Source organism: Chlamydotis macqueenii, chromosome 18 (assembly GCF_036417535.1).
Source record: "Chlamydotis macqueenii isolate bChlMac1 chromosome 18, bChlMac1.mat, whole genome shotgun sequence".
NCBI lineage: Eukaryota > Metazoa > Chordata > Aves > Otidiformes > Otididae > Chlamydotis > Chlamydotis macqueenii.
Genome location: NC_141573.1, coordinates 3224817 through 3450014, shown reverse-complemented (window position 1 = coordinate 3450014; position 225198 = coordinate 3224817). Strand labels below are relative to the sequence as shown.

The window sequence follows — 225198 nt, the reverse complement described above, 5'->3', positions numbered from 1 at the left end:
ACACGACTGAGTGTATAAATAAATATGTATCTACGTGTGCTAATGTATTTTGGGGAGGAAGAGCGCCGGGTGTAGGGATAACTGCAGAGTTTGGTGCGGTGGGCCTGGCTGGGACAGCCGCTGCTGGCTGTGTGCAAGGTGATGTTAATCACTTGGGACAGCAATTAGTGATCACAGGCAGCGACTGTGAGAGGGGCTTTTCACAAGGGCAGGTAGTGAGGGGACAAGGGGGAACGGCTTCAAACTGGCAGAGGGCAGGAGTAGATCAGACATAAGGAAGAAATTCTTCCCAGTGAGGGTGGTGGGGCGCTGGCACAGGCTGCCCAGAGAAGCTGTGGATGCCCCGTCCCTGGCAGCGTTCAGGGCCAGGTCGGACGGGGCTCTGAGTGCCCTGGTCCCGTGGAAGGTGTCCCTGCCCAGGGCTGGGGGGTCGGAACGGGGTGAGCTTTCAGGTCCCTTCCAACCCCGGCCACCCTGTGATTCTGATTGTGTTTCTGCGGTATAACCGGGCCACCTTCAATGCCCAGTTTTACCTTCTCAAGCCCCACGGTTTTTTTTCCGTACGGGTTTCTGGGCACCAGCAGCTCCCCAGACTGAACCGTTCCCCTACACCCCTCAGAGCTCTCCTCCCCCGCGGCCCCACGGGGACCGGCTGTCTCAGGCTTCCCGCCCCGGGGCCGCCGCGGGCCTGGCCGTCACCGACCGCGTCGCCTGGCAACCCGCGGAAACGGAAACGCGCGGGGCCGGCAGCCGGCGGGGGCCGCCGGGAGCGGGGGTGGGGTCGGTTTGAACCGTTGGCCGCTCGGCGGGGCAGGCTCTGCGCGGGGCGGCCTTTCCCCCGCGGCGGGGGGCCGGGACCCGGCGGCTCGGCTCGGTCCCCCCCGCGTCTGCCCTCGGAGCCAGGCCTGGGAGCTGTGGAGAGCGAGGTAAAGGGGGCGGCGTGGGCCGGGCCTGGGGGGCGTCAAATCCCGCGGACTTCATCACGGCAGCGGGCGGGAAGGGGCTCGTTCGCTGCGATAAATCGCCGCCAGTCGGCTCCAGGCAGACGCGGGGCTCCTTAGGAAGCGGTTTGGTAAAACGCCTGAAGGAAGGGAAAATAGTAAAGCCGGTTGGTTTGGCCCCGCAGGGAAGGCGGCTGAAGCCGGGCGGTGGGGGCCCCGCTGCCCGGGGAGGGGTGCGGGGAGTGGCAGGGCCGGGCCGCGGCTGGGGGCTGAGGGGGTTTGGGTGGGTGGGTGGGTGTGTGTCTGCCTCGGTCGGCAAAGGGCTGTGCTAATTGCGAGCTCAAATGTGCAAAAACGGTGCGTGCTGCAGCTGGGAGACTGACAGGAGATCTTGGAGAACGTGTGCCTGTCTCTTCAGTAGCCCTTAGTGAAACCTGACAAAGTGTCTTCTTACTTGTAACTCATAGCTCTGCTGTTTTTCTTCCTTTCCCCCTTCTTCTTTTAAAAACACCTACCGAAACTAATTCTGATGAAGAAAAACTTACAAATGCGTCTGTGACAAACCCATTCTTGTAGGTTACACTCAATTGCTGTTGTTTTCAAAGGGCCGCTCTTGTGTTTATTTTAACATAGCAAAATATTTAGTTTCCTGTTCCCAAAAGTTGCAAAACTATGCCTTTGCGTGGCCTGAAATGTACAGAGACTTCGTGGTATTTCATCTTTCCTGCTCCAGTGTGAATAATTTTGCAGGTTGCTTTGTGCTCCCCTACAATGAATGGTGAAGAGGAAATATGGGAAAAACTAGATGCGGAATTTGATCACTGCGTTGTGGATATGAAGCCTCATGTTCTAAAACTACAGCATAGGTCAGGTAAATATGGTAAAACGTGCCTGTAGAGAAGCGCTCATAATAAAATTCTGGATTACTGGTAATTATTATGTGTACTTGTATCACTTTCTTTAACCGGATGCTTAATGCCTGATGTTACACGGCACTATCGCTATTTTGAGGGAGGGTTTGTACAACATCTACAGGTGGAATTTTTTAGGTACCTATTGCTAATGTTTGAGCTTCTCTGCCTTATCTTGGTGATGTAAATGTGCTTTTGCATAAATACTTTAACTTCTCTATTTTTAAAACATTAATTTAGTAGAAAATAAAAGCTTCTAAAAGGCATTGTTTTTGAGATTGCACTTACAAAATTGCAAATATTTTTTAGAGACGAGATATTTAAAATTTGACTTAGGAATGTCTGATAATATAAACGTCAATTAATAAAGGATGTTTATAAGTGTAATGATTGGAACAAACTGGCTATTAGTAAAAGCATGAACCCTACAAGTTAAGACCTTGCTTTGTAAACCTTTAATCAAATGAATAGTTTCATCACCTGGTAGCAAAGCTTGTATAAATAGAGATTTTTAAAATGAATGTAGATTTATAGCATATTTAAAGTATTAACACTCATGCCAGCTGTATGTTGTAGTTAAAGGCAGTTCTTGCAGTGAGTTCAGAATTCCTGGTGACTTATGTGTCCTGTACTTACTAGAGAAATTGATTCTGAACATGCTGTTCCTAGAAGTCTTGTAAACTTCTGGTAAACGTGAATTTATAGAAAATATTTCTGGATGACATAAATTTGAACTGTTGTTAAGGACTTATTTTTAATCTAGATACTTAACCATTTTTTCATTTGGTTCAGTCATTTGTTTTTTTTTTTTTTTTTTTTGTTTTGCCTTAAACTTTTGGGTAGAAAGGAAACATCTACAAGATTGGTGACCAGTAATGGCTTCTGTTATTTCTATGTGTTTGATTTACTCTGAAAATGTGTAGTAATTATGTTTATCTATATTTTTAGAACGACAACGATGTGCACTGTGGATTAAAAAACTATGCGAACCCTCAGGAGCAGGCACAGGAGTAGCAGGAAGAAAGAATCGGAATCTTTATGCAAAACTTTTGCTCCACATGCTAAAGCGAGGTGTGCTGGAAGGTCCTTTTACGCATAAACCAGAACCAGGAATACTGAAACCTTTCCCTTCATACATGGTGAGTGTAACTTGCTTAAATATATTCTGGACATACTTTTAAGTCTTTGAGATGCCATAAATGTGGAAACCAATTCTGAATGAATTCAGTGGAGTTGCGTGTGGTAAATACAGATGTTTATGTTGCATATCTTGTTACTGGTGTTGGAAAAATCTTTCAATGTGGGAAACCTTTTATGAGACTTGTTTCTTCTTCAAAATTCAGGTTCTCAGAAGGCTTATAAAAATAAGTATTCTGAAGGGACAGAAAGATTTTTTTTTTTTTTTTTTTTTTTGTCGTCTAGTTCTTTGAAAGGTCGAAATAAAAGACTTGAGGCTATATTCCTCTTAATCAGCAGGTGGTTCTTGTGAAAGGAAACATGTCCTTAAGTCAGGTGACTTAATTAGTCTGCCATTCTGGCTTTTGCCATGCACTCTGGCTATTTAAACTGTGCAAGAAGAGATAACAGTATTTCATCCACATATTGTTAAGCTTGCAGTTTGTTTTCCTGAATATACCGTGGCAATAGTTTGCATTAGCTTTATTGAGATAACAGTCCTAATTTCTGCTAAAATTACCCATACTGAAAGAAGTAAAGTACTGGAAAACATTTACACCATTGCCTGTTGTACTCATTTCCATGGGTTGGGAAGGTAATATTTGCACACCTCACTGACTTCATTGGAAAAATAATTTTTATACTGCAGATATTCCTGCAAGAAATGACTTTAAGAATGTAAAGAATATATCTGTGTAAATATTTTTCTAATGCTGATTTTGCATTTATTTTAATTATAGTCAATTTATTTTGATGAATCGAACTCAACAAGAGTTCAGAGTAGTAGTCCAGACTGCTTACCTGACTGGGTAATGGGAGAACTAGGAAACAGTGAATCTAAGCATGAGGAGTCGTGGAGGATGTCTTCTAAAGAGGAATCGCCTTTAGCGACACCACTTACACACGAGTAAGATTTCTGCATTTGCTTTATTCACTATTTGATTCATATTTAATAGATGTTTGATTTGATAAGCTCCATCTGTAGGTTTGAATTTGTATGTATGACTTTATTACAGTCCTTCATGGACTTATCTTGAATATAGTGTTTGTACTTTGTATACAGAAATTCTGGTAATAGCTTGTAATGTAATGATGACTTTTATACTTTTCTGTTATTATATCCCTCCTTTTTGTTGTGTTAAGTCTTCTTCCATGTCCCATAGCTCTATCCTCTTTCCCTTCCTCTTGTTCATGTTCCAGTTACAGACACTTAGCATGGAAAATCAATAGGCCAAACTGATAGTCTGAGAAATTTAGCAGCAACTAAAGAGAAGGCTTTATAGTGATTTGGACTGGTGGTTACTGTGGGGTACTCATGACTTGCACAACGAGCCTCTTTCCTAACACGGAAAGGATCACTGTCCACTTCTTTGCACCAGTCTTACCTCTCTTTCATGTTAGTATGCTCTGTAGAATTGGTAATATCCTCTGTAGACTTCAAAAGTAGATGATAGCTATTGTTCTGGCATTCTAAATATCTATCAAATAAGCTTTTACTCTGGTTGTGTTTTTCAGACCTCAAATATTACGGTGGCAAAGCACAGTGGTCACAAGGCAAGAGACAGAATTCATATACAGTTACTTACCTGGGAGAGGGAAGCACAGACAAATGTGGACAGGCAGTAAGGAAGAAATGATGTGGTAAAAGACTATAGATACAGAAGACTCTTAGACTAGATTTTTCTTAAAATAGATTGAAATAGTTGCTGTTCCCTTGGGGTTCTTGTACAGCCCTGTTTTCTGCGTGCTGATGTATGGAAACTGGAAAGTGATATTAACTAATGAAGCTGGGGTGGATTAGTCTTCGCTGTTTCCATACAGTTCAAAATACAAAGGAATGTACAGTAAGCAAGTGAGAAAAACCGTGGGGAGAGCAAACGTATAATATTTTTTTAAAAATTGTAGGCTAGGGTTATAATGCTGAAAGGAGCTTTTATATCATATAGTTTTAAATTGTTGGTTGTTTTTTTTTTTTTTCTATAGACAATAGAAATATAAACAAGCATACAGGTGGTAGATTTAAAGGATATTCTGTCATTGTTGCTCACAGGTTTCCTAGAGGAAACAGAATAGTGACTCCTTGCAGATAAGCAAGTTTTGCTGTTCTGTGACAGATGAAGAAAAGTTAGTTGTGTACAAAGAGAGAGGGATTTGATCCATCTTATTAAACACTTACCTGTTTGTCTTGTGTTTCATCATGGCTTCTTTACAAAATAACAAGATTTCTTTATATTTCCTGTAAGCTTCATGAATCTTGGATTACAGAAGGTCAGCCTAGACCGGCTATGCTTGTTAAAACTCACGAGGCTAAAAATCAGAGCTGCTGCCTGTGGGATGCTCTGCTGTGTTGTTTTGTTCTCCTGTATGGGGAGGACTGTTTGCAATGACTCCATCCTTGTCTGAACAATCTCTCTATGAGTTTCATTTAAAACTTTTTGATTTATATCATGCTGTCTGCTACAAATACATGTGCTTTATTGGTGACTGGCACCCCCTATATATAGATCTGACATGTTTGTCATTAGGATAACGCAAACATTTTGGTATTGCTCATTTGCAGCTGTACAGCAGGATCATGAATATCTGTAGCTGCACCTTGTTATGGCAGTCCGTAAGACAGTCTCTTTTTGTAGGTTTGCAGGAGCCAGTAAGCTTAAGCTGCATCCTTAGTTCCAATCAGTTGGATACAGAGCTGTTTACAAAGCAGGTAAAGGGATGAAATGCATCAGGTTATTAAGGCTTGTTTTCCTGTTGGCTTAGAAAAAAGTCCCTGCAGTATTGAAGGTGTGCCAAGCTGGTCAGCTGGACACTGTTAAAAATCATAGGCTTTTCTTCTGTCTTATTTTTGGGGAATGTTAGGTAAATATTCGTTTAATCTACATTCTATTCTTAAATATTTCCTTTCTAGTTTTTCCTATGCAGTGCAACTTTGCACTGATATCAAGATCTGTGTTCCTTTTTTTTTTTTAATGCATTTCAGTCGTGGATAGAGTGCCTCTTGTTTGCTCTTTTTGAAGTTTAGTTAATGTTCAAACTCTCTGAAATCCTTGGTGAAAAAAACACTTGTAGAGGTAGGGTGCGAATATTATTCAAAACCCAGTAGACTCTGTGCAAGAGGAAGTGTTTGCTCTATTTCTATGTGAAACTTCTCGTTTGGTTTCATTGCATTATAAATGTACTCACAAGTTTTGTTTCGGAAGTCTCATGCTTTTTTGTGTGTGTGTTCACTTATTTTTTTGTAAGCAGTTATATTAGCTGTTTTTTGGGTTTTTAAAAGCTTTTCATCTGTCATTTGGATAGATGACAGATAGTCACTCTTTCAAGTTCTATCACATTGATACTGAGTATCGTGAAACTCTTCCTCTTATGTATCCATTAACTGTGTGTTCTTCTGACAGTCACTTAGAAAGCTGCTCTTAGGACTGATGCATCTCCTCTTTCAAGTCCTCCAATGTTAGTACTAAGAGGTCTTCTGGTTGCTTACACACGAATGCACTGATACAAACTTGTGGTTTTGATAGCAGACTTGTGGTTTAGGAAGCAAAGGTGGAGAATGGAGAAATTGCCAGCTGTGTTACCAGATTACTGCTTTAGGCCTGGTGACGTAAAGAACGGTTGCAAAGAGCTGTCCAGATACCCTCAATTAAATAAATTATTTTACCTTATGAAAAGAAGGAATGTATTACGCTTTAGAAATGCTTTTTGAGACCTCAGCTAAATCTGTGTTAGATAACGTTGTGCCATGTCAAGAGACCTGGCATGGATCTGATCAGATGGTCTTGGTCATTTGGAGTAGCATCATCATGAGAAGGTGTCACTCTGGTTATTAGAAGCAATAAAGTGACGTCAGCACAGCTCTCCCCAATTAGGCCCAGTCCACCATATTGATATCTCTACAAAGCCATACTTGAGGTGTAAAAATAAACCTAACTTCTACAAATTCTTGGTTGTATTGTCAGCTGGGGTGTTATTTCAGTGGGATGAGGCAGCATACTCCTCCCTCAGCATCCAACTGGTCCTTGACCCCATTTGAGGAAGGCTGAGGTACAGTTCCTCCTACTCCCTCCTTTGTGTTTTTTTGCCATATTTTTTTCTCTCTTCACTACCTGGATTATAGTAGAATATTGGAAATCTGACCCGTTTTCCTCATTCAGTATCTGAACCTAACATTCAGCTTGGTCTGGCAAAATTCCCTAAGATGTGAGCAGGGCAGTGAAGCTTTATTTAATTTACTTTTTCTTTTTTGTCCTATGGGACCGTAGAAACACCTACATTGGTGATCAACAGATGGTTCCTGAGACTCATTGCATATTATTTCATGCCAGGAGAAGCCAGTAAATGTAATGGAGTAAAGTGCTGGTTTAAAGAAATTTGGAAGTGAGACTTAGCTGGCTCTGCTCATGGGTGCTCATACCGAGAATGGAGCTGTCTAAGGGAATCTGAATTTATGTGTTGGCGTAGAATTTTGATATCTCTATAGATTACATAAATTAATCTTTCTGACAATGAGAAGCATGTTAAGTGTGTGAGTTATGCAGGAAGAAATGCTGAAGGTAAATGTTCAGCTGTTACATTTTGTAGAAATAGCTTATGTAATACTTATTTACATGTGTCTGCGTTACGATGTTAGCTATACTCGCTTTGTATTTACAGTTTTGAATGAGTTGTCAGTGTAAGTAAAGACGTAAAGCATGAAATATTTCTGGGATCTGCAGCTCAGAGAGAGAGCCAGCAGATGGTGATCTTGTTACGTTATAGTGTGTCTGCTTGGAATGTGCATTAGGAAAACTGCCTCCATAGGCATGTAATGTATGCAGTGCGATGAAAATTTTGCATTCCAACTGTGACTCAGTTCTTGCAGACAGACTACAACATTTTTCTTATGGCAAAACAGATAATGTCAGTGAGAAATGTCTGAGTAATTTTTGATGTTTGTTTATCTCAAGATTCTCGCCTTTAAAAGAAGCAAACAAATAGATAAGTTCTTTTCTTAGTTACTTTTATGTTGCTGTATACATACCTTATGTATGAAGATTTTGGCTTTTCTGTAAGAAGATGTTTATCTGGCTAAATAAAAAGTAGATAGACAAACCTAACTTGCAAACTAGGGTGCAAATGAATAAGACTAAGCCAGCTGGTGCTAGAAAGGTGCATCTTTATTTTGAAACAGGAGAGAATTGGTTTTGGGAATGTGTAGTTTGGTTTGAAAAGAAACCTGGTCTTTGTGACTCCATAGGAAAATTCTACTGTATGTTTATAGATTACGCTTGACAAATGTTGTTAAAGGTTAGTGTGTAGCTGTGCTGTACCAGGAGGAACCAGTGAGTTTCCCTCACTTTGTTCCTAGTAGGAAATTATTTACTGATCTCTTTTGTTAGCAGCAAATTGCTTCCTTCTCCCATGTTAGCTCACTGCTTTGGCTGAAGCAGGAGGTCACAGGGCTGGTGTCAAGGCTCTGACCGTTCTCCACTCACCTGCCATGGGAGGAAAAAGAAATAATCTTGTGATTTCTGGAGCCTGGCTCATGTTAGCAGAAGGCTGGAAAAGGGACTGAATGGGTAGTATATGCTTGATATGACCAGAACTGCCGTCCATCCGTAACGGTCTTTTCAAATTCTGTTTATAGAATCAAGTAAAGCAACTTCCTTTTCAACTCCTCTTCAAAATAGCAAAAACAGAACTAAGAATGTATCTAGACTTTTTTTCCCCAGTTTGTCAGTTTAAAAATGTTATGGGTAACTTGTGTTGTTTTGAATATTCATTGATATTCCTTAATCTCTTAATGATAGGGCCATAAATTCTATTTTCTCTCATTTTAAATGATGGGAATTTTATTGAATTGTTAGGTAACCTGAGTATTGTTCAGAAAAGAAATCTGATAAAAGTGCAGATTTACTGACCGGCAAAGATTTGTCTCCTTTAAATGAAAGATAATTTTGTTCCAGATGAAATCTTGGCAAGAAATGCATGATTTGGAATGCTAGAGCCAGTAATTTTTTTCCTCTCAGACTTTGCTTATCTAAACTATTTACTGCTTTGTAACTGTTACTTTGCATCCATGTATGTTGTTGGTATTTACTGGTGCTGGAAGGGAAGGTATGCTCCCAGTTGTTCTATTTCACTGTTCCCTGCTGTTTTGATGAAAGCTGGGGCGGTGTGCTTCTCAAAAAGTTAGTCTGTGTTTGTCTTCCTAGAAGTGACTAGTTTACGTTGTACATCCACCAGTTGTCTTTCTGTTCATAAACACTTAATTCATCTCAATGTCTTTTTGGCATAACTTACTGCCTAATTTGCTGCCAGATGGAAAGAATGAACAGTATTTTAATGGTCTGGCTTGATTTTAATACAATATAGCTAGTTGTAGAAAGGTGAATGGACTAACAGGAGTTCTTACTTTAATACAAGTGGATTTGACATTGGAGTATATACCAAAGGATGTTTCACTACTGTTTTGGATCTTTTGCTATATCAATTCATCTAATAAACTCTTACGATTTTTATTTTATTTTGTTCCAGGCTGTTCTTTTCTTTAACTGTTCTATAGTTGAGAAAGATCTATTGACCAGGGGCGTCAGTGAAGGTTATCTTTACCTGTCTGCTATTCTTAGTTTCCTTTTGTTCAAATGTTTTATTTATGACAAGAGCTTTTCCAAAAAATCCATGCCCACTTTTTTTTTCCCTACTGGTCAGAGTACTTGTTCATGCTGTACTTGTATCCCGTCTTGTGGGCCTTTCTTTACCATCCTCCAATATAAACCACTTTAGTCCAGAAAATAGAGCTGAAATGAAATGCAACACATACAGTCTTTATACTTGTTTCTTTGACATGTTGCTTTCCACTCTGGCTTTTCAAGTCAATGCTTTTCCATTGAGCTGTATGTGTAGTTCTTGCCCTTATCTTCGTGTTTGTCTGTTATATGAAGGTATACCTTGATCTAACCTCACTTTTTTTTTTTGGTCTTCCCAAAGTCTTCTCCCCTATGGTGCAGCCAACCATCACTTTCATTCCTTTTTCTTCTCTGAGTTGCTGGACTTTATCCTATGCTGTCTCATATGTTGAGCAATTTTGTTTCAAAAACATTGTCTTAGATCAGCCTTCTTGGTTAACTTAGATGTATTCTAAAATCTGTTGGGAGATGTTGAATCACATAGTAACTGAGAAATGCAAGGAACACCTTTTTAATGTACTGTAATGTATATTTTTGACGTTTTTTTAATAGCGTGATTGAGGGTTTCTGTTTGCCTTTAACAAGAAATTTTTCTTTTTTTGTTCTACAATTTTTGATCTTCACATCTTGACAATTACTTTCTCTTGTATATTTTAAAATAGTTTATTTTAAGATTAACATCCTTTGTGTGCCACAAGTTGTTGAAAATGAATTCTTCTCTTTCTGCTTACTCTCTTTGTTAATAACAGGGAAAGATTCAAGTACAATGAGAAGCCACCGTTAAGATCACATTCCATGAGTCCTCCTCACCGGACGGATGAAGATAACCTAGCCACGCCACAGTCTGTAAGATGCTTCTCCTTTTTGTTGTAAAACTTGTTCTAGTTTCGATTAATTGTTTTTGTGTATCCCTGTAAAGCTGTTATTTGTGTGAGTTATGATTCCAGAGTACAAGCACAGACATTTGGGATGGAATGATAGGAAGGACTAAAACTCATCAAAATCTGCCCTCTGCATGTGCAGGGGAAAAGAATTTCTTGCATGATACTCTCCATTCATCCTAGTAGTTGATCTCTATTTAGTGTAGTGGTTTTTGTTTGCTGCATTGTTTTCTCTAGGCTTGGCAAACTGACTGTATTGACATCATCTTGTGTTTTGCAATAGTAATTATAGAGAGTTGCATAGATGTCTTTGGCTCCTTTTAATGATGGTTTATCTCTGAAAGAGTGAATTTTGGACAGTTTGTTTTATCAAACTTTCCGCAACTAGCATTATGGCTGATGGAAGGACACTAAACAGACTTCATGTAAAACCTTTTTAATCCAAAATATTTAATGATGTTGTATGCATAATTGCAAGCATTTAAACTGAAAATTACTCCTGGCAAATATATGTTATCAACAAGTGTGCTGTTTTCCTTCATGAATGTGTTCTGTAGCCTTGTAGTGACCGGTCTTTACTACTGGAGACGTCTGTCTCCTGTGGTTCCTTCACCATAGCCAGTGCACCTATAATAGCTCTCACTCCTCCATCAAATGCACAGTTTGCTGTATGTACGTTGTAGGTCTGCCTACACTTATTTATTTTTTTTATTAATTGTATCAGCAGAACAGTTCAGAAAGATTGCAGCTGGAAGTGGGCTGATGACACCTGAGCAATTCGTATAGACTGTTCTTACTGTTCTTTATGGGGCACAGTCAAGAACTTATGAGGTCATGAAGTGCAAGTGGGATAAACTGGAAACTTGCTTCTGGGGTCTGTCTTTCTGAGGAAAATTGTATTTTGCTATGCATTTGGAATAGAGGACTAGCAAGGGGATGCTTTATCATGGCAGGCTAGAGATGGTCTGTGGGCAAAAATTGAATGTCTCTGCTCTAGGCTCTGGTTGGTATGAATGTACTTATGTGTGTGTTGATTGTACGTATACAAATGTAATTTAAAAAAGAAATTGAATCATTAAAAATAAAAACAGATGCTGGATTTACTGAAGTTGTCCTTGTTGGTTTCCTGTTTGTTTTACTTAACTTAAAGAAATATTTCTTATGGAATAGTTTGATCTTTTTTTGGGGGGTATGGGGGTGGAGGGGGAAGGATTTCCTTCAGTTGAAATCTGAATTTGGGCTTTAAAACTCTTTGGTTTTTTGTTGTTTTGTTTGGGTTTTTTTCATTTCTGACTCTGCCACAAGCTTCCAGGGCAATGTTAGACAAATCACTGCACTTCATTGTTCTTAATCTCCATCTCCAGGCTTTAAAAGGGCCTTTAAGTGAAATAATCCTCTCTTGCTTTGCCAAACAGTTTGATGAACATTTGGCTGGCTGGAACAAATAGGATCTTGTTCTGTTGTCAGTGACGCACAAATGTTCTGGCGTAATTTGGGCCCAGGTAGAGGAACAGGGAGTCTTTTAAGAAACATTAAGAAGTGCCTCAACCAAGTGTCAATTAACTGAAGTCAAAGCTCCATTCACTGTATGTTCATAATGAATGAGCAGATTTAAAAAAGAAACGCTTGTGTGCCAATACAGAAACCTTTTTCCAACAATGAGACAAATTAATTCATGCTTCCGTGTTCTGTTTTTTTTTAAATAGTATTATATCTCAGTGAAGGAAAATTTTCTGTACCAGCTCCCCTATTTGATACATTAGATACAATCAGTAGTTGCTGTTGTCCTACAGTAAAAACTTTATTTTGAGAGACAGAGCCTTGAGGAGTAGTACCTGCAGTCCTTACTGAATGTTGGAAACTCTTTCTGCAAAGAGGACTCCTAGCCTTGAGCTGGGCAGCAGCTGCTCCATCCTCTGCTTTTGCAGCTCTGCACACTGTGACTATCCTTGCCTTGCTCTGGTTTCCCTGAATTATTTTTTGTTTATTTGGAGGCTGATCAGGTGATCTCTGAATTCTGGATTAGTCCCACAAAAGTTACTGTGGAGACAGTTCATTTCTAGAATAAATATGTTGCCTGAAGAATGGAATATTTTGATTTTTGTTTAGTAAACTCACCCTTTGCAAAGGAGACCATTGCTTTGGCAATAAGTAAAATAAAGAACAACGTTTAAGTGAGGAGGCAGGCTAATTTATCCCCTGAATTCCTTTCTTAGCACAGCACCCTACTGGTAACTGAGCTATTTAGATTAAAGCTGTCAGACGTATGACGCTATTAGGAAAAGCAGTGTAGGGATGGCCAAGTCTAATGAGAAGTTTGGGGTTTTTTTGTTTTTTTTTGTTTTGTTTTTTTTTTAACCTGTATATCTGCCAGCTCTTCTGATGTTTTCTTCGACTTTTTTTATGTTCCAGGACCATCGTCATAAAAAATCCATTTCTTTGGATGACAGTGACCTTGAAGCACGTCTCAATAGTTGGAATCTTGGGGTAAAATAAACACAGTATATTACTTATTTATTGACTTGAAATGTAAACTCCTTGGTAGTGTAGCCTGCATCTCAGAACGTCAACAAAACTTTATGTAGGAATTAGTCTTTTAGAAATGGTAGTGCTTAAAAAGATTATTATGACTACAAGTCACCTTGAGAAGAAAACGTTTAAAAATGCCTTATTTTTAAGCAATAATAATCTTATTGTGTGTAATTGTGTTACTGATAAATCAAACAAAGTAGTAATTCCTGCTGGTCAGGAATTGCAGGTCACCAAATGTCTTACTCATGTTGAATTTTGGACTGTTCCTTGGTAACTCAATAACATTATTTTGAATTTATGCTTGTATAAATGAAAGAAGAGTTTGGCTTTATGTATTATTATTTTTTTAAGGAATACAGAGTTTGCAAGCCATTATCTTTTTCTTTTTCTTTTTTTTTTTTTTTTTTTTTTTTTTGCCAGAGTTTGCCTCCTTTTGGAAGTGTTCAGGAGGCTCTTCAGTGTGTTTAACCTCTTTCCTTCCCTTTTAATAATTAGAATCTTTAGACAAGCTCTGTGGCCCTTCCTCACGGAAAGAATAGCGTGTTTGTGAATTTACGTTGCTGAGGAAAGAATCTGCCTTTGTGGAAGCTTTCTAAATGCAGATTGCTTTCTTGCTTTGCTTCTGAGGAAGAAGGAAGTCTTGACCTTGAGACAATCCAGGAGGTGCCTGACTGCTTTCTCCAAACTGAAAGTAGAGATTAGTGAAAGTATTAGTTTGGGTGCATGATATTGCTCCTTGGAGCACGTTGTCTTTTATAGAGTAAGACAAGATCAATTTCTAGCACTTCCAGACTTAGATGAATATGTTTTTCAGGAATTTTAGTTCTGTAAAGTGAGGAGAGTGGACCTCTGTAAAGCTTTTCAATAGCAGTCAACTCCACTTTGCTAAGTGCTATGCAGGTGTCTGAAACAAATGTGCAAGCGCTCACTTGCAGATTTTGGATATCTGGGCTGTATAAATACCTGGATTATATGAACAGGTAGTTGTAATACCTTGAGCTTTTAAAGCTGCTTTAAGGGGGAAACTTGCTCATGGCCATTTTACAAATTGTTCCAATTGATGCTGACAAAGAATCTCTTTCTATCCAACACTTTGATATCAGTGTTGATCTGCCTGCTTGCTTATCTCTTTAATTTTTTTTTTTTCTAATTGGAATTCCAGTTTGCAATCGTGTTGATAATGGATGGTTATTAAACTGTGATGATCTGCCACAGATATGGGAGCTCTCTTGGATAACAAATTGGCTACCATGACACATAAATCAGTTTTTCAAGTCTCCTCTCCAAGGATGGTAATTAAACAAGTTGCTAGTGAGAGATTTTTGCCTGATAAGACTTGTTGGGAGTTACCTGACAAAGAGGATTTGAGGTGGTAAAAGAGAGGTCTGTAAGTGGTTGCTGTTGAACAGCGTTTCCCTGCTATGGATCACGGCCTCCGATGGGTTCTTCAAGGATCAGGAAGTTTTAAGTAGAGTTTCATACTTAAAGAATATGTGATTACTAAACATTTTAAAAACCTGCTTACTAATTTACAAGCGATCCCACCTCAGATACAGAAGACCCTTCACCTGAAAGAACACTTCAATAGTGGAGGAAAGTTAGAAGAGCAAATACAGAATGGCTTTCACTTTGAACTGCCAGTTATAAAAAACAGTTGTCTTTAAAAAGCTTTTCAAAATTTCCTTGACTTTTTTGTTTTTTTTTTTTTTTAGTTTTATTTGCATGTCAAGGAATAACTGGTGAATCAAAGTTGCTAGTCTGGCAAAGAATGTGTGGCTCTGTATGTTTGTTTGGTTTGGTTTTTTTATTTTTTTTTTTGCGATGATGGAGACAGAGGTGATCCTGGGAATTTCGGACAAGTCCTTAAACAGACTTTTCTTATTAAGAATCCTTGAAATTTTAGGAAGCTATTATTGTGAGCAAGTATAAATGGAGAATGTGCTTTATTCAAGAATCTGCAAGTACCGAGATAGGTGCTCTGCATAAAGGTGAGAAAAACAGCATCTTCCAGCTATGAGATACTGAACGTGTTTTCACTTTTTATGATATACTTACATCGGTAGCTGAGACTTTTTAAAAATTATTATTAAAAATATTGTGAAAAATTTTGGAAAATAATTTTATTATTTCTCTACTAAGCAGAGAGGTCAAAGCTTAACAGATTGTAATGTGGATGCCTTGGATATATTTGTTATTAGTAGTAACAACATTTTCTACACAAGAAGTAAGGCTGTTGCATTACTTTGCTAATACTGTTGCTTCTCATGGGTAATAAAAGAATTTTCCATTTGCCTTGCAGCATGCCTGACTATCAAACATTTTACTGTTCAAGTTCTTTAGTTTCTAGTCATGTGAAGATAAATGTTTAAAAAAGAAGTTGAGGTTTGATGGTGATAAATTTACCTTTCATACATGGAATAATAATATAAACTAATTTTAAATTTTAGCCCTTGTTGACTCTTATCTAAACTGATGTGGGGACTATCCTTTGTTAAGTGTTCATGCCTTGAAGTTGCATTTGCAGTGTAGAAAATAAATCCTTCTGTATCGCCATTTGAAGGGAAATGTTTCAGAGCCAGGAGCTTAGACAAATGCAGGTAATCTTTGGTCATGTTGTTGCTTTGAACTTTCAGTGTAATTCTTTAGCTATTTTAGAATATAATAAAAATCCCATCAGCTATCTTGTTTTATTAACAGTTGTCAATAACATTCTATATGTTGTTGCAAATTTAGTACACTTGATGAACGGGACATCCTCAAATTCCCTTTAGTTATGCATCAAAAAAAAAAATTAAATGTTGTGGATTCTATATAGTGTTAGGAAAGGGAGCTTACTGGATAATGGAATTAAACTTGATTTTTTTTTTTTTTTCCTTCTTTTCCTCTTGTAGTTGCTAAGCTTTTTAGCTTGTAGACAAACACAATTTTTGGGTATAAAATTTCAAGTTATGTAAAGGAGCGACAATGAATTAAACCCCTGCATATTCTTATCTGACCTGCCTATATATTTTTTTTTCACGATGCTTCTGATACAATTTCATTTGTCACTGAATTTTAGGTGTGACAAAGCAACATCCCAGGAAATCCAGCACTTCATTGTAGGTAGAAAGTGTACAAAGAGGTTGTACCCTGGAGAAGTAGCAAAGGGTTTTTTAATCAGGGAGAACATAACTTTCATCATTGGAAATGATGAAAGATATTCTTCGGTCAGTAGTTTGTACTATGTTCTCCTTTCTTAGAGAAATTACTTATAACACAGGGTTAAAGTAGATGTAAGCATAGAGAATTTTTGGGTGGCTACAGCACCAGTGTGTGTTGTGCCTGTTTTGTGTACTTGGTTCACGTCTGCCTCTGTCTTTCCAGTCTAGTTAAGCTCAGCCATTTCTCTACAAACCATTTGATTATCTTTTGTTTGGTGTCTTAGTCTGTCTGCTTACTATAAACATACCTACTGTATATGTTGTGGTGTTGGAGGGCAGCAACACTGTAAAAACTTTCCCACAGTGAACTCCAAGTGCTGGTGTGACTTCAAAAAATAAATTCAACTTCCATGCTGACAAACAGGCTTCATGTGCTTTAATGTCCTTCCACTAAGACTGCAGAAGCAGCATTAAAGTGAACTTCCCTACAAATTATGATGTTAGATAAGAATGTCCTTACTCAAATTTCCTGAAGCTACTCAGCAGTTATTTCTGTAAGGAACATGCTGGCCGGCTGGGTTTGTTAGATTAAAGTAAGAACCGAGGGCAAGGTTCAGTTTAGTTGTTTACCATTTCAAAATCTTAAGTGTTCTTAACTCTTTCATGTGTGTTTTTTCCATCCTTGTTTTCAAAACAGTCACATTTGTCTTTGAAGAAGCTTGAGGGGGAATGTGCAACAAGCTTGCTGATCCAAATGTTTTTGTTTTTTTTTCCCCTGAATCTTAATATATCCAACATACCTTCTGACTCTGTTACTGAACCATAATAAGCTACAGTTCTGCATTATTGAAGATCAGCATACCTTGATAAACATCTTCCAGAGAACAAAGTGGGACTTGGGAAGGGGCAGAATGAAAGCCTAACATTACCATGGTGGTTGTGCTGCTGTTTGCCATGTCCGAAGAGCAGAAGCTTTGCTCTAAGTTTCTGGGCTGTGAGGGTTACAAAGCCCGTGCGCTGTTTTCAGCCTGGGGGGTTGCTGTCCCCAGGATGAGTCTTGTGGAAGTACTTAGTGCTCAAGGTTGTGATTTTTTTCATACTGTCCTTGCTTTTGGGGGAAACCATCTCAGCATGTTTTACTTTTCCTATCAATGCTTTACTGCTTGCATACTTGAGAAATGTTTACTTGTGATCGCTTTATATAGAAATACAAATTGAAAATACTAAAGTTAAAATTATGGCTAATTTAACTCAAATTCGGTTTTGAAATCTGTGTCTTTACGCAAATTTCTACCGTACATTTTCAACTTAAAAGAATAAGTATTTTCATACAGTGTATTATTTCTGTTAAGTAATGGGGATCTCTTAAGGGGAATCTGATCATCCAAAGCCTTCCCAACTCTGATTTACGAGGACTCAAGTGCTAGGAGGTGACTGTGCCGGTCTCACAGATTGAAACTTGGTTTGTTGTCCGCTTGACTGCCTAACGGAACAGGAGAATCCAAAATCTTTTTTTTCAAAGAAATTCAAAATGCCATTTTTGTTAAGAAGTGGTATTTACAAATTAGAGTTCAATTCTAGTTCAAATAAAGATGTCTTTCATGATGACATTTATTTGGTTCATGCTCTTAAAAAAGCATGTGATTTACTGTTATTCTCATGGCAGTCCTTCAGTTTCATACATATGTATTTTGGTTTGTCTTTGACCTTTTGCTTATTATTTTTAAATTTGCATGTTTCTCATAAATACAAGCTTTTTTTTTTTTCTTTTTTGGGCATTCTTTATTGTGATATTCCCTCTTTAATGTGGTATAATTTTGAGAGCAAGAAGTTTTGCAGAAGACCAGCATGAAGAGAATGAATGTTGAGACATTAAATGTTTACAGATCAGTTTAAGTGGATAAAATCCACAACAAGTAACAAAGTGGGAACATTTAACTTCAAAGCACATATGGCTGCTGTTACAAAATCAAAAAATGCAAGACTTAAGCCATACAAAGGATTAGATACACATTTCCCCTCTCTCTCATGAACAAGTAGGATATACCTTAGCTATTTGGTTTTGAAAGGAAGACTGTAAACAGCTTTATTTAATGGTTAGATAAAGTGTTTGAGTTAATTGTAAATATTTACAATAATTTTTAGCTTTAAAAAAGCAAAAGTAAAGGGTGATTGTATTCATTTTCCATGAGAGAGGGGGCTTTTGGAAAATAATAAAGCCTTTGAAATTTGGTTCTGCAGCCTTAAGCTTCTCAAAATTTCCCCCGGTACTGGGGAGGGTGTTCAGTGTTAGGTGCTGCTCAGTTTTCTGGGGAGCCAGAGCAGGGGTCTCGGCTGTCCTCAGACCTGGGTGGCGTTACAGGTGGTGATTAGGGTGTGGGGTGGATGGGGAAGTCAGCAAAATGAGCTAGAAGGAAGAGTATAATACTGGTGAAGTTAGAGAATTTTAGATAGAAGATACTATTGCAGGTACAAATGTGTAGGACAAAGAAGATCCTCCTAAATTTTTCTGGCTTAGAATTTCTATACTTTTTATTGCTAGATTTTTTTATTCTTTTTTTTTTTTTTCCATTGTTATCTATCTTCTGTGTTAATGTCCCATGATGTTCTCACTCCCGCATTCCTCTCCTCACCAATATGCTCCTCTGTGTCCAAAATTAACAATTTTTTTTTTTTTTTTTGCGGTAGGTGCATATGGGATTCCTTTGTTCACTAATATCTACCCACGTTTTTTGCATGTCAGTCATTGTGGTATATTAAAAAAAAAAAGCACAGAAAACCCTTGAAATAAAACCAACCTAGGGTGCTTTGTATGAAAGAAAGTTTAATGTATCTGTTTTAGTAAACTGATTGACAATAAAGAGACATCAGTTATTTGTTAGAATATTACTTTTTATATTCTTTCAGCTATAGTATTAAAAGATAATACTATTAATTTAAATTTAATGTGTTAAACTTGGGAATATCTACAACTACTTCTGGGTGAAATATGACGACTCTTCAACAGCATATAGAAGTCCTACATAACCTTTTAGGACAGGAAATGAATAATACTGTATCAAATTGAAATTTCAGAGGGATTAAACTTCTTTCACTGATAAATTCAACACACAAATTTATTTAATAGTATTGGAGAAAGTGCAAGCATTTGATATATTTGCCATGCCTTATACTCTATTTTTTTTTTTAAGATTAAATTGATCTAAGTGTTGTAAGATGTGTATTGCAGTCACATTCGTATTCTAAATCTCACTGCCACATTTCACAAGATTATACCCTTGAAAGCTTTTCTTGGGTGTTATGCATTCTCTGTGATGTGATGTTTGAGCCTCATCGTCTGAGAAAATTAAAAAGATAAAGCTGTCTGATAGAGGAAGTGGGTTGTGAATGAGGTTTTGTATTCAGTTCTTAAAAATAGTAATTAAAAGAGCTGCTTTAATTATACACTACTGTTAATGAATTATTTCCTTACGTTTTGTCTCTATTACTTACATGTGTGGATATAGTTTCAATGCACTCAGCTGTCATTTTTTTGAAAACACTAGAGTAGAATAAATTTACAATGATTTTAGCTTTACACTGATCTAAATGAAAGTTTATCCAATCAAGTTGGGAATCTTTTGTATAAGCTGTGTATTTAACTACTAAATTCTTTAAAACATACATAGATGGAATTAATCCAACCATGAGAGTTTGGGGAAAAAAGTGTCATTTTTGATCCATTTGCATTAGGTATGCTCCCAAAGTGGTTGTTGCAAGCTTTTTTGAGTATTTGCAGATATTTTTTACTGCTTGAAAAAAAAAAAAAAAAAGACATTACTGACGTGATGACTTTTTATCTAACTTGTTTTTCAGTTAGAAAATCCAAGATATTTGCGGGAAAAACCAATGCCAGTGTCTTTGGTAGGTATTTATATTCCCTCGTTATTTTGTACAGGCAAACAAACATGCTTAATAACTTTTCATTTTTGGTTAGGATTGATTTCACTTGGAGTTTCTGCTTTGAACTTAAGTTTTTTTCAACTTCTTATCATTCAATAGATGACACCCAAAATTGGCTTAGGAAAAAGTAGCAGTTTTCGTGATGAACAGACACTGTTTCGAATGCATGAAAAAGAGGTAAGATTCTATTTAGTCTTTTTGGAAGAAGAAAACTACATCCAAATTAGTAAGTTAGGGCACTTTCTTTGGAAATTGGGTCTTCACAAAGTAGTTTGTTATAGCAGAAAATCTCATGTAAGAGAATTTTTGCTGAAGTGACAGGGTTTTTCATTAAATACTTAATGTATTTCCCAATTACTTAGGGAATAAAAAAGACTTTCTGAACACATTTACTCTTCCTTTGAAGGATTTTTTTACTGTAGAAGAGCTTGAATTGTAGGAATTTTCCAAGCTACCTTTTAACAGAAGCAATGGAACCCTTTATTTAGTGCAGTTTTTTGTTTACTTTCTCTATACCTTTTAAAATCTACAGATCTAGACCTTATTTCTTTTAGGACCTACATTATTTTGATATTTGCCTCATCTAGCTCCAGTCGTCTTCTATTCATATGTATTATTTCTTTTGAACATTGTTAATTGGTAAGATTACTGTCAAAGCTTGCCTATCTAATTCTTTCATACTGTGTTATTTTGTTTTGAATGTGTACAAAAATAAAGTTTTGTGATCATTTTTACATTTTTCATAGTTTAAGGAAGTATGTCTATGATTTTTTTTTTTGGTCGTAAACTACTCAGTTCCTTTAAAACATCAGTCATGAGATGAAAATATATACTATGTTTAGCACATAGATATTTCAGGTTCTTCAGAAATCATGTAAGCATTACATTTTTCTTTTTGAAAGTCGGTGAATCAGTGATCTGGTGGACCAGACTTCAGAAAAGGAAATTCAACGTGTATTAGGAAAAATGATTTAAAAAAAAAACCAAACCAAACCAAAAAAAAAAAACCAAACAAAAAACTACAAAACAAACAACACAACCACAAACACCAACACTCTTCTCTTTGCCCTTCAAATTTCTGAGCCATGAACTCTTGGAAAATCAAGGTGTATGTACACTGCTCCCTAGCTATCCACCGGTACTTAGACCTCCGTAGGACTCAGATTTGTACGAGCTGGAAAGAAGGGGTCACCTGCAAACCATGAAATGGTCCTTCCTCTTACATGGTGTGTTGTAAGGACACTTGTGAGTTAGAGCTCTCCTCAAGTTACTTTCAGGAACGCTTCAGAAGTTGTCTGTAACTGAGATAGAGGGGATGGTAGATTTGGTTTGCGGATACTTCCATTGTTAATAAAGTAATGTATATGAAAGTCTGCTTTATGTTGATAGCTGGCTGTCTAATTTAATGTTTAAACAAGCCTCTTGATATGGCAGTCGCACAATACATGTGCCTTTCACTTTCTCTGGTCTAATATTGACTGTTCTTTGGTATTGACAATAGGCAAACCACTGCTGCCCCGGGGTGAGGCAAGGCAAAGTTTCATAAGATGTGAAAATAGACCAAAAAAAAAAAAATTGAAAGCACAATGCTGTCATTTAAATAATATTTTCAAATTAAATAAACGGGAATGCATGCCAAGTAGCTACATAAAATACTCCGTGAATGCTGCTCTAGTTCAGTGGAAAAATCCTCTAAACCGCACAGTAAAGATCCAGTACTTTGTGCTAATGGTACTGGACTGCAGGCTAGTTTAAACTGGAAAGGTTATAAACAGTATTTCACAACCACCATGTGTGTACTATTAAATAGAAAACTTAAATGTGTTTTCATCTTATTTTGGTTGTGAAGCTCTATGCAGAGTAAAGCCTTTTCATTTCTAGAATGTAAACGTATTAGCAGAAAAATAGCGCTGTACAGAATAGTTCTGGTAATTCTTTAACAGTTTTCAACCGCTTTGTAGTAGACCAGGAGAACATAAAAAAGGATAACTGTGGTTTCTTGCTTTTAACCTTAAGACCTTTGTTCATAAACCATTCCTGCACCTGTTTTGACTCTGTAATGCTGAACACATGGTCATTTTCAATGACAACCACATCACAGATCTATGAAAATGTGAGTATCATCGGGCAGTGGCTTTTAGACATATTTTCCCCAAATATTTCTGACATGGATTAAACCATGTGGGAAACTGTCATTACCGAAAAATCCTGGGTTCAAACAAGGAAGATGCAACAAAACAGGAATATATCAGTTTTCAGCAGTACAGCAAAGCAGAGCAGATGGCATGACCGCCTTATCTTGATAAATAGGAAAAAGCGTCCCTTTGAACTTCACCTTTCGTCATCCTGAGGGCCACCCAATACTCTATGGAGCGGAAAAGTGGGGAGAGAAAAAGTTCTTATTTGTGATTTTTCAGAAAATCAGAACCAACACCGCTGCTAAGATGTGGGTTTGAAGTTCTTCTGGAATTAAAAAACAAATTTGGCTATCTTAATAAAATATAATATTTTGTTAACCTTTTTCAAAAAACTAGTATATCTAATGTGTCCTTTAAAGAAGTTTTTATGTTTCTTTAAAGAAGATCTCTTTCTTGATTTTTCATTTTATCAGTCTTAGTTTGTCTTAGCATTTTTCTCAATTTCCTTCCAGTTATTTCTGTAAGCAAAGATATTTATTTATCTAGACTCAGCAAATGAAATCTAAACAGATCTGAGGCAAGAATATTGGAAATAATTTTCTCTTTGTATTCTTTTAAATGGAAGGTTATAATTAACACCAGGAGTAAATTTGTACTGAGCTGTATACAAACTCTTAAAAAGTTTGGTTTTTTTTTTTTTTTTTTTTTTTTTTGGCAAGCGGACGAGCTCGATGCTTTGTGCAATAACTGTTGTGGAGCTTCATCTGTCTGGGTTAACTGAGAACATTGAGTATTTCCAGTGTTTTTGTCAACTTTATCACTGTGCTCCCGTCACTTTTCTGTTTTGATTTTTGGAAATCCATTGATTAAGTTTCTGGACACTGGAGCACGGGTGCTTTTCCAGCCTCTTGTATGTTAAAGCAGTCTGGTGGAAACGGTTGTTGTTCCTGCAATCAGCTGGGGTAATGGAGCAGCACAACTGGAGAGGGGAGCAGCTCTGGGGCAGGCGATGGGGGAATTTTCGGGGGGATACAGAAATCCTGCAGGGTCATTTCCACCAAATTGCCCTGGGGCATGAGGACTGAGGACAGAGTACGTGTCCTGGGAAAAGGAGAGAGAAGCTGGGCAGTGAAGGGTAACTTAGGGTGTAGAAGATGGGAAAATGACATCTTTTTCCCCTTAGAACGTGTTTTCATGGGTTGAGGACTAGAAGTATGATAAAAAGGAAGTGCTTGGGGTTGTTTTGTTTTTGGTTTTTTTTTTAACTCAAGAATTGCATGTTTAAGATACAGCCTTTTTAAAAAATACTATTTAAAACTTTTACCTTTGTAATCATTATTTATGTTTCTCTTTTTCTTATGAATGAGCACTCCCATTTGTTATATGACGCAAATTTTGTTTATAAAGATCATCAAGCCATGTATATAGTTTTACTGCGCCAGAAGTGTTGGGATGTAGTGATATATTTCTGTTAAGATAAAATCAGTGTGCTGCAGTGATGAGGTTATGGTTAAGTCTCGGTCTGGCTAGAAGTGTTCTGAATTTAAGGTGTTGAAAGCAGCAGATTTACTGTGCTTCTCACTTATCTGGCAAGAGACTACAACTTGACCTGGAGAGTGTTGCATAAGGGCTGTGATACAGATTTTTCCCAAAAGGGACCATACGTAGAATGTGGAGGAAAGAACATGAGGAGAGAAAGTTGTAGAACTTAGCCAGGAGAGTGAGTGACACTTGCTGGTGTTATCGTGGAAAAGAGGTAGGGTTTCAGGAGGAGAAAAAAAAAACCAAAACACTTGAAGATAAAAATATGCGTCTCTGCAGTTAGAAGGAGATGGTGATCAGTGAACATTGTCCTTTTGGTTTTTATTTCTTCCTCTTAATTACTCTGTTCTATAGCAAAATATTTAAATACATGAATTAAATGTTTAATATATGCCAAATTAAAAGCAATAAATAAAACTAATATGGAGACAGAATCCTAAAAGAACGACTCTTGTAATTAAGCTGAGTTTTCACCAGTGTAAAATCAACATTATTGTGCTTTTAGCTTCCTCATGGGTTTGACATTTTTTCCTCGTTGAAAACAGATATTTTGGTCACATATTCCAAGAATGGTAACAAAATGTATCAGTACTGTTCTCTCGTATATTATAATGAAATAAAAATGTTTGTGTGCTCATGTGTATTTATGTCTCTAGAGTTTAACTGTACTTGGTAGGTGGATAGAGATGAGTACGTGTATGGACCTCGGAGAGCTGGATATGGCCAAAGGCACCTACTTGGGCCTGTCATGGGGTGGTGATTCTCTCTGCGCTTTTTAAGCTCAGATGTAGTTACTAATCATAGGAGGAGATTGTTTTTGATGGACTTTCAGAAAGCATTTGAGTTGCAAAAGTGTCTGTAGGTGGGCCCAGAACTTGAATCCTACAATAACTGGAGCTTCATGTGTTGGAATTATTTTTTTTTTCTTCTAATCCCTCTCTTCTTTAATTCCACTTCTTTTAATTCACTATTCTCCTCTTTTGTTGTCCTGTTCATCCAGAACTGTCCAAGTCTTACTTCTGCTCATAAACATCTTGCTCTTTTCCAAAATGTAACAATTGTAAAGGTTTTAAATTCTGGTGAATATTCTTGTTAAAATGTAAGAATGCATGTTGAATTCTGTTCACACAAGTGTGGCCCATAAGAAGGGGCAAGAAAATGCAAGATAATTATTGCTTTCATCTTGGTTTTTCACTTTTCTGTAACTTTTTTTTCTTACGACAACTTGGTTCTGGAAATACTGTTTTATTCCCCTGAAAAATATTCCGAACAGTGTGTGTTGTTGCTTTGAATATTCTGTGGTTCATTTGAATTTTCTCCTTTTATCCACAAACTTGATGTCTTTTTGAATGCACTGCCTGATTTACATTGAGAATTCAGTTGTAAACTGATTCTCACCACCAAGTAATCATTCAGCATAGTAATCTGTTAGTTCACGTTTAAGAACGCAGCAATCTTGGCTTCTGCTAACGTGATTCCTGGCTGATTAATGTCGTGTCCCTATGAACATATGTCCGTTGTCTTCCATGTGAGGAGATTGCATCCTGTCTTGCTTTGATAACTCTTCAGAATGTAATGTAATAAAACCCAACCCTAATTTTATTGCCAGACTGGTGTGAGACACAGAGTGTACGTCAGGATGAGACTTGTTTTCATAAACTGACTTGTGATTTATAATTCCTGATACTAATTGGTCTGGTCATGGCGATATATATGTACATGTACAGTTATTTATTTATTTTTTTGGCAATAGTTTGTGAACTATGTCTTTAATTATTGCACATATGTGCTGGAGACATTGAGAAAGATCAAAGAGGTAGGTTAGCAATTCAAACTAGTGTTTTAACCAGTAGAGTGTCCAGATGGTTGCCAAGCAGCTGGGAATTAATCTTTTGCTGCATGATTAATCTCTACCTCAAAGTGTCTCTCTGTCTTCTTAAAAAAAAAAAATGTATAGATCCCAGCATTCAAGGGAGAAGAGCTGTTGACTAGAAAGAGCAGGTCCTATACGGTGTTATTGCTACATCGTTAAATAAGGGTAAGAGTACAATTTTAATGACTGTTTTAGGAGATCCTGACATGAGTGTAAAAAGTTTAGTAGCTGCTGAAATACAACATATTAAAAAAAAAAAAAAAAAAAAGAGTAGCACTGGGGAGAAAAAAGCAAGTGTTGTTGACTCTGCGTACAGACTTGTTTTCTTATTATTACAGTTGTTGGGATACAAAGCTGTATGCTGTGCTCCCTATTCCCACCACCCCCAACTTGGAAATCTATGAAAAATACATTGTTCTCCCTTGAAAGAGACTAATGACATTTACATATGAATAACAACAATTGTCCATTCAATTTTTTTTTTTTAATACAGCAAGGGTGTGTTAATGTTGGGTGTCATTTAAAAAGTCGGACCTTACTTGACGGGGGAAGCTGTATGATTTGATTTAGGGCAAAGCCTTTCATTTTTAGTGGCTATACAAATGGGGTGGTGTCATATTAATTTTTTACTGAAGTCAATATCTAGTTTCTCTTCAAATGGTACTCTGTAAAAATACTATAACTGGAAGTAGCGGTTGTAGTGTTTTTAAAGAGTAAAGATACAAAGAAGGTTAGATACGTGGAGAGAAGTATAAATGTTTGTTAGGTCAAATAATATAGTCCAGAGCATAAACACAGACTTTTGTGGAGGGACCTTTGAATCTGGGCACAATGCCATATTTATAAAGGCTCTTTTTACATTCTAATTTCTGGTTTGTGTTTCACTAGTTTGATACGGCCTTTCTTTCACTCCATCTCTGGTTTGTGCAGATGATAACAGAGGCTTTACAAGACATTTATTTCACCTTAGGCATCGCATTGGATAAAAATATTGATGATATTCAGTGCAGAATTTAGAGTAGTTAATGATCTGCTGTTTCAAAATGTAGTTACTTTTTTTTTTTTTAATTTCTGTGTTATACTCAGAGGATGAGCACCAACATCAGGAAGAAAGTTAATGTAAATCCCAGATGGAAAACCTGCTTTTGTTATGTGTAATGTTCCACTAGGAAAAATATTATTTATGACTTCCTTTAATTTGTAAGTTTTGTTCTTGAAGTCTGATAGAACCTTGGAAATTTCAATCAAGTAAAACCAGCTAGGTGGGAAAACTACACACTGCTATCCCCCTCTGCCCACCCATACCTCTAGGTGTTTTTGGGAAATGTCTGCATCTGAAATAGTGAGAAACAGTGGCCCTTGATATTTAAAATAATCTCCTTTGCGTATCATAAAAAATCTTTGTCAAAGACTCTAAATAATCCTGTGTTGTATAGAGTCCCGTTTATCCAGGGGCCCAAGCTGGACCCTGGGGAGATGCAGCAGGTGTGCTTCTGTACCTGCAGCTCCACTTCAAAGCCCCACTCAGCACAAATTTTTCAATGGTTCAGTTTTGAAAATGGAAGATTAGTTCCCATATGATTAGATGTTATATTTAAAAGTAAAGTATGAATTTGTTTCCTTTTTTTTCATGCCAGTGGTTTTCTTTTAGATATTTAGGTGGTTATTCTGACTCTTAAGTTGCTCTAAATGTTAAAAGTATCAATGTACCTCAGATTTTTGAGGGAACAATATAAGATACAGAAATAACACAGTGCAAAAAGATAGGTTGTTAACTATGATGTGAAATTCCAAATGACTTTTGTCTGAAGTCAGCATGTCTGTATATATCATAAATCTTGAATGTTTTGCAAGTACAGTATCTCCTACCTTGGATAAGGTAGGAGATAAATTACTGATATTTATTTCTTTTAACTCTGGATGCGAAAATTGAGTAAACATGATTTGGTAGAAAGTTTGAGTTGTTTGTTGGTTTGGGGGTTTTTTTAAGAAACTTTTTTTTCTTCTGTGAGAATATCAAAGCTTTGTATTGTGCACTGATTTCTTTTGGCAGCTGCATAGCACCAAGGCAAATAAGTTTTGTCATATATTGTAGGATATACAAGGAATTGTTCTGCATTGTTAGTTCTTGCTTTGAAGTTCTCGTTTGTTGTTTACATCCTTCTCCCCCTTCCTCACTTCCTCCCTCCCTCCCCCATATATTCATGGACTTGGAAAAAAAATCTGGCAAGCAACAAGTACTATTTTGTCAAATATCCAAAAAAAAATATCTCTGATGGATGTTGAACCTTCAAGATGGCACTTCTGGCCTAAAGATGATCCCTGTAGTGAAGACAAGTGAGCAGTGATCAGTAGTTCAAAGCTATCTCAGATTAATATTGTTAGTCTAATTATTGATTTACTTTTAAATCAGATATTTAGTATTCCTACAAATTTTTGTAAATGATGACAGGATGAATGTTTGTTTGAGAAAAACTGAGATATCACTTTGTTTCTTTTTTTTTTTCCCCCAAAGATTTATGACAGTTGCAGATTAGACTCTATCAGTTTAAGTTTGACAGTTATTAGTTAAAATTTCCTAGCACCTCACCGGTGCTATGAAAATACAGGACAGTGATTTGATGAAACTCCATGTCAGATAACTGTTTGCTGGTTTTGGTGGTGTTTTGTTTTTTTAAATTAGGAAGAAAGTGTGACTAGGCACATAAAAGCAGTTCTGTTGATACCACCCTCCATGGCTTTAAATAACAGGGCCAGCACAGATGTTTGACATCAGTGATGTTTACATGGCCTTAGGGTTTAATTGCCTCATACTCTTTGTAAGGAGAATAAACAATGACAGAAATCCAAAGGAATGATGTTCAGGCAGCAGCAATGGCTGCATTTCATACATAGTTGCAAACTTTTCAACTATAGCTAAACATCTACACTTTTTTTTTTAAATCTGAATGGTAACGTGACATAAATTTCATGTTCTCTGCCTCTTAACTGGTACTAAAAGGTATTAAAACTGACAAGCGTGAGCACAGTTAATTGCTTCTGAGTTGTTTTTATCTATTTTCTCTAAAACTTACAAAGATCATTTATACTGCTGTAGGTTATTTTGTTTCTCAGAGTGTTTAATAAATAGAGCTGAAGTGCAGAGGGCACTTTGTAGAAGAGTAGGACATAACGTTACAAACTGCTATTCCACAGGAAAATGAGTCTAACTTAACAAATGAGGTTTGACATTTGGTAACTACAGAGATGCAGTTGACTCAGTTTGGTATGGTTTTAATTTGGAAGATACTCCTTTATTGAAATTAGTATTTAATAGGGTGTTTAACTTTGAAATGGAAGGGGAGAAGTTTCACTCCCAGTTGTGAAGCGATGAGCCCTTTTGCTTCAACCCCAGCCTTAATGAGATCACTTTTTAAAATGTGTTTACATGACTCTTTTTTTTTTTTTTTTTAACTCCATATGCGGTGAGCTTGGAAGTCTGCCTTACACAAAGGGTGGATCACAAAGCAGATTTATAAATGAAACCAGTACTCCAAGCTTTGCTATAGGATGCTATTTTGTTGTCCTTATGCTTTCTGGCTCTTCTAGCAGTTTTCCACAGAAGAAATCTTAAGTGTAGGATTTTTAAACCCATATATCTTTATTTTTACAGCAAGTGCTGAAATTCACACTTCCAGAAGTTGTGATGAAGATACATGTGTGTATTTGAGCTGTGGACCATCATAACATTTAAATGTTGTTGGAGTTTTAAAACTTTATTTTGGTTTTTTTTTGTCAGTTACTCATTACAAATACAGTTTCCCTCTAAAGACTAGCTGAAAACTCCATGTGCACATAAACTATTGAATTTCAAACACTTTAATGTGGGGCTCCTCACATTTATTTATATAGTAGGTCCTGAAGTGACAAAATTATTTAAGTTGTGGACAAAGCAGACAGGGCAGGAAAATGTCTGGGATGCTGAGCTTCAGAATTTCATTAAGTTTCTGGAAGTTAAGGACCTTGAGTGTTTTTGAAGGTATCACCGTTTCAGCCTTCCATTGGTGAGGAGCTGGTGTTTGCGATTTTTCAAATAAGAGATTTTTTTTTTAAATATTACTTTTTCTTTGAATATTAAAAAAAAAATCTATTTTGTTATTACAGTGCTTGTCTTCATTAAGAGCTGACTTTTGCATCTTGGACAGACGCATTTTTCAAATTTGTTGTTTGGTTGCAACTGGCTGTCCTGAGATGAAGCTGCCAATCCTTTTAGGAAAGCAATCCCAAAATCTGTGAAGTTTTAAGGGTCGCCTGTTCCACTTGAAGTAGTGCAATGAGTTAATGACCTAAAACTTATGAGAACTGGTGCAAGGATGGTGTGAAGTGGAAGATTAATGACAAGGAGTGGGAGTCAAATGCAAGTGCAGGGATTTCTGCTGTCAACCTGTGGGAAAACAGCCGCGTGACTGAGAACGATCACCATTGCTTGTAAATATATGTCCATATTTAATACCAGACAAATTTTGGATTTTGATTTATTTTTATGTTCTTCCAACCTGTGGAATAACGAAACATAGACCAGATCTCAGCTGATGCAAACCGCCAAGGATTAATTTACATCAGCCAAGACACTCACTTTATTAATGAGTTTTAAATGTAATGTGTTTGTGTAGATTTAGTAGCTATGTGAGTGCAAGAGCGATACATCAGTAATTCATAAGCTTTTAATGTGATTCAAGTAGATTGGAGTCTCTTTCATGTTTAGTTTCTAGAATTTGTGTTTTTACAAGACCGTCATATTTATTTATGAAATGTTCACAAACTGTCTATCTGGGAGTGGATTACTGTGCTCTTTTTTTAAAAAAATCAACACTTATTTATCACCTGGTACTAAGATTTTCTTCTATAATGTCACTTTGTTGGAGGGATATATGCATATATTTCTTTTCATATATACATATGTATATATTTTATGAATAGACCCTGCATTTTTATCATGATGCTTATTTTTGGATGATAAGAGATGTCTGACAGCTGAGAATACTATCTATGTCCTTTGGATTAATTGTCAATCTAATGTTTTTCCTCCTTAGTAATTTGCATAAGACTGGGAGATAGGTAGCCTCTTTATATGTGATGTTACAAACAAGTGGATACTTTCGGTATCGGTGGATGCGGAATCTGGAAATTGAAAGGATTTGTTGCTCTTGCTTCTTCTGTTTTCTGTTCTTGAGGGGTCTTCTATATTTACTGCGTGGCATTTCGCCTTTTTGAGTTGACTTAGATTTTTGTAGCTCACATTTTCAAGTCACAATGAACAGAAATATGTAATCGTATAAAAGAAATTAATAATTTGCAGTGTGTTTGTATATGTTAAAGATTCATGCTTGAATGACTTCTTTTGATAAGTCAAAGGCATAAAAATAAAGGCTTATTGGTTCCTTTAGAGTTTGTCAGTTGAGAGAGTTAGGAGTCAGGTTGTTAGTTGAGCTGAACAAAAATGAGAGCTGTAAATAACTGGATGGTGATGGGAGTCCAGTGTCTAGCTGCGAGATGGGTGGACCTCAGCACCATGGGCTCATAGATCATCCAGAAGGCAAATATATACTCTTCTGTTGGCAGCAGACTGCTTAACGACGTCTTCTGGTGGATGTTGGTGCTCACATGCCGATGCTTTTGGTCTACCGTTTCTGAAGTGTGAGGGTTGTTGGGATCTGTTGCTCTGTCCACTTTGCTTTCTGCACGGTAGAAAAGATTGGATGTAGAAGTGGAGTAGCCTGCATCTGAACTCGAGGTGTCACTTCGGTTTTTTAGAAAACTGAGAAACACAAGGTACCTATCATATTTGCGGAGTCCTGAAGACAGTCTTTAACGACATAGTGAAAATATGCGAAAGACTTAAAAATACTTTAAAGATGAAAACTTAGACTCTAAGCAAGAAGTGGCAGTGGGTTATTGTGTTGGAGGGGTTCAAGTACACTACTGTGAACAAACACAAGCAGAAACAGGAAATGTATTTTAGCAATCAAATTCAGCAGTAATATCCTTAATCCTATTATAAGTAACCTTTAAAAGGAAATGTGGGCGGAGTGTGAAATCTATGAATAATAGAAAACAAACGAAAATAATCATACAGCTGGGCTAAAGGACAGTCTTTGTGTAAATGTAACACCTGCCTAAAGAATAAAAGAAAGTTTACCATACTTGGTATATTAACAGAAATATTTAAAAGTTTCATTCTTAAGTGTTTATTTAAATAAAGGACAATAGCTTTTTCTGGGCAGTAGCAGTTGTTTTTATTGCCAACTAAAACATCTTACAAATTCATTTTCTAAAGAAATATTTTAGGTTGAGATCTTTTGTCACAGTTTTATCAAATAAATATGAAAATAGGGAGAAACTCAATGTAAGTTTTTTTCATAGCAATTATTTCTAAGTGACTTCCCATTGCCTTCTCAAAGAAGTAAATGAAAGCTTCAAAAGTTATGCAATGATCATTACTGTTATATAACTTAATTAAAATAAAGAATAAATATCTGTTCTATTTTGCTTTTAAAGCTGGACATGAAAATAAAAATAGCGGAAGGTAAATTTCATGAAGAAAAACTTAAATTACAGCAGAAGCATGATACTGATGTTCAAAAGGTAAGAAGTATATTAAAATAATAGAGAATCTGATTATAATAAATAATTAGCAGTTGTACTTAAGCTTCTTCACAATTGCAATTAATGTTACTTTAAGATTGTAGATAAAAGTTTGCATGAGCTGATAGGAATGCAGAATATTCTCTGATAACATAAACTTATGAAGGGAAAAACACTTGCAGAAAGCAGATGAGAATACAGGTGATTTGTTTGAACAAGACAACCTCTTTTACCAGCCTAACAGCTTCTGTGGGTTCACATGCTGATGAAATCAGAAACTCAGGATTTTTCTTTTAGAGAGAAAGCACTCAGATTTCAGAAAAAGGCGAACAAAAATACTTAATTAAACTTTTATGGACAAAATGCAAAAAATAACAGTAGGAAAATCGAGAAGTATATAGCATATGTTCCTATTAATACAGCAGCAGTGCTTGTTCTCTTGTCTCTGTATGACACTGTATCTTAAAGCACGGGCTGGTCAGTAAACAGTTCGTTATTTATGTTACTGCATTGTTGAAGCTGTATGTGGCTTTCAGTTCTTCACAGCAATAAAATGACACCAGATACGCTTCCTTTGGGTTAAGTTGGATTTGTCTTTGTTGAGTTGCATAACCCCACTTTTGGGAAGATTGCAAAAAGCCGTACTGTTACTTTTAATCTCTTGTTTTAAACATGTGGGGTCAAATTCTGTGGGGTCCTAGGTGCCTTCTGAAGCACTCGGATCCCAGGAGTGTAATGGGAATTAAACGCTCAGCGTTCGGATGGTGGTGACTTATCCTACTGTAAGCTTTGCATTACTGAGTACCTCTGTTTTGTTTCTTAAGACTGAGTCACAGGCTCGGAGGAAGTGGGTTGACACAACACTGTGACACATCAAAGCCTCCTGGAAGGATGTTAATATTTGGTCAGGTGCATATTTGGCTCATCTGTTCTCAAAGTCCACAAGCAGAACCAGCTAGCAAAGCTGAGAGTCTAAAGGAAACAGCTTTGTGAGAATAAGAAATAGTTTAAATGCTTTCTCATCCCTTGAGTTGTCATCCTTTTCTAACTGATGTTACAATTCCGTCTTCTGAAGTTGTTTAATAACGTTGGATATTTTAGAAAAGGTTAAATAGTGTCGTATTAATCTGTAAAGACACAAAGCATTTAATGCAGACGGAGTAATATTGTTTTAAGATGAAAGCTTCTATTTGATGAGAGATTTGGGGCACTGTTAAAAAATTTCTATGACTTTATTAAACACAAAGTTTAAATTAAAATACTATCTCAAAGTGTGCAAGTATTGAAGCATATTTTTTTTCCAAATTCAAAGCGTACAGAAATGTGAATGTAGTTACACCTTGTGTTCTTGCTCTCTTCCAACCCATCGTTTCTGGGAACACATGCAAAGAATTGCAATTGGTGAAGTACAAAACAGCGTAGTGAAGTTCACCAATGATTTAAATATTTCTTAAACCTGCTGAGAATTTTAAAGGCTTTTAAGTAGTTTTAGGCAACATAAATATGAAAAGGGAAAACTTCCTATTTGCAGTAGTAGCACCACAAAACTTCCAAACTCAACAAAAGCAACATTAGATTTGCCCAAGTTTAAAGGAAAACAAAGAGGACCCCCCGCCCCCCAAAACATGAAACTCCTTTTTAATCTACTCTACTGCCTACATTTTTCTAAATCAATCCTTTGTTTGTGACTTGGTGGTCTTAGCTGTGAAAATTACTTAGATTTAATCACTTAGTCCTGCATGACTGAAGCACTTCTTGAAGGCAGCTACTTTGACAGAGATCAGTGTATATTATTTTGTGCACCAGTTGTGGTTTTGGTTTTTTTTACTTTTGTTAAAGCATCGTCAATTTTCCCTACAGATTCTGGATAGAAAGAATGATGAAATAGAGGTGTTGAAGTCCCAGTACAAAACCAAACAAAAAGAAGCTGAGACAACCATTAGAAAACTGGAGAATAAAGGTGATTTTTGTATTCACGGTTGGTGTTTTCTGCGTGGCGGTATTGTACTACGTCCTTCTGGTGGCGATGGGCTTACACATTCCTCCTAGGAGCAGGGGTCCCTTCCCTCTTCATTTGCAGGTCTTGACCTAATGTTTTCCTTTAGATTTTGAGACACTTGTCCAGTAGTCTTTGCTGTACAGTTTCCAAAACAAATTTTCCAAAAGGCAGTGTGATCTTGTTGTATTTAATACTTGCAGGTTTTATGAGCGTCACCAAAAAAAAATTTCTTTGATGATACCAAAGCATTTCGAACACTTATTTCAAACTTCTTGGATTCTCTGGCTCAAGGTTAATTTATTTTCACATTCAGTACATTTTAATCAAACCACAATGTATTATTTATTTAGGACTATTGCAGCAAGAGATTTCAAACATGAGTAGTAGTCTTGAATTTGTCATAAGTACAAAAGTTGACCTGAGTGTAGTTTGTCAGCAATTTTTAAACGTTATTTTCTTTTAAAATTCTTTGGAGTCCATTTATGCTATGGACTAAAGCACAGTGTAGAATAATATACAAGTTTGGTAACCTACGTATAAAAAGGGGGAGAGTTCCATGCGTATTTTTTCCTGCTCCTTGGCAAATTAAATGGTGCAGTGAGGGATCTGGTGCTGCTGGTGGTGGGCTGGTGGCTGCGCTGAGCTGTGACGTGTTGTGTTTAAGTCACCTACGCTCTTGCCAGAGAGTGAAAATCATCAGTCGCTTTTGAAAAGTGAATATGCACCTGCTTTGTGTTCCACAAAATATGTCAGATTGTGAATTCTTGATGCAATCACTTGAAATTTAAGTTGGGGAACTTAATTTCCTTGTTTATCTTGGGCATTCAACCTTCACGAGAACCTTTTCTCCTAAGGAGGCATGTAAAATGCCTGTTTTCTTTAGATTGCACAGAATTTTGTTGATGTATTGCTTGAGTAAGGAAGACACACTATGAAATATTTTATAAATAAAGTAGAGAGGGCACCTTGTAATATTTTAGTGACATAGAATCTAAGTGCTAAATTCTAAAGAAGCACATGCATTAAGTATTTTTCAGAGCCAAAAAAAAACCATCAGAAAGCCAGGTTAATTGGAAAATGGATATAATCTGATTGCATCTGTTGCCAACACTGAAAAATCCCGAAGGTATCTCTTGAATGGTTGTTTATTTTCCCGTTTTTGACAGTTCAGACCCTTGTTCGTGAGTTACTGTTCATCAGAGAAGCAAAAGAGAAGCAGATTGTGGAGTTAAAGAAGATGTGTGAGCAGAGCAATGATTCTCTGAACAATGAGTGGGAGAAAAGGGTAATGAATAATACTTGCTTTCTTTGAAAGACTCCTACACTGTAGATCAGGGATAATGCGTTTGGTCTCTTAAAACAAATTTTTTTTAAAAGAAAAAATAGGAATATGTTACTTTTAGTGATATTTCCTTACACTGAATTTATTTTTTTCTGGAGTAGTCTTTTTGCTGGTGCTTGCACACCCGCACCCACCCAGCCGGTCGCTCTGCTCCACGGGTTCATCGGGCCCCCTCAGCGGGTCACTGGGTGTGCTGGGGAAATGCTTATTTCTGCTTGACCTGACGTGGAATTTTAATCTTGGTAAACCTGCTTCTACCTGCTGCCACGGTGATTCCTTTGAACTGTTATTTTTGCATTGGGTCATGAATTCTTCAACGTATTTTTATTTATTGTTAGACTCAAGACAGCAGCAAAGCAGAGGGAAAAGCGTGTTTATTGTGAGACAGCTTCACCTTTGCCCAGATTATTGTCAGTATTTGTCTTGCCTACCCCTCTCATGAGAGGGAGGGTCACAAAAAGGGCAAAACCACCTCCCTTCGTAGATGAAGTATGCTGCTTAATTTAATTTTTTTTTTTTTTTTTTGGCAGCCCTGCATCTGGAAGTGATGTTGGTTTTAATTCTTGACTTGTAAGAGATAAATCGTAAATCTTGTCCTGTATGCTTAGGACCTTGAGGCTTTGGTGTTAGGTGGGGTTTTTTGTTTTAGAGAAGCGTTATTTTCAGCCACTGGTGTTTAGAATATAAAAGTTAGTGATGACACAAATAATTCTTTTATTAGACAAGTAGATAGTCAAGGCTCGCCAGCTTCTTACAAATTGAGAGACAGATAAGCTGGCAGTGTAAGTATTTGGAGAGAGTACTAGTGTTCCTGTAACAGAAATTCATTAATTTTGTGCGAGAATCATTGGTGTTCAGTTTGAATATGGAAAAAAAAAGTAGCAGAGAGTGGCAAAAATACACACGTATTTTTTGCATTATGTATGGATTAAGTTATGGCCTCTATACATTTTTTAATTACTTGCTTATACTTCTAAATGACTCGCTTTACTCCCAAAATGCTGCTTTACAGAGTAGTCACAGTAGAGCTATTCAGTGAGACAACGCTCTGGTTTTGTTGGACAGAACTATGGCCTGTGCTTCTCAGTTATTCTGTTTATATGCTATAATGATATAATACTTATAAATGCTAGATTTAGATGCCATTTATTATTTGGTAATATTTTTGTGATGCAGCTTCACAATGCTGTGGCTGAGATGGAAAAGGAGAAGTTTAACATTCGGAAGAAGCACACGGAAGACATGCAGGAGCTGCTTGAGAACACCAATGCTCGTCTTGGCAAAATGAAGGAAGATTATCTGGAACAGATAAAGTCAACTGTAAGTTTTTTGTAACTATGTCACGACAGCAAGTGTCTCTTGTAGTATTCAAATTTCATGCATTTGTGCAAAAGTCTTCATAAATACGGTTGGGCTGAGAAATATTTGCTAGTGCGGGGCCGTGGTTCTCTATTGGGAAAGAACAGTGTCCTAGCAGCCGGTCCCACCAAGGATTTTTGCCCTGGACAAAACTGATTGAAGTACAGCCATTCGATGACTGTTACACAGATATGTATTTGTATTGAAGGACTGTTTCTAGCATTTCTCACTGGTTTGATCCAAGTTAGCAGAGCTTTTGTCTCTGTAGGCTTGTAGACTGTAAGAAAGGGTTTATATAGTACATCTGGTTTTGTAGAGACATGTGACTTCTTTTTACCCACCTCCTCTTCGAATGATCAAATGCTGCTGTTAAAGATCATATAAAAAGGATTTTAAAAATAATTAGTCTTATTCTAATTTATTGCATTTCTTTCCTAGAATAATTAGAAACATGTAAGGAGGTGTAATCTGGATTTTATGCCTGCTATGTAAACGATGTAAAAAGCAAAAAATTAACAAATATTCTCAAGAAAGTGTCCTGTACTTTTTGTCAGGGTGAGATAGGAAGAAAATTGAGTTGAGTGAAAAGACAATGTCAAACAAAATTTATTCCTTTATTAATAAATGTTGAATTTAAAAATTAGCATTCAGATCATGTCATAGGTAACAGCAAATAGAGAGAAAAATGGACACAGTCTGTCAGCAAGATTGAATTTAAGAACCATCAAAACAAGACAGATCTTGCTGAGCAGCTTCTGATTTAATAATTAAACAAGGTAGAGTTCAAGGCAAGGCTTAAGATGAAAGACTAGACTGTCACTGGAAATTAGTTTTCTTTTTTTTTTTCTCTCTTCCTCTCTTCTGATTTTTAGTTGGTTGGTGTTTTAGGGTTTTTTTTTGTTGTTGTTGTTGGCATTTCAGTGTTTCCTTGTTCAGAGTTTCATGTTGTCAAGAATGCCATTGCTTAGAACCGATAAATAGGGTTTTGTGCATTGAACAAGTATTAACTTCCTTGAGAGATGGGGAGCCAGGAAGGAATTATGGTATTTTGTGATATATTAGGTACAACTTTTTTACCTCGTGGGTTTTTTTTTTTTGGGGTTTTTTTTTTGTTTATTTGTTTGGTTTTGGGTTGTTTGTTTGTTTGTTTGTTTTAAAAAGAGGCAAAAACTGAACCCAACCACCACACCCCCCAGAATCTGTCCCCACACTCTGCAGCTGCCTTTGCATTGATGGGGAAGTTTGCTGTACTGTGTTCATGAAATATTTAAAGCCAGTTGACAAAGTTCAGGTGACCATTCTGGCTGAGTGAGGTTCTTGCATTACTCATTTAACAATTCTGTGACAGCTGGGGCACTGACTTGAAATGGCAGATGTTTGCATTTTTATTTTGCTTTAACAGAGGGTGAAAATACTGTTCCACTTCCCTCATCTTTGGACCTTTGTTAGTATAAAAATAGCTTTGATAAGTACATCCTGGAAGGACAGCTGTGTCTTATTTTTTGACTCCAGCCTCCCGAGAAGTTCTCTCATTTCCGTGCATATTAACATAAATTGAGGGAAGAATGGGAAGCAGTAGAGTAGCCTCATGCTACCTGCCTCTTCTCATTCTGCTAATTTTTAAAAATTGTTTATAGGAGGAGATGAAGTTCTGAGAAAAAGATACAACTTGTGATAGATGTTTGTAATTTATTGAAAGGAAGTCACTGTAATTAAACAGATGGTATGGAGAAGCGGATTAGGGAAAGTTTTAGCAGCAGAGTCTTGACGAGTGTGCGCTCAGTCCTGATGTGAATTTGCTGTATTCCTGTGTGCACCTTCCTTCTCTGTGTGCCTCCATTTTCCAGGAATAAAATGGAGATGATAACTTACAAGATGATTGGCGAAGTATTTATTTAACATTTGTTAATTGATCTGAAACACAACTAGACAGCAGTCACATTGTTAATGTGGCATTTGTATTATAACGTTCTTCTTATATCCTCCAAATCCGTAGCAGATATTACTGTATCTTATTGTTTACATCCTTGGAGGTGGTTTTGCCAAAGTGTGCACATAAAAGGCAGTTGTTTAAAATCTGTAATTCTTTAGCAACCTAAGTGCATTGCTCGTGTTTTAGTTTAGAAATTTGATATACATATTTTTAGGTCTGTAAAAGTACTCAGAAGAACGTTTTAGCGTGAAAGAGCTACAGATTTCACTGGATGCTGTATGGTTTAATGTTTTCTGGCTGACTTTTATAGCTGCTCATCACCATAAAGATCAGTAAAATCTTTTTATACATATAGTTTTTTTCCTCAAATACTCTTTCCCACATGTGGGTTGCACATATTGCTAGTGATAACACACTTCTTGGTTGATGGAAGGTCTAAAAATGCTTGATGTGTATTATAATCTGTTACAGTTTTTATTAGAAATATCTGTTGTCTCCCATTTTAAGATTTGTAGTTTAGAAATCAGTTGCACAGTGTTTTGCCTAGGGGAGAAGACATGTTGCTTTGAGAGGAGGGAGCATAGACATCCATATTTTGAAGATTTTTAAAATTTTTTTTATTTTTTTTAATACAACATAGAATTTACTTGATTGATGACAGCTTGGCTCTTGTAACTCTTGTGTGTCTGGACCACCAAAGAATCTTGTTGCCCTAGGCTACTGAATAACACAGGGGTATACCCTACTTTATTCTGGTGTTTTCTCAGCACTGACCTATTCTTTTAGAACCAGACGGTCAAAAAACTGGAGGCTCGTGTCCAGCAGTTGACAGTTGAGGCTGAAAATAGTAATTTACAGCGTCAGAAATTGTCTCAAGAAAAGACTGATGCAGAACAACGTTACCAGGCGGTATGCTCCGAACTTCAGGAAGTGAAAGCAAGGTAATTAAACAGCAGTTGGTGGTTCCAGCATTGAAGAATATGGAATTTCCAAAAGCAAATGTTATTAATTTTATTTCAGGAACTCAGTGAATGGTAATGGGCATTAGAAAATTGTGAGGAAAATGTATTAATTGATGTAAAACTCATTTTGGAACTGACCCAAATGACCATCATAAGGAGTATGTTATCTTTCCATTATTTGTAAGCATTTCATTCTGTTGCAATGAGCATGTGGCACGAGAGGACCTGCATGCTCTGTAGAGTTGATACTGAGCAGGTAAGATGCCAAAATATGAAAGCAATTTCCATGTTCTGTTTGCTTACTACTTGTAGGCACAGCTCACTTCAGAAAGACAAGGACCGTATTATACAGGAATATGATGGGAACATTCAGCAACTACAAAGTAAATATGATGTTGATATAAATATTATAAAGCAGGAACGTGCTCTCTCTGCAGCTAAGGTATGATTCCATGTATAACAGGCATTAAAATGTTGTTTATTTTTAAGTGGTCTCCTCAATATAAATGTAATGCTATGAATAAATCCAAGGAACTGTTCAATTCCCTAAGTTATTAATGTGCATGGGTTTAAAAAAAAAATTGTGATTTTAATTTTTCATTCCCAAATTTGACTGAAAAGTCATCTGAAGTTGACTGATAATTCTGGTGTGTGTGTGTTTATGTGTACATACAGGTGCTATTTCCATGGCCAATTCAGAGAAGGTACAATTAATATGCTGATTTTTCTGTGTGCTTCTGTAAAAATTCCAGATGCCAGAGGACCTCAGCAGTCGTAAAGACTTGATGTTTTCATAAGGCCTCTCCAATGAGGGAAAAATGCTTTTTCCAGAAATAAACTGTCTTGCAGGCCTCTTTAATATGGAGCATTATGTTAAATATTTATGTGTTTAAGAAATGATTTTCAAATTCTGCATGCATAGATTCCACTCAAAATGTGATAATTCTGGTTTGTTTCTTTATAAATATCTGTCAGATTGATATCTACCAATATGCATAGGTAGATATATAGTATATATTTAACATAATTTTCACGTTAAATGATTGGTTGGTTGGTGGTTTGTGGGTTTTTTTTTTTTAATTGGTATTTCAGAGGTGAAAAGGTTAATGTATTGAATACCATCTGCTGATCTTAGAGCAGTAGGACAAATGGGGTGTTTTGCTGTTATTTACTGGAATTTTGGGAGGTTTGGTGATACTGTACTCCATTTTATTCACAAAGTGCTTTTCTTTCTTTGAATTATTAGTACCCAACGTTTTTTTATTATTAGGGTTTTTTTTTTGTGGTTTTATTTACATTTCTAAGTTCACCAGGTGGACAGAAGTGACGTATCCAGAGTTGTAAACTCTTACAGGTTTTTTCCCAAGTTGGTATTTTTTACGAGTTCTAGGCACCTTTGAGAAATAAATTTAAATATGTAAAAGATGTGTCTGTAGAGCTAATGCCACACAAAAATTCCTTTTTCTGTTAAATCTCTACAGGCATCTGATGTGATTGAAGAGTTACAGCATACTGTGTCTCTATTAAAACAACAGTTACAAGATTCAGAGCAGCAAAGACAGCAACACCTGAAGGTGAGCCCTGAATTTCTTACTCAAGAATGAGCAGCCCCTTCTACTTTTTCCAGTCATCTGAGTGTTTAGATAGCCATACTGAAATGCACTTACATATAATATCTTTGAATGTATCTTATTTGTGAGAAATATATAAAGTTTCACAAGGTTGATTTTTAAAAAGTATGACTCAAAGAGATCACTTCATGGGTAAGAGCAGAATTTTCCCAGGAATTTTTTTACTCTGTTGTAATTCACATGCTAAACCAGTGTAAATGTGTATCAGTGGATTATAGAGAAGTGTGTCAAAGAATTACGAATATCTCTTCTTTTTGTCCTAAACTGTAAACGTTTTTTAAGTAAGTTTCAAAGTTGTTTTTATTTTTGTTGCTATTTAACAGTTCAGTTCAATATTCTATCTTCCTATAGGCATTTAAATTAATCCTTCTGTCTCAGGATAATGAGTTCCACATCTGTATCGTGTATCAATCGTCTTTGAGTTTTGGCATCTACTTTTCCTGCTATGTCTTTCATTTTACAGTTGATGTGGTACAGAATGAGATTTAAATAGCTCAGAAGAACAAGTTGGTATCTCTCTTGAATCATGAGTTTTGAGATAGTTCTGTTGTGTGTGGATATTTTTGCTGTTTGTTGAAATTTTTTGTATGTTAGAATTTTTAAATGATGATATAAAATAGATTTTTTTATTTTTTGTTTTGTTTTTATGGACTGTTCTGTATAATAGCAAATGTGCGTGTGTTTATTGATGACTTTGTAATGAAAGAAAAATGTGTTGTATCTGTTTAGAATACACATCTCTTCCTTTGCAGGATCAAGAATACAAGCTTCAACAGGACAAACTTCTCTTGGAACGTGCATATGAAAAACAGGTAATATTTTCAGGAAAATATACCATTGATTTTGTTGTATACAGAAGCTAAAGGTTTAAATTCTGAAATCTCCAAAGAAGTGAACTTTGGAATCCAAGCATTTCAGATGGGTTGGAAAAATAATTGGACAAAATCAAGGAAGATTTTAAGTACAGAGATCCTGCCTCTGATTCCACGCACCTCTTGTCAGATGACGGGGACTGGGAGAGCGTTCCAAAGAAGTGATACTGTAACCTGTCCTGTTTGCGTATGCTGCTTTTGTTGGCATCTGATGTTAACTGCTGCTAGAGAGAAGATAATGAACTCAGTTGAACTTAGCCTGACCTGTTGTCAGTGTTCGTATGTTATTCCATACTCCTCTTTCCCAGTATATCTTTATTCCATACTTTCTGTGATTTAAATATTCACTATATATTGTTAGCGCACATCGTTTTTACAGCAGAAACTTACATTAAAAAAATATAATTCTCATCAAAACCACTGCATCCTAAAGCACTTTGCAAATACTGTCTACTCTTTTAGACTTTAAACATCAATAGGTTTCAAATTAAAGTTCAGTTTTAGTGATGTGTGTTCCACTCTTGCAGTGTTGACTGAGAGTGCATTAGAAGCCGGTTTAATTGAAAGGGTGTGTTTTTCAAACATGTCATTTCCAAATGTGGCAAATTTGTAACATAAAGTAAGGAATGGTGAACAGAGCTACTTGCCGCTTGGTAACAGCATTTACAACAGGAATTGTAGTGAGTTTTTTTTTGTTTGAGTTAGTGCCTTCTGCTGACTTGAATTCAAATACTTCTTCATTCCAAGATATGTTTTGATCTAATCCTAGTCTACGTTTGTCTTTTTAGACAAGTCGTGGTTTTTATGAACATGGACCTCAAGCAAAGCCTGGGATTGGAATAATATTGCAGGTCAACATAAAAGTGTTAGCATAATTTAGATATCTTCTAGCTATTGAAGTCTAGTGGTTGTTGGTTTATTGCGATCAATCACTTCATCTAAGAGCAGATAAGTACAGATTGAGTGTGGCTGGTAGTGTTTCCAGGCACCAACTCCAAATGCCATCAGATGGCTCACAGCTACACTCTTAAGGTGTATGATTCTGGACAAGTTTTGGGGATAGTTTGGGAGAATGCTACTTAGCATGGGCTAAAAGCATGTCAGCAGTCACTCTACGCTAGCAAGCACAGATACGCAGTTGTGAAGAAAATGGACTCTATTTTTAATAGATAACTTTACAGTAGTTCACCTATTTATAATTTTTAATATAAGTATTTTTTCAAAATTAAATCTTTGAGAAAGGAGGAGAAAAGTTACATGTGAATGATCTAAGGATATAAATCCATAAAGTAGTATAGATTGGCCCATAAAATACTAAAACAAGCTTGCCTTCAAGTAAAGAAATCATGAAGTCTCTGCTGCAATCTGTTCACTTCAGAACCTACCCATTATCTCATAATCTTTATTAGTCTACAGTGGCTATTGCCTGCTAGGATATTTAAACATCAAACAAATAATAAGTAGTAACCCTAAACGTCACTGTTTGATTAAATGTGCTTATCTGCTGAATCAGGAACCAGTTAGGCTAAATGGTTTTACAAGCAAAGGAAACACCTGCTTTTTATAAATAATCTACCGCTTGTTTTCCAAACATTTGGCTAAGTGGTAGAACAGTGACAGATTATTCCTGAGAGCCATTCTCGAGCCAGCTGTTAAATACATATAATTTTACCAGGTTTGGCAATACCTTTTTTACTCTCTGATAGACAGCCCACCAGTTTGGAGGTTCTTTCAGACCAAACAAGTATTCAGAATTCCGTGCAGTAAACACCTACATGGAACTGTTTGCAGTAGCGAATCTCTGAATTTGTTTTTTTTTCATTGGACTATACTCTTATGCTTCTGACTGAGCACTTCTTGAAACATGTTTTTCTTTATTGTAGTGACTTAATAGCATGTAACATTGCACATGATTGTAGGTGAATAAAGGATTTCCTGTGCACCCCATCCGATAAAGAAAAACATGGTTAGTAGGTCATATCGCTGCGTTGTTACTTGTGCAATCCTAAAAGCAAAACAAGCTCTTGGACTTCATCTGCCTGTGGCAAAAAATATGATGAAAACCCATGGTTTGCCCTATGCTTGGGAGGTTGCCAAATTCTGAAGCTGCTTTCCTCTCTTGATCCAAAAGTACCACAGAAAAGAATTTGTCTTAAAAACGTCTCTTCCAGGTTAATGGATTTAGGAAGTGGGAGTCAGATTTTGCTCAATGTTTTTTGCAACTATATTGCTTTACAGGGAGAGAAGCAATTTCTCAGATTGATAGATGTTCCTTGTGACGTCTTGAAAGTTGCCATATTTATTCTGCATTGATTAAATACTAATAGGAATTAAAATAGCATTTCAAATTTAAATAGTAACTAAAATATACTGGGAAAATGACAAACATTTAGAGGAGAATTAGAGGGCCTCAAAGTTTTTTTGTAACCCTGAGTATCTTTAGGATATTTACGTAAGAGGTCTGTTTGTCTCACTTCTGTATACAAGCGCATGTTGTGAAATACGTGTGGAGAGATATCGCGGTTGCACGAAGGAGAATTACTGGGAAATGTACAGTTTGCTTGGGGAGGTGGAAAGGAAGAAGGATAAGCAACATGGCTGAGTGATGGAAAATGGAGAGGGGTGTGGGACCCCGTGATGTTAGACAGTCGTGGTCCTCTGCTGTGTATGGAGGTCAGGCGAGGCAGAAGATTCCTGTACTGCAAGACTATTCGCGGTGAAGACGTATCCTAGTGCTGATGTAGGTAAGGGGTGATGCGGAGGAGACAGGAAGATGGCCGAGGTGGCTTTTTCCTGTTGTGCAAGGACGTGGAGACTTTTGGGTTGTGCTCACAACAGAGGACTTATTCTGCTGGAATCGCTCTGTATTCAGAGCAGCATGTGGTCACAGCTTCTGTGGAATAGGTTTTGTTTGCTAAGATGCTCTGTCATTTTAGAGGTGTCTGTGTGCTTTTTGTGGGTTTGTTAGTTGTACACTTACACAAGAATCATAGAATGGTTTAGGTTGGAAGGGACCTTCAAAGGTCGTCTAGTCCAACCCCCCTGCAAGGAGCAGGGACATCTCCAACCAGATCAGGTTGCTCAGACCCTCGTGAATGCCATACCCCTGTGTTTTTAATGTCTGGATGCAAAATGGAAGAAAAGAAGTTGTATATAATGGTTCAACCACTCTCGTTTGATTTCCCTGGGGCAGGAGTTCATTAGTAGTAAATTACATTTCCTCAAAGTTTTACTTTTCTTAGGAGTATTTACCCTCGGCTAGTTAATGTTTGAGTATGTATTATTCTAAAGTAATGTTATTTACTATCATTATGTTTGGTATTTTTATTGTTATGAAAACTGAGAAAAAGTGGTTTGCTTTGATTGGATATTCACAAATTGGTAAGTACGAACTCTGCATCATGGAGCAATACGTGTCATTATTTTAGGCAGATTTGTATATGTTTTCCTGTATTTAAAGAAGAACCTAGTTTCTTTTTATGTAATTACTGATGTTTCTTTATTCTAGAGAATAATACTAATTTTGAGAAGAAAAATAGCTCTATTGGCTATATTCTCATACTTTGTCTCTCTGTTAATCCTTATTCTTGCATTTTACGTAATTTTAGAAATGTGTAGATGGTTGTCTATATCAGTGCAAAAGAAACATGCAAAATAAATAGTTTTTATAATTTAAAATAACTTTTTTTTTTAAGTCAGACCTCGATTTTGCTAAAATACAGTCTTTTTTTTTCCCTTGAAATGGTAGATTCATGGCATCCGGAATGATCTTGATAAAGAAAGAGGGGATGCTCAAAAGAAAATTCGCAAACTGGAAGAGACTTTGAAGTAAGTGAATATGGAATAATTGTTGAACCATCCCCGATTTTTAGTCAAATTTAATAAATAAACTGATGCTATTTCTCATCTAACTGCCTTCCTATAATTTGTCTGGGTTACTTTCCCGTTGTAAAGCTGCATCTTCAAGGTTCTAGTCAGCCATAAACATTAAAAGAGTAAAGCAAGAACCAAGCCACCTGAATTTGCTGGCTTTCAAGTGACAGGAGTAGAACAGAACTGAAGTCAGTGATGTCCGCTGGTCTCGCCATGTCAGACAAATGACATCGGCTTCTGTTTAGAATGGACACATAGTAGCCAAATAGTCCAAACGAAAGACCAGTTGCTTTGGACTATTTTAGAGGAAGGGATTAATTGGAAAGATATATTTATTTTAATTGTATTTTCACTTGATTTAGTATATGATATTTGTGCTTTATTTTTTCAAAATATCCATAAGTTACAACTTTAATGTGGATTTTTTTTTTCTATGATACCACATTTTTTTTGTGTGAATACTTGTTTTTCAAACGTAGCTGAGGTTCAGACAAATGGTCTACAGCAAACAGAAGACACTTCATTAACTAACTTGGAACAGATTTTTGCTGACCTTGTACATTAAAAAACTAATCAGGATGCAACAAGTTTGTTTTAGGAGTGGAGGAGTGGTTTACATACAGCAGATGCACGTATGACAAGATCAACTCTTGTTGTGCTGCTTCCCTTTTTGATTATGTAAAATATTATTTCCATATGTTTATCCATTTTAAATTCAAAGTTATGGAAATAATTTCTGAGGAAAACAGACTATTCTGAAACAAACCAGAAGTTATTTGCTCAAGCGACTCAGTTAAATGTTGCAATGTATCTTATCTAGGCTGATAGAGGCATTGTTAAGATTCAATAAAAGTCACAGAGCTGAAGTCTGTATTCCTTCATTTCTATAACCTCTTAGGTATTTGGCATCGATAGAGACGTCTTAAATAGCTACAGACATTAATAAAAACTCCAGCTTTTAATCTTTAAATTCTTTACACTGACTATTATTTATAATTTTAGGGAGATTGAATGTTTATCAACTAAACTTAATCTTTTGGTGTTTTAACGTCTGATTCATTGATAATGTGTTGCATTCATTATCTTCCATGCCTTTCAAATAACATGTCAGTTTGCACTTAGTTATGTTAATAAAATGAGTCTGACTTTGCAGTGCTCTGGCTGCTCAGAATGTATTCCCTGTGTGAGTGCTCTCAGAGCAGAGTAAACACGGTGGTGCTCCGCTCCAGGCAAGTCTTTGTCAAGTAGGGTGGTGTGCTGTGGGCTTTGAACTTACTTCTTAGTGAACAGCACTGTGCTGAGGAGCTCCTCATTTATTTCAGATATTCCCTAACTGTAATTACACTTAGATTTAATGTTTGAGTTAGAGTAAGGATTTGAAAGACTAAAATCTGAAGAACCCAGTTTTCTGGTGGATACTTGGGGGCCCACCAGTTAAGACTGGTGGCAGAGGCCAGTCCCAACCTTGTTCTTCGTGGGAGTGGGTTCTTCGGCCAACACTGAGGGTGGGTCAGCCTCGGATGGAGGAGCCCTAGAGATGACATGGCAGGTTGAAGGATGTCTAGGCTGTTTCCCCTGCAGCAAGTGATTAATACCTGTTCCTGATTTTCAAAGTGTCTTCTACTATAAGCTACTCTCACTCATATTGTAGGGTACTTTTCCCAGGTCGCTTCCATGTCCTATGGCACTCTGTTATGCTTTTTTTTTAATTTTATTTTTTTTTAATTCAAGATATTGAAAAGAATGTAGCATTTTCTAATATTAAATGATATCAGTCTCCTAATTTAAAGTGGAAAACATTTTAATTTTGGGGATAGCTTACTCTTTAATAATGAATCTATACTACTGTTCTTTAGGTCGTTTTACAGCAGTGATTTGGGGTTAATGTTACGAATAATAATGGAATTAGTAATGCTAATAAGTAATTATTTCGTAATTGAATAGAAATAAAAATTTGCTTTCATCCTTGGTTTTTTTTCTGGATGGAGATAGAAGTTGGCAGAATCATCAGGGCGGATTTGTGGACCTAAATATGAAAACTATTGTATTTACAGAAATAGAGTGCCCTAGTCTGAGCCCCACATATATTCTGCTGGCCAATTCCTTCAGATTTCAACTTGCTTCTGTACATATCTAATCATGGATGTGTCAGTGCACGTGCCGTAAGAACAGACCCATGTGCCCAGTGTAGAGGAACTGCTGATCCTGCAAGGCTGACTTTCTGGAAACCAAGCCATTAATTTAGTACCGGTGTTTCTGCGTAATATTAAGATTTTAAATGTATCTGATTATATACGTAAGAAAGACCTAACAAGCAGGAATATTTTTTTTTGTGTGAGAAATGGATGGCTTCATTACGGCTTTTTTTTTTTTCCAATCCTGCAAAAATTAATCCTTTTAACAATCTCTTGCTATTAATACAAATTCACAAGATCTAATGTCTTAAGTGACGATGCTTTATTTTGCTGTATTTCTTTGCCTGTTTGTGGAATCAAATTAAGTGGTTACAAGCTAAGGCAGACACAGTAAACGTTTAGAAAACAACCTTATGTTCCTCGAGATGAGTGAAAATATAGTTCACCATCTTCAATAGAAACGATGCCTTGTGGAATTGCGGCTCAGAACCCAGTAGGTGCATCAGTGATTTCTCATAAACTACTTTGATCTGAATGCACTTTGATTCTGAAATGGCCACAGGATTATATCTTGAGTAACTAGTCAGCTGCAAGCACACAGAAGGGGAAGTAGCAGGCGTTTTAGTGGGGTTTTTTATTTTTATTTTTATTTTTCCAGTGGTGTGACAGCAAACAGTGCTACTGCAGTTTCAAATGTATCCACAAAGATGGACAATGAAAGTGATTTGAGACATTGTGTGGAATAGTAAAATCCACATTTCTAAACTTATCTTTCACTTCAAATAAACGGTGTTGCCAGAGTTTTAATACTGAATAGGGGTTTACATAGTTTATGGAAGGCTTTTTCTTCTTCTTCTAAAGTTTGTGGTAGAAATACCTGTCAAACCAAATCTTCTGCAAAAGAATTGCTGTAACACTCCTAAGTATTGGTGGTGACTTTTAGATATAAATTTTATACTTAGTTCAGCAATGCGTGTCATTGGCATTGCCTAATAGCAAAAGTCACTATAAAAATGCTCCAAGGATTTTTCTAGAATGTCATTTAAACTGCATTTATATAATGACAAAGTATTCTTAAAAAGCTTCTGTGTAATTACTTGGGGGGAAGGGTTGTTTCTCTAATCCTTTTAGTTTGGTTGCATAAAATATGTCATGAGAGGGGGTTGCAAATAGGCTAAATCTCTCTGGTTCTTAGCCCTTTTATTTTAAGGAGAGGAACAGGACATAAAGAGGTACAGCTATGTTGAAATTTGTCACGCTACAGACTGACTTGAATACAACAGAAAAAAAAAAACCAACAAAAATTTGTATCCATTTGTTGCTAAAAAAATCGCATAGTAATAGACAAATAGTTATAGTTTCAGTTTTTTAAAGTGTGAATACAGTGTATATTTGGCCGACATCAGTTTCAATGTAGCTTGGTTTTTACCACTTCCATTCTGGAGTCCGTAAGTACATTATGACTGCGTAGGCAGATGAAGTTTGTCTGTCTTGAGATGGAGATTTTGGACTAAATTATAAACATACCTGAGAGTTGAGGCTGTTACCATCTGTCACCTGACTGGAAGTGCAGGCCACCTTGCTGCTGGTGGTTTCTCAGGATCATGGTTGTGGTGGTTCTCACGTACTGGAAATAATGATGGGATCAGATTTAATGCTTTTTGGTTTGCGTGTCTCATACACAAGTTAATATTTCATTATACTGCTGATGTATAGCTTTCCTGAGTTCTTAGTCTTCTATTCTGTAGTGTGATTGAAGGAAATAATTTTTAAAAAGTGATGTGAGGAGAAATGAACTGAACTGTTACCTCTACAGGTGCAGACAATGCAGTTGAACATTGACGTGTCAAGAAATGCATGCACGCTCTCTGCACTTAAATGTTGTGTAACATTCGTCCTCTCCATCTCTGCCTTTTTTTAAACCTGCCTGTGGAGCCAACTCTCAGCACCTTGGAAGTGGTGATGATACAGAGCAAATGTTTAGCAGCTGGTTTATTGAAAGTCACTTAATAAAATTGTTTGTTTACATAAGAAGCTAGCAACACCTCTTTTCTCCATTGCTCCTCTACCCCGCATCTGAACTTGTTTAAAACTCTTCTGGGGAAGAAAGAGGAGCTAAACTTTCCAGAAACCAGGAAAGCCACTCCTGTCTATGAGCAGATTTGTGTTTTTACAACAGTTTCTAAAGCACACACGTGCAGTTTTCACAGTAGTTTGTGATTTGGTTTAGACAGCAGAGTAAAATGTTTCAAAGCCTTTTCAACCAAAGGCATGGTGTGAAGGTGGTGCACGTAGATGTTCAATAAAATACAGAAATAAAAGTAATTTCTTTTTTTTCCCTATATATACTTGTGTACATGCACATATTTTCTCTGGGAATCCTTGATGTGAGGATCAAGGAAGATCCATTGAGTTCTTTGTGGGGATGGTGCTGTGGAGTTTCCTCGCTGTGGCTGTAGAAGGACCTACAGCATTGCTTGTCGTTATTCGCAATGCTGGTTGTGCCAGTTCTTTACACCTCAGCACGCTGATGCTGGGCTCTACTACTTCTAGGAACTTTGTCAAGTGTGGTTCAGTGGTACTAATATATATATTAAATTTCTGTTCTTCTGTAGAGTATACTTATTACTACTATGAGGTTTGGTCTCATAGAAGTATCTGATAAAAATGCGTTTGTGCTTGGATTTACTGAAAAGAAAAAGAATTGGAAAAATGCTTTTTTTTTGGGAAGGAAATAACTTTTTTCTTAGTTGTTTCTTTATTCAAAGGGCTTCTACTTGTCATCTCCCGGTTTGGTTTGCCGGTCATTTGGTTATTCTCTTCTCAATAATTTGTTCCCTACCTGACATCATTGCAAATACATGGAGCAATGAAGCTGGAGCTCTTCTGAGGCTTGTCCTGAGGTTTTAAACTTAGTACTGATACTTGCAAAGCCTTAGGAGAATGACTTAGATATCACACTTTGCAGCTGAAGCTGGTGTCAGGATATTCTGCAAGAAGAAATCTCATTATAATTGTTCTGCGTCAGCCTGAGTTCCTGAGAGAAGGGGCGCCTGGGTTGCAGCTACGGGGAGGTTCCGTGTGTTCCTGTCTTCTCTTCTTTTTTATTTCCAGAGGGCTTTGGTCTTTGTTCTATTTTGGACTTTGGTGCAGTGGAATGATTTGAGAATATGTGATCCTGGTATTGTGCTGCCCTAAGGTGTTTTTGTTTGGGTTTTTTTTGTTTTGTTTTGTTTTTTTAATTTTTATTTTTTGTTCTGAGACCCCTTGTCTGCCTCCAGCAGATGTTCTTCCTGATGTTTCCTACAGTTCACCTGTGTGGGTAAAATGGGGACAAGACAAAAATGGGAACGGGGCAAGATGCTGTCTTGCACAATCTCTGGTTTACTTTTTCTTACAGATGTGGCTGTGTAATGACTCATTTTTCATTGTACAGGTTTTTTTTTAATATGCAAAGAGAAGCCCCGGATTTGTTTGTTCTGAAAGGCTCTTTTTGCTTTGTTCTGAATATATAAAAATGTATCAAACTTTAGCACCAGAAGTTTTATGTAAGGGTCTTTTAGCTTGGAGGTTGCTAACCTCATGCAAAATTCCCATTGTCTTTATATAATTTTAATTTTCTCTGTATGATAGAAAGGACAATGTAAAAGAAATGAGGGTATGTAAATCTGACAGAAATAAATGGTATACGTAGTGCTTCTGAGCTAATAAAAGAGGAAATGGATGAAGGCAGGGGATAAATAAAAACGTGAATATAGATGACAGAAGGAGATAGAATAAATTGCAGTGAATATAATTCCATTTTGTTTTGCAGGTTACAGTGGTGTGATTTTGCATTTATTGTTATGCTGGAACCCAACATATAAAAAAGTTAAATTTGGACTTTCAGAATATACAGGAATTATATTTTTTAAAACCTGTGATTTACAGTGGGTCTTGAGAATTTAATGGTACCAAACTCTTTGAGAACTTTATTTTTAAACAGCTGCTGCTTTAGAATTCAGTTGTCTGAACTGTATTGTATGGACTGCCTGTAGTGGTGGATGTCGTAAATGCCATTGCATACTGAAAAATACAACCACATGATAATCATCAGCACAGTGATAAAGAAATAAATGGAGTGATGGCTTTAACCGCAACTTGTTGGATTTTTTGTTGGTGATTTTTTTTTTCCTTTCTTGCTCCTCTAAGTTGAATCCAGATTCTGAATAATTGCCTGTTGTTGTTAATATTTTTAGGATAATTGCCTAAGTGTAGCTGCTTTCCTGTAGTTAATTCCATTTTTCCTTGAAAATGAAGTATTTGTGTGTGGAGGAATTCTTGTAGGAATGGAAAAGCTATTACTATTTAAAGCCGGAAATAATTAAAGAAATATGAGAAGGCATTGTCTTTAATTCCAAATGTTGCAATAAAAAACACTGTTGAGAGTTTATACTCATGTTCGTTGTGTTCATCATTCTCTTATAAAAATGTTTAGTGTTGTCTTGTTACAACAGTTGCAATTTGATTGAAAAAAACAAACTTTGATTTTAAAACCAGCGGTAATGTCAAGTGGCTGAAGAGTTTGGATAGAATTTTACTCTTTAAAACAGGGTGGTTTGGTTTTGGAGGGTTGGTTTTGGTTTTTTTTTTGTTTTTTTTTTTGTTTTTTTTTTTTCTTCTCCTCTAAGAATCAGTGGAAAAACAGCCAGCTGTTCTCCACTTGGTGCTGTGTTTGAGCATCTGAAACCTTTTAGAGCAAAACCAGTCAAAGTTTCCAGCATATTGTAAACATTCCTGTAGCCCTAGTGAACATGCTGACATAACCCTCGCTCTAGGAGGCACAATGTAAAGTACGAACAGAGGACCAAAAAATGTGGTAGCTTTATTTAATAGTCTCACTTAAAAGCAAAAATAAAGTGTTCTATTAACTATTTACAGCCTTTCATTTTCTTTCACCAGTTTCTCTGGAGACCTACTGGCAGTAATGAAATATGTATTTAAAGGAATGCTCCAGTTGTACAAAAAGTAACAGTTGATTTTTAATCCTTGTCTGTGGGACTGTTATGTCCCTCAAGATGTCTTATGATGTTTCTATAACCATCTTTTTAATGATATCAACTATGAAAGTGCTTCAGTATAAGATACAGCTGTATGAAATGAAAAATGTTGCCTTGTGAGATGAACAGCGTCAGTGTAACGTGCCATAACACTTCGGTTAACTGCTGTAAATTGCTATTCTAATAATTAATGTAGTTAAAGGTTATAGGTTTTGACCTCACTAAATGAATATACAAATAGCTAACACAAATGTCAGAATTGTTCCCTTATGACTCTGAAAGGCTTCCCTTTCACGTTAGTCTGTCTTTTAGATTCAGTGCAGTATATTTCAAAAATAGATCATACCCCAAAAAACTGATGAAATCAGAAGAGCCTTCACTTGGCTAAAGAAAGTCTCACAGATGATTGAATTCAATTACTGCTGTTTAATAAACATTAAATGTTTCAAGTTGTCCCCTTTTTTGGGTCAGTTAAAATCTCTCTACAAAAACAGTACAAGAAATGACTTTGTTCCTTTTGTCACTGCTGCTGCTAGATGATTACGATTGCTAGACTTCAATTACACTTGGTAGTCTTAAGTTTCCTTTTTACTTTTTGTGTAAAAGTAAAAAGGAAACTTAACTTCCTCCAGCTTCATCAACAACACAACAAACCTTCAGTGAGGAATTAAAGTTAATATTTCAAATGGTACTTTTCTTGGGGAAAAAAAAAAAGTGAAAGTCCATGTCCACCATGCCAGCTTTTTAGAAAGAAGAAACTGTTGAGCTGAGTAGACACTCATCATTCCTCAGTATTGAGTGTCTATATTGTCCATTAGAACTGGGTATTATTATTCTGAATCCTAAACTATAATAGTACAATTATTTTAGCTGTAAAAATTGTTACCTTAAATTTGTAGAATGGCATAATGAATGCTGTGTCCTTGTACCTCCTTGCACAGGCGAGTAATGGTTGCTTTTTCGATTCTTGCTTATTCAGAACTGGTGTTTGGCGGTGTAGCCATGGTTGTCTAAGGGTAGAAAAGGAACAGGACTGGTGGGAAATAATATATTAAAGGCTTTATTTTATTTGAGGCTTTTTGACCCAGGGTGTTTTTATCAGCACCTCTTTGAAATAATAAACCTGGCATGCTTTAAGCTGAAGCGATTAGTTAGATGTTTCATTTAGATTTCTGTATTGGAAAAATTTGAGACAGTCTTAATATTGTTACTTCATCCTCGTCGTCCTTGGTTTGCCAACCACTGTTGGCTCTGTCACTTGTAACACATCTTGGGTTGGTCTTTGTTAGTGTTAAGTGATTCTTCTTGCCTGGCTCTCCTCCTCTGCTCAGTGATCTCTCCCATAGTTTGTCCTTCAGACAGTTTATTTTATTCACCCTCCAGCTTTCTGTGCCACAGCCCTGTTCTCTGATCCCTATCTTTTCCTTCTCCGGGTATCTCATGAATCTATTTACTATCTGTGCTGCTGACTTTCTGGTCCACCTTTTAATTACAGTCTTGTCTCCTTTTATCTAAGCCATTATCTACACCTGTCTCTCTAATTCTCCCCTGCACGTTCTCCTTGTTGAGGTTTAGCTGTCATCTCAGCATGTAAAAGCCGTGACTGTTAATCTCTGTTCTAATCCTCCTCTCTCGATAACCGAGCCTCTGTGGCCTTTCATATATGTGGTGTATCTAAATCTTGTAGACAGTTTCTGCAGTCTTGAGCAAAATTATAGCATTTTCCTTTCCAGCCACATTTACAACACTTGCCCAGCCTTTTAACCCGTATCTCATTCATCATTTTGCAGTTGCTGGTTTTATTCTGTTTGCATAGCACCTAGCACAACAGTACCCTGCCATTATTATAATGAGAAATAGTTATAATAATTATTAGTGTGTTTAACCAATGTCTAGTTAATTTGTGAGCCATTAATTGTGAATGCGATGCATTATTCTTCTTATTTCACAGAAGTGTTATATGCACACGTAGAATATTATTTACTCTGAGTTCATTAATGGCTTTAAGCAGTGGTTTAGTTTGTTAATGTTATCCCATGATTTATTTAAAACATAAGTATATAGCTTAAAATAATAATTCTGTTGTAAATATCATTCATTGTTATAGCTTACTTGAAGGAATGCAGAACAGCTTTTTAATGTTAACGTTTTGAATTATGCAAACTGTAAACAATTTATAAGTGGATTCATGCTTTTTCTTTTTTCATAAAGACAAGCTCATCTTATATTTAAAATCAGGGAACGAGAGATAAAATTGTTCTCTACTTAGTATTTTTGACTTTATTTCTTTGAAAAGATGAGACGAGTTAGAATGCTTTCTAACAACTTCGAAATATTAAAGTGCCCAGGGACAGGATAGGGATGATGTTTTGAAGGCAATAAATATTTCAGCTTCACATTTCAGTCTTTCTTCTTCATTCCTTTGATCTGGCTTTGGTTTAGTTATCATTCCGCTTGAATGACTTCACACTGTCTTTCTTCCCCTCCACCCCAGAAAGAAGTGTTCTGCACATATTCCATATGTCTGGGCGCTCGCGTTGTGGGAGAGTCCTCGTTGTTCCTCGTTGTTTGCTGGGAAGAGCTGCCTCTCCAGTGGGACGCTCTAACCACAGCTGGGATGAGTGCATTTAGGCCCAATATGTAATTTGCACAGCAAGCTGTTACTTGGAATATCACCATTTGTTAAAAATAGTGGAGAAGGAAAAGTAATTTTTTTTAATGTGTTGCAGAGAAATGGTATTACTGCTGAAGCATTTTTCTGTGACAAGAAACTAAACCAATAACACCTTCTTTTTACAAATATGTGGCACTTGAGGCCTTCATACATTATGTAGTTGAAATAGTCTGCGTTCTACAAATTTAATTAGAGGGGCCATTGTGTGGGGTGTTTTTTAATGGTTATCGCACCCAACTAAGAAGTGGGGTCATGGATTTTGCGTTTGGCTATAAATCGCTGAACTGCTGCGTTCGTGTGGCGTCCTGCTGGTGTCGGGGCACCTCCGTGTGAGAGCCTCTCGGATCAGCAGCAGGATCGTGGGGTCACTTATATTTCCGGATACAAAATCTTAGATATGTGTCCGTATGCTGGGTGGGTACTCGTGTCTATAGCTTATACACAAAAGGCACTAAGGGAAATTTCCTGAATTTTGCTTTTGCACGCGCAGGTGATACGTTTTGATGACAGTTCTGTTTTCAGCTCCTCAGTATGTTGTCTAGTGAATTGTCTCCTCCTTTGGGAACATGCGTTTATGTAAGTTTTTAAAAATCTAAACAGGCTATATAAATGATGATAACTTGTTTTGTTTCAGCACAGATTAATAAGAGAGTCATTTTTTTTTATTTCTTGTGTCAACAAATAAAAAGGAAAGCTGTTTAGAAACAAACCCAGCAACATCCTTCAGCTGCATTCCAGCAAGTGAAGAGTCTGCAGTTTGGTGGGTAGTGAAGCGATTTTTTTCCCCCTTAGTTGTGTTATATTTTTCTCTATTTAATTATATTATATATTAGTATTTGGGGAGGAGAGGAAGGAATGGACAAAGACTTGTGTAAGCACAGCAAATCTAAATACACAGGACCAGTGCGTATATGTAATTCAGGAACTTCAGGGTAATCAGCAGGAGGAGAGCCTGGCCCTTCCGAGCTGATCACTGTTTGAAGATCTCAGCTTCATCCGTGGGACTGAGAGCTCAGCCATTGCTCTGCTTTCCTGTGCTTCAACCTCAGCAAGATTCGTTCTTCTCCATGTTCTTCTCTAAACCCAGAGTCAGAGTTGGTCACGCTGACCTATGACAGACACGAGATGAAGCCTCTCTCTCTTGTGGTGTCCATCAGAGTCTTAAGTTTCAGAAGCTTATTCGGTGGCAAAATGTATCCTTACCATAGAAATTCCTTGCTCCGCTTTTGTGCTCCACTAAACTTGGGAGACAATGGTCTGTTTGGACACGAGTGGGTTTTCACTGCTGCCAGCAGTATTTGAAACTTAGCAAAGAATTTGCATATTCATGAATTAAAGCCTGGTATAATTTTTGTAGGAAAACATCAAGATTTTCACAATCTATTTGTTTTTCGTATCACTGAAAAGCTCTCTAAACTACGCCCAGGGCGCTTGTGTGCGGGTTTGCTCCTGGGATGTGAAACTCGCTGTCCGTGTCGCCGGTGGAGGTACCTTTTGTACATGTGTGTGCTTACACTCCGTCTGAAATGTTTGCGTTCGTTGAACAAGCTGTGACCTGGAGGCACATCTCCTGTTCCTGTTTGCTGTTGGTCAGCCCTCGCTTTCGCACAGGGAATGGTGAGAACCCTGCGAGGACAGCGCTGGTTCATGCTACGCTTGCTGGGACATCCTGAGTCTATTTAACCTCTCCTGCAAATCACTGGATTGCCCTGTGTTTCATTAACTTGGCTTGCAATGCTGTAACGTCTTACTGTGTGTAGTTGTTACCTCTTGAAAGATGTTTTACGAAGCAAGGCAAATATTTATGATTAAGCATGAAGAGGAAGTATGTCGGATGTTTATATTTTCCGTTTATCAGTCCACTTCAGAGTGCTGCTTTCTGAAATTGCAATTCTGGACTTCATAGTCAACTTTCACTGAGATGGTTTGTGCTGTGTAAGATTGCTAATTCTGTTCCCGTATCCTTTATACACTGAAACAAGAGGAATTTGCTGCTTTTTAAATTGAGGCCAAAGAGTAAATTCACCCTATTTTTATATTCAAGCCGGCTCAGCTTTAGGGGATTTAAGTGATGTAATTGTATTGTATTGGGCCCCACAACTAGTCCAACTGAAAAAAAAAAAATAATCTTCAAAGTGAATATTTCAGTGCTTCATGCAAGGCACATTGCTCAGTGTCTTGGGAAAAAAAGTAAAGCTCTTCTTATATTTGTGAACCGTGGTCCATTGTGTATGTGTTTTCTAAGCTTCTGTAGAAATCTTTAACTGCACAAAAAGTGGAGAGAGCTAACTCCCACATCCTTAAAAAATGAAGTTTTATTCCTGGTTATAATGAGATGTTACATCTATTCATGGGATTAAGTCCTTAAAAGAAAGGAAGGTGCATAAAACCAGATTCCTAAAAGTTTACATCATCATATTGCAAAATAAAAATGTATTCCTCAGGAAGATGATGCATAAATTTGGAGGCTCACTAACAGCACAAGGGCTGGGGTCTTGTCCTTTTATGTTTAGCTTTCTTGTATTTCATCTGACTGGACCAAAAATGTTGTTCTGGTATCTCTTGACGCATACCAGTGTGGATACATTTGAATAAGCTTTGGTTTTTGGTTTTGTGTCCAGTGTGGACTGGAAGCATTAGACGTGTTTTGCGGGAAGGGCAATTTGTTACCCAGTGCCCGTAACTGAATTAAGGGTTTTTGGGAGAAATTGAGGTTTTCTCCTCTCAGTGTTTCCTCCAAGGTAACGCAAGTGGCTGGTGCTCCGCTGGCAAACCACGCTGCTGCCTGGCTCCCGGCTCCTCTTCCGGGGTGCTGAGCCGTACGTAGGTCTCAGAAGATCTCATCCTCTTCCATGTTCTTTCCTCTGAACTGCTGATAGATTTTTGTTGTGGGAGAGGCGAACACTTGCTTACTGCAATTCAGTATCGAACAGCGATTAACTTAAACATTTCTGTACTGTGTAGCTCCCTAGTGCAGGAGTTTCAGGGGGATAATGGAGAGCCAAAGGCTTTGCAGCTAGAGGCGACGTATAACGTGCTTATCAGCCACTTCATATCTTTTTTTTTTTTTTTTTTTTTTTGCGCTGGGGGCATTGTTGATGTGCCCACTCTGAGAAATGTCTGAGTATTTTTGTTCTTGCAATTTTGATCTTCTGCATCCTCTGTAGTAAAAATTTAAATCCTAAATGGTCTTAGTTGAATTTAGATGGGGGGAAAAAAAGTTGATTTTGGTGATGTTTTCTTTTTTGCTGTGTAATTTTTATTGTCTCGTAAATAACTGGAGAATATGGTAACTTACATTAATATACGGATGTGCTTTCCCCTCAAAGGAGTTTAGAAAATGGAATTGCTGAGGTGGGAGAAATAAAGCATATCTGCGTGGGGGTGATGGATGCTTACTAGCAAATTTGAAGAAAATTTGCACATCCTCTTATGTGAACACAAAACCAAAAACCCAAAACAATTATCACCAAAAATGCAATACAGGATTTTGTTCTGTTTCGCTCCGGTTTCTGCTGGGTAAGAAAGGTATTTTCCTTTTTCTGTAGGGGAAAATAGCAGTCTCCTCTTGTCTCAATTATTCTATCAGCTGTAAGGTATGAAAATATTTTTTTTTTAAATGCATAATGACAAAACTGTAAAAGTAAACAGTAGTATGTTTACTCAGGGCTTGTGGCATTTCTTTGATCTCTTTGCTAATAGAATTACCCTGCTCTCCGACACTGCAAAGGGACACTTTGTGAAGATGTAGGATTATGTTCTTTGTCCCATTGTCAACGTCTGGTATGAAAACCACAGAAGAGGATGTGAATCCTGTAACTTTGGGATTGGCAGCTTCCTGACCTTTACAAAAGGCTTGCTCAGTGCTGTAATAGCTAGTTCAGTGCTGGCGAGGTGACAGACTAGATGAATTAGCTGGTCTTTTCCGTCTCTTATGTGTCAGATTCTTTGTTTTATATGGAAATAATTTCTGTCAAAGTGGGAAATTTATCGTGAGGTACTTCCTCTGCCTGTAAAATGAAAATGTCAACCACAGGTCTGGTTGAATGTGTCTTCTGTTACAAACCGTGGTGGAGCCAGCTTTGTGCATTGATGCCACCATTGTGTTCCCCTGTGTTTTAACGCAACGTCTGGCAACTCCGCTGACCTGCCGTAATAGAAAGTTAGCACTGCTGCCTGATCGTCTCATTTGTGAAGAACCCTGTCAAATTTTCTTAAATATTTAGAGGTCTTCAGATTTTTTTTTTGTCTGTGATGTGTCAATGTGGTGGATGTATCTGTTTTTTAGGCGGGATCGTTTATATGTACATATGTGCATCTGTGTACATAAAACATTATACATGTATTATTATTTATATACTACGGTGTCTTGAGAAACCCAAACCAATTTCGATATATGCATTTAGTATGTCAAATACTATAGACTGTTAATATGAAATAACTTTGCATAAAGATGTAACGTCTGTCGTTACTTTCGAGGCTGAAAGGGGTTTCTAATAGATTAAGAAGGTACCACATGTCACGCATTACCCTACTTCGCATTTTGATACGTGTCAGGCCGTGAATAATCCTGCGTCTTGTCTGAGCAAAGATGGCACTGGGATAATTATTTTTGTTTGTTTTTAATGGGAGAAGACGATCATGCTAAAAGGAATTAATTTAAATATTGGAGGGGGGCAATATACTTTCAGAGGTGAGATTTAAAAAGGGGGGTTGTGCGGTGGGTAGTAAACCGTTCACGTCAGTGCAGACTTTGAAGATGGAGCTGTTGTCGTAAGCGATGAGCGCCGTGTTAAGGCGTGCGAAATTCAGTGAGAGAAAGTGAAAATAACCCTAGCCTTCTCTTCCCTTCTTCAAAGTATTGCTGAGGGAAGTTTGGCAGGAGCTGGGACAGGAAATGGAAATCTGAATACTATTTTAAACGGGTAGGGTTAAAGGCCTCTCTTTTACACTCGCATACTTGTTCTTTCATTTGATACTTGAACTCTGAAAATTTTCTGTGACTTTCTAGGGAGAAGGAGGAGCAGCTGACTCGGGTGACAGAGGTACAGAGGCTGCAGGCCCAGCAGGCAGATGCTGCCCTGGAGGAGTTTAAGCGGCAGGTGGAGCTGAACTCAGAAAAAGTCTATGCTGAAATGAAACAGCAGGTGAGAAGGTCACAATGCCAGCCTTTCTGAAACTCGGTCGCAGTGGGATAGCGTATTCTGATCTTATAATGCCAGAAACATGCTTCACTTGAGAGTGCTACATCAAAATCTTTCACAATGTAGTGTCTGCTGGCAAGTCAGAAAGGGATGTTAGCGGCTGTTTCATCTTTCTGACAAAGCCGGAGTTGTCATTGTTATAAAGATATCCGCGGTTATGATACTGATTAGGGATTTTTCAGGAGTGAGAGTATAAAGTGTTGGTTTATACACCCCTATGGAACAACGTTTGTAATTTTCCGCTTAAACGTGTGTTTCTTCCTACTCTTTTCAGGACGACTCTGTCTTCAGTTAATGAGGCCTCGTAATCAGGCTGAGCCCAAACAGGGGTAAAGCCATTGGGGCTGCTGGCACTCGTGTGCGGGACAGTAAAATCCCTTTTTCTGTCCCTGAAAATTAGTAAAGGGAATTTATTTAAGAAGATTTTAGTGTCTTAAATTCCTTATGGAGCAAACAATAGTTCAGCCGTTGCCCCTGGGATTTTACAAATGCAGCACGATGAGTGAAATAAGGAACATGCGACAGGTGATCAAAAAGAAGGGGAGGGAAGGGAGTATTTCTGTAACTTGCTCATGTGGTGGAAATCTCGATACGTAATTCACGCTTGTAACTCCACCTGAGCCATGTACTCACGTTTCCAACCTCACCTGTCATAACCAAACCTTGCCGTCAACAGTAGGATGCTGCCATCGGATATTGTAATGGATTTCTAAGGGTGCTGGCCTGTAATTTAACAAATTCTCTTTTGGGTGTTCTCCTGAAGTTTTTCTTCTGAAAATCTTAACCAAAAGTGAGAAATTAAGTAAGGCATTGCTGATATCTTTAAGACCTGTGCAGACAGCAAATAATAGAATTTTGAAATTAAAAGTGCAAGAACAAACTTATAAAAGCAAGATTTGTTCTGCAGACTAGACCCCTGAAGGCAATGTGGCAAATCCTGCGGTTTTAATACGACATTTTCTGTGCTTTGAGACTCTCTTCCAACTTCTGCACCATGACTTGGAATAATATCTTATTTCTGCTCCAAAAGGGATACAGGCTAATTCTAGAAAGACTAATAATAGTTTAATTAACTTTTAAAAAAACCCCAGCAAACAAAGCCAATCCAAAACAAAAAAAAATATGCAAAAGAATTTGGAAAACTTAGTAAACAGTCTTGTAAAAATTACTGCAAATTTCTTTTAAAATATTGCTGTGTATTCCAAGAATCAGTCCTGGAGTTATTCTGTCCCTACTTGCATGCTAAAATATAGAAATAGTAAATGATACTGTATGATTGAGCAGTACTGTTCTACAGGCACCAAGGTTCAAGGAAACACATCAAAGAAACCCTACTGAAGCTGTCTTCCTAGCTTTGTCCTTTCTCATTCTTCTCCACGCACGTGCTCTTTAGATGAATCACCCGTTAGATTGTAACAAATTGGAAAATTCTATTTTTTGTGGTTAGATGGAATGTATTACTTATAAAGCAAAAACTGTAGTAGCTATAGCAACGCTGTACTTTTAACTACACTAGAAATACTGGGCTTCTAAAACCGGTTTTTGGTGTGTGGTAAAGCTAATTATGGAGATAAGTAGAATGGAGTGTGGCATTTTCAGTTCTTATAATCATATTTGATTCATTAGTTTGCCTCTGATATTTTTTTGCCATCTGCTTCCTATTTTGTCAAGGTTGTGATTATTCAGTGTCACCTGATGCCCATTGGTGGGTGAGTGGTACATTTTTAACTGTAAGATCCCTACTTTTTCTGGTAGTAACTAGCAAAAAGAGAAACAATACACAGACTATGTCATGGCACTTTAGATCTAGCGTTTCTTGGATTGGGCAAGTAATGATCAAGAGCCCTCATTGCAATTGTAGGATATATATGACTGTGACCAGTAAAGCACGAAAGCCAGTAGAGTTAGAGCATCTTTGCATGTGTTTTTACTATTTCACTTTTTAGCATATTTTCATTCTCTAAAAAAGAAGAAAAAATAAAAACCCTTTAATAAAGTAACAAGATCTTTTATTTTTCCAATTTTTATTGAGCTGAGTAAAAGATGACTATGAACGTGCACCTTGAGTAAGTTTGGAGGTGGGAGAAATTATTGATAAAACATTCATTGAAGTCCCTTTTCTTAATAGCAGGTAGTAGCAGTGAGGTTCAAGCACTACTGGAAGGATAACTTGTTCCTTTCTATTCTATTTTTCCATTTTCTATCTGGCCAACAATTCCTAGTCTTATGTCGTCCTCTCTTTCTGCAGTATTTTCCAACAAAATGCTTTTCCCACTCTAAGTGCTGCCTTTTCCCTGGCTTGAAAAGCGATGTCCAGGCCGATTGGCAAAGACATCTGTTGAAGACAGAGCACTCCCTCAGGCCAAACAGGATTTTGGCTTGTGGTTCAGGAATTCGTGTGTTTCTTCTTTTGATACAGCAGATGGACTTGTGGCAGCACTAGTCCTCTCGACAACTACACCCTTTTTCTCTCTTTTTCCATTTGTGTTTTTTGTTTTTTTAAGGGAGGTGGTTTGTTCATTGCTTGTGTTGGGACCTAGATCTAACAGTAATTGATGAGTGTGCACTGCAGTATAGTACTGTGTATATATATATATATATATATTCCCCTGGAAACATGCCTGATGTACAGCTAACAGTTGTGCTTTTGGTACAAAAGCCTTTGTTAATTGGGTTATGAAATTGCTGCCATAATACTGTGTGCTGGAATCTGTGGGACTCATTATTCAGAGGCGATGACTGTCTTCAGAGAACTTCACTTGGAGCCAAATAATTCTCTTTTAAGTTATTTTACTGATTTACTGTAAACTTACTTTAAATGTGTAGTTTGTGCGCTGACTCACACGATTTCCCTTGAATTTCCACAGGCAATATATTTTTAAGTGAAATATATTTGTGTCTTAAATACGTCTAAAAAAAATATTCATTTAATTTTGATGGGATGTTCACCATTGTCAAGTGAAAAACTGAGCCGGTACTTCGTAATCGGGGAGTGGCATGGTGTAGGTGATCACTGTATCCTTAAGGAACAAATAATCCAGTATTCACGGAATATTCATTTTCACTCCATACAAATAGTATTATTATAATTCTCAGCAAGTTATATTCATCTCTTTGATGGTTTGCAAACAACTGTAGAAACATCAGAACATTTCAAGCTATGCCTTTTTTTTTTAAAAAAATTAAATATTCCCTTTCTTTTACCATGTAGATGGAAAAGGTTGAAGCAGATCTAAGCAGATCAAAATCGCTCCGGGAAAAGCAATCCAAAGAATTCTCCTGGCAATTGGAAGAGCTCAAGCAAAGATACGAGCAACAGGTCAGTCGGTTTGCTCCTTCGGGTGGAGGGGAGGGGGGACGTCTTTCATGCAGATGTAGGTCAGTTCCTGTGGCAGGCTTAATCCTGCTCTCGCTCTGCCTTGCTGTTCTTTGTATAAAGGCAAAATTTATAAATGTGCAGAGTTTATGCAATGGGGGATGGAGGGGGGGAAGAGTCTGCATAAAAAAATGTTTTTGTTTCCTCTTTGCAAACCTTTGTACCTCTGACTCTTTCAGATTATTTCCCAGGCTTACAGGTGGCAACACCTATTTTCATAATGGCCAGATGAAATTATTTAATATGTTATCTGTTTTTCTTCTTGTCAAGAAACAGCATTTTTATTCTTTTTATCATTTTTAACACGGGGAGTGTTCATGTGAATGCTTGTTTTGGCCCACTGATCATGATTTTCTTTATTGTAATGTAATTGCAGGGTTGGGAAATATTCAGGAAACATTTGGGTGGAGACAAGAAACTTGAGTTCAGTAGCATTGCAGAGTGTAAAGGGAAAAAACAGAATCAGACAAATTATGGTATGATAGAGGCTTGAGAGCTACCCAGCTGAAACAGCCCACCCAACGCTTGCGTAAGGTGGTACTTTGTTGTGGAACTGAAGTGGTGTCTGTTGGGTAACACCTGTTAAAGGATTGGAGGTTTTTTTTTATTACCTTATAGCAATGATACAGTTAGTCCGTAAGTTTGAAGTTCCCTCTTATCAATGTTTTCGTGTGGATATAAGTTTACATTTCCACTAGGAAAATGTGGTTTCGTTTCTGTTTATCTTCTGTGCTGGTGAGAGGATTAAAGACTGCAGTTGGCTTGTGCTACAAGACCTGCTCTGGGCCGTCTGAAAGGGGCTTTTTCAAGTAATTAAGGAACGGGATCACTTTGGTAGGTGTTGAGAGACCTTCGCCTTCCGTGGAGGAACAATGGGGTGTTTTGTGCGTGGCTGTAGAGTAAGATTTGAATAGAAGGGAGTTTGTTGGTTCGGATCAAAGTATTTTCCTTATCCTCACTCAGAACTGTCAACATTACTAATTGGGTTGGCACGTCATAAAGGGTGAGAAGCTGTCCTGTGTGGTAGTGAGATAGGTCTCCACAGGTGTTTTGTTTTACTGGGTGATATTATTTATTATTCTTGTATTTAATGATTCAGGGATAGTCCAGGTTGCAGAGGTATTGGGATTTTTTTTTTTTGTTTCATGGGTTTTGTGTTGCGGATGACCTCATTTGCTGAAAGAACAGTAGGAAGTCTACCTCTCTGTCATGATTTAGTATAATCTATGGAACAAAGGCTAGAAATCACAAATACAGTCACTACTATGAAATCATGGCAATAGTTTCTTAAGATTATTTATTCATGTGAAAGACATTGCAATAATTGCTTGCACTGAAGGTGGGGAAGTTTGATGTGTCCACTGGGACATACTGAGGCGAGGACGATGGAAAGCGTTGGGGCTGGTTGGGTGTCCACCTTGAGGTGAATTTTTAAATGGAATCTTATATTCACATCTTTTTAGTGGTATGATTGGTTCACTTTTTTTTTTTGTTACAGTTTTCATAATTTGTGGTGCATCTTTGAAGTCCAAAGTAAGCATTTATTCAAAGGTTTTTGTTCCTGGGTTTAGGAACATGATCTGTAGAGATAAATACTGACCTGCAATTCGTCAGATGTTATGACATTCTTTTTCTCACCTACACACGGCAAGAGCTACCAAGCCATAGATACAATCTTTTGCCGAATACTCTGCAGGTTTTGCACACTAGAGGAAAATGATAATGCATGCACTAGTAGTGTCATGGTTTATTTTTTATTTGTTTTGTTGCATTGTCATGCCTATTATGCTCAGACCTTCTGGAGACTGGATGAAAAAAAAAACAAACCGAGAAATGAATGTGATACTAAAAACTTTTCTGGTGAATCTTTTTACGTTGGTATTCTGTAACAGTGTTTGTACTGTGGTAGACATCAGTGAAAGCATTTTCCACTGAGAGATGTTTACTGCTTCACTTTTATTTTACTTAGGATAACTACTTTTTACTGTAAGAAAGAACAGCTAGACGTTATGAAACATCACTGAAACCCACAGAAAGGGTTTCAGCACTAAACAGCTAAACAATGAGAGCCTCAGAAGAATTTTCAGAGGAATCCTGTTTATGCCCTTTTTAAAAATTTATTTCTCTTCGTGCTTCATTTGGAATGTTCTTTGAAAGCTTGCGAACATGAAAAATATGTGACCCTTCCTGCAGATTGCAGTGGGTTATCATTGGGAACGGCGTTCTTTTTGTATTGTCGTTTCTGCAGCACAAAGCTCCTTCAGCCCAGCCACAGAGCGGTATGAGCTCAGTTCTTCCACTCTTAAAATTTCCTTTCAGTAGTTCCAACTTCTGGTTCTCTGTCTTACACTCTATTTATGCTTCAGAACTTCTAAACCATTTTTAAAGCAGACTTTGCCTTGCCTTGTTTTGCTGCATGTTTCTTTGATTGTTGCTTGGGGAGGAATAGACTGATTTTAAACTGTTCAAATAGAGCAGTAAATTAGAGTTGGTGGTGCGTTTCAGCCGGGCTCTAGCGTGAGTTGGGAAATAGACACCCAACCAAAAAGCGGATAGTTCAGCTACCTGAGAAATGCAGTAATTGACATGTTCTACCTCAGGTGTCAAATGGAATTTATGCACAAAGGGAAGAAAAACTAACCTTCAGATGTATTTTGCATAGGTTGGCATGGTGAGTGGCAGAGGTAGCGCTGACAGCGTACTGGACAGTTTGGTTGCCCGTAAATTTAGTCAAGTTCATAATGAAGAACCAGATGAACCGATGTGTTATCCAATTCTCCAACCTGAGAAACATCTTGGAAGTGGAGGAACTTGGGAGCTGTGGTTTTACCTCTCTGCTTTATTTGAATGGCTGTCTGTGCTTCACATACTGATATATTATATATTGGTATTTACCTGATATTTATATCAATAGACAACCTGATCTATATTGAGAGAGAGATATATATATATATATATATATATATATACACACACATATATATATATTTACTTTATTTTCCTTGAAAAAGAATTAGGAAGAAAACATACTAAACCATGACAGTTAATATTTTGTTAACTTTTCAGATGCATTTGAAACCACTAATAAAGCAAAGAAATTTTGGATCTTGCAGTATTTGGTTTCAGCTGTTGCGTGCCACTCCCGGTTCCAGCTTCATCTGATTCAGTGCCACTTTCTTTTGAAGTATCCACTGAGAACACTCTTAGAGAGAAACTGGTGGCTTTTTTTTTTTTCTTTAAATATACTTTAGTTCAACTTTGTTCTACTTGCAGCTGTTAGATTTGAAAGTATATTTTGAAGAAAAAAATAACTCCAGCAGCACCACAGTTCCTATCTGCTGGGAGCAGCTGCTTTCGGCACTTCAAAGCCAGTGGACACCACAGCGAAGGCCTCAGCCTTTCCTGCCTTTGAAATGGTTGCAGTATCTATAGTCAGGCTTTATGGCACCGTCAGCACAGGAAAAAAAGGTTGTTTGCTTTTTTGCACCCCCTCCCTTTTTTTCTTTTCTTTTCTTTTTTTTTCCCCTTACTTTCTAATTACATCCTTAGTTTAGCTCAAAATACCTGGGAAGTGCCCAAACTTTTCAGTAATGGATTTCAGGCAGGCAAATTTGAAAGAAGAGTTAATGAATTTGCTTTTTTCCCATATCCACGTTGGTTGGGCACTTTCTGTGAGCACGTCTCACTGTGCTGTACCAGGCGGAGCGCTCATGGTGGAACAGGGCTTCACGCAGGGACATTTTGCAGCACAGTCAAGTATGTACTCGCCTTCATCTCCAGCAGATTTCCATAAATTGTCACAAAAGGAACACTTCATTGAACTTCTGGCGATCTTAATGTTTAAATGGCATTAGCTTGTCCTTTTTTCTTTTTTTTTTTATTTTAAATAAATAGACCACTAGGATCACTGTTAGACCCATTTTTTTTTGCCGTAAATAGTTGCTGAGGTGCTATGTCTGAGTGATTGTGAGGAAGTTGAGAGTCAAGACCGGTAAGAGAGCCAAAGTCTATGAACACACAGTTGATTAATAATTATCGTAGCAGGATGATGCCACTTGTTGAGTTGTGAACATACTTTCTGAGATTAGGTACCAACCTGAATGTATAAATAAGCCTTTTATTTTGGGTCATCTTTCCTTTAGTAGTGTTTATTCCGTTTTAAAATAATAATTATTCATGCTTCCATAGCAAAGTGGAAAGCTATTACGTGATAGCTGAAGAATCTCCCCGTATCTCAGGAAATCCTTTCTTGTGACATTTATTGTTGAGTTCTGACTTCTATGAAGCTCATGAAGGAATAATTAGAGTTGTCATCTTGTCCTATTTAGCCAAACAGGAAAGAAACAGGACACCTTCAGAAATGTTTTACTGGCTATTTAACAAAATCACTTGGAAATTATGTTGAAGATGAGAGAAATAGTCTACTTAAGTCTGGAGCAAGACAAAGGTGTGATTTAACTTAAATACACCTTTTAGATTAAAGAAAGAGAGGTTAAGTAGTGCAGAAGCAACTGGTTAAAAGTGAGAAAAGCGTGGCTGTAATCTTACCTGTGAGCAGCAAGAACAAGTATCTGAGGTAGTGTTGGGAAATCGTTCTTGTTTTAGCAGTGTGGTGGAGCGGAAGAAAACATTCTTAGGAGGAGAGGAAGAATAGTCTTTAGATCTTTTCTGTATGTTTTTTATAACTTTCTAGTGAGGTTATGTCAGCTAAAATATGAATTTGTAATCATAACCATTGTTTTTATACGTAAGTGTGTGTATTTAAAACAGACATCTTATTCAGTGCTAGCAGTGCCATTTGGTATTAAATTTCTAAGCACAATCTCGCGCACTCTTGCTTAAAAATATTCTAAAGTGTTCTTTAGATCAACATTTAATGGTTGGGCATCTCCCTGCTACTTTTTAGCTGTTTAGCTTTGTGCCAGGAGACTTCATCAGTGTTTGGATGATCACTGCTGAGATGACATTGTTTTGCTTTTAGTTGTAGCGATAATCCCTTGCCATGCTGGAGATAGGGTGTTTTTGACCTACGTGTGTTTTTTATTTTTCCCTTGAAGATCTACTCAAGTGTATTTAGGTAATAGACATTGCTTAATTCAGATGTTCAAGAGTTCAGCAGCTCAATGTTCTGAAGAGTCTCCCTGAGAATTTCCGTAGCCTCCCTGGGAAATGGAGCTGGAACAGTTTGTGTGTGAAATAGCGGTGTAAAGGCTGTGACCTCACAAGAGAGAGGGGCAAATACAGCATAGGTAAGGAATAGAGTAAAAAGTGGGAATTGAGCATTAAACCAAGAAACTGCTGTGACTTGGGGATGGGACTTGGAAAGGAAGCTCCTCAGGGAAAATAACTTCTATCCATGAAAAGAATTTGTGAGGCTGTGACAAGCTAGCACAACGGAACCCAGAGCTATTTAGGCTGAGAAATGTCCTTTAATCCTGGGGATCAGGAGTACTGGAGAGGCAAGTCCTGCAGAAGGGGTCAGTTGGAGGGGTGGTGTGGGCTGAAGGGTCCACTGAGCATGAGCTGGCTCTTCAGGAGCCAGTATTCCTTATTACCTCCTGGTTTAACAGTGGCCACTCTACCTTTCCGAGGTAGGAAGCAGGGAGGATGAAATGCTGCTTCTACATTGGAGATGTTGAGTTTACAGTCCTGTTGTGTTTATTTGACATATCACTTATAGCTCAGTTCATCTTCCAGCTCGTGGTCTTGTCTTCAGAACTGCTACAAATGTCCTATGGCAAGACACAATCACCGTATATGCACCTTAAGCTCTGACTCCAGTCTCCTGCCAAGCCCTCAGAGGCATTCAGCTGGACGCACTGATAGAGATAAGCTTAACGTGCAGCTTACTTTATCCCCATACCTTTTCTCAGTTGAGTTCCTGCCACTGCACCTGCATCCTAGCTTTTCTTCTGGCCTCATTCTTCTTAGGACAAGAGGAAACGGCCTCGAGTTGTGGCAGGGGAGGTTTAGGTTGGCTATTAGGAAACATTTCATTACTGAAAGAGTGATCAGACACTGGAACAGGCTGCCTAGGGAAGTGGTGGAGTCCCTGGAGGTGTTCAGAGGACGTGTAGACGTGGCATTTTGGGACATGGTTTAGTGGACATGGTTGTGTTAGGTTGATGGTTGGAGTTGATCTTGGAGTCTCTTCCAACCTTAAAGATTCTATGATTTTGTGATTCCTTTTCTGTTTCTTCTAGCTTCTTTTTGACCAACGTTACCTACTCAAGTGAAGAAAACATTTGCAAAGACGTGCTTGAAATACGGTATTGCTCAGACAGGCATGTTCCCGGTGTTTCTTAGCTGTGCTTTAAACAGTGCGGTTATGTTCAGAGATTCAAGATCTATTTTTAGCATGCTGGTTTAGTTATAAGGACACAGTCTTTGTAAGAAGCTTTGTTCCTCTCCTCTTTGTCAGTAGTCTAAGATGATTGAAATACAGTCTGTTCTTGCGTGGAGGCCAAATGAGCACATTAGCAGAGCCTCTAAATTTTTCATGTCAGCAGCAACAAGCTGCATAAATTTCATTTAATAAATTATTCTAGGATGCATAAATGTTTCCTTTGAAACATCCTAACACAGAGCTGAATGCCATTTGTGCAGAATATCCGAGGAATAGTTTCTTCAATCATCAACATCAACTTTTTGCTTTATGATATGGCTAAAACAAATGGGAAAAGGATGCAAATTTAACCTCCCAGTAAAGAGCGGGTGGAAATCTTCTCGCTCTACCATTGCTGTTTACAGAATTGTTAACCAGACAGATGGGTATTTACACTGGCTCCCTCAGACATCTGACTTGTGTGTGAGTCAGAGTTAAAAGCCTGAGCTCCCTGTGTAGTCAATAGAATCGGCTTTGGGGGGAGAGGGGAGAGGGGAGACGGTTCCAGGAACATAAATTGGTGCCTGCAGTAAATAGCAAGTGAGGCTGCGAACGCCTGTGAGGTCGGTTCTCAGTGTTCAAAGAAAGTCCTTGCATAAACCCTGAATCCCTAAACAAAGCCTATGTACAGTAAATTCTGCACCAGAGCCTGCTGCAAACAGGCATTTGCAGTGACTCAGGGTACATCAATTGGAAATAAATATTTTTGTTTGCAGACCACACTGGGTTTAGTGGAGCAGGTGGGCTGGGGAGGGAGCGGGACCTCCTGGCGTCCATCACGGCACTAAATGTCATTTAATCACAGGGATGCGGCTTCATGTCCAATATATTGATAATTGAAAAACAAATTTACCCATGGTAGGAGGATTGGGAAGATGGGAGGGCTGAGGTGAGGTTTGTCCTGCCCATACTTTAAAAATAGTAAAATTCTGGAAGGACTTTGTCAGTAAAAAATTACAGATCAGGTAAACCAAACTGCAGTTTGGCTAATAGACCAGCTTGTCTCTTTTAGAGAATTTCTTGCAATTCTTAGCTTGCAGTTGAAATACAGTTATTAGTGGTCGATAATAAGGTGAAGTATAACAGGAAACACAGTCATGCCAATTAAATTATTGCAGCGTGCAGTGAAAGGGAAAGTAAAATGCATTTGCTATGCAGGTACATTACCTATATGTATTTGCTACTTTGGTGGTAATATGTGGTTCTGCGCTGATGTATTTTTCCCTGTCCCGTTCGCCCTCGGCTCATTACAGCCCTTTTATCTTGGCAGTACTTTGTGTTCCAAATTATAGCAAAATCTCAAAAAAAAATGTGTACTTTTAAAATCCGTGTCGTGTATCTGCTGGAAAGCAGTTCTGGTATGCTCCCGTGCCTTGCAGTGGAGATTCCTCTTTTCTGCCCAAAGTTATGCTAAGCCAGAGCCCAGCATGATTAATTCTCGATCCCCAGCCCGTTCTATCAGATTGCTTTAGAAGCAGCGTATTTGCGGAGATGGGTAATCCCCATATCCTCATGAAACACGCACGGTTATTTATAGGCTTAGGAGGCAGAAAATGCTAGATTTCACCAGAGTTGTAATTTGGGGATGGATCATGTATCGTGTGCTCTGCCGGGCAGAGGTTAGGGCTGGTTTTGAGCAGAGCAATGATAGTGAAGACACCTGATTTACAAACACTCTTAAGTGCTTCTGAGAGAGAACTGCTGAAAAACCAACGTGCTGTATGCGTGCTGTACGAGTGAGTTGAGTTCAGTTCTTTGCCCTGACGTGTAACTTCTTGGTGGCTTCTCCAGCCCTCAGAAGTTCAGTCACGCCAAAATAGTGCTAATAAAATCATCCTGCCGTGCAAAACTATATTTTATGTAGGTGTTACTTACAATATTTCTGGAATTGTGGCCATAAATTTACATGAATTTTCATACTTTGGTGTCAAATATTTATTGTAGCAGCTACATTTTTCAAAGAGGGAGTGAGCTAACTAATTTCCTTTCCCTCCTTTGGGGACTATAAAAAGAATTTCAAAGACATACTTGTTCTTGAGAACAAGTCAAAATTGTTCTAAAATTGAAAAGCTAAACTTAGTACGTGATGTAAAAGCAAAAACTGGAGAGTAGAAGGTCTAGTCTATATTAGGGACTTGAAAAAGGTATTTGCTGACGTTGATTATGTTACAAGTATTTGGCTTCTGAAAATATCTTCTGCAATCAGCAGGCTATTTGCTGTGGATCTTTGTTCTTCACATGTACAAACTGAACCAGCACTAACGGCAGCCAGATTTCACATTAAGGCTTTATTGGATTGTCTCGTTTTAGCCATCGTTCTGCAGCAGCCGTGGTTGTCGGTGTCCTGCCTGGGGTGGGCATGGTCTACATCGCCGGATTTGCTTGGCAGTCTGCGTGTGTGTGTATATTTATGCTGGCGAATAGCAAAAGATGGTCACAGTTCCTGATTTAATCCGTTTTTAGCTTTTTCTTAAGAATTTTGTTGTCTTTTTCTCTTTCCTGGTAGAGTAAGTCTGTATTGTTAAATTTCAGTTAAAAGCAGAAATTTAAAAATAATTGGTGCAATTTTGGTGATGATTTAGTAAATGAACTGTTGACTGTTGCCTTGAATATGGCGCAGAAAGAATTAAAAAAAGAAAAAATCAGGTAAGAGGAGGTCATAATTTTAAAATATTTGTTTTACTTGGTAAGAGCAGTTGTATGGGGGCAGTCAGTTGTCCTTGTTTTAGTGTCCAGGCCATGGCTAGTGATAGGAGCAGATGTGCAGAGAAGAGAATAAGAGAACCTTGTCTTTGGGAGGGCAAAATGAGGAAACCTCTACGTCACAATGAGTACGATCTGATTATGGTAATAGGGCGCACACTGTTATTTAATGAATGTTTCTTTTCAGTGTTGCCCCTAATTCCCATTGTGAATGTCGTGTTCCTTGTCTGTCTAAAATGTCTAGCACCTGAAACTGTCTTCTGGATGCTTATCTGCTGGATTTGAGCAGGCGTTTTAACGGGATCTGATGAAGTGCTAAGCATCCAGGGGCAGATACAGAAAGCATCTCAACACGATACAATTTTTAAAGGAGGTGGTTTTGTTTTAGCGTTCAAAGGCGCGCTCTGCCTCAGAGAGGAGAGAGAATCCATACCGATTTATGAAGAATTAATATAGTTTTCACGCAGCTTCCTGTGATGAAGAAGTCCTGATGTTTCTGAAAAGCAGCATGGGTTTTTTTTTTCCCTTTTGTTGGTATACATTAATTTTTTTTTTTTCCTTTAAAACCCCCCCCCAACAACAACACAAGAATGAGAGAGGGAGGAGTGGAAGAGACACCGTAGTGCTTGGCAGCAGTTCTGAGGGGAACGGGAGGTTCAGTGAGCGTTCACCAGCACAGTCAGACAGCTACTCAGCCACCTCATGTTATTTGTACAGGAAAGCAGATTTTGTCGGTTACAAGTGTGGGCTACTTGTTAATATTCGTTAGGGAAGATGGGTTTTCTAGGGCTTTGCACTTGAGGGGAGAAAACGCTCTCGTCCCCATCTTTCTCTCCTCTCCTGTCTCTCCACCTCCACTCCCTGCCAGAAATCTCTAAAAAGCAACACAGAACCATAATGAAGAATGCTTTGCTTTAAGGGATGAGGTTTTTTCTTCAAGAAATTTGCCTTTTCTAGAACACCTCCCCTCACACTGCCATGCTTCCTGGTCCCGCCTAACAGACTGGGGGGACGTTCCTCCTGTGTGCAGAAGAACCAGTCCCTCTCAGCTCTTTCAGTCTCTTAAATTCAAAACCTTTGCATCCATGATAGAAACACTGGAAGTGAAGAGATGACTAAATAAAACTGAATGGCTTTGGTTGGGTGGAGTGGTGCCGTACACGTGTCCCAGGTAACGTGGAAGAGCCAGGATCCGGCTCTTGCCCTCTTCGGGCACATGTTCCCTGCCTGCTGCCGTTCTTGCCTTCAGTTAAAAAAGAGAAAACCAAAGTAAGTGAAGTTCCCCACAACAAACTGTCTTACCCCAGACCTTATGTGGCACAACCAGCTGAAAACCCAGTCATTAAGAAAAGAAAATGTTTGAATAAGATGACCTCTTGTTGACACGATTTCTTTTTAATCAAGTCTGATTTATGAAAAACCACTAAATTTTTTTTTCCTGTAACTCCAGCAAAGCCTTTACAATTATTTTAGGGAGGAAGAATTCTTTTATTTAGGCAAACTAAGGACACCAGGGGCATCTGAAAAGAAAGCAATTTTGTACACAAACCTTGGGCAAAAACCTGACTTAACTTTGTGTAAGGATCCCAGGCCCAGTGCAGATAATGTCTGCCTCCTGGGGGGTTAACTCCTTCAGGGACTTCAGGAGTCTGTTAACGAGCTCTGTACTATTATTAATAATGTAGATATGTTAAACCGTAGAATATTGCATCTGTTCTACTTGCTCCGTTTTTGGAATGATGCTCCTGGCCGCAGCACGGATGATGTATTTTACTTTTAAACTTGGAATACGCTGATCTGTAGTTTGAGAAAATGTGGATTTTTTTAACTTCGCTTCAAATTTTAAACCCAAAAGCCACGCAATCAGCTAATATTATTCCAGAATTGAATGCTACAGCTTTAAGATAAGGTGCCGGGGCGCTCTCGGCGCGCACACAGCCGACTCCTCCCGTTGGCTTTTTTTTTTTTTTATTTTTTTTTTTTCTCACGCTGAAAATAACCCACCATATTCACGAAATCCACCAAAACTGAAGAAAAATCCAAGTGACTGTTCTTAGCAGCTGTGTGGCCCGGAGTTCAGTGGGGAAGCGGCTTCCTGCCGTCCCTATTCATCACCTGCTTCAAAGGCCGCCTGGCTGCTCCAGTGTGCAGGCCAGGTAGGGTGCCATTGTGCGCAGGCGGGGAGGATTAATATCAAAGCTGCGGCAACCAGGCCCTCGGTCTCGGGCTGCCATTCAGTCTAGCGGGGAGAGGCGAAGGCTGGCCAAGGTCACAGCATCCAGCGTGGTGGGGACTGGGAAAGGATCCTGAGAATAAGGAGGGCTTCTTAGGAAATCATGGCGCAAGCTTGCGGCACAGCAGGTGCCCTTCTGGAACACATACATCTGTTTATGTTGGGATAGCGTAGCTGACAACGGGATAATAGAGCTTTGTTTTTTATAATTTTCCTTCTTTTTTTCTTAAAAAAAAAAAAAAGGCAACTGTATACACAACAGCGTTGAGAAATATCGAAGGAAGAGCTTTCGCTTTGGAAATCATAAAGAAATGTTTAAAAGATTTAATTGCTGGGGTGGGGGGGTTGCGTGTGTATAGTTAAGCGAAGGGGAGAGCAGGCTGCCTATTAACCATTTAGGATCCTCAGCCCTGCCGATGAGCAGCGGCAGGGTACGGGGGGACCGTACACAGAAGGCGACAATGCAATTTTTTTTTTTTTTTTTTGGTACGCTCCGACATTTGTACCAACAAATTGGTTAAGGATGCGCTGGATTTGCTCGGTTGTCTCCATTGTTGGGATTGTCTGGAGGAATTCTGTCACGCTAACGGTGGCTTTTTAAAAGGTGAGGTAATAGTGACGTAAAAATAAAATTGCCAACTTGATGAAATTAAGGGGAAAATTAAGCTGTAGACGAGTTGTCATGACGACAAGGATGTTCTGTTGATGAACTGTACTCCTCACTGTCCAATCAGATAGTGGAGCTGAAGCTGGAGCATGAACAGGAGAAGACGCACCTATTCCAGCAGCACAACGCAGAGAAGGACTGCCTGGTCCGAGACCATGAACGGGAAATCGAGAAACTGGAAAAACAGCTTCGCGCTGCCATGGCAGAGCACGAGAGTAAAACTCAAGAATGCAGGAAACGAGACGGACAGGTAATGATCAATAATGTTTGAAAGGCGTACGCTTATTAGAAAATGCTAATAATTAATGTTTCCTGATTGCCAGCATTGTTGGTGATGCACGCTGTGTGAGCATTTGCGAAACTGGCACATAAACGTGATTTTGTTTTTCTTTTCTCTTTTTTTTTTTTTTTTTTTTTCCGCTTTCCCTCCTCCCTTCCCACTGCTGAATAGGGCTTTAACTGCAAAAACCACAGGTAGCCAGATTAAAAATCCCATGGTGCGCTATAACTCGGCCTATTTATAATCTTGTCTCATTTTCTTTCATGATGGATTTGTTTAAGAAAAAAAGGTATCTGTTCTTCTCCCCCCCCAGCCCTCACACTCACCCCTCCTTTTCTCCTTCCTGGGCAAATCCATATGAATTATATCTGCTTCATTCGTATGCTTTTTTTTGTTGTTGTTTTAAATCTCTGCAGGTAACTCACAAATGCCTTTGTTTCATTTTATTCATGTCTTTTTGTTTCAGTTTTATATTCTAGATTTGCATTGTGTGTTCGGCTACGTATGTTGGCTGTTTGCTAAGATGATGTGGGGTTGCTTACCATCACGTTTAATTTCCTACACACACACGCACCCCTCCCATCCTCCATCTCTGTGGTCACTGTTGGAAGCCATTTGGCAGAATAACCCCCAGCTGGGGTAGCATTTGACTCTTCAAACTTCTGGATGAAATGCGCACTGTCAGCATGGAAAATGATCTTTGAGTTTTCTGTTCAAAAAACATCTTATTGCGTTTTTTTAGTGTATTTTTGTAAGGATAGCATGGTGTATTTTCCTAAGAGCCTATATTTAAAAGGCCTGCAATAGCAATATTTAAAAATTTAAGGTGATTTTGTAGTTGAAAGAGTATTCAGAAAATAATCTTTACTAATCAGCATTAGAATTACTTATCATGCGTGGATTATTTTATACCCAAAATGGACACTTTGGTAAGGCATCTTTAACGACATACGCTTTCCGCGAACCACCGCCTTCCTTGTGAGATGTGAGACACTGACATTGAGGCATTTTCGCTTTACTTTCCTGTAGACTAGTGGGCTGTATCTTTTACTGGGAACCATAATGCTGATAAGTGAAATTGAATATTTAATTTTTAAATTAATTTTTTTGTTACCTTTGGATGACTCGGACTCTATCGAAATCTGGCTTAAGTAAGTCTATTGGAAAACAAACGGTTTGTTGGGGGAGGATGAGGGATGTATTGCAGAGCAAGGACTTATTTCTCCATTTCCAGCGTTTTCCAGGGAAAACAAGAGATACTTTTGTGAGAACGCTGGGGAAGAGGATATACAGGTGGCTTCTGAAAAATTACACCTTGCCCTTTATTCTCCACTTTATTGTAAGAGTGAACAAAGACTTAGACTTGTTAAAGGGATTGGGTTTTGTCTTTGCGGGGTTTTTTGGCCCAAGATAGACATCTTCACTATACAGCTATTGCCGAGTGCCTTTTCAAAGCCGTATCGTCCTCTCACCTGCATTCCCGATGTTGTGTTTGCGTACAAAGGCAGAGCTGTAGCACTCAGGTTAAAACCCGGTTTTAGAATTATAGAGAATCATTCTGTCTACACGCCAGCGTTCGTTGCCGTTATTGCGTTGCTCTGTATAACACGGAATACAGAGGTTACGGGACTATCTTAAGCAAATTCAGAGTCTGGGAGGTGTTGTGTAAGTATATCTCTCTGTTTCGCTCTGTCGTGGGTCATTTCTGGCAAAGACTGGAGCCAAAGTTTGGTGGTGCTTTCTATTTACGGGGAGATACACAGTGCTACTACAGGTGCTACCTAGCAAGCTGGAAATTATCGCAGCTGTTAGGAAAATCTGAACAGTCTGAATAGCAAAGACTTTGGCCTTTTTACAGGGCTTTTCTTTGTAGCTTCAATATCCCTGTACAGTCATTTGGGCATTGCTGCCATGAGAATGACATGTAAATCAGGGGAGAAAATGCGGTTGCCTTTGACTAGAAGAGCTGTTGTTTATTTAAATTCCAGTAAGAATCTATCTGCTTTCAAGGATGCCTATTTTTTCCATTTTGGAAAATAAATCGTTCTTTACTCTGGTCTTTGTTAGAATTCACTTTTGTCTTTGCAGTGAGCTCAACAGACAATACTGGTGGTTTTTATGGAATTATGCCACATATTTTTAATACATTTTTTTTAACCTTTCTGTATGTTTACTAAAATGCATGTTTTGGACATCTAATGTGATGAATGGCCAATGTCCTTTATGAAGGTCCTTTATGTCTCTTAACAAAGATATCCCAGGGATTTAATGAGTTTATGTAGACATTGCTTTTTAAAAACCCACTAAACCTGAACCATGTTTGACAGCGGTAATTTTTAGGATGGCTTTCTATTACGGTGAGCGCATGATGAAATGGGAGAAGAGGCCATTTTACTTCGCTAAATGAAAAGTAGATTTACTGAGTATTTCAAAAAATTTAAATGATAGTTAGTGTTAATCGCATAAGAATAGCTTGGTTTGGAGGACCTATCTGTTCTACGTTTGCTGAATGATATGAAAGCACCGTTATTAAAGATATTCACTGTTCTTTCTGAAATCCTTTTCCGTATGAAAGAGTAGTGAATGTTTAAAATACGTATTTCTTACTGTGTTACTAAAGACAGCTATGCATGAGTCCTGTGGAACAATTTGTTACACTATTACGGAAAACATTAGTTGTTTTTTTTTAATTGCATATCCAAGGTCTCTACTTTCACATAGCTCTTTGGCTACTGTGAAAGACAGTATACAAAACGCTTAGATTTTTATTAAAATTTGAATATGTTTATTCATGCTTTACTCAGAGCTAAAGTATAAAAATTAAGATTTCAGTACATTGCTAGATTTTCATTAAATGTAAAATAATCTTACTGCTTCTTTGAAATATAAGTTTAATGTATTTTCAGGAAAGGAACTTGTTTTAAGTGGATCACCTTTTGTATTGCTGATGAATTTCTGGATAACAATTGCATTCGACTTTAGCCCTTGGATTTATCCATTTCTAGGAGGCTTGCTTTGATTTTTTCACCTAGGGTTGTAATGCTTGGGGAGGAGTAAATTGACATGTAGGTCAATAAAAGTCAAAGCAGTACAAAGGCTTTTATACCATGCTGTGTTCTTGTAGTCTTTTAAATCCTGTAAGTTTTTCTATGAACTGCCATAATATTGTTATTCTTTAAATAGGAGCTAATAATACAGGATTTTTTTTAAAAGGGTAGTTTTGAATCACTACTTCTATTTAATTTAATTTTTTAATTTTCTTTAGGAGCATTTTTAAGCTACAGTTTAGTTGGTCATTTGTTCCCCACCTCCCAAAATAATTTTAGTTTATATATTAGTTCCCAAAGCAGGGAACTCCTTGGATGACAGAGAGTTCCTTTTCCTTTAATAAAAACAACCTTGCTACTAAATTGGCGATTTTCTGAAGCAAGACTTCTGATTACAGAGAATAATACATATAGCTTGCTTCTGCGAAATAAGATAGCAAGGTTGGGAAATTTTAATAACTGATGCCAGATGGGCTCTGGTGCCAGTTGTGCCCTTGTATTTTCCCTTTATCCTGCGAATGTCATTCTCTCCCCAGCATCTGACATGTGCCCTCAACTACCTCAAAGATTTTCATGTTCCAGCTGCCGTACAGAGTTGGATCATTTTCATGCTTGTTCTTTGACCATTGACCTTCGGGCAAGAAGAAGAAAGAAATGTACCCTGGTTACTTCAAATACAGCGCTTCGCACTAAAGCGAGAGGAAAAAAAAGTTTCCGTGAGGAAACCGAATTCTCTTTCCAAGTTCTGTTACAAGATAATTGGCAGGTCCACTATTCTCATCCGTTTGTAATTGGGTCAAGAGTAGCTCGGACGCGGAGTTACGTTTTGCCAGTATTTGTCACTGATGTAACGATATTTAATTTTAACATAGACTGTTCATGCTCTCAAAAATGAGGCTCCTTCAAGAGAAGATTCCCAGGTGTTTGGGGGTATCTTAGGGCTCTTGATGGATCATTATTGGTTGGTAAAGGAAAACCTCGAGCAGTTCTGCCATCATGCCAACACACAAGTTGAGAATGGAGGTTGTTATTAAAAAAGAGCAGGCTGGCGGTGGCGAGAAGAGTTAATAAGGTATTTTCCCATGGCCAAAGCATCAGTTTCCTTTTTCCTCTCTTGCATCTTGCACTTCCCGTAATCCTTCTTGGCCTGTGCCATCCCAGTTTGCTTTACCTTTTCAGAAATCACCAGCTCCTCCCTGAGGCCCAATGTGTAGGGCATCCTTTCGCTTCTCTTCTGGCTTCTCCTTTTTGAAAATCTGCTTCTTTGCACTTGGAAACGGTGATCTTCCTGCAGCTGTTGCTTTGCACCTGGTTTTGTCTGAATTAATTCCGAGCTGTTGGAGCTTGTTGAGTTAACAGTAAAGAAAAAAAACCAAACAGTAATGATCATTATTTTCATTCCAGAAATGATCGTTATTTTCGTTCCAGCAAATCCTTGGTATATGTTTATGGCTCTGTATAGGCAATTACTGTATCAACAAAGCGGGGGGAACAGAAGAGGTTTATCTTGCCTCCATGTAAGCAGTCAGTCTGAAGTGGTACTATGCTGAGATGATGGAGAGCTTTATCAACTATTAGAGAAAATATAGAAAAAAAATGTAAATATGATATACTTGTTTATTGATAACCCCAACACATGGACGTGTCTGTGTGTAAATATTGCTGTAACAGTAACTTTTCAGTGTTGCACTAACACAGAAGGATTTCAGGAGCATTTGTTTCAAAATAGGAGACTCAAACTTTGATCTGAAAGACTCTATTGTTACCGTACAGATAAATCGCTGATCACCTCTTCTGCTTCATATAATTGTTCTAATATCTCCAAACACCAGTTTCCATAGGGATATTTTTCCAGTGTCAGTGGAAGCAGTTTGCTGGATCGTGTCTGGAGGGTACCAATAGATGTAGCCTGTGAAACATTCAGATGTTGATGGTGCTACTGAAGTCACTTCTGTATACAATTCTGAGTAAATAAATTCTATGACTCATTTTTTCTTTGATTGCTTTTCCTTTTCTCAGTAGAAGATGTCCTTGGCATGAGAAGAAATGCATTGTTTGCTGTGCAGGCTTTCTCTGCAGACAATCTAAATCATGGAGCTGCAATCTAAATATTTGTTTGTTGTATTTGACTTGGAGAGTAGCTGTTGGGCTGACAGTCAGACTTCTTCAGACAGACAGCCGTTCCCTTTTAGCCTTTCCTAAACAAAAGCTTTTGGCTGTACTGTGGCTTGTTTAATTTACCACCAAGCGACCCAGGATAATGAACGTAACTGTTGATGTAAAATATTTAAAGTGCCAAATATTTGTTGCAGCACTTGCGTGGTTTCCTTTGGTTGTTATGCCGAGTCGGCTGACTCAGTGTTGGGATAGATCCCGTTGACGGGGAATATCTGCTGAAAACAAGGATCTGGTGATGGGTCTTATAGAGATGTTCAGACTGGGCTCTACACTAATGGTGTAGCTGTGAAAGCTGATAGTTCAGTGAAATGACCAGATGCACCAGTTTCCTGGAGAAATATTCAAGTTCTGTCCCGTGTCAGGCTCTGGTAATCGGCACAGCTAGGTTCAGCTGGATTTCAGTAAATGCAGAGGAGCTGTGGAAAGAATTTGGGGTGCAGCATAGACATAATCTTTGAGATCGGAGGGAAAAATGAGCCTTTGCTCTAAAACTGAGGCTCAGGCAGTTCAGGCTCTGGACCCCTCCGTCATGCACCCCCACCAAGGCCTCCTGTGCTCCTTCCCCTTCCCTGCTCGGATGAAGCCACCTTGTTGCCTTGGTTGTTCTGCGTCAAGCGCTCTGCTTCTGGTCCCCGCTTCTGAGCTGCTGCTTCTGTTTGAGATGCCTTTCAAAAGGCTGTTGAACAAGCTATAAACATCTGCCACTTTCTCGCTTAATGGAACCATCAAAGAGTTCTCATGCTGTAGTGGGTGATCATCTATGATCTCTTCCACATTTTTCCTTGACTCTCGCTTTTTAGGATACGACTGAAGTTGGAGAGTGAGAGATTCAGTGCAGGAGGTGCGACTTCAATTGCTCCTCTGTCCTTTTGTACTTCAGGTTGTTCAGCATTTAAAATCTTTACGAAAGACATTTTTTTGGAAGCCATACATAATGGTGCATAAATTATAATTTACTGATTAAAAATGTTAAGTTAGCTCGGGAGAGAACTGACATTTTGTGCTGTCTACAGTGCATGCAAAAGAGAAAGCAGTTGCTATAGAAACTAGCTCATCACGTAGGATGAACTCTGATTCTGAGATGGAGTTCTTTCCAGCAAAATGGACTTTCTGTTTATATCATATGAAATTGAATATATACAGGAGTTGTCATTACACTGTAATCAACATTTTATATTTCTTTTTTTTGTTTTAAGTTTAAATATTGGCAGCTGAGAGGGTGGAGTATGTAATTTCACTTGTGTAGGGACAGGCTGTGTATCACATGGCAGTAATTTTATTTTATACCAATATAGCCTGTTTAGGAAAAAGCTACTATTTTCTGCATAGATGTTAATAAATATAAAATAATTTTTCTGAGAAAAAATGAGCTCAGTCTTGCTCATCAGAGGGGTAGAGGGTTTTTATTCCTGTTTTTAACGTGTACACTGGGTGTGGCTTTGCACACAGGGTTTGTATGTGATGGTTACAATGAAGGTTTAACACTAACAGACAATAAGCGATACACCGGGTGAAATTATTTTTAAAATTAAAGTTATATAAAAGAATACTGAAGTCATAAATGATCAAGTACATTAGTAAACACAAAACAGGTGATAGTAACTGCAGCATTTGAGGTGATGTAACATAATTTCTAAGCAGAGAGGCAAAAATACTGTGTTACTCTGCAGAAATGGTCAACTTAAATAAAAGCTCTTGACTTTGAAATAAAAGGAGCATGAACTTTCTATTTGAAGTTCAGTGTATGGCAAAGTCAGACTTGTTGATATTACTTCCAAGTTTGAGTCTAAATCTTTTTTTGAATGCAGTTTCTGTGATATTACATTGTGACAAATATTACAACTAAACTTGTTTGGTAAATGTCTGCTGTATAGAGAAGGGGATGCTTCCTCACAACATTCTTTACTAATGTCTTTTAGTTGTTTTGAAAATTGCATTTTAGTGTTATCTTATCTTTTGAGAGAGTTGTTGAATAGAAGGAAGCTGACTTCTCTTAGTCTATAGAACAAGTCCAGCAATTTGGAAAACAGCAGTGATATCTACTTCAAACATTCCACTGAATGGCTGAAGGGATGTCCATCTAATGGGAGATCAGGATTCATATTGAAGTTTTTTGACAGCATCCTAGAATAATTTGGGTTGGAAGGACCTCTGGAGGTGATCATGTCTGACCTCTGGCTCAAAGCAGGTCTAACTTCAAAATGACCTCATGCTGCTCAAGGCCAAGTCCAACTGAGATTTGAAAATTTGCAATGATGGAGATTTCACAACCTCCCTGAGCAACCTACTCCACTACTTTACTGATCTGTTCTGAAACTTTTTCCTTTATATCCACTTGAAATGTCTGTTGTTATGACTTGGACCTGTAGCTTCTTGTCCTTTCACTAAAAAAAAAGTCTGCCCTTTCTTCTCTACAATTCCTCTTTACACTCAGCTGAAGACAGCAATTAGTCTTCTGTTCTCCAGGCTGAATAAACCTAGTTTGGTGAACTTTCTGAAGGTCCTAGTGGCCCATTCTCTCCAGCTTGCAGAGTTGGAGGTCCCTGTGAATGGCAATTCTGCTCTCCACCACTTTCCCCTCAGAGATGCCATCCGCAGTATTGCACAGGGCTCATTCTGTCCTGTCATCCAGGTCTTTGATGGAGATGTTTAGCTGTATTGGCCCCATTTGACCTTTAATAGATGCCACTTCTAACTGGTTGCCTATTGACTCCTACTTTTTGAACCCAGTGGTCCAGTGAGTTCTCCATTCACTTTGTAGTTCATCCATCCAGTCTATATCTCTTCACTTTGACTGTGCAGATGCTATGAAAGTTTGTATCAAAAGCTTTGCTAAAGTCAAGATAAAAGGCATAGACAGCTCTCCCCTTTCCACAGACTCAGTCTTTTCCGTTTGGTCAAGCATGATTTGCTCTTGGTATATCCAGGCTGGCTGTTCCCAGTGACCCTTTTATTAATTGTGCCTGGAAATTAATTTCATGGAGTTTTACTCCATAATTTTTCCAGGGATGGAGGCTAGGATAGCCTGCCTGTGACTACCTACTAAAGTGCTATGTATTGCAAATTAAGTAGTTGAATTTTTTTTAAGTGTGTTTTTTCTCTTGTCGCTTTTCTAGAGAAAGATTCAATTTAGTCTCTCTTTCTTAGGTCAGCAGATGTTAACTCCATTCACTCACTGCCACCATAAATCAAGTTTTGAACAGTAGTCTAGCTGTTAAATGATTTATCCGATAGGAGAGATTTTACGATCCATTCAGTTCCTCAATTCAAAGGTATTATAAATACCAAGTAAAAGAATGAAACACTAGACGAGAAATTATGACAATCTGTAGTTTGGAATGTTAACACCACTTGTTTTGGCAGCATTACTGGTCTTAAAACAATAGGATCCATATGGATGCTAATTTTCCCAATTTTGAGTAATAAATATAACCTCTTTATGGTTTAAGTAATGATATTACTCAATACCACTGCAGGGTCCAGTAGGCGGTTTCATGATGAGGTAATAAATAGCAATTTTGGAGAGCTGATTATTTGTATTTTTCTTTTATGTGGTTTCTGATGAGGGAAGAAGAAATCACAAAGCCAGTGAAAAGCCTTGCCCTCTCCTCTAGCTGACATACTTTGGCTGAAGATATGTCAGTTGAGAAATATGAGACCATCCATAAAGCTCCGCACGCTCCCACATTAAAGTATTACAGAGAAGCCTTCAAGTGGAAAACCAGGAACAAATTGCAGCCGAGATGCTTATGGCGTACTGCACTGTCCTGGGCGCCCCACCACTGCTCTGCTTATTCCTCCATATATTGCTGTAGTCAGGAGGGAAAATGGAAGACTTCTCTGCCTTTCCTCTCTTCCATAGACAGGAGCTATGAGGGGGAGAAAAAACCCCAGGGCCCATGATGAGGTTATCTGTGGATCTGAAGATGATGTTACTGGCGCAGACACCAGGCTGAGTACTTCGCTGTTAAGCATCTCTGCAGCTGTTTGCCCACTGGCCAAACCCCAGGGTCTGTAGCAACTCTTCGAAGTCTCCATTTCTGCCTCAGATGTTAGGAATTTGCTAACCCATCAGCTGGAGGGGTAGCCAAGTGCTCTGCACTCTTTCGGCACTGCTCCTCACGCCAGTGCCACGCTCGGCGTGTGCTCCAAACTCCCTCCCCTTGTTTCAGATCCTCCCCTTCCAAGCTGCTTGGTCTCCTTCTCCGTTGAAGCACCAACTCTTGCCAGGCCACATGTGGTGTAGGCTGGGTTTTGTCTCCTGCCAGTTCTGAGCAGTGAGTAACAAATATGTGCCACTGAAGGTCTCCTGACTGGATTCTGTGGGACATGCCAACCAAAGGAAAGGGCCCAACTGGGTGCAATGCAAGGAATCGTGTTGGGCCTGGGTGGTGGAGCCTGTTATCAGTGGTTGGTGCTCTGGTCAGCCCCCTGTGACCCATCTCCTCCGGGGGGGTCAGCTCAGAACAGACCATTGCCTGCCTCGAGTTCTGAACTGGGACGCTGCATTTGGTCCTCGGGCAGGACGAGCTGCCCTGGCAAAGCCCTGGAGGGCCCACGTACTCATTTGTATTGCTCCACGTTTCCCATCTCGATCCGTTATCTCCTTGTCTCTTCTGCCATTTTGTGTTTCTGTTTTCCCTCAAACACAGATAAGAGCATGGATTTTAGGTTCTGCATTTGGGGAAATTCCAGATAGAGGAAGCTTCGTGTGTCCTCAGCTGTAGGCTTTGGGCATGTGTTAGGCGTGTACGTTCAAGCTTACAGAACTGTATATGCCCCTTTCTGCAAGTTATCTTTATTTCTTCTTGGAAACCGACCTTTTTTATTTATTTTTTTTCAAGAAACAAATTAGAAAGAAAATACTTTTTATTTTTTTCTAAAATACAGTGTTTTCAATATGAAGTCAGACAGCAGAGCAGTTCTTTGGTCCAGCCACCTTTGAAGAAATGATTGTCATCTTCCTCTAACACATACAGTTTCTTCATTTTGAAAGAGTGGCACAGACTCTGACAGTGATTTAAGGTCTTTAGTGTTGATTTCATGCGAAGAAGTATTTTTCACAGTATGACTTTAAAGTCGACTTTTTTTTCCCCAATTACTCTACATGTTGGCAGCAAATTAGCTTTGAGGGAGTATTGTGCACGTCGTAGTTCTCTGTTGATGTATTGGGGAGTCATTTTTTGGATCTTTTAGCTCTGTCAGACCAATGACTGACGCTGTTCGTGTCTTCCATTTCTGAGGATTTGAAAGTCTTTCTTTTGACAGGGAAGGTGATGTGGAAAAAAAGAAGCCAAAGAACAAGAAATGATTGGCAAAGTGATGATATCATCACATGTTCAAAGACTTGGCAAAATGAAGCTTATTAGGCTGACATTTTGTCTTCTATTCAGCACTAATTGGAATCATGCCTGGGTGCATGATGTGGAAGCTACTTAATATCTGAGTGTTTATCATGACAAAATGACAGAAATCGATGTCAAGGGTGCCGTAGATTTCTGTTTAATGGAGAAAACAATATATTTCAAACTGCAATTACATACCTCGTAGTAATTTGAATTCATATGTATGAAAGTCCTCCTGAAATATTGCAAATTAGAAAACTTTGGGTTTGGCCCCTAAAGTATTGACCTGATTGTGAGTATTCAATTTTCAGGTTTTAAAGTTGCTCTTCAGAGTTCATAAAAACAACACTGATGTTGTTTTGAGGGGGGAGGGGAAAGACAAAAATGTCTGACACAGTGTTTTCACTTGAAACACATCTGAAAATCCCAGGAAGAGTGAACTGTGTCTTTCGTGTGGGTGATACAAGTCTTCTACAGTTGTCTCTGACAGATTGAATTCTTTTGTAGTCTGTGCTTTCTGCTGTATTCGCATCTGTGAAATGAATTTGGAAAAGAGAAATAGGGAGGAAAGTGATTTTGGAAAGGCAGCCACTGCAAACGCAGGGTACACTGGAATATCTGAAAACAGCTGGATGTTCTCTGCTGCTTTTGGTGTCCTGAGGGATTTCTGAGCTTGAGGTGCCTGCCCCTCTCGAGGACGGACGCCCTGCTGCCACCAGACCAGGGCGTTATTCTACATCTTCACCTTGAACATTATGAAACTGAATTCAGAGCTTCAGTTAAGCTCCTACTGCAGTATAAAATTAATATTTATTCAACAGGCAATGGAAACAACTAGTGGTTAGTTGAAACCATTACCTGAATGACTGTTTCTAATTAAATACAGATTGATCACTGCGAAGTAATACATAAAAACCCCAAAGAAATCAACGCAATCTGGATGCTCACAGGAATTACTGGTCATTGTGCGACTGGTAGAGCTGCCTGTGTGTTACTGTAAACCCCAGCAATCCTGTAACTAAAAAGATGTTGACAAGCAGTAGTTTCGGGGCTGATGGTAATTACTGGTATTGCTGGAATCCTCTCAGGAGTCTGAGTCTATGCTGTGTTAGTGAAAATATATAACAGCAGAGAATTCCTGTACCAGTAAACTCATAACACAAATGTGGTTGGAGGGTGTTAGAAGTGGGTGCAGAAGGTTGAGGACCTGTGATAAACAATGCAGTTTTTCAGTAGGTTGACATGGTTTGAGCAAAAAGCAGAAGACATGGCATGTGAGATGGTTCCCTCAAGTGGCTCTGCTCATGACTCAGTAAAAACGCCTTTTGTGATTTGTCTGTAGCGTTAAGAGATATCCAAAGGGTGTTGGATAGCGGCCATGTCTGCAGTAGCCGCTGTTATCAGAAGTTTCTTCTATGACCAAATAGAAAAGGAAAGGTGGGAGATGAACACATGAAGAACATTTTTTGTTTGCTCAAAGTCTGGGAACCCTTATAATGATTTACATGCTTAGACGAATGCCGGTTGTTCAGTCTATTCAGGCTACGTTTAAAACCAGCTAACTGTAAGCCTGCTAAAGCTGTGTGTTGGGTTTCCTTGTAGGAAATCAAATTTACAGAATAATTTGTTATTGTAACTTTTAATCTGTTGGATATTGTGGTTGGGGGGTGGAGGGGGTGGGAATGGAACAGGACCTGAACTGTCGCTATACCATTGGTAATTATTAAAGAGAAAATACTAAATTTCCTCTAAAGACACTTGGGTGGGTGTGAGAGAGTGTGTGTTTGTATATATGTACGTGTGTGTGTGTTATTGCCCTCTAATGGATAGAATCTGAACGGCTCAGCTGTGCACGCTTATATGGGTTTCTGTAGCAAAACATTATTTTCAGGGTGTCTGGTGTTTCCCATTGTAGAAGAATCTTGTAATGTTTATTCATAAGTCTGATACATCTTTTGTGGGTAATTTCCTTTAGTTTATAAAATTAATTTGAAATTCAGTGGAAAGTCTCACAGCTTTGAGAAGCGCCTTTGTTCTCTGAAGTATTATTTCAGCTAAATTATAACTGTTTAAAACGTGCCATTTTCTTTTCCTATTTTACTATGGTGCTAAAATAATAACTGAATATGGATAGAAAGTAGCACATCTCTGTACAATGGCAACGTCAACGGCCTTTGGAGAGAAGTGGATGAGTAGAACTCTCTCCCCTTTATTACAACCAGAGTGTGTCCTGCTGAGAGCCTGCGGAACCAGGATCTGCCAGGCTCCGGAGGTGTGGGTGGAAGAGGGAGTGAGCTCTTCGTCTCGCTTCTCTGGTCAACCCCAGGCTGTAGTGGGTGTTCCCTGTGGCCGCTTCCACCCCATCCTGCTCGTACATCTAGTTTGTTTTCTAGGAAAAGTGGCAATAGTGTGTAATGTAACGTTTGTAGATTGAGGTTTCAAATCTTTGAGATTTGTGATAAAGTCAAGTATTCTAGTGATGCACAGGAGATAGTTTTATTTAAAAAGCAAAAGAAAACCTGTCTTTGAAGGCAACTTCAGAATAACCTGAGAAAGAAGGCTGCAGGTTTGTTGGAAGTTGGATTTACACTCGTTTGTTCTCAAAGTCCTTCACTTCTACATGTTCTTTATAGTGGAATCCTAACATAGTCGTATTTTTTTTCCTAGCAGGACTCTATTTTCATTCAATAAATGCTTTTGGGAGGATTAAATTTCAGAATTACATTTCTTCTCTGTGCAACCATAGACTTCTCCTTTTCAAAATTTCCAGTGCTCACTTTTGCAGTTGGATAACTATACAGTGTTTTGAACACAGAGCAGAACATTTGTTGCCATCAGCTTTCTGCATCTCCAGCCGTAGAAGCATGCGACTTCAGAGCAGCAGCGAGCATCCAAGGGTTACCTTCCTCCCCTCAAGGAGGTTCAGGACGGTGGTGGTAGGCACCATGGTAATTACAAAAGGTTCCTGATGGATACGAATTGCAACAAGCCAAATATTCATATTTACGGAATCATCTAAATATTCTGAGGAGACCAGTGACTGCCTTCACAAAGCTCTGCTCAGGTATCTCCGATCTTTTTCTACGTTAAGTCCATCATATTTCTATTATGACCCAATTAACAAGCTGAATCTAGGTTGGAAGAGCATAAAGAACAGTACATTAATAAAACTCCCTGGTAACAACTGTGTTTTCATAGGAATGACTTCTCCAAGGTGTGATACAGGCAGGTATGCAGTACTGGCTTTTCCTGTCCCTCCTGAGGGCCGGGGTGCTTCCCTGTGCTCTACCTGCTCAGCTTGGCAGGCACACTTTCACTTTGTGGAAAAAAAAAAAGAGACTTTTGTAGTGATCTGAGAGCTTACTCCTGACAGCAAAAGAAATTGTTCCAGGGTTTTGGGCTACTACATCTTCCGTCCATGGTGAAAATAGAAAAAATTTACATGTGTTAACAGAGGGATGAAGGATGTTGCAAGAGCATCTCTCAGCCCAAGATGGGGACTTTATCTGCGTTTATAAATATTGGTGTTTTTCTTCTGAACATGATGTTTCCTAGCAATCTGCTTTTTTCTGAGAAAAGTTATTTTCCACTTACAATACATTGGCAGCCATTGTTTGTATTGTTTAGCATCAACTGAGGAATTTTTCTAAATGTTCTTTTGATTTGACGACTTTGTTCCTCAGCGAATTATGAAAGCTCGGATTGTTTAGGGCGCAAGGAGGGTACAGCACAATACTGGTCACACACTCACTTGCTGCATGCACGTTGTGATGGCAGCAGTAATAGCACCATTAAAGAACAAAAGGTAGCAACACATAGTAGCTCTGTATCTGGCCAATCCCCTCAAATTACCATAAATATTTGAGCAATCTGAATCGTTTTGGACTGTGTAGTAAAGCTTTCCTGTTCTTATCTGGCACTGAAGGAATGTGGAATAAAGTATTCATTTAACCAAGTATAAAAATATGTATGCTATGCAGTTATAATCATGTGTCATTAATCAGAAAATACTGCAGAAACTCTGACAAATTAAAAACACAAGGATGTGTCTGCAAGGGCTTTTTCAGTCATTAAAAAGCTGCTTCACCTCTCAGGCAAACTATTTAATGGCAACTTCTTGCTCAGTGTACTGACATCTTCAAAGGCTCTGACATCTGTCGGCCTTTGAACTACCATTAAAAAATATTATCCCATTTCCATTCTTTTATGCCCATTTTTTTAATTATAGCCCTTCTTTCAAGTTAGGAACATGGTTGGTTTAAATGATGCTGTCCTTTCGTTTTCAGCCACCCAGCTGCGGTTTGAATAAATTGATGTAGAATCAAAGGCGGGACTTTAAAGGGAAAAGGTTTGATGGACTTGGACTCCGAACCAGATGAGGTTTTATGATGAAAAGGGTTTAATCCCAGCACAGGCATCGCTTCTATCAGTCGAGCAGTACAAAGCGATTCATATATATAGGTTCACGAGAAATGATCTATTTTTTTTTTTTTTTTAAACAGCACAGATCTCTTCAGGACTTGCAAATGTGGCATTAGCTAATATTCAGAGAGCTGATTTCCTTTCATCCACCAGAAGCTTATGATTATAGTACAGTTCTCGAATTGGAAATGAGAGCTGCAACACAGATTTAAAGCTACGCTGTCTGATTTGTATTCAATATACATGTCACTGCGGGACAAGCTAGTCTAGGCCGAGCTGGTTCAATAAAGGGAAAAACGGTTTCAGCATCTGAAATTCTGGGGAGGAGGGAAGGTACCAATTAATTCTTACCTGCTCTACCTGAGTATTGTGTCGGATACTTAGTAGATTACGATCATTCCTAAAGCTGTGCAAACAAACCCTTGTGATAACATTTCTTTGGCGTATTTTGCATCAGAGGCTGAGAGAAAATACGTGGCATTAATCAGTAATGGCTTCTAATGTAGTCATTTATATGGGAGGCAATGTTTGTTTTTCTGTGTGTGGATTTGAGGAGGTTTAGCAGAGACAGCCTTGCTATTCCTTTATAGCAGTACCCTTCATTAACGTGGTAATTAGGCATGCATATGGAGAAAACTGAAATCTCTTTTTCAACAAATGCATCAGATGCCATTTGTCCAAAATACCGCCTCACAGTACCCAGGGAACGATCTCTCTACTAGTGCCCTGATATTTGTGCTTCATGTCAGTAGAAATGCAGTACGTAGTCACAATTTCTTACTTTGACATAATCAAATTGCATCCTTCAAAACGGTGATGCTTTCCAGAAAAGTAAAAGCAGTAGATTTTAAAAGTCTGCCGATTCTGTCCCCTTAAAAGACTGTGCTTCATTGTTGCGTGGAAAGGAGACCGCTCCCTTTGGTGCTCTGCCTCCAGTCAACAGTTTCTCCCTCAAGCCCTCCCCACAACCATTGTTCCCTGCCAGAGTAGTCAGTTCAGGAGTAATACATTGTTGCTGGTCTCTTCATGCAATTTGGAGGTTGTTTTGGGTTGGGTTTTTTTGTTTGTTTTTGTTTTTTTGGAGAGGGGGTAGTAGATGTAAACATGGACCTGTATAAATGGATATATCTAATGGATTTTTTTATTTTACTGATATATCATAGGATTTTAATGTTTATTATGTATTTAGATTTTACATTTAAACTATATATTGATATTTATTCGGAGTACAGTGGATTCAAAACAGTTGCATAAATAAGTTTGAAGAAATTCCTGCCCCAGGATGCAGTGGCCTATTTGTCATTCAGCAAACGAAAATGGCATCAACTGAATTCAAGGACAAACTGAGAAGGATGAAACGGATAGAGATCAATGTAAAGGTGCCAGAGGAAGATAAAATACTAAAATACTAAAAATACTCTCAATTCCAAGAAAGGAAATGTTGTGTACACAGCTTTCATTTATTTTGTACAGGTCATCCTGTGATTGATCTTGTCATTCTGAACTGGTAGCTGTGGAGCATGATGCTGCCAATAGGTCTCTGGGCTCGGAGGAGATGATGGGAATAGTGCAACCAGCACTTGAGGATGAAGGTGCTGGGAAGGAGCCTTGAAATGGTGTCAGCTGGAGGTGTGTGCACAAAATACACCATAGGTGCCATCAGCTGATGCCTCTGACTCCAGCCTAACACCTAGGTTGGAGTAAAGACCTTCATCCTCAGATGGAGGTGGCAGGTTTATCTGTTTGATATAAGGATTGATGCTAAAGATAATAAACCAAAATGTGCTTCTTCCAATTAGGAGCTGATTTCAAAAAGGAGAAAATAAAAAGTTGCACATATGTATAATTCTGCATCTTATTTGTGTAAGCAGCTAACGTACGGGTAAGAACTTAGCAGAACTCATTGATTAACAGAAATACTGCAACCGTTGTTACTGCCTTCCAGAAATGAGGGTTCTTTTGAAAGTTAGAAGCTGGTTATTTCTTTCAAGTCTAAACCTGTAAGTGAGACAATTTTTATTTCTGAAGCTGCTGGATTTCAGGATTTCTGCCCACACATATTGCCATTCATGAGACCAAGAATGAGGGCTTCATGCTTGGTTAAAGACTGTCATCTTCAATATAGCAGCATGACATCAGTAATGAGAGAGTTTCCTGGTGTATTAGGTTCTTTAGCAGAGCAGAATAGTACACACAGGCTACTGCATTTCAGTCATCTGCAGTCATTGGCCCAGAGGATGACAGTGTTAGGTTCCTTAGTTGCCTTCCTGTGATTGTGCTGGAGTTTTGAAAAATTCATCTTTTTTGCCTTGATTAACAGTCAGGGCAGAGCTTGGACAGTCTTCCTCAAGTCCCTTGACTGCCTGTTGAGGAGACAGTCATGGAGCTGACGTGGGCGGGAGCTGGTGTCCAAACTTTGCATTTCTCCAGGGGTGCATGGGGCACAACTTCTGGAATATTCAAAAGATGTTTGTGTTTCGAGCAGTAATTTAAACAAATGTATCCAAAAGAGAAGTGTGTGATGCTTTTCTGTGTGTTTTTTTTTTTTTTTTCTTTAAGTGTTGAAGTTGTTTTGGTTTCCTTACTTAAAGTGAAGTCTTTTCCTTAGTTGACAGGGCAAAGACGTTTCTCATAGGCAATACAGCCTGTACCTCTTCTGGGGACAAATTAGGAATCATAATACGTTTAATTTTGCTGCCTCATAAGATGAATGTCTGTACTAATCCTTAAATCTGTAATACATCATGTCTGCATTTAAATCAGAATTACATGTTGTTCAGGAAATGCTAATGCTTTTAAAGTTCATGTGTGGAAAATTTAAATGCAAATGTTTTTTAAAAGCGTTGGCGTAGGGGATGCTGGGCACAGAAATACTCTGTCAGATTGACAAGTAGTTTTTCCCAGTTCAGTGCAGAGATCTTTAGCCTCCATTTCTGTGATCCATTGCAGGAAAGTCCTGTCCTTCCTTGAATATCAGCAGCTTTTCTTCACTTTCAGAACAAACGTTGCTCCAATGTTATTTCAGAACTAAATATAACTTTAACATTCACCCGGAAGGACTATTTTCCTCTCACATCCTGAAATACAGAAAATAAAGCTTTCCATTTTTTCACAACGAAAACCAGGGAAGACTAAACACCTTTGGTGTAATTTTCATCAGTCATGGGATAAGTTGTATGGCTTGTATGATGCAGCAGACTTGATATTCTTTTTTTAGCCACTCTGTATTTTATCTGTGTTCTGCTCTCACAAGTCATTTTAGGAGATCACTGCATTAAGTGGGTATTTATGGCTGGGTTGTTGTTTGTTGTTTTGGGTTTTTTTTGCAACCCAATCATATTTAAGTTACATTAATGCAGTTGTGTAGATTACCAGGTGCCCAGTTGAGTGTCTCTGTTAAATTTCTGTGTAGAAAGACAGGAGGAGTCCAACCCCAGCTAGTCCTTTCCAGGTAGGTCTCTTCATAGTCTTATTCAAATCATTTCATTGGTACAAAGAGAAATACAAATGTAAATATTTATTTTGTGAGATAGGGAGGAGAAAGCAAGCTGGATGTTTTAGTTTTTGACTTGCTATTTCAAAGCAAATACAGTAAATCAGGTGATAACAAACTGTTCTGGATCTGTCTGCCAGGCAAGAGGGCCAAGACTTTCCCAGCTCTTAGAACTGTTAAATGGAAAATTTATTTACATTTGTCTCAGTTTCAACGTGGTAAGTGATCCTTTCACTCACTCGTGCACTGTATTGTTAGTTACACGTGTAGGCTTGAGGTCCTTCCACTTGACTGAAAATCATTTTATTAGGAAAGCGGTGACAATAACCAACCTGTATGAAGTTCTGCTTTCTAGCTGCTGTTAACTAAGTGAGAATCAAATGGACTTATGTAAGTTAAGAAATCAAGATAAGCTCCGTTAATTTTAAACTCTTTATGAGCTGTTCAAATGGATGTCTGATTTTCTTTCTTTCCCTCTCCCTTCCCATTTTTTTTTTTTCTTAAAGCCCAGTGGCTTGTAGCCTCAGTGCCATTTACATGAACTGGGATTTAGACAGCAAACTGGCTTCTTTAAAACTCCACATCTATTTCAGTGCACTCCTTTTGGGAAAAAAAGATACAAGTTGTATTTTGCTTAATACTGTGTCAGGGCAGATCTTGAGAATTTGCTGCCGCTTTGTCCCATGTAGTCATAGGTGTAGAAACAAGAACGGTGTTGGTATTTTCAACGTAACTTTTCCTTTTGGCATTTTGATACCTGTGTCTTGCACATTTCCTTTCAGCCTTCAGAGCTATCTGACAAAGTTAATGCACAGCTTGGGGTTTAGATTTCCGATGGAAATGTTGCCTAAGCACGCTTCCCTATAGGAACTATGTGGGTAGGCACTTTTTCATTAATTTTATTGAAAATGGAGCGAAGCAGAAGGTAACTTGTCTTTATTGTTCTTCATGAGTCAACGCTTCCATCATGTTTTGGGAAAACGCTTAAGCTGTAGAACAAGAGTTGACAAGACACAGCAAGTGCGTTAGTGAGACGTAAAATGTGGAGAGTGCTGGGCTTTTCTGGGGACTGTTAAGTGCGGGGGAAAAATAGGAAGGAGAGTGACGTTTAGCCTCCAGCAGCGCTGTACAGGTAGGGTGTTGTCCTTAGCTAACACCCTACCAGATACAAAATAAGCAAGATTGGTAGGAATATACTTTTATCAGATTCATAAATGTTAGAGGTGTTTTTCAGAGCATACACAGTGCGAAACAGTCCAAGACTCTTACAAAGGAGGTTTGTAGCTAAAAGCAGCTTAATGCTGTTAAAACTAATAGAATAAATATGTAAGTTAGCAGCTCAACACCTCCCTTCACGAGTCCCAGTGGGTGTTTGCAAGGGAGATGTCAGAGGTACGTTTGCAGAGGTGAGAAAAGCTGGGATTGAGCTGAGATGGAATTTACATACCTTTGCGTAAGCCGTGTAATGCGGGGATTCAGATTTTTACACTGCTGAACGGCAAAGATTTCACTGTGCTATGGTTGCTGTCTGCGCTGCTTCTGCGTAAGTTTGGGTTTTTTGACACAGCATTCGCCTGTTTAGGTCTAGAGAAGTGCCACTCTTCGTAGGCGGTGCAGGCTAGCGAATCCAACTTTGGTTTGTGTAACAGTTTTCCTGTGAGCATAAATAAAATGTGAGCATTTGATTTATCAGCGTATTAATAACTTCACCCAATGCGGTCACATATCGGACAAAGATGTCCCAGTTGCGCGGTAGCACTGACATTCTGGACAGAGATTTTTCTCTCAAGAATGAGGACACTTAAGTATGCATTTTATTAGAAGTTTGTGTTGTGTTTTCTGCATCTCTCTGAGTTCTGAAGTTTCAGCTTTGCTGATATTTTGGTGTTTCCATGAAGTACTAGACTAGTAGTGATCAGGACTACTTGTAAATACGGTGATGCGGGCAGAGCTCCTGTGCTTCCGTGATTTCCTTGGAAGAGCTTGCGCAGCCCCATGCTTTTTGGAAAATTCAATCAGCGCTCTTAGGAGGTGAGGCCAACCTGTTGGTCACTGAACTGTTGTTCATTTTCACTTCATTTCACACCATTTCATTTATCTGCTGCCTTCATTACCGTATTTATGGGCCTATGTGTTCTTACCCAAAAGACATTTAAGCTTGACAGTGTAACAGATTGTGCTGTGAAAGCTAAATAGCTGTTTATTACTTATCCCAGTTAATTTGCGCTCTGCCACATCATTACCCATGTGATAATGTGCGTGACATTTGCGGAAGTAGTTTTCTTTGCAAACCAAATCCATCTTTTTAAGGATTCGTAATGTTGACATATTGCTGATTTTACCAGTCCCAAGAAAAATCGGTTAATAAATTCTTAATAGTCTGATTTAAAATGCTATGGTATAGAAAATATTTTAAATATAGTTCGTTAAAATGGTGGTGATTGAGTTAATTACAAAGCTTTATTTAGAAAATGATGTTAAAGACGTGAGTTACTAAATTTTAATGACTCTTGCTAATTCAATGTTCTTTTAAATTATATGTTTAGATTTGATATCTCTTCAGATTTAGATTGTAGCTTAAACAAAAAGATTCCTCTTTCAGCAATGCTGTGTGCCCTTTGTATCATCACAAAGGAGCCACAAACGTAGCTGCCAGCTAGCTGAGCTGGCCAGCTGGAATTCATCTGGCATGGAGAAAAGCAGAGGTTTACTGGGACAAGTGAGCCCGGCTCCGTAGGATGCTTTCTGGACAAAAAGATCAGAGCGCCGTTAGGACTGCGCCTGGCCCTTGGTACTGCTCTTGGTTGCCTGACTCTTTTACCTTTTAAGGGTAAAAATCATGGGGAGAGTTCCCCAAACCCAGGGTGAGATCAAGTGTAGGACCGATTGTTGAGACTGGCTGAAACTGCAACATTAAGACTCATTTATATAAACCGGTTTTGTTTTAAACACAAACCAACGTTGCACGTCTTTGAAGTTCTTACAGCTCTACTTTCTTAGCTTAGAGCTGCAAACAAATAATGTTTGTTTACTTTTTCAGCGTTCTTTTATGTTAGATGCATTGCTTATTTTTGTGATGGTAGAGGAACTTGTGTTATCTGTTTCTCAGCGCTTTATAAAACTTTATTAATAAGAAAATGAAAGTGGTTCAGCTTCCCACTTTCAACAGATAATCCTCTCTAAGGTATTTTACACTAAATATGTCACCAGTTGCTGTATGACGGGGATGGGGCACTTCATCCACCTCTGCTGGGAGTTAAGAATGGATTTGATCTTAACTCTGCATTGCCTTGGTTTTGTGAGTTTAAAATGCCCTCAACACCATTTGAAGCTAAATGTGGTGGTGGGTTGGATGTGGTTTGGTGTGTAATGCATTGAGAGGGAGATAGTGAAGTCCGTGTATTCCATCACTGTGAGTGTGAAAGATGCGGTCATGCTCCAGCCTCTTCCTTAGAAGCTAGTCCAAGTAAATGCTTCATGGAGTTGAAGTAGGAGCTCCTGAAAAATAAAGGGAATATGTCTTTTTTTTCCTAATGAGACTGTAGTCATTCGGTCCGTTTCTCATCTCTGTTGCATGTAGCTGTAGCAGAGTTTCAGACATCAGCAACAGATTTTAATTTAAACTTTTTGCCAGCTTTATATTTTCTTATGCAATTTACTTCTTAAAATTAAGAGCACATGTTTTCCTTCCAAATAACATGCAGAACATTTATTGGCATTTTAAATAGGCCAAAGTGAGTGAGCAACCTTCTTTTTTTTTCTTTCAAGTCTATTTTTTCCCTACAGGCAAATTGCTGTGGGCTTATGACCCACCCTTTTTATGACACTATTTCAGCACAGATATTCTTAGTTAGAATTCTAAGTTGTTCCTTCGAAACAGAAATAGAAATCACCATCTCAGCTAGCAATTTCTTCAGCTGCGGGATTGTCATACGTGCATACGCATACATCCAAGTATGCTGTGTAAAGTCATGTGAGATCTCTACCCTGTCACACAGCTGACTTTACGTGTTTGTATTTTTGTTGCATTTGGGATACTCTGTAAGCTAGTGGTTTCTTTCTATTTGTTTTTCTTTATGTGGATTAAAAGTCATTTTACAAAATGCTTTCTTGTTTGGGGGCATGCTGCTATGGCACGGCCGTCCTGTGGAATCATTATGAAATTCGGTATTCTTTGGGATAAATATATAAATCTCTTATTTCATTTATTTGTACCCATACAACTGAAATGAAGACTATAACATTTTAATTTAAAAAAAAAAAAAAAAAAGCAGCAAGTAGCAATACGATTTTGGACAAAAGTAGCAATATAATTTTGGACCTGTTATATACTGTGAGGTCTTCATTTCTTATGTTTAAGCCTTATGTTTAACACATGTTAACTAAACATGTTAAACGTTTAACTAAACATGTTATGTTTAGTTTGCTCTGGTGGGCTGTTTAAGATGTGTATTTCTCATAGCAGCTCTTGTACCCAAGTTATTGTTTGGACCATGCAAACAATTCGGTAGGCATGGTTCACAAGCAGATTTGAGCAGCTAGGAAAATAATTTAAGAAACCAATACTGAGAAAGAGAATTCAATTTTACAAACAAACCAAGCAAGCATTATGCCTTCAGATCTGACATGAGAAGTGAGATTTTGTAATTGCATCTTTTGTTTTTCTACAGAATTGGTAAGAAAAGACAGTTGCTCTGAAATTTCATATTTCACAGATTTTTTTGCAACTGGAAATTATGTCATCTTGTTTTTTTTTCCTTAGCAGTACTAATTTGCCTACATTTAAGTCTGATAATAGTTTATTAAACCTGGCATGTGGAACAGCAGAATCTTAGTGATGGAAAGTTTGGGATTCATGTCCTGTAGCACTTTGAAGGTATCCATGTCACACAAAGTTGTCTTGTGCAGCAAGTTGTTCGGTTGTAAGCCGCTTCTGCCGGTGACTTTGTTTATGGGAAAAAATAATCTGGCTGTGAGAACTAGACTTATTTTAAAGTAATTGACAAGAGCTGTGGCTGTGATCCCCAATATAAGCTTTTTCCAGTCACTTTGGAGAGATTAGATGTCTCTTAACATCATCGTGCTCGCAGTGGAGTTGCTCCAAAAGGACTCCTTTAATCATATTAGTTTCGCTGCCATCACCCCATCTTCAGATTCTTTCTTCTTTCCTAATAGAACCAAATCTGCTTTTGCCATCTATTAAGTCCAACATTAATGCTCCTTTGCATATTAATTACTGTTGCTCCACCTATGTTGTTCAGCCCGCTATCGTTTGGCTCCCCAGTTTTGAATCCGAAGGCTGGAGCTGTTACTTTGTCCACGTGGCAGTAGAAAACACTGTGTTGTGCTATTTGATTTTTCTAATGGCTTTGTATAAGAATTATTGAATATAGAAGAAAGTAAAGTAGAAAGACCTGACACTTGAGTCAGGCATTCACCTAGTCTATTTTGGCTTGTAATATGATTTATGAATGAGTTTTCCCTGTATTATAAGAAATTAACCTTGGCTTCTTGCCCTAAATATTTTACTATACTTTTTAGGAAACTTCTGAGCAATGTAATATCTTAATTTCACTTATATGGAGGCAAAAAAAAAGAGTTTAAGGAAGTTTTCTGTTTAAAAAAAAAAAAAAAAGGAAGGAAATGGGGAAATAAAAAAAGGAAAGTGGTAGTGGAGGGGAAATGAGTGGTCAAAAAGAGCTCTCTCAGATTAAAAGCTAATTGTTCCTATTCCAGGCAGGACTTGCGTTGGAAAGGCTATTAAAAAACCCAAACGCTACTGCGAATGTGAGTTTAGAACTCAGAACGTATCATCCTCTAGAAATTGTAGCTCTATAGCATTTCTTTGGTTAAGTAACAGCCAGTTAGGCTAACGTTTTGCTGTGATCTGGAGGTGAAATTATTTTCCAAAAGAATTACAAAAGTATATTGTAGATTATAATTATATACTAAAATGAACTTTACATTTGAGTCTGTATGATTATAGACTGGAATGAACTTTACATTTTTAGTCTATATACAGATTTAAAAAATTAAACATGTGTAGAGGAAAAGCTCAGGGAAGGAAGGAAAGGATCTAGCGCAGATTACGCTATATGAAACACATGTTGGAGATGATGCTGATAGAGCTGAAGTATGTGGCCTGTGTTATGCTTCTGTACACAAATGATGTGCTCGCTGCGTCTCTACACACACACACAGAGAATTTTACCTTTGACATAGTAGGGAATAATGCCAGTGAGTAATTAAGAAAGCATGGAAGCAAAAGTCAGTCTTGTGAGAAGTTTTCAAGATGGTTAATATTATTTAATACATGTTACAGCTGGGATCCTCGAGGACAGAACTGAAGGTTTGAGGGGAGACGACATGTCTTTTATTACACCATATAGTTCAAATAGTTTGAAAAAACAGGCAAACTTTCAAGCCTTGATTTTTCTCTCTCAGATCACAGCATTTATAACAATCTGTCCTGGGACATTAATGTACAAGGCAATGTATCTGGTAGTCATTCATTTCCAACTTTGGTCAGAAATGAATGTTTCTTTTTCAAAAATTTGTAGTAATGTGGTTCCCAGAGACTGCAAATAGCTGGTTTAGCTGCATGCAGACAGCATATTAAAAATGTCTAAAGAAGAAAAGTAGCAGTTGGAGAGAGAGAACAGTTCCGAGCTCTAGAATCAGGAACTGTTCTTCCAGGGCAATGAGATCTTTAAATATACAGCAATTTTCATCAGATTTTCTTTTGAAACTTTAATAAGCTTGAGCTGAGCAACCTACATCTGGTTGGTAGAACATCAATTTCTCATCTCAATATTATTGCATCCTCTGTGACAGAATTCCAGGGAACTGCGAAGTTACTCGTGAAGCAGGGAGGGAAAAGGGGGAAATACTGTGAGAGGTTTTTAGTGAAAAATGCTAATTTTCAGGATTGTATTTGCAAATGAAAACATATGTGCTTGCAACATCATACATTGCAATGAGCTGTTTAACAGTTTATGTGACAGATACAGTGCTGCTTTACTTCGTTTCAGAAGAAATGCAGTTAGAAAAGTAACTAGTGAGTTATGTGCAAGTGTAAATCCAAAGTAATAAATGTGTACTCTACTACTACTGTGAAGTATCCGTGTATATTCTGTGTACTTTAGGAGTAACAGAGATTTAGTGCATACAACGTTCATTCCTTACCCTCTCAAGCTCCCCTGCGGAAGGCAGGCGCTGAGCTCCCGCGGTTCTGCTGCCGCACCGTAGTCCCCGCTTCTGATGCCACTGCGGCATCGCAGAACATATTTTGCTCCCAAGGACTGAAGCATGATCTGTGATCACATGAAAGATAGTTGTGGATTCTGAAGTCTGTCTTGCATTTTGGAAGCCGTGTATCTTATCTGTACTGTTTGCAGAGCCTGAAGGTTTCTCTGCGTTGGCCGGTGTCATCCTCTCTCGGTGCGCTCTTGTTCCCTCGCCCCAAGGAGGACATTCTTTGACACGTTCCTGGTGCACATTAGCACACTGTGATGAAATACAGTCTATAATTGGGAGCAGCGATTGATAATTATTGATGATACAATGATATCTCATTAGAAGGTGGCAGGCAGTTTCTTAAGGAAAAAAAAAAGGCTCTGGACATTATATGTAGCGACTGTATGCCAAAAATTATATTTTTTCCCATATGGAGGCACCCCCTCCAAAAAGGTAAATCTTGCTCCATCCATGCTTTGGGCAGGGGGGAGCTGTATTCATCTGCACATATGAAGAGAAGGGGAAGAGCAACAAGAGAGTCCAAGAAAAGGCAAAGAGAATCCGTTGAGTCTGCTTCCTACCCCGGCTAGCAGCCTGTCTGAGAAAATCAAGTGAGTTTTGGTTTGTGGATTATTTTTTTTTACTGTTTTTGTTCTTTGTTTCAGCTTATCTGTGATATGGAGAACCAAATCCACAAGCTGAGGGAAGAGCTTATTCAGGTAAACGCTCAGTGGAAGCAACGGCTGCTGGAGCTGAGCCATCAATGGGAAGAGGAGAAGCAGAAGGCGGCTCGAGACCATGAGACAACGTTGAATAAGCTGAAAGTGGAGGCAGAAAAAATTACATTAGACCTAAAAAAGATACATACGGCAGAAATGGAGAAGGCCTTGGAAAAGGTAAGAGGTTCACATGGGGCTGCTTCTTGTGGCATGGCAGAAGGGGAGCAATCACCCCGAAAGTCAGATGAGCACAGTTTCACTGAGGGGAAAAAATGTTTAGGGGTCACTTGAGTTGAAAAAACAGACGTGTGCTGTAGATCTGACGCTGGATGCCACAATCACGGCACGAGTATGGAAAGTTTTGTGGTTCCGTAATGAAAGACTTCTCTCTGAGCGCGCAGCAGCAGTGGTCGCTGCCGTGGCTGTTTTCCCTGAGAGCGATGCTGGGGTGAGCACGGAACGGGGACGACCGTGCGGCGCTCGGGAGCTGGCGAGACTTTAAAAATCCGGATGATTTCAAAGGCAAAGGCAGCCAAAGACTAGGCTAATCACTTTTCCTTTGCTGGAATAGATAGAGTAGAAAGGGCGGTTCTGTCTAACCAGGCTTTTTCTCCCTTAAAAAGAGAGAAAGTTCTTAAGGAGGAAAAAGTTCAGGCTAAAACTGCGAGGAAACTGGGTCTGGTTGCTAACAATGGCTGGTCTACTTTTGCCTGTGTGCATTGAGTGAGCAAGGACTCTGTGAAAGGCTTGAAAATAGAAATTAATGCTTCAGATAGATCAAGGCTTCCCTCCCCGATCTGTTCAGTGGGGTCACTGCGCATCCGTGCTTGCTGAGCATCCCCTTGTACCGCTGTCTTGAATTTCCAGTATTTCACCACGTTAGGGATGATACGAGCTAAAACATGTGAGTTTTAGTTCAAAAGCTGAACTGAAAAAACCCTACTTAATATTTATGTAGACTGTATGTGTATGTAAGCAGATGGTTCTTGAAGTATCTTTTCTACGCGTTAATGTAATAAATCACACGTTTTATGGCAAAGTGATGTACAGTGGCACAAATTAACAATCTGCATATACTGTTTGAGCAGCCTTTGTGCAAGTGACATTTCATTTACCTGCGTCAGGTTCTTGGTCTGTAATTTTAAACAGCATTCGGAGGATTATGTTGGGAATCAGCCAGCCTGAAGCCATTAAAATGGCTGTGATCAACAATTCAGAATCTTTTCTGAATGTAAGGAAAGCTCCACTTGGCATAATTATTTAAAGCCAAGGTCACAGAAGGTATTTAAACCTTTGAAATTCATCATTTAAAGGATTAATTTTAACTCAGGAAGACATTGTCATTTTTGCTTAAAAATGGAATTTGAATATCAATTCTTTTCTTTCTTTGATCTTTTTTTTACATGTGTAGTATAGCAAAAGAAAAGTTAACTTCTTTACATCCTCAAATTAAAGTTACAAATAATCCTTCGTAGGGCAATATCTTTAATAGTCTTGAATTGTCATTTCTGTCAGAAATACTATTTTTTAATTTGTTGGATTTTTTTCTAGTTTTCAAAAAAATTTGCTAATTTTAAGCTATATTAACTGCTATTGAATTTTTTTTTATATTTAACCTAATTCCCTATTTTTACCTCTAATCAGAAGAGCACATGTTGAGTAAAAGATAGGAGGGGGGGAGAAAAAGAAGTATTTCTCTTGGAAAGTCTTTCACAGACATGTGAAAATACCTTGCATTTCCTTCAAAGCTCCATTTACCATTCTGCTTCCTTTCTGTCTTCCAAAGGCAGAGCTGTGGAAATTGGCCACAAAGTCTAAAAGTCAAAGTAGCTTAGAGGACAAACTCCGTTTAGAGCTCAAAAGTTACAGTTTCAGCTAACTTGGTTCAAATCTTGATCCTATTAAAGTCCACAGAACTTTGATGAAGGAGATTTTATCCGGGGCGGGGAGGGGGGGGAGGAAAGTGCATCTTAATTGCAGCATGAGTCTTGAAACTTGTTTTTAAAAGCCTTTTTGTTTTTTCTAGCAAATCTTGTTACTTTGAAATTTAGGACAATATGGGAGAAAAATTTGTCCCGTAAATTCACTTTTTTTTTTGCCAATTCTGTAAAGATTGCCCAAAAATCCACAGGGAAGCTGAATTTCAATATTTAGACTTGGAACATATGACTGTCCAGATTTTCTGAAGGTCAGTCCCTTCCCAAGTGAAGGATCTCATGTCTCTGTGGTCTGTTTTGTGAGTAATACGGGTTTCTGTGTGGACTGCTTTCTGTAATTGTGGACTGCTGTTCACGTGAATGTGATGAAATACAAAATAAATGGCCAAAACTTCAGTGAAAAGAAAAATGGAAGTAGAAATAGGCAGGAGGAGATACAGGATTCATATGGTGTTGCCCTCCCCATAGCCCTGCTGCAGTGGGGCTGGGAAGGAAGACAGTGGGGAAAAGAGACAGGGGAACAGTTTTCGTTGCAAGAGCACTGGACATCTAAATATTTTTTTATATTTGTAGACAGCTTTTCAATATTTAGAGACATAATTTAATTTACTGAGGTCTTTAATTTTCTGTTGCTTAAAAATCTCAACTTTAAAGATAGTTCATTGTTTATTGTAATATTTTAGTTGGTTCATTTTGTAACTGATTACAACTTACCGTGCCAGAACGTTGCTCAATAAATGAGGTACGGTAATGTTTTTGAACCTGTGATTCCAAAAGCAACTGTCTTTTGACAGTTATTGCATCTCCCAATCAGTAGGGAATGATAAGTGGGGAAAATATTTAACAGGTTGCCAAACAGCACTGCGAAACCTGCGCTATAGGAAAAATCAACATGCCGTCTGTTGTTGTGGAAATAATAATAAAGGGAAAAGTCCATAAATTTCCAGTGGCCTCCCCTGTTCCAGGTATTATTTTCAACTAAACACCACTTTCTTCCAAAATGAGCTATTGCTGACCTAAATATGCACGTTATGGGTAGTGTTGAACCTGTTGTGGGCAAGTTGGGCACCTCTGAGACTTCTCCAGGCTGGGCTGTGTGAGCTGGAGGAGGTGACGTGGGCTTTACCTAAACTGCGGTCAGAAGCCTTCTGCAAGCAGGGCCCTTGTCACCAGCCGGGCACATGGAAATGGCCTGGGGTGACAGAGGAGCGTGTGCTGGGCGAACACGGTGCTGAGGTAGCTGTTCTTGCTGGGGCAGTGCAGAGATTAATCTTCAGCCTTGCCTTTTGCTAGATGAGGTGCCACAGACCAGTCACTCATAACCACCTTATCGGTCACCTTTTGAGACATGACATGGTAGTTATGAACACAAAGCCACCTTGTCAGATAAGGATAACAAATTTTAATGTCCTTAAGGCCAGATAAGCCATGCTGGACATAAGTCAGACGAAAATTCAAGACGATAGCATGGCAAATTTGAAACATACTTATCATATTTGAAACGTACTTATCACATTCTTAGGATTTCAGTACTTTCATGATGTCTCTTATCTAACATAAGATTGACTTGAGAATATCTCCAAATTATTTCTTGTCTATTAGTTAAGGAATCTTAAATACAATTTCATAAGAATGCTTGTATTCAATCATTGTGATTTTGATTTACTTTTAAAGTATAGATTTAATTTGCTTGCATTTCTATAATCAAGAGATTATAGTAATTTTTGATGTGATGGTAGTTTAATTTTTTTTTAATTTGAAGTCATCCTCATTACGATGAAATTAAACATAAACAGTTAAAGAAAGAAACATATTAGAGAACACAAAATTCTGTAGTTAGACTCCACTAATGACTCACTGCAGCAGGGAGACAGGTGTGTTGGAGGTTGCATCAGCAGCACTTACGGCACGAACGCTAATCGGCCAGGTGTAACGGACTGCACAAAGCTTATGAGCATTTTCAGGTTTGCCAGAAATGACTAAAAGCAAGAGACAAACTGCATTTCTAAGTGCGTGCAGATGTGAGGCTTGGCTAACGCAACTGTTTGTAACATTCATCTGTGGTATTTTCTTGGCAAAGCAAACGAGCATTCAGCAAGCATGACCCAAGCAGAGCAGTAGACATGCTAACAATGCTCAAAGGAAGCAACCTTGGAACTGAAAATATCTCATAAAAAACCTCTCTTTGAGCAGCACACATGAGTAACTTGGAGTGGGAGAAAAAAGGTTTGGTTTTTCTCCTCTCTAAATAATTTTCAACATTTAGCTTTTTATTGACTTATTTTCTATATTTAAATAGATGTTTTGTCTCATCCTGCGAAATCTTTATGCAGGTTCCAAGAACATCTAATTCTTTCTCAGTGCTGCTTTTCTTGTGGAGAAGTAATTTACATTTTTGTGTATTGACTGTACGGAACACAGATGATATTTGATTACAGGATGAAGCAGTAGTCAAAAAAAAAGAAAAAAAAAAGAGTCAAACACTTTAGTTTCTGAACTGCAATTCTTCTGATTTCAGTGTAATTGTGAAATGGCTCACTCTGGAGAGATGGGACTCCAAGATGGCATGTAACCTGGCCAAAGCCGTGCAAATCGTACTTTGAGGTTTTAATGATGTAGCAGTTAGTTGTACTCTGAGATTTCTGTTATTTTAAATAAAATTTGACATTTACAATATTTTCCAGTCTATACCTCTTACAATCAATCCACCTGTGTCTGGCGGGAATTCCACATAAAACTGAAATGCCTGGGGAACTCAAAGTTAAGGTCACTGTGTAAGAATTAAGAATTCATTAAGAATAACTAATCTATGTAATAGTTATGTTGTAATATGATATTTTTATAATGAGGCCTTTTTCAAAAATCTGCAGACAGCGTCCTATAACTGGATGCTTTATTTTTTAAACAACTTCGACTTGCATAGAGTTTGCACATAACGTACTGGTAATGTGCCCTACAGAGTGTTTCAGTCCTCCTTTTAGCATCAAGCTTTGTGATGCTGGATTAATTAACTAGCAAGTACAGCCCTAGGATGCCGTCCAGCTGGACGTACTCATCGGGCATGATTTCATACTGCATATGTAGGAAAATCTTTAAATGACAGTATCTGTTCTGGCACTATTGTCAGTACTCACACAGAAGATGTCCTAGTGCTTAGCACTGGCAAAGAAATAGAAGATGAAAAGAAAGAATATGACAACTTCAAAGATTAAAGACATATTCCAAGAGATATTCTACTGAAAGTATTGGGTTTCCCCATAACAGTTGTTACTTCTGCTCATAAAGAATAAGCATGGTATGCTTTCCAGGAGCTTACGTTGTTGCATGCTGTCTCTCTAGCTCTTGTTCTTCTCTCCCAACTCCACATTTCGTTAACTACCAAAACCAGTTCCATCTTTGTATCTAAGACCTTCTGGGAAGTGGACTGTCTCTGAGGCATTTCTGTAGGTTCCTGCTTAGACATCTTAGCATAATGGGGTCTTTGATCTGAGTGACACCTTTCACTTCATTAACTCGAACACTGATAGCCATAGCATGGATAGCTTTGTTTATGTGAGCATCCAGATGAACTATTTTCACACTCGTTGCAGTGATACCCTGGTTATTTACATGGGGGCAAATAGGTCAACCATAAAATGTGGACATGTATTCTTCCTGAATATAATGATATAGTTAAATTTGTATCTAATTGTAATGTAGACGTATGTTTTTCTCCTTTCTGAATGCATTCAGCATCTCCACCAGTTGTTGTGTATGTGCCATTTTTTTAGACTAAAATTTTTAAATGTTTGACTCTGTTACATAGATTCTTTTGTTTAGGCCTTAGCTGTGAATGATCTAAAGAGCTTCTAATTCTTACCAAGAAGAGCGGGATATTCCCCAAGTGTCTTAATTTTTTTCATGATATTCCAAGAACTATCATCTATGATATTATCTCTCTATTCCAACATAGTAATATTTTTGTTGGTTTTGTGTTGTCAAGTCTGCGTGCGTTTACTTACATTTGGTTCTTGAACATTTCTAACACCGTGTTAGTGATTCACCAACAAATGAAAAATGAGCGTAGTACTTCGGCATTGTTGGAGAAAATCTGCCAAAAGCCTAGAGGGTCAAGAAAAAAAAAAAAGAGATAAAAGATTTATATAGCAAAGTTAGTGTATGTTAGCACAAGAAGTGCAGATTATTTAATCTGTCTTTATAATACCTTTACAGCAACTCTTGTAATAAAATTTTGCTCACGAATGAGCGGAGAAAACCAATTTCCTCTCTAGTGTGTCCCTTTTGCACTGCTCCTTCTTATTTCTCCAAAGAAAAAGAAAGAAAGATGATAGTGGACCAGGAATATGGTCACAGGAATTGCGTCATCCCTTAGGGGAGCCATTTGGAAGAGTCTTCAATCAGCAGAGCCAAACATGAAGAAAAATGTGGTAGAGTAATCTCAGGGATATTTCACTCAAATGAGACTAAGCAGAATTTATGGCTTTCTCCCTACAAGAGATATTTCAAAGCAGTAGTCTCAGTTATTCACAGAGAGTTACTCTACTTCTACCTCCTTTAAAAAAAAAAAAACAAACCACCCCCAAAACCCACAAAAAGCCCTCAGAAAAAACAAAACGAGAACCAAGTAAGATTTCTGCCCATCAATTGTATTTATAAACCTGGTTGCAGAGGTAACCTAGAGTAGTTGGTGTAATTGTCACGGTGGGAAAAAACATGCAGCCATGAGCACTAGGCTTACTGTTGAACATCTCGTTAATGTGTGGAGAGGAGATGAAGCACCACATTATTTGCATTCACAAATAACACCATAGGGTTAAAAATTAAAATGACTGATGCAATAACGTTAGGAAATGAGAACCAGACAAGAAGCAGCATAATTGAGCTAAATGATAAATTATGACAAAATATGGAATTAAAAAGATAGCTTTCAACAGGGCAAGGACTGATATAATTAAAATTAGAGCTGTATCGTATGGCCTGTCTTTCAGCTCACTTTATTCATTCCTTATCGTATCAATTATAGTTGGGTGAGAAGTTTGGGGGTTTTTTAACCAGCTGGTATTATTCTAAGGTCTCTGTCTAATAAATATTCACAGATGGGGTTTTTTTTTTGGTCTTCTCTTTCTCCTGTTTCTTTTCAAGTCTGTGTCCAAACACCCCTTCTAGTTGTGCCTCACCAGAACACACTCTGCTTTTTTCTCGATTCTAGAACTTCCAGGTTGTAGCCTTTGGTGTAGACTCATAAGATCAAGACTCAAAAAATCATGAAGATAGTGGATAAGCTGAATGCTGAGTTGTTATTTAACGCCCAAGAACTCAGGAGTAGTTGCTGGAAACTAGTAAGAGATTGATTTAGAACTGGTGAAAGAAGTGGAGGTTGTGGAGGCAGCTATCAAAAAAAGGATTAAATGGTTTTATGAGCACATGTTCATAACCAGTCACTAATGGGAATAACTGGGGATTTAATTTCTACCTTCCCTGGTAGGGCAGTTGTCTGGGCTGGAATACAAGGGGCCAGCCTTATGCAGTTTTTGCAGGTGGCATCTGGAAGGGGACATTGGGCTCGGCGGCCCCCAAGCCTGACTCTGCAGGACATACCTGATGTTTTCAGTACAGCTGATGTTTAAGTCTTAACTTCCCTGGTTACAAAGAGCAGGAGGCTTTTCCAGTGGCAGAATGACTGTTCTAATTATTTTTTCAATAGTTTCCTGAGCCTTTCTTCACTGTCCAAACAAACTGTAACACACCAACTTTATCTTGTAATACATAATTGCTTATTATTTTAACTTTATTAAATATTTTTTAAAGCCCAGTTGATTCGTTACCTCATTCTCTCCTTTTCCTCACAATACCGTGTGCCTTGGAGAAGGCTGACCGCATGAAAGTACAGTTTTCTTTAATTTACCAATTTTACTTATCTTTGCATCCCAGAGTACACTATAACGTTAGGGAACACATTGGCTATTCTCCAACATGGTAGCTGATTGTCTTGTGAGATTACTGATTTTTAACAAAAAAAAATAATTTTTTTTTTTTTTTTTTACCAACTCAGCCAATTCATTCTTAGATTCTTTCAGCATTGTTGAATGAATACCTTCTGGTCTGGGTGCCTAGACAGAGGTGAGAGGACAGATCCTACAGCCAATGCCCTATTGCTGGATCCCAGTACCTGCAGCGGTCACTGCTGATTTCACTGGGGCTCGTTCATGGTTTTGGTTATGCAAACAAAGGTTACTGGTGTTTGTTACCTGGAATTAGTAAATATTGAGTGGAATTTTCTCCTGTGTCCTATGCCATGAGCTCCACGTTCTTACTTTTCTTGAAAATTTCTGGGCTAATGCGTCCCTGACACAAAGACTTTCTCAGGTCCCCCAGACCCGAGAGTCACCAAAAGCTGTCCCATGGACCGTGTCCATCACATCACTGCTTAGGCCGGTATTTGGATATTGAAATTTTTCACTATAGCTTTATTTTAGAAAAAATGCTCGGTTATCAAGACCAAACTAATATAAAACGTCTTTATTGCGTATTTAAATTCTGGCACAATTTGAAGACATTGTTTACACTCATTTGCTCTTTCTTCATGTCTTTATAATAGAGAAAAGCTGCAGGTGGCTTTTTTTTTCCACCATTTTTGGAGGGGAAGGAGTGTTTGGGAAATAGGGAAGGGGTAAAACAATGTTATTAGCTCTTCAAAGTCTTTAATGTGAAGAAACAAAAGTGTTCCAAACCGACGTGCTTACAGCTGCAGAACATGTCATGGAGTAAAACCCACCTTCGTTAAATGAGTGAGAAAGAATTCTAATTGTTTTGAAGTTCTTATGATCAGTCTGCATATGCTTCATTGTAATGTGATACTAAAGTGCCTCAATTATGATTTGTATATTTTGGTGCCAGAAGGTTTTTTTTCTTATGCTAAATTATTAAGTTCTGTCAGCTGCTGGGCTGTCATATAGAGATACTGTAAATCACATTACATTTTGTCATGGATTACACAGAGCAATAAATTTGGGAACAGAGATCAAAGTAGTTTCACAATCACATCTGAGTGTAGGAGGGGTGTTTAACTTGTAGAAAATCTGATTTAGGTGAAACTGTTGGAGTTCTTGTGTGAATTTGAAATGAATTTGGGTGTTTGCTTGAAAATGAATAAGGTACAAATCCCTGAAAGAGTTCTGTGTTTAGTTCAGAGGAGTTAATTCTGACCTACAGCTGCAGGACGGAGAACGGATAAATAATTAGACATTGGGAATGTTAAGAGTCTTGCAGGACCTTATTTATGTTTTTAATTGCTTTCATGATTGAGCAATATATTCCAGTCTCTCTTTAATTGGGACTTTGCTGGACTTGCGCGTAGTTAGTCATCGGAGCAGTAATGCGTTCTGGCTCCGGGAAGCTGTCATTCTTTTTGGGAAGCTTTGTTGTATTTAAAACTACAGAAAGTAATCTAGCGTAATCTCGCTAAGGAACACTGCTTGCTTCAGATCATGGGTTTGTTAGGGGATTTTGTTGTATTTTTGGTGTTTGTCTTTCCAACTGTAGAGGCTTAACTTTTGTTGGGCTCTGAGCTAATGATGTAACTTGGTAATGCCAAGTTAACTCAGTAATACTGAATCTGGCCTTTTGTTTCCAATTTTCCTTCTATTTAATAAAAAATATTCTGTCTCAAAGTGATACACATGTAGGAGTTTTTTTTCTAGTCATTATCTTCTTAACGCTTGCTTGTTATTGCCACAGCATTCACCTGAAAACAGCAGTGGAGAATCTAAAAAAATAAAAATCACATTCTTGTCCCTTTATCATCCTTTCAGGAGCATACAGTCTCTCCTTGGCAAAAAATCACGCACGGTCTGTAAACTGAGCTGATATATGAAGTGCATGGGTCTGAGAAATCAGAGGTTTCTGGAAGAATTGTGTGTTGTACAACTCATGTTAAGTGGCCTTTAACTGAGTCAAATCATGGGTCAGGGTCACATCTTGGTACCGTTGCCTTCTGTTTGTGGAGGAAACGTCAGCTCTGACGTGCATCTTCAAAGATGTTTAGCAGCCTTTCCCTTCGCGATTTTACTGGATGACAGCTGTTTGGGTACCAAAAACATCTGGGCCTGAGTGATACAAGCTATTCTGTAAACTTCTTTGTGTTGGAGTGGGGAGAGAGACGGCGTGCACATGAGCAAGTGAGGTGCCCAGTGTTTCTGATGAATAAAGGCAGCTTGTAAAAGCTCAAATAGTTCCCGTTGGGTCCATGTTTTATTTGTTAAGGCTCTGAAATAGAAAATGCCACCACTTTGGATATAATGTCTTAAACCCACTTAAAATAACCATCTTAATTTAGTTAGACAGAACAGAAGAAAACCAGGAAATATTAAAAATCGTAATGCAGGAATGTGTTGTGCTGTACCAGATTTAGGCATGTAGCCGTGGGAAAACTGGGCTTCAGAGAGTGGTGCAGTCTCAACATCATCTCTGGCTTTACTCAGTTCCTCCTATTTGAATGTTGAGCAAAAGAAGGAATCGTGCCATGACGTAAAAGCCACCTGTGTCCCAACTCTTTCAGCAAAAAGTCACAGTACATCTTCAGATTAATCTGGGATTTGCTGTCTCTCCTTTACATGCCTGATGCATGCATCAGCACTGTCCTGTATAGAGTATATTTGAGGTATTGACAATTTCATGTGGCAATCCTAGACTATTAATCTGGTTTTAAAACCTTGTGTTGTATACAAGGCTTGTATGTTAGGCCAAGTCGTGCGGTTGGTTTTAAGTAAGGTGCCTGGCTCGCTGCAGTGTTGAATAGATGTCGGTATTAGTGAAGGTGGGAAATATTTAGGTACTTAGTGCATCCATTTAGAAGAAGCTAGTAATTGCACACTGGTGTAAGGATGGTGTAACTTTGGCGTCAGACACCACGCAGAGAGGAATAGAGTTAAATGTCTGTATTTAATTTCTCTGCATAATTTCAGAATGGTTAGAAATATGCTGTTGGTTTAAATGAAAGGACTGGAAACCAGAGTTTTCCTAAGGCACAAATTGCACAAGCAGCTTTCAGTAGGCCCCCATTAAGCGCAGAATTGCAATATACTGCAGAAAGGCAATTCTCCGTACAGGTAGAATGTCAAATCCATTTCTATTCATTCTTGTTTTTTTCCCAATGAAAAGTACTCAGCGCATGAATGAGAGGGGTTTTTTCTCCTAACGATGTGTGTTTAAAGAAAAAAAAAAATGAAAAAGAATTACAGACCTACAAAAGTGGAATGTAAAATAGAATATTAATAGGATTTGTGGGTATGACAGATTGGGATTTCTATCATTCATTTTCAAAACCCTTGAAGCCATTTGGTACTTGACTAATTACTCTGTTAACATCGTTTTGGATATAGAACTGTTTTTAATGGTCTTTTGGGTGGCTCAGATTACATATTTGAACTGGTATGCTGTTTTCATTGCTACACAGAGATCCGGCTTTCCATTTGAGAACGGAGTGGTAGGGAGAGCAGCAGAAAGACCAAGGGTGCTGGCGTAGGAGCTCACCCGCGGTCGGTGTGAGAGGCACATAAGGAAAATATGGTTCAGACTTTGAGGTTGAAATGAAATTTTTATGTACAATCAGCTGAACTTAAAAGGTGATCTGCTAATCTCTGAAGTTTAAACAGATGCAGTACAGAGTGTTTTAACATACTTAATAACAGAAATTGCTGCAGCTAGCCGTCCTGAAGGTCATTTTCTTTTGACATCTGTCAAATTACACAATCTTGAATTTTGGTACAAGGCATAATGCTGTCAAACTTAAATAGAAATATTCCAGAATGCGGAGTGGTGTGTTGTTTTTTAAGGTAAATGGGCCCCATTTACATTAGTTCTTTGATGTTAAATTCTTTGCTGCACATCAGAGAACAGTTGCTTCTTCCCTGAAGCAAGTTTCCTTTCTTCTCCTTCCCCCACCCTTTGATTTTTTTTTTCCTTTTTTTTTTTCTTCTTTTAGTTTGCTTACACTTTTATCTAACTAATTATGGAGGATCAGATTAGAGTATGGCCATCATTTAGCTAGTTGAAGGCATTTTGAAAAATGATTATTTTATAGCTAGTACCCTAAACAGATTTCTTAAATCTGCTTCTCTAATAGTGAATATGGATGTGTTTATATAACCCTCCAGTTTGAGAGTTATGTTTGTGGGGGTTTTGTTGTTTGTGTATGTTTTGAGGAGATTGAAATCAAATTGAAACACTACGGAATCAGTCACAAAACTGTAATTCATATATAGATGAACAGGATTTCGCTATGCATCCTTAACTCTTACAGATCTATCCACATTTGGGTTGCAGGAGTTAGTTTTCATATTAATTTTGTAGGATAATTGAAATCTAACTTTCCACCTGAAAAATCACCATTCCAAAGCTGGAAGATATAGAATGATAGAATAATTTAGGTTGGAAAAGACCTGTAAGATTGAGTCCAACCGTAAACCTAACACTGCCAAGTCCACCGCTAAACCATGTCCCTATGCACAGATTTGTACTGTTCCAAAAAATCCTTAGCAGTTGAATTTTTGATGAGTGCTCAAGACATCCTAAAAGCCTTCATGGCTGTGGATGGAGGATGAAGTTGTCCACGTCCCTGCCAACCCCGTGGTGCAGCTGGAGCTACCGTTGACACCGGAGGTGGCCGGACCGCTGAGCAGCCCCCAGGGCCACTTAGGGCACGCGTTCCGTTGAGTGGAATTAGAACTAAAAGCCCCTCTCATACAACTTATACCTTAAAAGTAGCATAGAAACACTTTGTGATGAGGGTAGGACATGGTATGCTTATTAGTAATACTGTTCCGTTTCATGACTGTGTTAGAGCAGCATCCATTAACTCAGATCCCACGTCTGTAGAGCTAATACCGGTTTTAATTCTTACGTGAAGTGTTTTGTTGAAGTTGGTGCAGTTTTGCTCGGCAACCACAATATGATGCTTTAAGGCTTCTTATAGAATTATGGTTGGTTTTTAAAACCAATTAACTGTAACAAGGACATAATCTTTTTAATGCAAAAGTCCTCACTCTGTAACATAAAATAACTGCATGTAAAATTGTCATAATCAGATAATTTTAGCTAAAATATGTATTAACTGTGTGAAACTAAACAGAAGTTAATTTTTGAATCAGTGGGATTCCTCTATGGCTTATCCAATTTAAACCTTTTTATTACAAAAAATGAGTATTACAATTGATATTTCTGACAAGTTTTTGCCAAGTGTGAATTTCAACAGCTACCTCTCGCGCACGGAAAACGAGTTTAAGACCATTAACTACATTTGCAGCGCTGCCCGTTGCTATAAAAAGAGTTGGACTTTAATGAATACTGGCTGACCCTCCGAACGCTCACCTTCCAGTTGGATTCTTACTCATTATGTTTCTGAAATAGCATGTAGCCTGAAAGCGAGGGAATGCCCTTAAAATAACACAGAAGCAGCTTACGGTTCATACAATGCGCGAGCCGAGCAGCCTGTCGGAGGAGAAGGAGCCCAGGAAAATGCTGCTTGTGTACGCCGTGCCATTTTGAACCTTCTCATTTATCGAGATAAATGTAACGCAGCTCTTCGGCGATGTCTGCTGTGTGCGGCTCTATGTATTTACTTTGTAGTAAGCCACTTCTTAGCCAAAAAAAAAAAAAAAAAGGTAAAAAGGTGGTTTTTAATGTGTGGCAGTGCTACATGTGCCCCAGGGAAGCAGGTTTGTGCCTCCCTGGGCTGCAAAGCACCAGCCTGCAGTCAAGAGGTATTAAATTTGTTTAGTCGCAGGTTTTAAAAAGGGAAAAGTTTTCTATATCTGTGGTAAAGGAAGGTAAGGGAAAAGAGTGTTCCTGTGCATCGCCATGAATGGACCTTGTCAGCTGAGCAGTGTGCTGTAACTTGTGGAAAGTGCCTTCTGCAGAGCTTCGCTGGTGCGACCTGGGCGGTTTGTGACAATGAGAGACCTATACGACACTACAGAACTAGAGAGAAACGCCGAAGTCAGCAGGTGTCCATGGTTTTTAGTGCCACAGGGTGCAGGGTGCCATCTAAATGTGTTGACCATCTCCAGTGGAAGTTTCAGTAACTGAGGACATCTGAAAAATCAGACCCCTGAAATAAGGTTGTGTGGGACTGCAAGTAAACGCACGAATTTGTGGTTGATGGCTGGAAGACAACTTATAAATAGTTTGCTAATTGGAATTTGTTAAAGCCACTATAAAATAAAATAAAATGCTGTAATTACCTTTAAGTAAACTAGCAGGGTATACTTTCCTTGCCTTCAATTATGAATAGAACGGTGAAATTCAGGATATCTTTACTTTGGATCGCCTCTGTCATGTCTATCAGGGATCATCCTGGTTCTACTCAGTGTGAACAAACAAGTTCTGATTTGTTTATGAAAGTTATGGGTGTGCTTTTTATTATTTATTGGGATTTCTTCGGTGGGTTCAGGAGCTTATAAAGCTGCTTCTAGCAAAGGTGAAGACTTTTACCCTGGGCACGCTGAGTGAGAGCCGCTGTAATGTGATCTTCTGTGCCATGCCTTGCTGACTGGTATCTCTCCCTTTCTGGGAGTAACGGTAATTCAATCTGCTACTGTAGTTTATTTTTCACTTTTTTCACTAAAGATAAACTGGCAGTTTCAGTCACTTCATGGTATGCAGCGGTGGTAAAACGTAATTGGAAACTGGATGACGATGCGGTGGAAAGGGTGTTACCATGGGTCAGCCTGAGTACGAAGAGAATTATAGCATGCGTTGAGCTGTCTGGCGTAACTGCTTCTGTGTTACTGCTCTTTTTTATTTGTGCAGCCCCTGAATGCCCCCTCACAGTGTTTGTGGCACACTTTAATTGAAAGATGTAGAAAAAGTGGAATTTCATTTGTCTGGTGCTCTGGAGTTCTTGTATATGCTGTTTTAATCCAATATGTAGTGCTGTTCTCTCTCTTTATATCAAAAACCAAACAAAACGTGTTCTCAGAAGTTATGCTCAAATTTGATAATTGGCTTTGAATAACTTTTTTTAGTTGATTTCTTAATCCCCTCAAACAGATGAAATATAGGGACCTCCATATGTTTCATAATCTTGGAATTTGAAGAGACTCAAGATCTTAAATTGCAGTATCATGTAAACGTTAAGATTATTTTTAACTGGCTGTAATACACTTATGTTGAGCCGCACCGTACATAACTGCCGGGACTGTGTGAGATGATTCCAGTCCTATCATGCTTGGCGGTGACAAGCAAACACTGTCCGCAACTTTAAGCTCCTGAATTTATAGTCCGGTAAAATCAATAAGACTCTTTGCTTGACTGCAATCCCTGGTGTTTGCAGAACTGGAGTTTCAGTCTTGCAACTGGATCCAGGCTGGGTTCAGAGGCTTTGGAGGGGCCCCCGCGGCTCCTGTGGTCCCCCAAACTGGGCGCTGGCACGCGGGCGGCTGAAGGAGCATGTGTTCGTGTGCTGGATGCTGCGCCGTAAAACTAGGGACGACAGATCAAAGATTTGAACGCGAGGTCAGATAGATTTTGAAAACTTAAGCAGCTTAAATTTGCTTCAGAACTCAGCGTCGTAATATGCTGTCCCCCTAAGAAAATGTTTTTCTTAGACACCTGTTCTCAAATTTTAGAGCCAAGAACACAAAATGCTTAGCAGTTCATCTGAGGACAGCATTTTGAGGATGGTCTATCAGTATAACAACATGGCACTCAGCAAGTACAATACAAATCAGAATTTTGTCCTGAAATTAAATTGAAATTATTTTTGAATTATTGTTACTATTGAATTATTTCTGAAATTATTTGTGGAAAAAACTTTAAGAGCTAAGTTTCCCCAGAATTATAGAAAGATTTGCTTATTGGATTCCACTGTGGCAAAGCAGCCTTGTTGTCAGTTTGTTTTATTTTTTATCTTTGAATTGTGGCAAAAATACTAGGAGAGGAGAGCTGTATGTCCAAGAGCTCCCAGCTGGTTCATATTGGGGTCGATTGTGAGTGCAATTGCCACCTTTAAAAAAGAAGGGACGTTCAATGGGGCAAAAGCTGTTGCAGACACCAAGACGTGAAGTCGCGTCCTCCGTGTCGTGTTGCACCCTGGCAGCCTGTGCCTGGGCCTTTCTCCTTTCTCTTTGCCTTCGTTCAGAAACGGTCACCCCGATAAACTCCTGTGTGCTGCCCCTCCCCCCCGCACACACCCTCACTTTTTTTTTTTTTTTTTTTAATCCGCAGAAGTCTTTATGTTTTTCTAATAATTGGCAGCAGAGGTACAATTTCTCCCCTCTTTTAAGTGATGAATAGTTGGCCGGAGATCAAAGGCAAGCCCTTGCGGTTTTTTGGCCGCCACAAAAGGGCGTTGGAGTTGGCGCGGGGCCCAGCCGCTCAGCGATAGGCATGTGGACGAGGTGCCAAGCGGAGGGGTCGGTGGCAAAGTGTCTGTACACGTTCTTCATCTGAGCTGATCTGGTTGCCTTTTGTGTGTGTTTCAGGCAAACAGCCGGCTGAAGCAGACCGAGAAGGAGTACAGCCAGAAGCTGGCGAAATCCTCGCAGGTAGGTAGCGAGACGGCAGGATCCTCACGTGACTCCATTCGATTTGGAAACTTGATGAAAAGGGTAATTACGTCTGCTCTTAAGCGTAGGTCTTGATGATCAAGAGAAGCCATAATTGTTTCCCAAATCAAACATCCGATGTCTTTCTTGCAGATTTTAACCTTTCAAAATACAAAGCATTAAGCTGACTAGAAGAAATGGGTGAGGTTTTTTGAGTTCTAAATTTCATCTTTTTCATTTCCTGAGGCCCAAAGAGGACTAAGTCCTCCCTCAGTCAGTGGGAAGGGAAGGCGAGGTGCCCCATCAACTAACACCTCTCATGAATTCCAAAGAGCTGCACAACCAGGACTTGCATTTCGTGTCCCAGGGTGGGGTTTGCCCGCAGGGCCGATGACGGGACGGCAGGCCCGACTGTGCCATCTTGATGTTTATCATTGCTCCTAGCCAGTTCCGCATTTCTGCCCAAAATAACACTTCAAAGAATATCAGTTTCCTGAAAGCAAACTGGGTTTTACTTGAGTTTTTCTTCTTCAGAGTAGTTTTTTTGAACATGGAAGATGAAAATGTGGGTTGAATTTACATATATGCTTAAAAATTATCAGAGAGTTCGAAAACTTTGTTTGATTGACAGGTGGTACTGAAGTGTGAAAAATGATGGAGATGCAAACAGAAGTTAAGCTTTTAATAATAGGAAAATTGCCATGAGGATTTGCATGGAGGTGTCATTCTTCTCATTCCTCCCAACCACAGCGTAGTGCCTGCCTTTTACTTGCGAAGTGTTTCCAGCAATAGTAAAATAGCCTAATAGTTCTCTTTTGAAATCAATAAAAACACTACAAAGAGTGGTTTAGAAGCCTCAGACTAGGCAGAGGTGATCAGTGAGAGAATGACAAGAAACTGCAAACCTTACTGTTTTACAAACACTTTAAAACATTTTAGAAGTCCTGATATCAGCTTTTCAACTACTTTTGAGTCTCATTCTCTGTAAAACTTGTCCAAAATTGTGGCTTTAGCTGTTTCACTGAAATTTATTGAGCCATCAAATTTTTCCACGCTACATTTTTCGAGACAGCATTTATCAGAATCATTGTTAAATATATTTTTACATTATATTTCTAAAATAAAATCTGTGTTTTCTGCACATTTATTTGCATACGAAGAGCATGTGGGGTCTCCATCCTTGGAGATACTCAACGCCCAGCTGGACATGGTCCTGAGCAGCCAGGTCTGGGTGCTTCTGCTTTGAGCTGGTCCCTTCTCCCCTCACCAATTCCACAATTCTGTCGTAAATCAGAGGGAATGCTCTCCTATATGCCTTCTTAGTCATTTGTTGAGAGCCTTATTTACAAAGAAAGAAAGAAAAAACAACAAAAAAACCCCTTTTTTTTAATCTTGTCAGACTGAAATTTATTGGCCTGTAGAATAGACTCAGAATGGAAAAATTTAGAGACTTTTTTTTTTTTTTTTTTTTTTAAGCTAGGCATTGCAGCAGCTAACACACTGTTCTCTGTGCTGGGGAGAGATGGACCCAGTGACCAGAACTGGCGTTCCTCTGCGCTTTCTGTGGCAGACACATCACGTACATCGTATGTCAGGGCGATTTGGTGCAAGAAAGGAGTTTCACCCTCATGTCTGAATTTCGTTACTTTTGTGGGTTTGAACCAAATCCCTGCAGTTACTTGAACATAGGTTTTTTTGTAGCTCAGTATTAATAATAGGTCAATTGCAACTTTTCTTGTGGTCATGCTGCTGACAACATCTGTCTAATCTTACTCTCTGTGGCCTCTTGGAACATTCACTTTTAACACCCACACAGAGAAGATATTTCAAGAAATTTCCTCTGAAGTTTATACTAAGTAAACAAATTTTTTTTTTCTCTGAAAAGTACTGCACAGAGCAGATCTTTCTCCATCAAGTCATGCTGAAATTTCCTTGCATGCATTTCAGAGCTCCTGTGTTAGTCCAGGATCTTAACCCAGCAAGAGCTTTAAATTTCAGTTTTGTGTTATATTAAAGGTTTCTTGTTTTGTTTTCTTTTTTGAAAGTCACAAAATGGAACATACGCAATGTGGTATAGGTGTGCATGGCTTCAAGTTGTTATCTTAAGAATTTTTATGACCCATCGCTTTCTTCTGCTTTCTTACTGCGCGTGTTACACACCAAGCAAAGCCAGGATTGCGCAAATTGTTTGACATCTAAATGATTTTCTAAATTGCAAACGCAGTGATACTGCTTAATTCTGCCTAAAGAGTTACACCTATCCAGATAATCTCTAAACTTTGATCTCATGAAGAGCAAAGAGCCTTCCTTTTGATCAGTATATTATCTTTTTTCATATGTGTTTATTTTTAGAAAAGAAAATCCAGGTAGATTTTACTCATAATCCTTGTCACTCTCTGGGGTTTTTGGGTAGTAAAACAGATAAATAAATTTACAGTAGAGTTTTAATTAGTTCTTTCTCTCTTCCTGAGTGATTCTAGTACTTTAATGTGTAGACTATTTCTTATGTTAGTCCTATATCCTGTTAGTAGTTCTACAAAAAAAAAATTTTTTTTTTCTAGATAACTGTGGCCTTAGTATAGTTAAATGTTTCTCTGCCAATGAGGAGACCTTGCAAACACCCAAGTCTGAGTACTCTGGTAATCTCTCCCTGAACTGCCTGTGTGCTGAAGTGGTTTTAGAAATAAACTATATTATGCTGCTACAGCACCTTAACCTTAAGCTTGAATATATACATTAAAGACAGAGCCTCTCCCATATGTTTAAGTGCTTTGCTGGGTTATGACTTATATGTCAGCATAGAATTCTGTACATAGGCCTGAAGGATCAGCTTTAGTTTTGACTTTCCACAGTGATAAAAAAGGTGGAGCAAGCACATTTCAACAAATTGAGTGAATCATGGAAAAGGTCTGGCGTGAGGGTCCTGGACATTGAATTAGGTCCCCGCTGTATTGCTAAGCAGAATATGTTCCTTTCAGCAGCTCAGGAGTTTCTCTATCCAGTTTAAATTTCAATCCAGTATGTAAATCTGGGTTTTTTTCTTCTCTGCAGTGTCAAGCGATAAAGCATCCTTCTAGAAAATGAGCAACACCATCGCTGTGTAAATCTGCAGCGCTGCTTTCAGCGCGGTGCAGGACTGGAACCACGCTCTGTTTTGAAGATCACAGATGTGCTTTGTTCTCATGAGTAAATATTTTGGAATGTCGTAGTGGAAAACCCTTCCAAATACTTTGTGTTCAGCAATTTTTGTCGTTCGCAACCTCACTATGTTCCTTTTTCTCTGCGTGGAATTTCATGCTTGCTGGTGTGTAATAAGTTAATTTAAAATATTTAGCTTGCGCAGCAGAGTTTGCCAATGCCGTGCTGGTACCGAACATCAAAACATGCAAAATACATGCTTTTTACAGAAGAGAGATTTAGCATGCTGTTTTCTTTTTTAGATCATAGCTGAACTCAGGACAACCGTTTCCTCTCTGACGGAGGAGAACAGCCGGCAGCAGCTTGCTGCGCAACAGCAGCTCCAGGAAGTTCTACAGAAGTTTGAAGATAAGAAGCAGCAGCTGATTGCAGATAATGACAGAGCAATCAAGGTAATTTGGGGATTTTAGTCACTGATGCTACTGGCTGTTGGAGTACAATTAAAAGTTCTGCGGTGGGCAGAGGAATGCAGGTATGGTTCCTGTTCACCCAGCGCTCACCAATTCCGGTCCCTGGCCCTTGGCTTTGATGTACGGGTGACTCAGGCTCTTGTTCCTCTGCCTGATCATACGCCTGCACAAACGCCTGGGTTTGGCGAGTCTAATCCATCCACTTCAGGCAAATACTTGAAACTTTCCTGTTCTCTTTCTTTTAGTACTGGCTAAGACATTTTAACGCATTTTCAGCACCTTTATCCAGTGCTTTCAGTACCTGAAAAACATGAAAGCCGAATTGCGGCGCCGGAGAGCCAGCGGTGTGGCACGGGCTATAGCTGGGTTTTCATGAGGCGACCTCACCTTTCATGTTGAAAGCTGCAATGAAGGAAAGTGCTTTCTCAGGTTCCACTGAAAACAAAGTCTCTGTTAAATATGAATACTTAATTTTGACACTATTACCTCAAAATGTAATGAAATATGTAAAAACCAAAGGAGAATTGTGCACAGGGTTTCTGAGCAGTATCCCGGAGAGATTTTTAGCGCTGCTGCTGCAAGTGAGTTTTGTAAGATTTGGTCAACTTGGGGAAGAAATTGCAGGAGCTGTTATGCTTGGGGTTCTTGAACTTTGCTTAGTATCATTAATATTGTACTTTGAGAAAAAAAATCTTCCTTTGAAACCACTGATTTAACGGAAATTTACTGAAAGCCAGATACCCAAACAGAAAATTCTTAGGAAGGTAAACTGCTGTGTATGCTTCTGGAAGCAGAAAGAGATGTTTTTGATATTTGATCACTTAGTATTTTTAAGAACCACACATACCTCTAAATGAGCATACACAGAAGTACTTTGCTTTTTATTAGCCTGGGGCAAAAAAAAATTGTTTTGATGAAAGTGCAATTCTAGGTGTCCTAGAGATGGGCAACATCTGATCTAGGGCAAGCTGAAGACCTTGAAGGATGACTAAAGAAACATTCTAAAGATAAATCAATTCTTAATTTAGCATAAGCCTTTGAGAAGACTTAATATAATATATAAAAGCTATTGAATAGACTATCATTAAAAAACAGGGATTTGCTAAGTATAAAATTGATTTAAACTAACATAGAAGAACAGATTGCAATTTCCTTTCTATGGTATTGAGTGACTTCCTGAAAGACCTTCCAATTATTTTGTCCTTCCAAAGGGAAAAATACATTTTCACAGAAACCAACCGGCTTTGAGAGAAGTTTTGTATTTAGTCAGTAAAGTGATATCCAGATGTGAATGCCATAATACACGATTTTGATGTTAATTCAGGTTCCTGACTCTTTGTTAGTTAAAGATTTCTAAGATGTTAGTATTTCACAATTGAATCTATCTCCTTAATCTTTATTTTAAATGTTATATCATAAACATTAGTGAATAAGAATAAATGAAACTTTTAAGAACATTTTTCTTCTTTTGACAACCTAAAAACCCAATTGGAACAACCCTTTTTGGCCTCAGATGACCTCCATTTGGGTCAGTTTGAAACAAATGCTTAAAGTACTTGGCATTCTGTGTTACACCATGATTTGTCTGGCCTTAGGGCCTTTGTGCCGTTGGAGTCATAAAATCGGGCTAAAATTTTGGCTCATCACATTCCTTTCTTGTGGCTTGGTAACCAGTTTGGATGCCATCGCGTTGCAGTGTGTAGTAACAAAGGCCTCAGATGCAATGGTCCACCAAGGCCTTGAAAAACTGACTCCCATCGCTGCCTTTTCACTGCTGTTGAGTTTGAGCCTGTTGGGATGACAACAGTGTTGGCACAGACAGCGGTCCCAAAAGCAGTTTACCGTTCAGTGCCGCGTAGATATCTTTGCTTTGAACTTACCAGGACTTGCGTTCTTTGGAGGAGAGTACAAGGACATGGCGACTGGCCTGGCGTGGAGCTAATCCAGCGAAGCTCACCTGGCCTCTCCTGTGATGTGCTTACACTTCAAAGACCAGGAACCACTGGTTTAGCCCATAGCTGAGAGCACAATTATATTAATGCCCTGCAGATGCTTGGAAAAGCTGCTTAAATAGCCATGTCTGTTAACCCATTTGTGATGCTTTAGACCAGGATTTTGGGAGGCACCCTCCAGTAAGGATTTGGGTCCTGAGCTCCTGAGAATGTCTATGCAGGAGCTACATTGGTCATTGATGTGTAGTGTAAACTTATTAAGGCTAAATTTAAACTGGCTGTCTTGCGTCCCGATAGCAATCTAGCCACAACAACCCGCAGCTCCATACAGTCAAACGGTCAGAGCGTTTACCTAACTTTTCTGCTGCTTTTGGCAGCGGTTACTGGCTGGACTTGGCACTAGCATAAAGTTGATTGCGTTGTAGAGATACCTTGAGGTTATTTATGAAATCCTAGCCTTAGTTCTTTTTATGAAATCCTTTTGGATTCTGAGATTGAAAGTGCAGAACAGTTCCTGGGATTGGAGCTGCAAAACATGTTCAGAGCATTTTGATGTAGAAGTTGATGGCCACATCAAAAAGTAAATTCTGGAAAGAAAGTGGATGATGGAGAGCATGCAGTGACAAACCCACAACAGAAAAGGGAGAAAATGATGCTTTTTTTTGCCAGAGGAACCACATTTATTGTTTGGCTTGTATTACAGATTCTAGGATTCTGTTATATTCCCTGAATTAACACCAAAGTTTCATTAGCAAAACATGTTTTGAAGATGACATATTTCAACACTTTGTGTGTCAGCCAGCTTATGATCAGATTAATTCTGTTAATAAATAAGACTTAAAAGATTTCTAGAAAAGAATGTAATATAATCATGTTCTTCTTCATGTGAAAAATTTTGAAACAGTTGTTTTTCTTTGTTATGCTTAAAAATGTTGAGAGGGGGAAAAAAATCAAAAGTGTATTTCATAGCCATAGCAAAACAAAGGAGAAGACTTCTGGTCTGAAATTTTCTGGACCTGTGTGGACATTGAGTGTTCTCAACATCATTGTATATTTGTTAGATGCTGTCGTATCTTGGAGCAAAAAGATAATTTCCTCCTTGCAAAGGTTAGACTGAGGGTTTTATCAACACAGCGAAATTTCTCAGTGCAGCTATAACAAAATACTCTGCTCTAGTTACGCTTGAGTCAGTCCTTGTGTGAGGTACTCTATCTCCTTTTATTCTGGAATACTGTTTCCACAGGAGGGGGTTGACGTTGGTGTCACTCTATTCTGGCACGTCACGGCAGCAAACTGCCCCATAAAGAGAGTGCGTGGTCCCTTGGGCTTGCGCCCAGCACCGCCCGTCTGCCGCCCAGCCCGCCCTCCAGTCTGCCCGTGTCCCGCCGCACCAGCGCCGCGCGCCCGCCTTGTTTTATGTGCGTAATCCCCCCTCCCTTTCATGTTTAGTTCCTGCGAAAAGTAAAACAAATTATTTTAAACCTTGGGATGTTTTAAAGCATTCAGAACATTTCTTTAAGGGCACCTGATACCTTTGTTTCCAGAAAGTAGCTGTCAAAATATACTGATGGTGTTTACAAACGTCTCTAAAATGCGGTGTGTCAGAAAAACTGTGTTTTTAAAAATTTTGTGAACAAGCTAGTTTTGCGTTTAGTTATATTTCATTATCAACCATGTTTATTAGCAAATTCCACTTGTAATTACAAATAATATTTTGTATTAAAAGAAAAAGCATGTCAGAGCTGTGGGAACATTAACTGAGGGACTGTAGTCCTGCAGAAGAATTTAGTTTATTGTCCTCAAAATACCTTTTGGAATAGCACCACTGTACTCTGCAATAGCCAACGTTGGGTTTAGTACGAAATAAATGATTACAATGTGTTGGTTCAGAAGTCCCGAGCAAAGCTAAGTCTCAGTGTTTTAGGCGCCTTGATTAGTGCTTGTTAAGGGAGGAGAGGCATCAGAGAGCACACAGCCCAAATTGACCTGATGTAGAGCACAGAGAAGGTGCATTTTTGGTTCTGTCTTGCAAATGAGGCACTGGAGGGTAGAGTCTTGACTTTGTCCAAGGTTTGTGGCAATGATGGAGATTAACTCCAGACTCCTGACGTCTAGATCCGTGCATCAGGATCCAAACAGTAACAAAACCGTCGAGAGATTCTGTGAGGGAGGTTGCCCAGTGTGGAACAAGTACACTTGCAGTCTCGTCAGACGCTTTGGAGAAAGCTGAGCCAATTCAGTCCGTTTTGTTAAGGCTGCTGACGGGTTTCCAAGCCATGGCAAATACAGGGGGAATAAATTTTATGTTCAGCATTTGCTTTGTGTTTGCAGCAGACAGACTGTAGTGACTGGTTGTTCAGAAGGCTACGAGCGTGTGTAACTGATAGCACTGAGGGTGTTAATTAGGAAAAAAGAACCTGAAAGCTTAGTGTAACTAAAAATGAAAATCTAAAACTTTGGGTAAAGTGAAGACATAGATTATTTCAAGGACTTTTTGTTAAGTGATCCCTTCTCCAGGATACATTGATGCAGTGGGGTTAGCTGTTATAATCTAGACTACTGTTGAATAGCTGTGTGATAAACTTTATTTATAAGCTCTTTTTTTTTGTATTTTTTTTATTTTAACTTGGCTGAAGGTGTTTTGGGTTTTTTTTAGCTAAGTGTGCCTGTAAAAAGGAGGTCAGTATTTCGCTGTTGAGGCTGACACGGACTCATGTCTTACAAGACATCTGGTCAGAACATACGTTACTGTTTGCGATGGTTCGATGGCCACAGACATGCCAAATTCTGGCAGTCGTTGAAGATCTTCAGAGATGTGTATGTCACAAAGTTCTCCAGAGGGATCTCAAATCCGTCTGATTGCTCCTGTGGCTCAGCATTACCATGATGGACCATTTGGCATGGTGAAGTAAGGAGTTTTAAGGGACCCTCTTGAAAAATTACATGGAGTAATTTTTCATGGACCCGTATTTCTTTGTCGCTGACTTTATCCTATAGCAATACTAATGACTCTGCAGTGTCTTTTATTGGCAGGGAATTACGAGGCACCTACATTTGTACCTTAGCATTGTAAAGTAGGCATAAAAATTTACCAGGCAAATAACATTATCTTGCTTATAATTTCCTGTATATCAACAGAGGAAATGTGTCTTCCAAAAGGACAGGCAAATGAAATCTGCAGGGCTTTTATGGTTTTGCTTTCTCTTTTACATGAGGTCCATACTCTGAGGCACCTGTTTTTCACACTCTTTGTGTATATGAATACTAGTCTCACCCAAATTCAGTCTGTTAGAGAAACGAGGGTTTAGCCCCGAGCTTGTTGACTGTTGCTCATTCTCTGTCTCTTGATTCCAGTGCCTGGTGGTCTTTGAAAGGCTGTATTGACACATTCATTATAAATGGTAATAAAAATAGGCTTATTTATGTGTTAAGGTGAAGCAGATGTTAATCAGAATGGAAATTCTGATTTTAAAAAGTCCTCTCTCCTTCTCATAATCATATCTCTTTTTCTGTTGCCACAGAAATTATTTTGTGGTCTGAAGCGTAGTACCTTCTCTTCAGAATTACAGGCTTTCAGATGTTTGGCCAATCCGGCGATCCGACTGGCTGAGCATCTGTAAGTACTTTATAATATCTTTGACATGCTTTGTGAGACAAAGAATTGAGTCATCTTTTTTTTTTCCTGCAGCAAGCTTTGCACTCTGGCATTTTTCTTGACTTTTCATGTCTCAACACATTGAAGAACTTACCATGGCCAGCAGCAAAATCAGACTTACAAGTTTTATAAAAGACTAGAGCCAGTGCTTGCCTGGTCCTCTGAACGGCAGACCAGTTTTATCCAGCAGGTTTAAAAGTTGTATTTTAACTTTTTCCTACATTATCATTGTTGTCCTTGGTGTTCTGCTTTCCCTCTAGAAGGCACTTTGCTGCATGAAGTCTTTTTTAATTCTTTTTTAGCCCTGGAAGGCGAGCCACCTTACATCTACTAGTGTCCAAATGACAGAATTAAAGATTCCCTAAATGCATGACAAAATATGAAGAAGTCTTATGTAGCTGAGCTCTCCATTTCTTGTAATGAGGTGGGCTACAGTAGTTTTGCAGTGGAAAAATGGTGCAAAGGAATTAGAAACAAACCATAAAGTTCACTGCTTTTAACTGACAAGACAGGAGTAATAACCCTGCGTGGGGTCCTGGGCGATTAGAAAGGTGAGGGAAAAAACACTCACTCTGATTAGTAAGTGTGTAGTAATACTGAGGTAAGCCTACACAGCTAAGAAAGAAGGGCAGACAATGTTTGTAACTAGGATATAAGAAAATTAAAATTAGCTTTTTCAAGGCTGCTGTGGTGGTTGCAGTTTACTGTTGCATTTCAAAGGTGTTTTATTCTCCAAAGAGCACAGGGACTTTTATGTGAAGGAGAAAGAGAGCTGGGGAGATACGCAGAAGTGACGAGGCAGACTGCCTGGGAGGAAGAGCCTGTGCTCAAAAGTCTGGGACTTGACTGGAGAGAGAGAGAGAGAGGAAAAAAAAAAAAGATAAAAACAAGTGTCTAATGTCCTCCAAACACAGGGCATCTGTAAAACAGTCTGTGCATAGGACTGTGTAGACTTTCCAAGGGCTGTTCTTTGTTCCAGTTCCAGTGAGTTCCTGGAACGCAGCCTCCTTCCCTGCTCCTGGAACAGCCTTGACTGCAGGGCTTCTCCAGCCGTGTAGGTGGAAACACAATATGTGTGAACGATATGTTCAACCAACAAAAGATTGCTGGAGAAAATGGCATCTTCAAAGCAAACCTTCCGTAGTCCACAAACATTTATGACTCTGTACTAAAGGTTTTTAAAGCCTGGCACAGTAACACAAGTTGCAAGGTTTGGCAAATAGAGATTTGGGGATGTGGACCTGGTCTACTTATCAACATCTATTTCCCTTTGAGATCTTTCTTACATCGTGGCTGATCCCAGGAGCAAGCCAAACTGGCACCAGATTGCATTGCCCGATTCCAGCGTGCTTACACAATTTCCAGTATTTGTGTAAACATTTCTCACAAAGCTGTATGTTGTGATATAGATTGCTTTTGTTTTTGTACTAATCCTGGTGCTGGCTGCTCCAGGGAGATCAGCAGGAGAGAGTCACTGAGGATTTCAGCTTTATGCCTTAAAAGGCTCTTGCCAAAATTCATGTTGACTTTAGAAATCTTCAGATTCCATTTAGAATTTTCTGCTGGCTCTCCAGCTTTACATGTAACTGAAACTCAAGCAGATCAAATATCAGAGTATTTTTCAAGAAATGGCTGGCCAACACTTTTGAATGGCAGATCACAGTGAAATAGAAATATCTTTGTTAAACTTACCGTTTTCATAATAGTTGGACTTTTTCTAGATGTAACAAGAGAAAGCCGGTGAATCCGATACCAGTACAGGGTCACACTTTCCTGGTATTTAAGGCAGGGTAGCAGCAGAATCAAGTGGTCAGTAGCACTCTTACAGGTTTTGGAAGGCATTGCCTTTATTTTCTATAAATAGTGTTTTTTTCCATACAAAATGAAAATACTTATTGTTTCCTTAGCATTAAAGGCTTAGTTACAAAGGACTACTAAAGGAAAGCGGCCAAAGCTGCAATATTTCTGCCACTTTCTTGCATCAGTGGAGTGGAGAATAAAGGAACTTTCCAAGTTACAGTACTGTACTTGAAAAGGAAAAAAGTACGCGGCGACTTTTATCTGTGTATTCAGTAGATCAGATGGCAAACTCACCCAGACAGCCTAGCAGGGGAGCAGCTTCTGCTTTTCTCAGTAAGCCCTGAGTGGTGTGAAGCAACACCGCGTACGACATCAAAAGAGACAAATATGCATCGAGTGTAAAGTTTGGGTTTTTCAAAACATCTGTCTAATTAGCACAACTTGTATATTTGTGAGTTCTAGCTCTGGCTTTCTCACGGTTGCCTGCTCGGCAGAAGTGGCTTTTTCCCCTCCCAAATTTGTGTAAGAGGTTAAACCTACAAACGCTGTCACCAAACCTGACCCCTTGGATCCTTGATAGAGACCTATCCTGTTTCCTCCTAGCATCAATCGCGCCATTGTGCCTAGCTAGAAAATGCGAGATGTAGCTCTTAGCCAAATTTTTTCTAGAAGAACGAGATCGTTTTAATTGAATGTTATGATCAGCCAGTTCTTGTGGTTTGACGTGGATTCAAAACGAAGCAGTTCATCTGCTTGAAGAATGCGTAGGTACTAATATAATAACCTCAGTAAGCTTTCGGATGCCTCCATCCTAAGGGAAATTGGTTTGACTTGCCCTTCAGTGGAAATTTTGTGTGCTGTTGGCAGCCAAAATAGCACTAGAGTCCAGAAAAAGAAAAAATATATTCCTGTATATTGTACTTTGTTCCTTTTCCCATTAAAATTTGTATTGTAAACATTTTCGGTTACACCCAGTACACCATGTTGCGGTGCAGTTCAAGGAAACTGTCTCTGTGTGTTCATGTGGCACATGTGTTTATAAGAAGGTGAAAAACTAGGTTAATTTTATTGAAAATATACATTATTCTTTGAGCCTTTTGCACGTGGATTCCTCACTTACCTGCATTGCAGTTTGGGATGCCTTCCCTAGGAATGGTTTTTTGTTGTTGACTTGTGCACCGTCTGCACTGTATTGATTCTCTTCATTGATGAACAGGACTTGATATAGTAAATATTTTATTTGTTGACCCTTGAAAACATGCATGAAGAAGACTGGGGACTTGAGGCTGAAGCTTGTAGGGAAGATTGGGAACCTCAGGGCTGAATGAAGCTTTTTCTTAAGTTCTTCTGTGCAGGCATCAATAGTTTTGTATCTTTGGCCTCTTCAGAAAGCCTGAGGTCCTCCAGCGAGGACTATTTTATGGAGCAAAAAGAGTTCACCTGTTTTCTTCTTCAGGGGTCTGTCTCTTAAATTTATTCTCAGGAAACTGAAATAAGCATTGCCTACAGGACAAAATTTAGGACTCTCAATTAGCTTCTTGGCGACGTCCCCTTTGAAACTGCCAGATAATAGAGGAGTGGGGCAGTAAAACAGAGATTAGTCCAGCACAACAACAAAAGCCTTGCTCCTCTGACACAGTCACTTTTTAACTTCTTCTGTTACTAAAACTGTCTCTGCTTATTTTTAGTTCAAGCTTTCACAGCACTGAAGTCAATAACTGCAATTAAGTCAATATGTTAATAATTATGAAAGCAAATCCTTCAGCACTGATGCATATTTGTGTATGAACCTAATCCCTGATACAACACAGCTACCTGCAGTAGTGGTGAAGATACCTGTTGGAACTGCTTTCACCAGCTTGGCCAGTCACCCAGGAGACCCAGAATTTGTATTTCTGATGTTAAATAAGTCTCCTGCACTTGGCACCTCAAGAGAAATATATCCTCAGTGAAAACCTCAGATTTCCAATTATGAAGAATTCATTAAGGTCTGCTGAAGTTCAAAGCAAAAAGGCCAGTTCCTCACAGGTCAGGGCAGCTCTTTTAATGGCTCCTGCTTTGCCTCCAGCAGCAGCTCATCCCCAGAACCTGTTTATTTTTCTGCCAAGACTGTTGGCAGGTGAATAGAGTCACATCAGATCACCTCACGAGTATTTTTATGCTGGAAACCTATGCCCCGAATATGCCATTTTCCTGGCCCAGCATGACATGAGATCATGGGTTTCAAACCTGTCCTTGTTGGCTTTAGAAGACAAAACATGCAATGCACCTTTTGTGAGATCTGCCATAAAATCACAGCTCAGTTTTACACTGGCGTTTGCTCCCTAACAGTTTAGAACATCACAAAGAAATAATGCCGGCTGCGTGGGGAGGAAGGAGAGCATCGCTCAATCATGCCTGAAAAAATCAGATCATTTGCGAAACGAAAGTGGGTGAATGCGAGTCCTTCTAGAAACCAGCTCAGGAGAAAACAAAACAGTCTCTTTTCCTGGGAAATAATTAGTCAGGACATGTCAGCAGCCAAGCTTCATGCAGATATACTGTGGTTTAGGAAAGCACCGTATTTGCCCTCTCGCCAGATGGGCAGCAGTGCTCGTCCAGGATTCATCTGGGCTCCGGAGAGTCGCTGTCTCAGGAGTGCAACACTTCGTTGTCAATAGGAGGTTGTGCTGGCTGGCTGTGTTAGAACAGTGGAAAAGATGCTAAAGCCTGAAGTGCTGTAACGTTTTCCTTTGTATTTTCTACATGATGGCTCAGGGACTGCCATGGGCACCCACACGTGGTACCATGGTCCAGCTCGGCCCTTTGATTCCTGCTGCCAGTGTGACTCCCTTCTCACCCAGCATCCACCCTTCCACCACCAGGATCTAAAAACTGGAGGAGGCATGGGAGAGGATGTGCTCATCCAGGGAGGGATGATGCCTGCAGGCAAACGTCCGATCCGTTGCACTCACCCCAGGAGCCCCGGGCACTCTCCATCCCGCTGCTCTCTTCCAAATTTGTTATGTAAGGGAGGGTGAAAGGACAAACAAGAGAAAGCTAAACATGAAAAGTGAGTTTGTTTGCTTACTGGGAAGCTTGGGAGTGGCAGAATGAAACTGTATAAAGAAAAATTCCGGCTACCAAGTGCTAGATACCTGCAGGAACACCTGCACAGTTGGACCGAGCCAGAGCTCTGCAGGCAGCTTGAAGGGGAAATCTGAGAGATGCCTTGGCTCAGTCTGGCCTCAGAAAAAAGCATTGCTTTTCCCAATATGACTGTATTTACATTCCTTATATTATTGTTCCTGATATCCTTTACAGTTTTGCACTTGTAATTTGGCAAAGTAAAACAGCAGTTACTGGAGACGAGGTAGCAATCTGAATCCTATCAGTGGATTTTGATTGTTCGCGTACCTGGAAGCACCTGAGAGCTGTGCTCTGAGCTCCAAGGAGCAGCTCGTACCTGATGTGTTGTTTTCGTCCTACCAGAATAACATATGACTTCTACTTACATTTCTGTAAATCTGAAAGGCAAGATGGACACAGGAAAATGTGAAGTGATTGGTGGGCAATGAATACAGCAAGGTCTTTATTGTCACTGTTCACATTTATACTTGTCTTAAGTGTTTACAGGCTGCTTTTTCCTTTCTCCTGTCCTCTACTGGGTCTCCCCTCCGTCCTGAATCCTGGGGAAATGTGTATTTGCAAGTCAAGCTTGGCATTGCTGCGGGCTCATTTACTGGCACCTGTCTCCAGTAATCCAGCCTTGGTGGCTGATGGCCCTCCTCCCTCTCTAACCTGCCTTAGCAGAACCTGCCTCTGCGAGGACGAGCTTGTTTCGGCTGCTTTAGCAGATCCTGAAACTGCATCAAGATTTAAGCAACTTTAAAATTGCTTAAGTTTCTTAGTTCTTTCACACTGCACCATGTATTGTTTTTCCTGCAGTTTATTGTCTTATTTGTGATAAGGAAAAGTTTCCTGAGTGTGCCTAAAGCAGCTGGAAAGCCCTGCTCTGTGTGCTGCGCAGGTCTAATGAGAGCCGTTAGTATGTAGCTGCACAAATGAGAAACCGGTGGCGCTTTAGAACTTGATCTGTTTTCTGTTATTTTTAATGCTTTTGCATTTTAAAACTGTCATCCATATAAGAATATTTGAAACTACTTACATATTAAAAAAAAAAAAAGAGAAAATGAAAAGAGCCTGCCTTCCTTTGAGATGTGCCAAGCTGGTTTGGCAGTCGATCGCTTAGCACTGATCAAGCATTGCTCAGCTGGTCAACTCTTGTGGCATCTTCTACCTGCGCAGAAACATTCTCGCCAAGCGTTTCTGAAACCAGAAGATGCTGGTTGGGTTCTTTTTCTTGTTCAGAGCATTTTGGATGGTGGATATGGAGATTTGACACTTGTCATTCAAAGGTTGAAAGTCCTGTGGAAGATAAACTGCAAAGATTGTTTTGGCTGAAGGAAAACAGAAGTGGCTGTCCTGGTCAAAGTGGAGTCCATCTGTCTCTGTTTTCTGGAAAATTGTATCTGATAACAGATGCCCAGGAAAAAGTATAGGAACAGGCTGAAGACTTAGGGACATTTCCTCATATATTTTCCCATTCTCTACCAAGATACAGTTAAGGGAGTTACTGTCTGTATTTCATAGTCTTTGGTGGCTTTTTGTTCTGAGGACCTGTGTGGTTGCTCTTTGAGTCCTTGTGCCCTTAGCACTCATGATGGTCTGGGGCAAAACATTCCCCACTGTACGGTTTCTGGGCTTTGTGTACCTTTGGGGAGTACTTTAGCTGCCTTGTCATGATTCTGTGGGAGCTCCTTGAAAGGAAAAGCAGGGGGATGTCTTGGGGATGCTCGTTAAGGCCACAAGTAACTCAACAAAAACTGAGTGTTGGTGCTGAAGTCCTCTCCTGTCTGTGCATTTCCACGTCAGACTTTTCTGCCCCAGCAGAAAGATCCACTAACTGAATTAGCCCAGTTTTTCAGCCATCATTAGGCTCAAAACTAGGTCAAAAAAGACCTAACAACAACAACAAAAAAACCAACCTAACCCCAAAACAACAACAACAACAAAAAAACCAGCTCCACAAAAACTGTATCTGAAACACATCAATAGCTTTGGCAAGTGTTTCCCCCTCTCATCTTCTTCCTAGTTTGCCTGTATATAAATGACGCGTAATTTGTTACCTGTATTGGTGAAATTATCAGCGTCAAAAGATCAAATGTGGGGCATTTGTTTCAAGTGCAGCCAAGCAGTCACCTGTTGCAGTGATGCTCGTGTCGGGGGGCTCTACCAGGGAATCCTCAGCCTGCTCTTACCAGGGCTGGAAGTCTGCAGACCAAAATTGTCCAGTCTGCATCAGACATCAGAGGTGCAACAAGTGTGGCTTGAGTGTTTAAAATGATTGTGATACAGAAATTACAGTAAAATATTTTGAATGAAAAGCTAGCAGAAACATTTAAATAGGTTGTGAAGCCCGTAGTTTTTTTGCTATGTGTGCATATGTCTGTCTATCCAAAATATTCTGTACTAAATAGAGCTCTAGAATGGAAGGAAGAACTTCTGAAGAAGCTGAAATAGATCTCACCCATGTCTAATTTTGAAAAAGTGTGAACTTAAAGGATTTTGGAAATGTTTAGAAACATTGGCGTTATGACAGCAAGTATCTCTGTCATAATGTCATGATTAAGTAGATCAGAAACATTCTGGGATGTTCTGATCAGTTATGTTAATGCATCTTTTAAAAAGTATAAAGCCGATGCTCTGTAAAATAGATACTTGAAAAACAGTTTTCGTTTTCCTCAGGCTAGTGAGATTAGAGTTTCGTAATCTGTTTGGCCAGCTGCAGAGGATGTTCTTTTTCATTTTTTCTTTTTAAGTAAATGAGCTTCATCTCAACATGATTAAAAAAAAAAAAAATCAAGCTTCAAAAATGCTCAGTTTTCACATATACTTTTAAATAGGAGCGATTGCATTATCGTGTCTTGTTGCAAATGTAATGGGGTTGGAGGTCATTAAAGACTTTGAATAAAAGAATTTCCAAGTGTGCATTCTCCCCTGTCAGGAACCATCCCATTTTTGGCGTACAGGCGATATTTAGCAGATATTACTCTGCTGCCTCTCGCATCGTACGTGTACTGAGTGCGCAGGCACTCTTGAGTCAAGCTCGCTCTTGTTCGGTTCAAAAAGCAGTGGTGTGCCTTGTGAGTTCATGTTGGTGGTTAAGGTTACTTTGAAAGGCGTAAAGATGACATTAGATTTCTTGGAGTGTGTGTGTAAAAGAATGTGTGTTATTTTATGTAATGGGGAGAATTCCAGCAATATTGGGCAGTCTGCTAGTTACTGAGATTTCACAAAATTCATAGTTTGTTTTGTTTTGTTTTGTTTTTCACAAAATTCATAGTTTTTCTTTAGTTCTTACTAGGAATCAGATTAACCTATCAATTAGAAATATCTGAGCCTTTCACATTTACTTTTTGAAAGAGGATAGGAAAAGAAGATGTTTTGTGAAGCCTGTAGGTCTTCCTGCGTCTGTGACAAGGAGTGCATTTTAAGGAGAGGTTTGCAGAGCACCAGGGCTGTACTGGGACTGCTGGTCCGTCTCCAGGTGTAAACTTTCCGAACACCCACTTAAAGTGGCAGTTTGGTGATAAACCGAGTTGGGAATGAAGCCCCCGGGGGTGAGAAGATTGCCTTGTTCAGCGAGTGATTGATAAATATGCTTTATCGCGAGTCAGATGTTCTCTAAATCATTGCAGGAAGGTCTGCTCAAACCCCTGATGTTTGTTTTTGTAGAGCTGTTGGTGAGAATACAGCAAGCAGCAAAACCTGATGTTTTACTAGGTGATTTGTATTCACAATAGCAGTTTTTCACTAGCACGGCATATCCATTGACGTGACGTTTTAGACGTTCTTACGACATAGCATCAAAAATTCAAGAAGTTGTCTGAAAATGTTGAAGCTGCCATCGGGTCTTCACAGGAAACCTGCTCCGAGAATGGCAGACTCCTTGCCGTTCCCTTTGATTGCAAAGTGTTTAATAAAAAGCAAATTAGGAAATGAAAATTGTCTCGTGGATCAATCAGGCGGAGCAGTTGCGTCTGTTCAGCATCATCTGTCAGACATTATTAACCTGATTGGGAATGTTTTATTTTCTATAATAGTCTCAAAATCAGGCTGAAAGGTTGACTTAAAAAATACCTGATGTATTTTGTGTGTGCTCTGAGGCTGATAACAAACTGTGCAGTTCAAGTTTTAATAACTAGGGGGGAGCTAAGCAACTTCAAAAGGTTTGTGATAAATGTTCTTGACAATGCGTCAGCTGAACATTAGGCAGGATCTTGGTAAATCCTCTCATAAGTGGTTTAAAATGGAGTTTTGAACTTCTCCTTCATGAGTGTGTGCTTCAGATGTCATGGTATCTTTGGGTTTAAAAGCTTCATTTTATCTGGTCTGTGTGAGCCATTGGTGTTGCTGTCTCCACCTCTCAAAGTGAGAGAGGGAAAAAGTTCAGCAGTTTTCTCCTTCCGACAACCTCTGCCTCTGCTCTTGACCATGAAACTTGTGAAGGCTGGGAAAAAAAGGAATAGCCAGATTTAAAGCATACTAACAAAATACCCCAGGTAAATATTATTGTAAATCTTCTGAGCTGACAAGCTTTCCGAATGACTTTGTCACGACAGCCCTAAGATGTCGTGGCAATAGACAAAGCAACGCTTGCACATGGCAGCTGTTTGATGGCTTTTGTGGTTCATTGAGAAAGCAGATGAAAGCAAGTTTATTACTGCTCTTTGAACCTTGCCTCCCTCCTCCTCTCCTATCATCTGAGCCACTCAAAACAAAGCACAAACAATTCCTTCCTTGGCTACCCCTGGAAAAAAATGCCTAACTTTACAATTTACACTGCTGTTTTCTTTGAATTTTTATCTTTGCAGGACTTTCCTGCCTTCTGACATCCTTTGTGTTTCAAAAGAATTGAGTTTATAGTGCCATGTGGTGAGGCTCTGACTCAGCAAAATGCTTAGGCTCTTGCCTAATTTGAAGCCTACGAATAGCTTTGCTGGTGCTGTCAAGGTGTTTTAGGGATCTATGGCTCACGACTTTGCAGAAAAATGGTCCTAGAACTTTGGTCAGCTCAACTGGATATTTACAGAAAATGCTGGAAACACACCAATATTTTATAGGACTGAAGCAGGAAAAAATATGTACGTCGACAATCCTCACAGTGCTCAGGGAAGCTCCAAGAGACACCGATCCAGATGAAGTCTGATGTGGAAGTGTAAAGGGAGTGCTCAAGAGCTGATGCTGATGTTCCACTCCAGAGCCAAAGTATATAACATAGACGATCAGTCTCTTGCCCATGAATTGTGGAAAGTGAAAATAGAGTAGCATTAGAGCCTACTGCACTGGAGAAATGTTTGTACATATGGGTTTTTTTATGTTAAGTGACCTACTTTAAATTTTTTTCACTACTGCTAGAGAGACTTGGTTTTGTTCCTCAAGACAAATTATTCCCTTCCTTCCTGAACCCCTTTATTTCTTCCCACGCTCCCTCAAGGGAAGAAATTCTCGTACTTCACAAGGGCATCTCCTGCTGGCAAACCGCAGCAGCAGTGTAGACCGGCACAGAGAGGAGCTGCGTGACTTGCTTGAATGGGCAAAGCCCACAGCTCGGGTGGTTTTGCAAGATCTCTACTCTGAAATGTCAGCGAAGCGGGCTAGACTTCCAAATGTGCCCAGTATATGGGAGTTCAGGTTATTTCAAGTAGGAGTTGATTATTCTGTACCTTTGAAAATTACCCCTTCTCTCTGATTCCTTACCGAAGAAACCTGCTTTTCATAGCGATAGCAGAAAATGGGCAACCAGCTCTTTTAGGGACACATTTAAAAATGTGTTACCATTTCATTTTCATTCCATGTGGTAATTCCTGTTCACTATTCATGAAATAGTGTTTGGTGGTTAAAATTATGTATTAGGCATGAAGATTCCCAAATTTGCCATTCTGTTATTGCTTAGTAGGACACCATGCAGATGGGGATTTGCAGGTCTTCTCCTTTCCCCCACCATGTTCTTAGCAACTTCACCCAGGCCATGAAGTTGAACTGATGGTAAGAAGCTGGGAGGATAGGGGAAGGAAGGTGTTTGAGAGAAGTAAAATATTGCTTAAGGTGTTTTAATTTCTGTTCCTGAGGAGTAATAAAACATAAATTTTCTGTACAGTCATAATAATTGTAATGGTACCTATAGGATGGAAGAATAATTTGTGCTATTAAACACCGTAACTATTTTCAGTACAAAATAAGAGAGATTTTCTTTTCTGTTGCAGTAACGTTGACCCCCTGCGTATAGGTTGTGGAAAACTTTGTTTGCAAAAACAGTGCTATTGTTTTAACAAAAACCATAGAAAATTTGCCTTTCGTACTGAATCAGTAGCATTATGAGTAGTGGAGCAATAGTTCGACATCAAAGGAGACTTCTTGGATATATAGTGTGTTGCAACAACAGCAAAAAAGTTCCCACCAGAAAGGAATTTTGCCATATGTGGACGGCAAACATATGTATTAGGTTAAAACCATAAGATTTCCTTTGCTTTACACCAAAAATGAGAGGGAACTGAAGTACAGAAGTTTTCAAACGGTTGAGTGATGGAATGCAGCACGGAGAGCAAGCAGTGTCTGAGCTTCGGAGCAGTGTCAGTGGGCAAAAGCTCTATGAAAACCCCAAAAGCACCAACAATTTGGCTCAAACATCAGTATTTCACTTTTTAAAAATACACTTGCTTTTCTCTGACTGGTGGCATTACATCAGGGATCTTCACGGATATATTTTCCCAATTTATTTGTAGTAGTAGTAAACCCAGACAAATTTAGTTATCTCCATGAAATATTTTAGCAAACAGAATGATTTCTTTAAAAATTTCTTCTGAGATGAAGAGACCACCGAGTAAGAAGGAAGAGTTTTGGGCCAGGCAGCCCATACTTACAGCTTCATGGAGAGATAAAGGTGCTCAAGATTGACTGTTTCTAGGACAGAATTTTGTAGCCTCTCCATATATATTTCTGCAACAAAATCTGCTTTTATTTCTGTTAACATTCACGTGGATTTTCTTTTCCAGAGCTAGGTTTTCTTCTCATGAACAGGGAGAGAAAACACGTCAATGGATGTAATTTGAATTTAGAAGGCACTTAGAGGAGCCTGTATTTAGACTTATTGTTGGCACATGTTTTGAGGATGTAAAGTGGAAGCCTTCTTCTGTGGGCATTAGCAAGGAGATAATTAAAACTACAGTAGGTAATTATGGTAGCTTTTATTACTGCATCTTTCATTAACTAATTATATTAATTTGGTAATGTTTGAAAAATTCTTTGAAAATGAAAAGTGCTAACTCTTACTACCTTGAGTTGTAGTATTACCATGCACTGGTCAGAAATACTGAGGTCTTTTCTTGATGCAGTTGCACATCCAGGTGTGCAGAGTTGCTGGTACAGCGAGTAAGAATTACGTATGTGCATCAAAAAAGATTCTGCTATTATCTACTATCATCTGCTCATGATGAGCTGTGACTTTCCTGCTGACACTTTTTGTTTCAAAGTGAAAATACATTGGTATTTCACATTTTTTAGAAGATTTTCCTGTCCTTGTCAGTGTCATTTATTCAGCCCTCAGTACCAGAGAGAGGAACCATCGTGATCCCAGACTTGCCACTGGTGTGATGGGAGCAGGAATCAAGCCCTGTACACTCTCACAAACAAACCAAAAGTAGGAAATTATTTCAGGTTGAAGAAGCAAAACATCACACTTTTGTAAACACAGTATCTTCACTGTAATAATCAATACCAAATAATTAAAAATAATAACAATTTCTGTTTATGTAATTCTTCCAGATATGAATTTTCTTTGAGGGAATCCAACACTTCTTTTTAAAAATATCCTGTGGTTAAAGGATAATCAAATCAGTTTTCATATATTAAAGACTAAATCCTTCATATATTCGCATTTCATACTTGTTCGTGTGATTCTTAGAACTCTTTCTCTTTCGGTTGATTTAGATTAAGCCCTATAACTAATGCCAAAAATTTATTCCTGCCTTGAAAAGGGATTTTGTATTGCTGGCATCGTACCTTTTTGTCTCTCTATGGCTCCTTGTCAAAACGATATGCTTTACAAGTTGGGATTTTTTTAAACAAAAAACCCAAAACCCCCTTTTCTGCAGGCTGAGTCTGGCACCCATCTTCTGCTCTCCTACATCGTCCCAGCATCTCTGCCAGCTGCTCAGGCCAACCTCCGCACTGCCTCCACTGTTGTCTCCAGAGTGCTCCAAGGTACCGTGAGCAGAGTTCGTTAAACTTTTTGCTGGTGAAATCAAGCCACAATAGAATAACAGAAAAACAAAAAGTACCTACCCAGCAATGCAGGTCAGATGTTCCTTTCTCCTTTCGTATCAGTACCCACACGTTTCACGTATCACAGTGACAGACTTGTCCACCAGCCCCACTTGAGGTCCCAAACTCAGCCCGTAAGATTTTGGTAGCCTCTTCTCAAAGCCATTCCTTTTCCCTTCCATCTTTCTCATGGCTCAAATGTTGTATGCAACCAAAACATTTACAGTATGGTTTTATTTTAGGACCTTTTCCATTTTTATCAATAAATCAAATGAATGTTCTCTTTATGCAGCTGTAATTTACCCACATTGTTGCAGTAGAGCTTATTATCTCATTTACATTTTTAAGTACTTTTCAAAGTGTAGGATATCTGGGCTGGAAAGCAAAACATTTCATTTCTTTGTTCTCAGGCCAACACAAAGCACTTCCAAGGTCAGGTATGGTGTAGACTTTCAACAGCAAACATGTTTACATGGCATTTGGAAGCCGGTTTAACTGAAAAAAAAAAAAAAACAACAAAAAAAACCCAAAAAACTCCTGTCTGTATAACAGTGATGTAAGTCAACTTAGCAAAGCTGAGGGACGGGGATTAATTCTGTACCTGGAAAAATTGAACTAAATAAGTTGGGCTTTGTTTTCCATTCAGGGGAAAAAAAGGCTCTGACACTTAAAAACTGGCCTGTTTTTAATTTTTTTTGATTCTTTTTTCGTCATCTCAGCAGTTATTAAACACAAGCTCTGTTATTCTGTGGGCAAAATCTGACACTTTGAAGCTGCAGAACAAAAAACTGCATTTCTAAACAAAACCAAACCCATTGTTTAGTTTTACAGAAGAGATGTTCGTGGTGTACCTGGGGTAAGTCTGCTGTTTTTAAGAGTACTCTACCTGACAAAAGCTTCTCTGTCAGATACAGAGAAAGATTTGAAGGTGCCGGGTGGCTTCAGAAACCGCCATCAGCATTCAGGCTCTGGCCACTCCACGTGAGGCTTTTAGACAATAGAGAGAATTTTCAGTGTGATCTTCAAAAGGGCGCATTATTCATGACAACCATCATGATTCCTCCTAGAAAATTAAAATCACGGGCAACAAAGTAACTTGCTTCTAATTACTATTTTCAGAGCTAATCATATGCAGGAATCTACAGCAACCGTGAGGTTTTGATGTTACTTTTTTTTTTGGTGTGGCTTTGATCAGATACAGATCTTTTACTTTTACTTTTTTGTCCTTGTGCTGATAGGGAAGCTGAAATACCCAAATGAACACTGAATTACTCATGGGACTTCCCTTGTAGACAAAACTAGATTCTACAAAGTGGCAGGTAGGAGAGCTGGTGTGCAACACAGAAATGGTCCAGAAATGGCCAAGTTGGAGGTAGTCATGGTTGATCAGAGGAGCTAGTCTTCTTTTCTGCCACCCCAATACAAAACGTACCAACAGCCAGTTATGATGTGATTGGAAAAGTCTGCAGACTCATACAATATATTTTACTTTGGATAATTGATTAATGAATGATTTTAAGACTTGATAGCCTGCTACACTTACATGCTGTAGTAAAAATACCTTCTTTCTAAATTGTACTTGTTTAAGATATTGTCTGCCCTCATAAGGAAACAAAATACGTGCACTCTATGCTGGCAGACACTATCTAGAGTAGGTGGACCTAACAAAGACTGTGTGTCATCTGAATTTCCCAAATTAAATTACTTTAAGCAAAAAGTCCTGTGAAGGAGTGAAACGTGCTCTTAAGCACAAGGAGGGAGTCTGGGCGGATGACTGATGTGTAGCGAGGTTTCCTCCCTCCCTGTTTTTCACCACACCAGACTACTTGGACTGTATAAGCTGATGACATGGAAGCAGCAGGAGAAGACGGGTCATACGTTGTAGTTTATCCAAAGCGCTCTCTGTGAATGGTCCTGACAGTCATTCTGTGCTGGTTCTGTCTGGACACTCTGGAGTTACGGCAGGGCTTTTGTCAAATTAACTGGGGCTTTGCTGATCTTTCTGGTACCCAGAGCAGCCCTGCTCCTTATTGCATTTCCACATTGCATGACCTGATCATTTTAGTTTTTAAATCAAAGTATGCCTGTTTGTATTTTACCTTACAAGATTAGATGTACAAAAAGAAAACAAAAAGCCTACAATTCACACATATATTTCATTATATTAACGCAAATGCCTGGTACTGCAAGACTTGTTGTGTGTTGAAGACCGGTTATATATTCAAAGCCTGAATGTCAACATTTCTCAGAAGCGGTGATAGCATAAAAGTCCCTGGGCAGATTTGAAGTTCATGCTTGGGTCTGGTTAAATTTTTTGGCATCAGAACATGTAACAGTCTCATAGCTAAAGACTTGAAAGTTAATGCCTGGCATCACTTCAAAACAATGCGCAAGATCTATCATAAGTAGTCCTCTTATCTTATCTCAATAGCAATTTTATCCTGTAAATGATTTGAGTACGGTATTTCAGTGTTGTGGAAAAGAGCAAGGGTTTTTTTCTGTTAAAATAGTATTGTGAGTATTTTTAATGATCCTGGTTTATGTATGGGTATTCTACTTGGAGGAAGCAAACGTTCACCTTATCCCATGTTCTGCAGAGCGCAGCGAGTGTCCGAGGAGTCATTGGTCTCGCCTTTCCAAGGTGCTCGCTCTGCAGAAGGTCTCTGTGCACCTCAGCTTTTTAGAAAGCGACCCCGGAGGCACCTTGGGTGTCATTCACAGCGTATCTCCAGCGCGCGTCCCGTCCAGGGCCAGGCCTGACTCTGCACCACGCTTTTCAGCGGCTGGGTAGCAATGTCCCGGTTTCCTGGCATACAAAATATAACTCAAAATATTCCCTTTCTGCTGCCACTGCCACCTCTGTCAATCCAACTTCCACGTTGTGCACTTTGCTTCAAGTCAGCGCTTGCCGTTAACAATGCCTTTATTCAAGCTGACAACATAGCAGAGCTTTCAGTAAATGTGTAAGTAAATGCTAAGTGTGTATTCAAACAGTCAACAATGACTAGGAAACTTAAAAAAAAAAATCTTTGAAACTTTGTATTGTTTGTTTGGTGTACATCTGTTAGAAAAAACACAGACTATCAGCTCCTTGGGGCACGGCTGTTCTTTTGTTAAGCCTATGACAAAAAGATCAAGGCTCTGAGGGGCTGCCGTAATAAAAATAAATATATAAGAAGAGGAATAATGACAAAATAAATTAGTCAGTGTGTTTTATGAGCTTGCTTTAGAAGTGATTATTTCTGAACTAAATAAAGACTGGATACTTGTGGTAAAGTGACATGATCATAATATTCCTTTCATTTATTGCCATTTCTACTTCGCTGGTAGATCTCATGCTAGACTTCACTACGGGGCGAAGGGGAGCCTCTCATCCCGCCCAGCATCCTGTTTCAGTAATATGGAATACATTTTCACTGCAAATGCCAGACGTGGTTTTCCAGAGAGAGGATTATTCTTTTCGCTTAAGGGAAAAGTTATTGGTGCACTGCAGAAGCGGTCCTAGGAAGCACAGGTTGTACAAATAAGATGATAACAAAAATCTGAGGCAATTGCAATTGCAAATGTGATTGTTGCAGTTGCAACGTTTCCCGTTCCCTTTCCATCTTTGAAGATATTTTTTAGATTTTTGGTGTGAATACTTGTAGCCTATAATAAGATGGAACTACTGAGATTTAACTACTGCTGTTCAACCCATGGTCCTACCTGTGCAGAATAACTTTGTGCGGTAAGAGCAGCCACACCGGCTCGGTCACGTCTAGCAGCTCCCGTGTAGCTGAAGAGCGGCACTGATGCTGCGCCGTTTTCTTACGCAGCTCATTGAACGACATCACCTAGAAGTTTTCCTGCCATCCCATGTTTCTCACGTGTGTTTTGCACCCATTGGTATTGTTTCAGGCCTTACAAGATGAAGTGGAAGGTTACCGCATCCAGGCACGGGCTGCAGAGAAGAAGCTGCAGCGCAGGGAGCTGGAGAACCACGAGCAGGTACTGGGCGCTGTGTCCCCCCCGAGTCCTCTTCCCTTGGGCAAGGAGGTTCCAGGTTTAAAAATTATATCTTGCTTCAAAGCAAAAGCACATATTTTCCCACAAAATTTTCAGCTAGCTCTCTTTTCTGGTGGTTTTTTTTTTTTCTTTTGTAATAAAAGAGAATTAAACTGTCTGAACCCTACAGGCAAATACTTATCTCATGCTCTCTACTTCAAGTTGGTATTTCAACTATTTGAGCTGTTAAATGATGCATTTATTTTGCGCTGACTGTATGATTTTATTAATAGAGACTATTCTAACCTGTTCTTTAATGGCTTGTATGAAGACAATTGTATTTGTACAATGACTGAGCTAAAAATAATCTTTATTCCTGATCTTACGCATTCGTTGTCCCAGCGTGTTGTCTGTAAACAGTTCCATACGATTAATAGTGCTAAACTTATTCTGGACACTTTCAGTGAAATCAGAGGTTCAGTGTGCTTCAAGCAGCATAGCGTATGTAGTGTACAGACTAGTGTTGAAATGGAAAATTAATAATCTGCGTTCAAGCCAAATTAAATTGAAGTCATCAGGAAAATATACAAGTGGTGGATATCTGAGTCATGTAGGAATTTACAGATTCCTGATACAAATCAGTTTTTGCAGCATTTGAGAACTTTATTTGATGCTGAGTAAACAGTATCCATGGCGTATGGCCTATCTAAAGCATTTCTAGATCTGTACTTGCAGGTGTAGTAAGTTGGGGCGATGGTAGAAGAGCAATAATCATTAATTTAAAATATATTTTCCCCAGTTGTTGTCGTCCTGCTTGCACATGGGAACTCTCATTCACCCTTGGTGCTTACATTCATGTGTCTCCTCTCAGGAGAGTCGGTGATTGGCTCTTGTGCTCTCTTCCTGCTCTGCACCCCAAATCTGGACGTTGGGACAGGTTCACCCTTAGCTGCAGTGCTTCCAGCTTTGGAGGAGTTTGGTGTTGTGAGTGAGCTGGCCTCCAATCAATGCATTTTGCCTTTAAAGAGTCTCCTGGAAAAGGAGGAGGAAAATTAGATATTTGGTGCATGGTTGTCCCTCCCAGGGAACAGCACTGGCCTGCACTCCATGAGAGCCCTCTTCCAAATCTCTTATTTTTGTTATTTTTTTCTTTAATCTTTGCTGCTGTCATTTTGCTTTTTTTCTGACCCATTTTGAGAGAGGATCCAGAAGAAGAAACAAAAAATGACTTGTGAAATACAGAGGTAGAAGGCTAGACATGCCGATTCACAGGATGATCCCCCCTTTCTGCCTCCGAAGCTTTCTGTTCCGTTAACACCAGGTCCAAACCGACCTACAGGACTATCCTGGCCACACTAAATTAACGAAGGCCTGGCTCAGCTGGTAATGTCCCGTTCTACAGTATAAATGGAACAGAAATATTATTTAAATGACACTGCACCACCCAGCTTAGAGCTTTTCCTGCAAGGTGGCGATATGTTAGCGGACTTGGTGGTCATATCCGAGTTCATCAATGGCCTTGTCTCTGCCTTTCATCCATTGAGAGTTTCTGAAGGAGCTGGAGCCGTTGAGGATGTTTTTGTTTAGGTGGCTTTGGTCTATTTTGCAAACATTTTGACAGTTGTTAGTGTTTCTTCTCTGTGACCGTCTAATCCATTAGTTACGCTTATCTCTCCAGAAGAAAAATGCAAAAATGAGACCTCTGACATATTTCCAGTTATTATGTCTTGGCCAGGCTACCTGTAAACATGTTCTTCAGGCATCAGCAGTAGCTAATGACTCATGAGCTGATTAAGGAGAGAAAATATTTAAGGCAATAACTTGGAACTTGCTTTCTGCTTTTACCAAATATTGTCTGAATCGGAATTGCATAAAACATCAAACTTTGCCCTGGCACTATTACAAAGGCTGCTTTTCTGAGCTTTTACGTGTCTGTAAATAAGGAGGAGAGAGGGTTAAACAGCTTCTGGTTTTCATTAAAAGGAAAAATCTCGTGTTTTGATTCTATAACAACAACAAACAAATGAATGGGACATGAAAAAACATTTTGTTGTGCTTTTAATTAAAAATAAAAAGCTGTTCCTCGTTATGGCTTGTTGGGTGGTATCTTGGTGCTCCATGTTTGTCTTTTTTTCAGTGCAGTGTCCATATAACTCTTCAGTCTCCAGAGTCACTGACAGAAGCTTAACTCTTTGTTACAGTGACCCTCTGGTGATGATGGCACAGAGTTAACTGTTCTTTATTGTAATTACTCAGAGACAAACTGTCCCGTAACTAAGGGGGTGGAAGTGTGCTAGGAGGACTCTAATGGCGAGCCCTGAGCTGTCTCGAGGTGAGCGTAGTGCTGCAGTTGAAGATGAGCTGTTTTTTTTTTTTATGGAGCTTTTTTCATTCCACTGCTTCATCTTCTTGTATGAACTTGTGTTTATTCCTTTTTACTTCTTCAATTCTCTTTACCGTGTGAGCAGAGACAATCGCCTTACATCCCTGTTGTTTCATCAGTGGTGCAATGTGGCAGCGTTACCTGATTGATGTGTTCCAACCCAGATGAATGTACATTTGTCAAAAGCTCCTGGGAACTTCTCCCACTATGTCTAACCTAAGTCATTTTACCTTTTCCATAAAGGTTGTCCTGTTTCTGCTAAGCATGACTTTTTAGGGCAGTGGTCCGTGTGTTCAGTAATATTACTCCTAGATTGGAGTCTCAGAACTGTGTGTGTTATCCTTCTTCATGTTGAAATAACGGATGTTTCCTTCAAAAATTAGATGTCTGACTTCGTGAGATGTAATTGTATTCCCAGGAAGTGGCAAGCTAGCAGTAAATAAAGTGTAACTCACACTCAATATATAGATTTTTTGATATATAGTCCCTTTAAGACAGTTAAAGCAGTCTGGGAAAGTTCCTAGGAAATTTGGGGGTGTCCAAACCTTTTCCTTGCAAAGCAATATTGAAGTTTCTTATGTCTCAGTAATTTGACTGTGGGAACCAGCTTCCCACCAACTGATCCCATTTAGGTTACGTTCCTGTATTGTACGCTCTTGTAGACACCTGGTTGTCTCGAATACCTGCCCAGATCGAATGTAAGTCAGGATTTCTGATAGAAAGGTCTTTCCTTCGACTAAAAACGTTTCTCTTTCTTGAGTCATATGGCTTTATGCAGTTGTCAGTCATAGTTAAAAAATCTGAATTGTTCATACAGCAGACTTTACATCCTGTGAATGTGTAATTAAAAATGACGCACATCACTGAGAGCTTAAGCCTGTGCCTTAATGAATCCGGGAATTTAGGCATGTGCAAGAAATTTTGCTGAATTGGAGCCTATATAAAACTTAATCATAGAATGGTTAGGGTTGGAAGGGACCTTCAGAAGTCAGTGATGATCTTGCATTATTACCTAGATTTCTTTAGAATGCCGCATTTTATTTCGAATTCCTTTTTCTAAGGGTAATTACCCCAACTCAATATACTAAAAAGCTCCAAGAATCTCTCTTTCGATAATTACGTGCAATATTTTTTCATAAAAAAACCCCTATTTTTCGTTCCTTGTTCTAATGTTTTTAGCTATAGGCGTAGATTGAGTATGATGTAAAATTTCTAATTGGGATAACAGAGGAAGAAAGTTCCTCGTGTTCTCAGTGGCATCACTGTGGATACTCAAACCATAGGAATACTCCTCCAAGCAGTCAAGTCACAAATAGAGTCTTAAAGGAGAGAGATTCTCTGAAGACAGAAAATCAATTATGTTCAATTCATGAATATTACTGAGGAAATGATGGAGAATACCACTGTAGATTTCCAGCCCTTTAATTTCTTTTTTCTCAAATAGATGATAAAAAAGGGAGAAAGGAGTTATCAGAATAAGGATGTTGTAGAAGTATTTGGAATAAAACGGAACAGCTTAGTTTAAGTGGATTTCACTCATGTTCGACTGAAAACAGGAGTGATAATTGTAAAAGAGCTATGATTCAAAGCATTTAGGAAGTTTTCATTTTTAATGTTTATTATTCTCACTTGCTCAATTTTTTATGACTGCTGGATACTCACCACATTCAGCCTAACTTACTGTTTCCATGCCAACTAAATATATTTGTTCTCAGATTAATGCTGTGATGCATCGTTCTGAAATTTTAGTTGCTGTGTAGCACAGAGGACTTCTAACGTTTGCCACACCTTCTCCTTGACGGGAACAGTGCTACTGCCTGCGGATTTCTGGAGCTGGGAGGGGAGAATCAGTCAGACAGAGATGAGCAACGTGTGGCCGTGTCCAGGGTACGGGTCCCAAATAGTTCTTCATACAACAATGGTTGGAAGACTTGAGCTATATTATCCCTTTAGTTTAGGGCTCTTGGTCCATGTTTCTTTTCAGACTCATTTTTAAAGATATCGTGGAGTTTTAAATGCAATCAGATAAATTCACAGAAAATCTTTGCCCTCACTTCCATTATCCTGCCCTGCTATATATCCTCTGGAAAAAATATCACCTGGAAGCAGTGCAGTTTCCTCCATCTGGAGATGGGTGAACGATCACAGGAAGGTTCCTCCAAACCCATCTTCCCTGTTACAGGACGTCTAGCTCAGGTGCCCAGGATAACTGTGAAAGCCAGGCAGCGATTCTGCGGCTCCTGTCTTGAATTTCCAGACTTTCTCAAGGAGTTGTCTTTCTCAGAAGATGGTAGAATTGTCTAAAATCAGGCTAATAAGCTCTAGGTTTGGGATTTAAAAATAAAAGCTGTGCTTTGTGGCCAGCTGCAGGTGAGGCGGGTTCGACAAGAACTTTGGAAACTGAGACACAAGCAGTCAGCACGCGCTGGAGGCAGTGATGAAATTCTGCCATTCGCTCCGCTTGCTCCAGCCCACGTCACTGAAGCGCTTCCAGAATTTCCCCCCAGAGACCCATTTCTGCTCCCACAGAAATGGGAAGCTCGGTCTGGATTTGACTGATCTCAACCACAGGAGTGATTCACAGAGAGCAGCCCTTGCGCTGTCCCGGCCTGCAGCGCGGGCCGTTAACCCCTTGGGCATGCGGCGCGGGCACCGGTGCTCAGCAGCCTCCAGTGCGAGGGGGAAGAAAGTGAGACTCTGAAAGAACTTTCCACTGTGACTTTCAAGAACAGCGACACCAAATAGTGTCACATTAAAATACTTTCTGCAGATTCTGTACGTGACCGGTATGGACTGGAGAGGCTGTATCTGAAGAGCGCTTGCTCTGCGGTTCTGCGAGGCTGAGGAGGGTCCATCCGTTGCTTCTGTCCATCCCTTGCTCTGCCGACATCCCAAGCACGGGGGTCAGCAGGGTACTGGGCACTTCAGCTGTTTTCCTCCCATAAAACATTTCATGCATGTATAGATATTGTGAAAAATGTAGGAGACAAACAGCCAGGCTGGTGTAGCTCCTACAAGCTGGCACCTGAAAACCTGCTGATTCAATGTCTGCAGACAGTGCAACAGAAGATTTCTTTTCTAACTACTTATGGTGAACAGATTTCAAGTGTAAAACATTTTTATTGAAAAGCAGATGCTGGAGAGCCACATACAAGCAGTGAAGAATCTGATGTAAGCGAGAGCAGGCTGGTCAGGCTGTTTGGCGTACGCAGACCCAGACATCCATTTTTTGGTAGGTTCTCTTTTCAGATTCCTGATAGAGGCTGTTGGGGAGGAATCAGACTGGTTCTCGTTATATCTCCATGAGGGACCTTTCATGGATGTAGGTGCCCCTGTAGGTGTATGGCAATGATGATGAAGGTGCCATAAAATGACTACTGGAGCCCAATTCTACCACTTTTACGTTGGTTAGGATCTACCATACATGCAATTCCATTGATTTGTTCATTAATCACTTGATACAAAAGTGTGCCCCCGATTTTTAGTTGACTGAGATTGTTAGAATAAATCATAACGTTGCATTTGGCCTATTTTGTATTTTGTATAGCACTTCTTTAACGGCCTACTATGAAAGAAATGCAAAATTAAATCAAATATAGCAAATTATACTGTATAGCATGAAGTTTCAGATTAACAGAAGGAGATAGAAGCTGAGATTCAAGCGCAGAAAAACAGATTTGCAGGTGGGATTTGAAAGGAGCTGGAAATCAATGGAGTTGAAAGTTCCCGGGAGCTCCGTACGGCAGGAACTGCGGGAGAGAAGGCTCTCACCAACTGTGCAACTGCCAAAGGGAGAAGAGGGAGATGATGACGATGTACGTGTGGAAGTCAGTGATCAAATGTTAGCTTTGGTAATCAGACACAACTGGAAAATACACAAATCTATACCTGCTTCATAGACCAGAATGAATTATTGGGACGAAGTGGCCAGCTGGAGAAAAACAGTAAAACAGAAACTGCAGAACAAATAGTTAAAAGGAAAAAGAGAATTTTTACGAAAAAAAGAATAGAAGCATATGCCAACATGCAGGAATTAGAGAGTATTTTAAAATGTCAGTTTTATAGCTCTTCGTCTTAAATAGTAGTGAAGGAGAAAGCGATCTTTCTTCTAAGAGAGCAGCACATCAGTTTAGAGCATCTGTGGCTTGCTTGAATATTGTCAATTAAGGGAATTTTGTTCAATCAGAAGTGTTTAAATTAGGACTATGGGGGATAATAAGGGACTATAAAGGGACAATGATGCTGGTATTTGATGGAGGAAATTTGAAAAAAAAAAAAAGAAGAAATGTCGGTGCATGGAGGAGCCAGTTGGCTGGCAGGAGAGAAGAGCAGAGACACCTCACCTCCAGTGCAGGCTCTGGGCAACGCGTGCGCCGTCAGTGAACTGTCCCGTTTGGTTTTTTTCCAGGTGATGAGGTGCCTGGATGGAGCTAAAAAGGACTGAAAAGGGCCAGCTTTATGCTGATCCTTAACACCATTTAAATTGTAAAGTATTATTTTGTTTGCCATTTAGTCAGCACAAAATGCCATCGAGCGGGTGTCCATCTCCCCCACCACCCGTCCTCACCCGTGGCCAAAGCTGAGCAGCCGCTCACCAACCCTGGCGCTTTGTAGGCCTGGCAGCTTGTTCTGCGGTTGAGATGCTGATTAGATTTTTGTTCTTGAAAGAGGGGAAATAGTGATCGTAAAAGTAGCTTCTGATGATTATCTACAAAGATTTGCTTGTTCACACAGTCAGTGTGAAAATGTTGAGCCTAATCCTGGGTGCTGCTGAGCTTCGTCAGTTCTCAGCACCTCCACGTATCAGGCACTGAAACCGTGACTTGCTGAGCCACCCCAGGATGGAAGGGATTATATAGAAGGTAACACATGCCGGAATGTAGAACTGAAATACGTAAATACATTCCAGTCCAAGTTGCTTCTAGCTTCGTTTCAGACTTAATTATCTTGATAGCCCATTAGGAATCGACAGAGCTGGAAATGAACACCGTGTGTTTTCAGCTTTGGCCCAGCCTTGGTTAGTGGCTGGGCTGGTTTAGCGTTTTGTTCTTCCAGGTCAGGGGGTGTGAGCCGTGTCCGAGGCCCCTTTGCCCCGCGGCGGGAAGGACCGCTCCTGGCGCAGTAAGGACCTCTCCAGACGATGGAAGGGCGGCGGCATTGACAAGAGCTGAAGGAAATACCGCTCGGGGAAAAGATGGGCTCTGCAATGAGTCATCCGGAAAGAGGAGAAAAGAAGTCGAGGATCCTCCAAATCCCAGCTGGAACAATAGCGGAGCCCTGGAGAGGGGGAGGATGAGAGAACAGCGCGGATTTTCTAGCCACAACATTCCTGGTTGTTCTGTGGTGTTGACAGTGAAAGCTTTTATTCCTCTCCAACTCGTGTAATCCCAAGAATGCTATTTTTGCCATATGCAGCCCACTGGTGTTTTGTTTAAAAAAGTTTTGCCTGCCTTCCCTTCTTTTGCAGCTATGAATTATATAGATTTGTATTGCTTAACTACAAACAGGATTTTCCAGGTGGGAGATCTTGGTTAAGAAAAGGAAGATATTGAAATACAAGCCACTGAAGTAATAAGGCCTCTTGGACGCAGGTTGGAAAAAAAAAAAAACAACCCGACGCTGAGCAGAAAGCTCAATGTGCAGTGAGCAGCTCGGCACGACCAGAGGTCCCCATGGGTTAGTAAAACACCACCACGGCAAAAGTGTTTTAGATGCTCAGATGGTTTACTAGCTAAAGACAGAAAAACAAAGAGGACAGCTATGCCACCAATTTATGTTTTATTGAAACTGTCAGAGGAGAAGAGGTTCTCCAGCAGCATTTTCTCAGTGGAGAACAACACCATGTACACTTGACAAAAGAACTTGCTCAGCTGATCTTGCTCAGTTGCTGTTTTCAGCTGAGCCAAATTCATGCAATTTATGGCGTTCATTACTTTTCTTAAGAACTTGAGAACATTCGTATCAAATTTCATCATATTTCTCTAAATCTGAAAGAACCATATTTCAACGTACGTTGCACAGTAAGAACAGAAATTCGCACTGCCTGAAATAAGAGAGGATGTGGACTAAAAGAGCAGCAGGTCCTCGTATTTGAGTGTATTGTGAACAGACAAATGTTCAGGCCTTGTTCTTCATTGGAAAAATGGATACATCTTTTGACTCTTTATTAGGAAAAATTGTTGGAGAAGCTTCCAAGCTCCAACTAAATATTCTCTTACGACAGAACACTGAGAGATCTGAAGTTTAAGGAAATTTTAGATTTTGGTAGCTGTGGTTCCTGAGTTACGGACACCCAGCTCCCCCAGGCCGGCTGATGGAGGACGGGGCCCGCAGAGACACGTGGGAGGTTTGTGGGAGTAGAGCTGTGCTCACCGAGAGCTTGGGAGTGCTGTGAAGCAGAGGAGGAGTCGCTGCAAGTAGGGAGAACACAAATGAGCTGTGATTCATCATTACTTTGACATTCTCTGGGTTGTTTGCTTTTTTGGTGATTGGCTTTTTTTTTTAATTGGGATGGCATCGTAGTAATTTGTCCGTCGCTTGCCCTTTTCCAAGTGCTTTCAGAAAATTACTTCACCAATATTCACAATGAATGAATGAAGTTGATCTGTGCAATATTATTATTATTATTATTATTATCCTCATTTAGAAGGATGAGAGTTTAGAGGAAATGATTTGCCTAAAGCTGAAGGAGTTATTTTTACCTTTTTGGTACCCTAACCTATCTTCAGATTTATTACAGCAGATCTTTCACGTCGCCTTTCAGAGACGTGGATTGCAGAACAGATGCATAACCTTTTTAAAGAGATTTCTCTTTCAGACAGCACTGTAACATACCATTGTTAAAATAATGCGGGAAAGGATTGGAGAGAGACAGGAAATTACTTTTCTCATCTTACTCCCCCTGAAACGTGGAGAAAATTTGATAATAATTAAATGATCCTAATTATGCCTTTTGGTCACTCTCTTAGTATTTCCAGGCACATGTGGAATTATTATCCTTCACAAATATTATAAACAGGCAGAAATTAAGATACTAAAAAAACCACAACACTTTAGTTAAGTGAACTGCCTTTTGATTCTTATCTGACATAAACAAAATGTTAATTTCATGCCCTTCAAGACAAGATTTATTTTTTTAAAAGGAACTTGAATGACTCTTCTGTGTTCCCTTCATTTGCTTTGGCAATGGATACTTGAGAGTTTCTTTTGCATTTTCCTTCTGCTCCTCTGGTTCAAATCAAGTAATTTACAATTGAGAGATCTGGAGAACATTGCATTTGGTTTTGTTTTTTCAGGTTTTTTTTTTTAATGAGACAGGGATTTTGTACCAGGGCCGATGTGTTCCGGGTGATGAACTCGGAACCGCGGACCTCTCGGAAGAAGAAGAGGAGAGCTGGCTATCAGGAACCTGAATAAGACGCGGCGTGGCCGTGGCTGTACGGCAAAGCGTAGGAGAGACGCGGAATATCCTCTGCTCTGCAGGCTGTTCTTACCACATGGACTAACATCCCTCTGGTCATCGCCGAGATACTGTATTTCTCCTGGATGTGCTTTAAGATTTTTTTCTTTCCAAGAGGAAGGAGAGTGACTACGGTGGAGCTAGGTGCTAACGGGATGTGTTCCTGATGGGTCCTGTGCTCCCTTCTGCTTCTCACCCAGCCCCACCAACATCCTCAGAAGCTTTTAGAAATAATGAGTCGCTGCAAAACTGAATTGTGCCACCTGAGGACTCCTTGAAGGAGTAAAATTGAACCTTATCTTATGCTCCTGAAAAGCGCTGGGCCAGGCCTGAGTGCTTGGTTTGGAAAGCTCAGGTTTGGATATTTCTCTTCTGGGCACCAAAACCAACTTTTATCTCTTTTGAGAACGGTCGATGCCCAACTATGACAGGATCTCATGGTAGTCTGTGAAATTATAACTTTCCTGTTTTTTGCATCACTTTGCAGAACTGTATGAATATTTTTCTTTTTTCTAATTTATCGTGTGACAGCATACATGAGCTATGTGTGGCAACTTCAGCTTTTGGTTGTTTCTACTGACACTGAAGATGATTGATGGTAAAACTTTAAACCTCATGTGTTAGCCACCAACCTGAATAAACAAAGACCAGTGTGGCAGCTTAATATTAAAAGCTATAAAACCTTCCTGGGGGGTTCATGGATTAAATCAACTCACCAAAATGAATTTTCAAAGGAAAAAAAAAAAAACCAACTTTCTCAGGATTGAAGAAAAATGAACACCACAGTGAATGAAATAGAGCTATCCTCATCCAGCAGACTCAAGCCCTCCTGAGGGCTGAAGAATTGCAATTTTAAACATCTCTCAAGAGTGCAAGAGGAGACACAGTATTTGTGGATCCTAGGGAGGCAGCTTGAGGCTATAAAAGAACAAAAAATCCTTTAAGGCCCCCCAAAAAAAAAAAAAAATCCCTGCAGACATAGCTTTCATTGGTTAAAAATAAAAAAAAAAAATAAAAACCTTCCCCCATTAAAATTGGTATACATTAGCCCACTGTATGTTATTTTTCAGTTGTAAGAAGTGATTCAGATTTTTGCCATGCACTATTTTAATCTCTTGGGTCAATAAACCTTGATAGTAACTTCAGCCAAAAATATCAACATGTTGTTTATCATAACATGACAGGAAACAGCTGGGATCTTATTTTCATCTTACTGTGATGCAATTGTTAGTGAGCATGATTGGAAGTAACATATTTTGTCTTAGCAAACAAACAAATGGCAGTTGTATCCCAAAGAAGAGTTTTCACTGAAAAAAAAAAGTTTGTTTCTTCTCTCTGAAACAGAGTAAGGAATCAGCCCCAAGCAATATTTCAGCTACCAGGGCTTGTTTCTCATTTTCTTCCTCCTTTTTCAGCCGACTCAGTAGCAGGTATCTGTACTTTAAAGCACAGTATGTGTTTCTTCCTGATTTTTCCAGCAACACCTTCATCAAAAGGGAGCAATCCCCTTGCTCCTCTGCAGAGTTAACAGCAGACGTTAACAGCGTGGTGAGAGCGGGTATTTAGAGGGCGCTTGCAGCTTAAACTATTAAAACCAGTGACCTGGTTGAAAGAAGACGGTTGCACAATTAGAATGTTATTATTTCATTCGCAGAGCTGCGTTAAAATTCGTGTTGCATCTACTTACAACGAAACTTTCTTGACTTTCCTCTAGGAAAAATTATAATAAAGGGCTCTTGCTGTGTGCCTGGCACCTGAGGGAGCTGGTGGGAGCCCTGGATGCTCTGTAGGCACGGCTGGATCCTGGTGTAGTGAGTTGTATCGGGGTCCAGGCTCAGCTCCTGACATCTGCATCACCTGTAAACAAGAGAGCTTGAGTGAGGGTCAGACCCCTGCCGTGGACTTTCTGTGCCGGTTGGGGCACCTCAACATTTTGGCAAGGTGATCATCCAGGTCCTCTCGCTCCTGAAACAGAGCTTTATAATTCAAAATTTAGGAAATCAAAGCATTTTGCTGCTCTAGCTGCCTGTTTCTGCTCCCGTCTCCCCAAGAACAAATGTAACATGTTGAATTCACTGAAATATATGTTTCTGCTCTATCAAGGTCCCCACCCAAGTGAGCTGTTGGCTCAGAAAATATTTATCCTGGCAAAGCACCTATGCGTAGCTTTGTAAGCCTTTCTAGAAGTAGTAGCATAAATTTATCAGACTAACTCTCAAAAACATAAATTTTTATCACTGGCTTATATACAAGGCGAGTTCAAACAAGGTTTCCTCTCTCACCATTTTTTTTTCCCTTTGGATTTGCATAGTGGCATCACTTACTTGCAGTTCACAAGGAGAGCCTCTAATTGCCTATTTGCATAGAGATTTGGAGATTTCTTCTGCCCGTTGGAGTGACTCATAGACAGAATTTTCCTAAAGTTTCATCAGATTGTTTTATTCCTTTTGTATTGATATTTATTATGCATAATGCACGTTTTGGCATGACCTGCTTTTTCCGAAAGATGGTAGTTGGCACATGGTGCAGTGAACTCCGTGTTCGGGTCTCACGTGTACCAGCACGTGCGCTCCTCGCGCGCCGGGAGCTGCAAGTTATAAGTCGTGGTTTCTTCAGATGTGAGACTGAGGTTTGGATTTGTGGTTGCAATGGTAGATTTTAGCAATTGGGTAACTAAAACAAAATTAGCGCAAAATGGCGTTGGTGTGTAAATCATTGGGAAAAAAAAGATTCAATTTGAAAGTTTAAAGATATTTTCTGAGTTAATCTGATATTGAATCCCTTTTATCCCTTATTTACATATTCAGCTGCTAATCCAGAAAAACACCTAAGTACTTGCTTAATTTGAATTAAGCGGTTAATCCTATTGGAAGTTAAGTACAGATGTGAGGCCCTGATTCAGCCAAGGAACGAAGTGTGGGAGCAGTCCTGCGCGACTCGGTGCACAGAGCTGGACCAGACTCTCTCTGCTTGTCCTGGGTCGAGATCCAGCAAATACAACCGCAGCAGAGAGATACGAAGCACAGTGCTTCCAGCTGGTCTGCCTTCATTTAACACTGCTTTTGTAACCGTACAGTTTATTCAGCATCTGTTGAATAAGGTTATGGACTAAAGTGTCCTCCTTTAGAAGGTGTGAACGTCTGATCTCACATCTAAGATACTTAAGATACTTGAACCTATTTGTTGGAAGTCCCATAGCATTAATGAAGTTGAGGAAGATGCAGAGTGCAGTGGATAATAGTTGTATAATAATTTATTTATTTTTTTTTTTAAAAAAGGCCTTAAAAACACCTAGAAGTTGAGAAATTTTGTAAAAAAATCTTGGGAAATGGTAATTCACCTTGGCTAAGGGAGTAAGGGGCAAATATCACTCTACTGACCTGCTTCAGCTCCCAGCAAAGACCAAAAGAACACTTCTGACTACCGGTTTGCAAAGTGTATGTCTGTATAAATGCTCTATTGAGATGGATTTAGGAACGATTATTGCTTTTTCAGACCATGTCCCAATAAATGCCTTGCTGTCTCCTTTTCATTATTTTTCCTCCTCTCTGTATATTCTTTATTCTTACATTTTCTTTTTCCTTTCTTCCTCTTTTTTACCTCTTGTGCTCTTTACAGATCCTTGCTGATCTTTCTTCTCTCTTCACCATTCCCTTGATATCACAATTCTGAGTTTACTTGGATCCAAATCGGGCAAAAGAAGCAAAAAAGTTACTCTCCAGCTTCCAAGAGTAGCCTTCTATATATAAATGTCTTTCTGTTCTGTTACAGATGACCCATATACGACAAGAGTATGAAACCATACTCAAAGGTCTGATGCCAGCATCTCTGAGACAGGAACTTGAAGACACCATTCTATCTTTAAAATCTCAGGTAAATTATTATTATTGATTGTCAACTTTTTGGACTGGATAAAAAACCTCTCTCCTAGACAAGAAATTATGACTGTCTAAAATTTGACCAAAATACTGAATAAGTCTCAAAACCAAATTATGGCAGCACTCGCATGCTTCTCACTCAGTCATCTTTCACAAGGCTTTTCTTCTCCAGTTTCCTCACCTTGAGAGCTATCATATTGTATCTTTTGATCCCAGATTCTGCTTCAGTTGGCAGTTGAAAGTAGAAATTATGCTGTGTTCAGTACTAGGGGGTTTTTGTCAGCCTTTTAAATACAGCACATCGCTATCGCTCCTCTTCCTTACCCTGTTTTTCCTGAAGGAATCATTTAAAGGATGCATGTAAAGGGTGCAGAAGAAATGAGAAATAATTTTGTTTTCTTTCCACCCTAGATAATAAAGCAAATGGGATATTTCTGTGAAGATATTAGTCCAAATGATCTTTGTGTTCTACATTTTCCTATATAAAGAGGCTCTAAAAGACTTCTGTAATGCTTTGTCTTTAATATTGCGAAACACTAGCTGATGTAGAATAATGCAGGATCAATATTATGTATATGAAATAGTCTGTTAAATTGGCTAATAGAAATATCAAAATGTCTCTGTAAATAGGGAACTACTAATGAATTGTGTGTGTTTCTTGTACGTGGTTCCCACAGAAGTTTTTTTGATGCTTTCCTATTCAGTTTCTTTGGAGCTGGAAGAAAACAAAATGTCCTCATTGCCTGAACTCACATGAAATAAATAAATAGCAATAGAGATGTGATTGTAGATGTGCAATAATTGGTAATCCAAAGGAACACTGCCAGTGTTCGCGTGTGGCCCAGTGCAAAGCTGTGCATTTAAACATGTTGGGAATACTGGGATCTGTCCTGGGCTGAAGGGAAGAAAGGAGAGACAGCCAGGGCAGCGCTGGTGACTCAGAGCTGTCCGTGAGCTCTGGGACGAGCAGGAGCCCTGAGGACACGGCGTACAAGTTTAGGCTTGATACCACCACATGCCTTACAGCAATACGCAGGACTGTTTTGCAAGCAATTACAGATCTACAGACTCTTCATTTCTCTTTCTTAGGCAATCTCTCTCTGTGGAGATGGTTGGCAATTTAATGTATTTGCTTTTTTTGCCTTTTTTTTTTTCCATCTTTACGATGCATAAGGATTATTGTCTAGCACTTTTTGCTATGCCTGAGACACTTCTCGTGGCGAAGTGTGCTTTTAATAAAAGCAGGAGGTTTTCCTAGGGGAGAAACTTTCCTAGTCCTGTGTGCTGATGGTGACACAATTTCAACACTATGGTTGTAAACACTCTGCTTGCATATCAAGGGATACCTGATGGAACTGATGCTTTTTCTTATTTAAATAGTTGTGGGAAATAAAGAGTTAAGGGTCTACTGGGAAAATCTATTTCCACTTGATAGTAAAGAGCTATTTTTAAAGTGTAGTTGGCTGTCTGGTAGGAAGCGTTCTTCTGGAGCTCATCTAAGAATACCACACCTTTTAATGAGTTTTTAAAAAGTAAAATCTGATATCCACCTGCAGGGCTTCTGTAAGCAGCAGCAGCATTTCAAAAGAGTAAAAGTAGCTCCGCGCAGTAAAAGCTGGGTGCTATCCCAGAAATACATAGCTGCTGGCTGTATTTGCAGTGGTACGCTGTCGTCGCAGACCGCTCGGTAAGCAGGGCCCTTTCTCAAGCACAGGTGTCCTGGTCTTTGAAAATTGTTGAGATTCCTGTTTGGAAACATCAGACAAGAAGGGCAGTGGAATCTCTGCACCTGTCAGGATTATTTATTGTTGGAGGAGGATGAAGAGGGTGGGCTGGGTAAAAGCACGGAGCAGTGATAAAAATAAACAAACAAAAAAAGAAAATACTTGAGGCTTGGGCAAAGTTTTCTAAAAACATTGCTAAATATAAAGTATGCTGCCCAATTGTCCGCTCTTGGTGCGTGGTCTACAAGTGGCCACGGTTATTAGTAACCACTCATTTTCATAGGCTTCCAGTGAGTACCTGCATCACGAGAGCACACGTGCAGGGACCAGAGCACAGGCGCCACGTGGGAGCTGGAGCTCCCAAACCTTTGCACAACCCCTGTGGTACCACCAGCTTAAAAACTGTTCTGACTCTGTTCCTAAAGGAGTAGACAGTGCGCAGCTGGAGCGGGGCCAGGGAAGCCGTGCTAACCATCTTCTGTCAGTTATTCATTCTAGCGCGCAGCTAAAGCGTTATTGCATTTCGTGTAGGCAGGGTAGAAGAGAAAAACAGCCTTTATGAAATGAGCACAAATGTATTAATTGGAATTTTGTATACCATTGTCACACGGGATGTATCTTACAGGTCGGTATTCTGCAGAAAAGAGTCTCTGTCCTGCAGGAAGAGCTGGACGCCTGCCGTGCCAGAAGGTGCGTGATTCCCTGAGATCAATTGGTACCATTTCACACCTGGGCATCCCAGTTATTGGAGTTTTATGGCTTAATTAAAACACTCAAAGATGGTTGCAGTTTTGAAAGATCCTTATTTTCAGTAAACAAGCCTCTGAGAACTTTCCCAGTGCTTAGTCAGTGCCATTAGAGCAGGATTAGAGAACTCGCAGGTGCATTACAAGTCTGGGCTTTGCCTCCACGTTAGAGATGAGACAGCGGCTCGGCGCACAGCTGCGGCTCTGCGGTGATGCCACCTCCTTTTATGATAGAAAACAATGATGCAATGCGGAATATTACAGATCACATCTTCAAAGCACCGGATCTTCCTGAGCCTGAGCTTTTTTTTCAGACGTTTACACCCTCCAATATAAATTATGGCAAGTGCTGCGGCAATAAAAAGCCTTGCTGTGCCTTTAGAGTGATTCACGTGGAGAGGTGAGTAAAAGGAGACTTCCTAGGAAAGCCACTCCGTCTCTTTTATATTTATAGACCTTGATGATGCTTTCTTATCTCACATGAGGATTTCTGCAAATAAGAGTGTGTGCTTGTAAAACTTTGTAAGATATTTAAACATTTGTAGAAATGCTAGCAATGTGAAAGTTGTCTGAAAATATTAATCCTAAACTTTTTGTTAATGAGAATTAACTACAGCTAACAGGAAACTGAAAATGTCATAGATTCCTGGTAGTATGTCCAGCAGAGGTATCTTTGTTAGATAAATGTGAAGCTGTAATGCAGTCTCTAGACTCTCTCCAGAGCAGCAGTGGCATTACCAAGGGATGCAGTTTGTCTCAAACTTATCCTGAATTCGTGTCCTCACAGTTAGGAAAATAGCTGTTTAAAAAGATGAATAATCACGTACTGTTAGGTCAGGCCAGGCCAGGAACAACCGAAACGCTGAGGGTGGAAGGAGCCGCAGCCATGTCCTGCCGGAGTGGAAGGGCAGGGACAGCCAGCACGGCACGCCGCAGCTCCTGTCCCGGCGTTCGCTCCTAGGCTTGGAGAAGCTTTTGTGCTGCTTCTGTGCAGGGAAATTTTCTTCCTGACCAGGTCTTTTTTCCGAACCTACATTCACACTGAATTTAATGTTAGCATTTACCTGACCCTCAACCACTGCAATATCGCTTTCTGCTGCGGTAACGCGCTGCGCGCCCGCGGCCACAGATGGGCTGGAGCTCCGCGGCGCCGTGCGCCCTGCGTGCTCCCGAACACCCGGCACGGCAGCGGTCCCGGCCGTACCCAGGCCTGCCGCCAGCCAGACCCAGCCCCAGCTTTAGCCTCTTGTGTTTTTACAGTCAGAACAATAAGGTAGAACTAATGAGCATCTCTTCGTTTTCAGGTAGCTGCTGGAGCTGCTGGATGTCTTCGGTTGCCAACTGGACTGCTTTGAATAGGTTTGAAGATTTGGCTCTTCATAAAGTAAAGATCAGTGGCTGTTTTGTTAGCACATAAACTATGATGAAGTTCATGAAAACACATCCATTGCTCATGCCAGCATGCTTTTAGTTGTATCTTACTTCCATTTTTTTAATCATTATCTTATTACAGACTTACGCTTTCGATGTACTGGGTGTTTGACTCCGTGCTGGGCTCGCTTACCGAGCGAGCAGTTTCCTCCGCTAATATTTTTGTTATCACTTCCCAGTGCCATTCTTTTCGCTTTTATACATGAAGAAAACCCATTTTCTATTATTATTGTCCAAAATAACATATTTTGACATTATTTTGTGTCCATGTGTTTACATAATATTAAAATATTATTATTTTGTACTATTTTGTTTTGACATTATTCTCCTTCTCACTCACCTACGTAGCCACAGTGCATGCGAGACTTTTATATGGGAAAATATTTCATGCTGTGTTTCAAGGAAAAATCTTGTAGCAAGAATGAAAACACCATGATGATGACAAATGCAGCCACCGTTGCCAGTTAATAGCGTATAAATCTGTAGTTGGGGTTGCATACACCGGTCTCAGGAAAGTCCTTCGTCATTTACTGATAACACAGTTGTGGGAGGTTATTGGAAAAGCGTCGTAACTGATATGGCCTCGATTCTGCGTGAGCGTACGCAGGGTCTCTGGGATGATCCTGGTAAAGCTAAGCAGATTCCCGACGGTTTGTGGGATGAGGGTTGAGCAGCGGTGGAAAGCTGAAGGACCCGGACAGGGCGTTCTCCTCGTAGCTGGCTCTGCCTCCCAGGCCTGGGGAGGTTTCCTTATCTCTCGGCCATCCGTGAGGTGGAGTGTACATTAGTACGTGTGTAATCCGTGAATTTAGATATGCCAAATACAATAATAGTTTTTTTTTCCTAGGCACCATGCTGCTGGCAGCGTTCGTATCAAGGCACAGTTAATGGTCTGGGCACTTGAGAGGGGGCCAGAAATTCCTGTCTTCTCAGTCCAGCTGTGGCACTGGCAGCAGCAGCGAGACTCTCCGTATCGCTGCTGACGGGGACAGCCACCGCTCCTCCCTCGCCCCGGCGGCACCGGTGCTCCATGTGCCGCGTTCCGGGCAGGGATCGGAGGGTCCTGACTGCTTGAGTGCCCGCGGCTGGACACGGCTGTCCCACCGAGTCCCAGCTCGCCAGCTGCGCTCTTATCTCCGCCTGGCATGGAGATCAATGGGGAGAGGCGTTGGCAAGCTGGGCGCCATCCACCTCCACCTCCTGGCAGCGCCGGCGTGGAGCTCCTTGCCAAATGCAGGCTCCAGCTTCGCTGGGTGCTTCGCTGATTGCCAGTCTGGTCTGGGCTTGGGCAGGTTTTTCTCCTTCCTTGAATCAACAAGTGATTCTTCCAATTACAGATAAGGGGTTGTCACGGCTCCGATAAGCGAGGAGGTGCTGCGGCAGGTGCCACAAAGCCTCGCCTGGGGCAACGGTTTCAGTAGGAGGAATTTGTTAGGATGCATTTAGTTAATTGTGGGCAGTAAAATGAAATGTATTTACTCAGAGAGGTGCGCTGGCAGCGATGATGGTTGGGCCCTTTGGGAGAAGCACCCAGAGCTCGCAGAGCTGCAGGCTGCAAGCGCTGGGATTTACCTGTTGGACATTGCCCTGCGTCCAAACAGCCGACATCGGGACAGTGCAATCTCACTTCTCGTGTGTGAAGGAAATGAGGCATTTTTGATTCTGCTGTTCTGCTTGCATTTTGCGTGCTATCCGGGTGGTTATAGTGCTTTTGGAAGCGGTAAGGGGAAGCACATCCATAAAGAAGGACAAGGACCCTCTTCTGGCGAGTTGAATTCAGGCCTCGGTTTGCTTCTGTTTGATGGAATTGGGTTGCTGATGTCATTGATGATCAAAAAGCAGCTTGAGAAAAGTAGATCTTGGTCAATCTGGGAGTTTTAAAACTCTGGGAAACTCTCTCCAGCATCAAATACATTGTGAGGACCATTTTGAAGGTACATTCAAGGTTGTTTGGAGTTTTCTTGTAGTTGTTAACATTTCTTTGATCACTTTTGCAACAAGTAAGAGTCAGAGTCCAAACTGAAGGATTAGAAATACTTTCTTACAGATTACTTGCTCTCTACCCCTCTCTTCACCTGCTAGGTAAGGAGTTGCCAGCTGCCAGTAGTTGGCTTCATTGCCCAGAAAACAAACTGGTGAAACCAGCTTGAGTATGGCGAGAGCTTTATTTGTACTTTTTATTTATTTAATTTTACTGGGTTTTGCTGTGGGAGAGAAGATTGTTTCACTCTATATAAAACCCCACAAGCAGAAGGCATCATAACATTTTTCACCAGCATCGAGGGAGGTGGCCCTCATCAAGGTGACACTTTATTTCGGTGACACTTTATTTCGGTGACACTTTATTTCGGTGACACTTTATTTAGGTGACACTTTATTTCAGTGCTGCTCACAGTTCTTGTGTTCCGTGTAACAAAGATGCTCATTTCTGGTGCAGCTGGAAGGAAAGGGATACAACCTCCCTCCTTCTCCCAGCCCTCTGCTTTCCTCTGCACAGTGCTGTAATTGCGCTGGTGACAGCAGATACTCCTGGTACTCCCCAAATCTCTACTGACTGCGGTTTCAACCCGAGAAATTATTTTCCTGCACCGAAAAATATTTTATTGTGACTAGAACAAAATATTTTTGATCGCTAGAATATCTTAGAGTGTTTTATTGAATTTTCTGAAAAACATGCCCAGCTTTGATTCTAACGATGGGCAGTCTTGATAGTGAGCGTACATGGGATCTGATTTTAATCTTTTTTTTTTTAAATTATCTTAATGCGCTACAAGTCCTGCCCAAATCACAAAATGTACTGGAGGCACCAAACTACTAAATAAGGCTTGGTCTTGTTCTGAGGGTACAAAGGAAAAGTAAGACGTCAGATATATGAAAAAGTTTCAGAACACAAGGTCGTTCTAATTCAGAGGTTTTTTTTCCAGGGAACTATCTTTTCTAAGCTTTGATATTTTGTTCAGAAAGGTCATTTCTTTTAAGCCTTTGTCATTAAAGAAGACTTGTTCTTTAAAGTGCGCTATCAAAGAGCGCAGAAATTGCGAGTTACTAAAACTAAAACACATGATCAATTTTAAGTCTGCCAACTAAAGCCCACTTAAAATGAGATGTGCTCGCGTACTGGTGGCTTCTTTGATAACGGCAGTGGAAGATAGGCAGTTGGTCAATTCAAACAAACAAAAAAAAAAGAAGATAATTAAATAAAACTTTTCCTCTCTAAATTAGAAATTATTTTTTGTGAAGAAGCATTGAAAGAACTGAATAAGGATGTGATCTTTCATGTTATCTGACATTTGTATTAATGTAAGTCAGTCAAACCTCTGGATAAAATATTATGTATTTACTGTTTGCTACCGTGAGACGGTCTCTCCTTCACTGACAGACAAACGTGGTAACAGAAAAGAGTGAAGGCCTTGTGTCGTGCCCTTGCTTTGCAGTCCCTGACCCTGATCTCTGCCGATCCAGCCTTCATCACATCAACCCGGCCGCTGGCCACTGGCCATTGAGTGCTGTGCTGGCTCCAAGGCCTCTTTGCGAGAAGAGACGTTTTCTTTCCCGATGGTTCTCCTGATGCTGTTGCTAGCATCCGTGAACTTGATTTTCAGTTTAACCCAGATATCTCCAATATCCAAGGGAGTATTTTTGGAAGAGCCTTGGGAAGCTGAGGACGCAGCTTACCTTCACACAAGGAGGATTTAGAGCTGCGACCTTCTTTGAGCAGCTCTCTGAAGCAATTTTATCTGTGCAGCTGGGTCTCAACAGCCTGTTTTGTCTCACAGGCTGCGTAAACATAGAGCTTAGTGGAAAGGGAGACATGCGTTATGTATGTCAGCACATGTAGCAGACTTAGCCTCAGTACTTCGAACTGAAAACAAGGAAATGTGTGTTTGTAAAGTGAGCAAAGTAAAGGAATACCTTCATCTCAGCCAGACAGTTAAGTTATAACACAATATTTCCAACTTCATAACATCTATTCACCAGATTTATACTTTAGGAATCTTGTTCTCCTATTTGAAGCCTGATATCCAAGTTTATTCACAGGCGGATTTGGCCATCATTTCAAAAGAAGGTTGTGGGTCCTAATTCTGTGGTTGTCTGATCCCAGATAAACTAATGCTGACGTTAACTCTGTCCAGTTTTGCCTAAAGAAAGGCTTGAAGGAATTTATTAAAACTCTGGGCCTAGAATCCATAAGAAATGTGTTGGTCAAAGTGATCCTGAGCTGAAATGGAGGACTCTAGTACCACCCTTGTCTCTTCACTGAGGACCGATGCAGTACATCTCAGAACTCCTGGAGGGTGCAGGACGTGTTTAGTGAGATGTAGTTGACAGACCGAGAGGTAGCACCTGCCTGGTAACACACCGTACTGCCGCGGTTGTTGGCCAGCGGGTTTCCTTCCTGCTGGACCCCACCATCAGCACAGACTCAGCCATTGACACGGCCCGGAAGACGCGGCTGGTCAGTTTAGGGAGTTTGTCTGCAACGGCCTGTGGATTCACAGTTGACCACTCTTCTTCCAGTGCAAGCATTTTTAGAAAGGGATTCCTCAGAAATGGCTCTTTCTCTTTAAATTCAAGCCTGCCCAAATCTCAGTGAGTTTTTGTACAGTCAGGCTCTCATTCTGCTTCTAAGGGTGGTGGAAAAACAGACCTAAGAAGGCTAATGACTGCACATGGGTTTCATGAGCAGTCAGAGCCTGGACGTTTGCAAGGCTGTGTTTAATTGTGCTCAGGAATGATGTTACGTCTTCTGAGACTTATCGACACTTGCTTGTCATCTCACTGTTTGTTCATCGCTGTTGGATGAGGTCATTGGCTGACTAATTTCAGTGTAGATTTGAATCTAGAATGAAAACTCTGAATGAAAACTCTGATTTTAATCAGCTCTTCCTTCCCCTCTCCCTCATCTTCCCTGGGCTGTAGGAGATGGAATGTGGCTTGTCCTAGGTTCCTGCTGGAGGACAGCGCAGCGGGGCGGTGAAGGGACCAGAAATTGGCACTGGAAGACAGGAGCTGCTCCTGGCTGGGCAGCACACCATCGTGTGGCCCACTGACAGAAGGTGCTGTTCCCCGTGGGCGCTTCCCACCTGAACCTCGGGCCCTAATTCAGTGAAGCACATGTGCAAACACTTCACCTTAAGCCTGCCCCTAAATCCAGGCCCATCCCCCTAATAAATAGGGGGCTTCAGGCAGGTGTGATGGTTGGCCTCTGCCTTTAGTGCAGCTCACACCTGAGCTGGTTTATGCTCCCAAACGTCTTCCCCAAAGCTGAGGGAGTCTTTCTCTAAAGAGCAGTGTTGTAGGTAGCTCTACCCTCTTCCTGCCTGAAAAAATCCTTCGGCGTGCCCAGAGCTGTGTGCGCATCCCTCTGCGACAGCAGCTCCAGCTCTGCTGTTGGGTGACTGTAGAAAGGCTCCTGTGAACATCTTTCCTGCGAAGGAGAACTGAAGTCCTGCACGTCGGTGAGTTGGTGGGGTTTCATCCTGGTAGGAGCAGCTTCTGTGTGGAGTGGGCTTGTGTTTCGGTAGTGCTCTGTGGTATGTTGGTGGAATCAAGTTATTTGTGATACATTGTTGGAATCAAGTTATTTAACCTTTCTGCTGGATCTAATGAGAGCTGTGGACTATCTTTCACGTGTTGCTGGTGGGGGTTGAGCCTTTCCCTCCAAGCAATGCTTGACCATGTTTTAGGATCGATGCGAGGTCGTTGCTCTCGGGAGCGAGCCTGCGCTGTTGTGATGAGCAGCGCCAGGCTGGGCTGCGATGCTGAGCCTTGCGCAGGATCTGGCCTACCTGCGGCTTGGCGTGATGCCACCTCGAGAGATGGGCCCTGAGCATCCAGAGAGGCACGTAAGCGGCGCTGGGGTCCCCCGCGGGGAATGGGAGCGCGGGTGAGCCCTCCCCAGTTCATCGCACTGCCTCGCTTTTGTCTTTGTAGAGGAAGAGTGGTTTGCTCGGGTTGAGCCTCCGCGATACGCATACAGGGTTTTTAATTATGGCTGCTGTTATATTAAATCTAGAGAAGAATGGCATGGGAGGTGCTTGGTGCAGGAGGGACTGGTGGCCCTTGGCCTCCAAGTGCTGTTGTTACAGAAGATGCCGGGTTTTGGCCAGGTAGTCGGTGTAAGGAAGAGGATAAGAAAGGCCAGGCTTAAACTTAAATAATATTTTGAAATTCATGTGACTATTAGAAGCTTTCTAATTGATATGTGCAGATCCTTCTGGATCTACAGACCTTTGTTTACCTTTTTTTTTTTCATACGACAGCCATTTCCAAGTAAGTGCACACATACTCGTGTGAGTGGTAACTGTGAAACAGCTGCGTGCGTGCTCAGAAACTTGTATTTAGGGATTTCAGACCAAAAGGGACTCGGGAATGGCCTAGGGACACCGTTCCTGAAACTTTCCTGAACTAATATTCTGCTTCAAATACAGTGGGTTTGGCTGAAATAGAACATTTCTAGTACAAAAAGAACTTCTACCCAAATGTTGTTAAAATACTCTTCTACATTCCTACAAACTGATCAGGTCCCCTCTGATTAAACCTTTGTAAGCAGAACAGAGCAAGTTTCCGCCATCTCTCACAACAGGTTGTAACTTCCTACTTTCAGTCATCATAGTGTTTCTTCTCTAAAATTTCCTGAAAAAAAAAAAATTAATTCAGTAGGACATGATTAAATAGATTGGCATTCATTATAATGCATTATTTTAAATCTTTATTTATGGAGCCTTGGTCTCTTATCCCACTTGGAATTAAACTCAGGGCTTAGGTCAATGATAACGTGGAGCGTCCCACATGTCTCTAAATGTTGGCACAACACAACCATCTCCCGCGTCCCCCGGACCGTCCCCTCCGAGCAGGACGTTCACAGAGCGTGGCAGTGGCCGGCCGAGCTGCAGACCAGCTTTGGGGAAGGTCTCGGGTGGCTTTGCTGACAGTCACGTTTTCCTGTAAGATGTGTAATATATCCTTACGTTATCTCTAGCAATAGGAAGGTTTCATCTCCATTTTGATAGCTGATCTGGCTTTTTCCCAAATACAGAACACTCGACTTCTCACTCTTACTCTATCATTTTGATCTAACAGTGGACAAATATCATGCAAACCCTCTTTCATTGTAACATTTTATTGGAAATAACTGTCCTTTGGACAGTCTTCAGTCCTGACAGTTAAAGATTTTACCATGTCCTTTGGCTTGATTTGTAATTTCTCCCCTGAATTTGCTGCATATTAATTACCTTCTCATTTTAAGTTGTGATTATTTTTTTTTTAATTTTACTTTTTGTTGCTTTCACTCCCTCGTTACACACTTTACTTGCCTGCGATAGTCCTCCATCACTATAAAAACACAGTTACATATTATACGTTGGTTTGGGCTAGCTAAAAATATTTTCAGAGGTTGCAATTATTGGTCAGGATCTTTTGACAAAAGTTTCTTCCTAAACTGACTTTTCTTCGAATTCTTCCCAAGCTGGTGAGGAACAATGCTGTGAAACACATGTCTCACGAGTGCAGCCTCAGCACCGCATTGCACGGGCGCAAAGGATCGGGCTTGGGAGAGCAACAGAGAAAACTCAGCAGAGGAAGCATCTCCCTCTCTTGCCTGTGGCGTGATGGCTCCTGTCCGTGTTTGGGTGAGGGCTGTGGTTACAGCCTCGCTGGAATTGCCCTCGGTCCGTCCTGGGAGCCGCTGGAGGCTCCTGAGATGTTTGCACCCCGAGGTCGCAGCCTTTGCCCTCGCACGCCGTCGGCTTTGTAGCAGGGAGCCCTTCGAGGGCGCGTTACTTACTGGGCAGGCGGGTTCAAGCCTTTCCCCTCCGCAGCACGCGTTTGAAGCTGTGTTTCCAAAACAGCTATGGGTTTTGATGCTTGCCTTGATTTGAACGCCCTGAGGGCCCTTTGATTGAGACTCTTCGCGGTCTAATGTTCTCCAAGAAACCCAAACACCCTCCGTAATTAACGATGTGCAATTATGGATGGTTTTATTTGTATCCCGACCTGTCTTCTGGGCTGTTTGTCGTGTTGGAGGGCTAGAGAGGAGATTGGGCTCAGGGGTGGGTCTGGATCCTCCCCCAGGGATGGGACTTTTGGGGAGCTCGGGCCACGGCTGAGCCGCAGGAGGGGATGGAGCAGAGGGAGAAGGCGTCTCGCCCCAGCCGGATTCACATTTTACATCCACGGTCATGGTTGGTTTTAACCTTTTCTTGCCCACGGAGAGATGACGACTACGTCCTGGCAGGGTCTCTCTTTAAGCACCCGGCCTCTGTTATTTTTCCTCCTCGGGCAGAGAGGTATCGGGGTTCACGGTGAGCATCCGCAGCTCCAGAGAGCGAGCGGTGAGGAGACAGAGCATCGCAGGGAGGATGTAGCGGCTGATGTCTTTACAGCGACGCTGCTTCCTCAATGTTCCTAAGACGCAGATGAAAGCAAAGCTGGCAGCTGCTCCACGCGATGCAAATCGCGCGCCGCTGCAGCGGCGGCCCCGCGGAGGTATGCCATGTTTAACCGTGGTTACGCAAGGCGCCGCTGCCAAACCATGTTTTCCTCCGTATGTGGCTTGACAGAACATTGTGTTTAACCTCAGACTAGATGGGATAAAACACGGTTCTCTGTCAGGACTACAAATTCCTATTTCTGTCTGTACCTAAACTCTGCCTTCCGCTCCTGACTGGGGTTATTTCCATCGTGTAGACAGGTGGAATATTTTCAAGGGGACACAGGAGCCTAAAATCTTGATCCTTCTGATCTGGATTAGGCTCCTGGCTTGAGTGACAGCTTTGAATTTATGCACCTAAACCACTTAAACAGTTTTTTAAAGTCCCTAAAGGAAAGCCCCTGCAGTGGTTCGCTCATCAGCTTGGCCCACATCTGCCCGTACCCAGATGTTGCCCCGGCTGAAAGCAGACTGTTTGCTCCCAAGTGTTACGTACGTGTTCAAAACATTTCGTAGAGCCCTGCGCGGGGCTTAATGTAGAACAGGGCTCTTGGCTCAGCATCTCTGAAAGAGGTCCAAGGCAAGCCCATCCCCAGCCCACGGCTTTCCCATATGGAGAAGGAGAAACGGGGATGAGGCTCCATCCCCTGCGGTCCATGTATGGGAAAGCTCGACTGCTGATGGTCTACAGCGCAGCTCCCCAATATAATGGTGTAATAATTAACAACAGCCTCTGTGCTATACGGCACCTTCCGTCTGAGAGTCTCGCAGCACTTTACGGGCCTGTTTTCCCTCAGACATGTGACGCTGGGTCCAAGAGCCCCATCTTGATAGATGATCTCCTCGGGGTGGATTTGTGGCACGGAAGATTTGTTGCTCGTGCTTTGACACGTCTGTCTGAGAAATCGGATCCGCGTTTCCGCTAGGTGCCAAGAGGCAGGAGCTGCTGAGAGGGCTGCCGCGGATCTCGCGCAGCGTGGGCCAAGGCTGGAGCAATGCTTTGTCGGCCTCTCTTTATTGTCGGCTCTAAATCTGGCCCCGCTCAGCCGCTGCGGGACAGAGCCCACAAGAGATAACACGATCTCTCTGCTCCCAGCCCGATGGAAAATTCACTGTTCATAGACGGAGCCAAGCGTGATGCCTTCTTCTGGCTGCAGCCTTCTCGAGGTGCTTTGATTTCAGGGCTCCTCCAGAGCAACCTCCGAGTGTCCTAACGAGCCCCCTAATGAGCTTTGTTCGGGGGCTGTGAGCACAGCTGCCGTGGGGACAGCTGGGAGACGCAGGGAGCTCCTGGGCCCTCCATATGGATGCTCTTGACCTCTGAGGCCTCCCAAACTCCATGTGGCTGCTGAGGACGCTGGAAAGGGTCAACCCCCTCTCTGCACCCCCAGCAAAAGGAGGGGTTTTGGTAGACACAGCCAGAACCAAGTGATGAAGGGGTTGTGGAGGGGCAAGTGCTGGTTTTGGAGGGGCACGGATTTGCAGCGCAGCAAAACTCGCTTGGAAATGCAGGTTGAAAAAAGCCGGCTAGCGCACTTGCAGCCCTCGCCGGGTGCCCGGGAAATGGGGCCAGACGGATCGAACAGGGCTCAGATCCGGCCGCCGCCGTCCTGGCGAAAGGCTCTTGCAGCTCGCCCGGGCGGCGCGGGGTGACTTTGAACCCCCTCCCCGTCCCCGGCAGCTTTGTTATCGGTGCTATTGTGGGGCCGGCGGAGCCAATCCCCGCCAGCCCCGATTCAAAGTCCAGGTGCCAACCAACTTGAACTCTCCAGCATCCCCGCCGTGAAGCAATTATTCCCTCAGACACATTCATTGTTCTCATTACACCATAAATTGTGAATGAATTAAACATGCACTTACCACTATGCACCACAGCTGTCAAGGAAAATAACACACAAATATCGCGCGGGGCTGGATCCTGCTCCCGCTCCTCTCCCGGGAAGGTTTGCTGCTGGCAGGGAAGGAGCCAGGCTTGCTGGAGCTGGCGTTTTCTTTAAGCCCAGGCCAAATCTCTGTTTTCACAGCAGCACAGGGCAGGACCATCTCCACGGGATCTGATGTTTTAATTGTGGGTTGGTTTTTTTTCTTTTGCTCACCTTTACATCGCTGTTGTGTGAAGGGAAGACTGGCCCCTGAACTTTGAGATCCCAGTTTGCCCATGTCTTACTTGAGGACACAAACTGGATGTAAGAGGGCGAATCGGGGATTGCTTTGGGCTGGGAGGGGTAAAACCAGTCAAAACCCAAGTGCCACCAGCAGCACGGTGCCAGCTGGGGGATTTCATTGTACGTGACCGATAGCTGGTGAGGGAGGCTGTAAAAGAACGGTAATTCAGAGTGCCCAACTCCATCTTACAGATTTTTATGTATTTTTATATGTATATATATATTTACACACATACTTTCCCAAGAAGAAGCATGAGCATTTATTTATTCTCTAATCTCTGTGTCCACGGAGCTTACAGAGCCGGGAACAATCTCCTAGCGTGTCGGCAGATAAATTCCCCGATTGTCCCCGCTCCAAAGAGGGGACCTGGAACCCGCGGCTACCTTGGGGGACAACGCCGGGATTCGCCAGACGGGATTACAGAGGGGGCTTTTCTTCTGAGTGCGGGAGCTGGAAGTTTGTCTGCATTTCTCTTCTTGCGCCGCATCTCCAAGGAGGTTTTCACTTTCTAAGAAGGATGTTACCCACTGAGCTATTCATAGCAGTTAAATGAGAAAAGGGGTTAATAAAATACATGCTAGAAAAAAGAAAATAAGATTAGAAGGACTGATGTTTTGGCTGTGAGGCCTTCTGTGGGCTGCGGAGAGAGGGGGGAAAAAAGGAACAAGATTATTATTTTCTTTTCTCTAGCTCAAAGAACTTCATGGCCAGAATGGCACCACTAATCCAATTTTCTTTCTAACAAATATTTTATCAACACCTCTTTCTTTTCCCCCCCTCTGTTCTCCTTCCCCTGTCTCTACGCTGACATATGATTAGTTGTATTGAAATTAAAGTTTCGGCTCATGGTCCCTCCGCTCTGCAGAAGCGTTCGCGGGGCTCGCAGGAGCCGGGGAGCCCTGGGACTCCGTGCGCATCTCCCCCCGTGCACGCACGCCCGTGCACACGCAGTCGTTGCACTTTTGGGCACCTGGTTTTCTCTCCCTGACCGCAGAGAAGTGTCTTTTACGGCCGCTCAGCGCCGTTTGGCAGAGGATCAGATAGCAGCTCCACTGAAAGCAAACAGCCGCCTTTCCGAGGGAGTAAATATTTCGCAACGTGTTACTTCACTGTTATTTATTATGAACGTATTTTCCCTTTTATCCGGGGATTTGCCAGCTCTTCGGAGTCACAGACCCTCGCCGCGGCCTCGCAAAGGGCGGCTGCGCCTCTGCTGCCCCCCTGCCATTCTGGGGGGGACCCAGCGCGGTTTCACCCAGCCCCGGCTCCCCTCCGGGGAGGAGGATGTTTTGCCGAAGCCTGGGATCATCCCCTGCTCTTTCAAAGGCGAGGGAGACCTGAGATGGGAGGTTGGGTTTAAGCGGTGGCAGTGGGTATGAGGGTAAGGAGAAGCTGCAAAGGACCACTCTGCACCAGTACGGACACGGCACAGCATCCCGTGGGGGGCTTTTTTGGGCAATACGTTAGAGGAACGGGTAAAACATGAGGAGAGGAGTTGTTCTCTCCTGTTAGCTGCCTTCTCTCTGGAACCTGATGGAAAATCAGGGAAGATCTCGCGTAGTGGAAGGTGCTGGCGGAGGAGTGGGTGGGGGAACTGTCAAGACCAGACCTGGGAGAGGACCATTTATCTTGGGTGGGGGAGAAAGTGAATTAAAGCCTTGAAAGAACCCGATTGATCTTCATTAACCGGTGGCTCCTGTCTGGCTGTGGGAAACCGCTGCTACACCGAGCCCCCCCTTCCTGGAGGTGTTGGGACATTTTAGAGCAAAGTGATCTTCTCCACAGTATTTGATTCCATTCTTTCATATAATAAGCTGAAAAAAAAAAAAAATATAACGCCACAACATTAAGTGATAATCATAGTGCAAGACATGCATAGTGCTGCAGCCAGCCCCGTCCTAAGGGATGCGGCTCAGCCCTCTGTGGGATGAGCCCGTGCTCCCTGTGACACCGCTGGCTCGGTTTCCAGCAGCCGAGGTGGCTCCCCAGGAGCTGGGCTGTGCCCCGTCTCCGCGCAGGCTGTCTGGCAGAAGCGTTATTACAGATGCAACGAGAACTTGAAACTCTTTCTTTCTTCATTACCTTCTTACGTTACCTCCCTCTTGCCTGAGCATCCAGGTGCTGATAATTGGCCAAACATCAGAGCAGCCGGCGCGGGAGCAAGCGGCTCAGCCTCGGGATTTCTGCTTAGCCGGGAATTAGCTGGGATGGGAGCCCTCCTGGTCCTCCTGGACTCGGGCATGGAAGGCTCTGGAGGCAAAGGAGCAATGACCCACAGTGGCTCCAGCGCACGAGGAAGCCATCTCGGGGTGTTCCCGTTTGTTTCTAATCCATCTTGGCATGGGTCTTCACTAGAAAATTAGACTGTGTTGGAACATGACTTTGCTTCAGCTTATTAATTACTGGGATGATTAAGATAGGTCAGCAGTTAAGTGTAGACAGGCACGGTCATGCTCAGTGTAAGGTCGGGTGATGGGAGTTAATCCTGCAGTTCCAATAAGATTTACTCAGGACCAGATGGTGTAATAATGACCAACTGAAATTTTGCAGTCAAATTTGGATTTTGATGGGAAAATAATGTTTTCTGCAAACACAGAGGAGTTTCTGATTCATGGGTTTTTTCCCCTCCATGGCAAAGCTGAAACTCCAGAGCCGATTTCAGCCAAAACCCAGAATACATAAATTCTCAAATGCAGCGATCCGTAGCAGACATCGTTGTGCGCGATGCCTCACACTGCCATTCCCCAACGCACTCTGCTCCTCTGCTCCCCCACGCCTCCTTGTCCAAGCACAAAGCCTGGCCTTTTGCAGGAGAGGCCGCCCAGGTCCATGGAAAGGCGTAGAGACTACAGCTTCTGTGTTGTAGTGCAATTCAAAACTCCAAGCTATTTGGTTGCAGTATAGGCTTTATCGGGATTTTTTTTTAAAGTCAGCTCGGTCTCCTTCGGGAAACCCTTCCTACCAGTTCTTTTTCAGCTGGTTCAATGCACAAAGACCAGCAAAACCCCATTTAATCAGCAAGCGACCACCTAATCCAGGATGCGGTGGCGTGAGCATCCTCCTGGGGTGCATCTGCAGCCAGCCGTGCCCTCCCGCGTTCCGCAAGGCTCAGCGATCCACGTCTTGCTGCACAGCTCTTGGAGATTTCCTCAACCCAGACACTGTCCCTGGCTGGTGTCACCTCTTTTCCCCAGACCTTCTTCCCTGGCCGCCCCTCGAAGGGCATGGCTCCCGTGGGCTTTTGCATCCCATGGAGGCTGTCATTAGCGTTTCTCAATCAGCGCTTTCTCGTTAGTGACTGGGGCCAGTGGGAGCTTTGAATGAAGGTGGAGCCAAGCTAGAAAAAGATCCTCTCCTGAAAAATTGTAATGAAAGCAATAATGGTTGGGTCCTTGAGCAATGCCTGCATATGACAATCGTTGTCTGGAGGCTACCTTAATTACGAAAGAGTGTTCTCAGCCTCAGGCTTCGCGGTCTCGGTGCCTTTACTCTCTCTCTTGAGCAATATTTTATTGCTGTTGTCCTCAACCTATTTCACATTAAGTTCAAAGTATCTGAAAGTTATATGAAATATATGTCTGTTTTCTATTCTATTTGCACAAATTTCTTGTATATTTTTTATCAGTATCTGAAAGCCTAAAGCTGGGATTACCTAAAGGATTATAGGAGAATTAGGCACCCAAAGCCAATTGATTTTTCACTGTGAATTAGCCAAGTGCACTTGGAGGGCTGGAGCCTTTGGTCTGTGCTCATGGTTTCCACCTTGTACCTTCTTAGTAAAGAGACCTCAGCAGCTCTTGGATGGCCTTAAAAAGGTGCAGGAACAGTCAGTAAGAAACTGCAGGTACGAGGAGGTAGACGTGGCCCTGAGACATTAAACTGCCTTTGAAATCTCCTTCTGACTCCCTTAGGCGCTTTTGAGAATGCCACTCCAAGTTACCATCAATTTCGATAATTAAGCGCTGATTTAATTTTAGAGTAACAATAATTGTCAACATTTTCCAACCCAAGCACCTTAAATTAGACACGCAGATCCAAATGTTGGCAGCGGATCAAAGGGAAGCGGTGTGATTTTCGGAGATGCTGAGCACGCGCAGCCCTCGCTCGACGGCGGTGTAGGTTGTGCTCGGGACTTCAGAGCACCAGGCCGTTTGGACTTGATCCCCTGCCAAACTCTGCGTGCTCAACATGCGTTTCAACACCTTGCTTTAGGCACCTTGGATTAAAAAAAAAAAATAATATAAGAAAAAAATTGGCTGGGAGTATTACACCATTTTTCCCCTGATGGAGTGAAGGCGGAGGTTGGCTGTCATTCCGTGGGGAAAGTGCTGGGTCGCACGCTGGAGTCCGCACGGGATGTGACGAGGGATGCCACCAGCATCCGCGCTGACAGCAGACAGGCAAGACTGCGGCAGCAGCCGGGTTAATTCTCTGAGCCCCATTCCCTGGGCCTGCCTTCCTCCGAACAGGGACTCCTGCGTCCCGCATTGGCTTTGTGGTGGGTTTTGGGAACTGGGTGGGGGTGGCCAAGGACCTTCCAGGGCCCAGTGGGGTACCGGTGGCAGGGATGCTGCTGGTCCCAGCCAAGGGCAGAGACCCCCACGCTGGGGCATCCTCCACGGGCCGGGAAGGCATGACCCACGTCTATCTCCTGGTGCCAAGGCTTGGCCCGGGGCCTGCTCGCTTTGGGATGGGGGGTCCCATCCCGTCTCCATCCCTGCTGGGGCCCGGCAGGGTCGAGGTGCCATGGCGGACATCAAAGCCATGATTAAGCCAATACTTTAATCGTATCGCCGTGCCTTGTTGCTCGTCCCGCGCCTTTGATGAAGGCTTCACCTCTCCGTGCTCTCCCCGCTCCCAGCCCCACCCCGAATTAGTGCTTTGGCTTTATTTTTAGCAGTGATTTGGAAATTCCGGGGCTCCCTTTTTTCTTTCTTTCATTCTCCCCCTTTTTCCCCTTTCCCCTCTTTCTTTCCTTCTTTTTTTCCTTCCCTTTTTAATTTTTTTTTTTTCCTTTTTCCAGGAATCACGTCAGAGCTGAGCGTCCCCCCCAGACCCCCAGCCAGCCGTTAAGGGAACATTCACACCTATTTTCCTTGCCTTGTCTCCCCTTTATTCTTATGAAGCCCTCATTGATTATTGCCCTTAAATTCCTCAGTCCGGTCATAGATAAAAGGATAACCACTTCAAAGCAAAGTGTTAAGAGTTTAACCTCGAGCTAAAAGAGTGGACAACAAGGTAATTGAGGGTAATAACTGATCACAGACCTACTTTCAAAGGCACATGCAAGCCTCACTTTCAGATGGCTTTAATTTTATTAACATTTGTAGCAGCTCTAGATGCTTTTGAATCATTACAAACTTCAAAGCGTGAGGTAACACTCCAAATAGAGAACCTGACACCAGGTTTTGTGTTCAGGCCCACATCATACTGATAGTCTCTGTTGCGAGCATGTAACATCTCTTCTCAAACTATAAAAACCCTAGACGAAAAAAATTATTGCCAATAGAGAAGATCAAAGCCTGATCCTCCCTTTGAGTGATCCTGAAGAAGCCAAAACAGAAAACAACATGGAAAAAAAAATATGTATCTATATTATTCCAACTATCTTTATCCATATTGAAACTTGTCTGCTGAGGCAGATGGATAATTCTCCCTGGGTTTTATCAAACTGCTTGGCTAATCCTTGGTTCCTCTTTGGGCATCTGGAGCTGGGCCTTTTGCTGTCCCTCTATGAGGCACTTAAAGCCAAGAATTTGGAAGCAGCACATAAAGGAACAGCCCTGACTCAGCTGGGAGGGGAGCTGTGCGAGGTAAACTTAAAAAAAAAAATACATTTATAAACTGAAAACGCATGAACTAAAATCAAAATTATCAAAGCACCCAGGTCTCCCCATCTCCCCGCTGCAGAAGGCTGCTGCCGCTCCAGGCCAAGGAGTCGGGGAGAACCTTCCCAGCTGCATCTGCCTCCCTAAATCAGCAAGCGAGGAAAATTTGCTTGGATTATTTTTATTTTTTTTTTCCTTACTGGTTCATAGTGGTGTACAGCAGGTTTTATACTGGTGTAATCCTTTCCTCCTATCAGTGCAATAGCAGAGAAGTGTTGGGAAGATGATTTTTATTTAGGACAAAGGGCTGGGTTTGGGTCCAGGGTATTTAACAGCACCCCAACTGCGGACTGGGGCTGTTCCAGTGGTCCCCCCACGCCAGCCCACGCTCGCTCAAAACCCTCCAACCGCTCTGGCTTGGAATCGCAGAGCCAAACCCTCAGCGGCTCTGGAAGGGCCTTTCCCAAAACCGTCGCAGGCGAGGGCTCGATGCTGGTGACCCCCAGGTACCTGGCCCGCGGGTCTCTGTCGTTTGACTCGCAGCCACGCGTGACAGATCCGTGTTCCCGGGGTTGTCTGGTGTCAGGCGTGTCGCGTAACAGTCTCGTTATCTGCGTTCGCTGCCGTCGCAGATGGGAACGTGTGTGAGCCTGTGGAAACGGCGTACTTTAAAATGCACTGCATAACTTGGGTTTTGGCCTGCCCCAGTATTACATTCTTTATGAACCGAAATCAATTTCAGACAAGCTGTTCTCTCTGTTCTCGCGTTAGGTACATGCCTGTGTAATGAAAGGACAACGGTATATTGGTGAAATCGGTGGGATTGATGTTATTGTCTCAAGTTATGGCTAGAATAATGAGCAGTTATTTCAGCATTTCTGTTGTGCCTGTAATGAGTCTATTATCAGCTGCACAGACGGGGTGGGTAAATGGGACCCAGCGCTAAAACATGTGTTACACATGGCCAGGGCAAGCCCTGACTTGTGGATCTGGATCCGTACAAAACGTGCTCAGAAAAAAAAAAAAACAACCCTCAAAAAACACTGCTGCCTCTGCTGCCAGTTTGTTTCTGCCTCTGCCCACTGGAGCTGCCGCCCACGCCAGCCCATCCTGGGACGGGCGTCCCACCAGCCTGTCCTCCACGCTTGGCGGGAGCAGGGCCGTCTTCCTGAGAACTGACCGTCACCCCAACTCACTTCGACGGCAGAGACCTGTAACTCTCGTTTAATTTAACCAGCCAGGCACACGATGGGGGTCACAGTCACCTCCGCTGCTGCAGAACTCCATTTCCAGAATGCCACTGCCACGCAAAACCCTTCACGCGTGGTTAAGGCAATAGGAATGCTCTCCCTTCAGCTCGCAAGGGCCTTGTGCGGATGCTCTCGCGCTAGCGGGAGTTACGTGCGCAGGGTAAACAGACCCATAAATACGTCGCAAACAGAACCCTCAGAGCCAGGGTTTTATAGATCTGAAATACTGCAGCAGCGTCCCGTGACCCTCGCAACCCGACTCTGCGTTAGCCATGGGGGGATTTCAGCTTTTACTGCTTTCTAAGAGTTTTTAGAGGTTTCCCCGGGTGGAAACGTTCCCATTACGAAGCAAACTCATCCCAGGAAGAGGCAGCTGGTCTTCTGGGACCTTGGAGGGGGACATGGGACACATGGGAGGGAACGTGCTGGCCTCTTCCAGTGCTAGGAGCTAGGAATGGCTTCAGTTCCCAGTGGACCCTCGTGGGGATGGGGAGGCTCAGGTTAGATTTGTTTTCAAATGAAAAAAAAAAAAAAAAAAAAAAGGTGTCTTAATTACAGCTGTATTGTGAAAAGAAGGAGAAGCCCAGAACGTGGTTTCAGTGACTACTGGAAACTGCAGACGTGGGGTTTCAGTTCCTCCTGATTTTCAGTGACACAATGAGGTTCCCAGTGCTCCCAGTTTATTATGGGGTGAAAGGATACTGGGTAAACGATTTCCAGGCTTCTACAAAAGGGTTAGAAATAATAACTAGCAAAAGCAGAGAAGTTTAAAATAATATTTGGATGGTCTCTCCCACAGCATGATGATTTCTACTAAAAAAAAAGAAAAAATAGTTAATGACTTTTAACAAAACCTGTATCTGAACAGCCATTTTTGGGGTCTTGTCTGTAGAGAGGTTGATTTCACAGTTACTGAGCTTCCCCTACGCTTAATGAAAAGGGGAAGCAAAGATGCCAGTATTAATTGTTTAACCTTTCTTGAAAGGATTACGGTGGAGGTTCCCACAGTGGAAGAAGACACCGTTTCATACAATCAATAGGGCTTTGGCAGAGGAAGATACTATCTACAAAAAAAAAAAAAAAAATTAGATGAATTGGGAGAAGGGGGAGCAGTGCAATCTCACACTAGATGAAAGGGTACCAAAACCTTGCGCTTTGTGCCCTGACAGACCCAGCGCCACGACGGCCAGGCAAAGCTCTCCCCAGTACCAGCCAGGTATTTGCTTGAGAGCGGGATGGCCCCGTGGTAACGAACATGTTTCTGGATGTTGCTGCCCCTCTAGAGAGCAAGGGCTGGCGGCTGGCTGCATGTCATGCTCCAAAAGCACAATGAATTTTTTTTCTGGTTCCAGTTCTAGAGAATTATGTCAAGAGTTGTGTAAGTGCTCCTGGAGCGGAGGGTCAGGTCCCAAATCCTGACGTCCATGTGGTTGCTGCTTCAATCAAAGGTCTACATGAGCGGCAACCTTCAGGGCTTCCCCTTTGGTTCAAAGCAAGGAGGTAGATCTCCATACTCAGCCTGTCTCCATCAACCTGCCCATGGTGGCTTTTGTGAAGAACAAATCCAACCAAAGGCATTTGTTGTCTTTTGAGGGACTGTGCTTATTTCCCCTGTGTGATGGGGGGAAAAAAAAAGAAAGAAAAAAAGGAGAAAAGAAAAAAATATTTCTTTTGTGGCCTCAGTACTGGCCCAGCTCTGAGAAGCAGGGTGGAGACATCGCCCAGCTCCTGACAGCACCACGAGGGCTGGAGCCTCACACCCTTCACTGTCCCCCCGATACAGAGAATTGAATCGACAGGCAGAAACAAACCAAAACAGGTATAATTTTAGGGTACTCAGCTTTGACAGCACACCTAAAAATAACTGTGGATAAAGGGATTGGGATTTTTTTTTTTTTTTTCCCCCTGGGAGTGAAGAGTTTTGTTTGACTTTGTGATCTAAAAGTTTTCCACTAGTTAGGAAAGACTGACTCGTAACTGTTGTCTCTCCTCCTGCTTTTTCCATTATCGTTGTCCTTCAAGGGCTGTGTGGATCAGCATCCTGGGGGTCCTGGTGTGTGGGGGGATGCCCAGTAGCAGGCAGGGGCCGAAACGCGCCGTGCCAGGCGAGCAAGCACCCTGCTGCATAGGAAGGGTTAAATTTCATGCCGCAGCTGCAAAGCCCAATTTCTTTATTTCCTGTTAATGACATTATTGCCTACATAAAACCATTGAAACATGTTTCTTTCATTTGTTTAATTTCAAATTCTGAGCACACAAGCTGGAAACTATGTTTAATAGTTAAACTCAAAACATTTGGATTTCCTTTCCTCGCTGAGATTTGCAGCGAGTACACTTCATACTTAGTTGGGTTTTTAAGCAACCATTTTTACACAGCTATAGAAGCCAGCCAGAAAACAAAAAGGATTATATTGCAGAATCAAATCACTTCAGTTCAGGCTAGTAACACATCATATATTTCACTTCCTCCGCGGTCGTGCCAAGATACCCTCAGACCCGACTCGTTACCAAGCTGGCCGTGTTCTCTTCCCAGAGCGTCCAGCCTTTGCAGAACGAGAGCCAGCACGCCCCGCTTGCGCTGTGCACGCAGGAGCAGGACTTCCCTGAGCATGCATGGAAAAAATGTTCCTGTTTCCATGAAAAAATAGGATGGAATCTACTTCAGGGCTTGCTAGGACTGATGCTCCCATCACCTCCCCGCGTTTCTCCTCATCCTCCTGCTGAACCTCGCGTGCCAGGTTCCTGCTGCCAAGCGTTCTTGGGGCGGGGGCGAAGTGGGAGCACAGAGCAGGCAGGATGAGCGCACGTGTAGGTGGATCGGACCCATCTCAAATTCGAAGGGATGTCCTTGGATGAAGATCCAAGCTGCCAGAGAGACGTCATTTGCTGACGCTTTTAGCAAACGGCCACCAACTCTGCAAGTCGCTTCATAAGCACCTGTGGGATCGGCGTACGGAGAACCCCAATGAAAACTGGGCTTTAAGCCACTTCAGATTCAGATTCGCCTTGGCGCGTGTTTACTATAAATGAAGCAAACCCAGAATCAGCATTGTGTCTAGCAGAAGCAGCGAGCAGAGATGGAGCAAGGAGGGAGGTGGCCCTGAACTGGACTCTCTAAGGAGCTCCCACCTGCTCCTGTCAAGAGGACCACACTCAGTGCCTCTGCCGTGGCATCATGTTCCCAGCAGGGCTCAATTTTCCACCAAAAATCCATATTTGACTAAAAAATTTCAGGAGGACTTAGATGTTACCTTCAAGGGTGAAATTTTTTCAATTCAGCTACTTAAACAAGAAGCTAGCAGAGAAAGCAGTGCCTCGTTTGTGCGTGGTGAGGAAGGCGATGTGGAAAAAATAAGTCGTGGGAAGTTGGGCGCAAATATCCTCGTTCGCCGGTTTTGCCCCCGCCTTCTTTTCAATCACTGCTCTGCGCAGGTGAAGGAAGCCGTTCAGAAATGTTAATAGATAGCAAAGTGCTTATGTGCGTTTTATCGGCTCTCACGGAACGGTTAATGCTGATACGGGGCCCCTTTTAAGTCTGAGAAATCTGGCCAAGCGTGTGCAGATAGCAGGGAGCGCGCCGAACAAAACATCAAGGCACAAAGTCTGTAGGGGGGAATGGAAATGTTAAAGGGATTATAAGGAACGAAAATGTATCGGACTTATCTGGCAATACTCGGTAACAAAAGTATGTCGGTTTATGAAATGAACTTCAAATCCCATAAAACTAATTGTGTGTTTTCTGGGCTTGTTTTTGAGTGTCTCTGGCAAAGGTTGTTTTTTTTTTCCCCACTGCAAAAGCGTGTCTGCACCTGGGTAATGCTCTGTGCTTGCAGTATGGAGAGATTATACAGCCAATTGGTTTTATACCTCTTCAACTAACGATGTTAAACTAGTTTATTAAAAAAAAAAAAAAAGGAAGAATAACTTCAAAGGTTCACATGTGGGCTGCAAACCTCTCATGTCTTCTGTATACAGGGCCTTCCTCTTATTTTGATCAAGACTGTTCCCAGCACTTCTGCTGAAATACTCGCAAGCCTTTGATCTTGTTATCAACATGACCACCGGCGAGAGCACCGCCGCTTGCTGAGCATGCGACAGAGCGGGTGACGTCAGCCGCCGTCGCTGACTAACACCGGTTTTGGGTTTAGATCGTACTGTCGCGTGGGTCCTCCTTGGGCTGCGCTTATCACGGAGGAGTCTTCCTCCTGGGGAAATTATTTCTCTCCCCAGACCTCAGCCCACCGTGGTGATGCGCTTTGCCAAGGTGGGAAGAGTCAATAGCGCTGCCCGCCCTCCTCTTCCTCAGCCAGTTGTGCCCACGGAGAGCAGGGAAGGGAGAGGTTGGAGGGGTCTTGGGGGGGATTTGGCCCCAGTTGGGGACCGGTAAGAGGTGCGCATGGAGAGGAGGGAGCTCAGCATGCTCGTTTCATCTTTCCTCCGTATTTTCCGTCAACGTCTTTGTGATCTTACCATGGTTTTAGCAGAGGAAGGACTTTTGAGTTGCGTTAGTAAAACTGCTTTGGTGTTGTCTGTAAGGACGGCGCTTCCCTGGCCCTTAGTGTCCCCCGTGCAGTGACGGACACTGACTTTGACTTCGGGTATAGGACTTGCAGTGCATGAAAAGCGTAAGGTGAAATTTAGGTGTTACTATTATCATTATTTACGGAGGCTGTTAGATTTGATTGTGCTCCTCGTACCGCTGTCTTCTCCACAAAGCCACGTACGAGGAGGGACAGAACAGCCCCGGCGTAGTCCCCCGAGCCGTAACATTCCTGGCGTTTGACCTAGATTTCTGCAGGAAGAGAACAACCCAGAGACACCTCTTTTGGAGCGAGACACCAGCCAAATCCCTGCCTTGTGGGCAGAGGAGGCACTGATGGAGCCAGGTTATTTGGGTGTAGTTAGGACAAAACGGGATGTTGTGTTATGAGCCCAGTCAGTGTGGATGGGCACCTCTGTCAGTGCCGCGCCGAGAGCGATGCTTTTAGATCGGCACTCAAGTCCTCAACAGTTCCCGCTGCTTTTTTCTTTCCTACTTTTTTTTTAATACCTGTTCTAAAGAAGCTCTCCCCTCCAAAAAAAAAAAAAAAAAAACAAACTTCATTTCTCTTTATTATGTAGCTTCACTGTGAACTGACTCTTTTCATCTAAAATTATTCCTTTTTGGTGCCACAATCTGACTTCAAGGTTCTTGGCGCTGCCTGCGCAGCGGTACAGCAAGGAGGGGATGGGACGCGCCGGCCTTTGCAGCCGCACCAGGCGGGCGCCGGCACGGCTGGGCCACGCTCCTTTCCACCGCTCCTCGCAGTCATTTTCTCGCACAGTTACCCAATTTTTATCTAAAATGCAGAAGAGCTAACAAATAAAATATAAATAGTTAATTTTCCTTCTGTTCAGCCTGGGAATTCAGATTCAAGTTTCGACTGGAAAATCAGAAGGAAATTCAAAGAATCTCTGCTTTCTTGATGACTGCAGCTGCTACCTGAACAGAGAGATTCCCTGTAGATCTACGAACAAGGACTTCCAGAAACTGATAAAGATGAAGAAAACTCTGGAAGACCTTCTTGTACCTGCCACCGCCTGCCTAGTTCATCGGATTCCTTTCAAATCTCAGGCACTACGTGACTCTTCCCCGTTGGCGGGAGGAGAAAATAGACTCCCTGACTGGACGCGCAGAAAATGAGCGGGGCCACCGCAGCTTTGAGGAGGACAAACTGCTCCGCGGGCACTTCCAGACAAAGCTGGTTCCCCAGGGGCTTGCCCTCCTCTAATTTTGTTCCCAGAGCATCCCTTTTTTTGGGGGGACTGCCACGAAGAGGATGGTGGGCTGCTCGTACGCGATCCCCAGTCATGCAGTAAATGAAGTAAACGGCTTGGGGCACTGCCAGGGCATCGGTGTGGGGCGGTTATTACTGCACCATGGGACCTGGAGAAAAATAGTTGGTTAAATGGCATTTTAATGAAATATACTGAATGATACTTAATGAGGTTTTCTTCCAAAGTGGAAAAGTCCAAGGTTTTCAGCCTCCATTATAACGGCATCATTTTCTGTGCTACAGCAGTGGATGGGACTCGGCTTTTTACTCCAACACGGTGTCAAAGCAAGTTCAAGGTGTGGGCAGCAGGTGATCAACCAGCTTCGGGTGGTTGGAGGTCCTGGGCTGGAGGTGCTCTCGCTGTCACCATTGCAAGGGACCCAGGGGACCCAGGCTGTTCATTTTCCCAGGAAAGGAGCGTTTTGTATGGCTCTGGCACAGTGGCATGCTGACACTTGGCATCAGCAGCAACAAAAATATTAGTAATTCTAATAATTTGTGACTGCTTGTTGTGCCTAGAAATGGCTTTTACTGCTCAGCTCGTGGGTTTGGCAGAAAGTTTGCTTTCCATCCCCAGTGGTAGCCATTCCCAGGCCTGAAAAATGTGTAACTGGGCAGCAAGAACGAATTCACCCATGTGTTATTTCATATTATTAGCCCAGGTTGTCCGGTTCGGGCACCCAGTACCGTGCACGGTTAGCTCCCCGCTGCCGTGCCTGCCCCTCGGATGGAGTCAGCCATCCCACAGCTGATAAAATGGCGGCTTCAAAGGAGGCAGGGCCACCGCGACGCATGGCCTCGTCGGGGTTTTGGTTATCATCTTGGTGGAGCCGGTGGTTTGAGCAGGGCCTAGAGGAGAGGAAGGAACGGGGTTCTTCAGCGTGAGGCGAAGCCACGCACTGTGTTTGGCCATGTTGGAAACCGGTTGCTTTTCCAACGGTGCATACAAAGGCGGCTTGGGCGGGAAGGGAGAAGCACAGCTTTATGGCCACAACTCTGGTTCCTCTCCTCCCATTTAGGACCGGGTTAATCCCCTGGGACCAGAGGCAGGGTGCCCTGGGCTCCCCCACGCGTCGTGTTTCCCGCGGGGTTTTGCCGGGGGTCCATCCCGTTGGCGGGGCAGAAGGGAGCTGGGCGGGGCGGGCGGGGATGAGCCTCGCTGGTGGGAGCAGGGGCCATTTCTGGGGACCGCGGGCGTTTTTGCTGGCTGCGACGGGTAGTCCGTCCAGAGGTGGGCTGGGGGGCCGGGACAGTGCGTGTGCCCCCGCCGGGAGAAGGCCTGGTCTGACGACGGGCTGTGCTTTGCTGTAATGTTTCCCAGGAGATGCCATAAACGATGTTCAGGCACACCAAAAATGAAAGGTGCCTCTTTTTTTTTTTTGGCCAGCAGCATGGCCTGGGCCCAGCTGCCATCACTTTCGTGTCCCCTGCATGCAGCCGACTCTGCAGTCGAGGGGAAGCGGGCTCATTTTCCAAAGCTTTTTCCTAGGATAAAGCGGGATTGTGGGGTGCTGAGCCTGGGTGCAGGCAGACGTGGGTGTACCAGTGATGGTGGGGCAGAGGGCAGAGCTCAGCCCCAGCTCCACGGCCAGGGCCAAGGTGGGCTCAGAGTGGGGCTCGGAGGAGGGCAGGAGGCGCCTTGGATCTGGACGACAGGTTTGGGGGCCAACCCCTAATTAAAACCTTTTGTGTAAAGTTAAAAAAAACTCCATTCCGTGTCTGTTTAATATTTAACAGATGGGGGGGGGGGGGGAATGTGAACACAACTGCAGCCGGAGTTTTGCTGGTGTGCCAGTTATATTGCAATCAGATATTGTTTAATTAGTATGCAAAGCGAAAACACGCCTTTGGATTATTTATTTTAAAAAAATATAGGGACCCGCCCCATTTTTTCCCTGGGATGAAAACTTTTTCGCGAAGTTTTTCTGCCTGGGTGTAACCTCCCGCCCTGCAGTACTCCGGCTGGCCGGGGGAAGAGGCAGCGAGGCACCGCCGCGGCCCGCGGAAGGGTGCGCGGAGCGGCGCGGAAAGAGGCGCCTGCGCCTTTAAGGCGGTGGCGGCGCGGGGGGGCGGTGGAGCGGCGGCTGCCGATCGCTTCCCTTTGATAAGGTCCTGGCAACTCCGTAGCCGCTCCGGGATGCCGAGAGGGGGCAAAAAATAAAATCAATCCTAAAAAAAAAAAAAATTTTATTTTACTCGGGAATGGTGACACACCCCCCCTGTCCCCCCCTCCCCGGGCAGAAGCTTCCCCCCTCGCACCCCTCGCACTGGGGATGCCCGGGGGCGGGAACACCGGGCGGGGCAGGGAGTGCTCCCCCGCTGCTTCTTTTTTTTTTTTTTTAATTTTTTGAAAATATTTTGGGGCCTGTTTTTTCCTTCTTTTTTTTTTTTTTTTTCTTTTTTTTTTTAAATGTGCGAGCGCGGCGGGAGGCGCGGAACCGCGCTACCGCCCTTGCAGGACCGCTCCGCCGGCCTCCGCTTTGATGCGCGCAGCGCTGGCGGGGAGAGCCCGGGGGGGGGGGGGCGGGGAGGGGCGGGGGGAGGGAGGAGGCGGGGGAGGGGCCAGCGCTTTTGTATTTAAAATAAATAAAATAAATAACCAGGGGAGGGAGAGGAGGGAGGCGCGGATCGCAGTGGGCTCCTTCCCTCGCAGCTCCCCCCCTCGCCCCCTCCCTTCCCGATGCTCTCCGATGCGGTTGCACCGCCGGGGAGGAGAGGAGGAGGAGGAGGAGGAGGAGGAAGGACAGCGGGGGGAGCGGGGCCGGCGGCGGAGAGCGGCGGGGCCGCGCAGCGAGCTCGGGCTCCGCGGTGAGTGGCAACTTCGGGGGCAGCAGGCCGCGCTCCGGGCGGCTCATTTTTTTTAAAAAACCTACGGATTTTTAAAATTTTGAATTTTTTTTAATTTTTTTTTTTTTTTTTTTTTTCTGGGGTGTGCGCGGGCGCGGTGCCTCCGCGGGCGCGGCCGGGCTCGGCTGTTGCACAGGGCTCGGAGGATCCAAGTCGCTCCGGACTTTTTTCTCCCCCTCTTCCTCCCCCCCCCAGCTCCGACCTCTCTCCTCCCAGCCCGTCGCCATTTCTGGAGCAGGTTTTTATTATTATTATTATTATTAATATTATTTATTAGTATTATTTTGCACGCCGGGAAGCCCGGCCCGCAGGGGTCGGCGCCGCCCGGGTGCCCCCCCCCACCTCACATCCCCCTTTTCCATTTATTTTTCCTCTTCCCGGGTTCGATGGCTCCCAGCCCCGGGGGGGGTCCGGGGCCGCCCCCCCCGGCTCGGAATGCCCCGCTGCACCCAGGTACGGCCACCGCGCCTTACCCCCCCCCGGTAATTTTTATTTTTTTGAGGGGGGGATCCCTGCTCCAGCATCTGGATTCCGCGCCCCAAAAAAGCCCTGGTCCTCAGCGGGTGCGCCCCACCGGGGCCGGGGGGGGGGGGGCGGCGTTGGGACGCGCAATGTGCGCGCTGGAGGGGGGGCGGACGCGGGGGGGGGGGGGGCGGAGAGGAGTCTGGGGGTGCAAAATGGAAACCAGATGGCGGGGCCGGGCCGCCCTGAGCTGCCGGGGGGGCCGCGCCGCCCCCCCTGCCCCCCTGAAAGTGCTGCGGGAGTTCGGCGGAGCGGATCCGGGAGTCGCGATCGGGCTGGCGATAGAGCCGCGCTCCCCTGCCCTGCCCCTCTCTCCCTTTCTTCTTCTTTTTTTTTTTTTTTTTTTTTTTTATGTGAAGAGTTGAAAAGCCTGTTTACTTTTTGTCTTTGATGTTGGGAGGATCTGGTTTTGATTAGATCAATACTCCTTTTTTCTCCCCCCCCCCTCCTTTTTTTTTTTTTTTTTTTTTTTTCCCCTTCGCAGAGAGGAGGCTCGGAGGATCCCCTGCTGACTCCAGGCAGAGGAAGGCAGAGGCGCAGGCAGCTCCTGGAGGAACTGGGAGCCCCCTCTCCCCATCGGGCTCCGGAGCCATGAGCAGCGCCGTGGTCCTCGCCCACCTCCCGGACCCCAGCAGCAGTTTCAGGGAAGACGCTCCCCGACCCCCTGTCCCGGGAGAGGAAGGAGAAGCACCATGCCCGCATCTCGCCAGCTCGTTTTTCCCCAAAAGCCAAAGCTTCAAGGCCATGCCGGTGCCTCCTGCCCCGCGGAGGAATGAGAACGGACTCGGGGAGCCGGAAGGCAGCGCGTCTCCAGACTCCCCGTTGGCCAGATGGACCAAATCCTTGCATTCCTTGTTGGGAGATCAAGATGGTGCCTATCTTTTTCGGACCTTCCTGGAAAGGGAAAAATGTGTGGATACCTTAGACTTCTGGTTTGCCTGCAATGGCTTCAGGCAGATGGACCTTAAGGATACCAAAACTTTGAGAGTAGCCAAAGCTATTTACAAAAGGTACATCGAGAACAACAGCATCGTCTCCAAGCAGCTCAAGCCTGCTACCAAGACCTACATAAGGGATAGCATCAAGAAGCAGCAGATAGATTCCATCATGTTTGATCAGGCACAGACTGAGATCCAGACTGTGATGGAGGAAAATGCTTACCAGATGTTTTTAACTTCTGATATATACCTCGAATACGTAAGGAGTGGAGGAGAGAATCCTGCTTACATGAACAGCAATGGACTGGGGAGCTTAAAAGTTGTCTGTGGCTATCTCCCGACCTTGAACGAGGAGGAGGAATGGAGCTGTGTGGACTTCAAGAACAAAATCTTGCCTTCGGTAGTTGGACTATCCAGCAAGACGCTGAGGGTTACAGCGAACGTCAGAGCTACGGAAACGATGGAGAACGGGTACAGGTAAGGGCACCCCTGGCAAGCGTGCTTTGTTTGAACTTTGAGGACTCTGCAGGTGCTTTTTGGGGTGGCGTGCTGGGGAGCTGGCAGGGAGGCGAGGGGAGGCTGCGCTTCCAAACGCTGAAATCTGGGGGGTGCTGGCTGGATTTGGGGCTTTTTTTTGTCCCCTCTGTGCAGAGGAAAACAAGGTACTGGGCTCTTAAGCCCTATTGGCTCCTTCAGTTCTCTGATAGATCAAAAACTTGGTAGCAGCTGTGTCCTCCGGACATACGTTAATTATTGGTTCAGCTTTCAGACCTATTAGGAGCAGCAGTAGAGTGGATCCTACAGATGCATGAATAATGTAACCTATGAGCTCCCCAGCTCCCCCATCCACCAGCGTTTAGCTGCACTGGTTGTGTGGGAAGCAGTTGTGCGGTCGGTGGAGGAGGAAACGTGCGCGCTTATTACATCAAACTCTGCAGCTTGCACGAAATCTGCGTTTATTTTGACCGTGGGGGCGTGCGACCTCCAGCCTCTCCCGTGGCGTTGGGTGTCGGTGTCGTGTCAGAGCTGTGTAGGGTGGCTTTGAGCCGAGGCGTGCAGGAGGATGCGTAAAATTGAGTACTTAAGGTGACAGAGGTGTTCCAGGTGGAGAGGAGTGGTAGATCCGTGGTGGCCTCCTCTTGGCCGTGTGCTCAACGTTAAACTCGCTGAAACGCGGTGGTGTCCGACGGCGGCTCACGAGGGCGCGGGGAGCGTTGGGTGGCGGCGGGGTCTTCTGGTGCCGGTGTCTTGGGGTGCATCTGCGTCGCCGAACCCTTCTCTTTTGTTGGGAACGTTGATGGCACAGCGGCGTGAGGGTGAAGAAAGTCAGAGCTGTCTCGAAGCGAAGGGGGGGGATGGGAAAGAGAGACTCTGATGAGCGAATGATGAGTTGTATAATCCTCTGAAAATGTATTCTTTCCTCTCCCCACCCTTGCCATAAATGTGGATTGTTGAATCAGGGCTGCGAGGAGAGGGCTTTGCTGGCAGATGTGCGCTCTCCTCTGCTGGCCCCGGAGGTTGGGGTTTGGGACGGTGAGTGTTTGACATCTCGTTTACAGGAATTCTGAGAGCGTGTCCGTGATTCATGGACATCAAAGGGCATCAGGCTTCTCCTGGAGAGGCTTTGCCTCAGCGCGCCCTCCGCTCCGGCTCCGTGGAGAGCTTCCAGCTGTGCCGGGCGTCCCGGGGCTGAGCTGCCGGGGGCTGGGAGGGTCCCCTCGCCCACGAGGGTGCTGCGAGCCAGAGGCCTCTCTGGCCCTCTCCCTCTCCTGGGGGCCGAGGGGTGATGGAGGGGTGTGGGTGCAGGCAGGAGGGACGTGCTTTGGCCCAGCCCCTGGACCTCTCCTGCTGGGGGCTGCCTGGGCGGGGGGCGCTGACTGGCATCTGGTCTGTGGAGGACTTGGGTTTTGGGATCCTCATCTCGTGCCTGGATGTTAGTGTCTGAGCATCTGCTGTTCTCCAGAACCTGGTTTGAACTGCTGCCCTTCGCCTGCTTTCCAGGAGGGGGATGTTTGATGCTTTTATCTCTCAGCCTTTGTTGGTATTCAGTGCTGGAAGGGCTTGGCTGTCATGTTCTACCAGAGCTGCAGGCCCTGCTGAAAACCCACATGTGCCTTGTCCAGGAGAGCTCTCGCAGAACGGTGGCTGCTTGCCTGATTAGTGCTGGGTTTGGGGTTTTTTTTTTTCTTTTTCTTTTTTGTCTGGAGATTAATACAGCTTGCTCCTCACATGTCAGATCTACCCTCCTAGGATGTTAGGTAGCACATTTTGCTTTGATCACCTTCTGTTGGATTTCCAGGAGCTTTTGCTCTCCATGGGGCCAGGAGATCTCGATGCAAAGAGAGGAAGGTCAAGCTGAGATGCTTCTGGGTTCCTCCCCGAGCTATCTGTTTGCGAAGCCGCTTGTGCGTGCATGTGCTGGAAGCTGATGAGCATATGGATGGGTTATCGCTCGTCACTCAGCGTTTAGGGTTGCGTTTGGGATTGGAGCTGAAGCTTGCACAAAGTCTTTCCTGGTGAGTGGCCAAACCACACCTCCCTCCTCATGTGTGCGATGGAATTAAAGAGTTTCAGCTCGGTGCGTTAGGGTTTTGAAGCGCCGTGCAGGCTTGGTGGGTTTCGGTGTGGTTACACCAGCGAAGGGCTGAGCACACCTGATGGCGAGAGCGGAGCGATCTCGGCCCGGCCCGGTAGTTGGACGGGAGACCGTCAGGAAATCCCAGGGCACGGAGTCACGGCCAAAACCACGGCAAACGGGAGACCGCAGAAACCGTACAAGTTGAAAGACTTTGTTTGGCCCCGGCGCCGGTGATGGACAGGAACAGGAGAAGTCAAGTGAAAACACAGTGTTTGCGCCGGGCTGCGGAGCAGGCGTGTGCGTGCAAACTGCTGCTTGTATATTTGGAGCCCTCATACAGGGAATATTTTAAACGCAGAACCTCCCTCTTGTCCTTCAAAGCGACTCCCCTCCCCTGTAGCTTGCGGTGCGGTTAAAACCGGCCTCCCCGCGCTGGACCTGGCCCCATGCTCCAGGAATTCCAGCTATTATTTATACGCGCTTCTAAATTTATCACGCAGGAGATTGTGTACACAGCGAGCGCCTCTTCCTTTGCAGTGCCGCCGCGCAGCGCGGTTTTGTTCGCTCCAAGGTGGACTCATCTGCCTCCCATTAAGCTCCCACACCAGTGGGACTGGCCTCGCTTGGAGAAGGCTGGGCCTTGCACATGGCCTTCTGCCGGCTCCCGGCGCTTCCCGGCCTTTGAGAGGACCCGCCGGTGGAGCTCCTCGTGTGTGAAGTTATTGGAACCAAGTTTGGCTCCAATTATCAAAGTAAATGATGCCATTGTAAAGTTATGCTCGAAGCGGTGTGCTGCAATTAGAGCATGGAAGCTGGGATTAAGTTTTGTTAAAATATACTTCTATTTTTTTTTTTTTTTTCAGGTCTGTGCATGCGTTTTCTTTTTTCCTTTTTTCCCTTTAAACCCACGATTGCCCAGTGATGTTTGTCCCAAGAAAATACTTAATGAGATTCAGTTTTGCCTCGAAATGCTCCTTGTAGATTTTCTTCTCTCTCTGTCTAAATCTCTGGTTTGAAGTGCCAGAGTGCTTTTATTTCCAAGCAGCTGAGTTTGACAACAACAACAAAAAAAACCCACTCTGAAATCGCACCCTTGTAACAGGAGGTACAACCAAGAGCCCCTGAAATTGTCGTGGCGTTGTGGTACCTTTGATGTGACCGTTGCCTGACATAGCGTGTGGAGAGTTCCACGCCGTGTGTCGGCGCATCGGGATAAGAATAGGCTGAGCAACATCAGACGTTCTCCTTGAAGCTCCAGAGCAACTGCTACCTGACAGCTGAGAACACTTCGCGTGTTGAGTTTGGAGCTGGGGGGGGTGTTTGCGTGCGCAGCATCTGCGGCAGGAGACCACCGCTCTCCGCTGGAATTTAAAACCCTCGCAGGCAACTTGGTGCATCTGGGTGCAATTACTGGAGTAAGGTGGTCAAATTAAAACAACAACAACAACAAAAAATAAAATTAAGCATAGCAACGCAGCCCCCGTCGGTTTTCTGGAGGGATGTGGGGATTTCTGTGGGGCGGTGTGTTGGAGGTGGGGTGTGGGGGCTGACTGTAAAACTATGGAAACTTTAGGGCTTTTGTTTTTTGTCTGTGAGGTGCTGGTAGGTGAGTTGGTCCTGCAGCCCAGTTCGGATGGGATGATGAGTTAGTTCTGGCCACTTTCTCTAATGATATCTTTCCAAGGGCTGTGTCTGGACACACCTCCTCTGCCCGTGCCCTATTCATCCAGACCCGCTGCCGCCGCCCCCACCCCAGCCTCTCCGGCAGTCCCATCTGCCAGAAGAACGTGGCAAAACAGCCCTTCTGGGTGCAACCAGGGATGACAGGGCCACCTCCCAGCGAGGTGGTGGTCCTCCTGTGCCGGGGAGCATCCTGCATCCCTGAGCCTCGGGGAGCATCCTGCACCCCTGAGCCTGCTGGTCCTCAGATGTGCTCTCAAGACCTGAGATGGTTCCAAATCAAATTGTTTCAAGAGCTGCATCCCTTACGCAGTCTGCCCAGAAGCCAGCCAAGGACCTAGGGGTGGCCACTGGGACTGCACATCCCCCTGAGTTAGAGTAGGAGACGACACGGTTTCTAGAGGAACTTTTTGGTAGTAGTAGGAGGAGAACTTAGCTTTCACCCCCATGTGGGATTAATTTATCTTTGAAGATTTAACTTCTTCCCTGTGTCATTCCTTACTATCTCTCTTTTTTTTGTGTGTTTTTTTTGTTTTGTTTTTATTTTTTCCTTCTTCCCAGATATATATTTTTTAACATCTTGATCTCCCCATCAGAAGTGCCTTGGCCTCCTTCGGAAAGGAATGCAGCCCCGGCTGGGCGGAATACCTGCCTGCAGCCAGCCCCGCGCCTCTCATTCCAGAGAGGCCCATCTTCCCCGCCATGCTTCCCCTCCTTTTTTTATTTTTTCTTCCCCCCCCCACCCCTTTTTTTTAAAAAAAAAAAACTTAAGCCTTTGTGGAGGCTCCTGTTTTCGGTGCGGCGGAGCAGGAATGCGCGGCGGCGGGGGCCTGGTTGGTTGTGAGGGATGGAGAGGGGGGCTGTGGGAGGACGTTGCTGCTCACTTAAACCCAGCTGGTCCCCTCCGACCCCCGTGGGGGCAGGGAGGTGGAAAGCCCATTAAAAAAAAAACCTGCCCAGCCTGCTGGCACATTCCTTAGGCCCCCAAGTCCTGGGTAAGTGGCCCTAATTATTAAAATCAGCAGTCCTTATCAGATGACAAGGCCTTTTCCTTTGATATACAAAGGCAGAAGCTTAACAACCCCGTCTTTCCCTGGAAGAGGAACAAAATGTGCACCTTAACATGCGGCTTTCAAACCTCCCTGCGTAATCCCCTTATCGCCTGCGAAGAGATGTATATTGATCCCCTGGCTGGGAAGTTGGAGTGATGGGAGGTAGCGGGCCGGGCGACGTGCGGTGACCTCGCCACGCTCCGTCACAGCTCATGTCACTGCCCATGAATTTTTCATGCGTCCGCTCTTGAGTACTCAACTCAAACATTCAGGCTGGGCTTTGGGTTTGCTTCTCCAAGTGAAGCCAAAGGTGTTGGTATCAGTAACTCGCGTCCCTGTTAATGCATCCTGCCGTTCCTGCCCTCACGTCCCCCATCCTCCTCTACGCACGCACCCCCAAGTTGAACAAGTACTGGGTTCTCCTAAAAACCAGGCCTTTTTATTGCATGCTTTGGTAAGGCCAAGAAGATGTCACCCATCTTTGGGAGGCCAAGCCTGAGTCAGCTGATTTCTGCTCTCTCCATGCTTCCTCTGACGCATGGTGGTCCTGCTCCAGTAGTTTCAGGCAGATCTTGTTTCAGGCAACGCAGATACCGTAGCTTGTATTCCCAGAGAGGCCCTAACTCCTGTCTCCAGAGCAGACTCAAGCATTTATTAGCCAGTGCCTCAAGGACGTTCAGTGGGACTTGAGCTATGAACTTTTTGCCTGATGATGCCCACAGCAGAACTCCTGCTGACCTCAGCAGTGCAGCGTCAAGCTTTAAGGACCAAGTTTTTGAAGGTATCAGAGTATGTAGAGATGCTTCCGGGGATTTTCTAAAGCGCGCGCTTCCCATGCTAAAAGCAACATCTTCAAAGCTGGGCTTTGGGTGTGTTTAGGCAGAGCGTGGCCTGGTTGCAGTGGATGTTAGTTGCTTCCAAAGAGGTTCAGGAGTCCGTGCGCATGGTTCCCATAAGGAGAATGCTGCCGTGAAACTTGTGTGCTTTCCTCTAGCCCAAGACTGGCTGGTAACTAGATTTCTGTTTCGTTTGTCCCTAGGTCCTTCAAGAGGAACGATCCCGTTAACCCGTACCACGTGAATTCTGGCTATGTTTTTGCCCCAGCCACGAGCGCGAACGATAGCGAAATATCTAGTGATGCCCTGACGGACGACTCCATGTCAATGACGGACAGCAGCGTGTAAGTATCTTGTGTCGGACGGGTCCTTTCGGGCTGCGCCGTCCGGGAATCGGCCGTGCCGACGCACCGTGGGGGCTTACGTTAGCCGTGGGTCCGGGGCTCGTCGCCCTGATTCTGCTTGCCATTGACCAGGGGCTGCTGAAACCAAGGTGCGCGCCCAAGCCGAGAGCTGTAGCAGGGCACGGTGGCCTTGCTCTTCATGCCGTGGCCGGAGGTGTTGGATGGAGTGAAATAATTTGTCCTGCTATTGCCATTCTGCAACTGCAGCTGAGCAAACGTGTTTCCCCCATGCTAATGGTGCTGCCTGACTAACCCGAGGAGCGTATCTCCCTGCGCCTTTGTCTTAAGGCCAGGCTTCCTTAACTAGTTATCAGTCATCAAAGAGGAGGAGATTACTTCCTGTAGGAAGTACTTTCTGTAATTAAGGTTTATCATTAATGTCAGAATGTACATTAATAGGGCCGGTGACCCGAAGGGGCAAATAGCTGCTCATCTGGTGTGACTGGGGCAGTCTTCAAAGAGCCCTGTGAGCGGAGCTGCGTGGAGCAGGTCTGGGTGTCTCGGGAGCGGAGGGATGAGGGCTGGTGCTGTGGCTGAGCCCAGGGATTGCAGGATCTGTCTTTTCCTCCTGGCTCTGCTGAGGAGCATGCAACTGGAAGCAAGTGGTTTGACCGTTCGTCCTTGGGTTGCTTTCCCCAGCAGGAGAGAGGTGGTGCGTTTGTGTCTGTAGAGGAGACAGTGAGGCTCACTTAGTGCTCTTAAGGACCATTTTCTTCAGCTGGGCAGAAGGCAGATGTTGCCGTTTGTGTTTCATGATCTTCACTTAAGTACAAGTGCTCTGGGAAAGCCCGCCAGTAAACAGAGTGCTGCCATCCTGGTCTTCATCTCCCAGGGGAAACTCCTCCTGCGTCTGGCAGACGCGTCCAGTGGTTCCTGTCTGCTCCTCGGAGGGGTTTGCGTGCTGGGGTTTTAAAGTCAACGTGCGTGACGATGCGCAACGAAAAACAGGATTTACCAAAAATCCTTGATGCGGAAACAAAAGCTGGTTTTTTGTTTTTTTTTTTTTAATGCACATGTGTGTTTTGAACTGATATTACGGAAAAAAATAGTTTGTTGTCCCACCAGATTCCCTTATTGAACAATATTGGCATTAAATAAAAGAGCTGAATCATAGGGTGACTTCTTTATTTCTTCTTACTGGCTCTGGTTGTATGTGATCATGTGTCAACAGAGCATTCATCGGGTTAGTCATTTCTGGACCAGTGTAGGGTCACTTGGGATTCACAGGGCTAGGATTATACCCTCTCTGCACAGCGATGCCAATTGTAGGCCTTCTACAGATGAGAGCACTGAGTGAGAAATAAAGTGCATGGTGGATGAAAGGCTTAACTGAATCGCTTTCAGCCCATTGTTAGTCCAGGGGAGCTTAGCGGGGATGAGAGGGCAGCAGCCCGCTTTGAAATTGGCTCGAACAAGTGAATAGGAGCTCCCCATAAAGCCGCGCGTGAAAGGAGCCTTGCCTGTTTTTTCCTGCCCGTAACAATGGCCCGCGCGGGCTGGGAGAGTCTGGGGAAGCTTGGCTGATTAAACTGCCCGCAGCTCCAGGTTGGGGGGCGGCGGGGAGGGCTGCGAGGGGAGCGGGGTGGCGGAGGTTGGGGGAATATTTCCTGCTGCAGAACCGGTCCCCACCCGGGCATCCCCGGAGCCACGCTCCGTCCGCAGGGCCGGGAGCAGGCGGGCGCGCTGGGACGTCGGGTGTTTTTGGAAGTGGGAGAGGTAAAATTGGCAGTTTGGGAGGCTGGGCTTAGAGTTAAGGCTGATGTAAAGCTTCCTTTTGCAGAGGCGGAGGGCCGCTGCCAAGATCGCGGTAAAACACGTGGGGTCCGCGCCTCTCCTGGCACCTGGCTGTTGCTGGAGATGCCGTGAGGGCGTTTGGGGCGCAAACGCGCCTGCGAGGTTTGACCCCCTGTAACACAGAACCCAGGTTTACTCTGTTTCGTCAGTGCGAATGCAAATGAGATCTTTTGGCTCGTATTGGTATCAACTGAAGGGGAAAAACTTGTTCTGGAAAAGTCTGTCAGACATAGCAGTAAAGTGAGGTTTTTTGTTGGTTTTTTTTTTTAAATAAATCTAAATCTGGACTGTGCTGGAATTAGGAGAGGTTTCCAAATAATGCCCAGTCTGCTTTTTTTTTTTAATCACAGATGCCAGGGATCAGTCTGTGCGTATATATTTTGTAATAGCCACAAAGCATCATGCACATTTATATTTCCATTTCTTGATTGGGGGGCGGGGGGGAGAAAGGGGAAATTTTTTTTTTTTATTTGCTTATATCTTATTTATGGATTTACTTTGGACACAGGGGAATGCTGCTGAGCAAACTTCAAATATTACCTTATCTTACAAACCAGGCTTTTGATGTTGGCGAGATCAGAGGCTTGTTTCAGAGCCGTTGCCAAATGAAGATGGGAGTGAATGCATATGCGCATGAGTCTGATATTTCAAAGCAGCAGTAAAACTACATTCAGGTTAGGTCAGGCACATCTGAGTCAAAAGGCTAAGATAATTGGCTCAGCTTAAATGGCAGCTGACTGGGTGGAAGACTTCAAACCAGTGTTTCCCCCAGAAACAGATTGGCTTAGCCCCAGCCTGGTTAGCTGAGATGTTTGTAATTAAACTCCACTGTTTAGTGCCTAAACTCTGGAGCTCTTCAGCCCGAAGCTTTTAGAAGCCAAGAAAGAGAGTGCGAGGGTTTGCTGCTGGAGCAGGGGGAGAGGTGGCACCTGGGGAGCTGGGGTTAACCCTTGTCCTGCCCCGAAACCGCTGGCCAAGCTCAGCCTTTTCATTTCAGAGGCCCTTTCTCCTGGTCGGGGGCTCTGTTTCCGTGTCGGGGTTCCCCCTGCCCCCCATATCTCTTGCTGGACTGAGCCTGGCTCCGGCTCCGTCCGTCCGTCCCTCCTGCGGTGGGGGATCACCCGTTGGTCCCCCCTTCCACCCCGGCCGTGTCCGTTTTCCCCTGTTTTAGAGGGAAGGCCTGGGTTTAGACACTCCTCAAAGCGGCTGCAAAGTCCCTCCCCGTTCCCCAGGCTGACTTTCCCCAGCTGCTCCACAACCTTCTTATCCCCGTGAAATACCTCTTTTTAAAAAAAAAACCCCTCTCTTTTTAATTCTGCACGTCGTTACAAGTTGTAAAACTCTTCTGACAAGGCTGGGCTGTAGGAGCAGGAGGTTGGATGTGGGGCTCTCCAGGGCAAGCAGAGGAGTTTTGGGGAGGGAGCAGCTTTCGGACCGACTGGAACAAGGGCAAAGCTTAAATAAAGCCAAGAGCCGTGTTTTTTGGGTTGGTGTTGCTTTTCCTCCTCCTTTTTGAGCCGCCCTGCCCGGGAACGGCGCGAGTCCCCGCTCCTGCTCCGTAGCCTGTCCCAGGCCTGTCCCTTTGGGCGGAGGTGGTCCCTCCGGAGCTGGGAGCTCGGGGACACCCTGCGAGGAGAGGTGCTCGGCTCGGTGGCCGCAGCAGAGGGGTTGGGGACAGGGTCTCACGCTTGCAGACCTGGGGACAGCAGAGGGGCGGTGGGGCTCCCCGTTGTTCCTTGGTCGTGTCCTTGGGTGCCTCGTGTTGAACGCACAGGCCTTCGGCTGCTTCCCTGCTCTTCGCTGTTGGGCCTCTTGGGCTGCTGTTTAGAGAGGACACCTCCTCTTTAATTGAATATGTTAACGGCATGAGTCCCGTCTGCGTGTAACGTGGTCGCGCTGGCGTTTTTGCGTACCTTTAAAGTACCTGTTTTACTCGTTATTCCCTGTGTTGAAGGTCTTCCCTAACAGACCCTTATCTCACTGAGCTTCAGTGAACAAATGCTTCTCTGAAGGTACAGATGGTTTGGTTTTCACCTTAGAATTGTTTTTCCCCCATCCTCTCCCAAAGTTAAGGCATGTCGTGTGCCCCAAGACCTGACATGGTTCTTGGTGACCACCAGTGGCTGCAGTCGGTGGCCATGGCTGGCTGTGATGGCCGTTGTGTGCTGGGCTGCTTCCCCAGAAAGTGTTCCAGAGCCCTGTGTTGTGTAACGAGGACATTAGGACAATTAGCTCCTTTCACTTGTAACGTAAGGTGTGTTCATGGCCCGTGTCTAGAGGAGGCTGGTGTTCGTCTTGTGCCATTGAGGACTTTCTCTGCGCTCCCAGCGCACTCGCTTTTATTACAAAGATTTTTTCCAAGTTTATTAAGATGAAATTGTTCCGGTTTTTCACTCCAGGCTTTGTAGGTTAATCTTGCTCATTAGAACAACTTAATGGCAACAACTTAATGGCAACTGGACACTTTGGCCAAGTTCTTCACAAAGGCCTGTGGTAGCATGCTTCAGACCTTGAGCATGGAGCGATGGCGTCGAGTCATCCACCTCGAGAAGGGTCCTGGTGTCTCCGGGGAGGTGTTCCCTTGTGCCTTGTCTCCGGCTGCGTGTCCAGAACTTCTCAGTGTGTGCCCACTGCCGTCACGGCCGTGGGAAGTGGCACATGGGGATGCCATGCCAGGTTGGCTCCTCTGGCAGCAGCACAGGGCCACCGCTGCCTCCTTGGCCGCCGCCGCTCCTCGTTGGGCAGGAGCTGTTTTCTCCACTCAGGAGATGAGTCAGGTGTGGGGGCAGGCGGATGAAAGGGACGGGGCTGGAGATCAAGGCCATTCAGCCAGTCTGAGGGAAGGGGTGGAATGAGACATTCGGGATCTCCAGGCGTGCTCTTCCTGCTGTCCCTGCTCTCTGTGGAAGGCGCTTTAATCCTACCTGAGGTAATTTCTTGTGTGACTGGATGAAAACACCCTGCGTTGGCTCGAGCAGGGTGTGCAGGGGGCTGTTCCCACCAGCGCTCCCCGCCTGGGCCTCTTCTCGTGGCTTCCCAGCCATGATCTGACGTGGCCGAGGGGAGCTGCGTCGTGCCCGGAGGGTACGGCCCAGCTTTGCTCGTGCCTTGCGGGGGCCTGCCTGTGCCGGCCGGCCTCAGGGCAGGAGAAACGGCCCGGATCTTACGTAGGGCTGGAGATGAGGAGCAGCCTTTTGGTGGCCATCTGTCTTCAACCTCTTCCTTCTTGTTTCCACTGTGCCAATGCCCCGTGGGGTGCTTCAGAGCTCGAGGAAAGTTGTGGTCTCAGAGAGCGTAATTCAGTGGCAGAAAAGCCACAGAAATAACGGGCAGAAGCAGAAACCTGGCATTGGAAGGGCCTTTCTCTAAGATGCCTCAGAAGTGAAGCTGATGGGATCTTTGGGAGCCTTCTGGTGCAGAGTTGCCTTCAGCTTGCTTTTCAGCTTTTGCTTAATTACTGCACATCCATATAGATGGTGACACCGTCCCTTGTCAAGCCACCAGGTGCTGGAGGCTTCAGGTGACGTCCAGAGGGCTCAGCACCTGGAGTTGTGGGCCTGTGGCCCACCTGGGTGGTTTCAGAGGTGATGGAGAAGTGTCTCGGTTAGAGCATGGGGAGACCCCCGGCTGACGGTGACCTCTCTTCCATCTGCAGAGATGGGATCCCCCCGTACAGAATTGGGAGCAAGAAGCAGCTCCAGCGGGAAATGCATCGGAGCGTCAAGGCCAACGGTCAAGTTTCTCTACCTCATTTTCCGGTAAGTTGAGGTGGGAGCTGCAGGGTGTGGGTTGGCCGTGGGAAGTGTTGGGACTGGGAATAGGGACAGGTGGAGGGAAGGGAGCAGGGGAGGAGAGCGCTTCCATCCCTACGTGATGCCTGAGAAGAGATGCTGCTTGGTGCTGGGCAGGAACCATGTGCGCTCAGCATCCTTGTGAAGACCTACTTGTGTACGGTCACGTTTTTGGTCCTTCCCGGAAAACCTGGCGCTAATTAGGACATTTCAGCGGCTCTGAATTTGTCCTGCTGGTCTGAACCCAAGCAGCGGTGCCTGGGTTGGGTCTAGTGAGAGCCTTGACTGTGGCCACCGCCCTGACGCCTCCGCCGGTGCCGAGCAGGCCAGGGCTGGGCCTCACGCGCGTGGCCGGCAGCCGTCGAAGGCAGGCCGTCTGCAAGCTGGCGGGAAGCAGGGCCTCCCGAGAGAGAGACGTTCGCGGCAGATACCTGCCTTGCTTCGAGGGGATGCCATTCGCGGCGTTGCCGTGCTCTCAAAAATTAACTGGCTGTCCTGCTGATGGGGTTGACTCGCAGGCTCCCGATTCCTGCGGCGAATAAACTGTTTACAGACAAGTATAAACTTATCTCGTCCCGAGATTAATGTGCTAAAATTCCTCTTTCTGCTGTCTTAAGCAGCAAGAAATCACAGATGATATTTCTGGTGGGGGGGGCGGGGGGTGGTTTATGTGTTTTTTTCTTTTTGTTTTTTTTTTTGTTTTTTTTTCTTTTTTTTCCCCCCTTTCTCCATAAAGAAAGTTCTATAGCCTGAGCTTGTAAATTAGATTATTTTGTCCCAGGGCGTGCAAATCGACTTTCTCTGTAAGGCAGTGCTTTGATCAGGGACTGAATAGAGCCAGCTTGTGTAAGAGTGACAATTTCCAGCAGAGTGGCCTTTTTCTACCCTCACATCATTTCTGGAGCTAAGTGGTTGCCGGAGAGAGGCCCCACCTCATCTGGTGGGCAGTATGTGAAAGAGTTGGCAGTTCAGCTTTCTGCTTTCAGGGGGGAAAAAAAAAAAAAAGAGGGAGAGAGAGGGAGAGCGGGGGCGAGGAGTGGGGTGCGTGGGGACAGCAGGAGGGAGTGCAGAGTCGGGTGGGTGGTTTCTTTTTCCTCTCTTTTTTTTTTTTCCTCCCCTTTTCCTGCCATGTTTGCTTCTTTTGGCAGAAATTCGCATTTTGCCTTTTTATATTCTGCACTTGATTTGGAGATGTTCCCTTTTTCCCTTGATAGATCTGCTTGAGGCAGCCAAGCTCAGCAGTGTAGCACCGCTAGCCTGCAGCAGCTTTCTTCATTTTCTGTACAAAGAGATGGAGGGGGGGGAAGAGATCTAGGACACTGTTGAGACAACACTACCTCAAAGGTGCCCAGTGTGTAGCCAGGAAATAAATTACCAGCACTTCTCTGATCTGCAACCGTTTGACTTCTTTTTTTTTTTTTTTCTTTCCCTTTTTTTTTTTCTCCTTTCCCTTTTTCTCCCCCATCTTATTTTTTTTAATTTCCAACTCCTTTCTGTTTATACTCACTTTATTCCTTGAGTTAAAGTCTCTCCCTCCCACCTCAGAGGGGTTTTTTTTTTTTTTTTTTTTTTTTGATGTTTGACAACAGTCTTTGAAGATTTTCTACTTCAGAGTAGCTACTGATGGGCTGGTTGTACTACAGAGAGAACAAGCGGGGTTCCTCAGAGTGCGACCAACTGCTCCTGCCGAAGGCAAACGCTGGTGGGGAGGATGTCACTCCATGAGGCCACAGCACTAGCTCATAAAAATCCAGAGCAGACCATGCCTAGTTGCGGTCGTCTTTTCATCCAAACATGGAGACACAACAAGCGTAGCGGGGCCGGCGATGCCGCTCCGGCTAAGCGCCCGCGCCCCGTGCCGCCCGCTAAACATGCCTTGTGCCTTCTGTCCCCGCTCCTTGTAGAGGACCCACCGGCTTCCCAAGGAGATGACCCCGGTGGAGCCGGCTGCCTTCGCCGCAGAGCTCATTTCCCGGCTGGAGAAGCTGAAGCAGGAGCAGGAAACCATGGACAGTCTGGAGGAGAGGCTGCAGCAGATCAAGGAGGTAGGAGGATTAACCCCCCTGGGGCCGGGCAGGGCTCACCGCAGGGCCTGGGGAGGGCTGAGAAGGGGCCGTATCCTGCCCATGGGGGGAGGAATGTGTTTCCATCGCGCTGCAGTTTGGGAGCCCGTGGGGGGGACATCCTGGCACGCACCTCGTTGCCTCCCCAACCTCTTGCATTTATTCCTTGCCGTTGCTTGGCCGGCAGGACGAGGAGAAGGAGGGCACGGAGCTCCCCGCCAGCCTGCAGAGCAGTCGGGAGATGGCGAACCCCCAGCACCTGCAGCACCCGCTCTCGCTTCTGCCCTCTGGCAGCTACGAGGAGGACCCCCAGGCCATCCTGGACGAGCATCTCTCCCGCGTGCTGAAGACCCCTGGCTGCCAGTCGCCTGGCGTGGGCCGGCACAGCCCCCGTGCCCGCTCCCCCGACCGCCCGCCGATGGGCAAGCTGCAGCCCGGCGCGGCCTTGCCAGCGGCGTGCGCCTTGCTGGGTAAGGGCTTCATCACCAAGCAGACCACCAAGCACGTCCACCACCACTACATCCACCACCACACCGTGCCCAAGACGAAGGAGCAGATCGAAGCAGAGGCGGCGCAGCGGGTGCAGTGCTGCTGCCCGGCGGGCAGCGACTACTACTGCTATCCCAAGTGCAAGGGCCACCCGAAAAACACGGACCCCCCTCTCCCTCCGCTGGAGCCCTTCGGGTAAGTCACCAGCATCTCTCCATCGCACCCACCCCAACCCATCGCCCCATCTCATCCCCCTGCGAAGGGGCTGGTGGGGGCAGCGCAGGGGGCTCACGGTGGGCTCCTGTCCCCTTCTCGCCATCAGCAGGGCCGGGACGCTGCCGAAGAGGCCGGGCAGAGGAGCGGAGAGCGTCACCGTGCCGGCCGGGGACGGGGGGCTGCCCGGCCCCGGCGGGGTGCAGCTACCGGGGGGCGAGGCGGACCGGGCGCAGAACGTCTGGCAGTGGATGCTGGAGAGCGAGAGGCAAAATAAGCACAAGCCCCATAGGTAAATACGCAGCTGTCTGCAGCAATATCACTGCCGGTAAATATTTATATATTACATGGGCTGTCTATTTTTACAATCGCTAAAAACAAATGAGACTCTTTGCTCCTCCGGTTTAATATAAAAGCTGTTCCGCAGAACCAGAAAAACCACAAAAATGTCATGTTTTTGGCAATAAACCTCCTTTCATGTTATGACAGACTTTTGAGAGGGAGCGAGCAGAATAGGAGCTGCTATTAAAGTCATATTTTCCAGCTTTTCTAACCCGACTTCTTTCCCCTCCCCAAGCACACAAAGCACAAAGAAGGCCTACAGCTCCGACTTCGCCAAGGGGCCCCCTGGCCGCCATCACCCGTGGGGGACCGGCAGCCACCCGCGCGGGGCCCAGCCCGCCCACCCCTTCGTCCAGGACCCCGCCATGCCCCCGCTCACCCCACCCAACACCCTGGCGCAGCTGGAGGAAGCGTGCCGCCGGCTCGCCGAGGTCTCCAAGCCGCAAAAGCAACGGTAAGGGCTACGGGAGGGGTGGTCCTGGTCCCACGGTGGGGTCTGGGGAGCAGCAAGGGTAGGAGGGGTTTGTTGGGTGTTGGTTGGGCTCGTCTTCGGCCAACGCTCGGGCTGGTGGCAGGCAAGGCGGTGGGTGAATGTGGATGGTGTCCTCCCCGTCGAGGTAGAGGGTCGGCCGTGGGGCCGGACCGTGGGGACGCGTGACGGCACAGCTTGGCCGAGCCCCAAGGATGAGCCTCCATGTTCCAACCCCACCCTACCCCGGCACAAATAGTTTGAATCCTAGACTATTACTTCCACTCTTTTGATGGCTGTAATTTGCCCGTTTTTCCTCTGGGACGGACTCCAGCTACATACCGGGTGGAGAGCTGGGCTGGTTATCGTTCATGTGGCTATGGAAGGATAAATTAGCCCACAGCATTTTTAATTCTTCCTTTGATTGTTTACAACATGTGAGAGTTGATACAAAGAGCAAACTTAACGACCCACAGGAGACTTCAATTAAGAAGATTGTATTTCAACAATTTTTTTTAGAAGTCTTTTTTTTTTTTTTTTTTTTTCCTTTCCCCCTCTCTCCTGCTTCCCCACTTGCCCTCCCCCTCTCCACTTCAGATGTTCAACCTCAAATCAGCAGAGGGATCGAAACCACTCCGCTGCCGTTCCGGGGGGAAACTCCCCTTTCTGCAATGCAAGCCTGACGACAGAAGAGTGAGTATTGCTAGCACGGAAAAGGATTGGGAAATATATATATATAAAATAATTATGTTTTCATTAAATGGATTGCGCTTTGAAAAGAGAGGAAGTTCTTGTATCTGAAATTTCGTCTTTCAAACGTTCTTCTTCTTAAAGAAAGAACAAAACATTTTCAAATCTTGTCTTTGGCTCTTTTTAACTTGCATTCCTGTAAAGTGGACAAAGATTGGATTAGTCTAATTACAGGATGGTTCTTTTAACAAGAAATCTGCTACAGAGAGGTCTAAAATGGCCTAAATAATTAAAGTTTTCTTTCTTACCCTCTTCATCTTAAGCAATGAGTAATGTTTGAAGTCCAGACTGAGCCACCTGACTAGAGCCTTTCATTTTTAATTGGTTGACCTTAAGTCCACCAGCTGTCTTTGCTAGCAGCTTTTTTTCTGAAGCCACTCTACAAAGACTTAGAACAAATTAGGAAGACTAAATTACTGCGGACTAACACTTTGTGACCTTTTGACATGCCGAGTGTACATTGCTTCAGAAGCAGTTGTAGATTTGGCTGCATGGCATTCACGGCGGAGTTGCCGTTTTTCTGGGTAATATTGTTTTAATTATTCCTTAAGAAGGCTTCCTTGGTTCAAATGGCAACATCCACTTAATTTTATCCCCAAAAATAAGATTACCTGTGTCCTTCAGGTGAAAAATCTGGTGGTGGTTTTGCTTTGTTAGCTGTTGGTGGTTGCAGGTGGTTTTGTGCAGGAGAAAGAAGCTTGGTTGATGCTTTGTATGAAGGCAGATGGAACGAGCCTTTTAAAATCAGAGGGGTACAGTACTGGGGCTTCTAGGTGGAGGTTAGCCCATGGTGGACCTGCTCTGATGCTTCCAGCAGGCATCTGACCTCCATCCCTCAGTTCTCCCATCCATAAAATGGGTTGAGGACTCTGCTGCCCGCGGCTGGGCGCTTTGCGATGCTGCGATTCCCACCGTCGCGGCAAGCAGGAGCTGTGGTGGGAGCCCGGTGAAGGGCCGTGCCAGTGCAGCAGGACAAACTCACGGCGAGTACGGGAATATCTGACTTCTTGGGTCACACCCAGGGTGTTTCTGACCGGTGTGACGTGTGGCAGGAACACTGCTGGATTGAGCGCGGGGAAACAGCTTGTTCTCAAATGGAAAAACAGAGGGGTTTGTGTGTGTTTTCTGTTTTTCAGTCACAAAGAGCCAAAGAAACTGCCAGTTGTTCACACCTCTCAGTCGAGCGAGTTGGTTGTCACCTATTTTTTTTGCGGAGAAGAAATTCCCTACAGGAGGATGTTAAAGGCCCAGAGCCTGACACTTGGGCACTTTAAAGAGCAGCTGAGCAAAAAGGGAAATTACAGGTAAGAATCTGTGATTTGTCTGGTTTTTAGTGTGTTCTAATAGGTCAAAAGAAGCAGCAGATATTTTGCAGGTCTGCCTGCAGTGACAGAATTACTGTGCTTGTCAGGGGCTGTAGGTCTTCTTATTCTCGTCCCACTCAGACCAAGAGCAACTTGGAGATGGAGAGAGGGGCCCTGAGCTGCAGCTTGGCTGCAGGGCCACCTCGGCTCCACCGCCCTCCCCAGCCTCCTCCCCAGTCGCACGAGGATGCAGGCTGGCAGGCTTCGTGCTCCAGCCCTTGCCCAAAAAGCTTGAATCCCAGGAAAAGCTGGGGTGGCCTTGTGGTGAAGGCATGGAGTGGTGGGGCTTGCTTTGCAAACTGGGGTCAGCATTCATCCTGGTGCTGGCCTCCTGCTTCTCTTTGCCTACTCATTTAAATTTTTTCATTTTTAGATTTTTTTTTTCCTTTTTTTGCAATGGTGTGCCGTGAATGCGGTCAGTGAGAGGCTGGGACGTTGCATCTGAGTGAACGTGTAGCTGAAACGCAGCGAGGTCGCTTTTCCCTTTGTTTGGAAAAAACCTCTGCCCTGCAGGGAAAGCTCCACCAGCAATACCCAGTGATGCCCAGTTCCTCATCAGAAACACCAACAAACCCTGCCTGTCTGGTTTCCAGGGCCCAGCTCCCAGTTTAACCAGTTTGCTGCTTCCCCTGCTCTTCTAGTTCCTATGGCAGTAGCTTCACGTTGGCTATTTTTGCTGTACTTTCCCAGTGGATCTGGGCGCTACTGGACTCATCTCTTGGCCCTTCTTCTGCAGGGTGAGCAGGAGAGGGAAGCTCCAGCTTAAAGCTTTGAGTTTGCACTGAATTTGGTGCTTCTTCAGAGAGCCCTGTAACTGGCAGCTTCTGATTTAACCTCCAAAAGGTCTGTTTGGGTTTGGTATGAGGACTTTCCAGCTGGTGCTCCATCACTGGTGTGGCGTTAGCTTTGGGAAGTCCACCTGTGTAGGTCAGAGGTGGGTCACCCAAGGGTGCTCCCAGGCTGGGGGATATCTATCTACGGCTGTACATAGTGGGGCTGGGGCTGAAATACTGCCAATCCTTCCGCCAAAACCACCTTTGCAGCCCGCCCAGCTGCCATCAGATGGCAGCAACCTGCAAGTACACCCAACCTGGACAACCTCTGGGCGAGGTCCCTGGGCTTCTTGAGCCCTTGCGCCATTTTCCAACCCCTACAGCCTCTCCCGGCCTGCCGCACGCCTCCTCCGGCTGATGTGGCCTCCTGCCCCAGTTACAGACCAGTTTCCCTGGCCTCACCACTGCTCTGCCGCTGCTCCAGTGGCTGTGTAGTCCTCCTCTCTCCCTAAAAATAATCTTTTTCTATTTGTTTATTTGTTTTGTGTGACATTTTCTGTGTGATGACCAAGTGCAGGAGTAGGCTCTTAAAAACCTCCCTGGCCCGAAAGTCCCTCCAGGTGCAATTATTTGTGCCTTGTCAGACTGTAATTACTTTAGAAAATGTTTTTAAGTGACTGACAAGGATGAAACAACGGTTTGCTTAGATCTCACCCCTTTACACCTGGGTAAAGACAATACAGAAATTTATAAAAGCAACTTGGGTACGTGCCCAGTATTTTATCTTGCACAGACACAAGGTGAAACTAATTACACAAATGTGTGTACCTCCAGGGAATCATTTTGATCTAAGCTTTGACTTTTGGCTGGACTTTGAGCGAAACTGCGGGTGACCTTCAGGGAAGAGGTCCGCAGTGCCCGGAGTAGCGTGTGTGTTACGGGGAGGCACTAACTAGGCTGCTTTGGTCACATCTGGCATTGATTTCTTTTTAAGGCACATTTAATAAGCATGTCTTTGAAGCCGTTGCCTTTCATTTAATGCACAAAGACATGCAGAAATGCTCCGCTCTCCAAATTCTTTATTGATTGGATCAGTTTGCGAGGCGGGTACCTCGGGCTCCCGCGATGCCAGAGCTGCGCGGCCGGCCCCGCCGTGGGGCAGCCGCCGGGAAATCGCCGCTTTGCTTTCCTCTCCCCGCTCAGAAAAAAAAAAAAAAAGAAGAAAAAAATGGAATTAAGCAGTGATTTAATACTGATGGCGTTAACAAAAAACAAACATACACGCACAAAAAAACTGGGTGGTGTCGGGTAATCTGAAGATGGCAGCGGTTCAAAACAGAGCTGTAACGCCAGGCCTGCTCGCCTCGATTGGTGCCAGATGTCCCAAAAAAAGAAAAAAAAAAAAAAAAAGAAAAAGAAAAAAAAGAGCAAAGCTTGCCACATAAAATATGTTTCAATGGAAAGCCCATTTCTGAGCAAATAAGAGCAGAGTGACTTGTTTGAAGATGTTGTGGGGGAGGATTTATTTATTTATTTTTGCTTTGCCTCCTCTTTTTATTTTTATTTTTTTCCCCTTTTTCTCTGTGAAATAAGGTTGTAATTATGTAAAAGGTCATAGCGTGTTTTCTCAAATAAAAATTTTGTAAACACAGCCAGCGCTTGGGCTTGTGGAGGAAGTTATTGGGAAGAGCGACTGTTATCTGGAGAGGGGCGGAGAAGGGGAAAGGGAAGAGAAAGTTCTTTGTAATTCATTCAAACTTTCCTCGGTTTTTTTTTGTTTTGTTTCAAGGCTGCTGGCCTGGGGAATTGTGGCCTTGACCTGCAGCATGGAAGTTGGTGGGAGCTGGGCCGTTGGTTCAATGAGTGCAGGCTCTGAAGGACTTAAATAAGATGTTTTTCCTTGCTGAGCCATTAAAGACGCAACATGTGTCAATTCGGCTTGGAATGACTTTACAAAAATAAATCCTAACCCTGCCTCCACTAAAGGGAGCTGGTTTCATCTCTTGGACCAGATGAAGAGGGGAGAAAAGCCAGCTTTTAGCCCCCCCCCCCAGCAAAATAATTTTTGATGTACCCTAAAAATAAATAGCTTTGCAGGCTCTTACCGAGTGTTTTAAAAATGTGTAAGAGAACGGTCACTAAAAAAAAGAAAAAAAAAAATCAAATTCTAAGACCCTGCTGTGGCTCTTTCAGTTTTGATAGTAAAAGTGAGCTTAATTTAGTCTCCTTTCCCATCCTAAAAAAAAAATAACAATTGCAAACCCCTTTCTCCCAACAAATGTCTGCCAGCCCCAGTTGTCTGACAACTACAGGGGAGGGTTGGTTTTGTTTTTTTTTTTTTTCAGATTTTTTTTTTCCTTGTAATCCATCTGATGAAGATTTTTTTCCCATCCTTGTCGCTCAGCTGGCCAAGCGCTTTTCCAAGGGCCAGGCATGGCCGAGGAGGTGTGCGCGGCAGACGGACGGGCTCCCTAAATGCTACCCCTCTGAATGGAAGCCCTTCATTTGTGCATATGCAATTAAGCAGCCTTAGAAGGAAGAAAGCCCCAAACGGGATAAAAGGAACCTTTAATCAAGAAGCTGAACGGTCTAATTCAGGATAATAGAGGGGTCCTTACTGTTTGACACAGGAGGGGTGGGGGTGCTTTTTGTCTCTGGGAGCCTTGGCTTCATGATCTAACAACGCGGAGCGAAAGAGCAGGAATGCGGGACACTGCTGCTTGACCTCCCGTGTCACGGCCCGCGGGCTGCACCAGGGCTGCTCCGCGCCTCTGACCGCCGGGAAGCAACTGCGGGAGATTCTGTCCCTGAAAACGGAGCCGTGAATTCGGCAGTTGGTGGTTCCGGGTGTGAAGCTCCCGGTTGGTTTTTTTTCTCTCTCTCAGTAGGAGTACCGCAGAGTTTCAGCTCTTGCGTTGCAGGAAGCTGGGATGGTTTTCTTTTCATCCATCCGTGTGCCTGAAGAGCCTCTCCTTTTAATAACAGTTGCTAATTTTAATGTTGGGCTTCAGCTTTGAAACAAGAAAACACATGAAAGAAAGAAGGTGGGGAGAGAGGGGAGCCTTAAGAATGCTTTGCTTTGAGATGATATTTATTTATTTTCTAAATAAGATATTTGACCAGAAAGCACCGCACTTTCTAATTTTCTTTACGGGAGGGATACTCACTGCCAACACGGGTAACGTACTCACTGGAGGAGCTGCTGTCACCATGAGGAGCGTGCACGGCCTTGCTCCCTCCGTCCCATCGCCACCCCTGCGCCCCAGGGATGCTTTCATGTTGCTGGACCTGAGGTTTTCCTGGCCACGCCGGGAGCTGGAGGAGCATCCCAGGAGGGAGAGATTGGAAATGTTGTGGTTAAAAGAACTGCCAAAGCATCCTTTGCTCTACCTTGTGATTTTTAACCGTGTTCTAATTCTCCTTACCACAGATACTACTTCAAAAAAGCAAGTGACGAGTTTGACTGCGGTGCGGTGTTTGAAGAGATCTGGGAAGACGAAACCATCCTGCCGATGTACGAAGGAAGGATTCTTGGGAAAGTAGAAAGAATCGATTGATGGCACCTGTGCTTCTTGAGAAAAGTTAAGCTAGAAAAGTCTTTGGACACACAACAGTAGTGATGACAAGAGAAAAAAAAAAAAAACCACAAAAAAACTCTGAAGGAAAGTTTTGAACCAATGAAGAAAAAAAGTGAAGTCTGGGAAGACTTTGCTGAATTAGCCTTAGAGGAAAAAAAAAAAAAAAGGCATTTATTATTCATGAGTTGGGTACTGAGATGATAAAAACCCTGAACTATTTATTAAAAACATGACCACTGTTGGCTATTGGAGATGCAGACTGTGTTTGAGAGACTTCCATACATAATATATGATTTCCTGGGGATCTGAAATCTATGGACTAAGAGAAACTGTGTATAGCTTACCTGAACAGTAATCCTTATTGATATTTATTGACCAGTCTGTTTTCCCTTAAGTCCAGTTTTTGGATATGCTGCTTTAACAATGGAGAAGAGAGGAGCTGGGAAGGGGGGGTGATGGGAGGAAGGATTATTTTATTTTTTTATATTGTTCCCACTATCTAAAATTTAGGAGGTTGGCTATGGTTTTTTTTTTTTAAGAGGAAGGAGGGAAGGCGTTATGTTGTGCCCAGTATTTCACCCGAGTGAAGACAAAACTTTTCTAAAGAAATAATAATAATAAAAGCCGAAATAAAAATACTGTCCTACCATTCATCTAGAGACCGGTGCATTTTAATCTATGCTGCTCCAGTTTGAAATAAAGGTCTTAAGCGTTAAATACGTTAGGTGCAGTGTAACAACAGCAACTTGTTCTGTCCATGGCTTTCTGTGGTGCGAGGTTCTGGCTTTGCTGGGGCGAGGGCACCGTGCGGTGCCCGGTGCCTCGCTTGGTCGAGGAGCGGCAGAGCAGAACCCCAGCCTGGGAGAGCTGTAGGAGAGGCCATCCCGGTCCCGAAAGCCAGGTTAACCCCGTGTGTTTTCCACAGCGCTAGCTGCTTTTGTTTAGCTGTTCTGCTTCAGCGTTAGACCACTTCTGTTCCAGCGACGTGTGACTACGATGAGGAATGTTTTCAGATCGCTGTGAAGCGCGTGACTTGTTGTGTGGTGGTTTTTGGTTGAGTTGTAGGTGGGTTTTTCTTTGGTTTATAGGTGGGGTTTTTTTGGTTGGTTGTTTTGGTTTTTTTTTGGTTTGGAGCCGTGGGCAAAGGCAGAGCATCGTGCGTGCGTGTGCGTGGGGCCGGAGCGATCCTTTCCCGAGAAAGACCTTGCATTTCTACAGTTGGGTTTGGTGTTGATTAAGTTAATCTGTGCGTTCTGTTTGCCATTGCTACTTTGTGTAAGTCTGTATATATTGTAGAAAATGTATGGTGACAATATTAATACACTATCTCTAGTGTTTTTAAAATTTAATCAGTACAGTACCTGTGCCTGCATGGCGGTACGAGGCCATGCGTCGCCCTATATTCAGGGTTCAAGCTTTCCCTTGGTTGTTTAAGGGGTTTATGTATAAATATATTTTATGCCTTTTATTACAAGTCCTGTACTCATGACTTTTGCCATGGCATTTTGTTCTACTTATACTGTAAATTATGCATTATAAAGAGTTTCATTTAAAAAAAAAATACTTGGTACAATAATTATTGTAATTAAGAGATGTAGCCTTTATTAAAATTTTATATTTTTCAAATTAATATTGTCTGACTTTTTTTTCACCCTTAATGCCTTAGAAGGTTTCTTCTCATGGCTGGTGGTAGCTGGGAACGGTAGCTGAGCCTCGGCAGGAGCTCGCTCGCAGCCCAAGTAGGCAAGGCAAAGGCCTCAGGCACGAATTCAGCAGAGCCTTGGTGCCCCGACCGCACGGCCGAGCCTACCTGGTGGGGTGAGAGCGGGCTGAGAGGAGCGGGGACCTTCTCCTGCGCTGTGAAGGCAGGGGGTGGTGTTCACGGGGACGGGGTGGTCCCGGAGCTGGAGCTCTCCCGCGGGGCCGTGGGGTTCACGGTAGGGCGATGGAGGGTGGTCACAGCCTTACCCAGGTGCGATTGAGCCAAGGCAGGTCACCTGCGGAGCAAAACCTGGCTTTGTAAAGCCCTGGCTGATGTGGCGGCTTTGGCCGAGAGGAACTGGGGAGAGGTTTGATGGAAGCGGGCGCGCGGGACAAATGTCAGGGAGCTCTTACCCGTGCGCCTTCCCTTTCACCGGTATTTACGGGACAAAACCTATTTTATAGCTGAACGAGCTTAATTTGTTCCTGAGGGAAGCTGCCCATACCAGGGATGGATTTGTTGCCCAGCTGTCGCCCAGACCTTCCCCGGCTCGAGCGAGTAACCCTGGGAAAGCAATTGTGGGACTGCTTTTGGTCTGGCCTGTTGGTAACCAGAGCCAGCCTCTTTTCTTCCGCTGGACCAATGGCACCGACTATTTTTTGTCTTTTTTCCTCCTCTCTCCACCCTATTTTTCTATGAGGTTTTAAATTATCTGGGTTATTTTGTGTGTATGAGAAGACTTCATTTAAAACATCAGTAAAACTTCTATCAAAGGGCTCAGCTTCACGCCGAGTACACAGAGCTCCGGACCGCATCCCGCGGTTCCAGGGAGCTGCAGGCAGTTTCACACATTCAAATGGATGGTGCCTTGTTTTAAAAAAGCCATCTGAAGTTCATGGGGTTCATCTTAATTGATAAGCTGGACATAACGGATGGGTGTAGGGAGACTTCAACAACATAAGGGAAGAAAGATGATTTTTTTTTTTTTTTCCCCTCTCTCTTTTTTTTTTAGTCTGCCATCAAAGGTTGGGAACTTAGCACTACATCGTAGTATTATTTTTCTTCTGCTATTAAAATGAATCACACTGTGCCTAATTCTTCTTGGGAAGATGAATGTGTTTGAGGCAGCTTGAAGCCATTCAGTGCCTCACAAGCCTTTGCATCTTTCTATCAATGTTCCAAAATACTCACCTCTGTTTTTTTGGATGTCTGTAGAAACAAAATATAAAATGGCTTCAAATACATGGCAGGCTGTTTAGCGGAGATGAAAGGGTATTTGAATAGTCTTTTAAAAATGAATGAAAAGTGAATGCTCTCTTCTGTTTCAATTATAAGTGGGACATGGAGCTCGTTAGACACCACCTTAATATGTGACACTCTGAAAACGTTCACCTACCTTCAGCCTTTCAGAAACATTTTGTTTTTTAGCTTGTCTTGGGATAAAGACAGTGATTCCGGGTCTGGCTTGTCACCTGCTAAACGGAGAGGCAGCGTGGGAAAGTTCGACGGTTACAGCTTAAAAAGTGTGAGATCCAACCAATATATTTTTTTTTAAGTGGCACAAAATATGGAGAGTGAGCAAGGTCTTATTTTGACCCCGGTCACTCTTTTAGTTTAGCTTAAGTTTATCAGGTTTGTCAAAAGCTACGTACACTCATGTCGGAAAAAAGTGCCCGCAGAGCTGTTTGCAGTGTATGATACTTGCCAAAATATCCCCATTTTGGGTCCTTTTTCTTGAAAATGTCCTGATTTGGGTCCTTCCAGAGAAGGGACATCAATAGCAAGAGCCCTGCCCTGCTAAAGAAACCCAAGCGGGGCTGGAGCGCTGCGGGAAGGATGGCGTGAGCGAGACGTAACCGCTGCACACGCTTACTGCACAATTAAAACGCCTTGACGGACCTTTAACAGTCCTCGGGAGCGTTCGGGCCACAGAGCCTGGCGGGAGCAGTGTGATGGGAATCACGTGCATGCATCACCTAGAGGCTTTTTTTTTGGGAAAAACCCCCACTTTCCCAAGTGTTTCACAGCTGGGATTTGTTGGGGGCACGTGGAGACGAGCAATGGTCCTGCTTGGTCCCAAGTAAAGGCTTGGAGCGGTGGGGAGCGGGGCTGGGCAGTGCTGGGCTCAGTTCTCTCCTCTGAGATGAGTGGGGATGAGGAGCCTGGAAACGTGCGTTTGTCTTCCCTTGGCAAAAAATAACCCGCATTTGGATGCAAAATGCATCCCAGCCCTTGCTCGCAGGCCTCTCCGCTGGCCCCGTGCCGGCGGGTCCGTCACAGCAGCTACGACTGAGAGATTTTGTTCTTCCCTCTCCGGCCTGAACGTTTGACATTGCCGGGCTCAAAGGGTGCAAAATACCTGAGTCGGTGAACAAAAACCACACGAGGCTGCCCCCAAAATCATGAGCTTAGAATGAAAAAAGACTTAAAACATTTACCAACCCCTTCTCGTCACCCAGCGGTGGTCTCCGTTGGTAAAGCCAACTCAAACCTCTGTAATTCCTGGCAGCCCCTCCCGGAAGCGAGGGGTGCAGGAGGGATGCCGGCTGCCTCTCGCGGCACTGAGGACCGTCGGCAGCGGAGATGGGGACCAGGCAGTGATAATTTGGGGATCCTTTCTCCAGGAAACCAATGCCCAGAGTGAGAGACGTTCCCCCCCTGCACCCTCAGAGGGTAGGGAAGGCGCCAGCCCTTCACAACACACCCTTCACAGCTTCCCAAGGCTCACCCGTACCCTTCCAGGGCTCTTCTGCAAACCCGTGTCTCAGACACAAAACCAAAGACCCCAGAACAGCGGTGAACCCCCCTCCCTTCATGCCCGTAGACTGTAGGCTACGTCGTTTTTAACGGCGCCGGTGCTGGGGAGGGTGCTTTGCGTTGGTGAAATCCCAGGAAAGCTCCCTTCTCCTTTCCCCAGGTGCTGGGACCAGCAGCGCTGCCGGTTCCCCCAGCATTTCCCGGGTCTCCGAGGTCGTTTTCTCCCCTCCACCTCGGGGAATTTTTCCCTCTGAACCCATGTCAGCCGCGCTGGCTGGGCCGGAGCATCTGCCGGTTCACGCTCTGCCTGGCTCGTATTGGCAATTTCGTTCCCTTCCTCTTTCACCTTCCATTAACCTCGTGTTCCTCAAACACCTTCATCCACTACTCCGCTCCTGCAGTGACCTCAGATTAATTAAAAAGGAGAAAAGAAAGGAATACTCAGTTTAAATGAGGTTCCTATCCCCTTGCTTTCAAATGCTCTCTCTTAATCACAGAGCCCAGAAAACACCCACCCAGAGAAGGCTGGAGAATTATTTAAGGCGAATCATCTTCCTTCCCCTTCTGAAAAAAGACCGGACTGGTTCGGGATGGTGAGAGCAGCTCTGGTTCAGGTCCTTTCCATTCTCCCCAGCAACGTCCCCGGTTCCGGCCCGCAGCCTCGCCCGGCCCCCTCGTGCACTCCTTCGTTAGCGCATTACTCATCCTAACGAAGAGTCCCAGGCTGGATTTTTCTAGCATTTAAACCATGACATGCCGTGAGTTTTAGACTCCCTGTTAAATTAAACGAGTGTTGTGATGCGTTTCATCTTCAGAGAGCACTGAGCCCACGTAGCGAGAGAGGAGGTTAATTCTGGATACCGGGCCTAGGTGACAGCATCATTTCAGACAATTTTGGCTGACCTCCCTGGGCAATGCCCTTCATCTCTTTCATGAGAAGATCTATTTTTAGGGAAGAAAGCCCATGAAGTCTTGCCTTCCTTAATTCCTGCACTTCACCTGATAAGATTTGACAGGTAGATTTTTTTTGTTGTTGTTATTTTATTTTTTAAAAAGAAAACAGAAAGACCCTCTGGGAATTCTGGCTTTCAACATTTGTCTTGGGCCCTGCAGGAGTCTGGAACATTTCTGAACCCTGCTTTGAAACAACCGCCTCGTCACTCCCAGCACTGCCAGCTCTCCTCGCCTTCCCCTTCTTCTCCCCTTCTGCTGCGCCAACTCAAAGAAAGCTCTCATCCCCCCAAAATCCTTCAAAAGTCGAAGGATAAACGGGATGCATGGCCAGGATGCTCTCGCCTTGGCCCTTCCCTTTCCCCTCGCTTGCCCAGCTGCGCTGCAGCCTCAGCGTCACCCCTGCCAGGGACCCCAGTTGGTCCCTCAAGGTCCCATCCAGCCCTAAAATACGAAGAGCAAGGAGTCCAGCAAAAACTCCCCGCCCCTCAAAAGCATTCGCAGGTGGCTGCAGCAGCCTGGCAGAGCCTGGAGGAAAAGGTTTGTGCCTTTGCCAAAGCTCTCGTTTCCTAAAATCCTGACATTTCTAAAGGTTTCTTGCAGCCCTACGGACACAACCTCCTTTCCAAAGGTTTCACAGAGAGCTGCTGTCTCTCCTCTGCAGGTACAAACACTAAAGGGTTACACGCAGGTGAGGGGTCTTTGCCTCCAGAGACCCATCAACCCGCCTCCACCAGCCCCAGCACGACAGAGGTGAATGGCAGGGCCCAGCGACGGGACCGGGACGGATGCCGTAACACCAGCCGGTACCCGAAGACGATTCGGAAATAATGGGGGGGGGGGCTGACGGAGGGTGGAGGTGGAGAGCCCGCTCCAGCCGGTGCAGCAGGGGAGGGGTTAAATCCTGCCCCGTGTTGCTGCTGTGCACAAACCAGGCAAAGCACCGGGTTCTGCACCGAGATTCAAATGCCCAGATCAAAGCCCAGCTCCAGGAAGGAAGGGCCGATTTAGGTTGGAACCAGAGAAAACTTTCTCAGCTAACTTCTGGGAAGTGAAACAACCGGGTTTCGGAAAGCGTCCATCAAAAGGGCACCTCGGAGGGAGAGGAGCTTCCGCGGCAGCAGAGGAGGTGGCCCTTTCCCTCTCCTCCCAGCCAGGGAATTATTACTGGATACGGGATCACAACACACCCCACCGCAACGCCCGCCCCGCTCTTTTGAAGCCGACACCAAAATGCCCTTGCTCTTCGACAGCCTTCCAGAGAAGGACGAGCTCGAGTCCTGCCAACCGCAGCGCAGCGTGTGTGTCCCCGTGCCACCCGGCACCGGTGGCCTTCGCATCCCGGCGTTCCCGAGAGCCACCGCGCCGCACGGAGCCAAACGCCCAAAGCCCTCAGAGGCAGCTCGTGTCCAAACGGGGCTTGATGGCCTTTTGGGATGGCCTCCGGCCCGCGATTCAACATTTGATGAAGTAGCCAAAGTACTATTTCCAACTTTTTCTTCCTTGCTGTTTATTCCAAAGCAAACAAACAAATGAAAAAAAAAATAAAAAGTTTGAGAGCTGAGCTTTGCTAATTTATGACTCCGCGCCGTCCTTCCTCCTTCGGGATTCACGGCCCCGACCTTGGCGAGGCCGGGACGAGGAGGGCGAGCTCTCACCTTCCCTGCGTGATGGGTCACCGAAGCCGGGAGAAAGCGTCCGCTCACCGCTTCCAGTAGCACGTAGAGCTTTTGTGTCCCAAGCCTTTGTAGATTTGCAATGCCTTTAAAAACCCTTGCAACTGTCCAACATGGGTGTTTAATTACCAGGTAAAGGAGTTTTTTTAGACTCCATTTAATTATTTGATTGCACAGTAACCAAAGAGTGTAAGAGGGCTGTAGCCAGAAGGCACTTCAAAGCAACGCCTTGATGTTTCTTAGTGGGCATTAATGGTTTCTGAAGGCAGGAGATTGTTTAAAAAAAAATATTAAAACCCTCCTCATGATCCCGCCAGCAATCTCAAAAAAATGCATAAACACTGGAATCCTCTGCCAGGGAGGAAAAAAAAAGAGTTCAAAGGGATCTGAGAGTTTTCATGTAAAGTTTAGAGTTTAAGGCGTGACTGTTGGCTACGGAGCCCCACTGTTTGAACTCTTGTTTATTAAAAACAGTTTCCCAGCGTTTCACAGGGTTCAGAAAGACAACAGCGAAGCGCAGCCTTTTTCACAGCGCAGTGTTTAAAGGCTCCATTGATTCCTACCTAGATGTTTTATCTTCGCTCTTTTTTTTTTTTTTTGATCAAACGCTGAAGTTTAGCACAATATCCAAGAGAAGGCCGAGCTGGGTCTGCGGAGGAGAGAACTGCTCTGGAACAAGGGTCTGACTTCATGTTTTAAAACACTTTTAGCAGTTCTCTGCAGCCTCCCCAGCGCCCCAGAAGGCTGGATGACAGCGGCGGCAGAATTAGGAAATGACAACTTGGCTGGCCCCGGACTCCGACTGCCTTTTTGATATTATCGCCAACCCTCCGGCCTTTATCTGCGCCTCGGCTCTCAATCAACGTCCAGCCAAACAATCGGCCACTGGGAAAAGAATTTTTTTTTTATTATTTTTCCTCTCAGAGTGGGAGACAGCCTTCCAGCCTGTCTTGTCTGGGCACGCATCTTATTTTTGATGAGCCCACCGCCACACCAAGAGTGGTCTCAGTCTTTTCTGTGCTTCTGTGCTCTATTTGCTCAAAAAATCCTATTTTTTTAAGTCAAGGTTTTTATCTTTTCTGATGTGAAAGGCAATCTGCAGCGCGTCGCAGCCCCGTCAGCCACGGCCGGGTGGGCTTCGGCGGGGGCAGCGGCTGGACCCGCCGTACGGCTTGCGGCGAGGCGCAAGGACTCCTGCAAGGGCGAGGAGAGGAGACAGGCGGGAGCACTGGGAAAAATCCTTTGCTGTCCTGGGAAAAAAAAAGCTTGCAGCAGAGTGTTTTAGCAAGTCCTTAAGTCTGAGCGGGGAGATCTGAAGATAACGCAGCTCCCAGCCGCCCCAGCTTTGCCTTTAACAACAGAGGCTGCCATCCGTCCAGGGCAGGTCTAGAAGTATCGCCAGAAGACATTCTACAAGGCACATTAGGAGCAGAATTAAAGTAAACGTAAACCAAAACAAACAGGAACATCTGCTGAGCAGGTAGCCTGAGAATAAACTCCTTACGAAAGCTGCTCTCCGCGCTGGATGCTCAGCCCCAAGGTGACACCAGCCCAGGCTCAGACACGGGCGAGAAAGAGCAAACAGCATCGTGTCAAAGCTTTGCCTCGCACAAACGCAGCGGAGCGAAGGGAAGAGAGGATGTGCAGGGAACAAAGAGGGTTTTGTCTGAGTCTCTGGGCTCGGTCCCACCAGCCAGCTCTGCAAACGCGGCTGGGAGCTGGCGAGAGCGCGGCGATGCTGCAGAGAACGTCTCCGTGCTCAGAGGGCTGGGTGGAGGAGGACGGAGAGAGGGTTTCCAGCAGTCCCTCGAGGGAAATAGGTGTGTGCGAGGGAGTAGGACAGGTCGAGGTGAGATCAGACCCTGGGCATTTAAATCACGCTCAGGGTTTTGCGCCGGAGGAGTCGTGTTCAAACCCGAGGATACGGAACGTCCTCCTGAACGAGGAGATGCGCGCTACGAGGGACTGCGTGTGAAAACGTCTCCTGTGCTTTATAGTTACGGAGAGAAACTCGGATTTTAAATGCAGCAGGGAAAGAAACTGAAGAAAAAAACCCACAAAAAAAAAGTCTAGAAAGACAGGAGCACCAGATTTCTTGCTGTGAGCAGCCGATGGCAGGGTGCTGCTCCAAAGATGCTCCTGCCCTGCTGTGTCCGAGCGCCCAACCCAAACCGGCCCAGCACAGCGACAGCAGCAGAACGGAGGTTGCTCTCCTGCCATCCCCACTCACAGCAAAGATCTCCTCCTTCCCAACTCCAGGGACTGATGGAAAATATGAACTTAATTTTGGGTTCTGTTTTCCTTAACTTGGCACAGCTCCAGTAAAATCAGATTAAAATACCTCCAGTTCCTGATGTTTGGGGATATTTAAAGTCAGATCAAAGCACTTTTACCCAGTCCTTTTGGTAGCACGTTTGATGAGAAACACAGGTGCACCAACGCACGGAGCTCGCGGCCGGGCTGGTTTAAACGCTGCCTCGCAACTCTCCTCCTGTCCCCCCTTACACATCAGCTGGGGGCGGGGGGAAGGGATGGGTGGATGATGTTTTAATAGAAGACTATTTTTTTTTTTTCTGGATGCAATTTGAGCTGCTTCACTTTCTGCATGAAAACTTTAACTTGCTTTTTTTTTTTTTTTTTTTTCCCCTCTTTTCTTTAATAATTACAAGGAGAAAGAGACTGTCAGACAGGAGAGCCGTGGGAAGGCGGAGGGTAAAGTGATTTACAGGCCGTAATCTTTCAAGCTCAAGATGTTGGCCTGTGCCTGCAAGGAGCCAAGCACAAGCTCCACGTCTCATGCAGAGAGACCTGAAGGTCTAACCCTGACACATGGATGAATTTGTTAATTGTTTTCCAGCATCCACGTGGAGTTAGCCGGCTCTGGTGACTCTGTGGGGTCGAATCCTGCCGCCCTGGGTCGGGGCAGGTGAGGGACCCAGGTCAGGGTGGGCCCGGCCCCTTGGCCGCACTCCCACGTTGGGTGGGGAACGCTCCCCAGACCCCACGGAGCTTTGCTGGGGAGTTTTTCAGGGATTTCTCTGGAGGCATTTAGCCGGGAATTTTTGGGTTTGGAGATTAGAGAACAAAACCAAACCGAACCATCCTCGGCGAATGTGAAGGGGTTTTAGACAATTCCCTGCGGAATCAACCCAAACCTGAGCGGATCCTCTCCGTGGTATTTTGGGTACCAGCATTCACCAGGGACCTGCAGATGACACATTTCACCCGAGAAACCTTGCTGCTCTCGGGGCTTTCTTCTCCTGCCTCCAAACAATACCTGCTCCGTTCCAAACACACCCTTTTCCCCCAAAACGAAGGTTAAATTTAACCGTTTGACGACGCCAATTGAAAGTTCTTACTGTTATACTTCAGGAAAACCAGCGTGTGTCCTACAAAGAGCTCAGCCCTGTTTGTCGACAAACGACGCGACCCCAGCAATGCATCCCCCGTGGGACAGGATGGGAAGCGCTGTAGGATCTTCTCTGCTGGGAGCTTTCAAGTTTTATTGTGTGCAATTAAAATGCAGATTAATAACACAGTAAAATAATAAAACGCTCCTTATGAAAGTGCCCCAGTGAAACAAAACTGTCAAAACACAGGATAAAAAAAAAAAACAACAAAAGAGCAAACGTTGCTTCCTCTCAAAAAATCATGAGAGTTCAAACAAACTCATCGTTATCAGGAGACAGCAAAGCCAGCGGTTTAGCGACCGCTTCCCACCTGCTCGCCCGTGGCTCCGCGGGAGGGTGGCTGGGGCTCGCAGTGGTGTGTGCCCCATGGCCCGGCAAATGGTGGGTCCCCGGCCCCACGCTGCCCCCAGTCCAGCTTTGCCTGGGGACATCCCAACCCCAGCATCGCGCTGGCCACCCGCCGCCGTCCCGTCCCCACCAGCACCGAGGTGGCACTGCCACACCGGAGAGAAGCACGGAGGCACTGGGATGCTAGGACTAACGCCTTTTGCTGGTGTGCAACTACAAACGGCCCCTGTGATTCAGATTTGTGAACTTTTTGTCCCTTTCATAGCAAAATCACACGAAAAATGCGATTGAAACCCTGTTGGCACCACACGATTAGAGAATTGCGGTGTTTGTGTAAGGTACGTTGTTTTAGCTGAGCTACTGTCAAGTTATTGAATAAAAGGCACAAGAAAAGCCAGGCTTAGACTGTCATCCGAAGCTTTGGGAAGTCAGGAGATGCCA

The 225198-nt window shown here is 42.3% G+C and overlaps 2 protein-coding genes across 4 annotated transcripts; both read left to right on the top strand.

Annotated features, from left to right (window-relative positions):
* The first annotated feature begins 819 nt into the window (after positions 1–819).
* CEP112 (centrosomal protein 112) lies at positions 820–164246 on the top strand. Of its 2 annotated transcripts, XM_086762478.1 has the most exons (28): positions 820–926; positions 1692–1812; positions 2801–2991; positions 3769–3935; positions 4544–4582; positions 10446–10542; positions 12990–13064; positions 20105–20152; positions 20291–20368; positions 32282–32368; positions 34229–34328; positions 35534–35652; positions 36886–37029; positions 39788–39942; positions 40276–40405; positions 41445–41537; positions 42347–42406; positions 46215–46294; positions 61199–61334; positions 64603–64710; positions 76823–77005; positions 103422–103652; positions 119893–119955; positions 123396–123545; positions 146232–146321; positions 159932–160033; positions 162388–162452; positions 163813–164246. In XM_086762478.1, the coding sequence occupies exons 2-28, from the start codon at positions 1713–1715 to the stop codon at positions 163814–163816; spliced, it is 2895 nt and encodes a 964-aa protein (XP_086618604.1). In that variant the 5' UTR covers positions 820–926; positions 1692–1712; the 3' UTR covers positions 163817–164246. The 2 variants fall into 2 exon arrangements, with proteins under 2 accessions (XP_086618604.1, XP_086618605.1); XM_086762479.1 differs by lacking the exon at positions 4544–4582.
* A 25854-nt stretch (positions 164247–190100) lies between these two features.
* On the top strand, positions 190101–215037 carry AXIN2 (axin 2). 2 transcript variants are annotated; one of them, XM_086762411.1, is made up of 11 exons: positions 190101–190238; positions 191284–192214; positions 198087–198227; positions 203737–203839; positions 205777–205917; positions 206123–206619; positions 206750–206929; positions 207215–207433; positions 208046–208141; positions 209335–209502; positions 213766–215037. In XM_086762411.1, exons 1-11 carry the CDS (start codon positions 190121–190123, stop codon positions 213890–213892), a joined length of 2721 nt encoding a protein of 906 aa, XP_086618537.1. In that variant the 5' UTR covers positions 190101–190120; the 3' UTR covers positions 213893–215037. The 2 variants fall into 2 exon arrangements, with proteins under 2 accessions (XP_086618537.1, XP_086618536.1); XM_086762410.1 differs by having other exon boundaries at positions 206747–206929.
* Positions 215038–225198: the final 10161 nt, after the last annotated feature.

Bases quoted from the DNA above. Each gene is read 5' to 3' on its own strand.
- AXIN2 (XM_086762410.1), top strand. From the start codon at position 190,121: ATGCGGTTGCACCGCCGGGGAGGAGAGGAGGAGGAGGAGGAGGAGGAG. The intron at 190,239-191,283 runs GTGAGTGGCAAC...TCCCCTTCGCAG, and splicing joins CAGCGAGCTCGGGCTCCGCG to AGAGGAGGCTCGGAGGATCC. The intron at 203,840-205,776 runs GTAAGTTGAGGT...CGCTCCTTGTAG, and splicing joins TTTCTCTACCTCATTTTCCG to AGGACCCACCGGCTTCCCAA.
- CEP112 (XM_086762478.1), top strand. From the start codon at position 1,713: ATGAATGGTGAAGAGGAAATATGGGAAAAACTAGATGCGGAATTTGAT. The intron at 61,335-64,602 runs GTGAGAAGGTCA...TTTACCATGTAG, and splicing joins ATGCTGAAATGAAACAGCAG to ATGGAAAAGGTTGAAGCAGA. The intron at 119,956-123,395 runs GTAGGTAGCGAG...TTTCTTTTTTAG, and splicing joins AGCTGGCGAAATCCTCGCAG to ATCATAGCTGAACTCAGGAC.